The sequence below is a fragment of the Pseudopipra pipra genome, chromosome 8, assembly GCF_036250125.1.
Source record: "Pseudopipra pipra isolate bDixPip1 chromosome 8, bDixPip1.hap1, whole genome shotgun sequence".
NCBI lineage: Eukaryota > Metazoa > Chordata > Aves > Passeriformes > Pipridae > Pseudopipra > Pseudopipra pipra.
In genome coordinates, this window is record NC_087556.1 from 16831149 (window position 1) to 17118294 (window position 287146).

The 287146-nt window shown below is 43.9% G+C and overlaps 8 protein-coding genes and 1 long non-coding RNA gene across 22 annotated transcripts in view; 4 read left to right on the forward strand and 5 right to left on the reverse strand.

Moving 5' to 3' along the window:
• Nucleotides 1–5331: 5331 nt before the first annotated feature.
• TLL2 (tolloid like 2) lies at nucleotides 5332–96167 on the reverse strand. 2 transcript variants are annotated; one of them, XM_064662679.1, is made up of 21 exons: nucleotides 95875–96167; nucleotides 61560–61670; nucleotides 44844–44921; nucleotides 42152–42322; nucleotides 41798–41915; nucleotides 41237–41415; nucleotides 40824–40929; nucleotides 35971–36095; nucleotides 31094–31209; nucleotides 29078–29180; nucleotides 26165–26281; nucleotides 22599–22744; nucleotides 21457–21652; nucleotides 17328–17453; nucleotides 15422–15582; nucleotides 13905–14085; nucleotides 12479–12604; nucleotides 11519–11646; nucleotides 10515–10728; nucleotides 9213–9463; nucleotides 5332–8013 (listed from the first exon to the last, which is right to left on the reverse strand). In XM_064662679.1, exons 1-21 carry the CDS (start codon nucleotides 96023–96025, stop codon nucleotides 7879–7881), a joined length of 3039 nt encoding a protein of 1012 aa, XP_064518749.1. In that variant the 5' UTR covers nucleotides 96026–96167; the 3' UTR covers nucleotides 5332–7878. The 2 variants fall into 2 exon arrangements, with proteins under 2 accessions (XP_064518749.1, XP_064518750.1); XM_064662680.1 differs by lacking the exon at nucleotides 61560–61670 and having other exon boundaries at nucleotides 95875–96166.
• Nucleotides 96168–105764: 9597 nt separating this feature from the next.
• TM9SF3 (transmembrane 9 superfamily member 3) lies at nucleotides 105765–149940 on the reverse strand. Of its 2 annotated transcripts, none has more exons than XM_064662709.1 (15): nucleotides 149848–149940; nucleotides 141611–141806; nucleotides 136410–136532; nucleotides 132249–132409; nucleotides 129373–129450; nucleotides 128285–128416; nucleotides 127589–127755; nucleotides 124901–124995; nucleotides 122874–123004; nucleotides 114153–114292; nucleotides 112544–112612; nucleotides 112302–112448; nucleotides 112061–112144; nucleotides 111873–111949; nucleotides 105765–107427 (listed from the first exon to the last, which is right to left on the reverse strand). In XM_064662709.1, the coding sequence occupies exons 1-15, from the start codon at nucleotides 149923–149925 to the stop codon at nucleotides 107360–107362; spliced, it is 1746 nt and encodes a 581-aa protein (XP_064518779.1). In that variant the 5' UTR covers nucleotides 149926–149940; the 3' UTR covers nucleotides 105765–107359. The 2 variants fall into 2 exon arrangements, with proteins under 2 accessions (XP_064518779.1, XP_064518778.1); XM_064662708.1 differs by lacking the exon at nucleotides 149848–149940 and adding an exon at nucleotides 149529–149545.
• A 4687-nt stretch (nucleotides 149941–154627) lies between these two features.
• Nucleotides 154628–195696, reverse strand: PIK3AP1 (phosphoinositide-3-kinase adaptor protein 1). Of its 2 annotated transcripts, none has more exons than XM_064662707.1 (17): nucleotides 195376–195696; nucleotides 185462–185878; nucleotides 173852–174000; nucleotides 172862–173006; nucleotides 171248–171390; nucleotides 169991–170123; nucleotides 169404–169600; nucleotides 167967–168156; nucleotides 162419–162514; nucleotides 161717–161893; nucleotides 160874–160936; nucleotides 159733–159938; nucleotides 158095–158167; nucleotides 157602–157757; nucleotides 155812–155882; nucleotides 155521–155630; nucleotides 154628–154723 (listed from the first exon to the last, which is right to left on the reverse strand). In XM_064662707.1, exons 3-17 carry the CDS (start codon nucleotides 173924–173926, stop codon nucleotides 154669–154671), a joined length of 1890 nt encoding a protein of 629 aa, XP_064518777.1. In that variant the 5' UTR covers nucleotides 173927–174000; nucleotides 185462–185878; nucleotides 195376–195696; the 3' UTR covers nucleotides 154628–154668. The 2 variants fall into 2 exon arrangements, with proteins under 2 accessions (XP_064518777.1, XP_064518776.1); XM_064662706.1 differs by lacking the exon at nucleotides 195376–195696 and adding an exon at nucleotides 191589–191704.
• Nucleotides 195697–196336: 640 nt separating this feature from the next.
• Nucleotides 196337–208281, forward strand: NOLC1 (nucleolar and coiled-body phosphoprotein 1). The gene is made up of 14 exons (XM_064662682.1): nucleotides 196337–196481; nucleotides 196578–196633; nucleotides 196749–196861; nucleotides 198447–198562; nucleotides 199333–199474; nucleotides 200010–200113; nucleotides 200768–200918; nucleotides 201783–201926; nucleotides 202345–202434; nucleotides 203698–203844; nucleotides 204066–204632; nucleotides 205349–205461; nucleotides 205852–205932; nucleotides 206214–208281. The coding sequence occupies exons 1-14, from the start codon at nucleotides 196368–196370 to the stop codon at nucleotides 206370–206372; spliced, it is 2097 nt and encodes a 698-aa protein (XP_064518752.1). The 5' UTR covers nucleotides 196337–196367; the 3' UTR covers nucleotides 206373–208281.
• Nucleotides 208282–209527: 1246 nt separating this feature from the next.
• On the forward strand, nucleotides 209528–222662 carry LOC135417954 (2-hydroxyacylsphingosine 1-beta-galactosyltransferase-like). Its single transcript, XM_064662683.1, has 6 exons — nucleotides 209528–209741; nucleotides 216188–217032; nucleotides 219817–219956; nucleotides 220125–220201; nucleotides 220576–220795; nucleotides 221725–222662. The coding sequence occupies exons 2-6, from the start codon at nucleotides 216190–216192 to the stop codon at nucleotides 222038–222040; spliced, it is 1596 nt and encodes a 531-aa protein (XP_064518753.1). The 5' UTR covers nucleotides 209528–209741; nucleotides 216188–216189; the 3' UTR covers nucleotides 222041–222662.
• A 6685-nt stretch (nucleotides 222663–229347) lies between these two features.
• On the reverse strand, nucleotides 229348–231632 carry LOC135418450 (uncharacterized). Its single transcript, XR_010432448.1, has 3 exons — nucleotides 231515–231632; nucleotides 231290–231377; nucleotides 229348–229557 (listed from the first exon to the last, which is right to left on the reverse strand). It is a non-coding gene; the product is annotated as an uncharacterized LOC135418450 (long non-coding RNA).
• Nucleotides 231633–235444: 3812 nt separating this feature from the next.
• Nucleotides 235445–239275, forward strand: LOC135418430 (very long chain fatty acid elongase 6-like). The gene is made up of 4 exons (XM_064663837.1): nucleotides 235445–235638; nucleotides 236377–236508; nucleotides 237856–238007; nucleotides 238535–239275. Exons 1-4 carry the CDS (start codon nucleotides 235445–235447, stop codon nucleotides 238954–238956), a joined length of 900 nt encoding a protein of 299 aa, XP_064519907.1. The 3' UTR covers nucleotides 238957–239275.
• Nucleotides 239276–244776: 5501 nt separating this feature from the next.
• PITX3 (paired like homeodomain 3) lies at nucleotides 244777–266938 on the reverse strand. The gene is made up of 4 exons (XM_064662724.1): nucleotides 266665–266938; nucleotides 252245–252385; nucleotides 247342–247547; nucleotides 244777–246337 (listed from the first exon to the last, which is right to left on the reverse strand). Exons 2-4 carry the CDS (start codon nucleotides 252351–252353, stop codon nucleotides 245774–245776), a joined length of 879 nt encoding a protein of 292 aa, XP_064518794.1. The 5' UTR covers nucleotides 252354–252385; nucleotides 266665–266938; the 3' UTR covers nucleotides 244777–245773.
• Nucleotides 266939–273030: 6092 nt separating this feature from the next.
• Nucleotides 273031–287146, forward strand: part of GBF1 (golgi brefeldin A resistant guanine nucleotide exchange factor 1) — a 106257-nt gene continuing 92141 nt past the window's right edge. For 5 of the 11 annotated variants that reach the window (XM_064662684.1, XM_064662685.1, XM_064662691.1 and 2 more), the window contains exons 1-3: nucleotides 273031–273266; nucleotides 278180–278285; nucleotides 279530–279596. In XM_064662684.1, the coding sequence (XP_064518754.1) occupies nucleotides 273259–273266; nucleotides 278180–278285; nucleotides 279530–279596 (181 nt within the window). In that variant the 5' untranslated portion in view covers nucleotides 273031–273258. Of the gene's footprint in view, nucleotides 273267–274051; nucleotides 274149–274213; nucleotides 274664–275541; nucleotides 276366–278179; nucleotides 278286–279529; nucleotides 279597–287146 lie in introns of those variants that run through there. The other 6 variants (XM_064662694.1, XM_064662693.1, XM_064662695.1 and 3 more) reach the window with 4 other exon arrangements.

Sequence of the window (287146 nt, forward strand, 5' to 3'; positions counted from 1 at the left end):
CTGCAGTTTGGGAGCTGGAGTACAACAGTAGCTTGTAAACCAGCAAGGACTTGCACCTGCAACCTTTGAGTCGCAAACTAATCTCATGTGTCTGCTTCTGTAGATTCAAGGACAGATGAAAATGACAGAAACATATTAACTCCTCACTGACCAGACTGTTCCCACACACAGAAAGGGAAGTATTCAGAAGAATCTCTGTTGGATGTGCTGTCTGTCAGTTGGATGGGATATAAAGACTCTGCCATCCGGGAGGAATGTAAAAAGACGCTTGGAGACAGTTGAAAGCTGCTCTTAGCCTCTTTTGCTGGTGCAGCATTACTGCTGGAAGCAATACTGGGCACATTATATGGGGAGCTCTATGGGCAGCTGGGGCTGCCTGAAGGGATCAGTGCTAGTGATGGGAATAGTACTGAGAAGCAGCTTAGCTTCAGACAAGGGTTATCGGGACAAGCAGTTGCAGGAACCTCTCCTATAATCCAGGGGCAATTAATATGCACTTCTGTATGAAACAGCTCCTTTAAGACACTTACGTGAGAACACCAGTCAGTCCCAGAAATGTGTAAGAATTAAATAAACTGAAGAGAAAGAGCAAAGCTGCTGAGGTCTCCCTTGCAGCTGAGATTGGTGCTCTGCAAAGTGTCAGGAAAAGGGCAAAAGAGCTTTGCTTTGCATCCACAAAAAGCCAGCAGAGAGGGAGCTGGCAGAAAGCTGTCCTTTTTCTGCCTGCAGAAGTTCTGTTGCCATGCACTGATGAGGGAGAGCCTGGTTCTTCAAAGCAGGAGGTCAGTGCAGTGAAAGCTTTTCAATAGCAGGTTGTGGAGAAGGAAGGCTCAAGATGCGAGTCATGAGAGATTTGGATCAGTCCAAGTCCTGTAGTCTAGGAGCGGGGCACAGCACTATGCGTTGAGGACCATAATCCACAACAAAGTCAAAGAGGGGGTGAGATTACCAAAAGATCCAGAATTTATCCTCCCATTACAAATACCAGCTGGAGGTTTGTTTAGAAATGCGGACTTTATATGCAAGCAATGAACACTGTACTGGAAGTTTAACCTTTGAACAGCTGAGCTATGGGACTGCAGATGTTGTGAAATGCCTCTTGGCATGCAGACACAGCTAGCAATCGGCCACTGAGTGAAAAGGATCTCTTTCAAACTCTGCTTAGAGGTGCAGGTACTGCTGCATCCAGGCTGCCAACTGGGAATGAAATATAGCAGACATTTCTCACCCAGATTTCATACTGTGCCTTCCTTGGACTTACTCACTAAACCACAGTTTTGTGAATAGCTGACTTGTTAATTTGAGCTTGGATTTTCATACCTGCCCCTTCTCTGAAGCTGTAAATTTATTTCTTTCTTCGTGGCTAAAGACAGTGCACTTAATGAACTTCATTATTATTTCTAGGGCTGTGCATGCAGGTTAAGTGAAAGTTTGAATAGAAGGAGCCACATCGATAATATATTTACATATGGTCACCTTTCTCAGGTCAAGTTCTTTGTGAAACTACATTTGTATATGCAATGGAATAGGTCTGTTACTCACAATAACCTGATTGGTAGCCCTTGATTTGAGAAGAAATGTTTTTCCTAGCTTATTCCGTCACAGTACCAGTACCAGACCAGGGTTAAATACTTAGTTTCTTAAGGTGGGACACAAGAAGACAGACCATATAACTCCTTACTTAAAGGAAAAACCTAGTTCTGCCCTTAAATCTCTAACAGGTGACTTGCAGGGCAGTGGGTATTTGTGCTCTCTTCTGACTTAAATTACAAAATTCAAGATTTGGGATATCCTAAGACTTCATATTTGGAAACTGAAGTGTCTAACCTGCTAGCAAGCAAACACAGAAAGCCATAGCAAAACACTGAAAAATAGGCTGTTTCTTTCAGTTGTCCCATGGTTTAAAGCCAGTGTCTCAAGTCACTTGCAAAAACGGATCAGTATACAAGTTTGTATTTAGCCTCATCAGGAGAGACAAGGATATCTTTTACATGAAGATTACGATTGACCTCCAATTTAGTTACTTCAAAAAAAGAAAGCAGAGGATGCTTCTAATCCTCCTGATTAAAACTCCTGACCATTGCTCTGAAATTTCTAAATGTAAAGTGAATGTAACTAAATATTGTGAGATCTTTCTATGCCTGCACTGCTCCTGCTTTTGCTCACAGATTGCCCTGACTACTCCAGAGTAACTTTTAAGGGACTCTGAGTACCAGTTACTCTGATATTAGTCAGGTAGGTTTCCCAACAGCATCGACTGCCTGCCAAGAGCACATCTTGGGTGAGAGAAAACCTTTTACTGCAGCTGAGGGGAAAACTAAACATTGCAACCCTTCCCTCTCCCTTCTTGCCATTCAGTAACTCATAGCATCCTGCAGACCTGGAAAGAGAAGGAGAGACCACAAGGAGACAGGCCTCTTCCCCAGCCAAGTCCATATCACTGGGACCCTGCATCTCAGTGCAGAGAGCCTCTCATGGAAGGGAGGGGAGTTGGATGAATGCAATTAACACACACCGGATGATCAGGTGCTCTAGATTTACATCTCAGTTTTAACACAGATGCTTCCACCTCTCAGCATCAACTGTCCAACATACAGATAATACTCCATTTCCCCTAGCTTTTCTTGCACTTGCTCAAACTGTGATTGCTGATGGGCAGGGACCGCTCCCTCTTTGGTGCCTATACAGCTCCATGGGTAACAACTCACCAGTTCTTGGATGGAGCTGGCACAGGCCATTCACTGAGTAAGGCTGAGGAAGAGAGACAAAGGGAGATCCCAAGGGGACCAATAGGGGGAACTGAGAGAAGACCAACAGAGGTTAGAGAAATCAAAGCCATTAATATATTATTTCTGTTTGTATGCCATTAACAAGTAACTTTGTGCTGCACTTCCATAAGTCTTCCATTGATCAGTGAATGCTCATGGAATTAGTTCATTATTACATTTCAGAGGAGAATGTTGCTTTAGCCCAGAGTCAGCTAGCTGCTGGGAGGAGGGAGGTTTCACTCTTAGCCACTCTCACCTGGCCATTTTTAAACAGATACCAGTGTGTTTCAGCTCCCAGGACAAGAAATCTCCTGAAGGGTCCACTTCATGATTCAGGGCATCAGTGTCCTCTTTGCTCCAACTGCCCTAAGACCAGGTAATACCACCAGGACAGAAAAGCTGGGGCAGATGTTAAAATCCAAGCAGATATCTGAACCTATCTGTTGCACCATAAGGAAATGCACAGCAAACAATCAGCTTGACTGATCAGGGCAGACAATGGGAGGGTTAAACACCCCAGGGAGCTTTTCAACTGATAGATAACCGGTTCAGTGGCCTCACCTCTTCTGCTCTCTGATGTCCTCATCCTCTCACTACTTCCATCCAAACAAAGCCAACCAACTCCTACTCACCATTTTGCTCTTCTCCCCGAGAAATCCCTGCATGCAGTAATAGCAGACTGCCCAGTGCCAGGGTTAGTGCTCGTTTTAAGATGAGTTTCTCTTCCTCCTAATACACAAACTGTGGACCTGTAAAGAGGAAGAGATGATGGCATTTCTCTTGGGCTGACTCAGACAACCTGGCTGGGTCCCAGCACACCTGACAGAGCCAGGTCCCTGCCAGGAGCAGGGTCTGGCATGCACCTGGGAAGCTGGGCTTCAGGGCACTGGAGACTCCACCTCTTCTCTGCCAGATACATGGCAAATAAGAGCTCCTGGTTCCAAGAGTGTGCTTAGGGTGAGCCACAGATCAGCTTGAGGGGAATCCTGCTTTTGGTTTCTAAGGCTAGCACCTCGTCTGCCAGAGCACCTGCTGGAAATGTCAGAACAAAGTGAAGGATTTCTGCTGGCTTAATGCTGAGACCAACAAGCCTGTCTGGTCTGAGGCATCGTTTTTTGTCTGAAGTGAGTTGTGTCACTGGGTACTTGTGTTTTTAAAGGATGAAGAATCTTCTGGCAGACAATGGATATGCCCTTTATCAACTCACACACAGTGACTGGATGGTCTTTGGGCACTTTCTGGAAAATTAAGTCCTGTTTCTATAAGTAAGTAGAGAAAAAAAGGACCAGCCCTGTCACAGCACGGGTAGCAGACAGTGTGGAAAGAGATATCAAGGGAACATGATAGTTGAACAGTAGAGAAACTACAAACCTGCAAAAGACCTTTACACACACAATAGATAGATCATGCACACAGTTAGAACCTATCTCGCTGTAACCTCAAATGTCTCTGTGTTTCTTTAACAGCTGTGACTCCAGTTCATATCCCACCTTCTATTTTACCTCCCATTTCCTACCAGCTTCACATTTCTAATGTTTCAACATTGCTTTGCTCTGTAACTATCCATGTGACTGAAGACTCATGGGTGTCATTTTGGAAATTATGTCTACCTACTGTCTTGACTGTCAGCCTCTAGGTTCTTTCCATGGTACTCTGATGCAGGAGGCTACATGGGGATGCTTATTCCTTACTTCATATCCGTTGCTGCTTTGCCTTTGGGAACAGCTGGGAGGAAATTCAGTCACCATGAAGGTTTGGGTAGCTTTGACACACCACAGGAAATGTTCTAGGTGGTAGGTCACAGATGAACTAGGTATGTGTTGGGGAAAGAACACAGACATGGTTCTTAGCAAGCAGGGTAGACATCAAGAACTAGACAGAAAGAGGAAGAAAAGCATTTTAGGTTCTACCTATCGGCATTTGGCTGCCATGGTGCATGGACCACAACTTTGCAATAAGGAACATCTGCCTCATGTTCATCCTGCTGTCCTTTGCACAGGAGTTTCATGTCTCTTGTCTTTGGGACCTGCTGATGAAGGCCATAGCCTGTAGTGTAGCAAATGAGCCTCATCCTTTGAGGTATACTTATGGACTAATTACCAGATCTCTCATGTTTATCACTGCAGATCTGTATCTCAGCCCACTAAAGTGTAAGTGCGCAACACGAAACAACGATGTAGCTCTTTGGCTGAACAACTTGTTTCTCTGCCCCACTTACTAATGCTCTCTTGATTGCAAAAGCGAGACAAGCCTAAAGGCTCACAGGAAAGCACCTCCTGCAGAGAGTAAATCCCACCTGGTATTAGCAGAAGACACAAACAACAGTTGGTAGAACAAGGAATATAGTAACAAATGTCCTCCCCTTGAAGAAGTGGAAAATGCATGCATACAACAGAATGTGCAACTGAATCCAGTCTTTAATGAATGCAGAGACTCACTCACTCCTTCTGGGCACAGGTATATTTATGATTGCCCCCACACCCTCCTCTCCTTCCCCTCTAAAAAATTATTTTAGTTAGTGAAATGTAAAAACCACACAAAGACCAGAATACATACTCACACATCAGAGGGTCTGACATTTTTTTTCTTAAGAAAATTTCACACGTTTAGAATTATTGACTGCTAGGTCCAGTCAGTACAGCAGAAATATTCTACATAGATCATTGGTTGAAATGCACAGTACAACAGTTGCGAGCACACTGTCACAAGAGACACCTGGATGAATGCTAATGAGTCTAGTACATCTGTCAAACCACATTGCAAGCATCTGAAACAAACCAGTCTGGGGTAGATGGGAAATTACCAGAACAACGAACAGAGATGTTAAAGTACATGTCTACAGCTGCTACAGTCACTTTTCCCTAGAGCCATTGCTGCCACTATAGGGTCAGGAAACTTGAACTGCTGCTTGCCACCTGAAACTTTGCTTCTGTTTCAGAGGCACTGATGTCGCATTTTATTTCCAGACCTGAGTCACTGTAATTTTGCTTGAACTGGAGCAAGGAAAAGAAGGATAAACACACACCTCGTCTAGCAGTGCTCACTTCCCCAGACCTGCATGGTCAAACAGCTTGAGATCAGAGGTCTTGCCTGTAAGAAGGCCTCAAAATTTGAAAAAAAGAAACAAAGCAGAGCTAAAAAAAACCCCAAAACACAAACAAAAAACCAAAACCAAAACAGAGATAACGTGATTTTATACAGCCTGCAATAAAGCTATAGTCAGTGCTACAGTATTGTTCACTTTACACTTATTAAGGCTTTGACTACTGGTCTTCTACATGCACATTTTATATACATATAATCTTCCATGTGTGTGTATAAATTACTTTACTTTTCTTGTTCTAAGCAAGAAAATATTTTCATGCATTTGCTTCTCCTAGTATTCACAATACTTGGACCATATCCTGTTCAAGGATTTCTGGAGAGGGCTGGGTCTATTTATTATCCATCTGAAAATGCCCTCATCTCCAGGAATGTCGTTTGTGCCTGACAGTGGCGCTGGCCCCATACTTCTCCACAGTGGTACACCAGAAAGGAGGTGTCATCTCGGAGCCTGACAGCACATTGGTTATGTAAACATAGTAATCCTTGGATTATAAATACTTTATTAAAGCTAACACACCTCAGCTTTTAGCTCATAATTGCCCATGAGTGCCTTAATGAAACATTCAGAATAAAGTCTTTTTTTTAACTTCCATATCAACAGTTCAATTACGGTGGTTCCCCAAAAGCACAGTTTTCCCTACTTTTTTCCCAAAGAAGTGTCAAGCTACCTTTTAATTCTTTGAGCCTGTGGTAGCTTCCATGAGCAAACAAGAGCAGGTCTGAGCCTTATAGCCCAAAATGCTCTAAGTCACCATCTCACTTGCACCCTTGCCATGAAATTAAGAGACTGGGCCATGCACCAGCGACGAACGAGAAGGAAGCAGAAACCAGAAGAGCTCTTCTGTTCCTAGTCCTGTGCCTGCAGGTTGCATATGTTTGACAGGTTCCCACAGCTCACCAGAGCTGACCCGTAGCATGGCCTGTGTCCCTCTGCCTCAGGGACACCCAGGCTCCCTCTGCCCCAGAATTCCCTTCAGTAACATACTCCAGCTAGCAGATGTTGCAGAGCACTCCTACATTGTGGTGGGCAGCCCTGGGGAGAGCAGCTCAGCTGTGAAAAGGAAGGGCTCACAGGGAAATGGTAGTAAGCAAAGGAAGCAGTGAAAAGGAGGCTGAGAAAGCAGGCATGGGTGGAGTGAGGAGGAGAGAGATCCCTTATTTAAGATAAGGCCTGGACTGCTGCCACAGCTCTCTGAGCTGCTTTCCCTGGTGGTGTAATTGGAGCATGCTGTCAGTGTTCCTGTTACTAAGCTTTGCCACCATCACAGAGTCATGCTTTGCATTCCACCACAGCATTTCCATATCAGCCACCACCTTTCCCTTGGGCACTACATCAAAGTACCTCCATTCAATGTACATCACGACAATTACCACTAATCAGACACTGGGCCTGTCTCATTTACTGGGATCTAAGTAGCTAGCAGCTCTAAAAAAATTGTCCCTGTCCCCTGCCTTGCTCTCCACTCAACAATAAGCAAGACAATAAATAGAAGGGACAGAAGGAGTGATGGATGTCCAGCCATCTGGTTGTTCTCTTATTGCACAGAGTATTTTAGGTTGGTAGGGGAGTGTGGGTGGCTCAAAAAGTCCTTTGAAGAAATCCTACTGGGTATCTGTCCACATCACCTGCATCAGAAAATATGTTCAGACAGCTCATGTGGGTGCTTGGGAATTATCACCTAGAAACAAGATATGCAAGAGACGAAGGCTTTTCTCAATTCAAGTTCAGTCTTACTCAGCCTCATGGCAAGTTGTGCAAAATACAATGTTTATGCCCTGGCAGGTATGATTAGAAGACAATTTTTTGGTCCTGGGTATGTTAACAAGAAAGGGTCATGCTATTAATTGCAGAGGCAAACCTTTGAGACTGGATTTAGTTTTAGTTACAGAAAATACTGTACACTGCTTTTGGCCAGGTGCACAGAACCTTTAAAAAAAAAAGGACAAAGATCACAGTTAAATGTCTCAATCTTCATATGGGGAATGTCTGTGAGGAGCAGTCAAACTACTTTCTCATGTGCAATGCATCCTGAAATTTGGTACTTATGTATCGGGCATGAAAGCCTTTCTTGTTGATGGTGTCATCCGTATGGAATCGAATCATGATGGAATCCCCTGCAGAGTAGATTTCTTCCAGAGGCTGCAGAAAAGGAAAGAAGACAGTACATAGTGGTCAAGTCTACAGACTAAATAACTGTCTGCACTATGATGATAGAGTTTAAGCTCACAGTGAAGACAGATTGGCCAGTAAATGTGAAGACTGAGTGCTCAGTACCTCCTGCCCTGATCTGCCTTCCTATGCATATTTTCCTTGCTCTTTATGTTTGAAGACTGATGCCAGTCCAATCTACAATCTCAGTTCTTCCAGTTATTTTTTTCACAGGACTTTCTGGATATTCTTGTTCCAGTTTTCAGGTTTACTCTAATTTGCCATTATCTTTTCAGGAAATGACACAATACAAACTGGACCCTGTTTGGCAGCTGAGGCTCTCCCAGGGGTCATTAGCAGCAAAACGACTTAGGTACTTATATTTCATGACAACTCTGGTTATCTCCCACACTGTTGGTGAGCTGCTACAATGTCCCTGTGCTTCTCTGCAGGACCAACACTTTCCCAGCCATTCTTCATTTGTCAGTGTGCAGGTAGGTACATTACTACTCTGCTGCCCTGAACTTTTTCACACTGAGCTGCTATGCCTTTGTTTATATTCCAGACCATTTCTCCAGTTTGTGAGGACTTCTTCCATACCTACTCCCTGATTGTCTCTCTTTAAATTCAATAAGAACCTTCTCCATTTCATTGCTGAAGTCCTAGAGAAATCAAACACAGACCCTCTGATTTTAAAAACTACACACCATCACTCATGCTAGAGTCACTCCTGTTAATGGGGTTGCAGGTAACAGTTTAGGAGACAGCAATGCCATTCTAGAGTCAACAAGCAGCTCTGTAAGTCCCTCCACTATTCGCCCTTGGCATAGTGTGGCCACAACGTAACCTGGCTTCAGGCAGGAAGTGACTGAAACTGCCCTTTGGAAGCTGTTTCTCACATTTACACATCACTTTTGTGGCAGGGCTGGGGCACAGCAGTGCAGCAATCTTGTGCTGCTGTACATGGCCCTGGGCTAAAAAGGGACTATCTGTCAGCACCATTTTCCAGCCAACTCTGTGCATCAGATAAAATGGCTGTGATCTCCAGCCAAAGGGGAAGAAACAAAACCCAGTCAAAAAGCATTCTCATTACCAGTTTGTGACAGCTGCCCCTCTCCAGAAATGGTATGACAGTATTCTTCCTTGCCACCCCCAGTGATCCCTAAGAAATCACCACCATCATGGCTTACCCCTGAGCCACAGAAGCGTCCCAGACGGGGTGCAGTGCTGTCGTAACCATCATAAATCTCCATGTAGTCGTACCCACAGTCAGCCTCCTCCTCAATCTCGAATATCTGGAATATTAGCTCCACCCCATAACCATCTTCAGCTACAATCACCCATTCACAGTTGGCTTGACCTGGGTAGTTGTTGTCCCCAAACTGAGCATGGGAATATAGCTCCTTAGTTCGTACTTCAGCCTTTAGGAGCCCACCACACTCTGAAGGAAGAAAAGGGCACAAAACAGTCTCTCAAAGGCCTTACCTCACAAGAAAGACCCATCCCACTTTTGGGCCAGTCACAAGCAGAAAAGACCTCCAGCTTGAAGTACAGTAGGGAAGGTAAATAAACACTGCACCAAACTACCATAAATAGTGGTTGTTCACCACAGTGAATTCTCCAGTCACCCATGAATCCATAGACCCACAGAGCTAAGAGGAACTTGGTTCTTTTGGTACAGAACATGCATGGAAAGAGGTGACCAGTTTAAACTGGCAGGATGGGGTTCTTGACACATTATACTCTGGGAAAATGTATTATTTTAGAAAGCAACTGCTTTGTTCTTTGCACTTGTCCTGTAGCTGAAATTCTGACCCCAAGTATTTTGTCAGCAGGAAGTTGAAGCACATCAAAAAACTGGGGAGCAAAACAATCCTTTTCTGCCCACACAATACACAAAAGTAGCCCTGTGTTTGTGCAGAAGGGGTATACTTTAACACAGAGTTTTCCTGCAGCCAATGAGGAAGATGCCTCTTCACCAGTCTCTCATGCACTGCCACTCAGAGCACATTTCACCTGTTTACAGTGGCAGGGATTTCAAAGAAGTGAATGTTGGTACAACACGCCCACCTCTGGGCTGCCACAGATAAGAGGATCAAGCTGTGTCTGTCCACAGCACAGCTCTGCTTCTACCATAATCAATCTAATGTGGGCCTGTTTTGTGTGTGGGCCAGTACGTGGACTAAACTGCACCACCTCCTTTTCCGATGGTTGATGTGGAACAGAAGGGATTGTTGTTCAATCAAACACCTCCAATTTAAACAAAAGAGCATGAGCAGAAACGTCCAATACCAGGAGACCTCTGAGTTGTTATGGAAGCTAGTATTTATGGTATTGTGGCAGCAATGGTCTGAGAACTGAATATACAACCAGTTAAAGTTCGGGCTAAGCTTATTTGGGAGAAAAGTGTGTTTGGTTTTGCCTAGTAAAAAAATGCAGTGAGACTTGATGATATCTTATGGCACTGGGGTATTGGCAGGCAACCAGCTTACCTGTGCTATGCTTTGCCTGGAAACCTCTCCTTTGCACAGAAGCATCAGAGTAAAACCTGAGGAACATCTTGTTTGTAGAAGCCACTACAGGGTCTGGTTTCTTGCTGCCACAGAAGCGGCCAAGGACAGGTGACTTGCTGTTGGGTCCATCATACATTTCTAAGTGGTCATAGGCACATTCTTGGTGCTGTTCAATCTCAAACTCATTGAAGGTCTACAGCAAGAATATGGAGAATTAAGACAGACATCTGTAAATCTGAGTATGCGATTTAGCAGAGGATGAAATGCCAAGTGAGAAACAGATCAAACAGTGCATCTGTCCCACTCCTCCCACAGAACAGTGTGCTTTCAGACAAGAATGATCTCAGGGTGGCAGAGCTCAGAATTCCATATCAATGTGCCATGTTGCCTTAGCTTTGCTGCCTCACATAGGTGCATGACAACAGTTATCAACTGCAAGCCTTATAAGCATTTATTTTTTTCCGCTGGTAACCCTGCCCAGCACACCAAATGGGCTGTTCTTCAATATTACTTCCACTGAGCACAGGGATTATTTCCCCCAGTGCCTGGGCCATCTGCACAGATTTGGGCATGTCCTGTCATTTCCATAAGGCCATGTTGTAAAATGGCCCTGATGCCCGTCCCTCAGAGGGGCTGGGGATCAGCTCAGTCACCACCTTATTTAGATACCACCCCAACAAAGTGGTTCACAAGGAGAGGTAGGGGTGGGAGGGCGTGTTATTGCCTGTAACCAGAGGGCAATACTCCACAGTTGTCATCTGCTGGAGTATCCTCTAAGCTGCCTCTCCCCTCCCGGTGTCTCTCTTGAGACCTTCTGCCCTTTTCCAAGCCAGGGCAGCCTCCCACAATGCTCTCCTCCAAGAGCCCCAAACAGGACCTGTAGGCATCAACCTCCTGCTCACACAGTGGTGGTGGGAAGTCACTTGAGCTCCTCACAACCCAGCCTGCTTCTCCCCTCACAGTCCCGCTCTCTGGTTACTCACCACTTTCACTCGGTGGCCAGGTGTTGCAGAGATGTCCCAGGTGCACTCTTTCCGGCTGGGGTACTTGTCAGGCCAGTTGGGACTGCTCATCATTCCCTCCGCACCACTCAGCTTGTGCTCACAACCAGCTTGAGAGAAAGAGAGAGTACACTGAGGTAAGTCTCACATGGGAACCCTCTAGTGTCCTACATGCTCCTCTCTGCCCACTGAGACCCCTCCACAGGGCAGAGATAGGGAAGGTTTCAGTCACCAAACAAGACCTTTTAGTATTACTGCATAGTTCTGGTGGGTTTGTCCTATACTTTTTTGAGCTAACCTGGCAGCTGGTGAAATGGACCATCTCATTCCCCTGGGCCTCATTGACCTCATTTACATCCTCACTCCCTAATTATTCTTCTGCTCCTCCATCTCACCTGCCCTGCTCCCAGGGCGATGATGTCAGCCCCTCCACTGTGTTGACTCTGGTGCTATCTCAGCCTCACATTGTTTTGCCAACTTGGAAAGCTGAATCAGCTCATGGAGAGATCAGACAAGGACCAGAGACGACACACAGGAGGGCCATGGCAGCACAGAGCAGGGGTAGTGGTGCAGGAAGAAAGGTAATTTTGGCACCAGCAAATGGTTAGATCAGCCCATCCTTTTTCTTCCGACTCAAACACAATAACTGAATGAAGCAGCAGTGACCAGTGTAATGGTGATGTCCCACAACTGCTCCTTTTGCTAGCCCAACTTCTTATTCCCACCCTGTCTCCCCTATGGTGATATAGAGGGCAAGACTGGGGAATGGGTCAGCCCCCTACCCCTTTTTCTTGGGCAGTTTTTCAGCTAGTTGGGGCTTTTTTGGTGTCCCAGCCCAGTACATTGTACAAACTTCCTTCCAACACAGGGCAGAAAGGATCCTGAATCAAGCCATGTTTGAAGTACCTTGGCTTTCCTGAGGGCAGGAAGTGGGGACCTTACCTTCTTTACAGTCATGGCCATTTTCATGCAGCATGAAGCCATTTCTGCACTGGCATGTATAACTCCCAAAGGTGTTGATACATTCATGCTGGCAACCACCATTGTCTTTGGAGCATTCATCCTTGTCTGGGCAGGATCAAAACAACAAACACTGAGTTGACAGTGAGACAGACTACCACAGTCACCAACTGGGAACCCCACACCCAGGCTGGCAGATAGCAGTGCAAACCTTCAACCTCTACTGCTGGATTAGTCCAGTCAGCTTTTTAGCCCAGACACTATTCTCTTCAATTGTCTATCATTTAATGAAATACATCACAAATGTACTTTATTTTATAATGTAAGTTTAATAGTTAAAGACTTCTGTCTAAAAGAAGCATATAGCAGTGTCTCATACTTCTAAAATAGAGTCCAGGAAAAGTATCACATAAATTCACTAGTTTAGGCAAAAATCTACTGGCCAGCCTTTATATTTTCAAGTTCCTTTGTGCCCTGATGAGCCTCTACTTTTAAATAGCTCTGTCTGAAAGCACGAACAGCCAGATAGGAAGATCTAAGGTATGAGCTGCTCTCTGAAGCTGAAATATGCCCCAGTTGATGTTCAGGACTATATTCCTCAATCTCACTGTTCTGAGCATAGGATCTGCTCACAGTTTCCAATTCAACCTAAATTATGAGCAGTTTATCTCCATTTTTTCTTGGGACAATGCCCTCCCTAGATTTCATTAACCCCATCTGTCTTCTCACTCCCAAACATACTACCAGATGAAACATACCGATCTCATCATTCCTCCTGCTAGATTTAATAAGTCAAACCCCTAGCCCTGATTCTACTCTGCACCTGTCTTAATTCAAGGCTGTTTTGCCTGATCATCCTCTGCAAAAATCATTAATACTCTTTGGTCTCCGCTGAAAAGACAGCATGAAATTGAATTTCTACTTCCAAATGACATACAATTAACCTCCAGAACTGCCTGCCAGCAAGGTCCATCACTGACACAAAGTATTCAGAACAGAGGATGAGGAACTTCCACTAGCACACACTGCTTTGATGGGAATAATTGCTGTACAGAACATTATCGGAAATTTTCTACATCTTCTAGTTTCAGAGGAAAAAGCTTTCCTTTAATGACTCTAGGGACAGAGATAACTTCTAGAATTGGGTTCCCCATTGTTTCCTGCTGTGGAAAGACTGGAGGCATTGATGAAATCCATGCATCTTGCTGACACTATACTATGAAACTGAGAAACACTACACTGCACTGAGAAGCCAAGATGATGGTGACACAGCACAGAGCAACCATGCTTTTAAATGTAACCATGTCAGGCTCTGCCTGATCTAACAGGAGGTTGAAGAAAATTCATCAAAACCAAGAGGTTTGGTCAGAAGACACAGCTAAGCAAGTGAAAGGATACAGCCACGTACCAGAGAAGTAGTGAACTTTAAAGCCTTTCTTGGAGACTGTGTTGTCTGATTTGAACTCCAGTCTCATGTTGTTGCCATAGGATGTGATTACTTCGGGCTTCTCTGAGCCACAGAATCTGCCATGTAGCTTGGAGTCAGAAGCCAGCTCACTACGAACCTCAACATAGTCATATTTACAGACCTGACAAGAGAGAAGATTTCTCAGCTCTGTGGACTTGGAACAGAGAATTTCAGAGGAAGGGGACAGAGGCTTCACTGAGAAGGAACAGAAACAGTCTTGTACTCAAACACACTCCTAACTTCCCCAAAATCTCCTTTGTCAGTTTTCTCACCTCTTCCCTTGTTGTCTTGATTTTAAAGCATAGTTGTGTTTATCAAAACAGCAATGGTTCCATTTAATTTAGTTAAAATAATTTAGCTTATCCAAGAGCCTGACAGTGTTGAATGAACTTCAGCAGCCTACTGAATTAAGGAAGTGCCACTGCTCCCATTTACAGTGCAGAAAATGAGACCTGAATGGTTTGTTCAAACTCCACCCTGCCCTTGGCAGGACAGAGAACAGCCTCTTTTACTGGTTATTTCATTTATCCTTGAAGAACTCTACTTTATTGTTCATTTCCAATTACTTTCCTGCAAAGGCAGTACTGGGGAAGTGGGGGATGGTACATTAGGGCTGGAAAATACCTACAATTATGCAAAACTGGTAGAGAAAAGAAGTCCGTTGTGCTGGTTTTGGCTGGGGTAGATTTAATTTTCTTCACAATGGCTAGTATGGGGTTGTGTTTTGGATTTGTGCTGAAAACAGGGTTGATAATATAAAGATGTTTTTGTTATTTCTGAGCAGCACTTCCAAGTCAAGGCCTTTTCTGCTTCTCATACCATTCCACTAGCAAGGAGGCTGGGAGTGTGCAAGGAGTTGGGAAGGGACACAGTCAGGACAGCTGATCCTAACTGACCAAAGGGATATTCCAGACCATATGACATCATGCTCAGTATATAAAGTGGGGGGAAGAAGGAGGAAGGGGGAACATTCAGAGTGACGGTGTTTGTCTTCCCAAGTAACCATTGTGTGTGATGGAGCCTTGTTTTGCTGGGGTTGGCTGAACACCTGCCTGCCCACTGGAAGTAGTGAATTAATTCCTTGTTTTAATTTGCTTGCTTGTGTGGCTTTTGCTTCATCTATTAAATTGTTTATCTCAACCCATGAGCTTTTCTCACTTTTACCCTTCCAATTCTTCCCCCATTCCACTGGGGGGAAGTGAGCGAGCAGTTGTGTGGTGTTTAGTTGCCAGATGGGGTTAAACCATTACATGTATTTATAATAGAACAGCCTTAATCCTTCCACTCTATAGAGAAAGCTGATTCAGACTTCAAGGAGAACAATCACTGTTATTCATGTCATTCTGTCTTACTCTACCAGTAAGACAGAGCCTCCTCTCCCTTGTACCCCAAGGATTTATCCAGTTCTGAGTATAGCCAATAGTCCCACCTCTGAGATGCAGGGACTGGTTACGTACATCATTGCCTTCCAGATCAAACACTTCGAACTGCAGAGAGATCCGGTACTGGGCTGGAGCTACCACCTGCCAGACGCAGTTTTTGTTAGTAGGGTATTCCTTGGGCCATCCAGGGCTAGTAATGGTCCCATTGAGCTTGGTGATGAAGCCCCCACAGGCAGCTGGAGAGGCAATAAATGAACACAAGGTTTACTTGGTTCTGTTCAGACACACAGATTGGGCCACAGTGTTAACTAGGAGATGAATCAGGTCTGGGTTGGTGGCACATTTCAAATCCCGGCCTCCAGAACAGGTTTAAAATGCTGGCAACTGTGAAGAAGACAGAAACCTCATCTGCCCAGTGAAATACAGAGTTAGGCTATGTCCCTGAGAGCCACCACATAAGACTGATCTCCTCTTTAGTCTCTCTTCTTGGGCTTACTGTGAATCAGTTGACTTGGCATGCACAACACAGTTTTAAAGGCCAGATCAGTAAATTCACCTGCACTCAGTGCTACAAACCTTACTATTTCAAGTTGATCAGTAACAGAACAATTATAAGATAATAGAATCCTAGGGAAGACACTGTCAGCTCTCCAGGGGCTTATTATATGTGGACTGCTTCTTCTCTAGGGAAAATAAACAACCAAGTCAAAGACTTAGCTTTATTATCCCATTTCCTTTAAAAATTTAGGACATCTCAGCTTCATTCTCTTATGGGAGGGCAGGGCTTTTACCTCAAAGGAGTCAACCTCAATTTGCTCTTTTGCTGCAAAATTCTATTTGCAATGAAGCGTTTTTTATCCTCTTTTTTCTTGCTGTTTCTGGAGAGTAATGAGATATGGCCACATCCTCAAAACCCACAGGGACAAAAGCTTTCTGTGTCTTGTTCCCAGCACCATTTTGCATTAAGAGAACTAACCCAAGGGAGCAGCTTCAATATAAATAGTGTAGCAAGCATATCTGGAGAAACAAAAGCAATTTACTCTGTTGTATGTTGCTACATTTTTAAAGACTATCCCACAAATGAAGTTTAAAACAGGAGGTTAAGAGTGAAGTTCAAAAAACGCTTGCTAAGTTATAGTGGTTTGCCCTAGTTATAGTGGCTTGACCACATTATACTGGTTTGCTCAAAATTGCAAGGAATTATTAAAAAAAAAAAAAGACAAAAGCCTTTTGCACACACCTAACTCTGCCCTCACCAAGTCAACAGCACTCTTCCTCAGGCAGTTTGACAAAAGGAGAAGTCAGGGCAACCTGGATGACTTTGAGAGCACCACTCACAGGGTGTGGAGCTCCCTTCATGTCTCAGCTGACAGGCAGAGCTATGAGACAAGAACAATGGATGGATTTTCAGCACATCAACAGCTGTATTGTTGGCAGGAGCAAACACTTGTTGCATGAGATTAACAGTATAAATAGAAAGCTGACACAAACAGTTTCTATTGAAGGTGTGGGGCTTTTTCCTCCATAACAGAGCAGGGGAATTTACTCCTCAGTATAGAGAATATCTGTTTTGCATGCAGACAAAATATTCATATTTTATTATATGACGTAAATTTTTTTCAGAAAAGAAAAAATCAGCTTTAGATTTATATACTTTCAGGCCACTCAATGGTTAGGTTGTAATGCCTACACTCCTTTGTGCTGTACTGTGGGAGATCTGGTCTGAACAGCAATCTCTGGCCATGAAGGACAACTGGTTTTAGGGATGTTTAGCAGTAGAGAATCAGAGTATTTTCAGGTTTTTAACCAAAACTTGTTTTTCAATGGAAGATGTTGACAAAAAGAAATTTTTCAGGTGGAAAATAAACTGAAATAAAGAGGATGTAGGGGCAAGGAAAATCATCTCCAAAGACTGTTAAATTTCATTATTAGCCATAGTGCCCATCCTATAGACAGATGCCTCAATCTGTAAGTTACTTACCTTCACAGCTCTTTTTATCAGCTGTCAACTCATAGCCAGGCTCACAGGTACATTTGTAACTGCCCAGTGTGTTCTCACAGTGCTGCTCACAACCACCATTGTCCGGCAGAGAACATTCATCCATCTCTGTCAGGAGAAAACCAGAATGAGTCACACTTTCTTGGCCACCTAAACTTTATATTCCTCATGCAACCCTTCTGTACAGAAGGAACAAAGCAATAGCTGCTCATCTGAGCCCATGGAGTGGGCACTGCAGCAAACCTCACAGATGCTAAAGTACTCCTAAACATGAAACCATAAAGGACTACAATTACTGTTGGTACCCACTAGTGCTTTTTCTAGACAGGAGCAGGGAAACAGAGGCTCCTGTAAAGACTTGACTGCCTTTTGTTCTCATTTGCCTATTTCTTTGTTCTGTTTGTTTTAAGTTCCTTATGCTCTTGAGTGACAGAAACCAGCCCATTATGGTGCCCACAGTAATGGAGCTGAGGGAGGTCATACCCCACGGAACAGGGTGCAGCAGGGGAGCTGGGAGGACATGCAAGTAGTTCTGCCTTTTCATAGACACATGAAATCTTTCTACCCTGGGCTTTGAAGTCAGGCTCTTCAATCACATCTCAACAACTTGAACTGACATTTTAATATACAGATAGCCAGATGTACTGGCTTTTCATCCTGACCTCTGATTCCACATGCATGCCTTAATAGGTGATTTTATTAACATGGGGTAGGTTGGCCTCAGCTAGCAGCCAAACTCCCACCAAGCTGCTGGTTCACTCCCCACCCCCTCCCACTCCAGTGGAACAAGGGAGAAAACAGGAAGAATAGGAGCAAGAAAGCTCCTGGGTTGAGACAGGCAAATTACCCACCAATTACTGTTGTGGGCCAAACAGACTCAACTTTGGGGAATGTAATTTCATTTACTGACAATTAATATAAATATTTGAGTACTGGTTTTGGTATTGGGATACAGAAGCTGAAAACAAATATGTTAAAATACTTAGGGAAAACAGCTTTCTGCTCCCCTTTTCTGGCTCAACTTCACTCCAGGCTCCTCTCCTCCTGTTTTATATCACCACAACTTACACTCAGTCCCTTCAGAAAAGCCAGGAGCATGCAAAGGCAGGAGGAGATGGGAAGACACAGTTCATACACAACTCTGCTTCTCCTTCCTTCTCATACTTCCCTCCTGCTCCAGCATGGGTTCTCCATGAGCAGGGAACATTTACTCTGCCATGAAGCACCCCCACCTTCTCTTCCTGTGACCTTGGACTTACCTCTGCTATTTTACATTTTTTGTTCCCTCCTCCTGTCTCTCCATCATTTTTAACCTATCTTAAACTTATGTTTTCACAGAGGTGCCACCAGGCCAGCTGATGGGCTCAGACTTGTCCTGCACTGGGTCCACTGCAGAGCCAGCTGAACCCTGTCTGGCACGGGGCAGCCCCTGCAGACTCCACTGCCAACACCTTGACACTTACACCCTATATAATGTTCCCGTAACAGTTACTGCTGTGTACATGAAACAGAAACAGTCTTGACTAGATTATCACTGTAGGTCCCTTGCAGCTGAAATATTCTATTTTCTTCTATTGATAACACTGTCTTCGTGCAAAGCCTTCCTGAAGTCGGGAACCCCCACCGCAACAGTTCCAGTGCAAACAGATTTTATTTTCTGGTTTTTGTTTGTGGATTCACTATGAAGAAAGCAGAGTATTTCTTTGCTGCTCTTTTCTTAGGTATAGGTTCAATAGTTCTAATCTGGCTGTTAAATTACTTGGTTGAGAAAAAAGAGTGGCTGAAATTCCTATGATCATCAAAAACCCCTGTGATCAGTCTTTACCCTGGGAAGGATGTGTCCTGGATATGGGCAGGTATATTTTACAGAGTGTTGTTTTTCCTCTGATATTTGCCATGAAGAAGAAAGGCACAACAGTGTGCGTGTCAGATAACCACATCACTACTAATACTTCAACCATATACAAAACAGCCTTCAGTGACACAAACAATTTGTTACAGAAATGAAGATAACTAATAAAGAATAATCCTGGATATGAGGTAGTTGCTCTTCATATCTTCCTGACATTGCCTCTTGGATGTGACAAAGGTTTACCCCGTCTGAGCTGTTTGTAGATTCATTTTCTCTGAAAAGTTAGAAGTTACCACTGCATGTTCTCATGAAGCATAGCATTCAATTCCATCCTTAACTCTGTTTTTTTTTTTAGCTAAGTTATTTTCTTTCATTGTTGTAATACATGTAATTGAACCTCTATTAATTTCCTAATTCATTAAGGCAAAACTGACCTATTGCTTGGTCAGATATGGGTGGCAGTCTGAAGAGTGCCTGCAGAGCCATCTAATTTGTTTCTTTACTTCGTTCATGAAATATCTGATAGTCACAATCCCTCTTGATATGGAGGTACAGTTTGCAGACTTTAGATCCCACCTTGAAATTCCACAGGTAGCCTGCAGGTGTGTCTACCCAGCTTTTGCACACTGACATCAACTCTGCCCACAATGCTAGCTGGCTAGAAGTTGTGTAGCTATGTCTACTGTGATGCTTGGTCCAAGCAAATACACTCTGCTCCTCAGCTGAAGTTACTGGCATGGACTTAGAAACAACCTACCCATCCAACAGCTACACGGTTTCTGGTTCAAATATGTGACATCTGAGCAGACACTGGAAGATCTAGTCTGCCAGCAAAACCTACACAGAAAATACCTGTGTCTGCAATTGTACTACTGTGCATGTTTACACATTTTTACATAAAAAAGGAATAAATTTATTTCTTGCTATCTGTATCACAAAGAAAGCACCCCAGGTTCAAGTGTATAACTTTCTTCCCCTACGAACTTGCAGGAGAACTTCAGATTCTAGAGAATAACTTGCTGTGTCTCCATGTAGTGCTAATCCCTGAAAGACATTCTGCCACATTCAGCCTTCATTGTTCACTCCTGAAAGAAGTCAAAATGTCTTTAGGAAGAGGTACTCCCTGTGTCTTTATGGAACCTGAAAAATTTAAACAAGGAAGTCTAAACACTGTGAGAGTTGTTCAGGGACTGGAATTAAACATCACAGTATTTGCAATCACCCTTTGTCACAGTTCTCTCAAATCTACAGGACAATGTACTCTGTAAATTAAACTTTATTTAACTATTTTTTTTCTGCACCTAAGTGCATGGCTTAAGAATTACAGGTTATAGATTATGAAACCTTATTACTTGAATGGTGAAGAAGTGAATTCATGCGATAGACTAATCTCAGCAAAGGGGATTGAGCCCTGACAGGTTTGTTTGCTGTATTTCTTAATGAGCTCATGAACTAAACTTTAATTCACAGAGTACATTCTCCTGCAAATTTGAGAAATCTAAATGGACCATGACACCCTTAACATAAGACAAAAGTTAAAGTAGAAATAAATAAAGGACTTTTGCAATCCAAATATTGGCATTGCAGCTATTATTTCTGTACAATTGTCACTGAACCTAAGAGAAACATGACTGTCTACCTTGCAGCAGTTCTGCATGTATTTTTCCCAAGCAGTTAGATATTCCATTCTTGCCTCTATCAAGTCACCAGGATGCTGGTAAAGGACCAGCTCTTAAAAAAAAGAAAAGTAAAAAAAAAAATCTTAGTCTTACTCACATCTTCCTGAAGAGAATCTCAGTTTAGGAACACATTTGTCTCTTAAAGCACTCAGACTTTTTTTCTGGGATTCCACTTGCATTCAGATTTATCATCTCTCCAGAGGCTTCTTTTGGAATAGAACTTAATCATGCAGTTGTTTTTAATACTCTTTGTGCAATATTAGTACCTTATTTGAAAATGTAAGTGTCCCCTGGCATGGCTAAATGGAGGTGACATTCTGTCCAGCTGTGCTACACCAGGTGTTAGTGCCTGTGCTGATACTGGCCCAGCAGGCTTTCTTTCTGTCCTAATCAGGGAGGTGGTGTTCATGCCTCAGTATCAAGCAATTTGTATATAAGTTTGATATTGGCAGTTGCATAGAAAAATCTAACAGCTCTTAACTACAAGTAGATACAATGATAATTGGTCGTTTGGGGATGGCAGTAGTTTAAGGGATGAATCGTACCCAGCTTTGACTGTGAGAGGTACTAGATCACATACCTTTAAAGAAATTTGCTGCAAAGCCTGCTTTATTGATGGTTGCATCAGATGCAAACTTCATCCACACTTTGTTCGAACTGGATTTGATGTCTTCTGGCTTCTCATAGCCACAGAAGTGGCCGATCAGTGGGCTGTGTTCAGTGAGGCCATCCCGGATCTCCAGGTAGTCATAAGAGCATGCATCGTGCCATTCAATCTGCAACAGGAAAAGTGTGTGCCTGTACCTCACTAGTATGGATTCTTCAAGCCAGGCTAGCTCCCCAGATAGACTTTGGCCAGAGATCAGCTCCCCAGACAACTGGCTACGAGGTACTTGTCTCATGGCTGCCACTGAGCTTTCCTGCAGTTGGAATTGCATTCAAGCCTAGGCACATCTCAGTTCTACCACTATTTTCTGGCTATCCTCTAGTGAAACCCAGGCCCTAAACTCTCTAAAAACTGCTTTTTCATGAGAAGCTGTAAGAAACAGAGCCGAACAACTGCAAACAAAAAGGTTTAGGAAACCACTGCAGGGTCACAGCTAGGAGCCAGTGGTATCAGCCCTTTACAGGACAAACATGGTAAGTGTACCCAGGCTACAACAGCCTACGAGATAGATGGGATTTATGCACCAGCTAAGGTCCTGTCCACTCCTGTCTGTGATATATACATCAGTTGTCAAAGACAAACCATTGTGAACCTGACTAAGAGTGTAAGACATCCTATAACCAGTAGGAGAAAACCTTTTGTGAGCTCTTCAAAGCCTGTTTGCCATCTGGGAACATGATGTTTCTTTGGGGAGTCACATCCTTCAATCTGCCAAGTCCCAGTGACATGAAAAAGAGATTTTTTGCCTGGATTGGGACCATTTACTTTCATTTGACTGGATGAAAATTTAAGGATTCATGAGTCCTTATTTAATGTCATCAACACTTTTGAGTCCCTTCTAATCATATTTGTCTAAAGCAACAGTTTTTGAAAACTCTTCATAAAAACCTGGCTTCAAAATCTCTGAGCAAACTTCTGGTGAGAATAAATGATATTCTGAAGTAGTCAAAAGATTTTAAAAAAAAAATTACTATTTACACCACTTTCTTCTTAATTTAGAGGACCTAAAGAGGCAAAATAATGTCTGTAATATAATATACAATGATATTTCTCACCTCAAAGGCTTGGAATGTAATTCCAATGTGAAAACCCTCAGAAACTGTAATCTTCCAGATGCACTCTTTGGAAGGTCTGTAGTCATCTGGGTAATTGGGAGATTGGATCTGTCCAGCATCTTTGTGAATTTCTCCACCACAAATAGCTTCATAAAAAAGAAATAGCAAAACCCTGAGATCACAGGTTTTTCCATAGGTAAAACCTACTCCTAATTCAAATCTGTATCAATATCACCTGTTATACAAAGGCAACCCACAAGTCATGGAGGTTTTTACAAATCTAACATCTTGCCTTAGTGACAGTGTCTCCTGTCTTGCTGTGCCAACGTCCTTAGAAGGTGAACTCACTGGGACAGAGAATTTTTAAGGATTTGTGTGTTTCATACTCCTGGTTGCCTTCATATCTGCTTGAAACCTGCTAACAGCTCTATGAATCAAGAAAAGTTGGCAAAAAACCCCAACAACAAAACCCAAAAATAAAAAGAAGTTGCAAATCTAATCCAGCCACACGATGGCAATATTAACAAGCACAAGTTGAGCTGTTCACCACCAGACCGTCAGGCTGTCGGCTGTGCACGAAAAATTAAGTTTCAGTGTCAAATGTGAGAATGACTAAGTTTAAAGACCAAGAACAGAAAATTCAGTGAAAATCTAGTTTTATAAAAAACTAGTAGAGACATCAAAGACAATAACAGTTCAACAAAATTGTCTGCAAGACTACATAAGAAATAAAGGTAAGATCACAGGCTAAAACCTGTGTTACCCCATGATGCATGACACACGTCTACAAAAGACATATGAATGTTTTGGTTGTATTCAAAGTCAAGCAAAAAAAAGCACCAGCAGTAAGTATAAGAGACATGGTACTGCAATGACACTGCCAGACATCAACCATCCTCACCCTTGGGTTCTCCCCACAATGCATTGTATTAGCAATTCAGAGGTGGGTCTACCTATAGTGTCCTGGAAATTGCTTGCATTGGGTAACACTGTCTTGGTTTTGCATTGTAAGCTGTTAATGTAACCTAGTTAAAAGCACTGTTTTATTAGTGCAGTGCTACAGGCTTTCTTAGAGAATTGGTGTTAAAGCACCTCCAAACAGTTGCACTGAAAAATTCAGTTGCAGAGCACAATTTAGATTGCAGTTTGAGTTCATAAGAGCTACAAGTGGTGCTTGAGAGAAGCTCTGAGGGACTCTTTAAAGAACTGTCTCCCCCACCTAACAGAAAGAGGACTATGAGAGCAGAGAACTGACTTTTTTTTTAAGAGCCATAAAACTGACAGCCAACAAATAATATTTTCTCCATCCACTGTGGTAGTTCAGACAACTATAATACTTGGAAAAGCCCTACTGCAAAATGGAGAAAACATCTGCTGACAGAGCCTGAGAAGGCAATAATGATGCCAAATTTCGGGCTGCCAGCAGTGCTGTAGGACAAAACCGCCAACATCTTCCCATCTTGAATCTTATGAAAGAAAGGGGACAGAATGACTGAACTAAGAGGACACTTTCCCTATGTTATCTGTCATTTAGTATCAAGTAATTCTACCATAATGTGGCTACAATGCTTATGCCTCTTTCCTCATATCTTCTGAAAACTCTCAGTCCAAGACTCAGAGGAATCCAAATCCAAAAATCAGTCCTCACCCAAAGAGTTTCCAGTAAAGTTCAGATGCACGAGCATTTACATGCACTCTCACTAAAGCAGAAGACAGAGAAGCAGAGCTAAAACCTAAAACACACTTTGGTTTTTTTAGTATGTGAGGGAGGAGTTCAAAAGAAAAAGAGAACTAACAGCAACACAGAAAGATTTTGGGCAAAAACTGATAAAAAAATTAAACATTCATGGGCAAACCCTCCTGGAAATAAAGATTACCTTTATTGCCTAAGCATAGAAGTCACAAAACAGCTGAGCAAGCCACCTGACAATGGAGGAAAGAAACAAGCCATTACCAGAGCTTGCTTTAGAGGGAAATAGAGATTAAGGAAGATTTTTAGAAAATCTCCTATTTCAGCAAATAAATTATGGAGAGAGATGCAGATAATCTTACTACCTGCTGCTCTGACAAGAGGAGGCTGAGTTAAGAAAAGAACTATGCAATGTGCCACCACTATTTCTGTTGTACAAGCTGGTTTCCACCAGTCATGCTCTGTGCTTGCTCTCAGGCATAGCCATAGATTCCATACCTTTCCAATGGGAAACTTCTTGCAGGAAAGGCATACATAAAACACCAGTCTTGAAGAGGCAGGAAAATATGAACAGTTGGAGTTTGTTTGACCACTAGATGCACATTCCACTTCCAGTTGCTCTATTCAAAAGTCAAGTGAAGCAAGTATTGCTGATATTTACTGAACCTTTAGGGATCATTTATCAATCAACAGGAAACAGGGAAATTATCAAGAGAAAAGAAAGTCACTTTGCAAAGTGACTTTGGAACGTAGCCAATGTAAATTTTTTTTCTTCTAATACCATTTAGCAATATTAAGCATGATGCCATGTACACTAGTTTGATCACTTCTAATTCCAGCAAACTACCACAAAAGGGGTGTTACAAACCACATGGTCCAAGCAACAGCTGCTTTTCAGCAGAAATATTAAAAAAGAAAAAAAAAATCAGGCAAGCTACCTCTGTCTCTGGGGCAACAATTCCTGCAGAAACCAGATATTTCTCCTGTGAAACAGATTTGTTAGTCCCTTACTGCTGTGAAATCCTCATGTGCTTTATTTGCACTTCTCCAACAGTCCCATGTTTGCTTCACTTCCCTCTGTTAGTATCATTATTCATGAGTTTATTGGACACTTGGGCACTGGGCTTCCAGCATCATACTTGTTCCTGTGGCTGAAGAAAGGAGATGATGCAATGTCGGTACCAGTACAATACAGTACTGCTGACAATGCTGGTACTTCTAAGAAAATGCCTGTTGCCCACAGAACAATGGAATCATTATTGTAAAAAAAAAAAGCATATATGGAAAAGGGATGTTACTGATTTGTAGTGACTGTGGCAGTATTGCTCCTCCTGTGAAGTGGTTTCATCATCCCAGTGCCATGCAAGTTTCTAAAGTACCTGACCTATAGAAGATCTGACATGCTAATTTCCAATCCTCTGTAAGTAAAACATACAAGGGAGAAACAAAAGAACAATCTTTGCATTTGAGAAAAAAAAAAAAAAAAGAAAAACACCCCAAGACAAGCTGTATTAAGTGATATAAAACGTATGGTCCCAAACAGAACTTTGCCTACTAAAACAGTGAAAGAAACTCCTTCTACACCCCACACTGCTGCTTGCAGGGGCTGGTTAGAGCAAACAGAACCTGGCCTATGTACAGAAGCTATTGCTTTGTGTTACTCTCCTGTTGTGCCCCCCAAAATGTGATGATCTTGTTGGAAGATCCATGCCTTGTCTGCTGAAACAATGCACAAAATCTGCCAATTTCCATAAAAACAAGAGCATGGCTGTATCTAACCACACAGTGCAGCAGAACTCCTGCTAACCCATAAACCCCCTGCATCCTGTTCTGCCTGCTCCATACAATGTGACAGACTTCTAGCTAAGGGCTGTACCTTCATAGACCACAAAGAAGCCTTTCCCCAGGATGTTACTGCTGCTCCGGAACTCGATCCACAGCCTGCTGTCCGTGGATATTACTGGTTCAGGAATCTTGTCACCACAAAATCTACCTACAAGGCAGGAAAGAGACAATCAGGATCTTTGTGATCTCCTGGCTGATGGGCAGCAGCAGCAGTGGCTCCAGGAAGCAAAGAATCTGTGGTTAAAGGAGCTGTGCTTGTGGAAAAGACCCTTTCAGTCCCATCACTTGTGCTTTTGAATAAGTTTCTGTTTGTCCCCCTCCATTAATTCATATTCTTTTCAATTATGAAATGAATGAAAGTTCTCTTCAGCTGGGAGCAGAATCCAGTAGTCACAGATGAAGCTTCTGTTGCCCTGGTAAATTCAAAAGGGCTCATGTTTTGATCACATAATTGGGCAAATGAGCTTCAATGAACTATCCCCAGTCCTTCCAGAGATGTGACATTAAGGAACATTCTTTCCACCTGCTAGGCCTTGGAAACTCCTTCAGCATTTTGCACGCAAGAGTAAATTGTGTAAGTCAAGCCAAGGGCAAGACACGGCCATGCTGGTGAGGAAAAAACTCTTATTCTCTACTCAGCTTCTCCCAGTTAAGCTTCTGCAGTCATTTAATTGCTTTCAAGAGAATGAGACCAAGAGCCTTTTTGCTCCATGGTTCCCCCAGTAATAAGCTCTCTGGCACTCACCAGCACTGGCAAATACCCAAATTCTGCAATCAAGTATGAATCCTGAAACAGATCAGTTGCAGATGCATCTTCAGCCCAAACAACCTCAACAACCTCAATTTGGTGCTCCTCTACCTATTCAAGCCAGATGCTCCTCACAGAAACAGAGCAGGCACCAACTATGCCCTGATAGTCAGGAACCTGCACTTGGGCCAGGAGCTTGCACAGTGCAAACATGGTTTTTTACTTCAGCTGACACCAGCACGGCTATACACTGAATTCAACATGGTCTTGGCACCCTGTCCAACTGAATCCCACTGAGATTTAGACAGAGGCAGAGAATACTTCTTCAGGTTGAATTCAGTCAGGACAGTGGTGAGAGGGATCTTGGCATCTTTGAAAAACCCCTACTGAGTAAAAACCTGGTTAATGCCTTACCTGCAATACAGCCTCTTAGTTCCCACTACCTGGCTGGGAATGGCATTTTCACCACCAACTTTTTTCTCTTGCAGAATCACCAATCCAAATACTATCTTGGACCCAGCTTTACTCAGCTACTATTGTGCCCCCAAGCTGTCCAGTACTGTTGGGGTAGCATGACAACCAATGTACCAATAGCATCTCCCATTTCCACTCCCAAAGGCAATGCTAAAAACAGCATCAGCACTGCAAAGCTCCTTCCTCTAGGGTCACTGAGCAACTGCCTCCTGGATTTAGACTTGGAGTTTAACAGGGGTGTCAAGAAGAGGAAAAGCAGATGAGGAACGAGAATGAGCAAGCTCCTCAGAGTGTGATAAAGGGCCCATTCATAAAAAGTTATACACCATTTAAAGGCTGGGTTTTCACACACTTCCCTGGGAAAATATGCAGCACACATGTATTTTTTCTCTCCGCAAGAAGCCTGTGCTTTCACAATTCACACTAATCCCCCTCCCCACCCCCTGCTGAATTGCCGTCTGTCTGCCTCTTCCGAGCTAATTTCATGGGCTCAGCCCCATGCGGGAGCCATGGCCACTCATGCAGTGTTTCCTTCCAGATGGAATCACTCCCAAGTCCACCTGCACTAGGGGGACAGGGAGGTGCTTGGCTTCTGAAATACCTTTAAATTACTCGGCAGAAAAAAAAAATAACGAGGAGCTAAGTTGCAGCTGCTGGAGCAATGTTACCTGATGCACGTGCAGCAGAGAACAGCAATAAATGCTGCCAAATCCAAAACAGGCAGGAAGCAGTAAAGCTGGCTGTCAACTGCAGTGAAAGGTAGGCCCACAGAAACCTGGAGACCAGCACGGCTTCAACCTTAGTACCTCACCTGGTACCAGGGTTAGGATGTCCAGTAGGGCCAAGGAGAGCACCCAAACCTCCCTAAACCCTCTGACCCAATGCTGACTGTCCCAGTCCTGGGCTGCAGCATGGGGCACAGCTGCTCTAACACAGCTGGGGATGCTACATAAGCTGATTGCTTCTTTTCTTTCAGGCAGAAGGGGCTGTTTGGAGTGCAGCATTTTACATGTTTGGGACACCGAGGTTAGGGGATGAAGTCAGGATCAGAGCCAATGAAAAAGTAGGTGGGATTCCTGAACCACTCGGGGTGACAGAAGACTTGCAGTTACAATAGCAGGAGGCAAAGGAATAGGGAGGATACAGAGGAGCTGCACTTCTCAGAGAACAACACAACTTCTTTGGGAATGGGAGCAGGAGCAGAGTCCTTGCACAGTTTGACATCCTAGGCATGGTCTAGCAAGTTCCCTGCTAGGAGTACAGAGGCTCCAAGTACAGAGTACTGTGCATTTGTAAACACAAATACTTGAGAAATAATGGCAAGAGTTTGGGTCAGGAGCTGTAGTACAGCTGCTTCATTCTGACTGCCTGACAATTCCACCCCGGACTTGGGAAAGAGCAATAATAAAACTCCAGAGACCACAGTTTTAGTCCCAGCCAGGGCCCTGACTCACTTCCCTCCCTGCATCCTTTCTCAAGCTGGAAAAGGAAGGAACAAAATCTTTGCTACCAAAGGTCTTGGAGTATGAATCACTTGGAGTGAATATAGCACACAAACATCTCTGGATGGAGACATTAAGGGATGGTCAGTGCATAGGGCCATCCCCGGCTTGACATAGGGTCCTTCCAGGTAAAGAAAGGTTTGTTTCTGTTTATTTTCCCCACTCTCCAATGCATCAAGAACAATACACGAAATGCAATTAAAATGAAACAGGTACTCACCCAATAACGGAGCCTTTCTCCAGTAGCCATCTCGCACCTCCACATAATCATACCAGCAAAGGCGACTTTTAAACAAGTCCATTGATGTGAAATTTAACATAATCTGAAAGGAGAGAGTACACATTTCTCTTTGGGGATGGAGTTACATTAAAAAGAAGATCCTATAGATTGTATTTCACCTCTGCTACAGTGCTGCCTAAGTGAGTATGCAGGAAAAGACAGCTGGGCCATTGGTGGGATTTGTACATCAGCTTTCCTCAAAAAAGGAAGGCTTCTCAAGGTATTTTAATGAAACCATGACAGTACATGACAGCCAATAACTCTTTACAATCAACTCTGTAATTAAAAGTCAATGCTCCTCAGTTACTAAAATGCTACTTGAAAAAAGCCTGTTTGGATTTTTAAAATTAAAAACCGAATCTTCATTTTTCAATGATGTGAACATCATAGAGAAAGACATTGTCACAAAACACACTTCTGAGGTCTCTACCTTCATATAAATGACACTTGTAAGAAAAATATAATTTTGCTGATTAGGTTCCACATTCTGACAATCAGACTCACAGCATCAGAATGATGCAATTGGGTTTAGTGACTTTATCAAGCGCAGCTTAGCATTAAAATGTTATTACTTCAGCCTCCTTCCTCTGTCACATGGATCACAGGCCTTGGTCTGGGCCTATGGAGGTCACTGATGGGGTGTACTTGTATCTTCTCCTTTGCAAGATTTGACCCATGTATTCATTTACATCCATAGTCTGCCACAGAAATGTCATTAGACTAGAATAGATGTTCTCTCCCAAAGTCCTGACCGGCAGTCCAGAAGGCAGTCTGCAATGATGTCACTCACTTTTTTCATGTTTTTGCAGTTTTCTGACTTCGGACAGCAAAAGGAGATTTATCTGTTTCTATGCAGATGAACGCTACAAGCCTGTTCTCAGCTAACACCTCAGTGCTACAATGCTACTTTGTACCAATCACTGCATTTGATTAAACAGGTAAGTTGCAGCATTCAATCTGAAATCGATGATTTATTTTTGTTTTTTAACATTAGTGGCTCAGCATCCAAACCAACACAACTCTTCTGAAGAGGCTGAGAAGCAAAGGGAGAGTTTACAGTAAATTTCCACACCACAAAACTCCCAGTGCCACAGTTTCCAAACCTGGATGGCTCTCGGCCCTCCTGCCCCAGTGATGCTCTCCCTGCAGCTGATGGCAGGAGCTCAGCATGGCATGGAACTGGGCTTGCAGGTGACAGAACCAGGTCCTGGAGCCAGGCAGCTGTTGCAAAACGAATGAACTCTGCACTTTGTCCAAGTCTTAAGCATATGTTGAGGGTGGTCCTCAGCAAAGTCACTCTGCTAAGGAGCCCCCAAGCTGGACTGTGCATTCTTGCAGCCTGGTACGGCGTGAAAGGCCTGAAAGGCTGGTGTTACTGGATTAAGGAAAGATTTCATTTCTACAGGAAGATCAATAAAACAAAAAGAGCTGAGAAGAAGGTGGACAGGGTGGGTGATTGATGCGCAGCGGGGCTTGGCGTTTCAAGGCGGGAACAGGGAGTTCCCTGACAGGCATATTATGCCTGCGTGACAGGGGCAGGCCACACATGTCACTCATGGCTCCTTGGCTCCCTTAAGGACCCCAGATGGCTGGCACATTTTATCTAACTCATCTGACTGGCACCTGGCTTTGGGAGGTGAGCTCAGCTGGAGATAGCAGGTGATAGGAAATGTCCATGCAGGGTTCAGCCTCGAATTGAGAGTGAGGATCAAAGGTCAACACACAGTCCAGACCTGGGAGGAGGCTCCACTCCAGCAGTACCTCTCCTCTCCTCAGGATCGTGTATCCCTCACTCCATCTCTGGGAGGACAGCACTGGTGCTTGTGAGCCTTTCCAGGCTCCATCCCTGCACCTCAGGCACATAGAGATCTTCTGGCAGCTACTAACACTGTCATCACAAGCAAAATCACATGTGAGGGAAATGCAGAGTACACCTTGTGCTGGTGTGGCACCTACCTTCTCCCCTGGGGTCACCGAGATCCTCCAGACACAGTGGGAATAGGAGGGGTAGCCATTTGGAAAGCCAGGGGCTGAGAAATTACCTGTTGAGTCTTGCAAGGTCTCTCCACAAGCTGCAGGAGAGGGGAAAAAACCTATCAAAAAGGAGTGACTCTGAAAGACATCAGGGTCTACCAAAATCTTTGTGCATGGCTGTAGTGTGTGGGTTGGTGGTTGGCACTCTAATGATGCTCATTCATGGTACTGGCCAAAGTTCATTGAGCACCTGAGACCTTGCCAAAGGGGTGATGTGAAATTTGTCAGAATTTCTAGGATAGAAGACGATCAGTGAAAGAATGTAGGGGAAACAGCTTTTAAAGAGGCTACCCTTCTTCCTTCATCTTCCTTCCACGTGCCAGCACTTTCAGGTTTCCACTAATCAAATGCAAAGTATTAACCCCACCCCACCTCACAACCCCACAATTGCTGCGAGCAAATCTGTTTTCCCTTCATTACAAGCTGCTCAATGAAGTTCTCCTTAGTTACCATTGTTAAGTGTCTTTTTTGGGGCTAAAACATCCTAACAAAAGCAGGGCAAGCCCCACTGCCTTCATGCTTTGGCTGCCCTGCACCTACCCTGCCATCACACTGCACAGGACAAAACGTGAGCACGGCAGCCCATTGCTCTCCCAACTTCCCATTTTGTGGCCTGCTGCAGTTGATGAAATGTAGATCCCACAGTGATTTTCAGGAAGCAAGGAACATGCACATGCATATGCTCCTTTAGGGAACCACAGCTTCCAACATCTGGGAAAGCTGTGACTACTGTAGTTCCTGCTCTCCGAGCCAGGAAGACTGAGCTGGAACGAAGAGTGACCATCTACATCTGCATCTACATCTGGCTAAGTGGGAGGATCACAAATATCAAAGCTCCCATTTTCTTCAGAGTGCTCACTAGACACATCCAAATACCTACTGCAAGATGCAGGGACCTTAGCTTGCCTGCTTCCCAGTTGTTTTTCCAATTTCATAACACACAAGCTGCCCTTGATCTGCAACTTGGTTTCCTCAGAGACGGTAAGGCAGCCCCCAAAAATCCCTGATTAAGCAGCAGTGCTTTGAAAGATCCGACAAGGCCTTTCTTTTCTCATGGAAATGCCAGAGGTTGTTCCTCTGCTTGATGCTATCACACGCTAATTTTGCAGCCGTGATTACATTTAGATGGGCGGGTTGGAAGCTGGAGGTGAAAAGAGAGTGATCCCATTCAAAAAGTTTGGTATCTTCAAACAGGGGAGAAGGAGTTACCTAACCAGAACTTCTTAATTTCCCTAAAGAAGTCTGATACACAGCTTGACAGATCAGATTAGATGAACAATAGGTGGGGACACAAAAAGGGGGTTTTTATTAATTTTTTTTTAATGAAGAGGGAATTCCAATCCATAACTCACCAAGATAAATGACTGTTCTTTTTATCTGCTCAAAAACCTATTTAAACAAATATGAAATTATAAAGAGAGCTCTAAATCATGGGAAACACATACAACATAACCATAGTGACATAGAGGATTATCACTCTCAGCTGAATCAGAGTAAAGGTTTCCAACAGCCCAGACTTAATTCTTGTAAGTGTAATTACACAGCTCCTGGTAAGACTGTGAAATTATGGAACAGGTACTATTCCATCTACTTCCAGAGACTGGTCTGTTGAAATATCATGAAAGGAGACCTATCTAACTATCCACCCTTGCAGAGGAAACTCCCCAGACACACTGAGAGAGGTTGGCCCTTCAGCATGGAGGAAAAGTGCTTGCTTGCATGTGCGGGGGGAAGCATGATATCAAGCAGTGCATGTTTGTCTGTAGAGCACAGTCTCTTGCAGAGCACCTCAAAAAGTGATACAACTGCACTCCACTTAGTAGCAAAGAAGCCAGCAGGTCCAATAAAGCCACTGTTTGGTACTTCTGGGATCGAAGAAACTGAGCGGCTAGAAAGCAACAGAGGTGAAAAGCAAAGTAGAAAGGTGAATGCTTCAGAACTCATTTGTAAATGAAGTAGCTGAGTGACAGGCACTTACAGCTCATGAGCTGGTTACTGGTACACTGAATCTACTTGAAAATGCCCAGAGGATTGGAAGAGATGATATAATGCAGGATCATTCTCAATTTATAGTTTGACCATTTTCAGTTTGTTCCTGAATGGCCACACAGGCCTCTTTCCTTTAGCTCAGCACAAGATAGCAGGATGAGTTTTTTTAAAGCCTTTTGTAGAGACTATAGTCATCAAATCCTCAGCCATGCAGCCATAACAAATCTAGCATTAACTACTGTGTAGCAGATTGCATCTTGACTTCCACAAATTCCTTCAGCAAATTTCATATTGTTTCACCTGGCTTGGCACTAACTTTAACCCAGCAGGTATAAGCTTTGGGGAATTAAGAGCAATTTAAAACAGCAGGGTTTTAGAATGGACAAGCTAAGCAAGCCCTAACTGTAGCAGCCACATGAGCTCCAATCTAATGAAGTTGGAGAGCCCTGTTTCTTACAACAGACACAGCAGTTGTTCTGGCTCATACCAGTGCATACTTGTAACTCATCCTCCATCATACTAGCTCTTTTTTTGGAGAGATATTATAAGGTATTGTCAGATGGAGGCTCTCTTTCTAGAAGGGAAGCTATCTGCCATTCAACTTCTGAATGATGTTGCTGCACTTTACCTAAAAATCCTCAGCTTGACTACTGAACAAAGTGTCCTCAACTTAAAGTCTCATTCAGACCCTGCTTGAACACACAGTTGAAGTCCTTTGGTTTTGAACTCTCCCGCTTTGTACTTTGCAGAGGTACAGAACTTTTCAAGCTACAGATTCAAATGGCAGATGAAGATGTTAATGTCATTAAACATACTGCACCTCCTTTCAGGTGCAACCTGAGTATAAATTTTGATGGAAAGAGAAAAAGAAAACCAAACCAGAACAACAGATATTTGAAAAAAAAATTGTTTAGTAGGCTTAAAGCTCTAATCATTTTGCTGCCAAATACGTTCTGAACTGCAATAACCTCTGCTAAAGCTTTGTGGAAAAAAATAAGTAGGAAAGTTCTACTTTGCAAGTGGAAAACATGAGACTCAGAAGGGTCCTCATTTTAAAGAATGTTGCTTTGTAGCTTTTAGTTTAACTTTAACCTCAGGCCAAAGTGGCTTTTCAGCTTGCCTCAAGAAATCTAAATCTGTAGTTGATTCTTCCAGCTATGGGAATGAAAAGCCTGTTTGGATTAATTCTGACTCAATCAAAAAACATAGTGCAAAACAAATCAACCCCTAAACTAATCAATGAGATAATTTCTCAAGAACAGTGTTTTGTTCTACCAAAAACAATTTAGAGATAATTATGAGTGGTAAAAAGAAAAAAAAAGTTAATTAGAACTAACACACCTAAGAAAGTTATACTACCCACTATAAGCTAAAAGCAGTGATTCCCAAACATATGGACCCTGAAGTCCTCAGAATTCATTCTAGACCCTTATGAACCCATACTTTCTGACCTGTACATGGATACAGAGAAGCAGCGGATTTGCACACCAGCTATCCACCACTCTCCGTGGCCTCACAAATGGTTTACAGAGCAGTGCTAGCCACCTACTTACTTAAGATGTGACTCTGTATACCAGTAAAACTTAGCCCTCATCCTCTTCCCCTCTCTTTGTGATATTTTTATTTCTAGAGGAGTAATTACTTATGATCATATTAGGTTTATGATCAAAGCCACTCTCAACTGAACTACTTGCTGGCCAGATCAACCCATTAAGATAACCTTCTAGGCTATGCTTGCAAAAGTCCTGTTTTACTTCCCTGCATTATTATAAAAGTTACAAAGTAATTCTGCAAAACTAGGGTAACTCTCTCATTCTCCAGTATCTTCTCATGGATGTTGATAACCTGCAGAAATTCAGAGTTTGCTAAATTTTCTACCTCCAAGCATCACACCTATTCCAGTCTCTTCCCAGTCACTGCAGTCCATGCCACAGGCACCAGACTGGGTGCCGTCTTTGCTTGAAACCTCTGTTTGCATTCTCATGCTCAGCCTGTCCTTAAGTTTGACAGATTGCTTCTCTGAAATCTGGTTTTCTCTATTAAAATATTCAGCTAAAACAGTGGCATAAACTTTCATTGTCTCCAATTTAAAAGCATTCTCTTGTTCTGATGGATTAATCTAATCTCCCAGTCATACCTGTGACCCCAATGTTCTTTTTGTCAATCTTTCCAGTCCCCATACAAAGTAGGACCTTGGTATTGGTCTATAGTATGTCACACTTACATAGATGCGTTCTCTATCAAAGCTGTTCCCAGTCTGTCAACCCTTTGGCAGCAGAAAGAGGGATTCAGCCCATTCCTGAACAGTCCAAAGCACCAGCTTCCAGTACCCAACTGGATGTTTCACAAATCAGCATCTTAGAGCTTTCTTCCATGTTATCTCCCAAGCAACACACCATAATCACAGAGACACACTTAAGGCTCATTTCTGGGACAACAACTATATAAATTACAACAGATATTTGATGGTGTGTAGAGACCTCAGTCTACCAGATATCCTTCTGCCACTTTGATAACTCCTAGTCCCCACTCTGTGGTCTTGTACACTGATTTAATTTTCTGTGAACAGAGCCTACACTGGACCAACTTGAAGCCCTAAACCAAACCAGAACACTGGCAAAGTACTAATAGGAGACACATGTTAGGCAAGTTCACTTCTCCCAGAGCTTCAGCCTGAAGCATTTGACAGTCTATGTTTCCCGAGTCTCTTTCCTCAAAGGGATCGTTAAGGTACTCTTGAACTACAATGCCTTCCAGATAAACCATATGTCTACAATAAAGCTGGAGCCATCTCCACAAGCCATATTTACCTGGGCATTTGTACAACTTCCTTGCCTGAGCGATGTCTCCCTGACTCAGGCGAATACGCTGCCCAATAGTTGGCCGGACCCCATTGTCATCACGACGGGGGAGGATGGTGTCGAGGAAAACCCCTCTAAAGGGAAGAATAGAGAGACACAGAGCAGTGAAATAGGGAAAGGGACACAGTGCATAGAAGGCAATCCTGGCAGGCCTCCCACACCCATCCCCGTGACCCTATCTCCCATGCTAACAAGTAAGAGTGATGCAACTTGTGATAACTGCATGTCTCCAGACAGCCTTCTCACTATAGCAGACAGCTTCCAAATGTACAGGCAAGTCCGCCAAGCCAGTAAATTCCTCTTTGATGTCCCAAGATTGCTGCTGCCTCTGCTTGAGTATAGACACATTCCTTGCCATAAATCAGAAAAAGGAATTAAATATTCTTGCAGAAGGTTCATGGCACATCTGGCTCAGCACAAGCACAGGCTGAATGTTTAAGCCAAAGGAGGAAAGGGAAGGGGAGTTTGTTCAGCAGCAGATTAGGTTGGGCTGGCAATGACTGTGCCTGCCATAGACAAGAGGAAAAGATCAAGTGCTCTACCCTTGTTCTGCACAAGTTTCCAAGCTAGTAACTCCACTTCTGTCTGCCTCTTTTTACTTGCTACTATTTCTTCCATGTGCTTCGTACTCAGGAACTCTTTACAGTACTTCTGATCTCAGTCCAGTGAAGGATTTAAGCTCAGGCCTCACTTCTATTAAAATGCACTCCACGAATCCAAGCAAGAGCTTGCATGCAAGAGAAACCCCCCAAGAGAGAATTAGGACTTCAGGGAGGGAGGGAGACAGAAACCTAAACTCCAGGTTGATGGAGTCCAAGCTCTTGCAGGCAGGCTGTCCAGTCCACAGGAACCCTTTCACTGCACCCCTGAATGTCTAACAGGCTTGGGGCTGCCAAGGCTAACAGTGAGCTTAACTTCAGCATCAGCTCAGTGAGGCAGACTGCTCCTTCTGCAGGACAGGATACAACTGTCCGTAGAGTCCAACAGGAAATCAGGGCAGAAGCAATAATTTACTGCTGCCTAATCCTGATACAAGAATCTTCAAGTATGGGTAACACACTAAGTGCACAAGTAATTCTGTTCATTGGGCTGCTCAGCTGTGTAAGAGCCTTGGGAAGGAGTTTTAGAGGGCTTTTTTCACATTGGTTTAATTTTAAATAAATACTGCAAGCAGAGTATTTGTATCACAGCTAACAGAAAATATCATTCTATGAAACATATTGTCCGAGGGGTGGTGGGAGTGTTGGGAGTTTTAAAAACTGGAATCAACTCTTGCATGGGAGATGTTTTTTTTTTTTTTCCTGCAATAGAAAAATTCCTCATCAGCACCAAAATTGGTACTTAAAAGATCTGAGACGAGTCCATCAAATTTTGATTTATAAATTCAGTCTGGTATTCTACACACCAGCTGCATGCCTTGGGCTGAATTTATTGAAGTTTATGTATTAGAAATAAATCCTTCAATTCCAGAAACACCACAAACAGAGAAACAGGTCAGTTTGCTCAAAGTACATTTTCAAGCCTCCTCAGGAGTTCACAGAAGAACTTGGCATTTGGCAGGAACATACTTCTGTGGCCTCTGAAATGATTTCTGCAGATCTCCAAGGTCAACCAGGGAAGAATGACAGAGTTCAACAGAAAAACCACCACTTGCACACACAAACTTTTGATTCTTTTTCCCATTCTAGCCCTCACAACTGTTTACTCATAGCCCTCAGCTTTCTGCACATTGCATTCATCTAGGGCATTGCTCACACAATGCAAATAACTCACAACTTCACATTACCCTTATTACTTGCCATTTTCTTTCAGAAGGCTGTACTCTTGGCTGGGGCAGTAAGATTTTTGGTTTTGCTTTTTTCTCCAACTGAATTTTGGACTCCTTTCACATATATTGCTGAACATGATTCCCAATTATGAAGCAGTAAGTATAGTTCCTCTCATTTTACCATTAAAAGAACTCAGCAGAGTCATGAGCATCCACAAAGTACCCTGAATGTGTAAAGCACCATGACAGTGTTATGAAATTATCAACTGATCTCAATAAATGCTAAACATCCATGCCCCAATAGATAGGGCAACAGATAGAGGTGCTTAAACAACACTCAAGGAAGCAGATATTCAAGGACCCAGCTGCAGGCAGCTACCTTTTGTCCCAACTCTGTATTTATACCCCCATGTGCAGAAGAGAGACAATGCAGTGAAACCTGTGGAGGATGTGTATACATCTTGTGCAGGATTAGGATGGTGCATTGCAAATACATCAAGAAGATGTCCCTTGGCACGCAGGCAGTGCTACCTGCATTCTGTTTTGTAACTCCAAACATAATGTGCTGCCATTTCTATTAGCAGGCAGCTTAGTAAATTAAGGTAACTTACTATTTGCTTAGGGCTCTGTGGAGGTTTAAACTTTTCTTATTGCTAAGCTGCCATTTATGGGCCTTGACAGCTGTAAAATAAATTGTTTAATGAGACAGCAATATTCAGTTTAGATTGCTGCCATGTCTGTAAGGAATGCACGAGGAAATGAAAGCCTGCAGCCACATTCTGCAAAACAGGCAACTTTCAGATATAGATGAGAACAGAAATTCCCATGGTAAAAACTTGTTACTGCTGTCATTACAGTCTTTTGTGCCACACTCCTATTCCTATTAGCCACAGACAAAAATGAGGAATGTGTTTTGCTGTTGAAAGGAAAAGGAGGAGTGACTCCTACAGCAATTCTCAAAAGTATGCCTGGAAATAATTTCCACTGCTAGGACTCACTGTGTCTCAGAAAAACTGTACTTTTCTATCCTAGCTACAAAGTTTAGAACAGAAAAGGGCCCAGGATTTACAGCAGCACTTGCCCATGGCAAACACTGTATGATTTGCTATCATCAATACTGGTAGAAGTTAAAACCAACAAGGTTGTGCTAAGTGTCAGGTAAGAATTGCTACAAGAGAGTAAGTCACAGACATGGCTCTGTGCCCTTCCCCTCCTTCTCACTCACATATCTCATCTCTGCTGGTCAGGTGCTCATACCATCCTCTTACATGGGCTTTCTGTTGTCCTAATGTATTAACACACCCACTGCAGCCCTTCCCTTGCAGGGTCATACAGGGACTCTCTCCCTTTCCTACCCACTGATCTTAATGAATCTTGCTGGAACTTAATATCTTCATGGGCTCTGTGCTTTCATCAGTTTGGGTTGCAATCGGCCAGCACTCACAAAGCTCAGTAAGGTGGGCAGGAGACGTGCATACACCCACCAATCTCTACTGACCGGTCAAAGCATCGTTCCCTTAGGGGAGCGGATGTCAAGACAGGTCTTGGTAAAGTAAAAGCCTGTTCCCAGCACTGCCTATTTCTGGTGAGAGCACAATTAGCCCACAGAGGCACTTAGTGCTCAGTTCAATTACTGCACAAAGACTGCTCCTGGGGTGAGGGTGAGTCACAGAGACAAAGGGCTTAAAGAAAACAGACTGAAAAATCCTATGAAGCACCAATTTAAATTTAGAAGGTCTCTTGCCATTTTTATCCCATTTTGGTCCAGCAGTGCTCTGAAGGACTCTGGTTTTCAGGAGACACAGACTCAAAAGCATCCACAAAATAAATGGTGGTAATAACTTAATCCTGCTTTTGTGCAAGACAATTCTAACCATTTAGAGTTTAGCAAATGCTGGTAGGGTCCAGCAGATGCCTCAAGGGAAGAAAAATTGTTTGCTTTGGATATCTGATCCAAAGAAATCTCTAAAGGATGCAAGACACCCTTGCCCAGCCACCGTCTCCTCCTGCCAGAACAAGTAGCAGTGATAATTTTCCACTGGTTGATGTGAAGCTGCAGAAACAAAAGCACAAAACAACAGGCTTGGCCCTTTCATACAACTGGGAAATGAGAAAGTTTAAAAAGCCCCAAAGACACCTTTCATTTTTTGAAACAAAAAGTTGTCAAGAGTGTGAATATTTCCACTCTGCCTTCCAAACCCCTTTACTCATAGTATGTAGTGTTAGAGAGCTCTTGTGAAAGAACAATAGGGGGATTTATGAAAAAACCCTTCAAATAATGCAGCAAAATGAAGCTGATCATTCAGTAACTCCCATTTCAAATCCAGGACATAAATAACTATGTTTATTTCACCTCTCTATCCAGTAGAGTAGTTTGATCAGAAAATGGGCTTCATCTGGAGGGATGAGATGACAGTCAAGGGCAAATAGTCTACACAGAAACTGGACAGTTAGTTGGGACAGTACTGATAACTTCTCCATGAAAAACCCACTCACAGAGAACCACACAGCTGCAGAGGCCATGATCTAAAGAACATGCATAAATGGTAAAAAAAAAAAAAATACCCAAGTAATTAAAGATCATGATCTAGAGTTGAATTTTCCCTTGGCAAAGCCACTGGAGACTCTGAAGGCAATACTGCAACTCCAAAGCATAAGTTGGACAACCAAGAGATTCCAAGCTTGTTTTAGCATTACCCACCTTGCATGTGGGCAGACACACACACGGGTACACATGTGCTGCCTGGAAAGGTTGCAAAGAGTGTTAACGTGGCTTTAGAAGGTCTCTGAGATTACCAGTATTGCTACTGAGTGAATGTAGTGGGAAGAGGAAAACAGGAGTTCACAATACTGCACTCACCTTGCTTTTTCAAATATTTTTCATGCTTTGCAATGCAGCAGAGCTCACTGCTGCATATCTCTACTGCCACATATCTCTACAATAGATCATAGAGATTCTAGGCTCTACTTATCCCTCAGAGCCAACCACAACTACCAAAAATAGTCCTAAGGACATGTAACCTTGGATTATCACCTGGAGAATGTGTTCCTAGCATAGTGCATGATGCTGTCAAAGTCGTAGGTCTCTCCTAGTGAGTTCACTTCCCCAGCTTCCATCTTTAAAAAGTTGTACTCTTGACCTGTGATGACAAACAAAAAGGAACAGAAACAAATCACTTAAAGAGAGGATTAAAAAAAAAAAAAAAAAGACTTTACCTCTGGGAGCCTGAAATGAAAGGGATATGCTCCTGTGTTCCAGCAATTCCAGCTGGAGGTCCAAAATGTCTAGTCATTCAGCTATTTTGATGCTTATTCTAGACAAGGACTAGCAATATTTCTTTTTGTCCATCCCAGCTCATGGACCACCAGGGTTTTCCACCCTGGTCTAGCAAGAAAGGTTTCTACCCACCCAAAAGCCAGGTGGAATAACCTGAAGTGCAATTTTACCTTGCTGTATGTTCTCTCTGATGATCGTGACATGCTGGTCCCTGTCAGGCCGTGTGTGTTCATGCCAGAAACCTACCACATGACCCAGTTCATGAGCCACAATGCCAAACTTGTCACAGTTCTTTCCAATGGATATAGCCTGAGGGCCCCCTCCTCGTCGACCCACGTATGAGCAACATCTGGAAAAGAAAACACACAAACCCATGCAGCACATCAGTGAATTGGGGAAGTCTGAAACACGGGAACACAGGGTGGCATCTGGCAGGGTTCAGGATAGGCTCACAGTTGTATACACTATACTCACATACTTACATTTATGTATAAAGAAAACATAAAGAAAAGAGTGTATATCTGTAAAAATGCATATATATACAGTCTTAAGTGTTATCCCAGGAAAAAGAATCCAGAAAGGCTTAGCACCTTCTGAGCAAATACTAAACAATCCTAGCTATCCTTACTGAAAGTGACCAGCTGCATCTTTGTGATATATTCTCCAATGTAGCCATTGGTCAAAGCCATTTGTCACAGTTTCCAATATAGATTGGAATACAGATCACTTACCCACATGTTCTGTACGTGAACACGATGAAGCTCTCTTCGTCAGTTCTCTCCACAAATGTCACACAAGTGTGCTTCTCCCAGTGCCTCATTGCTTGCTTAAAGATAGCTCTTTGGGTTCCTGAAATAGAGAAGAGCAAACAGTGAAGGCTTGGCTTTCAGGAAAATCTCTAATGGATTTCAATCTGGATATGGGAACAGTCAACCTTTCCAACAGTTCCTTGTGTAACCACCCTACCTCAGGAGAGAGATTCCCAAGAACCCAAGTAATTTGTGGGAAAACTGCTCCAGAGATTTCTCACATGTTTTGAGACACACCCCCCTGAGCAAACAGGGAGCAATATTTTCACTACTGACCAGTGAAATTTCCCCCGATCACATAAGGGATGACCCCGCCTGGCCAGATTCTCTCAGCCCTGGATGTGGTTGCCCTGCGCACTCTGGGAGAGGAGTGTGTATCCATCCCAGACTCATCTTCATATTCCTTCCTCTTCGGTATCCTTGCAAGCGTTGTGTTCTGCTTGCTGTCTGCAAGACAGAGTGGCAACACCATTTAAATTCTCTTTAGTTCCACCAGTATCCTGGAGCTTCAGAAAAAAGATAAAAAGAAAAAGCAAGGTGTTAAACCAAACCAGAAGTGATAGCCAGATTTTCCAGTGATTTTTTGGGACTTAGTTAATCTGTAGAAAACTGATCCTTCTTGTCTTTGAGCCTTTGAGCACTACGCCAAACCCATTCTCCCATAAAGGCATAAAAGGACATCCTTCCCTGTCTCTAGCCACTCACTCTCTGCAACAGCAACTTCTTAGATGGGGGCACAGTACTTAAACAAGGGGAACAGGAGGTAGGGATCAAACAAGTCCAGGCATCACTGTACATTCTCAACATGCCCTACTCACCCAGATCTGCAGAGATTTGTTCTATTAGGGCTGACTTCACAACAGCAACAACTACTCATTTGAGTTGGCTTTGGAAGAATGTGACAGACTTCTTACACTGAAACCTGTACTCAAAGTATTACTTTGGTTTCACATACCAGGTCTCGGGTGGTTTGGAAATCTGCAAAGATCAGACAGTCTCTGTTGGAGGAGGGATGCTCAGGATGGATAAGCTGAGGCACAAATCTCCATCCATGCTGATTCTCTTCATTGTAATGAAAAGGAGCAAAAATACAAAAGGGAAAAGCAGAACACATTTCTTTTTATAAAGGGTAGAGGAGCCCTGGCTGTGTGGTGCTCAGTGCTCACCTTAAAACCTGCCAGAGGATTCACACAGGCTTCTAGGCAGACCTTGTACCTTGCCCTTGCTTCTGTCCTGCTGCAGCTCTGCTTACATAGTGGTTATGCCTATGTGAGTTGCACCTTTAATGTGTTGTGGGTCTGACCCAGAGAAAATATCCTCTACTCAAAGCTTCCTGGTTGTTCATCCCCTATTTGTTATGCCATGGGAAACTCAAACCTCAAAGCAGCCATAGTCCAGCTGGGCTTTACTAACATGTGTAAGGACTGTGTAGACACACCACTTTAAGAAGAGCTGCCTGTATTGCACAGCCAATGCATTAGCTGGATGTGGGCATAACAGAGTACAGGGGTTGCTATGCCTTCAGAGAGTGCTGGCCTAAAGGGTCACACCAAGGTGAACTTCCTTGTCACCTTAAGGAGCAGCACTGCTGATGGTGGCTCCCCAGTGCTGGTGGACCTCTCTGAAGCCCAAGAGGGCAGATTTAAGCTCCTGCTGCGCTCTTGTGATTTGTATGTAAATCAGCAAGACCGGCTACAGCTTTGCCTCCAAAGTAAGGGGCATGGGCTACTGGATCATGAAAAAGAACAAGTCCTGCTAAGACCTTCCTCTAGTGACTAGAGGGCCTGCTGAGAGCCTCTTCTCCCATTCATCCCTCCAGCTGAAGCAGGGTAAGCAAATCACTACTGTCAAGGCTGAGGGGATGAAAACAATGGGAAGGAAATTCAGACGGTGTAGGGAGGTGAAAAGAATGAACTTTAAACCCTCTCTCCTGCTTCACCAGGTCCAGCCCTTCCTGCTGAAGACCTTGCTCTGAGCTGCAGGACAAAGATGGGAATTTGCTTTTTGTTCCTCTTCCTCCTGAGCACCTCCCTGGCATGCCAGCTGCACCTGGCATTTCAGAAGCTGCCCCATCCCTAAGCCAGCTGCTGGATCCTGGAAGGCAGATGCTCTGAGGCTGGGGGTTCTCCCAGCAAAAGAACCACCTTCCTCTTCTTTGCATACATCTGGTACTGCTGGTACCAGACACCAGCACAGGCACCGGCATTATGAGGGCTACAGTCAGAAGAAGAGAGAGGGTCTCAAGACAGAAGTAGTGTTGTCTTCCGTTCACAAACTGCTCCTGGGGCTGCCCAAAATCTCAATGGATTTGCACACAGACAGCTTCTGCCAGCAAAGCCAAGCAAGGAGTCATCTGCCCCGTGCTCTCCTGTGCCTGGTGCATCAGGAGCTCTGCACAAAGGACCCTGGGTTCACACTTCTATATCATCAATGCTTCCATCCCTTGCCAGTAACACACCTTCTTGAGCAAATTCTTTGCAGCAATCCTGCTAGAGCTCTTGACGGCTCCAAATTCCTGCTAAAATTTTCAGTCTTTAACAACTTTAATTTGCAGTGGTCCCTGGAGAGGCCTGACATGCCCTTCTAGCAGGAGCTGCTTGTGGATGGGCATTAGTTGTCTTTATATCACTTGGTTTGTTTATTTTTTTCTCTTTCATTCACTTTATAAACTGTCTTTATCTCAGCCAATGGGTTTTCTCACTTTTGCTTTTCCTGCTCTCTCACCTATCCTGCTGGAGGAGGGGAACAGTGACTGGGTGCTTGGCTTCTGGCTGGGGTCAACCCACCACACTATACAAGGCAAACCCACCCTTTCAGAGTCCACCAACAGTAACAAATGCAGATGCCTGAGTAGGGCTGTTCTTCCAGGCACAGAGACACACACATGTACATAACAGGACAAAGTATTTTACAGGGGTAAAAAAGTAAATAAAAGATACCCAAAGGTCTGGGTGGGGTACCACATTACCCTTTTTAACTGCTTTGTTACTAGGATCAGTTGAAGTGGCATTCTCACTTGACACAAGAGACTGTTCTCCCAGGCCTCCTGCAAAGGAAAAAAGAGCAGAGACATCTCTGGTGAGTAGGCTGGCAGAGCTCTGATGTGGAAAGGACAACAGCTATCAGTGATGCCATTTGGGGGTTTGCTGGCCACAGAAACTGTCTGCTTTCCCTGTACAGGGAGCAGGGATTAAATGCCTGATAAGGTTGTCCTTTTCCTGGATTTGTTCCTAGCCAGCAGTGACACCTTGCAACTCATTACCATCCCATTCCTTAGTTTCTGCATATGCTGAACAGGTAGAAAGTCTCTTCTAGGGAAGGCTAATTTCATGGAGATTTACTGAGAACAGGAACTATACAAGGATGGTAGCAATAGTAATTACCACTATTCAATCTCAAATTAAAAAAGAGACACTGTCAAGGCAAATGATCTACATTCATACAAGTACACTCTTATCAACTCAATACATCTGGCCTGAATTCATTTTAATCTGAAAATAAAAGTCCTTCTCTGTGATGTTAATACATACTGGCTACCAAAGCAGGAAGAACTGCGCTGATAGTCCCTGGATATTTCTTGTCCTTCATCCAGCACCGAATACCCCTCTCTTTTGGAACAGTCCTGCCAGGCACACAGAGGTCCCCAGCTTGACTATGGACATGGCTTCCTCCAGCTCAGTCACCAAAACAAAACTGGTTTGTCCCACTCTGAGTAACTTCCTGCCTGGCTTTCCTATGTCCTCGTGGAAAACCAACTCATGATGTCACTGTGATGCACAAGACACAAACAAGCTGGGGGAGGGATTTGACTGCTTAATGTCACAGCTGTTGGGCACAGAAGCCATAGCAGTTCCATGGCGTCTTTGTACCAGCACTGCACCTAACCTTCTCTTTTCTTCCAGAGGGCACTGCTGCTCCCTCTCCCCACCAGTGAAATCACACTGCTAGGGAAGGGAGACAGGGTCCCCTGTCTATAGTCCCTACCAGTCTTTTACCACTAAGGTACTGCAGTACTTGTCAATAGACCAGTACTCGATTTTAGTTTTTTTGGATTTTATGATGTAAAAATAGGATCTTCCCTCAATACCGTACCCATTCTGCCACAGAAAAATATTTAAAATGTCATCCCCTTACAGAAACTGAGTAGAACAAATAATATCTTGTTCACACTTCTGTTTCAAAGGAAACCTGGGCAGCAAGCCACTGAACGGCCACAGACCCAACACGGAAAACCAACTACAATCTCTTTGGCAGGGAAGCTCTCCATGGTCACTGTAGTAGGAAGGAAAACTCAAAAATGGTGCCTAGGGTGAGTGAGCACAACACATGAGACAGTAAGATGTATAACAGATAAATAAAACTGGCACTGACTACATTTCAGCCTTAAGAAGGTGGTGTTGATATGACCACAGTTATCTCTCTTCCTCCTTCCCTAACTTGGTATCGTGAATCCTCTGAGCAGAACGGAGGCCAAATGAGCTGATCTCTGTAGAGGTGTTAGCAAAAGCAAGTTTATGCGTCTTGGTGGCAAGGTAAAGCACGAAGAGCATGATAAACCACCACATGCAGAAAGGAAGATACTGTTATAGTCGTGCAGCACTGCTGGATGTGGTGTGGACACTTCCAAGATGTCTCACTTTCAAGACAGCTGGACACATTCCAGGCATTGAACCAGCCTTGCTTTGTCAGCTAGAAAACTCTCCTTTGCTGTGGAACTGGCTTCTTTCAAATCCTTCTCCAGCCACTCCAAGAGGTAAAAGGTACATGCCTGACATCTTGGAGAAGGACTGAAAGGATCAAATCTCCAACTTCTATAACTGATCAGAATATCATGTAAGTGATGATGAAAGACAGCAACAAAATGAGCCAGAATAAAATAAAATGCCCAGACTGTCAGCTGGCTATAGGTTAGGGCTTCCTGGTCCAAGAGACAGTAAATCAGGGGATTGTCTCCCAAAGGAAGTGCCATAGTTTAACAGAGCTTGACTGGACAAAAGCCACTAGATGTGTGAACAGAAACAAGCCTGATTCAACAAGATGGATTGCTCTGAACTCTATCACTCCTTTCGAGTCTCAATGTCCCATCCTAAGATTTCCCTTTGTTTTCTTTCATGCCCAGACCTCGTCACTTCCTTAAGCCCAAGCTCAACAAAAGTTCCTCTTCTCAGTTAAATTTTACATCCCCAGGACTTCTCATCCCCCCCAGCCCCCCTGAAGTATGCTATTCTTCACACAATATCCCATTCCATTAAAAGGAAACCCCAACTAGCCATTCATCACCAGAATTATTAAGGCATGCAGTCTTTGCTGAGGCAAAGGATAATTTTGTATTTCTAAATAAATGCAGCTTGCTTCCAGTCACAAACAGATTGCTTCTTAATTGAACTTGGGAGGTGAATTATATGGTGAATTAGGGAAAAAGAACAACTCTGTATTTAGTGAATTGTTCTCCTAAGAAGGAGCTGTATGGGATTGAATTGCAAATGATGGCACCAAACCCTAGAGCCGGGCCCCTCTCCTGTGCCCGAGCTGCTGACCTCTGCCGTGCCGCAGTGCCATTTGCGCACACTGCTTTTCCAAGCTGGGAGCACATTCTTTCCCAGAGATCAGTGCAGGCCTTGGTTTCTTATGCAAAGAAGAAGTTTGAATAAACTAGTGTGACTAATGAAATCTACAACATCTTTGCATATTTTGTCTTATTGTAGCTGATGAAAAGGGAGAGCACTACACAAAGGCCAGATATGGGTGTGTAGATATACCGGATATTTTCAAATATTACTAATCTCACTCATAGACACAGGGAGCACCCACAGTCTTCTCTCCCATAAGGGTGTTTTGGAATCAAACATGAAAAGTTTGGAAGATCCTGTTCTGATTCACTTGAGGTTTTAGATGTTTCCTATCATCATGATGCCTAAACATATTCCAAAGTTTAAAGTGACTTGACAGACATTTAGTCCTATTCTGACTTTTTCCAAGAGAGGGCTAATGCTGGATCCTAGAAAAACAAAGATAAGTAACTGATATGCCATAATCAATAAATAAGGAAGCCAAGAAATGCACCTTGTATCTGGAAGCAGCTGCATATAGGTTATAGACAATGTGCAGATCCTGTTGCCCCTTTAACACGTTCCTGAAGTTGTACCTCTCTATTGGACTACTCTGTCACATCCAATTGCAGAGCATATTCCAGTGTTACTGCTCCAGAGCATGAAATGCCCATGCATGTATTGAAGCCCATTATCATTGGAAACACTGAAGAGGAGAAGGGAGATTTTGGTTTGACATTGTGCTCTCTGGAAAGCCAATGAAAGCAGGCTTGGTCTACCACTTACAGCAATCCACAATGAGATGAGCAAAATAGGATTGACCTTTCTGTTTTAATGGATATCCAGCAGTTAACAAGCCCCCCAGGATCACTTTCATCCTTAGTACTTCCCACGGGCTGCTGTGCTAGACTAGCCCTCACCTTTCTTCAGCCTGACTGTCTGCTTCTCCCACTACCAGGGACGATACAGAATTTGGTAGATCAGGCTTCCATGCAGAGAGTTGTACTGGATCTCCTAAGCTCTTTTAACCCCCACATTTTTGCAATTTAATCCTTGTCCGGCTTAACAGCTACAACCCCAGTAGGACACTGCTTGACTCCTTAACTAGATAACTTAGTTTCTATACATGACCTGGCAGAGACACACAAGAGATTCTCTGCCCAGGCTGAGAATATTTTATCTTCTACCTACAGTGCACTTGTACAACAACTTGTTTTTCTGTTTCTCACAGACCAGCACTGCCAAGGGAGCTTGGCTGACTGAAAGAAAAGTCCAGTAGCTTAAATGCACCACAAATCCGAGATAAATCCACCATGCCTGCAACCATGGCTGAAGAACAGGTGCTTTTCAAAAAAAAAAAAAAAAAAAGTTGTTTTCAGGAACTAGAGAGGGAGCCTGAGGTGGTAAATAAGGGCCCAATGAAGCAGAAATCAGCAGGCTGGGGCAGTGTTGGGAAGAAAGCAGTTTATCCCACTCTTCCAGGAGAAGAAAATAAAAATCCAATTTTGTTAAAAGAAGTACAAGTTGTTCAGTTGAAACCAAAATAAAGGACAACATATTAAGAGAGACAGAGTGCACAAAGCATGCCATCAAAACTGTACTGTTTGCAGCTCCCTTGTACCCCACTAGCATAGGGCAGAAGATGTGCAATCTGAGGAAAGAGCAGAAAGCAGAATCCATTCAGTATCCATAATTCCCACAAGAGAGGGTGGGACTTGGAGAGTTAGTAATATATCAGACTCGAAAATCTGTCTTCTACAAGATGGAACTTAGGGTTGAAGGTATTTATTGCTGTGCATTTTCTGCCTTTTTTTTTAAGGCTAGGTAGTCTGAACTACCAAAGAGGGGCAGTCAGAGCCCTTGCTAACTAAAGCTTCTGTGCTTGCTTCCACTTGCTTATGGACCACAAAGGCCTTCTTGTCTGAAAAAAGAAGAGGAAAGCCTGGTAAAGCATCCAAGAAGCCCAGTGGTGAATTAGGATGCACGTAGTGGGCCTAGAAATACCTACCACCCTTCTGTTGAGTCCCTCTAAGGTTGAGAAGCAGTTGACTTCTAAAATATTTTAGCACCACCTGTCTTCTAGCTTTTATCTGAAAACACTACTTTGGGGCAAGATGAGTTACTCAATCAAAAGCAAGAAAAAACATCAGTCTACCCTGAGATATGCCAAGTCTCATTTTCAAATGATGCCTATCTAGAATTTGAGTCTAAAACCCAACTAACTGACAACAGGAATTGTAGTTGTCTGAACAATTGCAGTTTGAGAACATAGAATATTCTTACATGAGAAGTTGGATGGGATGAAGCTTCCTCTTTTTCCCAATTTGTAAAATTTCACATCAAAATCAAAACCACTTTCAGAACAGGTCCAAGCCATGACAAGTTTTCCTCTCCAGACCAGAAAAGAATCTCTTCATGTTCATTGGGTTTTCCCTTCCCTTTCCCTGGTTGCTGTCCACACAGGGAAAGGGCTCCACAGCTGAACTTGGAAGGTAGCTACCACCCATACGTTCATCACCTTTGTTGAGTACAAAGGAGTCCACAGTGAGCACTGGGACTTTGCCATATTTTCCCATTTTTCTTATTTAACAGAGAATAACTTGGCTGTGCATATAATTATTTGCTCTCAGGTGGATTGAACCACGCCAAGACTTTTTCTAATATATCTTATTGTGGACGAAAGGCCATTTCAGAACTGGGAGACAACCCAGTGATAAAAAAAATACATTTTAAAAATTGGTAACCATTTCACCTCCCCTACCTAAGCTTTAGAACACCCTGCTTTCATAGTCTCATTCAATATATATGTTAGTCACAAGCCACAGCTTAGAGACTGGATTTCGAACAGAGACTGCAATGTAGCATCAACAAAACAAAGTAGTGCAGGTAACGTTAAACACTCATCACTGTTCAGAGTTTCAGTTCTAGTGAACTCTGTCATATTATGACCACCAGAAAAGTTTCTGGAAGAACATGATAAGTCAAACGATGTTATATACAGCTTTTTAACTTCCTCATTAACCAGTGGTCAAAAACTGTTTAGCACAGAAAAAATTTTATTGCACTGGATTTTTCTAACCACAGAAAAAGTGATGATTTTATTAAAAGAAGTTCTTCTGGGAAAATGCATTCAGAATGCAGAACAGATGTTTCCTAGAGCTGGTGGAGAGCCTATAGCAAAAACCTTTCACAAACCCCTAGGCCCTGGAGATCTGAGCAAATGATTTGAGATATATCCTTCAGCGTTTCCTGTCAGTGGAATAGCTGAAGTTCTCTCAATTTACTTAAAGAAAAATAAATTAAAGAAGGGAAGAATTCTGAACCCCAAATTCCCTGCAGGAATCTGTTTTTCATATTCAGAGTAAGCTGACTGGCTGCAATAACTCAGGAGAGTCCCAAGGTCCAGAGGCTTGACAGGCAGATGTGTCATCTCCACATCAGCTGCAAATGCTTTTACAGGGAAGGACATTGGCCTCCCAGGGAAGTTCATGAGAAGAGGAAGGTGACACAGCTAAGCAAACACAGGGCTGCCACAGACACGAGCTGTAAAGCACTCAATGGACCAGGCCCTTCTGCTGGCCAGCCATGTTTGGAGTGGCACAGCAGGCAGAGCAGAAGTGCAGGAAGCACCACTTCCCAACATGCTGCGTTTTCTCTGAGCACTCCCTGCTCTTCTGGAAGTGGCAGCATCACTTTTATACTGTGATGCATCTTGTTTTTAAAGAAGGCATTCCAAGAAAGGGGACAACCTCTCCACCAACCTTTCAGCTGAGAGTTAATGCTTAAGGGGAGCAATGCTCTCGAGACAAGGAAGGACTGAGAAGACCAAAAGGGGCCTTTTCCTCTGGGCTGTAACAATCACCTCTGCTCCCTAGGGTAAAAAGACAGATAAATGAGAGATAAAAGAAAGAAAAAAAGTTACCCACAACCTGTGTCATCTCAGTGATTTCTTTCATGAGAAAGAGTCCTTCAAGTACAGCACTTTTACTGAGGCAAGGGAAAATCAAAAGCTAAACTGAGCATACAAGTACTTTGGCCATGTGCATATTGCTACTGTTTGATCAGGTCCCCACACACAGTGTAAGACTTTTCCCCTCCCAGCATATCACACGAGTAGTGGATAGCACCAACTACCCCCAGCCCCTTGCACTTGACTTCTTGTCACTCTGATGCATCGAGATCTATTGCTAAGAGATGTCTGCCTCACCACTACATTCCTCTCAATTCACAATAATCATCTCCCCTCCTTACCTCTCTTTTGAAAAGAAAGAAAAACAAGTGAACTTGCAGGCAATAAGGAAACTGTAAGAGCTGGCTTAGGTTTGCCCATTACTATCCTAGCAGGCAGTACCAACCTCCTGGCCCCCCTCAGCTGACATCCCTTTCCTTCTGACCTGCACAGTCTAATTGCTTCAGCCTCAGCCCACCCCGTGCCCCTCTGGACAGGGCCATGCACTGCTCAGGGTGCTGCCTCACTGTAGCCCCCTGCCCCACTCCAGCTGTGGGCAACCAGGGAGAGCCCAGGGCTCTGTGCAGCCCAGCCAGATCGCTCCTCCCATTCAGCCTTCCTAATCCTCTTGTTTTTCCCCTACCTTGTTTATACTGGATAAAAATTAACTCAAAATGAAAACACTACACTGGAAGCTAAATTACGTTTGAATGCAATTAAAACTCCTTCCATGGAGAGTGTGCTGTGCCAGAATCGAGACCTTTCTTCCAGTTCGCTTTCTGCCTAGATGTTCAGACACTCACAGTCCTGGAGCTTCTTGGAGAATTTCTGGTGCCTTCTTACACCCCAGGAGCCTACACCAGGTTTAACAGGCAGTTGAGCAGCCTAAGTAGATATAGCTGAGACATCCCATCTGCTTGGTTACCTATCAGCTCCATCATAGCTCAAAACAACTGCCAAATCAGGGAAGTTGAGGCATGTGCCAGCACTGAGACAGGACAAGTGGGACTTGAAAAGCTTTGGAAGCACAAGCCAAATGTGGCCACTGTTAGGTAACCTTGGGCCATAACCTTCCCCAAGGTCACAACTCCTTGATGAAACAGATGCCCGAATAATTTACTGTCATTAAAAGAGCCCGGGGGAGCTGGGGAGTAAGTGGTAGAGATACTTTCCTCACTGCAGTGAGCTGCCCCCTGACAGCTGCTGGCAGAGGCACTGCCCTGTCCATCCCAGGGACAGCTGCAGTCTGTGGGGCACTCAGGTCTCAAACCCACTCTGCCACGAACTGACTCCAAGATTCAGCAACACCAACAACTGAAGAAAAAGATTGGCTAATCCCCTCCCTAACAGAGCCTGATGCACCTCACACTCCCTTTTCCTCTCTAGGAAGTGGAACAGTAAGATAATTTGAATATTTCCTTTTGCTTCTGATCTTTGCCCTGGAGAAACTTGTTACCCATTCCCCAGGGCTGTCCAAGTCACCATCTGGCCTCAGAACTACAACAGCAAACATAGTCCAGTGTTCCAACCTAAAACTAATTTGCTTTCTTTCCCCACTTGACAGCTGAATAAATACTTTGTCCTCACCATTTGAAAAGGGGAGCCGCAGCAAAGGGTTTTTGTCCACTGCAGCTACAAGCATCAGCCTTCTCTCCAAATTAGGCCTGAACAAGCAGGCTCAAAGTGAACACATTTATTTCACAAATGTAACCCCTTTCTGTTCAGAATCAACCTCGAGCAGTTTACAGCTTCTAATTTATTTCTTGTTTGCTATTGTCCATCAAGCCATTTTGGCAACCAGTTGCTTCTTGGAACTTCCAGTCATTTTTCTGACTGGAGTAAGCTGCTTTTATTTTGTGGGCACAGCAACATTCCTGCTTGAAAGGAGAGAGCCTGAGGATCAAGGCATCCCAGCCAGTCTTGCCAAGTGACCCTCCTGCAATGACTGCTCTCAGAACTTATTAGATCCTACTCTTTCACTGACCATTTCTGCCTCCAAAGTCATATGCCTAAAACACTCTCAGAAATGACAAGACAGTTTATGCAGTTGAGGCAAATTCAATTTTTCATTTGAGAAAATATTCAAGGAAATTAGGCATTTGCCCAGCTCTGAAGCAAATGCATGATCTAGTCAATTCCACAGTTATTGGCTAAGTACTGTCAAATTTCACAATTAGGGTAATGGATTAAACTTCCAGTGTAATTTCCATATGGATAAACTGATCTCCTCAAGTACATTTGCCCATGTGTTCCCTGCATCACAGTTAATTAATATAAAGCTGTTTAATAACCTCCACTTAAACACAAAAGACCATTCAGACTCTTCTGGCATCAGTAAAAGGAACAGCCTCCAAGTGTGTTACACCAGCTGTATACAAGAGTGAAAGAAAATTTAATTAAGAGCGATCAAGAGCACGACAGTTGCAAACAGAAATCAGATGTTATAAATGCTACATGGTGACTACCCCAGCTCCTGAAAGAGTTAATAATGCCAGCCAGCACCAGCTTCCTAAAAGACTATTTTGGGGATGGGGAAAGTGGTGGAGCTAAAAGTCAGACCCAGGCAAAGTCAGACAGGGAGCAGCGGGGATTCAGCATCATCTGTGCAGCAACACTGCTGCAGCTATGCCCAAAGCTGATGGTGGCACCACATTGAATAGGAAGAAGCTATAGACACAGGCTGTTTGGAAGAAGCTTCAACCATGGCATCAAGAGATATCGTTTCTGCAGATGTCTTTGGGTGATTAAAGAATGTTAATTGCTCATTAATAAAATCCATGCTGTTTAATTTCTGAAGTGCAGCATTTGACAAGAGTGATGCTGAGCTACTTGCCTTCCTGGCTGATATCTGAAAGAATCTAAAGTTTCCACTAAGGATGAGTAAGCCCCAGAGTTTGAAATAGGTGGGGATTTTTGTTACAATGGAAAAAGCTTTATTGCTTGGATGGATTAATTTGAGCAGTATTACAGAGCTCATAAAACCGTTTTAAAAACCCTGTGTAAGGCTGAACATTGACTGCACAGCAGAAATCAAACCACTTATTTTGACAGGTGGAAGGCCACCATCCAGAAAACTTGATTTCAGGGAACAGTGAATTTACAAAACAAACTTTGTGGTGCATGTGATCAGCTTTCATAGGGAACCTAGGCAAGAGGAAAAGAACATCTTATTCCACGAGGAATGCAGAGCAAGTAGTAGAGCTGTGTCATTCAGGTTGTACTCTGCCCATTCAGGTGTATTTAACACTTATTGCTTGGGACTGTCTTTACCCCAACCTGCAGGACCTTCATCACAAGCAAAGGGGAAAAAGGAGATAGACTTCGTCCTCTTTGCACATACACGTCCCATGCTTTGGCATCTTGACTTGATCACCTTCTCTCCTCTCCTACCGTCAGGCACCAGACTGGCAGATTCTATTCCTATGACTAGCAAAACTGCATCCCTAATACCAGCAATTAGAGAGAAAAATCCTTCTCAATATTTTCCAGTAAGGACTTCAAGCTGTCACTCAGGAATCCAAAAAGAAAAGCATTTGGAAGAAAACATCAGACCTAAAGATTAGCATTTTCTAGCAGGAGAGTCTTAACTACAGGGAGAATTAGAAGGTTCATCAGCCCAGGGTCATGGGACTTCTAGGTAGTTATCTCTATGCTGGAGAAGATCAGGCAGGTCTGAAAAGATTGCAAATAGGATTGTAAGACTCTGGGCTGGGATTAAAAAAGCACAGGATCTGCTTTTCTGCAAAGAGAAGATTCATGCAGAAGGCTTTCATTGCACAGAAATGTTCATTTGGGACAGAGAGTAACTCAGAAAAGCAGTGTGAACAAGAGCACTCAGTCCTAAAGGACTTACTCAGTTCTTCCAAAGGGGAGCTCCTGCCTTGCCTTAGCAAACTGCAGAACTGTGGGAAATTCATTTCATGGTTGTCTGCTCTAGTAAAACCTCTAATTGAATGGACTCAAAAAGGTAAACATTTGGGCTAGTCATAGGAAAATCATTTGGTGCAGCAACCAAACCTCAGCATCAGGCCAGGCATTAAGCACCTACCTTTCCACTCTTGAGGCTCCTCTTCCTGTTAAGAAGCTGCATGGATTGCAAAGAGACATCCCTAGAGAGCACATCACATGTTGTGGAAAACTGAAAGGAAGTATGGAAACAGATGGACAGAGCCCTCAGACAGGTCTGTTGGAACAAAGATGTTCCTCTACCCACACAGGAGGAAGCAACCTTCACTTAAGATTTCCCAGTGGAAGAGCAGACCTCTGCAGGGAGTTCACAGATGTGGGTTATGTTACCTCACATACATAGTCATTTGTGTTGTTCCTGGCCAATTATAGCCAATACAGCTCAGATTAAGTTAGCACAATCCATAGATTTGCTCTAAGTCTAAATGAATTAAAGATTGGGCCCCAAGCAGCCCTAAATTCTATGATTCTAAAATTCTGCAAAATCCACCAGTGCTGAAGTCCACCCCTTCTACCCTGAACGAACTGTCGCTACAGTAGAGCACCAAATATGAGTTACAAGGGGAAAAACAGTTGACTTTGGCATGCAAGTGCCAAGTCAGCTGAATTTAAGTCTCACCTTTGAATCCGTAAATCAGAACTTTTCTGGAATCTCAGTCAGTCATGGTCTAAAATCCCTGGATTTTGCACTCTTCGAAAAGTGCATTTTGCACTAAATTAAATTTCATTAGAAACACTTCAGTAGCATCAAAGAGGACTTAAATGAAATGTGCAACACTACTACTGGCCACAGCCCCTACATTGAGCAACTGCTCACCAAGTGAAACAGCAGAAGCCCTGCTTGTGACTGCCACTACCACCGTAACTATTCCACTAGAGAAGTCTTACTCTCTACCAAAGCTAAGCAGCACAACTCTTAGCCGGAGAGCTGTATTCCAGCCCCCTGTCCTGCAAGTAATCCCAGTTTACATGGTAACCAATGCCTTGCCTCAATAATGCAACCAGAGTCAGTGATCTTAGGCATCTTAAAACAAGCAAAAGCAAAGCATCTTCTTGCAGAAGGGCCCTCATTCAGGTGTGGTGAAGCAGCAGAGTAGCTGTCTGCATTTTCACAGTACACTCAAGAACAGCAGAGCTGTTGCAAACAAAGCAACTCCCTGTTCTTATTAGGACAAGGTTTAATGTGGAACTCTGGTTGGTTTCATTTGCCAGAGAATTATTTGCATGAATTTGCTGTCAGAACCTCCAGTCTCCTGATTTCAGTAAAAAGCCTGCGTTCAAATATATTCCACTCCCGGCTGCACTGTTATCTGAAGTATTACTCACTCTAGTTAGCAGAGGTGCTCTGTAAATCTCTTCTGACAGTCATTTGTGGCAGTGTGAAAGCCTCATCAAGGCCTTCAAGCCATGAGCCTGAAAACCTCTCGGGATGAGAAGTAAAGAAAACCTGTTTTGACTGTTCTTGAAAAGCATTCTTGGCGGCAGTGGCATGCAGAGTCAGCTCCTCAGCAGCAAGCCCAGCACAGCATGGCATCAGTGAGGGCTGCCAGACTCCCCTGGCTTCTGATCTGCTGCTGCCAAACCCTGAAGAGACAAACTTGCCTTTCTCACTCACAGAGGTGCCTTTCAGGACTATAAACTGTCTCTGTGATACAAAAATCAGGAAAAGAGGTAATATATCAGAAAAGTCCTCTTAGTCCCTAAAATGCCCGTAAAGACTTAAATTAAGCCAGTTAGTATTGAACAGGCACATACTTCCCATAGACATGGCAAGAAATAAGGTCGTCTTCTGTGGCTAATGCTTCAGCAGATAATCAACATGCACCAGTGGACTCATTTGGGTCCAAAAGAGGTGTGACACTGTTCAGTTTTCCACCCTGCCTGTGAATTCTCTTTTTTCCCATTGCAGTAGAGGAGTCCTCAAAGCTTTCAGTCAAGTTTCTTCTAAACTAAAATTATATTGTAAAAGCCAATATTTTCACTGAGGTTTTAGAAAAAAAACAAACTATGAGAAACTTTTCAAAACTGAAAGCTTTTTGAAAAGCCTTTTATCAAAGTGATTAGGAGTTGGTGATGCATGGGCTTGCTGAGATAGTACTCACTGGCAGATCTCCAGGTACCAGATTCATTTCATTATGTTTTGAACCATTACTGTTTCTCCATGGGGCCAAATCCTAAAGGTATCTATTTCAACACCACTGCATGAGAACACCTGATTTTCATAGTAAACATAACATCTAAACTTAATCCCACAGAAACAGAGATAGAGAGGCAGCTTAAAGATTTTAAATGCAAAGTAAGACTTTCATTTTAACAATGTTCCTCATTGTTTCTCCCTTCTTCTAGTTGCAAAACATTTTTAAGGGGGGAAGAAAACTTCCCTGTTTGGCAGATTTTATATGGCATTACAGATGGTAATAACAGGATGAGCAGGTGAATTGGAGGGGATACTTTGGTCTGCAGAATCTCTCATAATATAAAGCAACACATAAAAAGATTACAGGGAATTCTCTGAGTTTAGGAGATTCAAAGGAGAATAGCAACGAGGGGAAAAATATTTCTGGTTTAGAAAATTAGATCAATCTTATCTCAACTCAAAGGAAGCTCAAATGTGCAACTTCTAAACAGTCCTTTTGCCAGATCACTAATGAGTGTAAAACTAAGCTTCAGGTAAAACAGCTGAGAGCGAGAGACCTGTGGAAAGGAGCACAGAAGTCATATAATTGGAATGATCTAAAATTGGGTTGGAGGACAGCACTTTGGAATAAACTTTCAGAGAAATCATGAAAGGGTCTGAACAAGAAATTAACTAGTTGGTAGCTCTGAGCCCTCTTAGAAGAGCATATCTCCTGGCATTGACTCAAAGTTACTTTGCACTGCATGCAAATACTCTCTACTCACACAGCTCAGGGTTTTAACCACATCAGAGATCAACATTAAAATCAAAAACTACTTGGATTAAATGGGTACACTGAGCTGTAGACCACTACCATGCCTGCCTTTCCCTCAACAGGATCTGAAGAAAACTCCACTTTTATAACTGCACCAGAGAAAGATGTTTGCACACAAGATGCTATTGCCAAGCCTTCTGCAGTTTTCAGCTGCTCAACCTGTACTCTTCCACAGAAATTCTTGGAAAGGAAGCTTCTTTGGAGTAGATGAGACTGCTTATTCATGTCATATGCTGACATGAATAAGGACTATCAAGTCATATGCTGCACTCCAGAAGGCTTTAAGTACATAACACAAATTATTAAATCCCCGTGCGGTGTCGATTCCCTATGTGACCACTCACACAAAAGAGTCCAGACATACCAGACAGAGATATCCAGCCAATGCCAAAGAGGAACATCATTGCTGAAGTACTGAAGCAAGGTACCAAGGAGACAGCCACCTCTAACCATAAAATCTACATGAGCAGTCTTCGAGGGGATTGCCAGAGAGCTCTGAGCCAGCATCCCTCAGAGGGGAGGAACCAGGACCCTGCTCTATGACTTCACCAGGAAAAAAGTGCTATTTGGTTCATTGCTCTCAGGTACCAGGAATAAAACACTAGTGCCAATATTTGCGAAGAAAATGCTTGGAAACACTGAACTTCAAGGCATCCCGCTCACAAGCAGCCTCTCAAATTTTCGGGGTCTGAAAAGCAACTATGGCATTTCTGCAAGCAGGAAATTAATGGAGGAAACAAGCCTGGAGCACACTCATACTGTGAAGCTCACGACAGAGATTTGTGGCAGAATCCAAATACTCCTCAGATTCCCTGCTCCTCTCTCTAAAGGGCCCAGGGAAGTACCTAGCTATTTTCTAGACAATGAATAGAAGAAGGCGATGAAGGGGAAAACTTGAAACATCTGACAGTCTCAGCCCTTACCAGCCAAGGCAAAGCTTTCACTAAGGCAGATGCACATCAGCTGGATCCAGAGAAGAACCAAGTGCCCCATTACCCCTGAATACATGGGAACCTTACTCTTCCTCCAGAGCCTGACAGCTGCAGATGCTCCACACAAGCTATTAGGGAGTATACCTATAAATAGCCCAACAGTATCAAATGGCACAATTTTTACTCCTCCTCCCAGCTGAACATGATTTTCTGGGAACAAGGAAGCAACACAGGGCAAGAAGAATGCCTGGCTAATAGCACGTTCAGAACTGCAACTCCCAGATATGAAGTGCCTGTGTGTCTGTATCTACGTATTAAGTACTTCCTCCGCTATACAACTAATCCGATTAACAGCTTTAGGAAACTCTGAAATGTTATAATTCAAGGGGTTCCATTCATAAAAGGTCTTAGGCTGTTTCTGTACAGAGGTTGCATTCTTCCCACTGGAAATAAAGCAGAGAGCAGGATTTTCTCCCAGGGAAGAATGAATCCCAATCCCAACCATGCTAAAGTAGACCACCCTCTTACAATTCACATGAGTGTCAAGCAAGCCCCACAAGAGAAGGATCAGCCCCTCCTGCCCCTGCAGAGAGCCCCTCACAAGGCAGGTGAACACAGAGATCCCTCTGTGTGTGCTCTGCAGAAAGCATCACAGACACAGGGGCTGTCCATTTGTCAGCTTGCACTCCCAGGGTACAAAGGAAGCCTGCCAGAGATGAGGACAGGGGCAAGTGAGTGACATGACATCTCCATTCACCTAATGCAAAGCACTGTGTGATGCACCAGCAGAAAGTGTGAAGAAGAGTCTAGTCCAACCACACAACATGAGCCACGGCTGTAAGAGACCAATGGCTGCATTACATGATACAGATGTCAGTTATAAAATTCAGTTCATTTTCCAGATGGCATGGGTCTGGCACCAGTGCCAAGTAAAAGAAATGTGCTTGATATGACAACTAAAAAAGTTACCAGAGAAAACTGATACAGTCAGATATCATCTGGCTTTGTTTCCCCAGAAGTGTCCCCATCTAACTTCAGGAACTGACATAAGGATGTGGAAGAGATGAATGCTGCCTGTCCCACTCAGCTAGTCCTCATTTTCTGATTGATCTTCTGCTCTGAAGGCAACCTACTCCTAATAACCTATCACCTGACAATGTGTCACAGCCCAAAACATGACATAAGTGGGCTAAGTGACACAATAATGCAGGAAAATGGCATTTCCTGGGAGCTGTCCATAATCTGAAGAACAGGACAGCCCTCCTCTGCCAATAATTTCAGCACCTGCATGAGTTTAATCAGTTACATCAATATCTAAAGTATGCCTGTGTTGGATGTGTCATCTTTCACACTCATCCCAACAGGAAGCTGGAGCACTCATCCCCACAACAGGACCTACACAGTGCTTAGATGCTCTGAAGCCAAAGACAGGCAGTCACAAGGAAACAGAACCAGCCACCAGTGCTTACAAATGATGTATGAGCTGAGTTGCACAGGGGACAGGTGAACACACAATTTCACTGATTTCTGCCTCTACCCAAGCTTTCACCATAGTTGCTAACCTAGAGGCAGAACATCAAAGACAGAAAAGAAGTTTGTCCTGACCTGCTCTGTCTCCAGTCCCTCTGGTATCTCTCAGAGATCAGATTCCCACCAATTTCTCTCTTGCAGAGTTAAGTGGAGTAGAGGCAACAGTATTGTGGGGAACCCTCTGAACCCACTGCAGAACATTTCAGGGACTGCTAGAGCTGGAGTCCAGTCAGAGCTCCTGAGTCAAGAAACAACTTTGGTCTGCCACAAGGCTGAGCATACGTAAGAGTTGTGTAGGGGGGCAGCATAAGCATATACTTTACAGAAAATCAACACAACTGTTTACCTATTTCAATTAGAATACCACTTCAAGGGCAGTCTGTACACTAGACTGCAGTGGGTTTTACCCAAGGTAGATAGCTGAAAAAATGTGTTATTCCATTAAGATCATATAGTGAAAGAAAAAGAAGGAGCACACTAAGAGTCAAAACTCCTGCTACACTGTGTAGCCCAACTTCAAACATAGTTCCTTTCAAACTGGCAAAAAGGTAGTTCCTCATAGAAAGAGTAACTACTCTGTAAATTTGAAAATCTTTTCCCACAGACAAGATGGGATTTGGCTACATTAAGTTGTGACTTGTGTTTTATTTAACAAAGTTCAGAGTTGGATGTCACCCTCAGTGCCATAACGAAGCTCTGCGTGCACCACCTGGGCCATGGGAACAGGCATCACAAGCAGAATGGAAGCCCTCCCTCCCTAAGGACAAAACCAGGTGAAAGAAGGCATTGCCCCAGGGCTGCCCTTACCTGAAGTGTGTCTTGCATTGCCATCTGAGTGCTTTGTTAAGTCAACAGTTCTGTCTATTTGAAACAGCTTCAGATCATCTTCATCTAAAGCGATATCTCCCCAAAAGGCAGCTGGAGAGAAAAAAAGCGCAATTAGTTTAGTTTTTATTTTGGAAGGAAAGTACAATTCCCAGGGGGCCTGTAATGCACCTAAAAGGCAATGACTTCATGGACCAGAAAAAGGTCATACACTGCTGCAGTTTTAAAAGTACAGAGTGGACATTGGTGGTATCCAAATGACAGCGCTTAATTTACAATGTAGATCCACCAAGATGAGAACATTAACTGAGATTCCTTGTGTCACTTGTTATAGGTCTGACTCTCAGCCAGGTGGTGGTGTTCACTCTTGATTAAAGCCTACAGAAGGTTTGGCACCGGCATTGTCCTAGTTCCTGTGAAGGAACTAGCTAAGTCACAGCTCCGATCCTGCCTGAGATGTTGCACCTGCACCATTCCCTTGCTAACAATGTGCATAAGGTGGGAGGACAGCAGTGAAGCACTCAAGCTCAGCAGTGTATATCTAAAGGCTACAGCCTTCAGGACCCCACACACGCAGTTAGCACCCAGACACACTGCATTGGTCTCAATCCAAGCTGAGAGCCAGCCTACCATTTCCACTTCACTGGAAAAACACCCTTGTGGATTAGTTAACCCATATTTAAATTTGCAGAGTTTTTAATTTTGTAAAAATATTTGAATTTCAGCCAGAAGTCAGGAAAATAAGGTAAACAAGCTGATCACTTGACATTCATAGCTCAGAGAAACAGACTAGAAATCATTTGAGTGGAAAAAATTATATCCCTGGAATATCCTGACCGAGTTGATGCTGCACAGTGTATAGTTACCATTTTGGGAATTTGAACAAAATAAACACAGGCAATGAGGCAGTTGACCAAGCAAAACAGGTCTTTGAGAGATAACAAACAGATTACAAAGAGAGCTGTTGAAACTCAGAAAAGAAGTCTGTATAGGCTGATGAAAAATAAGAAAAATCAGAGCAAATTAACAGATGATACAGTTCAAGAGAACTCAGACAAGGAATAACACCAAGTCACTGTCTACAACAGTGACCAGATTTGATGAAATTGCTTTTTTTTTTCTCTTGTTAAGACAAAAACATTTATGTTACTTGAGGGGGAAAAAATCCCACTGCTACACTACCAACATCACTGATCAAAGCACGTTAGGCCTGAGAAACCAATGTATTTCGCTGATCATCTCACTTTATTGCCAAGACCAAATGGAATACAGACCTTTGCCTGAATATCAGAAGCCTGCAACCAGATTTCTGGTATTCAGTGGCAACTGAATAATGAAAAGTTAACTCAGAGTTTTCTCTGACACAACATGGTGCTGGTTCTGATGTGGCACTTGCTTCCTCTATTCTGCATCTCAGCACCTCAGTCAGCACAACATTTGCCAATGTCACTGATCTGGGATGTGGGCATGGCAAGAATTCTTTGCCTGCTGCCTACTACAAGCAGCAGAGTCCTGGCATGAACAGAGGGTGACTCTGCTGCTTCTCCCTTTCCCAGGACAAAGCTGTCTCCCAGCAACCTGGCCACAGCAGGGGGATGGGAGACAGCCGAAGAAGAGGCTGGCTCCAGCTCTTTGGCTGGGTCTCCTTAACAGTGCTACCAAAACCCAGCTCCAGGAGAGGACACAGTTAGTGTAGACAAACCTATACACAGACTGACATCAGTTATAACTAGGGGAGAACCTCTGTTTGCTACACGAACACAGAACTCAGGCTCTCCTCAACTTCTGGGCAATCCAAGCCCTCACGCAGAGCATAGAATTTAAACCACTGTCAGATCTCCATCAGGTAACAAGTCTACGGGCACAGCCAAACATCCCAAGCTGATTGGGAATGGTCAGTGGAGAAAAGCAGTGACATAGGCTCCAATTTGAAGATAAGACATTTTATCCATCCAGAGAAATTACTTGCTCAGGACAATGTGGCAGTCAAGAGGCAGAGATGCAAATGGCACCCCATGCCATCCAATTCCCTCTCCAGCCACCCTTGGTAAGTCATTACTATACTGGCCAACTACCACCCCCATTCCCTACCCTCCCATCAAACCTACCATTCCATTTCAGCCCCAAACTATTGCCACTACCCTGGGCTCTCTGTGGCTCTTTTCCATTAGTACCACAGTCTGTTTCTCAGGCCAAGGCAGCCCATGCCAAAGCACATCTTTCAGGGCAAGCCTGCAGCGTGGATTTACATCAGCAGAATTGTTATGTTTTCCTTCCAATGGAAGGCAGCAGTTTTCTCCCAGCCCTAGCAAAGGAATCTCTTTCTGTTACAAAGCCATACATCATCCTGAAAGATAGCCCACTACAAAAGCTGAATTTCCCTAGCATTTATTTCCAGCTCTCTGCAGTCCCAGCGTGCTCCAGGGGAACCATGATTTATCACAGTCCCCAACCAGCTGAACAACTTTCCATACTGGAAGTCCCGGCTGAGAATGCTGCGCTGCAACTTCTCCTATGCTGTCAAAGGCCCCTTCCTAAAGACACAGCCTGAAAGCCTGCCTCCATCCTGATGGAGCTGTCCCACAGGAAAGCACAAGTACTTTATTTTAAAAGGTCACAAGTTCAGAGACTGCTGGCAAATGAAGCATCTCAAATCTTCCCTTCTGATTTCCTTTACCAAGATCTCGTTTTTAATTTAATGTGGGAGGATTTCCAAAAAGAAAAAACAAAAACCAACCAAACAAAAAAATTTAAATCTCCAAACAGCAGGCTAACAAGCTTGGAAACCAGTGTTTCTCTTGGCAGAGCTCTGCAGTGTACACCCAGGTGCAAACTCTTAAGACAGTGCAATAGCATGCCAGCTTTTCTTTGAGAAGATGCTTTAATAGCTCTGGATAGTAAGAATAAAGCAGCTCTTACTGAGGTTGATGGAATCAATATGAGAGAGTTTGATTCTATGCTAGACTGGTAACCTGCACCAACCACCTGAATGCTTAACCTCACCACTTCCCAGGATATGCAACTGGACAGTGTTTGTCTGCTAGGGCAAAGGGGAAAGATGACTGTGTTTGACAAACAAATTCTGCACCCAAATGAAAAAAGCAGCCTGGCAAGCTGACTGTGTTTTCAGCACATTTCTCCCCCAGGAAAACAGTCCACATGCTGATGTCTGAATTGTGTGCTGAGCGCAGAGGTTCCATGACGCCAGGAGAGTATGGCAGATGGCACTGGGAAGAACACCTCCTTCTGGGCAGAGGACAAGCTCAACGGTTTCTCCAGGTGCTCCCCCCACATAGGGCCCAAAACCACCAATGCCTTCGCAGTTCTCATCTTCTACAGTAAAGTTCTGGGGAGTCCCCAGCAATGTGACAGCACACACTGTCTTCTTTCTAAAAACTTCACTGCTCTTCCCTGCAAATCACCTCCAATCTGTTCCTCCCCCCCCCAACACCCCCAAACAATTCCCTTCTCCTATTCCAGCCACCAAGCTGGAGCAAAATTTTCATCCATTTGCCTGCCATGATCTCTTGCCAGGAAGCCCCTATTCCAGCATGAGTGTAGGCTACAGATTTCACCTGATGACAGGGATCAACAGAGCAGTCACCCTCTGCATGCTATGGAAGACCCCTGCAATTTTCTCTGTAGCGCCCATCAGGACCAGATGTGACAGAGACTGACCAGAAAGAGAGGCCTTGGAAACAGGTATACCTGCCTGCCAGGAAAGCTCCCTCCATCCCACTCCACCTCAAACACAGACTCTTTCACTTACTGAAGCTTTCATTAAGAAATGGCAGGTTTTAGGTGCTGAATGGGATCTGAACCTGGATTGAAGACTATGTCTTCCACCCTGAGCCAAAGGGGTCCTCTTTCTGTACGGCCACACTAAGTTGTGTAAGTGACCAGCTCAAGGACCTTGTCTGAATTTGCAGCTGGCTGGCACAGCTTACACTGACAGACTTCCTTTCAGTTCTTCTAATACAGCTCTAACACAGTTATGCTGCTCTTGCTGAGCAGGTGTCCCACAGTGCAGTACAGCAATAGGCATGGAAAACAAAGAGCAATGTGAACCTAAGTAGATGCTTCAGAATTGTTTCGTCAGTACTCACAACTTAAATTCAGTTTTCACTTGTGTTCACAACCTCTGTATGTAGATGATACCTGGGTCCCCAAGCAGAGGTACCTCATGACTACTTGTACCAGTACAGACTGTAGTGGGTTGACCCTGGCTGGACATCAGGCACCCACCAAAGCTGCTCCCTCACTCCCCTCTGCAACTGGACAAAGGAGAGAAAATATAACAAAGGGTTCATGGGTTGAGATAAGGACCAGGAGAGAACACTCACTGATTACTGTCACAGGCAAAACAGACTCGAATTGGGAATATTAATTAAATTTCTTACTGACAAAAATCAGAGCAGAATAATGAGAAGTAAAATCTTGAAAACAACTTCCCCCAACCCCTCCCTCTTTCCCAAGTTCTACCTCCTCCCCCCCAGCAGCACAGGGAGAAGGGGAATGGGACTTACGGTCAGTTCATCACAGATTGTTTTTGCTGCTGCTCAGAGAGAGGAGTCCTTCCCCTGCTCCAGCATGGGGTCCCTCCCACGGGAGACAGTCCTTCACAAACTTCTCTAATGTGAGTCCATCCCATGGGCAACAATTCTTCACAAACTGCTGCAATGTGGGTGCCTTTCCATGGGGTGCATTCAGGCACAGACTGCTCCAGCATGGGTCCCCCACATGGCCACAAGTCCTGCCAGGTTTCTGGCTCCTCTCTCCATAGGTCAGCTGGTCCCTGCTCCAGCATGAGCCTCCCACAAGGTCACAGCCTCCTTTGGGCATCCACCTGCTCTGGCGTGTACTCCTCCATGGGCTGCAGGTGGATCTCTGCACCCCGATGGTCCTCCATGGGCTGCAGGGGCGCAGCTGCTCTGCCATGGTCTGCACCACGGGCTGCAGGGGAATCTCAGCTCCAGGGTCTGGAGCACCCCCTCCCCCTCCTTCTCCACTGACCTTGGTGTCTATGTTGTTGTTCACATGTTCTCACTCTGCTCTTCTCTGGCTGCAATTTTCATCTGCACAATAATTTTTTTCCCTTTCTTAAGTATGTTATCACAGAGGTGTTACTGTCATTCCTGATTGGCTCGGCCTTGGCCAGCAGCAGGTCCGTTCTGGAGCCAGCTGGCATTGGCTCTACCAGATATGGGCAAAGCTTCTGGCAGCTTGTCATAGAAGCCACCCCTGTAGCCCCCCTGCTACCAAAACCTGGCCACAGAAACCCAATGCAAAAACACACAAGGAAGAAGTGTTTGCACTATTAACCTTGACATCTCCAGTTCTGTAAGCATCAACAGATGCCACTACCAGGTAACCAACAGAGCCTGCCTGCCTCAGACTCGGCTGTGTCACCCATGTGATGAGCCACACTATCTTTTTGGGTCTCACACTGCAACTGAAGGATGTGCTCTGAACCCACCTGTGAGATCAGTCTCACATGTATTTGTAAGGCACAATGTCTACCCCCACCCAGATCTCTGCTCTCCATCATCTACATTATGAAAAGATCCTAGGACACCAGTTAGTTCCTTTTGTTCTAGAATTGACTGTGCCATATCCAAACAGTATAAGGGAAAAACAACGTTCCTCCTACCTGAGCAACATGAGCTACTGGCAAGGAGTGCTGGTCACATGTGGACACAGTAACACATGCCACCTCCTGGCAAACAGCAATATGACTATACATGTGCTGGCAAAACCACACCAGGTTATTTTTTACTATTTTCTGATGCTTCCCAACCAGACAGGTCTGAGTGCTGTGTGATTTAATTTTCAGGGCTGGCTACACTCTGCAGTTTAACAATAAGAAAATAAATCAACAGATCAAAGTTCCCAGCACCTCCATATTTCTTTCCTCGCAGGAAGACAGGTCTGTTGCTGAACTGCCTGCTGGCACAGGAACCAGTAGAACAGTGTTCTGAAGCATGCTAAGATTTATACCTTAAAGAAAAAAATTCAACACATTCCCCAAGGGAAAGGAACAACTATGTCAGAGGGGAAAACAAAGCCTCAAAATAAGTCAGAAACCAGTGCAAGAAGAGAGAGAGAAAAAAGCCCAGACCAACAATTTGGAAATAGAGCCAAGTCCTGAGCACTGCATGCTCAAGCCAAAGGAAGATGGGAAACAAGTGGCAGCAATAAGTGAAAGAAAAGCATCAGGACTGCCACATTCAGCCATTTCCTTTTTATCCGGATCAGTTGGTTTCTCCTCAGTAGGAATGATCAGAAGTTTCCCACTGGACAGCTTTGGGGATAAGCTGCCTTGAAGCTCTGGCAGCAAACCCCTCCAGTCAGCAAGGGTGTTTCAAACTAGAGCTGGTGTCTGGCATCAGTGGGGATACCTGGCAACAGGGACTTGGTGATTCAGTTTTCAGTGGGAAGTTCCCCTGTCCAGGGAGCACATTTTGCTTCAGAAATTAGTCTCAGTTTGTGTAGGAATGTCTATGAAGATGGTCTACTTCTAAATGACAACAAATACTTAAAAACCATCAAAATTTCTTGGGAATTAGAGTTCAAATACCTGTTTAGACTTCTGCAGAAACCTAAACTCCCTAAATTATCATGTGTAGTGCTCCCACAGCACCCTTCCTTGGGAAGTGATCTGCAGGAGACGGAATTAGGCCAGAAATTCTGATTCATGTTCAATGCATTTCCTTTCCTGGAAGGTGACAATGCAGGAACTAAGAAATGCTTTGGGCTTGAGTTTGTCCAAAACTGTAAACATACACATGAGCCTACACAATGTGTAGGCCTTCCTGGGCTGAATACCATGTTATTTTAACCAGAAACCGAGCAATAATGTTTGCCATAATTAGGTTAGGAGAAAGATATTTTCATTTGAAAATTCATAACTCTCCTGGTGCTGGTTACTTCCTCACTCAAGGTCTTCATCTTTTCCACTTTGACGTGGCAGTCACTTCAGTCCAATGATCTATGAACCCATTCCTGGTAGGATGAGCAGTGCAGGAGGGCATATGTAAACAAACAGTCCTGGAAATCCATGCCACAGGCAGCAAAGCAGCTCCCTCTATGGGTTCTGAAATGGTTAAACACCTGCACCTTCATAAGAGAGCGCTGCAAGGGGATGGATGTCTGCTGCCCAATACTTCAGACCACCTTAGAGGTTTAAGGAAGCTGCTCCCCTGTAATGTGGTGTGCTAAAACCCAAGGGAGTGGTTTAACCCCTCCTGCTTCCATGGGAAGTAAATTGAGGTGTGTGAGCTTCATAATACTTTTGCTCTCTCTTTTCTGCTCCAGGTGACAGTGTATGTTCCATGGCAATGCTGACATGAGATAGGGATCTGGTTGTGCATCTCTGGATTTTTCTCCCTGAAAGCAGTATGCAGTTTGCACAGAGCCTCTTGGCCACATTTTACATGTAAGCAGAAAACAGACTTTAGGAAGAAGCTATCATGGACACACAAATGCATGTAGCTTGATCTCTACCCCTCAAGACAGATAGACATCCACAAAGACAGTTAAAGACATCCACAAAGACAGACATCCACAGGCAGTTAAATTCACTTAGAGACCTCACTCTTCTGCAAGTGAAACCAAACTCTGCAACTCACTCAGCTGTCCTGACCAGGCAACCTTGGCCCCTTCCTGCTGCCTGAAGGACACAGGTATCCTTCCTGATTCCTGTCCAATTCACCACGGCCAGGCTGCTCTGCTCTGCTGAGGAGGGGGCTCAATTTCAGCACTTTATTTTCTCAAAAGCCAGGAAGGGCTTTCAGATATAGCTTGTTCCCAAGCACAAGCAGCATGTCCTCACCCTGTGCCACCACTTCAAAGTGAGATTCTTTCCTTGCAACTTCTCCCAGCTCAGCATTTTTTTCCCTCCACCCTAATTGTCTAGCTCTCAACTCAATATCATCCCCTCCCATCATCTCATTCTTGCATGGACTTCTCTCCATTTGCAATTGCTTAGTGTTTGAGGAAACAGTCTGCACATAAGGTAGGCTAGAAAAAACAACTCTTTTACTGCACTTAGCTAGTGGACTGTGAAGCAACAATCACTCTTAAGAGCATCCAGGGATGATGAGTAAACACATATACTGTGTCTTTAGCTACCTACACACATGAGCTGATACCTTCCTAGCTTGTAGAAGAGACTGCTGGGAAATTGCTTTTAAAGAGGGCTAGTGTTCATAAGTCTGTTTGTTCTCCAAGTTACACAAAGTTCAGAGCCACGCAGAGGAAAAGCCAACAGTGAATGGGAATAGACATGGTATCTCTCTTTAAGTCAACTGGCAAGATGCCCTTGCCGAAACCAAACCAAAACATGAACTCTTGATTTGCAAACTTCATGTGATTTAACCAACTCAGCTGTTGTTTCTTCTGTCCTAGCTGGTTTAAGAAGTGTCAAACCAGCATTTGCACTAAGTTGCAATCACTTTCTCTCCTTCTTGGTCCAATAGATTACAACTGATTGTAGGAACACCTAGTACTGGCCTTGCACCAAGAGACATATTTTTTAGACAAAAAGGTTGTTTTCTGCAGTATCCCACAGCCAGGTGCTATCAAGCCATCAGAGCAACAGTGAATGACAAACAGAAGTTGGGCATGGCAACGGTGCTCACATTGCCAATAAAGACTGGAACTGCTGCATCCAGTTAATCCAAAACTTCAGCCTGTTCTACATGTCCCCGTCCTGCCTAGTGAGCATATTCAGCCATCTATTATGGAAATCAACAGAGGAAACAAACTTCCAGGACTGCCAGACCTTGGACAACTGAGCAGACAGCAAAACCTTTCTCTTGTGATAGTACAGTATGTAGAGAATGCCTCTTGCCCTGCTTATTCCAACAGCATCAGAGAGGACTGCCACAGCTCCTTTTCAGAAGGACAAAAACAGAAAGCTTCATATTCAGCCAGGTTTAAGGGAAGCTCCAGCATCAAACCAAATAAAGGTCTTCAAGGGAAGTTTTGGGAGGAAGTCACAGATAGGTAGACCCTGGCAGTTTGAGCTGCATCTCAGCTTATGGGACTTGGCTTCTGAAACTCCATCACAAAGACAAATCCCTGGTGTCTCCAAACTCTAACCCAGAGAGGGAAAGTACTACACAAAAGCCCAGCAAAGCAGCTGATGCAAGCAGGAAAAGCTTCTCACAAAGATAGCACTGATCAGGTGCAGCTTTTCATGAAAAGTACAGAAAGGACACAGATGGCAGCTGGATCACGATACAGGGAAAGTAAAGCCACGTACAATTCTCTCCCTTTTTGACAGTCAGCAAGCGGCCCAGACAAGCCCTGGCCTCCAACAGCTTCTATCACATCCTGCTCAAAAGTTATTCTGATTAAATAAAGGCAGCAGACAGAGAAGAGACCTAGGCACCAGCACCCTCGCCAACACCTCCACCTTGCAGTGCATACAGCTCTCAACCTTAACAGAAGTGGGAAACAGGAAACAAAACCATAAGCAGATGAAAGTATTTTGTGTCTGATCTGAAATGATAGGACCCATAAATAGCAGAGTGGCACTATCTGACAGAGGAAGCCTCTTCCCCAAGTGCCTATGAAGTGACCCTAGTTAGCTCAACCTGCAAGGCAGCAATGCTGACTTAGAAATCCAGCATTGCTTCAGCTGCCCTTTAAGAGCAGGAGACAGCAAGGTTCTGGGTAATGAAATCCAAGAATGCCTTTGTCAATTAATTATGGAGAAAGCTGAACCACACAAGCCCCATCTCACCCCCTCCATCATTTTTGCTGCTCAATATAACTTTAATTAATCTTTCCTTTGGCAATTTGAAGGAAGGGTGAGCACGATGCAAACACCCACTGAGTATTAAATTGATTTCCTGTTTTATAGTCCTCTTTCCCTCCCTATTGGCCCAGCTGTGATTTGTACCCCTTCCCTTGGAGGCATTTTTTCCACGCTAATATAATCCAAAGCCCCGAGCAACAATCGCATCCAGAAAGTAACACTTTGCACAGTCCATTGCTTCAGCCCAGTCTCTGCCAGCACAGAGCAGATTCTCTCTTGCCCCCTTTTCTCCCCCCACCATGAAAATTCAAAGCAACCACTTAGTTTCTCTACTTTCATCATTTTTGCTTAAAAAACTGAAAATGTTTTTGTCCTAAATAACTAAGCAATCACTTTTCTATAGTTTCCTGCCTGCCATTTGTAGTAGTGCATCTCAATTACCAAAACATTAAGGTAAAGCCTATTCCACTGGCAAACACCACCTCCAGGCTGAGATACCAGGCTGGTTTGGTACTCCAGGTACCTGGACCTAAAACCAGAAGGTAGGAATACAAAGCTCAGCTGAGGTCCCAGATAACTTCACCTACTCTCAGCAAGAGACAGCACCCCACCTTGGTCTTGTGGGGCTGAAAGCAGGATCTTTAGCAGGAAGCACACCCACAGTGCACAGGCCAAGACTGGGGTAGGCAGGAAAATAAGGGAAACCAGCTGTGCAGCAATGGAACAAGCTCTTTTCAAAGGACCTTCCCCTTTGTTTTGTGGGGAAGCCAGGCCCTGATTTTCAGCAGTCAACCATTTAGGGGTGAGGGTGGTTAGGGATCACCTTCTTACCCCATCATCACCTGAAGGACAGGCACAGGAACTGGCTGCCAGCAGTTTCTGTCTCAGGCATTCAGGTTCTTGTTCAACACTACTGATTTTGATACCATGAATTAGAAGACCTTGACCTAAAATATTGCACACCCTTCAGCAGCTGTCCCATAAGACTTTGTGAGCTTTATGGTCACCAGCTTCAGTCTTCTGAGAGGAGACATCCAGGTCAGACCTCCTCCTCAGGTAATTCCCATACCATGGGACTTGCCCTGGATTTATTCCTCAAAAGTAAGCTGAGAAATATAACCTTAGAGATGACAGAAGAAAATTTAAGACTAAAACTGTTCTAACTCTAACTTCCTGTGGAACGGTTCGGTGGCTAAGCCCTGTCCCCCCACTCAGGATGTTTCACTGGCCATGCTCACAATGCAAAGTGAACCATTACTGCTTATTTAATTGCATCATTTGGGGAGAGATGCTTTTCCTTCAGGTGGCCAGACACACTAGGTTTCAAAACTTCACTGTTCTCACCCCGAGTACTGCAGTAGAGGAATGGGTGACCCCAAATAGGCAGGAGATTCACTGCCACCTGCCCACCCACAGAAGAAATTGGCTCATGGCAAAAATGAACAAGAAGCAGAGCCGTTAACTGAGCTGCATCCTCAAAAAAGGAAGGCAGCAACCCAGGCCTGCTTGGAGTAAACTTTAAGGCAGGCTGACAATTTAAAACCACATGGTCCTGGATGAAAGGGGAGAGTTCATGATAGATCACATCTATTCAAGGGCCAGACAAGGAAAGCAAACATAGGCTCATTTTACTCATTGTTCTTCTTCCACCAACACCAGGAGAGGAGTGTTGCAGCACTGTTGGAAGAGAAAAAAGAAATGGACAGCAGGCAGGAAAAAAATGGGAGCTATTTATGGAGGATAGCTAATTTGAGCTGTTTACAGACTTCCCCTCTGAAAGCTCGGGTATGGGAGGGTGGGCAGAGAGGTGGTTTCAGCCATTAAAAATACAACGTGAGAATCCATTAATTTTCCATAGAAACAATGTCGTCATAGAAGCGAGACAAATCCGATCAGTCATGCAAATGTGCTGATGTTAAATTCTCAGGCCTGGGTGGGGAATTTGGATTGCCAAAAACACAACAATGAAGAGATGAGAATGAGATTAGTAGCCAGAGTGGCTGCAGCACTGACGGCATGGTGGGGGCATGGGATGTAACCAAAAGCACCCCCAGCTTACAGTGGAATTCATGCCTCAATCCAGGCACAGGTGTCCCAGCAGAACAAACGAAAAAAGCCATCTTTGCATGAGATATCAGGAGCAAGGCAAATGCCACATTCCTGCTCTGCAAACCAGCAAGGACCACAGCTCACTCCAGGGAATGAGGGGTTCAGCAACCCACAGGACTGGGACCCTCACAAGCTGCAAAATCACAGCATCAAGAAAAAGCAAGAGGTGACTGATAGCAGAAGAAACGGGTGAGCGCGTCTCATAGCATAACACAGCAAAGCAGTAGGCAATTCCAGATTTGGAGAGAACTGTCCCAGGCAAATGCTGAGCTGTGATACAGTTTGAAACATGGCATTCATGTTATGTTAATAAGGAGCAAAATACAAAAATGTATTTTTCCCCTCCCAACAAAAAAAACCCCAAAACCAAACCAAACCAACAACCAAAAACAAAACAAAAGGAGACCATCAGATTTTATCTCCTTTCTCCCTCTTCTCTCTAAAAACCAAACTTTACAAACACTGCAGAGGGAGATACTACATATGGAAAATTACAGAGGCACCTAGAGCAGGAGAAGTGGAAATCACTCACCCTGCTAGCGAAGCACAGCCCTTCTTTGCAAAGAATCCAGCCACCATCTTAGATTGGCCTCACCACAAATATTTAGGAGTTAAAAATAACCTTGCAAAATGAAGTGCTCCACCCCCTGCAGTACATAAAACATTGCTAGAGTAACACCTGCGACAAGGATGCTTCCAGATGAGTCTCACTATCAGCAAAGAAACATATGACTGAAACAAACAAAACAAACAAACAAACAAACAAACAAAAAAGAAGAAGAAATGAAGGAGAGGTCAAAACAAATCCCAAGAGATGTTTCACACAGGTTCATCCATAAGCCAAAGTACCAGTATTTGTCATCAGAAACAGCTGTTTTGTTCACTTTTCAGTTTGAAAATGCACTGGTGTTACATCTGAAGCCTTTGATGCTACAGCGATGGGAATCCCCGCCATGCAAGGGCTGTTTGTGCTCACCAAGTGGCTGCTGCTGTCCTCAAGCCTGAGAAGGGCTCAGCCCATCAGTGTCTGAGCAAGGGCACTCACATCTGTATATGCACCTCAGGGAAACTCCCCAGATCACCATCTTGCCCAGAAACAGGCATTTACCAAGTAACTTACCTCAGTCACTGAAACCTGCTCTCTACTGTCATGTAATTCAAAGAGGTGGCTTTCTCAGAAGGGGACAGTCCTGCAGGATACAGTGATGCCCTAGATGGGTACTGTGCTGGTAGCTCAGCACAACACAGCCCAGAGCACAGGCTGCTGAAAGGACACTTGGTTCAAAGAGACACTTGGTTCCAGAGCCCCTAAAACACCACATGCCCCTCTGGTAATTCCCTGTCTGTTTTAAAGTCCTATAAGAAAACCTGAAAAAAGTGATTGTCTCAACATTTATACAGAGTAAACAGGACCTCTTGCTTCCCCTTCTATGGCTCATAAGGCTTGCCAGCAGCCTGTTCAAATACCTCTCTGGATTTGCACTGCTAGACACATGGCAGAGGATCAAGCCAGCCTGCCTGCTCCAGCCAGCACTCTTCAAGTCTGCTTCACAATGGTGAGATTACAAGTCCAGCAGCAGCACACCCCTCCCTGGATACTGCTCTGTGCAGACATCCCTGTGCAGCACACAAAATCACACTGCTGCCCTCATAGGAGAGACCTGTGTTCTGCCATGGTGTGACTTTTGGGGATGGTCCTGTGCAGGGCTAAGCATTGGACTCAGTGATTCTTGTGGGTCCCTTCCAACCCAACACATTCTGTGATTCCTTCAGGTAGTTCTTTCTGATGTCCTAAAACCTCTTCTTTTCCTGCCAGCCCTACCTGCTCCCAACATTCTGCCTTCACTGCTTCCTCATCCTTTTCTGAATACCATTGCCATAAATGTTCTGTTCTTGGCTTTCAGTGTTACTGTCCCACATCAGCTAAACTCAGTCACCCAAACATCAATGATCACTGCATTCTCAGTGACTCCCACCCTGGTCTATTCCATTGCAGTTGGCATGTATAAAGCCAATGTTCTCAATATTCAAGGCCATTTTTTATTGTCCCAGCCACATATACTACAGTGACCATCTAGCAACACAATCCTCCCAGTGTACAGAGCTCTAGGGCTTCAAACTTCAGAGGCTGTCACAGGTCGTTACAGAAGCATCAGTTTTGGGTGCAATTTCTCCCCATACAAAATTCCTCTCAAGATTCACACCCAAAAGTCACAGCAATCACAGTTCTCTTCAACAAGATCTCATTATGCTCTGTTTACTAAGATTTCTCAGAATTGTGCAGAATCGTGCTCTGATCACACCTCAGAGCGTTAAAGTAGGATGTCGATATGCCAGCATACACATGAAAGACACTGGCATGAAAGTCACAGACCTAGTCTTCTTTTGACACGACTCATCCTGCACCAGCAGTGAGCAGCCAGGAAAGCAGTGAGAAGTTAAGTGTCATTACATCCATTCCTCTTATTTATGTACTCGGTGCACATGAGAAGTTGGTCTTTATCGATACATCCTTTAACATGCTGGTTGCCTGTTTCGTTTCAAGCACTTAAATACATCTGGGTGAGGACATGCTCCCACTTCCCAAGTGAGCCAGCTGCACCCTCCACTCGCTCAAACATCAACGATAAAAGCCTGCTCAAGAATATGCATCTGTTTCACGTACGGCTCATACAGCTAATTTAAACAGTTTCCATATGTTGCCAAAGGGCTGTGACCAAATGCCACTTGCAAATAAATAGGGAGATTGTCTGACTTTCACAGAGAAAAGTTTCATCTTGGAGCAACAGCTCCTTTGTTCCCAAGTCTGCCTGGGCTTCCCCAACCCCTTCTGCAGCTGGATGCTGCTGACTGGTCCAAATGCTGCCTCCTCCTGGGATCATGCCACTGCAGCAACACACTTTATGGACACAATGGGCAGACTTTGGAAAACACCTGTAATGAACACCTTAACACATGGAGATCATAGAATCACAGAACGGTTTGAGTTGGAAGGAACTTTTAAAGGCCATCTCCCCCCTGCAATGAACAGGGATATTTTCAACTAGATCAGAGCTCTGTCCAACCTGACCTTGAATGCTTCCAGGGATGAGGCATTTACCAGCTCCCTGGGCAATCTGTTGCTGTGTTTCATCACCCTTTTATCAGGTCAGGCAGTACAACCACTTCCTGCTCCTTGTTACAGAAAAGTTACTTACTCATAGGAGAGCCATGCTTTTTGCTCAGCCCTTATCCAGATATTTCCATCGGCCACCAGGCTGTAACTGTTGGAACTTCTCAAAGCATAAATGAAGCTCTGTGGCTCCATATAAGCTATAATTTCATGTTTCCACATTTTGCTGTGCCACCTGAAGTTAAAATCTCACTTTTAAAGTACCCACAGTGGCTTCCTGCTTAGCTCCAGCCTGGCAACAGGTCACTTGCCATATCAGAGCTGGACCACATCCAAATTAATGGTTTGTAGATGGGAGGACTGTCAGTAAGGCCTTCACTCCAAGAGATAGATCTAGTCAGGGAAGACAATAAATATCTCTATTTGGAAATGCAGGGGAGGCTATTAGAAGGATTTAAAAATTCAAAGGGAAAGTACACAGATGCCACTATTTTCCTTGTCAACAATGGCTTCCCTGCACCCCAGGGAAGTGCAGTGCAGAGTTTGTGCCTACTGGAACCAGCCTTGCACAGTAAAACCCGCCTCATCTCTTCAGACAGAGCTTGCTGGAGCAGGCACCAAAAAGGTGTCCCAAAGAGTCATCCAAAGATATGGTCCTCAGCCTGTTCTGAAGAAGTGAAGCAATTTTTTTTTGGTCACAGAATCCAGGATAGAGCTGGATGTCCCAGCTCCCCATCCCATGCTCCACCATTAGACCATCTGCTGCTGCCCAGCACCAGGGTGCTGAGGTTCCCTTCCCTCCCTTGAGGTTGAAGAGCTTCTACTCCCTGCCACTTCACAAGACAGGCATACTACAGAAAGAGCAGTAGGACCAAGTGAAAGATGAGAGCATCCAGTTCCACATTGTCTTGCACACGGGGCTGTCTCCCCCTGCCCAAGGCAAGGGGATCCACACTCACCAAAGCTATCCTACTCCTACACCTAGTGGCCATCCCGCAGCATCTCCTCCCTCTTTGGGGAAGTTGTCAGGGACCAGAGACACAGTTAACTAAAAATCTGACATCGGGTGAAGCACATGAAAAATTACTCATGCAATTGATTCACACGGTTTCCGTCATTCATAAATTCCTATGCATAAAGGGGAGACATTGGATTTACACATAACCGACTCAGACAGCTGCAGATTTCCATAGGCACTAAATGTCTGTAGGCAGAAGCCACTCTTCATGTAATCCTGTTAAACAGCTGGAATGAATGGAAATGCTGTGCAATTCAGCATGCTAACAGCAGCCACCTCTGCTTCCTCCACCATTAGTGCAGGGTCCTCTCCAGTTCAGCCTCTTCCCGTGGGTCCAAATTTCAGAAGTTATTTCATGCTCTGAACTCTGCAGGAAGCCTGGAGCACATGCAAGCATGAGGCTACAGTAATGGAAGGCTGGCCTCAGAAAGCACTAGGAATGTATCAAGGGTCTCCATCACAGTCTTCTTTGCTTTTGGGGATATAACAGGAGAACATAAAAGTCTTCTCATGAACAGAAATCAGTACACTGGAGATTGGGTATAGAAGAAAAATCAACGCACTGCCATCTCCAAAGGGAAGATGGTGGAATTCATACAAAATATAATTGCTAGTAGATCCAGGTCCAGACTGGGATCAAATGCTCTTAAGATAGGAGGATGTCAGGTGGAAGCTGTTTGCCATTTAAAGACCCTTCATGGCATTTAGCACTGTATCACATCACAGAATATGTGAAGAGCCAGCAAAAAACCATAGTGTTCAGTAATTTGAAGGAGGCATTGTTAAACCTTCATCTTCCAGGGAAGGCCAGAGAGAGTGACCAGTCTGAGCTCCATTCCCTCAGGCATCCAGCAGAAGATGATATTCAATAAGGCTCATGTTTCATGCATATGTAAATACAGTTTACCTTTCACACCTCCATAAACTGCTGACTCAGTGCTTTCCAGTCACATTTGATTGTCAATACATGAAATCTCCTACAACTTCATGGAAACTGGAGGGTCTCTCAGGGAAGATTAACTACAGACAACTGTCCAGACAAGCAAGCAGGATGAGACAAGCACATGCATAACAGAAATATCATCTCACTGTAGATGGTATGCACCTTGCAGAATTGTTGATTACACTCCCAGAGGCAGCTGGGTTTAGCTCTGCTTCTCTTCTTCCTTTCCAATCACTTGTTCCTATGGTCTCTCCTGTGCTACCACAAGCCTTCACATGACTGGAAAGCAACACAGTAAAAAAAGACTCGGTTCTTAGTAAAAACCAGTTTGTTCCCAACCAGATCAGTCCCTCTGTGCTCAGTTCCCACAGCTCACTGATACTGGGAGAAGGAAGATGGAAGGAAAGACTGTCTTCCTCAGCAGCAGCCCAGCTTTAAGCCAGAATAAAGTGGTCATGACTGCAGCATCAGTGGACATGGCTGGCTCAGAGAGCAGAAGCAGCCCTTCTGAGGCAGTGGATGGACTTCTATTTGAGTATGCCCATCCCTCCCTTTCCAGCTTTGTCCCAAAAACAAAGCATCAGTCAGAGATACTCATCCCAGGCCTTCACAAACATTCACAAAATTACATTATAAATATTAACTTTGTAAATATATAAATATACACCATAAATGCTTCTGCTGGCCATCCCTCTCTGAAACACCTCAGCTGCACCCTGTGCATTAGTCTGGTCTGTGTCAGAGCTCTGCTCCCCACTTTGCAGCAGCAAGTACTTGGCACTTTTGCAAGTGATCCATATGTCAAACACCCAGAAAAGCACAAAGGTAACAAGGAGCTTTTTTCACACTTGTTCAGTGTGCACCTCCCTGGCTCTGCAAGAGAAGAGAAAAGATCTCTATCATCATCAGTCCCTGCCACTCTGCTGGATCTAGTCCTGAAGCAGTGTCACACAACCACGTAATTATCGACTATCACAACACGTAAGCAGGGTTGGATTGAAGGTATAAAAGTAAACCTCAATTTTGACATTTCTTGGCCGTAATAAAAAGTCTTTACACAGGGAATGAAGACAGCTTTTTCCTCTGACAAGCTGTTTATGCCCTCTGGATAGCAAACAGTCTTGTGTCAGGAGCGTGCCTGCCTTTGAAGGGGGAGATTGCAGTTTGACAAAAGCAAGGAGCAAAAAAAGAGGGGACAGAGTTCTTTAAGGCAGTTGCCAGGATTTAACAGTGCCAGTAAGGTCTCCCTGTGTTAGCCTTGCTTTGAGACAGTGAAGCCCTTTTTTGGCTCAGGCTCTAAAAACACTTCGCAGCCACCAATGGCAGACCAGTGTCAGAGAAAACTCCAGCCCAAAGAACTGCAAACTAGAAACTAGTTCCTTTTCCACAGCCTTAGGCCAGGCCTTACCACGAGCAACCCAGGGCATTAGCAGGAGCCAGGGTCACCAGCCCCGCTGGAAAAAAAGGAAGGCATGAAAATAGAAAGTGGCTCGTTCACTGCAGGACACTTGTGCTGGGTTAGAAAGAGGACTCATTGCTCAGGCCTTTGCTTCAGTGGCTGCTGGTTTTCAATCTCTCCTGCTCCTCCAGAAGATGCCATGGACAGGGGATTAGCTCAGCAGGGGAGCCTGAGGGAACAATAGCAAACCTCTTTCCCTCCCACCATTAGCAGAAAGGATGAGCAAAGAGATTTGCCTCTGGCTCACCTGCTCAGAGCCAGCTCTGGATCAGTGGAAAGCAAAATGCAGACATTTTCCAGAAGGGCTGACCCATTAAAAAAGCATTTCCACCTATTCAGCTATCATAACAAGCCAGCAGCAGCAGATCTGCTCCCCCTCCTGTCAGTTATCCCTCTACAGCCACATTGACACCCATCAAATGCCAGTGCTCCCCTGCATGGTACACACCTTGCACAAGATTAAAAACCACCATAAAACAGCATGGCCTAACATGGAGGTCTTCAAGCTGTACTCTTCTGATTCCCCTCCAGATTTTGCACAGACCTGCAGTACAGTGGGGAGCAAACCTTCATTGACTCTTCATGCACCTGCAAGAGAGGACAGAGCTCCCTCACCATCAGACACCGACCAGCTGAAAATAGTCAAATCTACTGGTAAAAAAGGGTATTACCAGGGTCTAGAAGTCTGAGGATGTTTAGAAAAGTAGTATTTAAGGTAGTCCAGAAAACATAACTCAGTTTCCAATATACACATTCCTCAAACAAAGCAACTAACATGCTGGTTAGGCAGGGTAAGTATGGTTCACAGTGTCCTTTCACATCAAAGGTGTTCCTACTGCAGGACATGGCATAGCTGTCACACGGGAACTGGGTGTCATCAGATGGGGAATCATTATTTTCATGACTGGTAATGCCTTCACATGCTAAGCTTGGTTTTGTCTTCTCACCAGGTCCGACTACACAGGAAAGGTTACAAGTTCTGTGACAGGTGACGGTACAATGGGTCAGAGAGCAAGGGAAAGGGGGAACACATCAACATATTTCTCTGGGCTTGTGGCCAGTACACCCTTTTACATCCACACACTAGATGGTGAAAATCAATCATGACTCATTTGAAACTTCATCTGCTCCACTAGTCCTAAATAGAAGGCAAGCAGCCATTGGGGAAGTTTGAGGAAGAAAACCCAAGGAACTTCATGAATCTGGAAAGATAAATAAAACCCAAAACATTCCTCTGAAGAGAAAAACCAATGCACTACACTAAATACACATGCTTCTGCCAGTAGCAGAGAATACTGAGTACCAGGTAGCTGAAGGAGGTGCTCTGCCACTGCATGCTTGCCAGGTGCCATCCGAATGAGGACAGGTTGTGAACTTTCACAAGCTAGGAAGTGCTCCTATCAATTGCTCCTTAAAGCTGCTCTTCCTGAGTCACCCCCATCTCCTAAGAAGATTTCCAAACCAGCTGAAAGCCAGTTATAAGGTCATATGATCTGCTGCAGAGAAGATTTCTACAATTTCTAAGCAATTGCTACAAGGCATGGAGCATGGCTGCCTGCTACTGCACCCAGTCTTTACCCTCCTTTTCCACAGCCAGTGTGAGCATTTTCTGCTATTAAAAACAGCTGAGGTCCTCTGAATCTCCCCAAGACAAAAGACAGCATGTGGGAAGCTTTGGTATAAAAAGAAACAAGAGTGGAAATGGGTAGGCAACACTAAGGAAACCTCTGAGACACCACATGCACTGACTCACAAGTGAATAAGGAAAGAGCAAAGGGATGCTGCAGTTAAGCTCTGGCACTTCTCATCCCGGTAGGCTACAGATGCTAAAAGCTTACACAGGTTCAAAAAGCAAGCAGATGGAAGACAAAGCTATCCAAGATCACTAAAGACAATGAGCCGTCTCTGGACTGGGGATTGTGGAGTCTACTGCAGTCAGTGAGACTTTTTGGATGTACCACTCCGTTTTACCCTGCTTTTCTACATCTCTTTAGGCATTTACTGCTACCCAATGGATGTAAGTTATTGAGTTTGTTTCGAGGCAGATCAGTCATTCTTAAGTATTAACAGTATATTTCTAAGGGATCATTTTAGCTTTAGCAAAGCTCCAGATACGAAAGAATAGATTTATAAAAGGCCTTTAGCAAGTATTTTCTGAGTGCTTATCCTTACCTTTTGGCTCCCAACTAACGTTAAAATTCTGGTCTGAACTGCCTTTGGAGGAAAAGGATAATTTTTATAAAGGGACTTAAACAAAATGGCAGGATGTAACCAACTCTCTGGGATGATACTTTTCTTAGAGAGAAGTCACAGTAAAACATGCACTATGTTGAATACTGAATGACAGGGTAAGTTTTATAAGCAGGGAAAAATAATGTGGTTACCATCTGGCAAACTACTGAAGATGCAGAGCCACAGACCAGTCCTCATGGTTGGAAAACTCAAATTCCCCCCACTTACAGTTTTATTTTGGCCCAGCTCAGAGAGGGACCTGCCAATTGCAGAGCACCACAAATGGTTTCAAAAGTGGAAAGGTGCTCAGAAGACCTCGCCTTGAGGGTCCAACTTCCAAACAGCAAGAAGGGGAGAGAGAAAATGCATGGCTAAAATCAGCCCAGACACATTTGGCCTGGCCAAAGCCTCCAGCAGTGGGATTTACCCGGAGCTTAAAGCAGTTCTCTGCGACCCCTTTGTCACAGGAGTGTAGGTACAAACAAACACTAGCTGGGACAAAGGGAGGCAAAACACATTTTATTAGTAAAAAGTTAATCAGCTTAAAGCGTGCAACTAAATAAGCAAAGCTTACATTAAAGTGATCCACCAAGAAAAGATGCCATGGAAATAAAGTTATAGGAAATACAATATAGTCTCTATGTTCTTTTGTAATCCAGAACGATAAATATTCATGATTCTGGGTTAATGGGGTACACAGCTCTCAGCCACCACAATAGTTTTTTGTTTATTCTCAAGACCATGAACTTTGGAACCATGAACCTGAATTTCAGGACTCTGTATTCATGCATGTTAGCAAAATCTGGGCAAGGCAGGGGGATGGAGACAATGCCAGGACCGGCTTGTGACAGTGTAACGGAGTTTGCTGCAGTTTTTGATAATGAGTAACAAGAGCTCCAGGATGCATAGAACTTCTTGTGTATTCATCATCCTCTCTGCCTCAACACCAGCAAAACGAGGGGAGGAGAGGCACCACCTGCAACATAACCCCATCCTTCACCTCCAGCCCTTTCAGGACATGGCTCATTCCAGGGTTTCTCTCTCCAGAGGACAATGGCATCCTCATGCCAGCCCTAAAGGAAGCAGCAGCTGACAGCATCACACAGCAGCACCACGGAGCAGAGGAGAGGTACTTCCCTTGTAAGAAGTGGAAGACCTGCATGCCCCTGAACACAATCACATTAACTGGAAGGACACTTTGGCATTCTGAAAACAGTCCTGCAGGGAGAGGTTGCTAAGATCCAGCCCTGCATTCACACCAGACAGCAAATGCCATTCCAAAGCGTACTTTCAAAGAGTCCCCAATCCCCCTAGCCAGCCCTGCATCCAGTTGCTCCTTTGATGGTGCCACCTTCTGGTGGCACATCACCAGCCTTCCCAGTTCTGCTATGAGACCTTCCAACATCTCTACTCCAACTTGCATTAATAGGTACAGATTTCCATTCCCCTGTTCAAGGTATGTCAGGAGTCTCTGGGGTTAATGAAGGACATGAGGAAACTTTAAAAACAAACAGAAAAACCACCAAAACCACAACAAACAAACAAAAAACTAAACACCCAAACAAAACCAACAAAACAAAACCCACAAAAAACCCACCACAACCACCACATATAAACTCAAAGTTCAAAGCCTTGAAAGCAATAAGAGGAAAACAACTTGAAATGCTCGATCAAATGCATTTTAAGCTTGCATTTGAGCTTGTGTTTTTTTCCTCACATTTGCTCACAACTAAAAGCAAAGACTATGAACCAGTAAGGTCTTCAGGATTTTTACAGTGTATCCAGCTCACCAAAGTATCCACTTTCTTTTCCTATAAAACCTTCCCATTAGCTTTTCCCTCTTCTCTCACATAATGTAGTGAACCATCAAAGCAAGCCTTCAAACAGCCTGGCACCAAAGAGCCTGTCTTGCTGAGAGCTGGGAGTACAGCTCTCCACTCTGCACCACTGTGGATCAGTCTGCTTGGTCTGCAAACAGAGCTCATACCCCTTCACAGACCCCTTGGGGTTTACTTGCCTGTTTTATGGAAAGTGCAGCCTAGGATTTGTAAATAAATCAGATCTGCTCTTCATGCATCTTCCTTTAGAACAGTCTAGATGACAACCCCTGCCACAACCACCTCTGTTTCTCCTTTGGGCAGAGCTCATCATTCTGATCAGCTGAACCTGATCACCACTAGCACAGGCAGTGCAAAGGCCAGCTATTGCTTCAGAATACACCTTCTTGAAACAATACAAAAGTCTGAGAGAAACAACAATGCTCCCTTAGATTTTAAGCCTTTGATGATTCAATTGCAATAGTTCAACACAGTAGATTAGCATAGAACATTTATACATACAGAAGAGGGGTTTAGTAAAAAACATGCAAGTTGGGAAAATAATACAAAAGGTGAAAGTGTACTTTGGAAGAAGAACTATTTCTCCAACTAGTGAAATATCTGCCTTGAATCATAGAAAGGCTCTCTCTAATAATCAAATACATTAGTAAACAGCAACAACCTTCTCAAAAATAAGGTATCTTGCTGAGACTGCATGTATTTAGCATTTAGGTTTCTAATATTTTATCTTTGCATGGCTGCATTAGCACAGAGATGGCTGTCCAGTGGGAGAAACACATAAATGTGCACAGTAGGAGGGGAACTGGTTGGGAAGCAAACACTTTCCCCATTCCCTGTGAGAATTTTGCACTGAATGCTGAAACAGGGGCCAACCCCATGCTCTCCCACTCAGCTCCAAGGACATGCCTCTTCCCCCTCACACTTGCTGTAATGTACCTCCACGATGACAAGCCAGTGGAACAACCCAAACCTGGCAGGTCCTTCAATTTCACCACAAAAGCAGGAGGATCCAGCCACTGCCACAACCCAGGAGGACAGAAAGAGCAGGCACACATGATAGTTTGAGGCTCTCCATTTCATGCATGCTTGCAAACCCCATGGCAAATATGTCACACCTCTGCCAGGAGATGAGGGATTGTACAACGGGCAAAGAGAGCAAAAGAGAGAAAATGCTCTTTTCAGCATCAAAACAAAAGAGGGCAGCTAGGAGGTTTTACTCCTCATGTCAACATCCTATTACCAACCAGCAGTTTGCCTTGACAACAAAGCTTTCCAAGAAAGGGCAGAGACTTGGGCACTTGAGCAATGGCCTTAGGAGACCAGCTCTTTGCCCAGGAAACAGCCAAAAAAAAAAAAAAAAGGACCAAAAAAACAACCAGAATATCACATATCACCTTCCTACTGAAGCATGACAAAGAGGAGAATATATGGCAGAAGAGGCCAACAAGGGGAAAAACAGAAATCAATAGGATCTAACAGAGCGTGACGGAAAATCACTTCCCCCATAAAAAGAGGTTACTTACCAGGTTAATGAATCTTTTCTGTTCTGTACTTAGACACCCAGGAAATGGAAGGGGTCACAGGAGCAGTGTGGGTGGGAATGCAATCCCTAGAACATGCTTTCAAGAACAATCAAAGGTTAGAGATTAAATCCAGGCAGCGGTCAACTGCACGACACATCAGCAGCTTGATACAGGGGCCAGCTGCAGCTCAGAGCCTCACTGAGCAAAACACACTTCCAACATCAACAGCACAGCAAATAACAGGCTTCTCTTCCAGGGCAAAACCAGACCATCAGGCCACCTCTACCCCCTTAAAGGGTCAGCACCAAGAGCCAGAGCATCTCTGCTTGCCCAGGTCAGCAGTACCAGTACGGATGAAACAAAATAGTCTGTGTGTCTCTAATGTGAGTAACTCCAATAGAAACACAAAAAACAGACTGCACCAGAAATCACAGTGTGCAAATAACTCAGAAAGCTCTGGGCTCAGTGGCCAAAACTTCTCAAAACTCACTCATATAAAGAGCTGTGCCTTAACTTAGTTGGGAACACACAGGCAGACAAACGAACAAAGAAGCATCTGGCAGGGTACAAGCTCTGATGATCACAGAAGGCTGAACTAGACCTCTGGAGCATCCAGCACATCCAAAGCCAGATGCATACAGCTTTGAACTGCAGTTTCTTCTGACTGGAGCCCTACTGACAGGCCCCATAAAGGAAGCACAGACTCTTGCTGCTTTATCACTCCCCTGCCCACTCCTAGTTTGAGCTACTGACAATAAGCGACCCAAGGAATAGATCTACTTAGGTCCAAGGTAGTCAGTGAAGAAAATACAGGTGCAAGACTTCCATCCTTTTTTCAAGGCCACTGACCTCATAGATCACTATATTAAGTTCCCCCACTGCCTGCAAGAATCATTTACCAATGGATGTTTCTCAGTCCAATTTACCAATGGATGTTTCTCAGTCCAATTTACCAATGGATGTTTCTCAGTCTGGGGCTTCTTGACTCCAGCACAGCTCAAACACCTCTGCCATGCAGCTGTACAAGCTTCTCTTGCAGCGGTTGCCTTGTTTGCTACCCAATTTCTGTGACAAAGTCATGGATAATACAGCCAGAAATCCCCTTTGTTATTCATATTTGATGTAGTCTTAGGGTAGACTCGTATCATAGGGTAGCGGTTTGAGTCAGAGTTCCATGTCAGATCATTTGCCCAAGGAACTATATCACAAGCTCCAAAGCAGATCTAATGCTGGCATTTCTGTAAGAGCGTGTTTTGAATTTGCAAGCCTAGTGAGTTTAAGGATTTTTATATCTGAGGAATTTCAAAGCAAAAACAATGCCTTACTGAACCAATACCTTCATCACACAGCATCCTGCCAACATACACAGCAGTGTGGACAGACCTCCACTTCCACAGCAAATGTCTGCCTCTGGAGCAGGGACAAGCCCTTCTGCCAGGTACAGCCACTGTAAGTGGGAAGCAGGGCACAGTTTGTAATTACATCTCTCTCCTTCAAAGTCAGCTCTCTGAAATTCTCACCTGAAATTCAGCATGCAAAATGCCAAAAAAAACCCAGCCAATTTTGCCAAAGTTCTGAGCAACTGAAAGCACTGCTGATTAGGCAATGCTATTTGCAGGCAATGCTATTTAAGTTCAGAGTCACGCTGATGAAGAGTGTGAGACTGGGAACACCCACAGCTATGACAGGAAAAGTGGAGAAAGGTAGTTCTCAGCACCCAGTACTGTATCAACCAGCTTCTTCTAATTAAGAGACTGAGGGACTCAACTGTACTCCAACACCAGCTTTCAACACGAAAAGAGAAAGCACTCCGCAGACTTGAGTCTTTTAACACTATGGTACGGTTTAATCAGTGAACAGCTTTGGGGTTTGTGGATGGAGAAGTTACACAGATGCTTTTTGCTTGAGTGCTGACATTTACATGAACACAAAATGACTTGAGAGGATGCAAATTTCCATTTGGATCTAAAGCTGACCTGATTCATGGACCAGCAGCAGCTGTGGGTCTCTGACAATTTGTACCACTCAAACCAGAGGCTTGAGAAACCAAGATTTACCAATGTCTTGTATTTCTTGTGGGCTTTCTTCTCATCATGCAGTTAGAGATTTCTCTCCACTGCAAGCCAGGCTGACACAAACTGGCCAAGAAAGAACAACCAGTCATTGAAAGTTCTTTAGTCAAGGGCTTCCTTGCACATTTAAGCAGTTTCTATTGGCAGGGAACCTTCCTGTTCAGGAAGTGCTAGAGTGGGTCTGAACATCAAAGTACAGGTGCCCTTGGAGATCAGCATTTCTGGAAGCTCAGCTACAACAAAGAGAAAAAAAAAACAAACAAACAAAACCAAACCCAGAAGACCTAATAGCTGAATCAAAACAACAGCCGCTTTCTGCTCAATCATCTGTCTCTTCTCAGTACTGAAAACAGCGCTGGTTGAAAGCAGTTTTGTTGCAGATTTATAGCTGCAATACTCATGATGCAGGAAAACCAGGTCGTTCAGTGTCAGAGGTACCTCTTTCCTTCCAAGGTTGCCTGTCTCCAAAACACCACACTGCCCTGTCAGGTCAGTGTCCCCCCAGTCCCAGCATCACCTCCTCAGCACCACCTCCTCTGGACTCTGAGTCACATAAGCCAGCCCTACCATTCCCCTCCTGTTCCTCAAAGGGAAGGGGAGGTGGGCACAGCAGCCCATCTATTACAGCAAACAGTGTGTTGCACAGAACTGGCTGATAAAGCACAGCAGGTAGATTCACAACAGGGCTGCTGTTGAGCGAGCAAGGACAGAAGAACCTACTGACCTCTGAGAGTTACTGCTAGGGTAGGAGAGGAGGTGGAGCACCCCACAGCCTGAGGAGAAAGCACTGCAGAACACCTGATGCAGAAAGCAGAGGAGGGTCTGAGCAATCCCCCAGGCAGGGTCTGGAGAGGGATCCAGCAAAAGGGAGATGGGGGAACATCTGAAATGGATTGGTAGGAAACACAGAGGCAAGCAGGCAGAGAGCACAAAGGTCTCTGCAGCAAAGGCCATGGGAAAAAAAGAAGGAAAATAAAGTATTAGAGAAAGCAGGCTAAAATGTATCAGTGTATGAGGCAAATGGCACCGGCAATTTCCCAAGAACTGATGTGTGAGCCCGAACACATTGCAATAGTTATCTACAGTCACACAGCTCTTCCCCAGTCTGGGGCAGCAGCCACTCACCTGGGAGACACCCATGGGCACAGTTTTAGCAGGAGGAAAGAGGTGGCTTACCAGTAAAATGCACCTACTTCTTGTGTTAGTCATCCAGCAAGGTATAGGCACACTACACAGGAGGTTAGGGCAGGAAGAGAACAAAGGCTCCAAGCACAACTGCAAAGGTATAATGTAATTACACAAGTAGAAAGTGCCTCCAACCAAAATCCTCGGCTTTGTGGACATTTGAGTCCTGGAAGACTTACAGCACAGTTTCTAAGTGACTTTGTCTGGGACTCTGTGACTTACTAATCTTATGCCACAGAACAGCTGAAGAATAAGCCACATAAGCCACCTTCATTGATCCAACCTGTGCAGGCTATGGTCAAGGGCAGACACCTGTGAACTGCATCCAGACTACAAAGTTCAATTAAAAGCTCTGGAGAAGTATCCATGACAACTCCAAGAACTCTGTCCCCATCCTACCAGTCTTTTTTAAGGAAACTAAACAAAACAGTAAAAGTCCCCTGTCCTAAATTTGCCCATCCCTTGTTCTGTCCACTGTTAAATCCCAAAGTGAGGTATAACACTGAGGATTACATAAAGCGGATCCAATACATCCCAAAAAGTGTCAAAAATCGACCATGATTTAGTCAGATCCCAAGAAGACGTATAAATATTGGAAGGACTTCAGACTCAGATCTCAAGTCCCAGTGTTTATAAGGTTTTGCTCTCGAATTCCCCAGGCCAGTGGCTTCTCTGCTTGGGAATCTCAGGTGCAATAAAAGGGCCGGTGGCTATTATTTCTTTAAGCCACAGCCATTAGCTTATGCTTGGCTAGAATTATAGTAAAAGTCACCTTAAACCTTCCCTTTGAGGAGGAAGCTTCTGCTGCAGCACTACCTCACTGCAAAATATCTCTCCAGTGGCAAACAGCTGCATCATTGAAGTGTGACTCCAATAGTTTTCACCCACCTGTTTTCTGTTCCGTAACTGCTGTCACCTCCCCAAAGCAGGTAAATTAAAGACTGAACAGTCTGGTCTCTCGTTCTTTCCCAGACCACCCAAAAAGGCTCAGTCAACTTCCTCCTCAAGTATTTAACCCTTCCTGCAATGTACTAGGAAAAAAATGTAAGGAGAATGATTGCCAGTGACACCTTTCTCCTTCCTCTATAAAAGTTTGTACCAGCTCAGTAAACAAGGAATCCACAGACTGAGTCATGTCCCAGACTCTTCTTTCAAAGCACTCCTGTAAGCATTGGTAGCAAAGAGAGAAAACTTTCTTTTCTGGAAGGCCACATGCCTTCTAATGTCAGGAGACCAGGATTCAGCTCCCAGCACTGCCACCACCAGAGTGAGTGGCCTTGGGTAAGTCTATAGCTCCCACCACCATCTACAACTCAGACACCACACCAGAGGCATTTGTATCTTAACCACAGCTGCACTCCCGCTTTCCATGTCACCCCAGAGGCTTCAAAGCTTTATAGAAAATCTGTAAGATGCAAATGAGATTTCTCCACAGGCTTCTATGATTCCTAAGCAAAGAGCAGGTTGGCACATGCTCTGCCGGTGCTCCCAACATTGCTAAACCAAACAGGACCATTTGAGAGATTGCAGGAAGGCCCTTGTCAAGAGGCGAGTGGGCTGGATCCATAGCACAGCCTGCAAAGAGCTTTCAAGTTGCCCTGTTAACATTATGGATTTGTGCTTCCAACAGGGAAAGCAGCATCTGCATCCCACTCAAAACCCAAGCAATATTCAAACGACCCCGACTTTACAGATCCTCTCTCCTCTTTCTCATTTGATTACCCCCTCAAGGCTTTCAGTTCCTAATAGCAAATTCCTCAGCTGCCCATAGAAATGCCTGCACCAAGCCCCAATGAAAATGTGCTATCTCCAGAACAAAAGCCACTGTGCCTGTGCAGAGGAAGAGCTGCGAGGAAAGGAACGTCAGTGGAGCACAGTTTACGTCTCTCAGGACGGGACTCAGTGTGAGACCTCTAAATGCATGGGGCATTTAGAAGCTGGTGGATCAAATCAGCAGCTGGTGGATCAAACAGGAACATGGATGCACAGGAACACCTTGTGACTGGGCAAGCAGTATCCACACTTGAAGGAGCAGCGGCTTGCAGGAAAAGATGTACTGTCATTGCCAAACTGCTCCTCTAATAACTTTTCTAGTTATAGTATAAGAAACCAGGAGATACGGGACTGCTACTCGGTGCCCCCTCACACCTCTTGCCTCATTTCTTCCTCTTTTGAGCTCACATCCTAAGTACTCCACAAAATCCTTAGGGGCTAACTCCCTTTCTAGGTGCTATCTTCCTGCCAGAGTCCTGCTCTGTTTTGTAGCCTCCCCAGGTCAGGCTCTGTCTGCTCAGAGCACTGCAAGCAAAAGCCATCAAGAGATCAAAGTCTCACGGAAAGAAGCTGAGCTTGCTTGCAAGGCTCATTTGTTACTATATGCAACTCCTCCTTGGTCTGGCTTTCCTCAGCAACACAAACCCTCCTGAAGGGCTCTTGAGACACGCACAAGCAGCAGGAGCCCAAGACCCTTTTGGCCTGTGCCTCAGGAGCATATGGCTGGGCAGGCAGCTCTGCCAGTCTCCTAACACAAAGACATGCACAGAGAAACACTGCATTTGGCCTGGGAGTCAAGACATGTGGGTTGGCCTGTGTCCGGACTCAGTCAGCCTGTAGTCAGGACATGTCATATCAGAATAAACTGCCCAGAGCAGAGAGAAATGGGACTCCAACACAGAACACCCTCAATGGACCCTGGAAGGCGAGATACTGAGGGAAATGTCAGGTCTTGGAATGCAACACTGCACCTCCAGCTCAAAAAGGGCAGGAGGTACTATGCTAGGAGCCAAAGCACCCAGGAACCAAGATGCTGAGACCAAACTGCAATTTCTTCTCCACCCCTGCTGATTTGGCACGTAGCAAAGAGCTTCATGGCAGGTTTGAGCTGGAGGGAAGGGGTCATCGAGCCTGTATACATCCAGAGGACGAGTTATTCAGTGCCCAGCTCTCCTTCCTATTTACACCTCCCACCTCCCCTTGTTGACATAACTTGGACAATATCATCCCCAGAGGTCACTTTGAACCTAAGGGATTCTGCTCTTCACCTCAAATTAAAGTTTGTATAAGCTCACGCCAAAATAACTACCAGAACAAATTACAGCCTGTTTAATTCCTTTGGTTCCAGTTTGCCTGAGGAGCCCCAGAAGGACATGCTTGTTTTGTTTAGAAGGCATCCGTAGTTCCTCTTGCTGCCTGCCTGTCACGCAGCCTCACTCAGACCTGCACACTGGGCAGGGTGTCCTTAATTGGATCCCCTGAGCAGCACATCCATCCAAAGCACATGTCAGGCTTATGACATTTTTCCACCTATTACAAAGCAGATCTGGGCAGAACCTTTGTACCGTTCCCTTTGAAAAGCTCCAGTGACCTGCTGCAACACTCAGCAAAACCTACCTCAGAGTCAGCACTGCCACCTTCCCTGGCAACTCAACCTGACAGTGCAGCCCCGTCTCAGATGCCCTTTGATCAGCTGTTTAGGAATCTCTCCCTTTCTTTCTGCCCTATAAATAGGCAGGAAAGCAGCCACATTAGGAAAAGAAAATCCTGGTTGGCTGGAGTTAAGAGCTTGAGCAGCAGTGGAGTGATGGCCCATCAGCTGAGCCCTGGTAACTGGGCATGTGTTGATACCAGTACCTCAGTGGTTGCAGTGATTCAGGTTACTGCCCTGTGCTGTCCCTCCTGCCTTGCTGCAGGAGACTATTACATCCTTTGCTAATGCAACAGAGAGGAGCGTGTGCCAGGCTTTTCGCTCCCAGTCTAGCAGATCAACCATCGCCAGTCTGCACTCAACCTCAGGGCATGAGCTGCAGGGGTGAGGAACTGCCAAGCTTTCATGTCATAACCTGCCAGTTCTAAATCCATCACAGCCTCTGGGTCAGAGCCATTAGCCCGCAGGAAAAAAAATAAAAATGTAAAGCACTGTAGTTTTAACAGCTTTGGAAATCATGTAAGCATTTTGTCTTCACAATGGGCTAAGAGCCTGCATTCAATCTGCAGCCACAAGACCATGCACAGGAGCCTGTGCCTACAGCAGTGATGGAAACATCACCACAACTTTCGCAGTTCCAGCTCTGTTTCCACAGACCATCAAAAACTCTCCCTCACAAAACATACTGGACACCTAAGCTTTTCACAGTAGGTCTGCAACCACTGCAACCCTCTCTCCAGTCATGCTTCTCAACAGATACCGAACTGTCCCACGACTGAAAGAACTCAGGCCCAAGAAAGTTAAGAATTGTCACAGTTATAGCTCATCAGGAACAGAGTGTGACAGACTTCCCAAACAGACTTTAGACAACAGCCCTGACAGGCCCTCTTGGAGAGACAACTCCAACAGTGTCTTCATCTTGCCTCACTTGCAGAAACAGATCTCTTATTAATCCTAGCTGAACTAACCCTCTGAGATGGTGTTTGCAGCAGTGAACACCTGCCTAGCTCCACTGATGGTCTAGGACTGGAAGAGGAAAAAGGCTGCGAATGCAAAGCAGGGTCTAACACAGGTCCACATGGTACAAGTCTTGTTTGGTTTGTCTTGGGGCTAACTTTAAAAACTGGAACCATTCAGTGCACAGAGATAGGTACATGGCATGTAAGGAGTGTCCTGGTCCTTAAGTGCTCTGCACTTTAGGTTGATGCAGCCACATGGAGAAAAACTGGATCAGAGACCCTGGAAGCACAGCCAGTATCTTTCTTCCACAGAAAAGAAGACTGAAACTTGAGAAAGCCGGTAACGGTGCTCACCAGTGCTCACCAGTACAAGAGGCTGCAGCAAAGCAGTGACCTCCGCACGCACACAGACTGGGTGAGAAAGGCAGACTCAAACTACAGTGCTGGAGCCTCAGGTCAGACAACAAGGAAGCCAAAGCAATGCTGGGCTAGGCTGCCGGGCAGCCCCCACCACAGACAGCTGTGTGCCAACACCATCAGAAACACCAGCCTGGTCCTGAGTTCCAGAAAAGGAACCACCTGTGTGACCTCCCCAGGTGTTGTTAATTCCTCCCTTTCTATCGGAAAGAAGACATTGGAAAAGCATGAGAAGCAAACACTGAGGAGTCAGAAAATAAAGATCATTTCTGCCATTTATCCTGCCTGAATTAACAGGAATAACACACAAAGTTTTTCTGCCCACCATGAGAGGAGGTGTTGATGTACAACGAAGGGAGGCTGTCACTGGCAGTCCAGGGTCTTCTCTGTGTGCATGCAGAAGCAAGAGGGAGAGTGCTTGGGAGAGGGGGGTACTTCAGGAGAAGAAAAAAAAAAGGGTCCTGCAGCAAAGGCAGGTAGATGGAAGATTGGGAAAATATTTTTTTTCCTTTTCTGCCACAGGTTCCCTGTCAGATGTAGGGAAATCAAATAAAGTGAATGTTCTCTATGTGGTCCTTAAAAGAGCATTCCTCATCCTTTGCATATTTGACCTGACAGCAACACTCAAGAGTCACAAGTGCAAGTGAGGCACACTGGAGACACTGCTATAATTTGGAGGAGAAAGCAAGGAAACATTTTCAGACAGGAAGGCCAAAGCACTGTACCTGTAGCTCTCTGTGTCATTAACAACTAGTTCCACTGGAAAGAGAGAGGTCAATTCATTACCATTTAGAAGGAGACACAAATACAGTACAGCCCAAACCATATATCAAATGACAGATGACTTGCTGATCAAGGGAACATTTTGCACAAAAAATATTCTGTGGAGAGGACTGAGCTGAAATTTGGAAGAAAACCTATCACATTCAGGCCACATACAAGGCCAGTTAAACTTGCTGTACCAGGCAGAGGGGCTCTGATAGACATTACCTTGACAGAGCTCATCTATGTGAGCAGATACAGCTGCGAGTCCCCCAAAAGCAGGCAGGACAGAGCTGATAACAAGGGAAGCTATCACCAAGGGACACTAAGGAACAGGTAGAAGCAAATTTGGGGGGGCTAAACCCTAACCCAAAAGACCAAGAACACCACACAAAAAGAAACTGCTTTTTTTCAACTCCTACAATACTAAGAAAACAGGACTGTGCACAAAGTTATTTGTAAATGGAACATGACAATCGAGGTATCAGTTGCCAATTTCCCAGCAGAGAAGCAATTCATGAGACCATGACATTCTCTGATAGCTGGAACCAAAAAGAATTACAGTCACAACAAGAGTACCTCTCAGTTTTCCAGAGAGAAAACCTGGGTCCACGTTCCCTTTAAATTAAGGGAATTCAACATTAGGGACAACGGCTGCTCTTGAAGAAATGAAATGGATAAAAAGGGTTGCAACGAGCACAGAACTGAGTGCATTTTTAACAGGGGAACGAAAAACTTCAAGGGGATGGAGGGAGCAGCTGGAGGCTTCCTGGAGAGGATGCGGCAACTCGCAGGCAGCACTAGTGTACCTGGATCCCCCGGGAGGCCGGGCTATGCCTGGGGCGGGTCTCACCAGCTCCCTGCCGCCGGGGAACCCCGGAGAGCCCCGCCGCGCTCCCGCCGCTCCAGGGCACGCACCGCAACTTCGGGCCGGACAGAGCTCGGGACAAGTTGGAACAGCTGCCAACAGGCTGCAAAAATGCACAGAAAAAGCCAATGGGGGCGGCGGGGGGGGGGGAGTACAGGGGCAACCCCGAAATGCAAAGCACGGCCGCACATTTCCCTGGCTTTGCAGAGGGGATCTCGCGCGGGAGGGAGGGGGACAGGTGGGGGAACGAAGAGATGTGGGAGTCGAGGGCGATTAAAAAAAAAAAAAAAGCCAGGCATAGCCTCCCAGCCGGGGCTGCAGCCCCCAGGCAACGGGGGCAGCGGGGTGCAGGCTGGGACACCGAGAACGCTCCCGCACCGGCGGGCCGGGGAGCGGCGGGGGAGCTCGCCGGGCGTCCGCGGGGTTCGGGAGGGCACCGGGATGCCGAGGCGGCTCCGGCCGGGACGGGGGGCTCCCGCCGCCGCCAGGTGAGCCTGGGCACAGTCCGGCCGGGCGGCCCCGCGGCACCGAGGAGCGCTCCGCAGGGACACCTGTCCACCACCGCCGTGCTTCCAAACTTTCTCCCGGAGTTGCAGCCAGCCCGCTTCCCTACCGGCTTTGCAAGGATCGCGGTACTCCATCAGCTCTTCTGCCGTCTCCGGCTCCCCCAGCGTTAAGGAGGCTCCCGGTCCGGCTGTCCCCGCGGCAGGTAGGATGAGCAGGGACAGCAGCAGGCGGCGGAGCGGGGCGGCCCCGCGGCCCATGTCGGCGGAGCGCTGCGGAGCGGAGCGGAGCGGGGCGGGGCGGGCGGGCGGCGCGGCTGCCCGGGGTGCGGGCACTGCGCGGCGGGAGCGGCCGCGCCGCCACCGGGGCCGCGGGGGGCGCCGCCGCTGTCACTCAACGCGCGGGCGGCCAATCACGGCCGCGCCCGCGCCTCTGCCCCGCCCCCGGCGAGCCCCGCGGCCCCGCCCGGCCCGGGGGATGCGGACCCCGAGGGCGGGGAAGCCGCTCCCGCCGCCGCACTCGGGAGGGAGAGCTCCGGTTACGGTTACGGCAGAAATTAAAAATTTAGAGAATATCGGTATTATAGTTAATTACTACTGTTGTTGTTATTTTTCTCTCAAAATAATCGGCGCTTCAGCGGCGGCTAAAGAGAATTAGCTGACCCGCTGCCGGGAGAAACAGTATCGCAGCCTCCCGTGTCTGAGTTGTTAGACCACAGATGTGGAACGATAGGGAAAAAAACCCACGAACTAAAGAACGGGCGAAATTAAGAAAGATGGAACTAGACATCAGGGTGTGTGTTAGTCTCTCTCACCTGCTTGAAGCAGTTTTCAAGGGCAACTGGGCTGTTTTACTGGAAATTTGGGCTTTGGGATGATCCATATGCAGCAAGGCCTGGGAAATGAGGGAGATGGATCGTGTGTGAGATGCCCAGTTGCATCCAAATCTACACCGTGGTATCTGAACTGGTGGACCCCAGCTGCCTGAGGCTATACAATATTTTGGACATCTCTAACAGCAGAGCATGGGGAACACATTGGAAAGCATCATACTTTTAAGGCTGCTGTCTTGTGATGGAGGTAGTTCACACAGGCAGGATGTCTCTTCTATTTCCATAGTGACCATAGGGAAAGGGCAGATGTCCAAAGCCCAGTCACCTCACCAGAAGCTGAAGAGGGCCAGCCAGGTGCTTCCATATAAATTCAACACTGCATAGGGCAGCCCCTGGTCTGACAAGATGTTACAGTCTGAGTCTGGAGCAATAGCTATGGGTAGATCATCTGTTCTCATGCTGCTCAGCAGATGTAGCACTGGGCAGAGACAGTACAGATGCTATACTGGTGAGCGGAGGAGAGTTGACAAGTGTACAAGCTCAGCGGGAGGTTCCTGGGGTGAACATGCATCCCATAATCTTCCTGTGCCATAACTCTGCTCCTTCAGCTGAGTACTTCCAAGCTCCCACGGCAGGATCTTCAAGCAGCATTTGCCATTACAGCATGGGCTGCAAACCCTCCCTTCTCTAAGACAGATAATAGTTTGCCACCAGCTATCCATAAATTTGTCACTTCTCTTCTAGCCTACAGCAATGAATGATAACTGAGCATAAAAAGGCACAACATGATTCAGGCACCTCCTGAGCAGCAAAGCAGGATACTGCAAACTATTCCTGACTGTTCTCCCTGCCTCTCATTTAATATTGTCTTCCCAGAAAAGATAAAGTCAGGAAAATAAAATCCTCTCTAAACCTTCACAAAGACCAAAAAGGCTGCATTAAATCCTGACACAAAGACCATAATGAAAAGCTCTGCTAATCAAACACACTGAAGTTTTTTATAACCGGTCCAAACAAATGCAGCAGCTGGTCCAAGACCTGCATTCAACCTCTAACATCAGTGGTTCTGGCAATAGCTGAGCAGAAGACACACTGTTTCCTCCACTTTGTGCTTCCAAGCCGGTCCTAAAGGATCAATGGAGAAACCTGAAGGAAAGGGATGAGCAGGGGGGGAAGTCTGTGTCACCCATGCGGGAAAGTCCCAGGCTACTTCAGAAGTTGTCACTCAAAGGGTAGAAAGAGAAAACCTGCATGGGAAAGGTCTTGTATTTTCACTGGAAGAGTGAAACATCCTTTTGCTATACCAATCTTGGCAAAATGAGGCAAAAACAGGAATAACAAGAACATATTTCAGTGCATGTGTCAAGGTTGTGGCGAGGACTTACTGCTAATGCTGGATAGCAAACACCTGCCTGGTTGTGTGCTTTCCCTGACAATATTCATTCCAAACTCCCTGCCCTTCACTCCTCACTGATGGTCACCAAATTGGGTATGTAACACCAAATAAAGCTGTTGAGATCAAGCCTGAAGAATATGGGCACTTTGAACAGAAGACCTAAGTGAAGGGCTCACACTTGTGAAGATTTGAAGTGCTGACCCATCCACTGATAAGTGTCCTGAACAGAGACAATGAAAGGAATGGTAACTTTGGAAATCAGTCTAGCACCTGACACCTCATGAGCAAAGAAGCACCTTGCTGCACCACCTTAGCAGAAGATTTGACAGGGGTTTTAGGTACAACTCTCAAAGACCTGAGCACAGGGAACAGAGAAAAGACAGTGCATTCAAATATGTAAAGGAAGAATAACCATCAGCTGGACCAAGGAAGATTTAGATGTCAGGCCAAGCTTTCTAACAGTAAAACAGGGAAACACTAGACCAGATTGCCAGAAGAATCAGGGAGTCTCCATCACTGTATGTTTTTGAAGAGGAATGTAGACAAACACACATCAGAATAAACTTAGTAAGGTAACCATATCCATCTCTTAAGTTTTATACTGCTCATTACCACACTAACAACTTTTATTTTTTCTGCATTAGGTTGCTACTTTTTATGATTTTGTCAGACAGTGTCCAATTTTAAAACGAAAAGCTGATCACCTCTCTGTGCTTCAGAAGAACTCCCAGCTTTTATGAGCTAGGTACTCTTTTCTCTCTGTAGAGAAGGTCTTGGCAACATTACTTTCTGAGTGTATGGGAAGCTGGAAAATAAAAGCTTGAATCCTTGTAAGAGTAGTCAACATTGTGTCATCACTGTCATCACTGTGGAGAGCTGGGCTGTCACACAGTAAGAACAGCCTTTTGTCTGCATGGAAATTGCTTGTCAACTTCTTCCAGGATATCAGTCTATGCTGGGGAGTCCAACCTCTTCTGCATACAGAAGCTCTATTACAGACATGGATGGACATACAAGAGGACATACTACAGCTTTGAAGGAGGAAGAGAGCAAAGTAAAATGTGGATTTTGTGCAATTAGAATGAGTCTGTGAGGGAGTTCAGAGCAATCTATCACTATTATCCAAACACAATAAAGTTGCCCTACTACAGTAGACTCTAATGTGAAAGCTGCTCAAACCTTCTAGAAATAGCTCTCAGTAAAAACCATACCACTTTGCAACTGGCAGCCAAAACAGTGTACACAGAGCAATGACTGCTATCTTGTGTTTAGGAGATGGGCTCATGTCATCTTGATTTGCAGGTGCCACATCAGTGCAAATAAGGAACATTGAAAGCCCTGTGAAAGGATCTTTTTCATCTGAGCTGGTAAAACAGTTGGAGAAGTCTCATAACAGCAGTGCACCTCGTGACACCAACAGTTAACTATCTGGAAAGAAAACAATCCATATCCATCGCTGTCAAAGGCAGCCTTTTCCTTTGCAGAATTCTCTCCTGCCCAACACATGCAAACAAAATCCACTGTCCTTTCAAGCCTCGCTGAGCAAGAATGCACACAGCTCTTTCTGAATAGCATCAATGAGCAAAGCTATGTGTGAGCTACTTAGTGCTGATGGAATATCCCTGCACACATCACGTCCCAAGGCCAAAACACACACAAAGTTTGTTAGGTCTTCCACAAGACCTGCTTCTTCCCTCTTGCCAACACTTGGGGTCCACCAAATCTTCTAACAAAGTGAATGAAGCACCACTCCCCCTTGGAGCCTGTCCCACTGCTGATTCCTCAGCTGTTGGCAAGTTTACAAAAAACCAAACACATCAAGCTAGTTACATCACCTATACAAGGGCAGATGGAGCTGGGGCACACCCCTCTGAACCCAGAGAATTCTTTTCTTCTTCCGTTTGCATTCCAGAACTCATCACTTCTCCTTAAACTTCTTTCATTACTTCTTTTTATGGTAGGAAAGAACTCCTGCTGCAGGTGTAGCCCAATGTGCTGTGCATCACTGCCTACAGGCACCACAGGACACTGCAGAACCATCACGCTCCCTCTGCCTCAGCACACTCTATCAAAGGCTCATTTACTCTGTTAGTACCGTTACAGGCTTCCCACCCTGATGAAGCCTGTTCACTTCCCCATCTCCTTTTTCTCTGTCTGATTTATCTAGCAGTCTATTGCTCTCGACTACCCTTATCACTCATGGAGTTGACCACTCTTGGGATGTCCCTTCTTCCCAGCTTGACCACTGTCATGGACAAATCCAGGTGATAAAATGAATATCGACCCCTGCTCTCTCTTCTTTCCATCACCATTTTAGTCTCTCCTGCAATAGGTTGGGGGTGAGTAATTTTTTATCAAGTTTATTGCATTGTCACCCAGGAAATACCTGCCATAAGGGTAAATGATTAGCTATCCAAAATGAATCTTTAAAGGTGCTGACACATATGTGCTTAAATGAGTTCCAGAGGTTCTGAAATCCGCTGTACAGACTGCAGTCACAGGCACATTCACCTGTGCTTAAAAAGCTCAACATAGATTTAACACAGTCCTGTCATAAACAGGCAGTGACACTTAAGGAAACTAGGAGTAAGTAAGCCATGGTTGGAAAATTCCTTATTGCTCAACAAAGTAGCAGCAAGCAAGATTTTAAGTAATCCCACATACAAAAAAGCACCAAGTATTTTTCCCATCATTACTGCCATCTTTCAACTATGTGAGAAAAACCAAGATACTTCTGGGGTAATTTTGAGCTGTACAGGCACAAGCTGTGGGAGGCAGGGAGAGAAATCTGTCTTGTCTGGAAGTATGAATTTTGGCTTGACCACTGGTTCCCAAAATGAGGCATGTCAAACTGATGTTTCATTACTTCACTTAAAATCCATTTTCAGGGTTCATACAGGAGTCAGTTGTGCTTGGAAAGCATTGAGCAAAGCTGGTGGCTTTGGTGATCACTGCAGCAAGGTTAAGCAGAAGGGCATGGGAACATCTTTGGAAAAGCATCTGCCAGTTCAAAATTTCAAAAGGTGAATCCACTGTTTTTTTCAAAGTATTTTTTGCCATAGGAAAAATTCTGTCTTATTTTTTTCTCTTTGCATAGAGGAATAAATCTGGTAGAGTATAAACATTTCTCCAGTCCTCTGCTATGAGACAAAGATGGGATAGCTGCATTTCCCTGTTCACAGGCAGGCATCCTTTACAGAGGCTGGTAGCATATGCTACCTGTGTTTAGGCTGTTTCACAAGTGGGTAGAATTTAATGAATCTCTCAGAAAAGATGTTGCTTCATGCAGAATTGCCTTAGAGAATTTTCCCAGTTACAGTTTCTGCACAGGATTTTTGTACATAGATTTATCTACAGTAACATCTTCATCCAAACCACACACTTGGCTGTGGCACAGAACATGCAGGTATTTCCTCTCATTGGGTAAGCAATACTTCAAAAAAGGTTCATCTTACAAGTCATCCTTCAGATCACTAAAACAAGGAATGGTGATTTCCTTTTTCATTATTTATTTCACTAAACATATAATTAAAAAAATGTTGTAATTTCAGCTTCAGGCGAAGGCGGATCACTTTCTGGTAGTGAGATAAATTGAAAACTATCCTCAACAAAAATCAACTTCCAGCTAAACAATTTCAAATTACAAGAAATGATTCTGCAGAATTTGAATGCAAAACTTAAGTAACTTAATGGCATCTCTTCAACATTTTATTACACAGATCTCCAACTCTTGCAGGTTAATGGGTGCCTAACTGAAAAACTGTCACATCTCTTTGTAAAACAAACAGTAGGTCATGCTCATTATTCTCCTGCCAACTTCTGGCCCGATATTATAAGGAAATGAGGAGAAAATTTCCATCCCATTCTTGCAGTTACTCCTCTGTAGCAGAGCAAGAAAAGCCTCACACTAAGCTAATTACATAACCCACTTTTCTGAGCCCAATCAAATGATAAGACTAGTGATTCGGAATGAAAAAACAACGTAAAACTAAATCAAAAGGAGAATTACATCTCTAGTAGCACTAGTGAAAGCACTAGAAAAGCACTGTGCCTTGCCTAGTGCTTTAATATATCCCACATTCTGACATTCCTGATACAAACCTTTGGGAAATGAGAATGAGCATCCACAAAAACTTCCTTAGGTTCAGTATTGTGTAATGTTCTCATGATGTTCTCTGCCCTGTTTGAAAGCTTCTCAGGAGTTAAATTACTACAGATCTCAAAACATTTCAGAAACCAAAGAAATGCCTGTGACACACAGTCTTCAGGAAAAAAATATTTACACATACATGTGGTATCTAACTGTAGCATGTTTTTCTAGGTCAGTCAGCTTGTTAGACAGAACTGCGAGAGACTGGACTTTTTTTCCCAGATCCAGGATTTCCAGTTTATAGGGCTTAGGTCTAGGCTTTGGTGAATTGGAATCTATCTAGGTAACTACTGCATCATATGGGTAGGCATGCCTCACAATACTAGGAGAATCCTAAAATCACAGATCTGTAACTGTACATAAACTCTCAATTCTAAAAATGCATGTATTTTCTGGACTGTGTAGTCACATAATGCCAGCTGAAGGATAAGCATGAGCTTGTACAGTTATGTTTTGGAATGCTCCAAGCCTGATTCTGAAGGAGATCTTCTATCTAGAATGTAAGAAAAGTTCCAATGGGTTTGGTTTTCATAAGAAAAGAAGCCTCAGCATGCTAGAACCTCCAGAGATTTGATATATTGTTCTGTATTGTATTATTAGGAGCTGGTGAGAAAATTAATGTATCAACAAGCCAAACATGTTGGTAGCAGCTAATAAGATCCCCCTTGTTCATGGCTCATGAATCCTTGGTTTATTACAAAAGCCTTGCACCTTAACAAGTACACTGATGAAAATAAAAGAACTGGTACAGGACTGGGGGCAATGACACTGTGACAGCAAATTTGTCTCCAGGCCTGTCTTTAAGATAGGTTAGTCCACCTTTTTCTTATCCTTTTCCCGAGTTTCTGTCCTTTAAAGTGATTCTCTCCAAGAACTGCTTGAATTTCCTGGAACTGCACAAAGCCTTCCAGCTTCATGGGTTCTCCCATCATCTTTACAATTCCACACCGCCCCCCTCAAGCCATAACCCAAAAATTGGAGGAAAAATTTCAGAAGCACCAAACTAATAATGAAAATAAATACTGTAACAGTCCCTTCTCTGAACTGAAAAAGCATCTACCAGAGAAAAGCACAAGCTGTGAGGAACTACTTGTAGAACTCACATGCAGATGTCTCCTCTGCAAGTTATGAGAATTTTCTCACTGAAGCCACTTAGCAAAATGGAAATGTTCCCTTGAGAGGCTTTGGAAAACAAATTGGACCCAAAGTTTTTTTTCCCTCCTGGGGTACGATGCTCCTGAAGAATGCAAGCCATAAACACACTGCTAGCATCAAAACTTTCAAGTGTGGCTTTATTCCAACAGAAGTCCAACAAGCAGGGGCTTTCATGACTTCATGGCTAACCCTGGTAAACAGATACTTGTTTTAGACAGCAACAGTGCCAACAGCTATTGCAAGGCTGCTCTACCGTAGTGCATTTAGCTAGGAAAGATCCAAGGGATCCAAAACTGGAATTCTTTTTCAATCTACAGTTCCAACAGACTTAAAATGAACCACAAGCTGCACAGTTAAGAATGCATTCAAGACAACAGGACCCCTCTACTCCAGCTCCAAATATTCAGCTTACTTGTCCACAGACTGGAGAGGAGACTTGTCTTTTCTTGAGCTGATGCTTCCTGGACACATTCCAGTGGAAAAACTGCTGATGCACGCACAATTACAGAATTCTGCTGTCTTCAGTGAGGCTGTGTATATATACTTCATTGGCAAATTTGGCTGGATGCTGGTGATGCTGAAGCCAGAGCAAAATGTAACTTTCTCCTTTGTGTTAGCTCTGCAGTAATGGCACTGATAAGAATGTGCTATCAATTTTACCCGGCTTTAGTACCATAAGAGCAAAAAGTATTAGGGTTTGGGGTTTGTTTTTTGTCCTGAAACTTGTTAAAGAAATACACCTAAGACTACCCTACAGAAAACAATTTGTGTGCCCTGTACACAATTTCGAATGTAATTCTGCAGAGGAATTAATAGACATTGTTGCTTCACAACATTCAGTCATCAGAGAGCATAATGTAATGTTTATTTGCAGTCTCCATTACCTCCAGTCCAGCTTTCACCAATTTTCATACACAAAATACCAGAGGTGTTTTCTATATGCACTCTGCCTCAACTGAAAAGATTTACAATTGTACTTATCTAAAACATTTGGTCAAGATTGGCTATTGCTTATGCAATTATTTACTCAATTCCCTGGCCTCTGTACCAGCAGTGGGAAGTGAAGCACTGACCGGCCAATTGAAAAGTTATCAAAAAGCCTGAATTCAAGAACCAGAAACTCCTAAGAAACAACCATGTTAAGAGGAGTGTTGTCTGTAAGAACTTTATTTCTTCCATAAAAGAAGAAGGACTACATCATCTAAGCAGAGAGCTTCCAAATTCTATTAAGCAAGGTGGTTTAAGCTGCACCCCTGGGGTTTTTTGGGGGGAGAAGGGATAGGAGGGAGGAGAGGGGGAGGACAAACAGCCTTCCCCCAAACAGCAACCATAAAGACAAGCTGTTGAAAACTGGTCACATTTTGCACTCCTTCAGAAACCAAAAGGGGAAAACCAAAGAAAACCCCCAACTTACGTGCTCGGGTGGATGTATAAAAATGTCAATTATTTAAACATAGTACTTCTCTGGAGGAACTTGCTTGCAGAAATGAAAGCAATGCCTGTGCACTATCTATCTTTTCAATGTCACTTTAAAAGATATACAATCCTATCTGGATATGTGAAAGCTAATAATGCCAGAGGACAGAGAAAGCAAGTAGGCAGCCCACCATTCTGTGGCATTAAAAAGTGATTAAATGAAATTCACAAACAGTTTAGTGACATTTCTGATAGACTAATCATATAGCAGTATTCTAAATAGAGAAACGGACTCATTATCAAAATATTCCCTTTAAAAAAACTTGTAACTTGGCAGAGTACTTAATGTATATATTGTGTGGAGATAATGGCTTCTCACTTCAGATTTAGAGGAATATGGATGAAAAGAGGGCTTCCCACAGCTGTATGCACTAGAAGTACTAGTACAATATCCAGACTTTGCTTTAAGTCTCCATGTTTTGGAACAAAGGAAAACTAACTATTGACCTAGTTTATAAGCTCATCTTAAAATCAGCCTGTACTTTAAAACTAAAAAAAATTATTTTATTCAGCAGCAGAGTGTTCACCTACAGATACCAATGATTCACTTGAAGCAAAACTTAATTATTTTCGGACAGACTGGTTAAAACTGGCCAGGGAAATCAGAGCTGAAAGCTCAAACACTTTTCAGACATACAGCAGGATGCACTGCTTCCCACTATTACCTACCTGTAGAGTTCCCCCAGGCTCCAACCCAGCACTGCCAAAACACGGATGTTTCTCATTGTGGCTACTGCATTATCAGTACTTTTTATAGAGAGACAATACAGTGCTAGTCAATACAAATACTTGGCTCATTTTTTAAATTCAAGAAGTTGCCTTCTCCATGGCAGGTGTTCTGTTTCAGACAGCCACACTGATCAAAACATCCCTACATGGCAGATGCCTAAAAAAAACCCATTAAAAAAATCAAGCCAAGTGGCTCTCAAATCTGTCACAAACACATTCAGGATATTTCTAGCTAAATACAGTGCATAATTAACAGTGATCTTAGAAAGACTTAACCTTTATTTGCCCATTTATTTTAGTCCACACTTACCCCAACTTTTCCCAGTACACTGGCTGTATCACAAAACAGATTTCTCCACAGCCAAGAAGAATCTTTTTGGGTTGATCATTCACTTTGGAGTTATACTGTACAATATAGTTGTAAGCAAATTCTGAATTCAAAGCAGGGGAGTTGGATAGATGAAAACCACACTTATACTGTATACAGAAACTGGCGTTCAGCAGTAATCCCTTTTCAAACATTTTCAATTGCAAACTCATCTATTTTCACAATCAATACATTTTTGTCTGAAAAGTTTATTTTAGTTTTCTGAACACTCTAAAGCAACTGTGCTTTTGATGTTACACAAGTGTTCAGATAGGATTAACAAAAATTAAAATGTTCTAAATTACAAATTTAATTCCTGTAAGAGCTTGAGAAAAGAAATAGAACAGAAAAGCATGACATACACACATTGTGAAGAAACCCCAAATTTTCATGCAATGGCAGGCAAGATGTAAAAAGCCACCCGAATTCACACATTTTTACACCGAATCATCAGAAAAGTACTCTGTAGTAAATCTGTACATCCAAATACATTTGGGATCTACACCTAAGTTACATTATTTAATGTTATATACACTTATTACCCCTTGTATGATGTCTAAAGGAAAATCTTCATTCAACCCAAACCCAAAAAAAAATGCAAGACTAACTTGGAAAAAAGGAGAATCACTTTAGACATTCAGTTAAAATGTTGGTTTTGTTTTAATCTAGACCTTAGAGTGTTCATTAAAAAACAAACAATCCTCTTCATTTAACATTTTGCTTTCTAACTGTACAGTAAATTGCATTGCAGAGATCACACTCCGTCTTCAGACTGTATTTTCTTTGGATGGATTTAAGATGTAGCTGGATATTACTTTAAAGATAAATAAAGGGAAGTTGGTCCAACTAGAACAACAGCTGATATATTACATGCATATGGGTTTTTTATATACTTTTAATTTTTTTTTAAACAAATGAACGTAGGGCAGTTGATATCGCAAATAAACCAAAAAGCACCTGGAGTCAAAATATAAAACATACCTCCTATCCGGTCAATGGCAGTAAAAATCAGAAGAGTAATCTTTCTGGAACGGTATTTTTACATAATTTAGAAATGTTAAGTACCAGGAAGACTACTAATCAAGTAGTTTTAGCAGCCAAGTTTCCCTCTTTTTATTGAATGGAACAAATGCTTTAAATAAACCGTTTGTCCTCTTCACTGAAGAGAGCTAGTCTATTCATCTTTAATGAGCTAGGTTTTTTGTTTTTTGATGTTGGTTTTTTTTTGGGGGGGGGCGGGCGGGGAAGATTAGCCACGTACTGTAGTAATGCCTACTGCATATAATCCAAGCATTTGCTGTGAACAGTTGGAGAAAGCAGTCAGTAAGAACCTAGGATCAATGGAATAGATGTTACTTTAAGCCATCCACAAAATGGATACCCATATAGTGCCCAGTGTTAAAACCCAAATCTCTTCTCGCGCTTTTTGCTGTGCAAGTTCATCCCCAGGAAAAGAGGAACTGATCCATAGTTCAATTTTCTTATTTCCTTAGTCAATTTTCACATTAGTGTAGATTTTACGAACAAAGGCACTTGTTCCCATGTAACCAATGGCTCCTGCAAAATAAACCAAAAACGTTGAATATGTTAGAGAGCTGATCAAAGTAAAACAGCAATATAAACCACACACACTTAAACAGAGAAAGTCACATAAAGCATGCACTCTGCACACAGAAAATTATCTACCTGCAGTACTTGTTCTCAAACTCCAATTATCCATGCTCCCCCTGAACGTCTGGCAAGAACTTCCCTAGTCTAGCAATCTAAATCCATTAAGCCATCTTACCAAGAGGCCATGCTCACTTGGCCTCGATAAATATAGCAGCCCCCCTACTGCTGCCAATAACCGGGTCCATTTTTTCTGAACAGAGGGTAAAAAACATACAATCACCCACTCTGCAGGGAAGGTGGATGGGAGGGCAGGTTTTTATTATAAGTTACATGCCTTCTGGATGAGTGTTTTATTGGCAGATGGCTTTTTCCCTCCCACAAGGCACAAATAATAATAGATCCCCATCCCAGGAGTCTTACACTCCAAGGAGGTCTGTACAAAGAGATTAAACAAGTAGCAGTTAGTAGTTAAAGGAAATTGCAACCTGTGGTTTTCAAATTAGTAAGAGTCATGAGCAGAGTATGCATTGTCACAGCAGTAATAACAGAACAGGTCACTGGGTTTTTGATAGGGGCAACAGTTTATGCTAAACCCAAAATACTGCAGCACGAAGGACATCCAGAAAAATGAAAGACATGCACTGGACCAAGAACTCTTCTCAGAAAGAGATTCAGCAACTTACCTGGTCAAACCCAGAACCCCAGGTTTGCCAGGCTCAGTAAATACTGTGGGCTTATAATATCCACAGGGAATGTCTTCATCTCTTCCAGCCAAAATGAGAGTAAGTCAGTTTGGCTAACTATCATGTTTGAAATGAAGTTGAAAATCAAGCAAGAATTAGACTACTGCTGTCAGACGGCCAGCACAGTCATAAAATATGGGAAGGATGGAGAAGTCAGGATCTCTAACTGACTACAGAGAACACCTAACATTAAATGATTGGATGCTTGGTAAAGAACAGAGAAAAGATATTTTTCCTTCCTTGAAGCAATACAGAGCAAAGCATGAAACATTTGCAGTGAACTAGGATGCATCAGAATTGCAGAAGACATGTTAAATACAAAAGTCTAACCAAAGCTAGAAGTTTTCTGCTAAACTTTCATTTTTCAGTACAAATATAAAGGGGGTTTTCTGCTTTTATAAAGTACGGCCATAGAGACCTTCAGCTGGCATTGCTGTCTAAGGAGTTATTCAGATCTTGGAAGAGTTCTTTAAATCCCGGGGATGATATGTTAATTTATGAAGTCACAAGATTTTGATTTTTAGACCCCCAAAAGCCCAAAATTCAGACCTAATTAGGAAATCTGCACAAGGCAGACCTGATGCATCATTTCAATGTTTTTGGAGTGGTAAAGACCCTGTGGAGTCAGTTTCTGTACTGCACAGCATTTCAAGTTGTATAAATATCATGGCAACCATTCAGGTGGCCAGCAAACAAGAGATCTGCATTACTAATTTGGGCAAAGTAGGGTTCAATTAAAACAAATACAGCATACACAAGATCAGGATGTTGCTTGCAAGCCTGCCCTTTCAAGGAGAGACCACTACAGCATTTGGACAGACCCAAATGCAGGCTGTGAAGAGAGGTGATGTGAGCTTGGAATCATACAGGGGAACATGCAGATTCTTCTGTAGCTTGTCAAGAAATTAATCTGCCTTATGCAGTAAACGGAGAAAATAACGGCACGGGACTCTTGTTTTAACACTCATGATGTTTTTCCTGTTAAAGCAAACACTGTCAATAGACCCAAGGCCCATTTTAGTTGCTAAACTCAGATACATTCCAGAACTTGTTCTGAGAGTTCCTCTAGTGATGTGATGCCAGGTCTCACAGAGACTTGAGAGAGCAAAGCATTACTTGTGTTTCATTTGGGATCTAGAGAATGGATGAGATGGAAGTGAGGGGGATGAGTAGAGAGTAGCAGTCACATGAGACCACAAGCTCTCATCCCCATAAACAAATCATAACCTATTCTGAATCACAGGAGCCTTATCCATGAAGGCCACTAGTGGCCAATACCCAAGGCAGGGGTTAAGCTTCAAGGCTACTTCACAGGCATTGAATAAAACATGGGGCAGGGAGGCGGAAAGCCTAAGCAATGAGGACTAAAGAATGTCCTCCTGAATCAAATGCAGGGCAGCTGGCTCATCTGAATAAAAAAACACAGTAAAGAGAAATATTTTATTTATGTATTAAACACCTTACCAGATGATATTTATAACTTGGTTATGGCCTACATAGGTTTAGTGGAAATAGACTGCAATCATATTTCAGCAGAACAAGCTTTTAAATAAAGAAAAATATCCAAATATTTAGGAAGAGCAACTACAAAACAAAAAAAAAAATATTAATTCCCATCTATTATTTCAAACCAATTAACACTTACTACAGTTGTGACTTTGTAAGCACAGAATTTTTTTTAAAAGCCCTTCAGGCATACTTACAGTATTTATTTGGATGCTGAAGTGTGGTATTGCAAGAGGCCTTTCTATACTATGTAGCTCCTAAGCCATCCACTAAGTTGGGGAATAAGTTTTATTCTTTTCTGTCACTAAGAGGAAAGGGAAACATGAGGAGCTCAAAAGGTTTGGAAGTTCTCATGGGCTCCCTACTGTCCAGCCCCAGAACTGAGATGCTCTGCAGAGAGCAGCCAACTTTGTGGATCAAAGCATCCCACTACATGTGGGGTTTGAGTTCACTAGGCATTGTCAAGGGCATTAAAACCAGAGTTGGATGATACATGCCTACAGAGAGTTCCCCTGCTGCTGCTTTGGGCCCTAACGAGTTGGTCTCATACCCAACTGTGTGACAGCGAACGCGCCCATTCGCGTGAGCCCCCACAGAACAGCTCCACACACTTTTCACAGGACACGTACAGTCAGGAGCACGCACACTGCACAATTCCTTAACACAAATGTCTTTGTTAGACCTCAATGGCTGCAAGTTCCCTAGACAAATGCTTTTTGACAGGGGATTTTTTTTCTTCACTCCACATGCTGAAAATGGGAGTTCTCAGTAAAAAGGAATCTCACAGCTTCTCTTCCAACACACTTAAAAAGACAAAAAGAAATCTCAATAGTGCTATGAAAATAAAGTTTAGTGTGCTAAAGTATTTTCTGGTTTTGAATAAATTTGGATTTTACTCTAATATTCCATCAAATAGTGTCCTACCATGAGTAGAAAGCATTTGACAATCTTCCTTTTCCATGTTTTAAAAAACATTTTAATTACAGAAACTGGTGGGCAAGCTTGGCTTCTGCATCATACACATTTTAATCAATACCAGCCTGAGCACTTTAAAAAGAAAAGATTAGAGCTGAAAAGTATAAGCCTATTAAAGAAAAAAAATGGCTGCAAGACTACCAAAACAGCAGGGAAGTCTTGTAATGTGCCAAGAACCTGATGAAGCAAGATTAGACTGTATGAGGGAAAAGGGGAACAGGTACTCAACAGTTAAGAGATTAATTCCCTCCCCTTTTTATAAAGCATTGTGATATTACCCACCCTCTTGAGATATCAGGAAATCTATACTTTACAGAATTAAGTTCCTGCAAGACATCATGTGTCTCATATAAACTAAAAGAAATCCTCCCGTTAGTTACAGGACTATTCATTCACTGCTAAGAAGCATTAAATAAAGATCAAACAGAAAAAGCAAATAACATCATAGAAAAGTGCAAAAGAACCAAGAAGCACTTTCTGAAAGTCATAAATAAGAGGATAAAAATAAAGTTAACAGGTGAACAAGTTGATTTGAGTTTATCAGATGACCTCCATGCCATGAACTATGTTTTTCTCTAAACACTGTCAAAACAGTATCTTAAAAAAGCAATGAAATCCAGCTGCACACAGGAGCGCTGCACTCTCCTCACCTGTGAATATTTCAATACTTATTTGTCAAATGTTGAACTGAAGTTTCAGCCCTTTCTGCTCTGGTCACCCTCATATATACATGCCACAAGATACAGACAGTACTGTCATCAATATTGTGCTAACATTTATGCCTCAATGGATGCCCCAGCTCCTTGTCTTGAGGCAACAGTAAAAACTACGAAGCAAAATGCTAGCATGGATTCAACTTAATTTGGAATTTATTTTGCAGAATTTCTTCCCAAATATTGAGTCTTTCAAGCTTGCATTGAGGGTGAAATTCTCTGCACAGTGCATAAATTATCTTTCTGCCAGAAGACACAATACACAAAAATCTTTTATATTAGGTAGGAACAAAGTATAAGCAGAGAACTCTTCAGATTCTTTTTAAAGATTCTAAGCTTTTTTGAGCAGACCTTGCAGACACACACATTCCACCACCAAAACCATAAGCTAAATTCAGAAATATGACAGTCTGAAAAATTCTGTTAAAAAAATGTCAAAATATCTGAAACTTACCACACATTATTCCCAAAGCTGTGCTAAATACTGCCATATAACCAAAGTAAAATGATGTCTGAAACAAGCCATACATCCTGAAAAAGAAAGACAGGAATTTATGCTAGGTATTTTCCTCAGGTTTTTTGTCAATAAACTTACTTGGCACTACAGTAACCTGATATTCAACCAAGAAAACTACCACTTACTTTGTCTTGAAAAAGTAGTAGTAAAAGGAGTACATGTAAACATAAATCGCAGTTGATGCCGCAGAAAGAAAGCTCGTCCATTGCCTAGAAGTAAACACACATGTCCATCATGCATCTAGCCAAAAGGCTTCCCAAGAAGATGTACAAGGCACTTGGAAAAGACCCATCTAGACTGAAGAAACATTACTTTTCTACAAAACTCTCACAATCTAGTTCACTATGCAGATTATGCAATACTTACCACCTGTAATCCTCTGCGTTTAGCAGGAAATACGTACAAACAATAGTCACACAAACTGTCACAATGCAGAGGATAACCAGAACCAACATCATAAAGCCATAAACGTAGTAGATCTTGTAAGCCCAGAATGAAGTAAAAATGAAATACCTGTAGAAAGTAAAAAAAAATATGCAGATGATATTGTAATTAAACTTAAAATATTATAATTTTTAATCAAGCTGTCAAATAGCTGACATACTCACATTTCAATAAAAATTGATCCAAAAGGGAGGATTCCACCCAGGCAAACAATAACAGCTGGTTCCATGAACCTGAAAGATTAGGTTGAGGACAATTTTAATTTTTCATTTATAAGCATATTAAGACCAGATAATTAATATAGCACAGGGCATTATTTAAAAGGCATGAAGAACATTTCTGTCTCATATCAGCATATGAGAATGAAGATTCCCTCAAAAATGTCATGGGTAGGGATAAAAGAAGGAGTTGTTCTCAGGAACATAACACTCATACCTATCACCTCCAGGCAATAAGGTTGACCATCTAACCAGCCTTAAAGCCACAAAAAGAAGCTCTCTTGCCCAAAAGAGGACTAAGCAATCAAGCCTCATGACATCCACTAGCCTTGAATGAAGGCAGTGAAAACTCAGTGCTGTTGAAGGCTACAAACACAGCAAACAGTACAAAGAAAATTTTGCAGGATAATCGTTATATAATTAAGAACCAGTGTTTATTTTTAATGCTATACTGAGTCATGAACATATGGCTAAAAATGAATGCTCAGCTACCTGTAGGTGATACTGCCACTTACTAAAGGTGACCTCTGTGTAGTACTTGCGATGATGCTGAATCTAACTACTAACCAGTGATTTAATTTGCAGCTTCTTTTATTATTTATAGGGAGAGTTGTTTAAGTTGATGGTGTGCTATTTCATCATCTTCAAGAAAAGTATCTTATTTCTTTTTATCTGTCATGCTGATCCAGAAAAATCCATCAGATTCCCAAGATACAGGTCACAATATAAATCACTTCTTAGCATCTGAGCTGCACAAGTCACTACTAAAAAGAGACTTAGTGTGTTGCACTTCCTGGACATCACAGGCGTACAGGTTTCAGTGCCCCCTTCACTTTGTCTGTTCCATTCCTCTGAACAGAGAAAGCAAGAAAAATCTATTTAAAAAATCCTTTGAGGATATTTTAATTTCCATAGCTTGCTGCTTCTGCTTCAGAATGAAATTAATAGGAAAAAGTGACTGCATTCATAATTTTCCAAAAACTTAAGTGTACTTTTTGAGACTAGGCACCCCTTTACATTCACTTCAAAAATCATGAAGGCTTCTTCACAATTCAAACCATATACTTGTAATATTTTAGGCTCTGTGCCATCAAAAAAAGGGCAGAATTTGGAACAGCATTGCAAGCTTCTCCCACCATCACCCTGCAAATATGTCTCAGCTTATACAGAGACCGTTAATCAGAACAGTTCTGCCTCCAAGGCACACTCAATCCTAAACCTCTAAGAGGCATTAACTAAAGAGGAGAGGTTTTAGTTTCAAGATACCTAGACAAGAACTGCATTGGCTCCATCCCCTTTATACAAGGACTAAAAAACATTTCAGGCAAAATGTGATTCAGCAATCCAGGAGTGTAAAGTCTGCTACAACTATTAACCGTGGTGTTTTAACTTGGAAGAAAAATCATATTAAGGAAACACCAGTTGAGCTGTTCTTTTAGACACAACTCAATTTAAATAAAAAGTTATTTCAGAAAAACTGAAGAAGTTCTTTTTAGAAGTTATTTTAAATGTACAGAAGTGATTAATTCTAGTTAACATTCATGCTCATCTTTACCATTTCTTCTCTGGTATGGGACGAGGCACTGCATTGACACGACATGGAAAATTAGGCTGTCCTGACAGATTTCGGCCAAGAATCGTACCAACCAGGTTCAGTGGAAGGATGACGAAGAAACAAATACAGCACACTGCCACCTGTAAGCAAAACAACTGAAGTTGTAATTTGAAAAAACACATATAAGACAACAAAAGAAGATAACCAACCAATATTAGTCCTTAGTAGTTATTGCTGTAGACTTATACTCCTACTATGAAGCATTAGTCAACATATACCTAGTTTATCAAATGGAAGCATATTTTTCCTGAGAAACTTTCTAATAAACATTATTAAGCATATTTTCATGAATCAGTTGAGAGAATAGAACCATTACATACTGTTTTACTGTTTCCATCTAATCATTATACTCAATACACTGTACAGGAAATAAAAGGAAATCTTCATGGTACTTCATAACAGAAAATGTCATCAGTGTCTCTTACGCTTTTGCAGAGTGCTATCCCTGGGAATTAACATCTAGCAGCTAGGCAGTTGCATACAAGATTACAACTGTTAGGTGCAAAACTTTTAATCCAGTCTCAAAAAGACCCAAACAAGAACTGCAAAGCCATGTCAGAATGTCACCAATCAAAATTTTGGGTTCAATTTTTTCCACTATGCACTGACTAGGTTATTAAGAACGTAGACTGAACTAGTAAACAGTGACCACTGGTATGCAAAGATTACACTATTTAGAAGCACAATGGCCCTACTTACATGGAGAAACCAAGTTTATGCACAATGCAGCAAAGTCAAGCCAGTGTTCCAGCTCTTTCCAGTGGAACAACCTCCCTAAAAATTTACCATGAATCATCTTTTTTTTGCTACTATACTTATATAGCTCTATTTTTGCTATTCCTTGAAGGCAACATAGTTTATCTTCCAAAACCGGAAAATTTCAAGTGTTTACCAAGACATTCACTACTCTTAACTCTTTAGCACAAAATGAATTAGCATTAGACAGTTCAGTAACTTTTTGATATTGATAATTAAAGACAGAACAGTTGCACATAACGCAATAACCACAGTTCTGAATGCTGACCCTGTGACCTTTTCTATGCAAACATATGAAAATACTGCCTTTTAATGGCACTGTTGCCTGAGGCTCTGTGTACACCCTGGTGCCTCCTGAGAAAGAAGCTGTATTCATCTTGCACTCCATCAGAATGCAAACCATGGCAGCACATTAATGCAAAACAATGGACAGGTTTAAGAGTCACACACTGACTTGCTTAAGAAGCAGTTATTCCAAGGATAAATAAAAGCTGTTCATGTGTGTTATACCTACAGAAGTCTACTGCAAGCAGCTGAAAAGCAAGAACTACATTAGCTCAATACAAACTCAGCATTAGGTGAATCACACAAGTTTAAGGCAACATTTGACTAAAGTCAGTGGATTATTCCTCTGTTAATGACTTGTATATCATTAGGTCAGAGGGGAATGTAAAACATTGCCTGGGGCTGGATGGAGCAAGCCTTCATACTTCACAGAAGGGGAACACCAAACTGGTGGTCAACAAGCAGAAGCACTTTCCAGACTGCTCTGTATATCTTTGAGGAAAGGTTATTAAAGAATTACATCATGAGCCACTAAAATATGAAGCTTCAATGGTAAATAAGGAGAAGCTAAGTAGTACTTACACTTGCAGTATAAATAATATAATAATAAAGCAGTTTTTACACAATTAATTCATATTTAGTAGCTCCCATTTATCTTCCATTACTCAAAACAAACCACAGGTAAGCAAGCATAATGCCTTAGATAGGACACTGAGGTTGCCCAAGAATAAATTACAGCAGAAGTATACAACTTGCTCCATTAATGGATGCAGGTTCTGCCCTTGAAAACTACTCAGTTTAAATGAATGAGCAGATGAGAATTTTCAGAGAAAAATGTCAAAAAGTATCGGAAACATCAAACAACATCATCTTGAGTGCTACCTTTATTAAAATCCTCACCAAAAATTCCCAGCTTGTTTGAAGTGCAGTGGGTAGAAGAGATGTTCAAAAATTAAGGTCTGGATAGGGTTCAAGAATTTCTGATCTGAATATATTGAAACCATTTCCATTTTCAAGAAAAGTGTGCTCTGCTTCCTGCAGCAAGGCCCTTTGGTGTGTCAAGTGGCCCCTGCCCATGGTGCTCTGTGGTGTTCTAGCAGGTAGGTTTCATACCTGGCTGAGGCAAAAAGCTCAGACCCAGGCAGCATGAAAGGGCATCTGTACTGCTCATCCAGCCCCAACTGTCTTTTGCATCTATCAAGATGACTGTAGCTTAATTTCTTGATCTCGGAAATTTCCCCTGTCTGGGAACAGTGGTAGAAAGTGAATCCACTGCCTTATTGCATAAAGAAACTGTCTGGGAACAGCCTTGGATTCTGAAATCACCTGGAACAACACTTAGTAGCTTGTATTTGTCCATCCGGTAAAGCATGTCTTATAGGGAATATAGGTAGAAAGAATATAACCCTGGACAAGGACCCAAGCAAGGAACATCCAGGCCTAATTACTGATTAGCTGGCAAACTCCTAGATGAAAAAAAGGCTATCAGTAGCATCTCATTCTAGTGACATGCACTGCAGAGTTGAATGGTTTCAAATCAGGTGGGCAAGGAGAAGACCCAGCTTGATCCAGCAGGGCTTGGCTGTTGTGTTATCCAGAAAACTGACTACGCAGCAGCTTTGAAATCTAAAGTGTTTATCTGCATAAAACAAGCTGAGACAGACCAAGGTTCCTTAAATAATGGCTTCAGTAAATACAGTCAAGCAGTCCCCAGTGCACTTACAATTGGCATCTGTCAGAAAATCTGAGTGCTTGTGATTTCATTATCAGATCAGTCAAAGCATGACTGATACTGATGTAGCATCTTACATTATACTAACCATCAGCTGAAAAATGAACTGATCTCAGACAGACCAGATGGCATCTTCAGTGAGACCCAGTAAGCAGCATTAGATAAAGTCCCCGTTTTGTTAAACAGTGAACTGCCGTCTGTCAGTGCTATGCTATGTTCTGAGGACAGTGGAAAGTGAAGCACATTCTTTTCCTTTTTTTCATGGAGCCATTTAGGAGTATAAAGTTATCTGAGATGATTTTGCAGTGCAAAGGAAACCCAATCGAGCAAGCAAGGACAGGTCATAGCACAGACTGAGGAATGCCTTCTACTCCCACCTGCCTCTGATAAGCTGTCCAAAATGATAAAGATGTGAATGTTTTGTCTTCTGAGATAAGCCCACCCTTCTGACAGCAACTTGCTGGTCTTACTAGGTTGACCAACACAACTGGTCCTGGTTGTACACACCATGCTGAATTCGGTAGCATCTTCTTTCTTGCTGTCTGAATCACAGGTAGTCTACCTGCTCAGATTGATAACTGGTGAAATGACTTTCTTCACTCTTGGCAGTAACAGTCTTCCCTGGATGTGAGAGATGACTGGAGATAGTTGGCTGTTTGATCTTTTCAGGCACGTTCCTCTTAATTTCAGATCTAAGGCGAAGACAGTGCCCCCCCCAAACTAAGCAGGTAGTCCCTGTTGCCAGGGATGGTAAGGACAGTGATGATGCAGGCTGGGCAGTATCTAAACCTACAGAGTTTAAATCCAAACTGAAGCAAACACAGGGCACTGGGGTACACAAGTATCTTAATGATGAAATTATGAGATTTCTGCCTACAAGATTTTTGAGAGCAAGAGTACAACAGGAAAAGCAGTCCAGGCACTTACTGGCCTCCATTTCACCATCAGAAATGGTAAGAAGAAATGAAGGCAGGATCAAGACACATACCTGCCCTACCCTCCTGCAGAGGTCACCAGTAACACACTAAAAAACCCAAACCCTAATAATAGCTGTTGTGTGACAGGCAGAGATAAGAAAGTTAGGTCTTTGTGAGCCTTTTAAGAGAAGTACTACTGTAACATCAGCCAAGAGAAACTCAAAGAACCACTTTAACTACCAATTCATAAAACACAAATTATGCAAAGAGGCAAATATACTACATCTACAAAGCTGTTTTTTCATAAAGCAAACAAGCACAGGTTCTCTATAAGCCATATCACTCAAGACCAATTACATGGGTTTCTGTACCAAGACAGTACATTAAAAAATACTTATTCCATTTTGACTGTTGCATTTTTGTTGTACAAAATATCTCATTTATACACAAACCCCTGATTTAGTTTGCAGGTTTTAGTTGCCATAGAAAAGACTGTCAACCTCACCAAGCCTGCATTTTAACTCCTTTTTGTTTTGTTTTGATGGAAAAAGAATATTCTACTGTCCTTGACTAAATGTGCAGAACTCGGTTTTCCATATTTGAAAGGAAACATTGTCAGGAGGGATATAATTTATGTCCTAGTGCCATGTGTTTCATATTTTCTGACAACTGTAGATTAAGCTTCATTCAAAGGTGATAATTAAAATTTTTATGAGCATATCTAATATTAAACAGCTACTGGCAGGCTATGGTGCCTTGACTGCTTAATGCACAGGGAAGAAAAGCAATAAAAATTAACTGTCAAGGCAGCAGCTTGATCTTTCCTGTCAGCTACCAAAACAGCACTCTCAGTCATGAGACTCTCTCCCATATAAAGGTTACTGAATTTGTTTAGTGCAACAGTTTCCAGTATATCATCTGGCCAAAATACATATCATCTTACAGCAACAAGAAAAGAATAGAAGGCTTCAAAATAAAGTGGTATTAAATTTATTACAAGTAAGTTGTTAATCTAGGGTGCTGCTCTGGGTAATAAATTGAACTGTTAAAAATGTAGGCAGAAGCATTAAGCTGTGTCTATTTTCAGCAAAACTAAGGGTTTTGACCAAGGGTACCACAGTCACTTCCAAGCAATTTGAGGAAGCACCCTGCTGAATGTATGTAACAGGATTTTTTTCTATTTTTAGCCAGGTGTATTTCCTTATCTGGCTCAAGGAATGAAAATCTTTGGCACTATCGGGTCCTCTTTTTTTCAGTGGCAGTCAATACTCCTATCAACTCGAACCTGTCAGGGAAAACTGCAGCCTGCATTAAGCTATCTATTGGAGGAAACACTTTCTTCTTTTCGAAACAAGGTATAAAAGATGCAAACAGGGTCTCTCAATCCCAAGAGAAATTCAACGTGCTTTACCTTGTTTAATTAAACCATTAAAAATGCACACTGGAAATGTTAGTCACAAAGGAACCTACTGCTCAAACAAAACAAAACCAGTACATCTTAAACAGTTAATAGAAGCTGCACAGATTCTGCAGTCAGAATACTACATTAGTCATAGCAGGCTTAATGGAAATCTTTAAATTATGTATTGCACACAGAACAACGTAAGCAGTCACAACTTATGAAATGCCCGAATTAAGATGACCCCTTCAAATTCAGTCATGCTGTACTCAGTAGAAATTCTTCATTACTTAGTATTGCTGCACAGAACTACTACCATGCTCCTCAAACATATATGGAAAAGTCACTTCATATGCCATTATTTAAAATTCTTCTTAAATGTTCCATGTTCCACTTTTTACATATAATTCAAACACAACAAAATAGAAAGATGATTAATAAATACATTGAAAAGACTGACAAACATCAACAGAAGGTAAGTCAAGGTGTACAACAACTTCAGAACTTGATGTTCACCAGTAACAGGATATAATAAACAAAATACACATAAAAAATTAAATTTGGGCTCCAAAAGGATGAATAATTGAACAGTACCCACTGCATTTCTATAAAGGTGAAGGGACGAGTGAAAAAAGCAGAGATTTTTATATCTCCTTTATATGCCTAGGGAGTGAAAAGCTTTAAAGTAAAAAGTTTTAAAAAGCTCTCATATTTGAATAAAATCTATCACATTCTAGACTGCATTCTGAAGGAAAGGCCAGCTGAAAGATATCCCAGGGAAGAGATTAAGCCTTTGTTCAGGCTCGTGGTGTATTTCACTGCAGAAGGTCTGTCACTGTAGGTAAGACAGCTTGTACATATTTCCAAAAGGGTTAAGGGCAGAGTCCCAAGAGTGGAGACTGAATTCAGAAAGAAGCTTGAGATCTTCGCAGGTCCTGCCACATCTTTGAGGAGATTCCAGACATCAGGAATGAGTTGTACAAGCTCTGACATTCAAAACAGAGTACAAGGTCGGTGAGATGCATGAGGGTCCTGAAGAGCCCAATCAATTTGAGCATTTCAAGACAAAGTGTAGAAGAGTGGATACCAGGATGCAGCAACTAGGTGTTAACTTGGATGTCTTGGCTTTGATACTATCAGCTGTCCTTGCCTAGATTCCATAGAAAAATCTATCTGGAGGGAGGAATTAAGTCATAGAGGCTCCCTAGGTTCACTAGGAAGTGGCAATGCCAAATGGGCAAAGCACAGGATGACACATTCAAGAATGGCCTCAGCATCCTTTTAGTTAGGGAACTTTTTTCAGCAACTCAGTTTGTGCTTTTTCCAGGTTTACAGTAGTCGAGAAAAGGGGACAAATCTTGTCAGCAATTTAAATCAAGGAGAGTGGTTTCAAGACATGCCAGGGTAAAGGAAGTAACTTCTGTATTGTAGTACATTTAGATGACAGAGGTTTTATTTCCCCAAGAAATCAGCAGCAGCAAGCTTGCATTATACAATTCTGGACACTTCTTTACATTGAAAACAAAGGTGGAAAGCTACAAAGGTATCTTATCCATAAAGCCAGAGGGCTTCCTGGGGACTTCAACCTAAAGCATAACACGGTAATTGCAAGCAATTTCTATTTCCTTCTACAAACCAGCTTGTTGATTTGAAGTCATTAGAGCGTTGCTCATTCTGATGAAGTTTCCGATTCATAACCTGCTCGCCCGCTAACTCTGCTCTAGTTTTATTGCCACAGTCACAATGATTCAAACACTCTCATAAAACCTTGTGAACGTTAAAATCACTGTGTATGGAGTCCTAACATTCTGGTTAAGTGACCCCTGAAGATTTATATATCCATTTGCTTTTGCTTGCACGTTCCCATGATCTCAAAATACAAATCAGTTGAACAAATTCACAAGAAAAACTTCAGCACAGGTGGAATTCCCTTCCCTCAGCATTCCTGGCCTCCAAATGGGAATACAAGTGAGAAATGGGATACCATAACGGCTTGCTCAGCAGTAAAACAGAGCCTCTTCGCACATATCAAAGATCAGGGCTGTAAACTTTTATGACAGTATTGTACATGGCTGCTAGTGTAAGAAAGAAAAAACAATACAGTATTGCTTTGGGGCACTGACCAACTAATACAAACATATTCAAAGATAGAATGTTAGTCTAATTTCTTGAAGAAGAAAACCAGAAAAAAAAAGGTGAAGAGTTTATAAACACATTTAGCTTTATATTATATTTAGTTTTGTAAATGTTATATGTATATAACATATAATAATAATTATATATATTATATTTGATTTTGTAACAATGAATTCAATGTAAAAAGTTGATACTTAGGCATGCATTGAAAATACTGTTAATAAGGAGATGACTAGATTCAGCAACGTACATCTAATGACTCTTCCATCAGTAAAAAATTTTTGAAAGTCTTTCCCTGAAACTGAGAATTGTCTATCTTCTTATTATCAGTTATAATGTCTGTCACATTCATTCATTAAAAATGTGTTCTTAAGAAATATTTTCAGTCACGTACTGAATTCAATTATATCCCAAATAATACAATCAATAAGATAGAACTTGTGATACTAAGCTTCATTTTGTGGTAGATTTAAACTAAGAAGAAATCCAAAGCCACTCAAAAATCTCTGAATGGTCTGAACAACGTAACATATCACAAAAACTGATATGCAAAGAAGAAAGCTATAAAAAATGTTACATTCCAAGATTTGCTACAGACATTGAAAAGAAAACAAGACTCCCTGTATGAAGATATTCTTATAAGTTAACAGTAGTACTGCACAAAACTAGAAAAAGCAATTTTATGATGCATATTTCAAAAAAATTTCTGCTCTAAAATAATACCCCTTGCAAGACCAAACAGAAATTCTGCTGAAGTGGCAAGTGATTATTTCCTACATTGTATTCACAGGATTATTTGAGGTTGCTTGAAAGGGTCAACACAACAAACAAAATCCTGACAAAAGACACAAGAATTAAAGACAGCCATCATGAAAAAGTAATTAAATGAAAAAGTAATCCAACCAGCATAGTTTTTCAAGTGATTGGGTAAATTTAGAGACACAAGACCATAACTGGATATTAAATAACACTACACAAAGTGAGAACAGCAAGTCATTTTCGTAAAGACAGATCTCCTCAGAATGTCTTATCTCATATTGTTGCCTGATAATTTATTTTTATTTTTCTGCTTGCTTGCTATGACTTGGAAGTAGCTTTCATTTGGAATCCTTTTGTATTTCATTTTAGATTATAACCAGTTTGCACTGGCCATCCAGAAGAAAATTCAAGTTGTTAACTTCCCACGTTTTTAAAATGCTAAGCTTGAACACAAAGCAGAAGTATCATTTTAAGCAGAGAGAAGACTGGGTTTGGCATCCAGCAGCTGTTACTATTGTGATTAAAATGAATTATACTTGAAGCACCTTAAACCCCTCCTACAATAAATTTCTAACTAGGAAGCTAAAGCTATGACTCATAATTGTATTTAGATTAAAAAAACCCTGTAGTTTTCTGTCTCTACAGTGGTGATTAAATTCTCCAATAAAATGACTCACCATGGTTCCAAATGGTATAGCTCTTGAAGCATGATAATAGATGGCAATGAAGTTAATGAAGAAGGCAGTTCCACACACCATTGCTGGAATGAGGAAGGCTCCGATGAACATCTGCTTTATCCATCGCCTTCCTGTAAGAGGGGACATTCCAATGAGACTGGTGACACACAGCATGTTTTGTTTAAAAATGTATTAGCAAGTTCTCCAGGATTTAGATGCTAGACTACTTCTCCCACAAAAAGGTGAAAGAAATAAATATCAACATACTACATCAACACAAGAGCCAAGAGTGAACTAACAGTTTCATCTGACTCCCGGTCACCCACAAGATGCAGCACATTAATCAATTAGTAGGCCAGGTGAACAGATAGGAAGAGCGATACAGCGTGAGAACGTTGCAGCTGAAGAACAGCATATGCTGACTAAGCTGGCCAAAGGAGCTGGGGTATGAAACCTAAGTGTGTATGTAGGCTGCAGATTAGTAGAGACAGAGACAGCAGAACTGGCCCTGTGCAGAGCCTGCTCACACTCCGAGAGCACAGGAGAGCTCAGCACTGCTCCCAGGACAACTCGGCGCTACAGCTGCTTCCTGGCGGCACCTGCTCCGCGTTGTCTTGACCCAAATAAACTGCTTCCACACATTCAGGATGCATTAAGGAACTGGCTATCCCTGGTATACAGCAAACTGCCACAGCATTTAGCACACAGCAGAATTGAACTTTTGACATCTTCAACAGCAGAAAAGGTAGAAAGAAAGTGATTTCAAAACCCCAAGCATCAAGGGAACAGCGACACTTGTTAGCAGTTATTACTAAGTTTAGAGCTCCCTAAGGAGCTCAAAGAAACCCTCTTGGGCAATGCCTTAAAAATTTGCACTTTCTTTTTATGCTCTTAAATACTGTCTATAATTAAATTTAATACACCATAATATTAATATGCAGTAAATAAAAACAATCAAAATACAGGTTTGGTTTTTTTTTTCAAGACCATCATATATATTTTTCACCATGAGCCAACATAATCAGCATTTCACGGCTTGATATGTTTGATCTGTAAAAAAACCAGGCAAATCTGGCTCAACTATACAGTATGGTACATTTCAGACCAGCAACCCTTATCTGCCTAGATCTGTTTTTGTACACATTGCTAGGTTTATAAACAAGCCACATGAAAAGAAACATCTAGCCTCCAAACTCAAGAGTACAGCCAAGACTGAATACTAACAAGTACATCAGGTTAAAAAGATATAAATTTTCTTTTGCGAACTTCCCACAATTATTTTTTCTAAAGTACTCTAAAAGGTAATAGATATTGATTATTCTTTTATTGCAGCATAGGGAATGGATGAAGCTAGTGGACTGCAAGGATCTAACTGGTCATAGCTCAGAGGCACAGTGGGGAGCATTTAACGACAGCCTGCCCATATCTGCTATGTCGATTTTATTTGGCTTCTGCTCTCTACTGATGCTCATTTTGATTTGCAAAGTATAAAGTCTAGTACATAGTGGAAAGCAGAATAACCTTCTTTAAAATAAACAGTTTTTCCCATCCCCAATTAATGGTAATAATAGTAAATAATCTATACTCATCCTTTTCGTAGCCTCACATAACCCCCTAGTACCTACAGAAGAGAACCGTGTAGGAGTCATCTGGAGAAGATGACATGAGCTGTTTAACAGCGTGTAACAGAAAAGGGGAGGCTATTAAACTCTGGCTGTCTTGAGCCAAACAATTATATACAAGAGTATAACAAGCAATTCATAAGTCACAACTGTTAACAGTTTTTCAGCTCTTATTACTTTTAAATTAACCTAAGACTTCAGTTACCTCTTTAGAAAGTGCAGCCAATACTGAGTAGATAATATGAAAGTTAGAAATACTCAAAATGGTTTTTTATTCAGAATTTAATGGATTCCATCTGAATGACCTAACTCCATGAGGACACTTCTATATTGGCGCAAATCAGAAAATAATAACTTCTCCATTTAACAATACAATGAAAATGCTGAAACATGAAAACAATTTACCTCCTTGTCTAGCATAAAGGCTTCCTCCAAAATATCCATTCACTGGCGATGTCGCAGCATAAACAAATATAGCTGTGCTAAGCATTGATCCTCTCCTACGAGAAGGGATTTTTTTGGTAAATGGCATATAAAACCAAACATGATTAGAGCAAAAAAAAATACTGCAAGGCATGTATTTTTAGCAGAAGCAGTTATTTAATATTTTTATGTAATACAAAAATTTAACAGTGCTTAAATTGGGAAATCTGCATAAGAATGAGAACTGTTTGTATCCAAAGCTTTTGTCCAACCCAAATTAAACGTGGGAAAAAGAGTTTTGACATACTACATTCTTTTCTAACATGCATTTATTTTCACTGGAGTACAAACATTTCCCCTCTGATAAAAATATTCTGACATTTGGATGTGTATACTTTGTGTATAAATAACTATTTACATGACAAACATTAAGCCTAAGATTCAACTGCAAATAAAATGTGAAAAGGCCAGTATTAAAAAAATATACTAAGACTGTGAATAATGTTTCTGCCAGCCCTCAGAAATTAACTTTTAAGACAGAAAGTGTTCATCTTGCAGAAAATTAGATTTAGAAACTATAAATACTATAATGAAGTCACACATCAGCATTGAGTAGTGCAATCAGAAGAACTTAGTAATTTTTAAATTATCGCCTCATTAAATGTTGGAGTACTCATTCTGGCATAATTTTTCTGAAATTTTACAGCCAAAGGTAATAATTTTAAATCACAAAAGCCATTTCTAAATACATTTTTTAAATTCATGTCTAAGAATAGCAAGATATAAATGTTATTAATTAAAATAGAGTTGTTTCCCCACATCCCTCTGCTATTATTCAACAGCAAATAGCAGTAGGTTTTCAGACAGCTTGCTGTACTTTCTTCAAAGTAGTTGTTCTGAGAGATTCTAGTCTACTGCCATTTTGGTTTTTGAGGCACCACTACTGGATGCTTGCTGTACTCAAAGAAGAAATCTTTAGCACTTAGGCTTCCATGACTGCACGACCAAAGCAAATATATCTGATGGTCACACACACTGAAGATTGCTTTACTAACATTTGCTTCTTAAAATCTTCTCCTAACTTAACACAATTTAGAAACATGCAAAACTCCAAAGACCAGGTACAGCCTGAAGTGGCACATGTAAAACCAGGCTACCAGTAAAAAGACCAGAGTTGTTAATCTGAAATTATCTCAAAATTTCTTATTTCTGAGCTTACTCACATTTCAAATACTCTAATGAAAATGCTTCTCAAAACACAAACCGGTATTAATAAATTAATAACTGACATGACCAAATTTCACTGTGAGACTTTTAGTTGGCATCAGCTGCATGATGGCTAGGAGTTTAACAGACTTGAAGAACAGTGACAGGCAACCATTCTTGAAATTCTGGTTTACAGCCTTCTTCACTCACATCGCTATTTTCCTAAATATATAAATTGTCTGCACTAGATTTGGTCAAATTGTTCCATTACATCTGACCAGAATTAAATTCACTTTGAAAGTGATAGAAAGGCCTATCACAATAAAAGACTAAGTGCACATATCTTTTTTAAAATTACTGTTCTGACACATTCCACAATTGCCATTACTAACTTACAGCTTCCCTACAGTGCACAAACATTCTAAAATGGTTTAATTTCCTCTGAAGGGCTGATATGCTGCACAATTAGAAGTGTGTATGTACACCTATACAGAAATATAACCATGGGGCACAAGGAGGGGAATAACACCATACGAAAAATGGAAATATGCCAAGATGCTGGTAACTACAGAGTGGCTTTTTACATGCACCATTAAAAGGCAGCTAAATTCAAAAACAAGAGTTCTCTCTAGTGGCACATTAGAAGTATTACAACTTGTTAAAATCAATAGTTACAGGTGAAATTCAAGAAGAACAGAGATTTGAAAGTTTAGTCATTGCTTAAAACAAAGCACTTGTAAGAAAATAACCAACCAGAAAAAAAAACCCCAAGCAAACCAAAACACAAATGAGTAACCCAAAAATCTCTAACAGATAAAAGGCAAAGAAGAAAACAGGTGAATTGCAAGTAGTGTGTTAAATTTAAACTTGAGTACTATTTGTTTGTTTTAAATGAATTCTCTCCAGTCAGGACCACAGCCCACCTATTGCCGGAGGAGGTTTTACATCAACACTGTGTTCAAAAGAGCTTCAGAAAGTACCTCTCCATTCCTGAGAAGACTTGTGGATAAGACTGACTTAATGCATTGTCAGTAGCAAACAGGACTATTCACAACAGAATACACTCTTACTTCAGCCTTTACAGGACATGGTAGGGAATATAGGGTAAGAAATATAGTAATATCTTGTCCATCTGGATGAAACCAGGGATGAAATATGTACCTTTTAACATTTATTTCCCATATCGTCTACATCTGACTCTGCAGAACAACAAACTACTTTCATAATAAATCATGCAAAAAGTAACCATTAAAAGAGAAAATCAAAGCAGACCAACTCATGTGATAACAGTAGGACAAAGTTTCATTACAAATTAAAAGATCACTTCTTAATATCACATCTGATCTACAGAGAATGACTAAAGACTCTCAAACACTTTTTTCAGGCCAGTTAGAACTGAATTTCTGTAATTATTTTGTTCATTTAAACATTTATATATGGAAGACATGACACAATTATACTTACTCTGTGTATAAATCTTCTATCATTGCAACAACAATGACTATAAGAGACACAGCAAAAATTTGACAGCCAGAACCAATAAGCGATGAAAATATTAGAGGATGACTGGATGGTCTAAACACATCTCCATGGACCTGCTTCCACCCATACTCATCACCTAGATCTCTGTCCTGGGAACAACAACAACAAATTTTAAGTCTAGTCATGACAATTAATGACAAACACACGAGCTAGATATAAACAAAAGGTCTGATTTATTAAAGCAACTCCAAGTGCAAGTGTGTCTTCTCTTCTGAATGCATCAAACCCAGGAGAAAAGTTTACTTTTCAGATGCTTATGGAAGACAACAAAAAATGACTACTGGAATGTACGATGCAGTAAAATCTATCAGAATCCCTCCCTGTCCCTAAATCCTCTGAAGTATTTAGGAGTATAAGCAGGCTTACACTACCAAATCAGAATGGACTTCATTTAACCTAAAGCTGGATATGAACATTAACACAGTGACTATGGAAGAATTTTGGGTTGCAACCTAGGAGCATGTTATAAAGAAAACCAGCAACACTTTCAAGACACACAAAAGGCAGTTTTCTGTCCAACTGAGGAAAGCCATTCAGAGCTCCTAACACAATGAATGTATGACAAGAAAACAACAAGCCTTAAAAAAAAAGTTTTTAAAACATGAACACAGATCTTACCATATCATCCATTTCTTCCTCCTTGCTGTATCTTGCATAATCTTTTCGCAAAGTTCTCATTAATATCATAGACACTAAGCCAACCAGAAAGATCACCATCATAAAAGAATTGAAAATTGAAAACCAGTGAATCTACAAAAAGAAAACACACCCTTAAGGTTTAGAACTGTAAATGTGTTTCAAATTGTTCCAATAAGGATAAATCATTGCCTAGCAGGACAGCTTGTCAGCACCAGCTAAGTAACAATAAACCATACTGTAAGTAAGACTACATTTTTCAGAAAGTCACTCAAAAACTGGCACATGAAGCTTTTCAGGAGCCAGCCTTGCCCATGACAAAGTTATCACAGCTTAGCTAAGCAGCAGCTAATTTTGAACAACTGGCTGTGCATGCTCCCTTGGTAAACACAAGGCAACATGATGTACTGCTGCCTTCCTGGAGAAGAAGTTTAAGTATCAAAAGAGATGCTCACAGCCAAAAAGTCAAAGGAACTATTGCTTTGCACAGGATCAAAATGTGCAGCAGTATTATTTTTCCTCTGATAAGCATAACTTCTGGTTTTCACTGGGCTCCAAACAGAATGCGAAATCTCTACTTTCAGAAAGTTGCACAGCTCACTGTATTACCCTTAAGGAGACTACAACCCCAGATTTAAACTATCACAACTGATACCACCAAATGCTTTAGGCTAATGCCTTTTGCTTTGCATTTTGCTTTGCATTTACTTCAGAAAGAAGCATACCTAGGGCCAACTGCAGTTATTCAGCCTACACGGTTGCACAGTTTCCCTGAAGCTTCATTGCTTCTCATCATGTGCATATATCTTCTTGAACTGCCATGTATATTCTGCAAGTCTGAAGCTTGCCTGCATACTTACTGAAGCACTCTAAAAGACTGGAACCATCCTTTTTTTTAGCAACAACACTGCCACTTAAAAACTAGACCTAGATCCCCCTGTTTCATTGCCCCAGAACACCTGGGACATCTGAAAAACCAAAGGTGTCATCCAAAAATTCCATGACATCTTCTGAACTAAAGCAACCATTTCAAAGGGTTATTTTGTAAGGTTTCTTAGAACAATACATACTCTGTGCTGAAAGAAAGATGGGTCAAGATATTTGTCAAATCGGTCTTCGAACTTCACATCTGATTTCTTCCATTTCACCTAGAGAGAGAAAAGTTTACATTTTAAAAGCTAATTATAGTGTGTTCATCTATATTCACATGCTGAAACCCAGAAGGCATATTAAAAACCACCCACTTCAGATGTTTTTTTCAATATGAATTCAGGTTTTGGCAAAACCAATGGAATGATGCTCTTAAAGACTGGCATCTACAGGTCATACATGGAATGAACATCAGCCACCTTTCCTCATGGATCTATTCTCATATATGCTTATGTGTAAAAACAAGGAAGAATCAGTCTTGCACTGCCTCAGTTCTCACCGTGTCTGTGAGGCTAACCAAAGATGCAAACTTGTTGTCAAATACAACAAAGCTTTTTCATGATTATAGAAGGAGCCCATGAAGATATTCATACTGAAGGCACAAACCCCCAAATCCACCAAATGTTCTTATTTTTCAGTTTTGTAAAATGAATAGTTCAAAGATGATGTTTTTTCCCCACAGGAGATACTTGTAAAACCTTTGAAAAATCCTCCCAAATTTCCTCAAGATTTCAGAACAAAGGTTAAAGAAAGAAAGCATGTTTAAATATGTTCAAGAATGACATGCTAGAAAGCACTTCATTTTTTTTTCAGTTTGTTGGGTTTTTTTTTTTTGCTGGCAGCACATTGCCTTTTCTCAACATTTCCATGTGCTGCATTTTATGAAGCAAGGCTTGTGGAGAACATCTCCAGTGTTCATTGAGCAATAACAACACCATGTGCTTCTGCTCCCCCAAAGGCAACTGAACTCTGTTTGGCTACCATGAACTGAGACTGGTATTCAGTGAAATCACCTGTACCTAAATTCTCTGAGTACAGTGCCTAAGGAAAAAGATGCAGTCTAGCAGAAGTGTGGGAAATGAGACAATATAACAAAAGATTTAAAACAGATGCCAATAGGAAAAAAAGGGCATGAACTGAGATACAAGCCCGCTGGAAAGGAACTGGATAAAAGAGATCAAGCTGGACCCTAACAGACAGACATCAAAATTTTAAAAGCTTACAAAACTAAAAGCTGCAGCCCAAAACCTGTAAGACCACAGGATTCTGCAATCTAGACACTTCAACTGCCAATAAATAACTGTAACCAGCTGGAAAAGTATGTGTTTATGGACATACTATCACAGGGGAACAGGATATCTGCTATCATTTACTCCACAAGCTGCATAGAGGACTCCTTTGAATTTGGAAAATTTAATTGTATTAATTAAATATATGGTGCTAATACAGTAGCACAAAGTATTTTTGAGAATTTTTGCAAGATTTATTTTATTTCTGAAACTGCATTAAAAATTAAAACAAGCTTATCCTATAATTTTTTTCAAAAGTATGCCAAAATTTAAAAATATCAGGATTTTCAGTGATATTGAAACAAATGCAGCCCCCTTGTGCCTATCTTTTTAAAACACATGAGAAGCAACTATCCTTTCCAACACATGTTCTCTTACTGAGTATAGAAAAAAGTAGATTAAATGTAGATTAAATAACCCAATCGCTCACCACCATCCTGAGACAGACTAAAAACCTGAACACTTGAGTACTACTCACTTTGAGGTTTGATATGAATGTTCTTCAGTTCAAATTACAAACTTATTCAAGATTAGTAGCTCAAAACATTAATAGCTTTCAACATTTTGTTAAGCAGATACATTTCTCATTAGAGCATCTGTCACTATGAAGCACTGCTTAGAACAAATCCACCAGAGACAATCTGTGAATTAAACAGCACACACAGACCAGCCCAGCAATTGCCCAGTGGTGCCAACAGAACTGGATAGGTAAGTCTTGAGCTTTGTACACTAAAAAGTATTTTAAGAGAACATCTAATGTTATTTTCATTACTGGTAGCTACTCAGTGCTGTCCAACTTAAAATTCAGAGCAAATGGACTTCACAATGCTGGTGGAATTTGAAATAGCAATTTCAGAATTTCTACTATTGAATTTCTACTATAGTGTAAATGTAATTCTAAAAAGCACATACAAAACCTAATTATCTGCACTTCAAACTATACAGCCTACTCAGCACAAGACTAATGTAATAGCAGCAAGAATATCCTCTGAAATAAAATCTTATGCTGACATCTGCTGCTAACACAATGTAGAAAAGCAATGCATTAAGAACTAGTTTCAGTATACAAATGTGGTGAACATGACAAGTGAATCATTACAGATTTAAGTAACGTCAACTAAATAAGGAGGAAAAATGAAAAATTGTTATCTCAATCAGCAAATGTTGTTTATTCATTACCTTTTATGACAGCAATTCAATATAATAGAAGAGAGCTTCAGAAAAAAACCTTATAACCTCATTATTAAGGTTATATAAATAAGAAATTTCTACTGGAATTGCAAAAAGAAAATAAGCTTTGATAGTAATGGCTTGCAAAGCATAAAGGCTTACAGTGGGGTTTTGCCCTAGCTCAGAATCCAGTTCAACTCTATGATGCAAATGTCAGAGGTCCAGACATGAAGAAAATGTGTATCTACTTGAGGGTCCTCTATACTTCTAGTCTCCCTACCTTTTGGGACACCTTCCTTTCCCACCAAAACATATTCTGCAGATAACAGAAGCTTCAGCGTGTTTGGAGTGCTTCAAAAATCATAATTTTATATTTGTTATTAATAAATCTACCAAGGTTTTTCAGCAATTAAACAAAATATTTGAAGGAGTGAAGATGTATCTTCCTCTAATATAGCCCAATGTAGCAGTACATACTGTAAGTATAGAAGTACCTATTTCTGAGCTATTTCACCATGCAGAATTTCTTATCACAGGTGCATCACCAAATTACTTACTGAATATGACATCTGGATTTTTGTGTTTGGTACCAATTTCACCTTTCCTTCACTCGTCAGATTGACATCTACAATTCTATTTCCATTGTAACCAATTTCAAGTTTTTTGTAAGTCCAAAGGTAATAATCTTCTCCATTTTCATCTGCTTCTCCAACAATCCCTGCATAGGAAACAAGTGTAAGCATCTATTACAGGTATGTTTTCAGATATTGTGCATTTATTTTTTAAAAATATGCATTATGAAAGTTTTGCCAGCTAAAAAATGCAACATAACTAAAGGAAACACAGAAGATATTATGCTCTTCTTTTCCACTCTAATACCTGGATTATCGTCAATCCACAGGTCTCTCCAAGAATTTTGTAATGGCATTAAACGACAAAGCATGCAGCTACAAACACTGCAGAAGATGCAACAACAGTTCCTCTACCTTTATTTGCAATTCTTACCAGATAAACAACTAGCTAAATACAGATTCAATATCCCTGAAGACAACTTAGCCAAGACCTCTATAATTTCCAATCTCCCATCTACCTCTTAACTTTTTTTTCTTCCTCTTAAAAATTTTACTTTCACTCTGTAATCCTCTTTAGCTGACTCCCCAACACGTGCTTTTTGCTCTCATTTGCACGCAAGTTTCCACTGCTTGCCAAGAATTTGTATTTGTAAGAAATTCTTTCCTGTGAGGGTGGTGAGGCACTGGAACAAATCACCCAGGGAAGTTGTGGATGCCCAACCCCTGGAAGTGTTCAAGGTCAGGTTGGATGGAGCTCTGAGCAACCTGATTTAGTGAAAGGTGTCCCTGCCTATGGCAGGGGGGTTGAAACTAGATGATCTTTACGGTCCTATCCAACTCAAACCATTCTGTGATTACGTTCTTCATTTTCAGTAAGCTAATGCAAAATGTCTCATCTACTACAGAAAAATTCCAGAGACTGTACCATGCTGCAGAGAAAAAAAAAGTCTAGCAGTCACCAAGTTCACAGGCTACAAGTGTCACCTTTGATATCAAGACCATCATACCAAAGATCACATACAAGATGTACAAGATGGAAACTCACAGTAAAAGCAGCACTCAAGATGTACAAAGGTGGGGGGAATGGGAGAACAAGTAGGTGAAGGATATAGAACAGGCTATCACAAAGCAGCAGGTATATGAAGGAATGGCACTTGTGCATCACCTGTGTTTTTTAATTTGCAAGGTGGTGTTTTTCTGTCATGTTTTTTACTCATACTCATCTGTCAGGATTGCCTTGTATATGCCATCCACACGGCACACGTGCCAGTTTGTACCTATGCCATACAGCCCAGCACCTGGCATACCATCTGGGCCCACAGTATTATCCAAAACCATGGCAACATAGACCTCTAAATTACCTAAAAGGACATTCTGATCAATCACTCCCTGAAGGAGTGAACTAACACAGTGCCTCATATACTTAGGGAATGTCTAGAAACAGTCAAGCCTTGTCTCTCCACTGTGGGACAGCAATTCAGGAAAAAACATAAAATGGAATCATTTTATCTGAATGCACTTAGCAAAAGATATTTTTCTTTAGTATCTGCCACCACTTTATGAGCCACTAGGCAGGTCTATCCAACACACTCAAAAAGAGCAGCAAAATGGCACAGCCACATGTACAGTATCACTCATGCCACATTCATAGCAGAAATATTTACAAAAAAACTGTGCAATGAGCAGCAAGTCTCAGTGCCACAATTATTGCAGATAAGCCATACTCACAGTTTTCTAAACTGTACTTGGAACACAAAGATCCAAAAGAGTCATTCAGACTTGCAGATAAACACTTCTGATCAGTTCAGGTGCATCCACTTCTTTCTCAGCCCCCCATCAAGAACTGAACAATTTTTCTGAATAAGAAACTGGCTAATATTGATTGACCAATCTGCTAGTTCTGCTAGTTCTACCTAACCCTCACAGACAGACCAAAATTGTCAGCACTGCTTGCTTTCACACCTGATATCAAATTGCATCCTTGCATAATATTACCAATACTTATGATGCTGCAGTCAATCTATTACATGCCACAGCTTGAGGTCCTCCTTCCCAACAACTACCAAAACCAACCTCTTGATATCTTACAAAGATGATACCCAGATTCTACGTTTGTTAGCTGAGTTCTTGGGCATACAAAGCATACTACTGAAAAACATCAAAAACACTGGAATCACAGGAAAACAGATTTTTTAGCTGAGAGCATAAAATTCAGTCAATGTATAGAAGATTTAGTAAGTAGGTTTGTTCTTTGACATTTGAGGTGATAAAACATGACCAGAAAAATCAATCCTAAAAAAGAAAGCCACACAGGACTCCAAAGAATTTAGCTTAGCATCCATCATCCTTTGGCAATCCAAAGCCTACATGTCTGCCACTAGCCTAGAAAAATCATTCACTGATCTTTTGCTGAAAAGTCAAAACCCTAAAAAATATTGCAGCAACAACTGTCACTCATGCATGCTTTTAAAAAGCCTACCAGCAATTACACAAGCAGTTCAGTAAAGGCCACGTACAGCAATTCAGGTCTACTCCAAGCCCTGCCACAGACCTGTTATACAAAATAAGTAAATCAGCTGAAATGAATAAAATCAATATAAAAGTACTTCTCTTGTCAAGCAACAAAAAATCCAACAACAAAACCAAACCGATAAATAAAAACCAACCAACCAACCAAAAAAGAACCTTCCTCACTACCAGATAAATAATAAATAAATAAATCAATAAAATGCTAATGTTTCCGTCTGGGGCTCATGTTCATTTGTTCATTAGACAGATACCTTCTAGAACCAATTAAAATTATAAGAGCTAAAAAAAAAAGTCCCCTTTGTCAGAATGAATGAATGATGGGTAGCATTATTCATACCACCTATCAAAGAACTTTTCTCACACAACTTGAACCATATTTTTGTAGGTGTTGCAGGATTTTGTTTATTTTGGGCAGGTTTACGTCTTTCATTGATCACAGGCAACAAAAACCTTACCTTAACAATACATTTTTCATTTCCTTTCAGTTTATACCTACAACTGGGAGATTAGGGCTTGGGGAGTCTGACTGCTATCAATGCAAAGTGCAATCTGCAGAGCACTCTTTACTAGGAATATGATTACAAGTTACAAAGGAGTAACAAAACACAGAGACCTTAGGAGACAATGGCATTAAGGATACACACATTTTTATTCAAGACACAAGTACTTCTAAGCCCAGATTAATAATACTCAGCACAAGTAATTTTAAGAATTGTAAAAAACCAAGTAAAATAAAACTCCTTCATGTAAACACAAACTACACAAGCAAAACTGTTAAAAGCCACTAAACTACCATGAAAGTAAACCAAATAGTTCTTGTGTTAGCAGTAAAGAAAAGCAGCAGCAAAATAAAGTTTAAACTCTGAAATAGTTTTATGGCAGTTGCTATTCATGAACACAATAACATGGACCTTACATGTAGCTTATCTAATTAACACTCAAACATTTTAAAGAATTTAACCCTAAGAACTTGCTATTATTAAATCAGTGCTCAAGAAACAAAACAGCTTTTCATTGTTTTTGTAATTCATTAGTATAAGCCATTCTACTGGTCTTTCAATGCAAAAATCCCTCAATTTATTTCAAAGAATCATAGAATATGCTGAGTTGGAAGGGACTCATCAGGATCATTGAGTCCAACTCCTGGCCCTGCACAGTATGATCCATGAATCACACCGTGTGCCTGAGAGCACTGTCCAAATGCTTTATGAACTCTTGTCAGGCTTGGTGCTGTGACCACTTCCCTGAGGAGCCTGTTCCAGTGCTCAACCACCATCTGGGTGAAAACCTTTTTCCTGATACCCAACCTAACCTGACTCCCTCCCCTGACTCAGTTCCATGCCACTTCCTTGAGTCCTGTCACTGGTCATGAGAGTGAAGAGATCAGCACCCGCCCCTCCGCTGCCCCTCATGAGGATGCTGAAGACCACAAGGAGGTCTGACCTCAGTCTCCTCTTCTCTAGGCTGTGTTATTTGGTTTTACATTCTTGTGAACTTGGTTTACATGTATGTTTTATGTTCTTGTAACAAAGCTTAGTCATTAAATGACTCCACGAAACCCACTAGTACAGTACTCAGGTAGGTGTAATCCAGTTATTTATACATAATATCACTCACCCCATATTGGCAAGTCATCAATATACATCTGGTACCAATAGTGATTTTTGATAGCATACACAAATGCATCTCTTCTTCCTTTGTCCAAGTCAACTTCACAGTAAGTAGTCTGCATTACATCGTCTGCAAAAAATTAAAGCACAGTTAAAGATTTATTAATGAGCTGGCTGAAAGCAAAGGCAAACCAAGCAAATGGAGGAATGGACACTGATGAAGCCTTCAAGCCATTTTGGCTATCCTCAAGTAGGCAACAAAAAAGGACATTTAAAAAGGAACCATTAAAGCAATTACATGATTGTTTTCATAAATCTACTCTTCCACATGCAGAAGCTTCCCACAGATTGGATATGAAAAGGTTTTAAAGTATCCTTTTGTTACTTCACCCACACCAAATTAAGATCCATTAGCTCATGGAAGATTTACCCAGATAGATCATGAGACCTCTTCTACTTTAACAAGAGGTATGAAATTATTAACAAATACTTAAGACTTTGTACAATATTATCTCTTTTAGTACAATAACTCCCACTATTTTGAAAATAAAATAAATCTACCACTTTGAGTCAGAAAGCTATTCTTCCCCATCTACAATTCATAAGTCATTCTTTCAAATCCCAGTTTCCTTCCCTAATATTTCCTTCTCAGGTGAAAAAAAGACATGTTTACAAGAATTCAGGCAGCAACAGATTTAGAGACAAGTCCCCTCTCATGCACATCTTAGTAAAGTTTTCTTCACTCTGCAAATAGTGAAATACAGTGAATGTAAAGAATTCCAGCTTCCCCTCAGCTCTTTTTGTCATCACTGGAATTGAGGACTCATTTCTGGTAGATAAAATATCAAAGGACATCATCAAGATAGTACAATCAAATCTGGATCAAGTATGTTACAAGTTACTCCAGGGCACATACACAAAACCCCAGCAGCATCATTAGAAACAATCTCATTCAATTCTCACAAAACACAGGCACGACATTACATATGGTATAGGATGTCACCCTCAGCCACACTACACGGGTACAGTTCCTCTCACCTCCCCCTAAAACAAGTGAATGAAGACAAGTGCTCCTTTCACCAGTCACTGAGAACGCTGAAGCTGTCATTTAGTTACAGGACAGGATTAGATGGTTAAGCTTAAATCCACTGTGTTCAATGATTAAATGAAAGAAGCTTAGAACATCATGGCTGGGGAACCTGATGGCTACTTCATTATAGCTTTACGAGATCAAAGGTTTTGCATGTGTTAGAGAGTTCTTAGCAGGGTGTGTATCCAAGAGGAATGTGACATTAAAGGTATGTTTTGTGTTGTGTCTACATCAGGGATGCCAAAGAGGTAACATGTGCTATGTAATACAGCTTCGATAATGTCTTGTAGCTCATTAAGCAAATTTTAAAAAAGCATGAAAGCATGACTCATTAAAAAAGTGTGCTTAGCCAAATTTCAAATTTCCTATGAACAGAGATCAATGGAGTTTTATTCAAACATGTAAACCATATAAACCCTCATTATATCTGACCACCTCCTAGTACAACACTGAACATCAGCCTGAATGGCTGCCCTTTATTCAGAAGGTGTTGCAGAAGGAAGTCTGGGCAAAGAGTTCTCCATTAGAAGTATGATCATTTAGTAACACTTCCCAACAAGTGTAAAATTCAAGTATGTTAAAAAATCCTTTTTCTCTTTAAATTAACCTTGTCTAAATGGCACTGTATGGCAATATCAAAAATTAATTTTCCAACTGAAGTCACTACAATACCAATGTTCAATATATTTAATAATTTACTAGGTCTCAGGTGTAACAGAGGATGTCAATCCAAATACTTGAATAAAGAACCTGACATATTAATTAAGAAGCATTATTACCCTAGATTTAGCTTGACAAGTAAATTAAGCCAGTTTAAAGTTATATTACAATGTATGTTAATAATTCATTACTTTATTCACACAGATATTTATACAGATTTGACACCTGTGATAAAAGAACAATATAATTCATACTGTAACAGAAGGGAAATCCAGCTATCTTGTAAGATTGCAGGTATCCTTTCATATGACACATTTTTAAATACAAAAAGAAACACTGATTTATGGGTTCTTGAATATACTGTGGTTTTGCCCCACTAGTCAGTACTGTGAGAATTCAAGTGCTAACTTCCACTCTCAGAAGAAAACATTTTTGCAGAACCATAATTTTTTTATTCTAGTTCAAAAATAGAGGCAATGCCCAGTGATTCAACTGCCAGTTTTACTTACACAGTTTAGTATTTCAGTTAGTAACAGCTGCAGCCTAAATAATTCTTTGAATATGATGAACAACATGCAGCTTCACGCTTATTGCTGTACAGTCAAACCATGTTGAGAATGGAACTGTTTTTTATTGCAGAAGCTATTTTATTAGAACAATTCCACTTCACCTTTACTCACCCTAAAGGATAAAATCCTAGAAGTATAAAATTCAAATCTAATTTTATTTTGTAAACTCGTACAACACTCATTTAAAGAGAAAAAAATGCCTGTAATCGTTAGTCTTGCCATAATCCCAAACACACATAAGGAAAAGCATGGTTACCTGTTAACTTAGATATGATTCACACATTTTCGAAGAAAATCCATACAAGTTTAATATTGAATGGGACTTGAGCAGCTCTTAATTTACTTCAGCTGCAGGTTTTAGATACTCAACACTCCTGGAGGCCATATCTTATTCTTAAGACCCTGCGAATCCATTGGTACCAAAACATAAGCATCTAGTCATTAAAAAAACCAACAAGAACAAAAAACAACTGAAAAACCCACCCCACAAAAACACAAACAGCTCTGTTTCTGTTTAATTGCAGCGACATTTGGACCACTGGTGGTGCAGAGATCACAGCATGTATCAATCACACTGAGATAAAACTTATCCATTACAAAAAAAAAAATTTAATTTCACTGATATTATCTAGTTACAATTATTTTAAAAAAAAAAAAAAAGTGAACACAGCTTCAGCAAAGAACAAGGACTACCATTAAAGAGTCGCCAAAGAACTGAGCTATCATCACATTTTAACAACCAAACTGGAAAAGAATTCTTTATACAAATGCTAAATTTTAAGGGCTGGTCTATGAAATCTAAATTTTCCAACATGCACTGGATATAAATTGTACTCGTTTTATGACAGCTTTCAAGCCTGTAAAAAAAAAAATTAATCAATCTCACACCACAACCCTCTACTCTATTTTTTTACTTCAAAAATCTGTATATCAAGGTAATTTAGATTTCACAAATTTTACATAATTTCATATTAAATAACTACTAATAACTAGTGTTACAATTAATTTATACTTGTTACTCTGAAATTTGGAAAAAAAGAAAATTTTAATACTTTTAACAGCAGATTAGAGATGGTAAAACAGAGTTGACTCCCATGTAGATTTCACTTCATGGATCAATGCTAGAAATGCAGAAGCTGCTGGATGCCAGCTCACAGCAAACAGATTATGGTCTTCATCTTTTATCCAGAGGACACAGATTGTAAGGGAAAAAAGCTAGAACTGCACATGTACAGCACAGATCACATACACACACTTGGTAATCAACCAGCTACCACGTACCATCTGCTTTATAGAAAACATCTGAACATCTGACCAGCAGCCACTTTGGTTGGGAGTTAAATTCACTGCAGGCCCAATACAGATTATCAATCTATACTGAGCACCAAGGTGTTAATAATTAAATTTTTTTAAAATTCCATGAATGGGATACATGTAGAAGTAAACATTAACTCACAAACCTGGTCTTTTCAATTTGGTGCTGCACCTAGAGAGTACACTCATCACAGGAATAAAATAATCTCTTTGTAAAGTTGGGGCAATTAAAGGAAGTAAAAATTACACATCAAACTGGCTGCAAAAACAAATATTTATCATATTCTGATAATAGAAGTTTTATTGTCTTGAACTGCTGCCAGTTTTCTTCTCTGTTCTGTCCACTCTGTGTTTCTGAGCATATTCTATGAGGTTTGACAGCAAAACTATTTCTCCTATATCGAGTAAAATTGTCAGCATGCTACAAGGTGTTAGAAACCAGTAATGGGACTATTTTCCAGTGTTCCTGCAGGTGGTGTTCCTTCCTTAAAAGGAAAGATTCAACACCCAACTCCTTTAATGTGGAGATGCTATCCTCTGTGCAACTTTAAAAATTATAAAGAATTCATGGTATTAATGAACTTTCTAAAAATCTTTTATTCCACTTAATCTTATATTCCACTTTTGTTATCCTACTGATAACAAAAATACCATCAAGTCTCTTATTTTGCAGATGTCCTGTTTTGGATAAAACTTTTACAACTTACAGAAACTAAATCCCATCTGATTGTAAATGCTCAGACAAGAAATATATACTTAAGTTCTCCATCCAGTTAAGCACTAGTGATGTAATGAAGTGCAGTGTTCTAGGAGAAAAAGATACATATACAGAGAAACACAAATTGAATGAAATTTATAAATGTTAAAATTCAACAGAGACAAAAAGAGTCTGTTATTTGAAGCTCTGCAACTACCAGTTACAGATATCTAAAAGGACACACACACAGAAATTATGCCCCTAATACCAAGATATGTATTTGCAAAAGAAGTTAAATGTCTTCTCTGGAACAGTATGGAAAGATGGAGAGGGCAGGAAACAACAGGAAAACAAACAGACCAGCTTCATCCTGACTGGCATATGATGAGTTAGGGCCAATGCTATAAAGATGTTTGTCAAAGGCATTTTAAACTAGACAGTGACCAGAAGGATACAATAATTAACTTTGTGTTAAGGTGGAATTTTGAGATGTTGAGCCCTTGCTACTCCTTTGCAATTGCAGAGAGTCTGCAAGTACTCAATATCAGAGGAAAAATGACATCTTCAGAATTAATAATTCCAGAATATTAATTCCAGCAAATATTTAAACACTCAAAAGCAAAAAAGCTTAGTTGTACTTTTTAAAATGTAATCAGTTACTTCAGAAGCACATATCTGCTGCAAGCATTTTCCTCCAAGGGCACACAGATGAAACCTTCACTGTAAACACAAAAGCCAGTCACTGTAGACAACCTTGCAGGGTACAAGATACACTCAGTTGCTAGCAGCAACAAATTTTCAGTTCTTCTAGTTAAAAACCCCAAGTTTTAAGGGTTCATGTATATTTTAAGTGACTAAAGGCACTGTGAATTGCTTACCTTTAAATTTGATGTCGAGACCACTAAATTCCAATTCAACTCCTTGAAGTGCTTCCCCTAGGGTTTCATGGTAATGGCTGATGCTTTTTTTTGATCCCACGCAGAAGGGAAGAGAGAAGTATTTGTATGTTTCTTGGCGATTGTGGTAGGGCCCTACAGTATTCATCCATAAAACAACTTCCTCTTTATCTTGGTACTGAAAGATAAAGTTATTGAGTTAGATGAGAACCTGAGCAGAATAAAAATGTTCAAGAAGCTCTCATTCATGTTAACTAGCAGAGCAGGACTGTTGAATCACAGGCAACAGCTACATATAAAGACAATTGAGCATTTTTGTCTTTTGGGTGAGAGGGATTCTAGGTAAGATTTTCAGCCTGCTTTCTAACAAAAAAAAAAGCTTAGTTGATTATATAGTTTCTTAGAGCCTATCACTGAAGTATCAAAGAGAGAAGCAGAAGATGTAGAGAGCAGAAGTGGAGAAAAGCAGAAGTCTCAAAAATAAATAAGCTTCTACAAATTTTGTGGAAACACATCAGTTCAAAGCAAAATTCTGCTTATCTCCACTGAGAAAAAGGAAATATCAAGTTAATGTCTTGTTATACAAGATCTCAGCAAAGAAATTAGGTAATCTACCCACGGCGACATGTATACTGCATTTTCCTAAAATGCAGCTTCCTTTCATTTTACTAATGGTATAAATTGCATTCAAAATTCCCAGAAGACGGCAATGCCTCACAGGAGACACTAAAATTAAACTGTTGCATACCTACAGGAGCCAAGAGGCAAAGAAGTCAGACAGAAGAACTGTATTTTGATGCATTTCCAACATTCTCACAGTGAAAAAAACAGAACAGCAAGCAGTCTGGTGGCTGCCATGAAATTCTTTCTGGGAACATTCACTCTTCACTTTCCACAGCTACTCTTAGCCAGAAAAATTTATTCCTTGTCTAGGAGCCAGTAATTTTTTTCAAGCCCTTATTACTTCTGAACAAAAGTATTTAAAGCCATTAATCTATCAATATTCAAATACCACACGAATTCAGGAGAATTAAGTGATCTCAAATAATTACTTGCACTGTATCTGTGTGCATCTGGATGAGGTATCAGATTTGCTGATAACTACACAAAGTCTCTCAGCCAACACAACTTCTTCACCTACTATAACTTCAACAGAATAGGAGGGACAGTGACATAACTTTTAAGGCAAAACCCCTAATTATAACCATATATACATGAAAGCACAACCACCATATAGGTTCTGATGTTTTTAAGTACAGAAGAATAAAGTACTATTTTAAGACAAAACCACACAGAACACACTGGAGAAGCAAAGAAAGTCAAATGTTAATTAGCTGTAACTATTTCATAGTGCACAACTGAAATACTGAATACAGTTATGCATCTCCCTTTTTAACAAATGAACAAAGGTTCTTCAACTCCATTTATTCTGAATAACCACAGCTGTACCACGAGGTTAACTCAGAAATAAATAGGTACATGTGGAATGCAATAAATTCTTCAGATGAGGTGTTTAAAAGTTTAACTCAAGGATTTAAACAAACAGGCTTTGGAAAATAATTTAATCCCTTTAAACTAACACATCAGCTCTATTACAAGCCTAATCTTTTTTGTTTACAAAGATGTACAAGCGTCATTCCAGCCGCTTATGTGAGTGATTTCCAACAAGAAACTTAAAATCTTATCTATTTCATTCTGAGCTGCAGCAGAGACCAAACACTTATCAGTTTCACAAACCTGCCCACTAGCAGAGCACACACATCAACACTTCTGATAGACAGAATGTCAAAGAAGGATCAAAGAAAGAGTAAACAACACAGCAAGAGAAAGTAGACATTCCTCCTCTCTTCCAGCAACCAGAAAGGTTATACCAGTGCAGCACAGTTATCCAAAGAAAGTTGGGAAAGAAAGAAAAAAGAAAGAAAAATCACAGTTCCAGCTCCCTCACCACAGCAGCAGATAGTGGAATCTGCACTTCGAATCTGCCTCTAGCTCTTGCCAAGGTAGCACGGGACAAATTGGTCCATATCTCTTCCTAGACTGTTATGTCTAGCATGTCTTCTGTTTCTTCCTCTAACAGCTGCAGAACACATTTCCAGCCCTTCCTCAAAATGGTCTTAACTTGTCAAGAGCCCACTTTAGCACTACTCCTTGTAACGAACAGCCTACATGTGAGCTCAGCTATGTCTCTGTTCAACCTTCAGTAATAGAATATGACAACATCCTTAGGTCTGTGAGTTCTTCTTTGACAGTGCCTGAATAAAGAAAGCATTGACCACTGCTATACTTAGCTGCTTGTTTCTGACCTGCTTCACACTGAGCTGGGATCTCTGCATTTTTGGAACTATAACAGAAGTGACAGAAGTGGCAGAAACCAACAGAATAAGAACATACTAGTCAAAATCTTGCTACGTTTTCTGATCCAATAAGATAAGTACATTGTAATTACAACATCTGCAATAACAAAATTGGTCTTTGCTTGTCTCTTATCTGCATAGTGTTTAGCCCTCCTTCAGGGCTTACAAGTTTTTCTCACAATGACTCCAAGATGCCACCAGCCTACTCTGGAGAGAAAAGGGACCAAATCAATCATAAGCAAAGAATTCAGTCTGCATTTATTACTTCCTCCTTTCTCACCCCCACCCCCCCCCCAGAACAGGACAAGAGAAATCTGTCCAGGACTGCTACATAAACAAACACAGCCCCTCAGCCAGCCCAGGTTACACCTCACTCTAAGCAGTCCTTAGTCACAGCAATTTGCAGTCCATCAGGTGCTCCCAGTGGCCTCCCCAAATCAAGAGGGCTGTTGTAAGTAAACCAGCTTAAGCAACTTCAGCCTAAATTTGGGGGTGGTGTCTAGTAAAAACTCAAGCAGATTGTCTTCTCCCTAAATTTTTTGGGGTTTGCTCATTCTCAATTATAAAGATGAACTTTCACATTTAAACACGTTTCCCTGTCATGACATATCCTTATATTCTTAGCCTAGTAGTAGGGTAATTTCGTGGCAAGAACACAGTGCTATTGAAGAGTTCAAGTTCATGGTGTTTGGGGTTTTTTGGTTGTTTGAGTTTATTTTTCATTATTTCCTTCATAATATCAAAACATCTACAACAAATAACAGTGCCAACATAAAGGAAAACTCTTATTTAGGCAAGACAAAGAACTAGAGTATCTTGTAGGACTTTACTGTCACCTCTATATGAGGACTTCTAGGTTGAGAGAAGGCTTACATACAACACACCTTTCAGCAAAAGGTCACACTACGAGAGAGAGAATATAAAATAAGCTGAGATGAACATAGCAAATGACAAGACAAAGAAGGTCAACAAACAAGATGCTGCAATCTGTACTGCGGTATAACTCAGCAAGCTCTTCTTGTTTCGGTTCATATAAAAGGATAATATACAGCATATAGCTCAGAGATCCTAATTATATTCATAGACACAAGCATTTAACAACTTGGTCCACAATTCAGAGTTCACCGCTTCCATGTATGAGAGAAGACTACAAAACACAATTTTATTTATATTTCACTTACAGTAATTTACAAAAAAATGTAGTACTCGTTCTGTAAGTTTTCCATATTTTTCTGCACTAAGCCTAGTATCAGCTCAGTACTTTCAGCAACTATATGGAGTATATAATGATCTCTTTATAGGGGCAACCTGAAAAGTCTCAGCAGCAACACAAGTTACCTACCATACAGCTGTTACAATCTGATTAAGGGGAGATAAACCTTCAGAAACTTTTTTCTGTAATTGCCACCAGGTGGTGAAGGACTAACCTGCACCTCAAGTGCAAATACGTATCAGCTACAACCCTCATCACAGCTGGGGACATCTGTTCCAAAGCAGCACAATATGGTCACGCTGCCTGTACAGAGTGCTGGGCTGCAGAGATGCTGTGCATGTGCAAGCTAAAATCACGTCCAACCCATCTGTAGTGCTGCCTTGTTGCCTGAATAGATGGGTCTACTCTAGTTCCCTGCAGAACATTAAACTTGTATAAACCTTGTGCTGTCTGACCTGGCCAAGTGTGGATTTCTTCCATGCAATACAACTACTGAAAAATTGGGGGTATGCACCACTTTGAGGCCGAATACAATTTCCGTGTATCTATATGGTTTAAAAACTATTTCACCGTAGCAATACTGAAACTGCCTTCAGCATAGCACATGCATCTTCCTTTCCTGTTACCCAATAGGGCACTCATGATGTGGAAAGCAACTTTACGTTCTCTTTGCACAACTGTAGAAATTAGTATGGTAACTCCAGAAATAAACTATTTATTCTACAAAACAATTAAGGCTAGATTAAATCAGTATACAAAAGGTTGCAGACAAGGATATGAGACTGTCAAGTTGTTGATGTTCTTTAAACCATGAAAGCACTTTGCAAAAAAAGATGGAGACAGGGAGAGGATTACGACTGCCAAATCTTATGTGATGATTCAGCAAAATAAATTCAAATCGAGACAGTTTCTTTCAGAAAGTATGCAATTTTATTCCTTTTCTCAAATTGAAGTTTGGAATGAGGCTTTCCAAAATGTACATCTTTCAGAGAGGAAAAAAAAAGGACCAACATTATCTGTTACTGGCAGAGCAAAGCTGTAAAAGCAGGACAGAAAATACAAGGGGCAGCAAGCAAGACTCAACTGGTGAGTAATATCGCAGACTTCTAGCCCCCAGATACTCTATCAAGCACTGTCATAGTACTCAATGCTTGCAGCTTACATCCATAGCCTATTAAACTGTGGATTTCAGCCTCATGCTCTCCTTTGGACAAAGTAGCTTATTTCTAGTAACATTTCTTCATTTCTCTCTGAATTGTAGGCCTCACCAAAATGAGGGTAGAACTGTACCAGCAGCACAGTCTGAACTACTGTACAAGCAGTACTTTTACTGTTACACTCCCCAGATGCACCAGATTGCTCAGGCACACCACGTCCCGATTCCACAACATTTATTTCACCTCTTCAAAATGGAAATGGGAGAACTTCAAAGAGGAATCAGGCTGCTCATCTGCACACAACTTCATATGCAAATAAGCATTTTGCGTGCGCTGAAATATTTTCCACAGTGGTTCTCTAACTGACAATTCTCAGATACTATACAAAGCTCCTAATTTTATATATTAATTTTAAACAAGCCTTACAGGCTGAGAGCTTTAATGTACTTCATTGAGGTGTAGGTCAAACAAAAATGCTTTTCTCAAACATAATAAATTAGGAATTTTGCTACACGGTATAGGCTGGGGTTTGTTTATTTTTCAGTGTTTGTCTTGTGTCTCCATGCTTGCAAAAGCACTGACAATTAAACTGAAGCAACGTTAAAATTTAAATGCTACCTACTCCTTAGACCATCCCCCGCAACAAAACCCCCAGGATATTTCAGAATGCTTTTATGGTTTGTCTGTTTCATCATCAACTTCACCAAGTCTAGCAAGAGAAGATGTGAAAGCAAACCAGGCAGGAGCCCACTAAACCTGTTTCTGCAGGATCAGCATACATTGTTATAAGACCACCAGCACCCCACTGATACTATTACTTCCAAAAATAAAAGGACAACTATCAAAAAATGGTGCAATACATGCAATGAGCAAGTGTATGACATGCTCTGAAGCATGACAATAAGTTAAAGTATCAGTAGACAAGTTTTCAGTTAGTTTCTGATATATTGCTCTGTTCTGGTCTGAAGTTATATTACTATACTGCCTTTTGACACAGGAGATTTTAAATGCTGTTTGAAACTCCAATTTCTCTTCACTTACTACTGATTTTTAAATACCCATTTATCTTATAATTGTAGTTACACTATTATTCCAAAGAAATGCAGACGTGATTTTTAAAGAAGTAATTCAAATTTAAGATAAAGGATTTACCTCTTGGTTCAATGACACTATCCATACCTGTCACCTCCAGAAACAATAGTACTTATAGACCTAGAGCTTTGTGCAGAGTCCTCTCACAATTACCTTTTACAATATTTGCTTAGAAGTCCTACAATTATGAAATAAAGGACACATATGAAACATTAACAGCCTATTTTCATTAATACAAAAATGCATATTATAGCACACATCTGTATTATTTTATAAATATTGTACACTATTACACATTGTAGCAGCAGCAACCACATTAAAAATATTAACCTGCTAACACAGGCCATTAAACACCTAAGACAGCACTTCTGTATCCCCAGCAGGCTCAGTACTGGTAAGGCCCTGCACATCAGCAGCTAAAAGTAAACTGTGGCAAGATGCACCGACACACCTTCACCAGACAGCCCAAGTGCCTGTGCACAAGAAGCCACACACTGGAGAGCTGATAAGGAAACGGCAGCACATATGGATGTGTATTCCCACAATAGGTCTCCAGTCTTAAAGTTAGTGAAAATTTACACTTTGAGGTTACCAAATCCTAAATTTCCCCTCCACTCCTCCAAAAGTGAGTAGAGCCTCTAAAATGTAATAAAGTACCTTGATTATAGAAAAGTTAATCTTCCAGCTATAATCATATTTAAAACTGAAATGCATTAAAACGCAGTATTTAAGGTGTATTTCCTTCAGGTTCTTAATCTCAAAATCAGCATACTACTACAAAACTCTGTTCATGTTTCATTCATGCTGCTAATGCTTCCACTCCAATCTCCCATAGAACATTAAAGCATCAAAATATCTAAGCAAGGAGACAGCCTTCTAAAAAAGGTAACTGTCTTTCTACATCAACTATTCCTAACCTATCACATGACATTAATAAACTGGTCACTATGCAAACAAGAATAATAAACCGAAAGACAGTTATCACCTTGCATATTTGAGTAATTTAGATTAAAAAAAAGTGACAAGGCCTTAAAAGGAATTCGTGATTTCCACTGGTAATTGTTTAGGTAATCATTCAGAAGACTTAAAAACCATCAGAAATCACTTTTGAAGGGAAAATTCAAAACCAAATAAATTCAATGATAGCATTATGATTTTTTGTTCCCCCAGAACATTACAAATATTAATAATGAATAATCCCTCAAGTAAACCAGCCTTTAAAATAAACACAGTGCTATACTGAAAACCATCTCACCTCAGCGGAAAACTAACCCTAAAACACAGTGTCAGCAACAAAACTGGGACCTAAGCTTGTTTAAAGAATATCTGCTCCTTGAAAGTACTCAATATTAGCTTAACTTTTCTGTCATTAACTGCAGCACTGATAAATCCCTTTCTCTTTAAAAAAAATAAAGACAATCGTATGCAGTTTTCAATTCCTCAAAAATCCATGTAATAGGGCAACTAATTAACTACTGCTTATACAAAAACTGTCAATACCGTTAATCTTAGTAAGCTTACCACAGCACACCTAGAGAAAGCTGTGTCAAGAAACTGAGCAAGTGCTCACCAGCCAGGCTGCTCAGGAGCACTGAAAGTCCTGACAGCCAGACAGACACTGTTTAATCACAGTCATACTCTTAACACACTCTACTTGGAGCAAATGGGGATGGCTTTGGCAAAGTCTCGTTTCAAAATCAAGTCTCAACTCATCACAGAGAACTTCCACCCTCCCACACCGAAAGCCATGGGAAATAACACTGATGTAAAACCAGAAACCGATGAAGCCCTTCCTAGAGACTCTTTTCGGGTTATACTGCAAGCACTTTAACAAAAACTATCCTCACCCCAATAGGTGAGCGCTCAAGTCAGCAGTATCGTATCACCATTTTCCTGAGAGGTCCGTGTCAGTGTCCCCATCCTGCCCTCACTTCCCAGCCCATTCCCAGCTATCCCCCCCTCTCCCAAGGCGAGCTGTCCCCCGCAGCGTGTTCCCTGTCACAGCGGGGCTGTGCACTGCAGCGAGAGCAAACATCCTCCCGGGAGGAGCAAACAGCGCTCTCCAAACAAAGCCCGCGTACCTGCCGGGGCGTTTATCTCTCCCGGAAAAGGTGGGACACCGCGCCCGGCCGCACAAGGATGTGCAAACCGGATCAGAGAGCCGGGCGGCCTGTCCCGAGCGCCCCGCTCACGCGAACCGGCGAGCGGGGCCCGACCCCGCGCAACCCCGACCGCCCGAGCGGCGCAGGGGGCGCGGAGGGAGCCCCGCGGGGCGGGACCCGCCCGCTCCTCCCGCGGCCGCGGCCCGTCGCCCCCCATCCCGCCCGCCGAGCCGCGCTTCCCGGGCGGAGGGGCCGCGGCCCGAGCGCCGCTCCGGAGGGAAGCCGGGCGCCGCCTCACCGTGTGCTCGTGCTCGTCGGCGCGGGCGCGCAGCGGCAGGAGCGGCAGGAGCAGCAGGAGCAGCCCCGGCGCCGCCATCTCGGGCCTCGGCGTCCCCAGCAGGCCCCGCCGCGGCACCGGCCCGCGCCCGCCGCCGACGACACTTCCGCCCCGCCCGCCACGTCACCCGCCCGCCCGCCGGAACCGCGGGGGCGCTACGGGAGCCCGGGAGCGCCGAGCGCTGCGGCCGCCGCCGGGGAGGGGCCGCGGGCGGGCACAGAGCGGGCCGGGCGGGCGGAGCGCCGCGCACCCTGGGCGGCGGGGGCACTGCGGCCTCCAGCGTGAGCGCGGTCTGTCCTTACCCGGTTTAATTACGCCTGATAAAATCGTGACATTTTGATCGATGAAATAATCTACAGTTATTTGGGAACATCGTGGCGCAGGGCTGTGTGCGAGTACCCACTGGAGCACAAGTCCTGTAAGGAGCGGCTGGGGGAGCTGGGGTTGTGTAGCCTGGAGGAGGCTCAGGGGAGACTATCGCTGTAAAAATACCTGAAAGGAGGCTGTAGCCAGGTGGGTGTCGTGCTCTTCTCCCAGGCAACCAGCGACTGGACGAGAGGACACGGGCTCAAGCGGCACCAGGGGAGGTTTTGATTGGACATTAGGAAGAATTTCCTCACGGGAAGGGTGATCAGACATTGGAATGGGCTGCCCAGCGTCACTGGTGGTGAAATCACCGTCCCCGAAGGTGTTTAAGGAGAGATTCAACATGCAACTTAGTGCCGTGCTGTAGTTGACAGGCTGGTGTTCGGTCGTAGGTTGGACTCTCACAGGTCTTTTCCAACCTTCTGTATCATACGGGGTCCCACTCTCCACACCCCTCGCACAAGCTGCAGGAGCTTTAGGAGCCGAGGGTGGGCACTGAGGCGACACAGCCACACCCGGGCCTCGCCCAAGGGAGGGTTTCCATCAGCGCTGGCTAAGATGAAGCCTGCAAACCTGCCTGTGAACTTGGAAGTCCCTCAAGCTTCAAGTCCGAAGTAAAAAACCCCAAACAAATCCCCCAATCCAAAAAGCTCACAGTATTAAGGATTAATTCATCAGACAACTTTTAAACTGAACATACTGTAAAAAAATTTACATACAATAAAAAAATTCAGAGGCTATCCGATGTAATATTAAAAAAAAAAGGTGGGCTACACCATCTTCTCAAATATTGCACAAGCCAACAAATAGACAACAAGGGACACAAGCAGAAGGCAGGAACTGCTCTGCTGGTACCTGCCATCCATGCTCTATAGGAATGATGCAAAACCAGATTTTCTTGTTTACCACTGACCACCATACTTACACTAAAAGCTTTTCTCTTTGTGGTCTTACACAGTCAGTCTACCAACATGAACATATTTCACAAGATGGGTTTATATAAAGCCTTTTCCAGATAGAGCATCTACCATATCCTGCCTATTTTGGTAGAAGGTCCCTGCAGGCAGAGACACTTGCCAAAACCTATGCAAAAGCCCTGCTTATATTACACACACACACACAAAGAAAACTTAGACAGCTTTGGTAACACCATATGTTTCTTTCTAGTCATTGCATCTCAGTCCAAAACAGAGTAGCTTACCCTTGGGAGATAGAGAGAGGAGGCTTCAGCATCTTCAGTTTATTCAGTACTTAAGCCTCAGTCAGCAACAGGGCCAGCCAGAGCCATCTGCTGCAGCAGGGTTTTCAAGGCATGTTATACAAAGAGCAGACACTTTCTCTGGGCCAGCAGCTGCCAGGTGAGTTTGGTGGATTGGTTGATACCCCCACAGCTGGCCAGGCCACTAACTTTTACCAGCAATTTTATTATCTGTTCAGTCCTTGAACTTTCTCAAGGCCATCAGAAACACTCTTCATTCCCTCCCTCCCAAGCATATTTTTGAGTAACCAACAATCGGTTGCACGCAGTTTTCTTCTCTGGTCTCTTCTGAGCTTCAGTTTCAGCACACTTTTTATCCCAGGTGGAAGCAACATGCACCACATGCTCACCAGCACAAATGGAGTATACAGATACAAAGACTCCATATGTTAAGATGTAAGAGGTTTAAAGCAACTACATGAATCCAATCTTTGTGGAACATACACTTTGGTGGCTAAGCAGGGGCATCTCTGCTGGCCTGCAAGAGACTTGGAACTCATGCCTGCATCCCAGTTGTTTACCTGCATATAACAGTGAAGCTGTTTTAGTGCTGTTCCTTTTCTCCTTGATAGGGTGATAGTTTTGCGGTGATTGCTGGTCAGTGAGATCTCTAATTAATCCAGCAGAAGTGAGGCAGGAATGGCTGAGACTACAGCTGGATCTTCAGTTTCCCTCCCTTAGGCAGTGCAGAAGGGGCTTGAACAGAATGCATTTATAATATGCCTCAGGTCTAGCTGTCCCAGCTCACCTCTCCTCCAAAGCAGAGTCCCACTAGCATTTGATTTTGTATGATAGGTCAGGTCAGAGTAAGGAAGTATCAGAGCTTCAAATGGGACAGGGACTGAAAGGCTACTTATGAGCTGCTTTTCAGCAATTCAGATATAAACCATCTCACCACAGCACTAACAATAAAAATCCAGTTCACAGACATGTTATCAGGATTGTGCAAAGGCAACCCCTTAAGTACGGTACATTAAAAACTAGCTTGGAAAGATGGATCCCTGGTCTGCTTCAGTCCAACAGCTTTGAAAGGAAATCTTCTGCACGATACACTTTTATATTTTTCTCTTAATTTCCTGCCTTATTACAGTTTTCCCCACATCCTACAATTTTACCTTATGCTGTGTCTGACAGATGTGGAAGCAGATAAATTCCTCTTATCACATCATGTCTCCAAGCTCTGGGACACAGCTGCAGCCAGCATTAAGGAGATGGGGAATTTTTAAACAAAACCAGGGAACTGTGTGCAAACCAAAGCATGGGACAGCTGAAGACAATCAAGCTGCTGAATATCCTCTTTTGGTTTATTTCATTTATCCCAAATTCCTTCACTTATCCTTGCTACTATTTTCCTCATTTCAGCATCAAAACCTCCTTCCCTGCTTCCAATTTGACCTAATAGTGGTGGAAACCTTGTTTCATTCAAAGGGGAGCACAGGAAGGCAGCTCCCACCTCACCGTTCCCCTGACAACTGTGAACAAAGAGCAAACTGTCAGTGAGAGTCTATAGTGCCAGAGTTACTGGAGAAAGCACTGAGGTCCTTTAAATAAGGATAAACCCAAACAGAAAGATGCCTCTGTAGCTATAGGCTTGCAGCACAACACCCGCACCCCTCTACAATCAAAAGGAGAGGGTATATAAACTGCATTTGGAGTCATACACTGTGATCTTAATGCATAGATGGTATTTAGCATATGCCTATATCCCTGAAAGCAGCAGGGGCTTCTCCACCTTTATTCAGTGCTGGTTGAGTCACAGTTGCTGTCTTGTCACTCCTGCAGCTTCACACATTGGGTTTGCCACCCTGCAAGAGAAAGGAACTGCAACTCTGTGACCTGATCGGACAGAAGCTTTATGTGTCCTACCTGCATCTGAGGGATCACTTAACACAGGTGTATTTATGTCTTTTTCAGGGCTGGGAGAGGGAGAATGGCTTGAAAACCAAGTAAGTAATGTTGCTTAATTCTCTGCCCTGATTGTTATCTTGAAGAATTCCCATCTGTGTCACTCTTGGACAACCAGAGACCTATACTTGCCCCAAGGGCCAGGATATGCACAGAAGATTTCAAGGTCTGGAAGAGAGCCAAACCAGGAAGCCTCCTTCAGTTTGTAAGCCCTCAGGCAGAAAGAAGGCTGGACACAGCTGTTGTGGATTCACATTGCTAGAAAGGAACTGTAGAGCAAGCAGAGTCCAGCCCCCAGGCTGCCTGTTTCCACTGCAGCCAACTAAAACACAGCTGGTATTTGTGAGGTGTGTGCATTGATAATTGGAGACTCACTGAACTATTTCTGAGCATGAAGTGAAATGCCTTCATATTGCTTCTATGATGACCACATGTAAGAGATACAGAACACAGTACTGCCACCAGTTCCTTCCTCTAATTTGAGAGGCCAGTCATGTGATTTTGTTACACCATACCCACCCCCTCCACAAAAAAAGGCTTAAGTACAGTTGGTTTGTGATACAACAGGTTCCTTACCAACTACCTTGGAAATTTTCATGTTAAACGCAGCACACACAACCCCTCTTCAGGGAGGGAAGGGAAAGGAAAAGGCATTTTCAAGGCTGTATGCAAAATACATTCTTCAAGACAGACAATTTCTCATCCTCCCGTGGTTTAATGATTGCTGGAGGGGGATGCCATGCCTTCTGAAAGGTCAGTATATCTGTGCCCAAAATGTTTTGCCTAACAGCAGTATATTCACCTGCTCCTGCTGTCATGAGCATTCTTCAAACAACTCATTTTCTTTAGTTTTTCAAGTATGTTTTCCAGTCAAGCCCTTGTAGACCATGTTGAGGGTTTTAGTTACAATGCTTATCAGCATTTAGTTCTTAAAAGGACACGTGCTTTCTTGGTCAAAAGGAAACTTCATGTCGGTGCAGGGCTCCCAGGACACACATCAGCATTCTCCTTCCCAACCATGATACTTTTTCATGAAGCCCCAAAGCACCAAAATTCTTCCAACTAAAAAATGTTATAGAAGGCCAAGAAGTCTCAGTGAAAATCATGGGGAAAGTCACCAGAGCTTTAGGGAGGAGGAAGGGGATGAAAACATTTTGCTCCTGCTTATAAATAATTTAAGACAGCCAAAAAATATCTGTACAAACACATGTATAAACAGAAAAAAATCTCATATTCCAGAGATGTTGAGAAATTCAGCGACCTCTTGGTGGTACAGGTGGAGGATAAAAGTCTTCACAGCTTACAGGCCTATAAAAAGACAGAGAATAAAAATGCATGCAAAAATAGTAGAAAATAGAGTTCTGGAACAACACATTGTATGCAATAACATCATATGTGAGAATACTGTACAAGCAATAGTCATATAAGAAGAAAAACACGCTATCAGTGATTCAGCAACAGAGCAGATGCCAAGCTGCCAAAGCCCTGTTCCTGTCAAAGCTATTTCTTCTGCTCTTCATCTGCAGTAATTCTACTATTACTGTAAAGAGATACTATAATACTTGGTTGGAGTAAAACTTTGGTAGTATGGTAGCTTTCTCCTGAACATTGCATGAAAAGCAACAGGAAGAGATTAAAAGATTCTAAGTCTTTTTTCCAACAGACTACAGATAAATTCCAAATATATTCCTTGCCAGAGCCAAGCCAACATACAGAACTTGCTGCACCCACACAGTGGTAATTACTGCTTTAGCAGTTGGAGAATTTTATTAGTATCTGTACTGAGATAACTTTCTGGGGCTTGGACTTCACAGACTTGCACTGGTTGGCCTGTTTGGAATGTTTACAAGTTAAAGTTAGTGGTGTCCTGCATGAACCTCAGTGACAGCACTGCAGGAGGAATGTTACCAACTAGGAAACTGATTCCTCCACGTATTACAGATGAGAAACAAGGATCTTACAATTCCTAACAGTGTGTGTTGGACAGATAAGAGTCTGGTAGATTTTGTTCAAAGATACACTTGCTTCCTGCCCTGCTGCCAGCCTCACTTTCTGTCCATATGGATTCAGGGAAAACTCATTTTTGAGCTGCCTTTTAGCTTTACCTGCTTGCACCTCGAGGAGGCACTCTGGGAGGCCTTTCTGGGAAAGGCAGCCTCTCTGCTTGGTGGGCAACTGGGCTGCGGCTTCTAGTTGTTTCTGGGACTTCATTGTCCTACAAAACAAAGAGAAGTGTTTACAGACCAGCAAAATTTGGTTCTTGCTAGCTTCACAACAGAAGTGGCTACATTTTTCCATTTCTGCAAATGCAGTGCCATCTCTGAGCTCCGTTTTTTCGCATGAAAACAAAGCCATGTACTTAAGAACAGCAGTATACAGCAGAGGTGAGAGCTTACCTCACTGTCCCCTTCCATCCCACTGCTGACACTCAGTATGCTCCGAGTGCTGGAGCGGTTACTTGCACTACCTAGAGTGAGTAAGCAAGACAAAACAAACTGATTATTAAATTCTGGTGATTTAACTGCAAATCACTAACTCAGGGCTCTTTTAACCTCATGCTTAACTCTTGCACACATAATTTAATGCTTCTTTAATTTATTTCCACTGTTATTTTTCACATGTTCAGGATCCAAAGAGCAGCATTTCATACAACACAAAACACAGGGCCATGCTATTATTTATGCTTTCTTTCTAGAAGATTTCTGCCCTATCTAGATCCAGTCGTCTGTTAAATACTCACAAGCATGGTTTAACTGAAAAGATCTGGTGCCAATATCACCTGGCAAGTCAGGCAAATATTTTCACAAGGGTTACACACCCAGCATTTATGGATATTGAAATTATCAGTCCCCATATCTTTAACAACTGCATGAAGGTAGACAGCTCTGAGCACTGTCACATATTTATTACTGGAATAAGTGACTGCTTGAGAGGTTATTGTTCCAAATAGGTGCTTACCACCTCCTCTCACAACAACCCTCACTCATTGCTAGAATGTTTCCTAGTCTGTTTCCAAGCTAAAATGACAAGTTTGTTCATACAACCTTCAGCAACCATCTATACAAACCCATTGAACTGTCATGGACTCAGAGGACGGACTGTTTTTGCAATCAGTCATGCCATCTCCAAAAGTGACAGCTACACTGTTGTGGCTGGTTTCAGTCATAAACAGATAATGTTCTATAGGACTGTGAAATACTGGGACACTAATGTTCAGAAACCTCTATTCTGAAATGGTAGCTAGAGGTTTTCTCCTAAGATGCAGTCCTCCTCCCTACTAGCTTTGGTAACATAACTCTTTATCAGCTGGTACAAAGAGCAGCACTTAAGAGTGCTAAATACTGTGGTACGGTCCAATTCTCACAGTCACACTATGAGAAAGAGCACCAAGCTGCACACAGAGAACTCTGCAGACTTAACATTTCTCTCACAACTGCTTGTATGCAAGTTACTGGTTCAGTCAGCTTCCTCTGGCACCTATTCTCGATGTGTGCCAGCTATATCTTGCCAAGAGTCAAAGGCAGTAATCTCACTGGGACTCAGTTTTCCTTTCAGAGGACCAAAATGATCCTAATGCTTTCTGCAAGAATTGCTCAGTCTGCAATAAGAGCAAGAATGCAGGGATTTAATTTGCATGAATTAAACCTAATGAAAACCAAAGATAATAAAAGTGTGCTGACTGTCCAAGTCACTCAAGAGGTCCCACAGTTACCAATGAAAAATGCTGTCCTTTTTCTACAACAATTGAGGAAATGACATGCAGAGACTGGTTTCCAGCCTGAAATATGAATATGCCCTTCAGGCCAGAAGAGCACACAGCCTGCTGGCAGTCACAGCACGGGAGCATCCTTTTCAATAAGAGAGCAGCTGCCATCTACTCTTCAGAACTGCAGACAGGTGGTATGCCTTCCCCAGGAAAACTCAGGGGAATCTTTTGCTCAGCTTTCAGGTTCTTCTTCTGCAGAGATGCACACACAAGATGCCCAAACCACTTAATGTACACCCAGAGTTGCTTTTACAGTTTTGAGAACACCCAACCTGAGGCATGCAGGGTTTGGGGTGGCAGTGTCAGTGCTGGGATTCAGGAACAGCAGTCCTGTCCCCTGAGCTGACTTGAGGGTCAGGCTGGGGAAGTGTTTTCCATCCAACTTTCTTGTAGAAAGGGTAACACTCAGGGCTTGCTTACTTGTTGTGCTGGATGTGCTTTCTGTTTTCCAATCTCCTCGCTTTAACTCCTTTTTTGGTGGAAAAACGTTTTTCCTGGGGGTGTATTCATATATTCCACATTCCGGTCTCCCCAAAGTATTATGAGAACGTCGAATGGGTACTGTAATTTCTAAATCTAGAAGGGAAAATGAACAGCTCAGAAGGATCTATGCAATTATAGCCTCTGAGAGACAGTTTTGCACTTAAGAACAAAGCTAAACACAAATCACATAAGGGCAGTCATAACTATACATGAATGAATCAAGATGCACTCCACAGATGTGGGCATATTTTCCTTGTCTGTGAAACTGAGGAGTAAAGAAACTTCCCTATGCTTTTGCCAACTGGCACATGGATGAGCATGTTAAAATATTATAGAAATACAATATACACGGACATATTTCTGCCTGAAGAGCCTATTAATATGGTTAGGTGCTTCATTACCAGAGAATGTGTGAATCAGAGACTGTTACCTGCACTTTTGTCTTTTTTTTGCTTCTCCATTTGCCTTCTGGTTATGCTGTCTCGTAGACGTTTCAGATTTTCCTAGAAACATCATAAGATATGTTTTTCAGGGCTTTGGCTAAAGGAGGATGAGCAGCTTTCTGACAAAACTAATATTATATTTCATCTAACTTTGCAGCCAAGCTGTAACAAAGCCTGCTAGACCTGGCTGAAGTCCAAACCATGTCAACAGGTTTTAATCTATTCCCTTCAGAAACCCATGTGTGCCTTTCAGAAGCCAAGATTTTTTAGATGTTCATTGTGTACATTAAGGTCAAGTTCACACACTCAGTTGCAGATAAGCAGCACACTGGGTGTAGAACTCCCTCTATTTTCTGTTTTCACTGTGACATTGGCACAGAAACAAGACACACAATCAACTAACTGCAAAGTTCTTTCTGTACTAATAAACAGACTGCAGGGACAGAAAAGGCTGCCACGCATCCCAGAGTGTGAGGGACAACTCTGACATCCCCAGTGAAGCAAGAGGGGACACCTGGAAATGTAACTGGGAGCAAAGTCTCTTCACCATTGTGTGGCAGCATACTGCACCTTACAGTATGAAAAGGTGGGTAGAAAAAAGACAACTTTTTATCAGTAGGGAAATATGTACATATCTGAGAGGAAATATGGTGGAATCAGTGGAAAAGCAAGTGAAGCAATTGCTGTACCATGAAGCAAGATTTGAAGCAGAGACTTTGAAAGCTGCTCGTGGGATGGGGCACAGAGCATACCACTTCATCTCTTCTACAGACAACTACTAAAGTAGCACTGTGTTCTTCACTGACAGGAGAAGGGATTCCTCTGACTGTTTCTGGGTAGAGAAGATCCTTCCAAGTGAGAATGAGGAGGAGAAAAGCCTTGACTTTTTCTGACAGCTTCCAAAACAATGTCACACACTGGAGACCAGCACCTCAAGTATGAGAGCAGGCTGCCACAGTGTGAGCAAAAGGCTCCAAAAGAAGCAAGCAGTGGTTTTAAAGAGGGAGCCTCTAACTTAAGAATGAAAATTTTAAACTATGACTGCTAGTTACATCAGTCATTATGCTGCTGCCGCCAACAAAATTACTCCCTCATTCAGTTAAGCCACCCAAACACCCTGCTTTTACTAATGACTGTTGCTAGACCTTGCCCAGCTGCAAAGAACAGTCCTGGAGCCATCAACAAACACCCAGGGAGGGATCAGACCATCTACCAGCTAGGACTTCACAGCCAACACACCATCTGGGACACAGTCTTCACTGATCTGAAATGGATGAGAACTGACAAGCTAAATGTTCATCCCAGAAGTCCCCTGCCAGCAGGTAGCTGCTAGGTGACCTCTGGAAAGGTAATTCAGCCAACTGGATTTGGTCCAATTCGGAGTGCACAGATCTCCAAAAACTAACAGTACTACTGCAAGACAAACAGATCTGCATAACAGCTACCTGCTTGTTGCTGCCTGGGAACAGCCCCTCCATGTCAGGAGAGAACTCTGCTAGTTAGCAGAGTTAGCAGTTAGCAGTCTTCCTGCTCCAACTGGGAAAGAACTGTACCTGCACTGAAACAGCTTGTGATATAACCTAGAGAGACACATGTATTTCTTAAACAGTAGAGTAAGTCTGTACCTGCTGGAACCGGAATGATTCTGATCTCTTTTTCTGATTCAGTTGCCACTCCTTAAAATGAAGTACAGCTTCATCCACAGTGAGTATGCCCATTTTCACTTGCTCCTGTAATGTAATCAGCTGCCGTTGGCCTGGGGTTTTCATTCCGGCAAATGGATCATATATGCTTGATTGAGACAGGTCCCTTACAGGCCTGACTATTGTCTCTGAAGAGAGAACACCACCAAAAGTATTATTGAACTTGTGGCATCTGCCTTCCTCACTGAATAGAAAGAGCTCAAGCACCCTTGATATAGCAGAGATGCAAAAAAAAAATAAAATATCAATATTAAAGACTGAATGTTTTCTAAGAAGTGTTTTGTTCTTAGGCCATCCTGCTACTCCTTAGGGCTAAAAGCCCAGCTGAGAGGCAGCCTTGTACACTGATATTTCCCAGAGATAATCTCTGTTCTTAAAAACATAATTTAAGGGAACATCACAAAATGTATTCCTTAAAGTGCTCAGCTTCCTCAGCAATCCACAAAACAGAGCTTTCACCTTGGCAGTCACAAACCTAGACTCTTCCTAGGTCATTTGTACAGCGTAAGTCCAGAAACTGAAAACTCATTCTACTGATGCTGGCATTTTGTAACTCATTTGTAACATAAAGAGGAGTTCCCAACACATGAGATAAAAGCTTAGATGTGGTACCTGGCACTCTGATAGTGCACAGGATAAGAAGTGAAAGTATGAGGACAGAGGTTTGGAGGTGCAGAGAGCAATGGCAATCGGTTCACTAGAAGTGAAATCATGGGATAATGATTAACAAGGAGTGGCTATATACAGAACATTAAAAGAGGGACATCATTTGCATGAAGTAATATGGTTCACATCATAAAAAAGGACTTCAGTGACCATTATGATCCTGACTGAGGATAAACTCCAAGACAGGGGATACATGTAGAGTACATGATAAAAGGATATAGTTATAAAAGTTTCCAATGTCACATGAGGTCAAAAAGGTTGGGTCATTCATAAAGGACTATTATCCCCAGAGCTTTGTAAAACAGTCTATTCTGTCATATTTCATGCAAATGAAGCTATCTCAGCAGATCTGCTTTTGGACTACTGGAAGGATTTTCAGAGTGAACTTCTGACTTACCTTTCTTAATCCTTCCTCTAGGGACATAAAGATTCTCAGGTCTTTGAGCTTTCTGTGCAAAAACTGCAAAACAAACCTTCTTTAGATACTGAAATGCATCTCATGAAGACAGAAATAGCACGGATGAATATGGGAAGCACACAATTCTGTAGTGCATTACAGCTTCTGTTACCCTACTAAGTCCATTAAAGAAAACAAAGATCTGTACAGAAGAATTCCCTTTCTATTGACCTCAAAGAATTTAGCCCAGTCACCTCTGAAAGAAATCTGGACATGGTCTCCCCATAATCCTGCCATGGGAGGAAGGAGAAGTCACTGAAATTACTCTCTCACATGGTACTGTGGTTCTTGTGAGAATGTTTGTGAAATATGACCAAGATTTCCAAAACTGTCTAGCAAACTAAGAGGCACAATCTTCTTCAATTTCAATTAAACCCCATCTCAGAGGGAGATCATGCCCTATATAAATGTGATTGAATCAATTATACTATTACAGAACAGCAATGTCTCAATTTATTAGCTTGATTGTGTCCTTATAATATCAGGATCTTTCCTTTGTAGTTGGATTTGTTTATACCATTTGGGGGTAATCTGGCATCCTATTTCTTTCATTAAGAGCAAGCTCGGGCCACAGTCTTGAGATACAATATCCCCATATTTTCAGAGTAGACAGAAGATGAAAAATATATGAAATTGGATCCCAAAGGTGGTCCAACTCCAGAGTCAAATAATACAGGGATCTCAAAAAGTGTAGGCTTTCTTGGCATTTATTTGGCAACTGAAGCTCATGTCAATGCCATACTACAGTTGACTAGTCTACATTTCCACTGGTACCCAACTCACTTTTGGAGATGTACAGCTCATTGTCTGGCTGTGGAGAACTAGACTCTGGTCTTGGAACAGGGACTGGAGGTCTGTTAGCCATTTCCTGTGGAAAAGTATCTTGTTCCACTGGGTAGTATACATCTTCACCACATGGCTCGTAAACTTCCTCTGAATCTGGCACATCCATGCTACCACCTACAACAGAGTACAGTTTGTAAGAATAACAACCTGGTCACTTCGCTGAACACTGGATCCCTCCAGATGCATTATGTACCACATTTTTACCAAGCTGGCCATTTCACAGGCAAAAGCATCCAGTTCTGCAGTGACTTTAGTGTGCCAAACCCCTTCAGGACAGGACTTGACTTGATAAAGCCATGAACATCTAGTAGCATGTAACTGTTTGCCACTAAACCTGTACCACCTGTTTTGGTGAAGAAATAGTGAAAAACCTCCTAACTCTTTTTAAGAACTTGAAGAACAACTAGTTTAATTAATTCCAGTTAATTGACATACTATAGTTAACAAATCAAACAGAGCACTGGTTTCCAAAAGCTATTTATGATAGTCTACAAAGTACTAAAGAGAATTGTTCCTTTGTCTGAAGCAAGCAAACAGTGTGGACTATCTCCTATCCTTAAGAGATGAACGAGAAATCTCAAATTCTGTTTAATTGCTTTAACTGTGCTGCTGCCATCCCTCCCTCCAAACAGGTCTCACCTTCTAAAAACCTGCGGAGCATGGAGTCTTTTGTAGTTAAAGAAACTTCATCTCCAGCAACTGGAGTGTCTGGTTTGGACTGAAGCATCTCTACATCTGAAAAAAAAAAATCAGAATTATGAACCTGTTAATTATATCCTTAAATGTGTGGAACAATGTAATATAATATAATATAATAAACTGATGTGGTATTTCTGACTGGACCTTTGGTTTATGGTGACAACCAAAGAAGAAGCTGGGCAACTGACCAGACATGTTCCTCAAAAAAGGCTTCTGAGTTGCCATGTTCAGTCCACTCTGCACAAATCTTTTCCAGCTGCCTGATGCTTACACTTGAGGGTGACTAACACTGCTGTTGAGAAGTTCTGACAAGGCTTCAAGCACGCACCGAGTATTGGTTACTATTGAGAGTATGTTGGGCAGATTAAAGTTTTGGCCTCTGCACAGGGCTCTTGAGAGGAAACCTGTGATTTTGCAAGGCAAGACATTAAAGGCAATTTTCCCATGACCCAGAAAATAGTGTTTGTTTTGTTTATTAGCTAAAAGTCAAAACAGTTGGCTGAGTTAATTAGTTAGACTGGAAGGTGTTTAGGGGGTCAGATGATAATCCATATTGAGGAAGGAGTGACAGCAAACAGTAAGATACCTTGTTAATTCAGTGTTTTACATGAAGAATTCTGATTTTTTTTAAAAAAAGGGTCAACCTCACTGTAACCCTAAAACTAATCCTAAAACTAAAATTAAATGTTAGGTAACCACGCTCCTAATGATATTAAAACCAAGACTGATTACTAAGTGAATTGCTGAGGCATATCTATTACTGTGTCATAATTCTATTGCTACATAAACTAGATGGTTTGGGTTATATGCGAGAATATGAAATATTTTTATAAATGTATTTTTATATTTTCTAATATTTCTCATTACTTTCCTGCAAAGTTGCGATTATGAGAAAGGAATAAGAATATGCCAGCAAGATTTTGTGTTTGGTTTTTTTTTCATTTTTTTTTTAAATCAAATCAACTAAATTAAATCAAAGGACTCACTGACAGTCATATGAATGCACTCAACCTAGATTTAACTTCACAGGAATACCTCCAGCATAGCCACAGCACTACTGCATGCTGTATGGACTAACCACACCAGCAACTTCTTAAGAGCTCTGCTGTCTGTGCCACGTTGCATGCTGCTGGAGCTAATCTCCTCACCATCAACTAAATACAGAGTTCATGTAAGTGTCACTGCATTACATGAAAGCACAGATTTGACATCTGAGCATGCTAAAGAATCAGCACTATAGACCTGAAGTTTTCTGTAGAGCGATTTTTCCACCTTATAGCCACTTTGATTATTTTTAACTTAGCTTTTAGAAATGAACCTGTAGCAAACACCAGCCCAGAGGAAAGCCACTTCTTTATGGGTTTGGAGGCAGAACAGAACATGACAGGTGTGCAAAGTTCCTTTCATTCTCTGTGTAGGAAACAGTATCTTCCCAGTTTTGGCTGTGCTCCACAGGATTACTAAACCATCAGTGCAGAGTATTGCAGGTTTTGCTTTCTATCACATAGTATAGTTAAATTAATCAGCTAACTAGTTCTCCTCAGAAGACAAGATTGCCATCTTGCTACCTTCTTGAACACAGGCCTGTTGCATACAGAGGAGACCTAACACCTCATCCATATACCATAACCAAAAAGAAGTTCTCCAATTTGTAAGTGACACCACCTGCTCCACTTGCTGCAAAAACAGGCTAGTGAGACAGAAGTGACAAGAAGGTGGCACACACAAACGGATATTACAGGAAAGGTCACCAGATTTTCCTGAGGCTACTAGGGAAAGTTGGTCTGAAGGGTTAGCAGGAAGAGGGTTAAGCAGTTCCTAGAAGTCAGAATTTAGTAGCTAAAAGATATTTATTCAGAGAGTTTCAGTTTCCCTTTGCAGGGTTTAAAGCTGCAGAAGGGAGCTCAACCGACCTGCAAACAGACATACAGAAGATGGATTATGACCTATAGACCCTTCACAACAGCTAAAATATCTATGTGTGTACTTTAGAAAGTAGGATCACTCTTCCCCCGTAAACATTTGTAAACACTAGATGCCAGGTATTCCTGCACACGAAGCAAGCTACCTCTTTACAGAGACCTCTTTTCATTATGCAAGACAAAAGATTCAACGTGTTGGCATAAATCACAACTCAGAACTTTATAAGCAGTTATATTTTTGAGTACAGTTCTCTCAGCTTGCTCGAGGATGACAAGGTTACTGTTTCTTGCATTAACTAAGGCAAAAATAAAAATCAGTGAGAAGAGTGCTGAAAGTCTGGTCTCAATAAAATGGTGGAGGAGAGAGGGAATATGCAAGAGAGTAGAATAAGGGCATCATGACTTATTCATATGTGAACTAACATCTATTCTTTAGGTGTTAGAGGTCTGCAAATTACAGGACAAAGGACTTTAGTCAGCTGAAACTCTCTAGGTTAAAGGATTAAATCTCTGCATGAAACTCACACTCTACAGAGTCTGAGTGTCCACACAGTTCATTAATATAGAAACAGTGTTATGAGTCCAGATGTTTCAACCAGCTCTCAGCTACTGTCAGTGTCAGACCTTGGACAGTGGGAATTCAGCCTAACTCTTTCCCTAAGTAAAACAGCATAACACCACACACAAACCACACTGTTTAATCTTCACACAAATCAAACAGGTTTTCAGCACTTTGAAGAGGCCTTGCTCTCAGAGTTCCTCCTGTGCTCAATTGCAGCCTACTCAAAACACTGTTTTGCAAAAATCAGCAGGAGGTGCTGGTGAAAGGAAAGCAGAACAAGGAAAGCACTTTATCTGATGCTGTAGTTCCCAGTACCAGCCCGATATGATGGAGGCAACCCTCTCTTTTTGCTGTTCAGCTACTGTGTGACTCATCTGAATTACATTTACCTGCAACCTGCACAAACCTGAAGCAAATTCTGGAAAATTATATTTAACTGTATAAGTATTTTAAAAGTGTAGTAAGAGTGAAGCATGAGGGGAGTGCTCTTCTGAGGAAGGAACAATCAGATTAATGATAAAAAAAATATAGAAGGCAATTCAAACTCCTTAATAAAGAACAGCAAATTAGGTACAGCAAGAGCTAGTGAGGTCCCACTGATGTGCTTAGGAATACTTTATGACCTACACTGCTCAGGGCATTATATCAGCCATTAAAACCTATCTGGGAAAGAATGCTCCCCTTCAGAGGAAGAGAGGCAGTGTTCTGTAGATGAACAAAACTTTTCCATTTTTTTATCAATTATTCCAAACCTTAAAGGCACAACTAGCAATGCAACACAGGCGTGTGCAACTTAAGCAGTGTCAGTTTAAGCAAAACTGGGCCCTTGCACAGCTTCTGCACTTTCTCTGAAAATGTTTTCCCAAGACCAAATGCAGAGAGAAAAAAAAATATAAAATCTCATTGAAAAATCAGAAGTGTGAAGAAAAATACAACACAACACTCTGGTATCCAAGTATTTGCTACTACTTTTAACTCATTACAATGGCTCCAGTCCTGTGTTACCTTATTCTCAAACCAGTTCCTGCCAGACAAATTGACCCTCTGGTATCTAACCTTCCTTTGATCAGTCTCTGAAAAGCTGAGGTGGAAGCCTGCCTTGACCACAATAAATAGGCACACTGCCACAGTATGGCTACACTTAAAATAGCCCAGGTATTGTCCTCTACACCACAGTCATATCTGTTCACATAAGAGTAATTCTTAGAGAAAGTACCTCAGTAGAAGTTAATTATGGTTTCCTAGGGAGTTTTTCATCCTCACAAACCTTTAAGTCAGTACAAAAGCTTGAATCCTTTATTTGTGATGGCAGTTCTAAACCAGCCAGCACTCCCATTAATTTCAGTGGGGGTTTGCCTGTGTATTGTTTGTGTTCTAAATAATAATGAAACACTTTTAACTTTGAGAGAACCAATCTAAGTGTCAAGAACTGTGCCAATTTAAACTTACCTGTTACAATACAGGTCGTTTTTAAGCACTTTTCAGACAAGCTGTAAATATTCTTCAGGCAAAGACTAACAGACTACATAAGAAAAACAGAGAATTTCAATAAAAGACTCCTGAGTAGAAGGCAGCAGAGCTTTGTGTGCGGAGGCAACATACTAGAACTCCAGAAGAAGCAGGAGAGGCTTTTCAGAGTCCAGTTCAAAAGTGATAAATTACAGGGAGCTTGATTTGCGCACATGAAAGAAAGGAATATCCCCTTCATAGTTTCTGGGAGATATGGGCATTTTGGGGCTTGAAGAAGACAAGTTGGGCTCAGTAGTTTTAAGCATGCTTTTCCCCCCTGCACAGGCTTCGTCAATCAACTCCATTCAGCTGTGTACTGATTGCAGGCAGAGCTTGCAAACATCTACAAACTCACCCCCATTACTGCAAACAACAGCAGCTTTGTTTCTTACAAGTCCAACCCGACTTACTGCTTATCTCCACCTGAAGGCAGAACAATCCTGGTTTTGGTAGCAAAATTATCCCTGCAGCGACCAAACAAAACTTCGCAGAGAAGAATCTATGATTTCAGGCAAAGAACTGACAGAGTCTTCTGGGCTCAATAATCAAGGAAAATGTGTTTTATAGTATCATGCAATCTAAAAGAGGAGAAAGACAGCCCAGGACCAATACAGCCTACAAGCAAGAGTGTTTCAGAAAGGAAACTTTTCCCTGGAGGCAGCACACTTAAAACCTGCAGAAACACTAGAAGTCCTTATGGAGGTACTTAAATTATAAGAGGCTAGATTCTTTGCTCATCATGGGAATCATAAAATATATCAGTGGGATGAAGCCAGACCAAATAGGCAGGTAAGTAATGACAGCAAATTTACAATTGCTTAACATAGGTATTTAACTTAATATTTGCAATTGGCCTCACAGAATATTAATGGAACAGTGAAAAAGTTAAACAACTGCATATTTATCAGAATTAGCTCTATATTTTTAGCAATAAACCGACTGTATTAGAATAATGATTTTTCAATTATAATCTTTCCAGTAGACATATTTCTATATGCTCCCTTTCTTTTGCTTTCAAGCTGTTGTGCTAAAGCTCAGCTCTTGTTTTTTCAGTTTCCCAGTTGTCAGTAAAATCACATCTTTTTTGTTGGTGTCTGTAAGTCAGAGTGCCCTTAGGCCGCCGGTTCTCAGGAGGGAGAATCAGAACATGGTAGAAAATTTAGTCTCTTCTATATGCTACATTACTTGCTCAAGGTTCAGGGAGTCCTCAAAACACTGAGGAAACAGCTCTTGATCTTGTAAACTAGCAATCAAAAAAAAAGTATAGAGCAATTCTATCAGCTGCCAATATTAGAGATGGAGCACAGTTTCCTTGTGGTGTGAGCAGAAAAGCTGTAACTGTGACACTACTGTGTATGAGAGACAGGAGCTCTGAGCAACCTGATCTGTTTGAAGATGTGTCTGCTCATTGCAGGGGGGTTGGATGAGGTGAGCTTTAGAGGTACCTTCTAACCCAAACCATCCTATGATTCTGTGATTCTATGAATATACATACAAAGATCTTCTGGAGCACCAGGGACAAATCCAGCCATGGATTCATAAAGCTCTTCATCAGAGCCAGGATTCAAGGAACACTTCATTAACAGATCTGTGGACAGATGAGCCATGGACTCATAAATAGACTCATCCTCCTCGCCTTGCATCAGCTCTTCCTTAATGTGACTCTTCAGCATATCTGCAGTTTCCTGGAGAGGAAGGAGGGCAAGAAAAAAAAAGTTCAAGTCTCATTTAAATAAAGAATGTGGAGAATCAAAGCAAGCAAACAATACCTCATTCTCCCATCACTTATGGAAAAAAACACCTAAAGGCAGCCCATTCCCAAAGATTAAGGCCTTCAAAATCTATGTTGTAGTAATAGGTAAGGAAGGTGAAACAAGTTGGTCCTAACACATTCTGAAGAGCCGTTACAGCCTCTCACCCCTTCAATTTCATGTCCTACCAAATATCTGCAAACTCCCAGAACATAGGCATAGCTCATTCTAAAAATACAAATGCTTGTCAAAGGCTATTTTGGGGCAAGCGTAGCTAACCATAAGGGGGAAAGCTTGCCACATGCAGAGCACCTGCAAGATAGCAAAGTTTTAGCTTTGATGTAGATTCAGTTTCAGTTTCTTGGCCATTAGCAGCAGCATGTAACACCCAGAGTGGGAGTACACAGACCCTTTTCTGTGATATTAACAGGAAACCTCACAGCAGGCAGCTGTTGACATAATACAGGCAACTTCTAATTCACAGGACAGCAGAACCCTTTCTCACATATTTGCAACACGGAGCAGGGGAAGAATGCAGATCTTCACCAAACCACACCAGGGAGCAAAATGTAAAGTTTCATTTCATCCTATTCCCAAGTTCCAAGTATGTCACAAGCACAGTCATCTTAACCAGTCACAATACTATAAGATATTCTTCCATCCACAAATGCCAACTCATGGGCCCTCAATCCACAGGGCATGTGTTTCAAAACTGTCTACACATGCTTCCCTTCAAAAAGAGTCAGGCCAGTAGCTCATAAGATGCTCTACAGAGGTGCAGAGGAACCTTTGCTAGAGTGAAAATAAGGTGAGTAAAGGGGTTTACTGGGATTTTCAGATATCCATACTAGTAGTGATTCTAGTCACTACCTTGCAGTTGTGTCACTGGTGCAGATGATTTGTGTGCTCTGGTACTATGCTGCACAGCTTGACAGTCAATAAGCAGGACCTACTCTTAACACAGCTGTCTCTGTGCTGGTGGAGAGAATATGGGAGGAGCACCATACTGCAATAAGAGGTTGGAAGGACTCCCTGTACATCTCTCACTTACCCCAATGCAAAGATTTTGATCCCACAATTTACAGTTTCTGCAGCTCTCCTGCAACACTTAAGTGCCAAGCTTGGTGCCACTGCCTACACTCTCTGTGGGACAAGGCAGAAAGACTGCTGCTTCCTCTTACCACATATTCATCAATGAACTGGCGGAGATCCTTAAAGCCATGCTTTTCTGCTATGGTGTTTGGGTAGTGGCCATACTTGTTGGCTACACTGTAGGCCTGCAGCGCTCCAGGGCATGTAAGCAGCAAGGCAGTGAGGTTCTTCAGCCCATATCTTGCAGAGAAGTGAAGCAGTGTTGGCAACTCCTCATCCCTCTGATCTACGAGAACAGGAGCCCATTAGAATCTAAGTTTTTCTCTAGCAGCAATAGAGATATAGGCGAGAAACAAAGGAGAAAATATGGGAGACATTTGGGGACCATTATCTTTTCACTCTGGTTGTGTTTGAAGCTGTCTACCCAGCTGCATCTGTCGTAGTTTAGGAAGTGAGACTGATGAATGTAATTAAAAAAGGGTCAGCTGACACAAAGGGCAATCCCCTTTCTATAGAAACTAATAAAGAAATCACCAGAAATTTAGCTTCTTGGCTGAGATTCAAGATTTTTGAGACAGCCTATGCAGGTACCACATCCCACAGCGTTAAGGCACTTCAAGGTAAAACAATGGATACAAACAAAGTTTAAAAATAAACCAAGAATCTTTTAACTTACTTGCTGTCATATCTTCTTCTTCCAGCTGGTTGATTCCAAACAGGTGTAAACCACTGGCAGGAATGTTCTTCTTGAGTGACTCAGTCAACAGTTTGTCCAGTGCTTCTATGCTGTATGGCACGATTTTAAAGGCCTAGAGATAAATGGAAAGTGCTTTTATTTGGAGGAGTCTGGAGATTCAGTTAAGGTGAGATTTCTACGGTGTTTTTATTATTAAGCACAATCAGAAAACAGTAGGTATAAACGTGGAAGGTAGAAATGTTCAGGTTAAGCAAAGAACATGAATAGCTTCCTGGTCCAGAAACAGCATATCATTAAACTGAAGACACTCCACAACAAGACAGAGCACAATAAGAAAGTCACTCATGCAACTGCAAGCACAGAAAACTGTAGCCTCCTACTTCCTTGTCAGGCATAATCTTACTTCTGTAACTGTTCCAATGAAGTGTCCCTCCTGCTGTAAGTATGCACTAGCCCATGTTTAATTACTCTGGTGTAAACTCTGGGTTTGGCTTTTGAGCTGGTTCTTAGCCACTGCGAAACAAGCCTATTCCCCAAGCAGAGGCATCAACCAGTTCCAACTTCTCCACAACTTGAACTAAAAAGTAAAGAAAACGCAGTCTCCCCTGCCCCAGGTATACTGGTGACTAACAGCACTACTCTGTAGGCTTATGCTACGTGGCCAACCAGGGACATGCAGGCAGGCAGCAAGGCAACACATCTGAGAGCTTGCCTTGTGCAAGCTTTACTCCTCTGACAGGGTTCAGGTACCCCAACTGGGCAAAATACAATATGAAAACTGAGAAGTGGCTTTGTTAAAGAAGTGCTAAGAGGAAATGAATAACTTTATGTTACTCTGCTTCCTTCAGATAATACGAACCTTTGTTTCTATTCACATTTTAGGTACAAATTCCCAAACAGTTTATTTCCTTATGGTACTTTCTGTTATACCAAGTTCTGTCATTCCAAGCTTTTCAAGTCATCAAGATCTAAATGTGAGTGTTGACTGACTGCATTTCTTTTTTTGTTAGTTGGATAACCTGACTCAGCCAGCTATGTGCTTCAGAGACAGAAAAAGCACCCATGCTTTCACTAGAAGGGGGTGTTAAGGTTACGTGATAATCCCTAAATAACCTTGCATTTCTTCATTTCAGAAGAGCTACTTCATGGCAAGCATTTTTACTTATGCCCACTTGTCTTAGCCTCCGAAAGAGCTGGTTTCCAAAGCATAGTTTCTATGTTTGCTAAAGTCATTACCTGGCACATGAACTGTACAGGGTTGGCTGCATTAGCCAAAAGTCTGCTGATTTCCTCCATGTCCGTGTGGTAAACGACACTCGTTTCTCCCACCATCAAGTCCCCTGAATATATCTGCAGAGGCACTGTCCCAGAGGTTAAATCTTTGAAAAGAAAGAGCAGAAATCACCATTAGAACAAACAATGGCCATGAGTTTGCATCAAATACTGTGAGGATAGGAGTTTGGATATACTGCCAGATGGATACCAAAACAGTTTCTGCTGTACTGAATTCATGAAGAGTCATAAAAAGAGTCATGATCTTGGTCTGAACACTAGGTAGAAAAGTACTTCTTAACTACCTTCTTTATATCTATGTCAATGCCCATAGCCTGTGACCTGCTAAGTCGTCTGCTAACAGTAGTAGACTGGACCATTGATGTGAGCAGTACTTCACCTCAAATTAGAAAGCCTCACATCTCTCCATCCCTGGCTTTCTCTGGAAATCTCTTTAAAGCCATGCCATAAAATACAAGAGAAGGGAGAGAAATCTGAAAAGTCACTGAGAATTCTGCAACATCTGTCAGCCTCACTAGTGTCTGAATAAGATCAATTTAAAAGAATTCCAGCTTTGCAACTTTATCCATGCAAAGGATTTTCTTCTACCTGCACTTTGAGAGCTTCTTGATGTTTTGTCTAGTGTCTATTCATAAGTCTGGACTTTCTCTTTGAAACACAGATATTTTGAATCCCACTGAAATTAATCTTTCCCTGTTAGCAATTTAGGAAATGATGAAACGGTTACAGTCACACAAGAAATGAATTAAAAATTATTTCTCTTACTATTAGAAACTGCAGAGCTTCACTTGTACACTCCATCATGTTTATAATTCAAATACAAGCTGGTTTTAAGGCCTGTGTTTATATTATAAGTCTTGCTTTAAGACAGATTAAATTGAACCTTTATATGTGGGTGAGGTCACCTTCTTTAAATCAACCCACCTCACTGACTTTATGGGAGTTGCTATAATGACTATTAGTCTCTATTCTCAGAGCTAGAACAATGACTCTTCAAGAGGACAGACCAAAGTAGATTAAATAAAATAATGCTGGGAAACTACTATCAATCTTTAAGGTTCTGAAATCATGCCCCTAAAGTTTAGTAAACCTAAAGTTTAGACAACCTTCAGTTTTGTAAATGTAAATATCTAGAGTGACAGAACATATATAATTAAAAGGCAAGCCAGAATAGTTTCAGTTTTGATCACAGAGATCATTACACATTAAGCTGTCACAGTTATGCAATTATTTAACTTAGCACATTGGTACCCTGCCAATGCTAATGTGGTGGTGGTCATCACACACAGTTAAGTTTAAAGTGCTTTACAAGCTTCAAGGTGTTTCCATACTGCAACCTACTGCTGCTGGGGGGAAAACAGAGCCCTCAGGCAATAGTATCTCTCAGCTCCTCATCACAAAAGTATCACAAAAGATGAGAATGCAAGGTCAAGATTTTCTGGCCTCCATTTTTCTGCATTGCAACCTTTACCCCTCTGGCACTTCTCAGGACAGGCAGGTTGAGATAGAAAGGAAGCAACGGGGGAAGGAGGTGGGGAAAATCTCAGTCCAGCTTACTTGGAGCCTTCAGAGAGATTGTGTACTCATTCTCCATCTTGGCCAGCACACGCACAGAGGATGCATTCTCTGGAGAGAATTCAACTTCAGTTTTCATTTCACCATCTAGTTTACATTTCATGATAATATAAACTGTTGTCTGCACCTAAGAGAAAGGGCATTACAACACACAGGTTCAATAACATAAAAATACTTACTTTGTTAAGTCCATTTTCTTGGAATTTTGTTGTCATTGCAACTAACACATGAATTACCATCTGACACTTTCACAGTCCTGAATGGTTTTCAGGAGCATCTTCCAGTCATGGACTAGCTGGGCAGGTGGCTTCTGTTACAGGTTGCACCAGCACAGATATATGCATTAAACTGATAAAACTCTAGATTTATCAGATAGATTTATAAACTGATTAAAGCTAGATTTATAAAATTATTTAGTTTCAGCTCTATCAGTCTCTTCACTCAAGCAGCACAGCTACATTTTAAACAGAAACAAAAGAAGAAACTTAGACTCTTTCCCTCTGGGGAGATGCTATACTAAGAAGTGCTGTTTTTCAGACAAGAAGCCCTGATCCAAGCTCTTCAGAGTCACTTATGAGGCACACACCAGAACTGTCATACTAGACTGCATCCAAGCTGTGGAGTTAATTTGTTCATTACAATCACCTTACTCCATTTGCCACCAGAACAGAGGAAGGGAAGAGTGTGAATCTGCCTCACAGCACACAAGCCAAGCATCTGTGTTAATGAGACTGTCAACCAGTGACATTGCAGCCTCCACTGCACTGAGCACTGCATGTTACCAAGTTATTCCTGGGCCTAGGGAACCAAGCTCATGAAACAGACATTGAGGACAGGGGGTTGAGAGGGAAGGAGACAGAAAATGAATTCAGGACTAATTCCCAGGCCTGTAAAGCTGACCATTACAGAGCAGCATAATGGGTTGCATCAGCACACGGTAAGAACACAGCCCAAGGAGCAGACATACAGTACCCCACATTGTATGCGGTCAGGCTGCACCACTGGGTGGTCCCCAGTGCTCTTGGATGATCTGTGTTCTTCACTCATGGCAAGTTTATGGAAGTGAGCTGGATTCTTCTCCTCTTCTGTTTCTGTATCAGTCACAGAGTCACAGCCGGAGTCTAAAATAAAGCATGGAGAGTCTTGTTACATCACTCCCCTTTGCTGAAAATGCCTATCACACACATCCATCCTGAGAAACGGCCAGGGAGCTAGTAGGGTGGAACTTGCCATTCCTCTCAAAGATAAAAGGGGATCTAGCTGAAGAAAGGGAAACTACAGAGCTTCCTCTTTTTTTCCCTTAAGAGGTTTTCCAGGGAAGATTCACAAAGACATAAAAGTGGTGGAATAGCACTGAATATGCTTACAAAACAAACAACAATGCCACTCTTTGCTGAGATGCATAGTCTCCTCTCATGTTAGATAGGAAAATTAGTATGTGAATGTCTAATGTAAGAATGATCGTCAACTGACTCCAGCTGCACTCTGATACACTGTAGGATGGCCAGCAGCCTTTAGTCTTCCTTTCCTAAAGTAAATGATGAAAATGAACTTTTCTGTCATTTCAGTGGCATCTTCAGTTTTCTCAACCCTGCTTATGCTGCTCACCCAAACTCCCAAGTTCATTATTGCATCAAAAAATACAACATGAGGCAGTAGTATGAAGGGGTTCTGTTCCTTGAGCCACAACTATAAGCTCCAGTATCTATACAAGAGCAAAGCTGAAATGTACCAGAGCCTTTGCATCGAAAGTAACAGCACTTTACCTGAATAGTCTCAAGAGTAGAAGTAGAAGTAAACGCATGTAAGCCTACAGTAAGTGTGTACAAAACAATGTTGTCATTCCCATTTCCCAAAACGAGCACGGATATTGATGGAAGTGGAAACAAACTGAATTGATACCACTGACTGGAAAAAAAACAACAACCCTAGCCAGAACTAAAATAGATTACTTACCCCTGCCAGGAAATACTTTTCTCAACTAGAGAAAGGAAACAAAGCGAACACTTTTTTAGCTAGTTTCTACTTCTTGATTCACATGGTTCCCACCAGGTTTTTTCCCCTCTGTCTCCCAGAACATGGGGTGAAAGTCACTGACTTCATCTTGTCAGAAGACTGACATGAATTCTTAAAACTATCTCCCATGACCAAAATTTCCCAAACTTTGGAAAACTGTGGAGCAGTCAAGAATTTAAGACAACATTTTGGAAGTTATTTGTTATTTACTACTTAGTATAAAAACACATCTGTAAAAAGCAGTACAAATTATTTACTAGATAAAACCTCAGATTTGGACTGACAGAGTTTTTTATATTAGTAAGAAATGTTCTATTTAAAATGCTCACTCCTGAGGAGAAAGACCTAAGTGACCAACCATGCTGTGGAACCTGTGGCATCCATAGCGTGAAGCTGTCAAGAGTTCTGATTTTACTCAGAATCTCTCAACCTCCAAGTACATTAATTTTCCACAAATCAGGAGAGCCAAAGTTAGTAAAAGCAGGCCACCACTAGGAGTTCATGTCCTCCTTGTTTCAAACATTGAAGCTAGAAGTCAGTCAGGAATTTAAATCTAGACTTCTTCATCATCATCATTATTATTATTATTATTATTATTATTATTATTATTATTATCATCAAAGACTTAAACTTAAGATATTTGAAATTCTTTGTCACACATTTTTTTTTTTAATATATATTTTCTATACATTTAAATGGGATTTTAGGACTTAGAATAAATCAACTTCACTTTCTGGAGACAAGTTTTAAGCCACAAAACTTTAGCAAATCATTCAGTTGAAATTTTTGTCACAAACAGCGGTGCACACACATTTTAAGTATGTGAAACTCTCCACATAGCAACTAAGCCTACTCACATGAGTACAAGTAGATTGCTGCCTTAATGTTTGCTGTAGAAAGAATGGAGCCAAAAATTTACAGCTCTGAAGTTCAAGTAAGGTATCACCACTAATATTGACATTTCTTAAACAAACCTAAAACAATGCATGTAATTTAGCAAACGGATTTTAATACTGCACCAACACAAGTCTGAAGATTTGACTAAACAACTACTTTGACGCAAGGCTAAAGGCTGTACTGAACGTGGTCTTTCAGATTTTTAAACAGTGGTACCAAGTATTAGAGAAAATGAACTAAGGCTTTATATTCCTTAACTCAATATTTTAATCTATACTGTTCAAAGTCATCAGCTGCAAGAGCCACACACATTTTGGGAACCCTTCTCTGAGAGAAACATGCACTACTCCCACCTGGGAATGCCAGGCTGCCCAGCTGCACACAGGAGAAAATACAGCACTGGTCCCACATCCTTCCCTTACATGATATTTGGCATATGCAGAGCAAGATGTCATGTATTTTGGGGAAGAGAAGAGGCAACTATTACTAGAATAGTCTCTCTGTAATTGCTGTTGGTTTCTTCCAATATGACTAAATCAGAACAACTAAGCTCACAGCAGATGAGAGAGCTAGTGATGACCAAATTACAACAAAACATTAATGTTCCTGCAACATATGCACAAATGGACACTTGCCAGCATCCTGATCCTCAGGGTATCATCCCCAACCCGATATGGAACCATTAGTGTGGTAATTTTTACCTCATTTGACCAACATGTGGTCCTTTTCAGAGAAAAATTAAACCTAAAGCTGTGGATCTCAGCTACAACATCTACAGTAAGCACGGATAAGACAGGGGGCAAGGAGAGAACAAGCCCCTGGTCTCTCTGCTTTAATGATGTTATTTGATACTAGAAACAAATTAACAGATAAAGAATAACTGGGGCTTTTAGGAAGTTCTGGCACTGCCTGACCCTGTCCTGCACTTCCGCATTCTTGTAACAGAGGTGGCTACCCAGAGGTCATATGTGAGCACAGAGCTGTTAGGTAATACAGGAAGAAACAAGCAATGTTAATCAGTAATTGGATTAACAGCTGAAGGAACAGGCATTCCGAGTTTCGGGTATGAATTACTCATCTGTTTTTTCATTCAGAAAATACTGAAATTGCAAAGTACCAAATTCCCACATAAGCAGTGAAATGATCCTATGATTCATCTCTCAAATTCCAATCACGTACTACTGACTGACTCATGAACCTGCAAGAATTGGAAGAGGAAACCATCCCATTACATTCGATAATATCCATGCTCTAAAGCATTGTTAGATCAGGCTTTCTACTCAATAAGATACTTCAGTAATCACAACCTATTTGCATATACAGATTCAGCAATTATATTATTACAATAATACCCATGTTGGAGAGGCCATCACTGAGGAGATCAACAGACTTATTAGAAAGGTAAGTGAATACCTGAATTGAGCTTCTCCATGAGCAGGTGCTGTAGGTCAACAGCTCGTGGCTCTGCCTTTCTGTTCCCCTTTAAATGGAGGCTACCTCAGGCCTCACTTGACAGTCTGTGAAATACTTGTGAGAACAAGCAGCAAGCGGGGGAGATGCGGTCCAAGAAACCCGACCACATTTCCCCTTGAAGAACATGCCCCCCTCCGGGAAGTGTCAGTGGCTGAGCTGCAGAGAGCAGCCCCACGCCCTTCTTGCCCGCCCTGCAGAGCTCCCTGCACAGCTGCCCTGCAGAAACTCACCCCAGAGAAAAACCCAGGGAAAATGGAGGTATGGACATGTGTTTCAAGAGCCATTTAGCACTTTTAGAAGCAAACATGAAGCAGCCAGTTATTTTGGCCTGCTGCTGTAGAGCCCTCACAGCTCGCTCTGTCATCCATTTCCTCCTGGCTAAGCTGGCAGGCTATCGGCATGGAGCCAGCAGCTGTGGTTTTTCACAAGTCAGCCCTTACAGCATGGGACACGTGAATGCTTGGAAGGACTCAGCAGTCTGTCCAGATCACTCTGTCATCCAGACAGTAACGCAAATGGCACAACTGGGCAACAGTGTGCCTCTAAGTTCTGCCTGTGTGGACCAACTCCCAGCTGGCATCTATGAACACTTCCCATTCTGTCCATCAGCCAGGTGAGACAACTACCTCTCACGAGGCCTCAGACTTTACCCCAGTATGCCCAGAGCAAGATGGAAGGCCCTCAAAGAGAGCTTCTGCTTTTACTTGAAGCTTGCAATTGGCCAGTCTCCTTTTCCAAATGCTAACAAGGACCTAGTCTCCCAGAGCAACGCCAGCTGCATTTGCAAAAAGAAGGCAGACCACTCCTCAAAAAGAAAGTCAGGGAAAGCAGGGAAAGTTATCTTTCATCATGCTAATCTCTTTATCAAGGAGATAAACACTCATGAGTGAAACATCTTGTGATAAGCCCTCAAAACTGAGTTATACTGTAGCAACATTTCCCCTTTCAACAGAATGGAAAGAAACAGCAGAAAGGCAGCAGTTGAGAAGAACAAAACACAGGAAAATGTAAGACTTTGTAAAACTTCCCCTTCTCTCCAAACCCCTCATCCCAAGCAGCAGCACAGCACCTACAAACAGATTTTCGGTTCTACAAAGAACATGGTCATATTTCATATGTTGTGTAAAGCTGGAAACTACAATAAACTATTTCTCATTCTCCATCAGGAAATAAGGTATATTTTACTACATAAAGTTCTGCTGAGGGTCTCACAGGTCTAGTGGTCAATTTATGACAGGATTATGTGTATAAACCTAAAGAACTAGCTGGGGTGCACAGGAACAGGACAGAGGCAGGAAAGAGTTTCTGAGGAGGAAGCAGGGTTCTGGCCACCCAAACAACAGACATTGAGTACATGACCAAAATCTCAAGAAAGAGAGGCTGGAATAGTTCATTTCCATCACCTATGCCAGAAGGAGACAACACATACTGACAAAGCGTATGCATGACTTTTGAGAGTGCCAAGAATCACATTACATCCACCACTGATTCAAGTTTTCCTGAGCAGCCACAGATAAGAAACATGAACATCCAACTTGCCAATTCAGTATCTCTTCTTGTCATATCTCCTTGTTTCAGTTTAAGCAGAATGTGTAACATCTGAATGACAGAAAAAACATTCCCTGTAAAAGCCTTCAAAGCTGGAATTCCACCATAGAGAGGTGGGTAGCTGCTTTGGAAACATTCAATGAGATCACTGTTTGACTGAAGGTGTGGTTCTACAAATGGTTTCAGTAGATTTAAAACCACATTACTACTGAAACGGAAGTCCCACTCTCCCTCTCCTTCAAATTGTCTCTCTTGGAATACCACCCTTGCAGTCCAATGCCACACCTAATCATCCAGACAGATGAAAGGTGGAGAATGAGGCAGGCCACTTTTTTTCAGCACTCCATGCTAAGGTCAGCCTATGCCACTGATGAAACTTCCCCCTGGGAAACTCAAGATCCACTGTTATTCTCAAGTCACCTTTGAAAATCATGTCAAAAATTTTCTGAGGTAATAACAAACAGCCATGAAAATGCTACAAAATGCAGTCCTGGAAACAAGAAACCATCCAAGTGCCCAGTAAAGGTCTTTGAACCTGAATTCTGTTCCACGGATCTCTTCAGACCCGCTCTGTAAAGCATCTTTGGTTTGACCACACACTTCTGCAAAGATTTTTCAGAAATCACTGCAGCTGTTCCAGACTTGAAAGAAAGTGATCAGTGATGGTCACTGGGCAAGTGTTTTAAAGCCTTGCAGTTCACATTGGCAGATACCCAGAATTGGTTTTAGACACTACCATAAAGCAACCTGTGAGAAGATTATCAGAACCACAAGCCACAGAGAAATATTAGTATTTATGATGTGCATGAAGACTATTATAGCTTGACACTTCCTAACCACATCAGTCTCTGTACTTTACTATTTTTGGGCTATCATTTTATTGTCTCTGCTTAGAAAACTTGTATGCACTTATGCTAGCACTGCTTGAATTTTATACTGTCATGAAAGACAAGCCATGAAGTACTGCTTTTAATGTGCATAAACTAGGACTTTATGAAACACCTTGATGACAAACAGTTCATCCATCCTGCAGCTAGGAAGACTGTTTCAACTGCTTGATCCCATTTGCTACAGATGAATAAGGACATTCACACATTATCTCAGTATCACTTGGGGACTTAGTTAAGGGTTCTCCACTTGCTTTAACCAGATCTCTGAAGTCTCTGTGTTCCCAGCATCAGTCATTTATACCCACACAAGCATCTGCAGTGAGAGGCATGCTACCAGCATGTTCTCTCAACCTTAACTCCTGTGCAAGGGTGTCAGAGTTTCCTGTCCTTGACAGGCAGTGAGAACCAGCCAGGCTGCTGAGCTCCCATATAACAAAGTGGACTCTCATTTGCACCCAGAGGGCTGACTAATACCTCACCCGTTCCTCTTCAAAGAGCAGGGTTGAAGAAGCGTATCCTTCTGTTTCAACACTACAGAGAAAAATACAGTTTTAAGAATTCACTTACTTTTTCCCCTTCAAAAAGGGATAAAAAGGGGGCAATGGAGGGAGGACTGCATACTACCTCATGTCTTCAAGGCCACTGCAATAAGCTGGCAGAAATAAATGCTGAACATAATTATCTGAGATATGACTACTCAGAATATATTCCTCCACAGAGCACTAAGAGCCAGAAGTAAACACCAAATGGCAGTTCCTGCCAAACTTAAAAATTCCTTGTCAATTTAGGTCGCTAGTCCTAAATGGCAGCTATTAGCAAAAGTTAGCAATCAAATAACTACAGAAGTGCCAGGCTAAAGAGAATCTCCTGCATACTACAACTTCATCCCTCTGGGCTGAGACACACTTGAGAACACCTCATGCATCTGTCCAACCTGACCTTAAATTCCGAGTAGCCTACTACAAGGTTGCTTTATCTTTACAGCTTGAGTCCAGCACAGGACCACAAAGATGATTACGGGACCACAGGATTTTTCATAAGAGGAGAGGCTGCACGAACTGGAACTCTTCAGCCTGGAGAAAAGAAGACTCAGAGGGATCTTATATTGATAAGATAGGAGAGAGTGAAAAAGAGGTACAGGGACTCTTCTCCATAGTGCTCACTGACAGGAAAAGAGGCAATGTGCACAAGCTAAAACACACGAAGTTCCATCTGAACACAAGAAAACACTGCTACTCTTGAGGGTGGTCAAATGCTGGAATAGGCTGTTCAGAGAGGTTGTGAAGTCCTGCAGAGTCCCCACCTGCAGAGAGATCCAAAACCCAACTGGACATGGTCTCAGGCAACCTGCTTTATCTGACCATGCTTGAGCAGAAAGGTTAGGCTAGATAATCTCAAAAGGTGCCTTCCAACCCGAATGATTCTGTGATATGCTCTCAAGTTTCATTTGTGGTTTCATCAGTGCAACAGAAGAAAGCCAGGAATTTAATTAAATTCTTTGACATGAACAGGAGGGAAAATGATACAGCTTATGCAATTTTTGTTATGTCATTTCCCTCTCAAAAAAGCTCACTGCCTTGGTCTCTGGCATCTCTCAGTGAGCCCCTCACTAGGTGGAGCAACATTCCAGCTCTTCCTGATCTTCAGAGCTCCAGAAAAATTCTCATCTTCCTTCTAACTGCCTGCTGTCCTCCATATTCACCATACAACTCCTTTTACCCACTTCTGACCCACAAAAAGTTTGCTGGTACTCATCTTCTGTTCTTGTCTGTTTCACTGCACAAGAGCTCTGCACAGCCAGGGCTGCACTTTTCCTTCAGCAGCACAGTGCACAGCTGCTGTCACATTCAGGTATCACCTTAGCAGTCTCAGGCAGATGACGACTTCCCTGTATTTTTACCTGCAAGAATCTCCTTGGATACAAGTTCAAAGTCACTGATGAATTAATAAATGCTTTGGAAACATCAGCTTTTAAAGTAAGAAATTTGAAATGTTTCAAGACAATATAGGTATGTGGCTCAAATAAACAGAAGCAATTGAAATGTCAACTGAGCTTTGATAATATATGAGGAAGAGAAAGGTCACTGATTTCGACTGTGTGGCACAGATTCCCAGCTGCTTAATGCGCACAGCACAGCATGGTTTTATATCACAAGCCAGACAAGAGGGATGAAGTAGCAGGGTGGTCACTACACCTGGCTGGTGACTACACCCTGCCAGACCCAAGCTGGCTTGTACAGACACATCCTGAGCAAGGATGTTTCATCTACAGAAAAGGAGGCTCAGGGGAGACCTTACTGCTCTCTACAACTACTTTAAAGGAGGCTGTACACTGGTGGGGGGTGATTTCTTCTCCCAGGCAATATACAATAGGACAGGAGGAAACAGCCTCAAGTTGAACCTGGGGAGGTTTAGATTGGATACCAGGAAAAATTTCTTCACTGAAAGGGTGGTCAAGCATTGGAATAGGCTTCCCAGGGAAATGGTGGGATCACCATTCCCGGAAGCGTTCAAAAAACTTGTAGATGTGGTGTTTACAGACATGGTTTAGTAGTGGACTTAGCAGTGTTGGGTTAATGGTTGGACTCAATCTCAGAGATCTTTTCCAACCTTAATAATTCTACGATTTCCATGTTCTTAGCACAGCTATTGCATAACCTGAAAAACTTCCCCAGGGATAACAGGAGTGCCTGCAAATGCAAACCTTCGTGCCCTCTGTATTTTGCCAGAATTGAGAAACTGTAGAACTGAAAATACCCCATCAACAAAACAGCAAGAGTCAGTGTCAGCACAGTTTTCAACAAAGCTAGATGAGTGCTTCCTCATTTCTGAATTCATATCAAACTAATAAAAATTAAAATAGGCTTCAGCATGTGATGTCTGGGGGTGTCATGTTCCCATGATGCCCTAAACTGCAACCAACAGCTGTACTAGAGGCAACAGCACAGCCTGAGCAGGGCCAGTGTGCAGCCTCAGCAGAACTTGCCCTCACTGTATCCTGTCTCACATGCCCCACTAGCTCAGGATTCAGCAATTAGGAAGCTGAAGTTCAGCCATTTTAGCATCAGGCTTAGTTTTTCAGCGTGTGCTGACACTGCTGTTAGAAGTACTGGTGAACGCACGCGAAGAGAAGTATTTCCCAGAGAAAGACAACCAGACCCAAATAATGTCAAACTTTCTCTGCTAAGCACTGTAAGAACTGAGGGCTGCCTTTCTCAGGAAAAGTTCACAGTCTGCTGTGATTTAATTAAGACCTTCTAAGAGCCCCTGACTTCCTCTAAAATCCTAACAATGAAGTCCTGGGAGCAGAGCACAGGTTGTGTTTCTCTTTGGGAGAGGTCTGCTGTCACAAACACTTGTACCTTAAGTCACTCATGCTGGGGTTGGCCATAATCAAACTGAAAGGCAGATTTATTTTTTTTATTACCAAACAAGAAGAAAGTTTTCACAGTTTCACCCAAAAAGGGAACTATGTCCACCTGGGGCTGACTTCTCCTCAGAGGAAACATCAAAACATTTGCATTTGAGGCCATTCACAAAACGTGGTCTGTAGAATCATATAATGGAAGAGGTCACAGAGTCATTTTTTTCCCCACACAGAAGTAGGATCTGATACATTCATCCAAATACTTTGGCCATGAAAGTAGTCCATCTTAATTAGGTTCTTCCTTCACAAGAGTCAGCATGAGACCAGATGGTTTGCCTTTGCAACTGCTCTTTTGTGCACGGTGCAGGCAAGTGACAGCTCTCATCAGGTAGGACTCTCATAACAGTCACAGAAGTCCAGAAATTCTGAATCTTTGTGTACCAAACTATCTGGAACATGCTACAGTAGATTCCACAGCAAATGAGTTTGGTTTTATCTTATTTTTTTCTCTCAGTCAAATATTTTCTAGATTCGCTGAAGTCAGTTTGAGATCAATGTATGCTTATTAAAGTGAGAAAACAGAAAATAAGCTGATTTTTTTTGTGATGTAGAAACAACAACAAAAATCCAAAGCACAATCTCCCCTTCAAAACACCATTTAAGTAAAGCTAAAGCACAGTTCTTTTCAGCACATGCTAACTTGCAGCACAGATAGCACGTCTGGAGAAGGACTCTACGTCCAACTGGGAAAAGTCAGCCTGTAGAGCCTTTCCCTAAAGAAGTTTTGACACAGATGTCTGACAGGCAGCCCACTAAATTGCTGCTCAAAATGCAGCAAGCCTAAAGAGACTGGTGAGAGCTGGCTCTGGGAAAAGATTTCAGGATCAACATCCCTTTGTATTCTCACACACTCTTCAACTACATGAGAACTTACTCCTAGTCTAGCCTAAAATAACTCTGACAATCCTCAGACATATTAAGTAAAGCCACTAACACTCACATCCAGTGAGATGTTTAAACCTCCCCAACTTTGAATAGCATATTTAAAAATCAATAAAACATTGGTGCCATGCTCCAAGTTTGGAGAAAAACAGTAAGTAAACTTTTGCTTTTGCTAGAAAGTGACAGAAAAGCTAATTTAATCTCTGTTCAGTTTTATTTTTCAGAGTATAAAAGTTCAGCCACTGTTGTTTTTTTTCTTCCAGACTGAAAGCAAAGGAGCCAGACTACTTTAGTTCTAGGCTATGCCTTGGAAATCCAAGATGGTTTAGAGGTGTGTGAAAGAGAAATGCAAACTTCAGTTTATGCAGATTTTAAAAATTTACTAAGAAATATCTGTTGTGATCTGGTTACCTGAGAATGACATCTACAGCATAATCCCTAAATTATCTTCCTTCAGGGGGACCATTTCAGCCAAGATCGTGACTTGCACAATTTATTTTTACAGTGATAAATTTTTTATCGTGGATATTACACTTGTTATCCCAGCATAAAGCATCTTTATGCACAAAACACTAGACACACTAGAAGACTGCACTGCCTCATTTCTGCCAGAAACAAATCTTAGTTCAAGATGCAACTGCAAGATTCCAATCTTGCTAAGGCTGACAAAGAATACTATAAACCTACATACGGTAATGTCATAAAAACACCTTGACCAGGACGACTCCCCGGAGCTCTCCATCTTCATTTCAAGAGAAACAGAAAGAAATACTACACACTTATAGAGTTTTAGAAAGTTCTGAATCAATTAAAACTCAGTACATTGGGCTTCTATAATTTCCAGCTGTTAATACTTCTGTGCTAGTTACAAGGTGATCACTCTCAGACTGGTTGTACTATTTTTAAGGCCATCAGTGCAATTCTCAAATTAATCTCTGCCTTTCCATCACAGGTAACAAGCTAATCTGTTACCATGTGGTTACATCTCTGATTTTAGGTCCACTGCTATAGAATACATATTAGACAACCTCATTTTGGTTCTGGTATGACAGAAAAGCAAGTCTTAAAGAAAAGATAATTCTTTTCCTTAAATTAAATACATAGAAGACATTTTTCCAGTAATTTGGGTCAATAAATTTCAGGGCACAATATTTACAGGCAGAACACTAAAGGTAAAGTATTAATTTTTTATTTGCTTTCAAAACTAGGCACCTATGACAACCTCAACTTCAGAAGTTCTCTGTGAGTCACTGGTAAACTTCTCTGAATTAGGCACCAATTGACCAGGCATAGAAAAACCTCCAAGTAAAAATTCCTAGTTTACAAGAGTTGCACAATGTGCTTTAGTTTTCTATTTCAGTAAAGAACATTAACAGTGTTAAAATAAGAACGATGCATCCCCTCCTCCAACTCCTGACCAGAAGCACAACTTCATGGCTACCATCTTACCTTCTGAAATAGCCTTCTTGACAGCTGCAAGGTAAGCATCAGGCTCATCATCATTTGTGAGTTCCTGCCACTGAGACCAGTCCTTAAAAAAGGTCAAATAGTCGTCACAGTCCGTAACACCACAGAACAGCTTGACTACTTTGCACGGGGGCCATAAAGCTTCCTGAAGGCTCTGCAGGACGTGAGGAAGATAAAAACTGTGCACAAGCTCTGCAGAAAGCAAAAGGATGATGCTCCGACTTCTGCTGAACAGGTCCAGCTCCTGGGGGGAAATGGCAGACTCGCCTTCCAGTTGGTAGGTCAGAATCCGATGCTTTCGAATGTGCCGAGTAAAGAGGAAGAGGTTCTGGAGGTACTGACACCATTCAGCAGCGTCACTTGCATACACAATCAGCACATCATATTCTCCAGGGGTTCCTGTACAGAGGCAAGATCATCACAGAAAAAAGATTAAATTCAAAGCATGCACTGACCCACAGCTTTGCAACAAAATCCCCACAGCTCTGTCTCTGTAATTCCTGTCAAAAGCTACAAAGCACTTCAAAAGAACAGTAGTTCTATCCAAAGTGAGGTGTTCACAGAAACAGAGGAATTCTAAGGGTAGATGAACTCCTACTTCCATCTACTCCACCAAAATTTAAGTAGTTTTCTCATTCTCAAAAGACTCTCCTACAAAGAAGAGTGTTTCCTATGTAGTTTCAAGTGAAGCAAACTACATGTCGAGATTTACAGATTTAAAGCATGTTGATGGAAAATAAAAAACCACAAAAACCAGACCTCCAAAACAACCTAGCTTGAAAAGGAGAGTTCACCTTTGTGTACAAAGTTAAATCATTTTAGGCAAGGAGAGGCTCTGTGCAACACAACTGCAACCATCCTCATTACATGATCAGTTACATGATTAAGTGGAGCATTCACTAAACAACACACCTAAAATAAGAAAGTCCTTTATTTAAATGAGGTCCCACCATGCATACAGGAAGTCACTATGCTTCCATGGTGTTAGACATTTGCTCTCATTGCAGCAGAAAGCAAACTGCCTGCAAAGTATGCATGCAACTTAGGGTACACCAGCCCCAGTGCTCACAGAGCAGCAATTCTGTCATTCAGTCTTCACGCATTTTGCAAGCCTGCATTAGAGTCCTTCCCCCAGAGCTGTCATACAACGGTTTCCCAACAATTTTGGCAAGACAAACCCTCTCTTCAGAGGGAAAGAATAAATACAATAGTGGGGCCATAACACAGCCCAAAATATCATCACCAAAGTTAAGTTCTTCCATAATTCTCTAGAGATAGCTTCTACCTACAGACTCATACATTTCTGTGCTCTGGAACGAAAGCATTTTTAAAACTGCTACCAGCTTGCTAAGAAGAGCAGATGCAGACTGAACCAGCAGGACATGATGCAGTGCTCTCCCACCAATCCCAGGAAAACCTTTAAGTCTAAATTTAATTTTCCCATTTACCTGGGAAGAAGTTTACCCAAATTTGAGGTTGCGGCTCTAGTCCCATGGTAGATTTCAGAGCTGAGCATTTCAAACCTTATTAGCAAATTGTCTTCTTCTAATTCCAGTTTGACTCTTTAAAATTGTCAACATTTCCAACCCATATCCATCCAGAAGCAAGCAAAGGCAGATTTTCCTAATTGAAGTCAAAGGTAATGCCTAAAATTTGGCATGCCAAAAAGAGGACCTGCAGAGAGTGAATTTACCAGAACTGAAGATGACAGTTTTGCAGCGAGCATATGAAAATTCAATCAAAATTGCACAGCCTCCAAAGACTTTATTCTACCACCTTTTCCAGAACTTTCATTAAGAAATTAAGGCTGAAATTATGTCTAGGCTGAGGGACTCCAGCCTTAAACTATACAATTAGCAGCTTTAAACTGTAGTTCAACAAAAGTGATACAGTTGAAAAGTAAAGCATGGAGATGTGCTCTGTGCTCAACAAATAGTGTTATGGTTACCTGCATAAATGGGAAGACTCTAACAGTGAAAGGATGATGTCCTAGCTGTGGAGAACATGGACAGTGCAGTTCTTCAGTATTCACTAGGACAGCTGCACATTTCTGAGCAAACACAGCTCCTGACCCCAGATGGAGGCTTGTAGGAGACAGCATTCCCAAAGGAGGGAATCCAGCAAACTCATAAAGCAGCCAAAAGAACTCAAAACATTGGGACCTTTAAATTAAGAGTGCAGAACTGCTATGAAAAAAAAGATGGCTTTCACACCAGTGAGTGCACCACTATCGACAAAATATCACAGTGGTAGCTGAACACCACCTGACAAAGATCACAGAATCACATGAGCAAAAACAAGAAAACCAAGCAGAATTCAAGTGTTATTCTAGAAAGGGAGATGTTCCACAGACTTCTGCTTGCACAGTCATGTGCTGATTTACGTGCAGTACAGTGGGAAAGGACAGCACAACTGTCTGCTGAGAATGGAGCCCACGCATTGCATCACGGTCAGCCAAGCCCAATCTCAACAGATGGGGAGGCCACACAGTGACTCTCTGAGGTGTGCCCAAGGCTCCTAAAGTCCTGCCCTAGCACTCTCTGGGAGAAGTCCCACCTCTAGTCTCTGGGAAAATCAGTAGTGGCCTCCCAGGCATTTTAATGTTCTGTAAAATGGAACACCTAATCCTATCATTCGTCTTTAAAAAGTGCACAGCTTCCACAACTAAACCTGTTAGCCAACAGGCCCTTCTCCAGCCCTTCAATGAAAGGAAGCAGCTGTGCTTGGAGACAGGGTGGAGGAGCCACTGATTTAAAAAATGCATTGCACTGCAGTGGCACTAAGTATCTGAGAAAGCCTCCATTCTCTGATATGTACACAAAAGATGCAAACTTGACAGACTCACTGCAAGTTCCCTGCCAGAGCAGCGCAGCCTTTGCATCCAGCAGCAAGGAACTTCACCCAGTGTTTAGGAAAGGTACTGATTCCCTAACTAATGCTGCTCTACAGGTGCACCATTCCCCTTAACAGAGCTGTGCCAGCTCTCCTCAGGCCCTCTTACCTCAATTCCTACAGCCTTCTACACTTACATGACAAACTGAGGAACAATGCTCCTAAAAGGAGAACTGAGAAATAAAATTACTGACTCCACCTTTACAGCCAAAGAAACACTCTATGTTCATAAGTAAAAATACTGGAAGTGGGTCTTGCAGAGCTAAATAAGCTTTAGTCAGCATTGGAACTGCTTCAAATAAAACAAAAACCTAGAAATAACTTCAATTGCAACATTCTCTTTTAAAAGAAAGATGACACAGGAGTCACTTTCCCGGATACCGCTATTATTTGTCTACCCAAATTGCTCCCTTTGCAGCACCAACTACTGTCCAGTCCTCATGGAAAAGTGTAATGAAGAATACAAAGCATTTTTTTCCACAATTCTTCACACATCAGTTACAGAAAAATTCACAGAGCACAGTTCAAAGCACAATGTATACTCTGCCTACTGTACACAGATAGGGGAATACCTAGGTGAAAACCAAACATTTTATTTCCTTAAACCTTGACCTTAGATGCTTTGACAATGCTTTTGACAGGATGGTTTTGGAAAAACAAACAGAGAGAAGTTTTCAATTAAAGTCAGAAATATATGAAAAATATATAAAATAGCATGATGATGAAAGACTTGTGCCAGCTGACTATCTCAATAATCTTTCACGCTCTCAAGAGTAATCTAGTTTAAATTTTAACAATGCCTTATTTCTGCACTCCTAAATTTAGGGTATTAAAATTACTTTTGCCTCCGTTTACAAAGTACCAGCACTATTAATAATATTGCAGGGCATATTTATTTATTTCATAGAAAATCATGAAGGTGCAGTTCTGTTGCAGTTTGCAATGATAAACCATAACCTCTGTACTCCTTTCCAGCTGTAACTGCCTCTTCAGTGCTTAGTTGCACACTCTATTATACAGCAATAATAACAGAGTGATGAGATTACAAGCCAGTATTATACAAATGCCTAAGAACACTAACTGAGGGGTAAGGCCCACAGACTAAATAACAGACAAAGAACACAATACAAAGCTTTCCCCTAGCTTACAAACTGCATGCAGAACGCAAGAGGATGAAACAATTCAGTAAAAATCACTGGAGCCCATGGCAAGAATAGAAGTATCCTCTAGTGACAGACTGTGTCATGTCCTCATAGTCCCTCTCTGAGAAGCAGACATGTCTGAGAGTAGTAAGGTGACAGTCTTCAAGTTAAGAGCACACATGGGATAATGGTTTATGGCCACATCATAAGGTTCTGATTGCCACTGAAATAGATAAAGAATAACTGCGGGAAGTTGGCGTATCAGCTCTGGGTAAGACTACATCTTACAATATCAACTGTTATTATCTACTATTTCATTCCACAAGCCAAAGGGTTTGACCTTTTTCAATTTACAGATCATAAAGTTTTCAACTGTACTTATAGGTCCCATAAAGAAAATTCAGGGCCTGTACTAATACACAGCTTTTCTGTGTCATCTTTCACATACCTCTCATAAGTAGATCATGATTTCTCATTGTCCACAGATCAGGTAAAAAACTGAGACACAAATCCTTTACTCCAGCTCAGATGAACGCATACAGTGGTGAGCAAATCTATTTTCATCTGCTAGAAAAAAGCCACCTCTGATTCTGACTACATAAGAAAAGCATTATGTAGCCTGCTCCAGTTTGGTTTGAGATTCCCCTGTGTGGAAGATACACAAATATTGCAGTCCAAAATAAAAATCCCTCTTCATGAAAGGCAGTTGCCTATGGTATAAATAAAACCCAACTCAAGGTGTCTTAATAATAAAATTCTTTAAAAGAGAGAGCACTTCCAAGAGGTGATAGAAACTACTGGTGGGCCATTAAGAGAAGTCCTCAGCACCTTTTATATTTTAGCGTCTGAAGTGTGTGTATTTAAGTGATGTATGAGGAAATAAATGCCTTCTTTGCATAGATGGAATGCAAAGTAATAGTGATCACTTGCAATAATTATTAACATCCTAGTGAGACTTCTTACCTTGACTGGAATAGAAAACCTTCACTTTAAATAAAGTGCTGCAAACAAGCAAGAGGAAATAGTAGAATCAAAGCAGATAAAACTTCTGCAAACCAAACTTCAGCGATAGGAACACAAGATTTGCATTATGATATGTTAATCTACAGCTGTTCTATTTTTAAGAGTCTCTGTGAAATCACCTTCCATTTATAAGGAGAAAAGTAGTTTTGCCCACAAGTCTCCTGAGGCCTCCGTTTAGTTTATTTTTACATCACAAGGAGATACGCGCCAGTGAAACGCAAACGTTACTTCACACCCTGAGAATGGCACGTTTTTCCTTTTTTAGATAAAACATACACTTCCCTGCAAGAAGAGGAACTTGCACACTGGGCATTAGCAAGACTTACACAATACAGGCCAAACCCCTTGTCCCCTTGAGTTTACAACTCTGTTCTAGGTAGCTTTGCCTGCACATATGTTAGCTAAAACATTTTCAATTATGGCAACCTAACTCAGTTTGTGATCCTGAGACACTATCGCAAGGGGCACCAAGTCATACCCCCAAAAGGAAGCGCAGTGCAGGGGGATAAAGCCGTATTTAGGAAGAGCTGACTTATCTATAAAACATCACAGAGAAATACATGAGCAGTAAAGACGGACCGGGACAGATTCCTCTACGGAACACCCTCCCTTAGAGCTCGCCGATCTGCCAGCCCGAAGTGCGTTTAAGACGCAGGACAGCTCTGCCAGCACCTGCCCTGAACTCAAGCCAAGTGAAGCAAGGCAAGGTAGAAAGAAAACAGCCAACAAAGGAGCCAGCATTGCTCCGAAGAGCCCCGGGGTTCCCCTGACCTCGGGGAGCGGACCCTCCTTCCCCTCTCCCCAGCAGCGGGGCGCCCGGGGCGCGCAGAGCCGCGCAGCAGCTCCGCCCCGCCGGCGGGAGCGGACAGGGCTCCGCTACGCCCCAAGTACCGGCACCGAGCGGGGACAGCCGCTCCCGCACCGCACCGCACGGCCGCGGGGAGCCCCGGCCCGCCGGGGCACAGCGGGCACAGCGCGGGCAGCGCGGCAGGACCGTGCGGACGAGCCCCGCCGCTCCGCCCGGCTACCGGGGCGACAGCCGCGGCACCTACCGGGGGCTGCCATGGTCCGGGGCTGGCGGGGAAAGAGCCGCTTCCCTTCCCTCACATCGCCGGCGGAGCCGAGCGGAGTTCCACCCCGGTACCGCGTCCTCGCCCCCCGCTCGCAGGGGGCTCGGCCCGGCCCCGCGCCCCTCCCGGCCCCGCCTCCCGCCCGCCCGCCGCGCCGGGGGCGCCCCCTGCGGAGCCGGGCACGGGCCGCTCCCGCCCCGCCGCGCGTCGCCTTCCCGGGACTCGGCGGGACTCTTCCCCAGCAGGGAAAGACACTGCCTTTCCCAGCTGGCTCCAGGCACATTCTCCATAGGTGGCCGAGGAAACAGCGCTACAACGAGGAAAAGTTGTGTTACGGTGACACAGAAACTCCGTATCCTTAGTCACGAGAAACTGGGAGAAAGAATTGTGGAAGAGAACAAGCGAAACCTGCTTTATGCATACCGCTAACTTAGGTTTTGACTTCCGTCTCTAATGGGCAAGGAAAACTCCTAGGGGAAAAGCAAGTTGTTCCACGTAGAATGAAGCAGCTTGATGTTATGGGTTTTCATCTAGAAGATGCTGCCTTTCAAATTAGATTTACAAAATTCCGTATGACTATGCTCATGTTTGAGTACACAGAAAATAAGCAGTGGAAGGACACTTAGAGTTCAGAAAGCGAGATTCAATTTATTAATTTTGTTGCTGGAGGCAAAGCACAAATTCTGCCTGTTCCTTTGCAAACTTAGAAAAAACACTTGCACTGATTTGGATTCCGAAACATTTCTTTGCCAAGCACCACTGATGCACTTAGCACAGCAAAAACAGACTCCTTATAATCTGTTTTCCCAGTCAAGGCAGTCATTCTCAAGCAGTCAGGTGGACATTCTGAATGCAGCTTAGTGTCACCAACACCAATGTCAGAACTGAGCCGGCTACAAGCAGAAAGGAACCAACTCTTCTACTAATCAACTCTTAGAAGCTGGTCAAACTCTCTTGTTACCTCCAAATCATTCTTTACTCAAAACCCATTTTAAGCTTACGAACTGTGTGCTGCAGCCTGTCTTCCAAAATCAGTGTTTGCTCTCACAATAAGGAAATACCAGGACAGAAAGCACTTTCTGAGCACAGCCTTATGAGAAACTTCAGGTATGCAAAGAAGAAAACATACATGACAATAAAGAACACATGGACACTGGAGAAATGTGCCAATGCAGAACCTACTTGGGATTTATCTGAAGGACAAAAGTTAACTAATTGGAAACTAGAGTCTCTAGCCAAATTAATTTACTATTATGGAATAGTAAACATATATTAAAAACTATTGAAACAGATGGATAACCACATGTATGACTTTATAATTGTTCCACATTATTTGACTTGTAAAGCTGTTTGTCTTCTAACTTCCAATATAAAAAGTTAAAAAGAAAATCATCTCTCTGATGTTAGACGAGGATTTCAACATGATCTTATGAAATGAGCTTTTAAATTCTTTCTCTCCTTAAAGTCTTGCAGTATCACACAAAGGGCTGGCAGAGTTACCTTCCTGCTTTGTGGGAACCCATGGGGCTTATCCATATATATCAGTGTCACTTAGGATGCTATGCATTTTATTTAACCAATGCAAGCCCACAGGAAACCTCTTTAAATTTCCCAAGCCTCTAAAGTCAAATTAATGTGTCTCCACAAATGAGGCAGTGAAGTAACTGCCAGCATGTTGTTTCAGCAACCTCCACCTAAAAACTCAGATGATAAATCAAGGCAAAAGCTCCTTCACACCCTAGAACATTAAGCTGGCCTAAGGGACAGTTACACAGCTCCAAATGGATTAGAGGAAGAAAGGAGGAAACAGAGGGAGCTTTTCATCCTCCCTTGCCTGAAATTGACTGTGCAACTCTTTCCTCACTTCAAATCACTGCAGCATGTAACCACAGCTGCATTTGCAGCATTATTCTCAAGAGTCTGTCTTATCCCTGTCCAAAGAAAAGGACTAGACTGCTTTTTCTAGACATTGCTTTTTTGCTAGGTACTTATGAGGGGTTACAACGAAAGGATTCAGTAAGTGTTTGAATACTCACGCTATCTCTCTTCACTTTTTTTTGGCCACAAAAAAATAGGAAGAGCAGAGACTTCTCACGAAAATGTTCTCTTCCAAGATGAACAGGTCTCCCTGCAGCCCTAGCAAAAGAGATATGGCAGCCAAGGGGAAGACTGAAAAGACCTATGAGGAACAGGTGAGTGGAGCAAAGGAATTCACAAGCAATAGCATTGGTCGGATTTGCTTGCTTTTTAGATCCCAGAATCTCCCAGTACTGCCCTGGGGAATTCAAGAACAAAACAGCTTTCCCTTCCAGGTCATCTGAACAGCTGCAGGCACAACACAGGGGAACACACCTAGACAGACACACACTGCTGAAGAGAAGCTGCTACACAGCACAGGGAACAGACCTTTACTGGCAAAGGCCAGGCAGGAAAGGGAGATACTAACCAGATGAGAAGCAAAGGGAGTCTGAAGCAAACAGTAACTTCCCTGGTTCCTCACACCAGATACTTCAGACAGCAGGACTTAAAATAAGGACAGTTTACCAGCAATGGCTGCATGTCTTCCTTTCTGATGCAGACAAAAGCACAAGTTTGCTGAGCTTTGCAGATGAAGCTTGCAGCTGTACTTTACTGTAGATGGAAACTAGAAAAACTAAGAGAAATATTAGTTCCTGGAAACGGTTTCCTTTCTGCAACACAGCCTCGTGTTATTCCATACAGAACAGGGGCAGGTCAGGTCAGGGACATCTGAAAACAAATACACACATTTAACCAGCTCTCAGGTGAATGTCCTTTTTCTACACCACAGGTTACAGCACCTGTAAAAAATTACAGAATCTTACAGTACAAAATACCACTACAAGAGCTGAATTTTACTTCCTCATGAGTGCAAACGTGGCACTTTCCAGAGACACTAGCAACAGGAATGCTTTGCTGAGGACAGAGCCCCACCCAAGTGTGTGTGTTCATCAGGCACTAGGAGAGGGACAGAACACCCACATAGCAGGAACAGCAATCTTTGGAGATCGTGAAGTGCAGAACGCTAGGTAGGGGAAATGTAAAGGCATAATGCTACCTACTTACTACTGCTCTTTTTTTACCCTAGCAGCCCTAAATGGAAACTATCAGCACAGGACTCTCTTCTTCCTTTGCCCCCAGCAAGTTTTATAGCACATTCTATCGAAGAGAATCAAGAAAAACCTCATCACAAAGACAAGGAGAACAGAGAGCTACAACCATCAGTGCAAACCTTCAGTTTTACAGAAAAAAAAACTTCCCTGGAGAAATTACTAACTTAAAGCCACAGCCGCCTTTTGCCCATACGCCCAGAAGCTCCATTTAAGCTCAGGCCTGGGTCTTCAGTGTTTGCTTGAGGTATACCTGTTTCATGCCCTGTTTCTAACCTTGCCTCTTTGAAGCTCTTCAAGCCTTTATTGTAAGCAGCCTTATTTCACTTCCCTTTCTGTCTCTTTCTTACAGGTTGTCGCTTTAGGACCATAGTGTAACTTTTACCGTAGTCCTTCTTCCAGCACCATTTCCCCTTGTGCCTGTATGGATTCATTATGGTGTCCCGACCTGGTTCGTTACTGTAAACTGGCAAACAAGAAACCCCTAAGACTCAATTTGTGAGCATTAGGAAGCAGGCATCCTTTATCATCAGCATGGGACACATAGGGAGGATAGCTCCTCTAATCTTGTGTGTGTCCTGTTTTTCGGTCAGCACAGCTAATATTTACTTAAAATTTTACATATTCATCAAATGTTTTACTTATTCACTACTTCTCTCATAAAGTTCAAACATATGTTAATTAGCTCTAAGTTGTTCGGAAGGCCTTGTTTGGTCGCTAGGGGTCTCTGGTGGTCGTTTGGAACTTGAACTTCACTTGGACTTGTCCATTGAGCAGCGCATTAATTATATAGAGTGTCTTTGTTCAGCATCTCTTATAAAAAACTGGATACTCATGTTACCACTACTTTAAATAAAACATTCATAAACTTGCTTTTTTCGCAGTTACCCTTACAGAAACTTACATTGCAAACACCTGGGTAAAATTACTGAACAATGGAGAATTATCACTCTTGGAATTATAGCTCACTTTTCCTGAGACTACCGATTAATCTCCTTATCAGTAGCCAGCTCTGTCTTCCGTGTTCCAGCCACGTGGGGCTGCGCCGCGTCGGTGAGGGCTCTGCCAGTACCGGCTGCCCACAAAGCAGCTTGTTCTCCTCCCTGGAACAGCCTTATTCCTGCTCCCCAGGACTCTCCGAGCTCTTACTCCTGCTCCCTAGCATTCTCCTTTCAGTGACGGCGTTTAAAGTGGATTACAAGTAGGCTGATCGGGCTTAGGTGGACTTAAGTCTTCCAGTGCCGTGTGGGCGCTGCCGGGTCCCCAGGCCCTTCTCTTCCCAGGCCCTTCTCTTCCCAGGCCCTTCTCTTCCCAGGCCCTTCTCTTCCCAGGCCCTTCTCTTCCCAGGCCCTTCTCTTCCCAGGCCCTTCTCTTCCCAGGCCCTTCTCTTCCCAGGCCCTCCTTTTGCACCCTGGGAAAAAGGGTCCCACACTGCGTGAAGGCGGGCGCCGACACGAAGGAGGTCTTTTTCTCTCTCCCTGCCCCGATACCGCTGTGCCCCCGAGGCGCTGCTGCCCGGAAAAACATGGCGGCGGGGCGGGGTGGGGCCGCCCCGTCACGGTGCGCGCGCACGCACGCACGCAGGCGCGCGGGCGGGCGGGGGCGCGCGCGCAGACGGCACGTGTCCCGGTGCATGATGGCGGAGCGGCGCGCGGTGCCGAGCGACCTGTTCCCGCTCGTGCTCGCCTTCCTGCGCGAGAGCGGCTGCCAGGGCGCCGCGCGCGCCTTCGCCAGAGAGGCGGCGGCGGTGAGCGGGGAACGGGAACGGGAGCGGGAGCGGGAACGAGAGAGGGGCGGGATGGGGTCGGGGGCGCGCTCACTGACGCGGCCTGTCTCGGTTTAGAAGGAGCAGGACCCGAACGCGGCCTCCCTCCTGGACATCTTCACCTACTGGCTGCGGTAAGTGCCTCCCCCCCGCACCGCGGGGCCGCGCTCGCCCCCCGGGCCGGGGCTGCGCGGGTGCCCCCCAGGGCTCCCTCCGCCGCAGGGCCCCGCTCAGCCTCTCTGCCCGCAGGTCTCCGGCGGCCAAGAAGGCAAAGCTGGTCCCGAACGGCGGCCAGGCGAAGAGGAAGCCGTCCTCCAGCAGCTCCAGCGAGGAGGACGAGAAGCCCCCGGCCAAGAAGCCAGGTGGGGTTTGTGAGCGGCCCTGGAGTAGGCTGGGGTTTTGTTTGATGTTTTCTCCTCACCTGCATGTAGAGTCCAGCGTCAGCAGCTCTTTTGAGGTCCTGCAGCAGCTATCAGGGCTTGTGTTGACTGATCTCGGTTTTGGCAGGTCTTTTGCCCATGACATGTAAGATATGTTCATCCTAACTAAGGGTGATCTTTTTATCATCTTGTAATTTAGACATGTCAGAGTTTGTGTCCCCTAGAAGGTGTTAGCCATTCATTTTCTCTCCTTAGGCTGAGCCTAGGGAAGGCATTGAGCTGTATTGAGTTTGAAGGTGCTGTTAAGTGGCACCTTCATTACCTTGTCTAGACTGGAGTTCTACTTTCCAAACACTCACTAGGATATCTCAGCAGGATTATACCCACTTGCTTTGGCTCCTTCAGATTATGTGTTGCTTTAAATACTGGGTGAAACTGGAATTTGAGAGTATGCAAACTGGGCAGGTACTGGGAGGAAGCTACCTTATGGTGTTTTTTTCATGTAATTTTTTAGGAACTCTCTTACTAAGATCTTCAAAGAATGATTTTTCATCTTAATTTTGTAGGAAAATCGATTTAGGTTTTACAAATGCTTGTACAGTTGTTCAAATACTCATAATTTGACAAAACTCCTGCATGGCTACAATTTATCTAGGTTTATCAGTGTCCTCTGTATTGGTGGACACCATGACCTGTTAGCTGCAGAGCAGTTGCACAGGGTATGCTTGAATTCCAGAGAAATGCCAGGCATCCTCATTCACCTGCTGCTTGTGGAAGGTTACTATCCTTTTTTAACTCTCAAGCTTGTGTACTAGTTCTATCAAAAAATACATCTCTCCATTGCATTCTGGTATGTGGTGAGCTGCATTTTTCCCTTTTACCTGGAATTGTTCTTATATCTTCCCTTAATTACACTGTATGTAAGATGTGTGTATCTAGCAGGAAATTTGCAAAGGATAAGGACTAAATAGGGAGAGGTAGAGACAGAAAGAAAACTGGTCTTCAACTCAAACCATCCTAAAGCTGAATTTGAACTTAGATCTGATTTTTATTTGATAAGGAAGGACACTTGCAAATATAGTGTGATCCAAAATGATTTCTTTTACTCCACATTATTAAAAAGCAATCAGTAACCAGGAAGTAGATTTGGCTAAAACACATTCAGGCGTCTGGGACTTTAGCCACAGAGAGTGGCTCTCTTTTGCAAGCACAAGTCTGTGCTTGTTCAGCAGGTTTCTTTAAACTGAAACTGGTGTGCAGACCCAGTTAATGTTATCTCAGTTTGGGGGGGATCTTTCTTTGTGGGCTCTCCTTTTTGGTGATAGAAGTCTGCACTTAAATGTGTATGTGAGAAAGATAAAATCTAGAATTGGTTCTATCCTCTTGCTTACTCATTTTGGAGTAGTTCACGGCATGCTGCTCAAGAAATAAAGTCAGCGTTGTGAACTTCAGTCGTGGTTTAATGACCTTCGTGTATCTTTTACCCTGATACCCACTAGTGCAGGATATAGGTACATGCAAATTGTGAATTAATTTGTCATCAGTGTGTGCTGTCCCATATTTGCAGCTAAAGCAGCAGCTGTTCCCAAAGCAAAAGGAGTTCCTCCGGCCAAGAAGGCAGAGAGCAGCAGTGAGGACTCCAGTGATGATTCAGACTCGGAGGAGGAGGAGAAGCCAAAAAAGGTTTGCTTTTCTTTCCAGCCTCTTTGATGCATATTTGACAGTGATAAATAATAGCAAATTTGACCCACAGAATTCTCTCTGAAATTGGGCTCACTTCTCCTGAACAGTGAAGTGCCTAGGCTGCAGCAGGGTACAGTGCAAGACATTTCTGTAATGGACATTGTGCCATTTGGACTGGTCTCAGTAAAAATTAATTTCTTGTCCAGAACCCACTTTGTTTCATATCCAAGTCTGCTCCTGGCTTTTATCCTAAGACTGCTAGGGCTTACTTTTTTGCAGAGAAAGATTTATTTGCAGTTGCTACAATAAATTTGATCTTTTTCTATATATGTATGTTTATATAGAAAGAGAATCTTCTCTTTCCTTTTTCTTGCTGCAGTCGTGGTCTTGAAAAGTTGGGGGGAGGAAGAATGATATTAGTATACACCAAAGGACACTGACCAGAGTTGCCCAGTTCAGTATTTTCAGTCTTCAAACTAGTGTGATCTGTCGAAGGAAGAAGGTGCCAGCCTCAGATCTGCCTCATTTTGAGGAGGCAGAACTCAAGACTGAGGTGCAAAGGAAGCTTCCCATGGGTTTCTGGGAAGTTTTCCAGAGCAGAATTGTTATACAGAGATTTTCAGACTTTTGCCATTAGGTGGAGTGGTGTTTTCAAATCAAAATGGTAACCTCTTTGAAAGAAAGGTGTTTATACGTGTCCCACTTATTAGCCTCATTTTCTTTTCGTGACTATGAAGGCTAATCAGTTTTTTTTTTTTTCTATTGTTTAGAAAGGTGCAAAATCTGTGGTGAAACCAGCTGGAACCAAAATCCAGCCTCAGAAGAAAGCAGAGAGTTCCAGCTCTGACTCAAGCAGCTCAGATGAAGAAGCACCAAAGAAACAGCCACCAAAACCAGCAACACCTAAATCGGGTACCTCTTATTGCGTGTCACGTGTCAAAGTGATAAAGCAAAACCAAAAAAGCCAGGGGAGGAGTGCTGGGGACTGTATCCTCATGTAAAGGCATATTTATTAACATAGCAGTCTGAAAATCTGCTGTCACTGCCATTTGCACTCCAGTCCACTCTGCTTCTGACATAGAAGAGGGGTAGAACTGATTGCAAATAAAACATCTGGTCCTGAATGCTTCATTGTTTGAGTAGGTGACCGTAGTCAGCAGCCTTAACTGCTGAAGTTTTGCTTTTTCCAGTGTCTTTCCCTGAAAAAGCAGGGAAGATCTTTACTTAGCCTTTAGTCCTGGAATGTCCCATCAGCTAGAACAGACAGTTTTCAGAAAACTTTCTGTAAGCTTGCAGAAGGATAAACCAACAGTTTTGCAGTACTACCTTAATCTGCTCTGTTGGCTTCCTGTGGTTCTTTTCTCTCTATGATACTTTCTGCTCAATGTAATTATCCTTCATCTGCCATGGCATGTTTTGTAATGTTCCTTTGTACTTCTCTCAAAAGGAAGTAAAGCTGCCCAGGCAGCTACCAAGGTTGTCAATGGAAAAGCAGCAAGCAGTAGCAGCAGTAGTGAAGATTCTGATGAGGAAAAGGCTGCACCAAAAAAGGTAAATTAGGCCATGAAAAACTTCATGAACACTGTAGAAGTCTAGTAAGACTGAATGTATCATCTTGCAAGCACAGACTATAGATGTTGTGCTCAGCATACCTCTTATATCTCTTTCTCCTTTATGCAGTGGGATTATGTGTTCTGTACATACCTCTACTGCTCCATGCACTGCATTCTTTCTTACCAGCTCCTTACTGCTTTTTTTGTTCCATCCTTTAACAGGAAAACATCTCATTGTGTTTTAACCATATCGTATTCTCCATTATATATATTTACTTTGGTATGACTTTTTTGTGCTTAGCTGACTGTAACTTTGAGTTTTCCACTAAGGAGTATTTAAAAATGTTTTCTTCAACACAAAAATAATCATGTGGGAGTTGCTACCATTTCAGTCAGTTCTGAGCCCCTTTGTCAAGAGCAGCTCCCGATTAGGGGTTCATGCAGCAGAAAACAATAGAAGAGTGGCCAGAGAGATAATAATGCCCATGTGTTTCCTAAAATTTGTATTTGAGGATATTTATTAATCTCTCTCCCTTTGTCTTCAGAATTTGCTCTCTTAAGTGAAGTGTGGAGTTAAATAAAATCCACATCCAGCTGTCCCAACAAGATGTCTGCAACTTCCTTTTTTTTAATGTTTATTTCTTATGATAAGGTTGTTCCCAAGAAATCACCTTTGCCGAAACCTGCAGCTGCTAAAGCATGTCCAGGGAAAAACAAACGTGCCAAGGAAAGTTCCAGTAGTGAGGACTCATCTGACAGCTCAGATGATGAAAAGCCACCTGCAAAACAAAAGCCAAAGTCTGGTACGTACTAAATGCCATTGCTGCTGTGTGGGAGGATACTTTCTGCTAGTCCTGCTGTCCTGGGAGAAGTGCATATGGGGCACAGGCAAGCCCTTCTGCACACAAGATTCCAGGTGCTGGTGGTGGTAACATGAAACAGAGATGCAGCAGCTCTTTTCATGTGTGGTGTTTTGGCTGGTCTTACAGTTCAGCTCATCCCTCAGCAGGGGATGGTGAGTGAGAGGGACTGTGGTGCCCTGCTTGGTTTGCCTGTCAGATAGCCTTTAACTATCTTCTTTGCATGTTTCCTGTCTGCCAAGATGTGGGAAGTAAATATCAAGTGGTTTGATTATTCTGTATCTGCAGCAATTTAAGCTTTTTTAGGGTTCGTTTTTTGTGAAGTATCCAGGGCTGTTCAGTTGTAGTCCAGCTGATGGGCTAAATGGGCTCTGGTCAGTGTGCTTTTAGGGTTCCAGTAGAGAGCTGGTCTGAGGGGAGAGTCAAATCATCAAAGGTCAGTCTGATACTCTAACCAGAGGATTTGAGAAGGCAGTAAATGAAAACTATGAACAGATGACATATCTCTTTTCTTTTCTGAAAAAGTTTGGCGACAATCTCCTGTTCTTCTAAAAGTGCAGAGAAAACTTGCGCAGAGATGGTTGGGTTAGCTGAACCCCGAGAGGAGAGTTAAACCCACAGTAGAAACAGGGAGGTAGCAGTGGGATGGGTATAACCTTTCAAATTATAAACTGGTATGTTTGGTTGTAGTTACAGAAGAGGAATAAATGGAACCGAATAGAAGTGCTTTATTCTAACTACAGCAAACATCTCATGTGCTGCTCACATTATCATGCAGGTGTCTGAACGCTATGTTTCTCTTCATAGGTCAGTACAGTGCTGTACCACCTCCTCAGGGAACCCAGACAAAGAAAGGCCTTGCCAAGGCTCCTGCAAAAAAGGCTGAGAGCAGTGACTCTTCAGACAGTAGTGATGAGGCAGAGCAGGTGCCCCCAAAGGGAGGAGCAGCAGGTATGTTGTGAGGGGGGGAGGCTGCAGAGGACGTGCTACATGGAGCCAACAGTGTTTTGGCAATGTCCTGGTTTCCTTGAAAAGGGCATTTGTCTTTGGTCTGTGTTGCTATTTGCTTTTCTGGAAGCTTCTGATTAATTCGAAGACCTCCCAAACAACAGTGTACAACTTGTGGATCTGAACTGTATGCAGGTTAGATTACTTTACATGTGGTGGTTTGAAAAGTCATCAGGATCTGATTTAGTGGGAATAAGCCAAGTTCTTGCTTGGCTTCCAATTGCTGGCTGATACACTGAGAAGATACTTGGAGAATATCTGATACACTGAAAATGGAGCTTTTTAACATCTGAAAAGGTTTAGATATTGGGACAAAGGTTTGGTGTGGATGTGGCTGTTAATTTTCAACTTGCTTTTGCAGGCAAAGCTGTAGTAGCTAAAACAACCCCTGGCCCCCAAAACAAAGCTGTGACTAGCAAGAAGGATAAATCCAGTTCTGACAGTGACTCAGGTAATTCAAGAAATAAAGTTTTGATTCTTTTGTGTTAATGTTTTTATTGGCCAGGTTGCTGTATAGTGATGTATCTGCTGAGATCTTTAGTGTATGGGCTAGCAAGATGTGAAAGTGAAAAGCAGCAGCCTGCTATGCAGAGTGCAGTCTGAGCATGAGACAACAAGACCATTGGCAAGCGCAGAAAGGTCTTCATATTGCTGGATGGAAAGGGTGGGGAATCACGTATCAGGTTTCTCGAGGAAGGTTAATGGTTAAACGTTTTGAGGATCTGTGTCTTAAGGTTTTTGGTTTCTGTTATCCCATTGTGTTTGGGAGAAGTTTCTGAGATAAAAATGTAACCACCATACGAAGTTCGAAATAGACTCAGAAGATGCCTTCTCCTCATGTGACCCTAGAAATGGGGACAGTGTGCTTCGTAGCTCCTGTTCATCAGCTCAGAGGTTTGCAGGGCTGTATTTCCCATGTAAATTCTCTATGTGCTACATTTCTTCTTCAAGTTCAAGGTGCTCCTGTTGTGTATCTCAACATCTCTGGTGCCACAGCAGGGACTGTGGGTGGCAGATGCCTGTCTGTTGTGAACAGTTAGCAGTAGATTGTGTGACACTGCAGTGAGTGTCAGGTGTTGTGTTCTCTGGTTTTGTTGCCTAGTTTCTATCAAAATAGTCAAGTTTTTGGTTGCTGTTAATAAAGTTTTCAGAAATACTGGAAAAGATCAGGTTTAGTATTCCAGATTCCTGTAACACACAATACAAAGCTGTATTTGTACTCAGGAGTCTCCAGTCCATCCTCAGACTGCTGCTAAACTCATCTCATACAGGAAATAGTTAAAATGAGATACTGTGCTGTCACTGCCTCACTTTGAATGCTTTGTAAACTTTATCTCCTAGTTTCTTGTATATTTTTTGATCCTTACTACATATCTTCTTTTCCCAGTGTTTCTTCTTCCTGAGTTTAGTCTTGGTGATACTGGTACTTTCTCCAGTCCCTTATTCTGTACCTCTTCTCCTACATTAATCTCCAGATATCTTCTTCCTTGTGCATGTATTTGTGAAGAACTTAAACTGTTTGTTTTCACTTCCTCCCAACAAAGCCAAAACCATTCAAGTGTTCATCAAATGCTGCTGGTTGCTAGTTGCCTAGTGGCTCAGGCTTGAGCCACAAGCCATTTTGCTTTTCACTTCCCTGTGAGTTATATACATGTTATTACTAAAGTAGCTTGCACATGAATCCTGCTAACTTAAAAAACATTTTTTTTGTTAGATTCCAGCTCTGAAGATGACAAAAAGAAGGCAGGGAGTAAACTCCCAGCTAAACCACCTGTGATAAAGAATACTTCCAAACCAGCAAAAGTAGTTGTCAAGCCTGGACAAGCAAAGAAAGACTCCAGTTCTTCCTCAGACAGCTCAGGTATTGGGGTAGGAGAAAAGGAGAATTTCTACACGCATGTTGATCTAGCTCAGACCTCTGTGTTTCTAGGCAGGATAGGAGGTTGTGGTTGGACAGGAAATACCCATTACAGTGTTGTTTCAAACACTTTGCAATGTGTATCAACATTAAATCTGTATGTTAGCTTTGTGTTGAAGGAATGGGACTTAGCCTGATTGTTTTTTCTTTTCTTTCCATTCTAGATTCTGATAGTTCTGACAAGAAGGCAGCTCCTGTGAAGCCCACAACTAAAGCAGCAACCCCTGCAGCAAAGAAGTCACAAGCTGCCACAAAGAAAGCACAAAGCAGCTCTGATTCAGATAGCAGCTCCAGCAGTTCTGAGGATGAGAAGGAAAAGAAGAAAGCCCCTCCAGCTAAATTAGCTGGCAAAGTGGCTAAGCCAGTGTCCAAACCTTCTACTCCAGCTTCCAAAGCAGACACATCTGACTCTGATAGCTCAAGCAGTGAAGAAGAAAAGAAGCCAGCAGTGAAACCAGCCACTAAATCTACAGGGGCAGCAAAAGCAACTGTGGGAAAGAAGGCAGCTGCTTCTAGTAGTAGCAGCAGCTCATCAGATAGTTCCAGTGAAGAGGATGGGAAGCCCAAAAAGGTGGCAAAAGGGGTACAGAATGGTTCTAAGGCCACTGCCTCCACAGAGAAAGCAAAAGCATCCTCAACAGCAGCAAACAACATAAAGTCTAAGCCAGCTGGTGGCAGTAGTAGTAGCAGTGAAAGCAGCTCTGAAGAAGAAACCGGAAAAGTTAATGGAGGTATTATTACCTACAGTCTGGGAAGTGGGTCTGTCAGACAGTGTTACTGAGCCAAACATGAATGGAAGACTTTCTTAAACAATATTCAGTCCAATCTCTGTTACTGGATTATGCCATTTGGTGCAGTACTGAGAGGGAAGGGCTAGTTTTGCATTTGATGGAATCCTTTTTGTCTGTATTGCATAGCTGCTGGCAGTAGAATTTGTGGTAATGCTGAAGCACATTTCTGTATAGCTGTTGCCAGTTGCCATCTGTGCATGCACAAGATTTAGTGACAGCAAAGTGGACTGCTGGAGGACCTTGTCCATGTGGAGTGGGACACCACAGTTGATGCCGCAATGCGCAATCTCAATCTTTAACCCTCCAGGAGGAAAACTAGTGATGCCCTAATGATGTGTGCAAGTGCATATGGTATGACTCCAAAACCTGGCAAACTTTGACCAACAGAATTCTCTCAAGTATGCAAAATCATTAATATACAGGTACCCTATTCCATAAAATTATTTTTATCCCTTAGGATAGGATGGGAAGATCCTTGCTGACCCAAAATGGCTTTTAGTGTCTGGTACAGCAGTCTGTTTTCTGAGTGAAGTAATGCAGAGACCAATTCTCACACCTATGTCAACATTGGGTTAGCTTTCTGGGGGAAGGATGCCATTACCTTTCCCAACACTGCAGTTACTCCCTTTAAAGTTTTGCTGCTGTACATCTAACAGGTTCAACTGGGAAGAAACAGAAGAGGGAAGATGTTCAGGAGCCAGAGACACCACACAGTAAAAAAGCAAAGGTCAAAGCCAAAACACCACACACAGTTCCCAAGGTGAAACGGGTAAGTGAGGGTGGACTGTGGCAACTGGCCGAAGAGGCATCTGTCTCCTAAACAACTAGGATTGTTTGGGGATTTTGTGGGAGGTTGGGCCACAGAATTATTTGTATTTTTATTCCTTCTTCAAGCACTTAAACCTTGTCTGGAGAACCCTAGGGGGAATGCACATATGTGCATAGTATTATTTTGGCAAAAGCTGCTTGGATATGCTCGCACAGGAGCATCCCTGAGCTGCCTGATCTGAAGAAGGGAAAGAACCATGAATCTGAGAAACACTTAAAGATTGAGGTGATGTGAACAGGGCTGCCTATTTGCAGGGCAAGGAAGGAGGTTGTCAGTAAGATAATGTTGTGTGTTTGCATGTGCTTACTGTCTCATTTTCTTTCTCAACAGCCAGCCTCTCCATTCCGCCGTGTAAGGGAAGAAGAGATTGAGGTGGATGCCCGTGTTGCTGATAACTCATTTGAAGCAAAGGTAGGGCTAGGTAGTGTCCAGGGTGGTAACACTCAGTCTCTGAAAGCACATGTCGGCAGAGCAGCCTTGGTGTGGGGAGTGTTTCTGGTGAGAACTTTTTCCACCAGGAGGAGCTGTTAAGAAGCATGTGAGCAGTGGCAGGAGGTGCATGAGAGAGCAGTATCAGCTCCAGTGTTAATGTACTAGTGATCGCTGGGTAGGGTAAATTGCAAAGCATTGCCTTTGCTCTCTTGGGTACCAACTTGAATTTCTTTTTTCTTCTCCCCCCTCATTCCTCACAGAAAGGAGCAGCTGGTGACTGGGGTGAGAAGGCTAACAATATCCTGAAATACACTAAAGGCAAATCTTTCCGCCATGAGAAGACAAAGAAAAAACGAGGCAGCTACCGCGGGGGCACTATATCAACCCAAGTCAATTCCGTCAAGTTTGAAAGTGACTGAGAATGTTTCCTTTGGAATTCATAAACCATCTGCTCACCAGAACATCTTGGATGGGCATGTGAACATTATGGATATCAAGCCTGCCTGGAACGTTACCTCCCCTAGTAGCGTGGTACAGGCAGCTCCAGTGTAGGGATGTGGGAGAATGGCTGGATGTTTCCCCCTTTTATTTCTAATTTTGGTTTAGTCTCCTAATTTGGAACCATCCTTGAGTTGGTGTTACTAGCACCACCAGGGTGACCTCCAAGGCTTGTATTTTCTACAGTCTTATTTTAAAAGGCTGGCAATGATTTTTGGTTTTGGTTTCCTGCCCAACTAATAGAAGAAAGAGAAATCATTCTCCTGTATTTTAACCTCCCATTTCTTTTTCAGCCAGTTTAAATCTGATACCTGTGAAAAGGCAAGTATTGTAACTTGCCTTTGATTAGTTACTGTAAGAACAACTGATTCGAGCCCTCTGGCTGTAATCCCCAACCCCACCTGACATTTCAAATTCACACTTGCAGTGTGACAGAGTTCCTCTTTTCTGTGTTCTTTTATGGTTTTACCTTGTAATAAATACCTACCTTCCTCTTCCTTGCACTCCTTTTGAGGCTACTAACCAGAGTACTTGGAGAAGCAGCACCTAAATACATCTTAGTGGTTGAATAACAGTATTGCTTGCAGTTGCAAGGTGGGGGGCAGAAAGACCAAGGTCTATAATACAGCTGTGGCAATCTTGTCAACACTTCCATTAGGAGTGTAGCTGGGGAGTGGAGTTGTGAAGAAACTTGACTGCATGGATGTTTCACTTGGTGGGATCAGGTAGAGAAGCAGAGGAGATAAAGCCCTCTTTCCAGCTCTGCTTTTTGCTGTGTTTTTGTTTCAGAGACTTTGACTGCAGTGGCATTACTCCTTGTTCTCTCTGAACATATAATGTGCCAGCTTATGCTTATTGCCAGCAGTGTGAGCTGCAGCGTGGTAGGAGTCAAGATGAATGTATCATTAATGCCTTAAATTCCTTTTCTGGGTTGGATCACTTGCTCTTTGAGCTGTTTTCCATCTGTTAAATCCCTCTTGAGAAGTAAAATGCCAGCTTCCCTTAGCACTAAGGCAAATAAAGCCTGGTGTGGTAAGGTTTGAAGTGTTAGCTACAAGTACATGTTCAGTATGGGGAGCCAAAAGTTCAGAAACTTGCAGCCAAAGCTGAGACTAGTTGAGGCTTACTGCTGGTGAGGGGCAGGCTTGCTTTCCATCCAGTTGTGTCACTGCCTCCTTACGGTGCAGCTTATATTTGGTTCCCCCAAATACTTTGTCTGTTAGGGGGTTCAGGTTAACTAGTTTGTGGAGCAGTTGGCTGAGCCCACAGCCAGTGTGAGTTTAACAATGGTACTACATGTTTGGGAAACGGAGTAGTGGGCTGTGGTAAAGCTGCCAGCCGCTGAGAGTGTGGGGCCTGATTTCCATGTTTCCATTCCCTCCCTAAAGGCTGCCAATGAGAGCAGCCTTGTTACAGGAAGCTACATTAGTGTGCAAAGCAGTGTCGCCTAATTGAGGGTTGGATGAGACTTGATGAGCCACCCCCATGTACGTGAGCAGCAGCTTTTTCCAAATGAGCCTTTTTCATGTCTTCCCCTCTGGCTTGCACAATCACTGTGGTGCCTGGATTCAAGGCTACAGTGCAGAGGGGCCCAGGAGACCATGGTTATTTAAAGAAAATAAAGGTTATAGGCCAAAGGAAGGTGGGAAGAGTATTTTCTACATAAGGACTTAAACGTCATCTTGTGTGTCATTTGCCCTCTCCTCTTTTTTTCTGTTTATCCGGAACTTATATTTGGAACTCTTTTAAATACTTTTATGCTTTGGAGTTTTTAAAAAAGTCTAAAGTGTGAATTTGATGTGTCAAAAAATAAAGATTGCTGCCTTTGTAGTCTGAGTGGATCTGGTAGTTAAAGATAGAGAATGGTGGGTGGGAAAAGGGAGGGTACCAGTGCTGGGGGTAACAGCACTGTCTACATCCACTTGTCTTATTTACATGATTGTGGTCATGTGACAGACCTTCAGAAGTGAAAGGGGCCCTCTGCAGCTGTCTGTTGAGTGCAAGGAATTTGGATAAAACTCTAGAAGAGTATTTGTGTATACCAAGATAAACTGAGGATGCTCAAGTCCCTTTCCACTAGAGTACTGAGTTCTCAAACATTGCTGCCAAATTAGCAGTATGGCAGCTGGCCTTTTAAGAAGCACCAGCATATGGAATTAGAAAGAATAGGCATAACTGAAAAATCCTGTATATACCAGGTTAAAATAAGTAATTTCTGTAACCTCGTAGATTTCTTCCTCCTCTGTGATCATGTATGCAAGGAAAAGAAACATGCTAATAGGTAGGGCCTTGTGGAGATCTTGAGTGCTGTAATGCTCAATTTTGCTCCTTGTGCTGTACCTCTATGGAAAGGTTGGGATGAATCACCAGGTCCATCAGGCACTCAGTTGCTCTGTAACCAATGGTCTTTGCCACAGCCTTCCACCTTGAACATAATGTTGTAGGAGAAGGTGAAACCCTAGCTGAAGTTTCAGCAGAGGATGCAGAGAATGTCATTAGCCTCGCTGGAGATCAGCACCTGACTACGCAAGAGCAACAAGTGCTGGGGTGGGAAACGGTCTGTGAGACTCTCAAAGTTAAGCACTTGACACTCCTGGGAAAAACTGCTCCTTTCACAAGATTTTGCAGCTGCTAGGCAGGCTTAACCTACATCCCTGCTCTCTGCTGCTGTCCTGGTGTAGAGGAGTACTTTCTTTTCCCTGTGCAACACTGGTGAAGTTTCAGCTGTGGTTAGTGCTGGAACTGGATCAACAGGACTTCCCCATCTGGTGTGTCCCTGTATGGGTACCCTGGAACACTGTCCCTCACATCGCAATTCCCCTGTGCACCATCATTTCCCTTTTGCTGTCCAGACTAAGGTGTTCTTGTTTCTCTCCTCTCACGGGGGTCCTGGCCCTGGGGGTGTCCGAGAGGAGAGGTCTCTCTCCAGGAGAGGTCACTGGAGAGATACTCTGACCCTTTAGGCGCACTGGCCTGGCCGGGGGCACAGGTGGCAGCTGACGGGCGCTGCCCCTCTGCCTGCTCGAGCTGCCGGGGCGGCAGGTGCGGGTCTCCGTGTCCCCGGCCCCTTGCTCGCCCTGACTCCGTGCCACAACTGAGCCCGTGCCCCGGGCTCGGCCCGGCCCGGGGTGCGGCCCGTGGGCCGGGGCTGCACCGCCCGGCCCCGCCCGCGCCCGCCGGCCTGAAAGGGGAAGGCGGGCGGGCGGCGGCTGCATCCCTCCCTCCTTCCCTCCCCTTCCCGCGCCGCCGCGCCTCTCAGTCGGGCCGCGCTCCAGCGGGACTCGCTGCAGGTGGGTGCCGGCACCACGCGGAGGGTCCGGGGCGGGCGGCCCGAGAGGAGCCGGCCCGGCAGGAGCTGCGGCCGCTACTCCTCGCCCCGTCCCGCCGGGGCGGCTTCTCGGCCCCGCAGCTGCGGCGCTGCCCCGCCGCCGCCCTGTGCTGCCCGGCTGCCGTGCGGGGAGGGCCCTTCCACCCCGCGGTGTGCGGGCGGGGGCTCGGTGTGAGCGGAGGGCGGTGGGTGCCAGCCTTGCTCCGGGTGAGCGCTGCGGGGCTGGGCTGCCCTTCCCGGGCTGATGGCAGAGGTACCCGAGCACTGCCCAGGAACGAGGACAGGGAAGCGGTCCGAATTCCCGGCTGCCAGCCTGGCCCCGGCTCACCTGGACGCCTGTGCGCAGGCTGGGTCCCGTCAGAGAGGCAGCTGATGGGCGCGAGTTAGGCATCTGCTTCAATGCGTAGGGCCAGAGCCTTGGCAGGTTCAGAGCGCTTTTGTGTAACTTGCTTCATCTTCCCTTAGGAGATTACATCTCAGGAACGTCTTCCCTCTCCTGTTCTGCCTCCTCTTCCTATGCATCCCTCTTCAACCTTTGTTTATGGCAGCTCAGCCAGATCTCATTCCTCTGGTGTGCTCAGAGCCAAGGAGCTCTAAGCTTTGGTTGTGGGCTTTTTTTGGGTTTTTGTTGTTTGGGGTTTTTTTTATAAGAGGGCGTCAATTGTTTCATTGAAGATAAGACTCACTCCTAGCTTCTCCTATAACTTTGTCAAATGTGATCAGACTTGTCTGTCAGGACTTTATCAGTCCCCAGTGCTTTCTACACAAGATTTCACAACCTTCTGGGGTGTTTAATAATTTTTCTTTTAACATGGTGCTTCTCTGCAGAAAGAATCTGAAATGAAAGGGCAGTAAATAGGGAGACTTTTCCTCCCCACTTCTCTTTACTGTTTCTCTAAATTTTGGTCCACTTGTATCTCTCCAGTTTTCTCTGCAATCTGAAGAACTTCTTCAACTTGACTGTGCAGATATAACTCCTTCTTAAGACCAAAAAGTGCACTGTACTGTCATGTGCCCTCACTTTGAGGTCTATGGCTCATCTGACTATTTGGATATGGCCCCAAGCTGTTCTGTCTCTTGCATCCAGGGATTACAAATTATGTTCTGATGTGCTGCCACGCTACAGACTTCAGACCACTCACAAGGAGCACAGTGTCGTATCAGCTGCTGGTCTTGCAACTGTGTTGCAAGTGAGAGGAAAAGGTCACCCGGAAGAACTTGCTATTGCAGGGCACTCTGGTGTCAAAAACCATCTCTGTTCCTTTCAGAAGACAAACAGGAAGCCTCTGGATATGGAATGAGGGAAATCTCACCACCTAGACAGATTTAATGTATGATGAGAGGCTAAGTGGGGAAGCAGATGTGTGGTGTTTGACACCATTCCCCAGGTCAAGTTCTTGAAGATGTGTGTAGTTTCAAGTGCTGCAACAAGCTGAGATATAGAGCTTTATTTTTTTTTTCTCAGTTGTTATGGACCAGTATTGCCTTTAATACTGTGGTTCCTTAGCAGTGATCTATGGAATGCCAGCCTCCTGCTAGCCCACAGATTCCCACCTTGCCAGTTCTCCATATAACTCTAAAGAGATAGGAAGGATGTTGAAAATGGTCCAAGGTCCCAAAAGTTTGGAACTGATTTGGAACATCAATCTTTGTCCAAAACAGATGAGCCAGAGCACTTCTGATGCTGTTTTGTGGCAGCAGTAGCACCAATGGGGTGGAAAGTATGGATTATTCTGATGCTGACTTGATCACTGCTGTGGTTGTTTCCTTTGGGGATCTGGACTTTCTTCATTCTCTGTATTTGTAATGGGCTGCCATGAATATGTGGAAAGAAAAATGTTAAAAAGGTAGGGTGTATTGAACAGACCACCTGTGCACTATTCACTCTGTGCAAACAATATTTTCAAAAACTCAGGGTTGTAGCCTGCCAAGGGTTGCTTACATTTGAGGGGGAGGGTTTTTTTCTTGCTCATTTTTTTCTATACTAAAATATTAATACTAATATTGGTAAACTGTAATACTAATATTACTATACTATAATGATAATATTAGTGTTTTAATGTTAGAGTTATTTACCCAGGTGACTCTGATGAAGCAGGAGTCTGTGATAAACCAAATCAAGAGCCTAGAAAGTCACCAAGCACTGGGCTGGATATGATTTGTGGTTAGACTGTTCTGCTTTAACCTATGCTTTATTAAGTTTACTTTGCACAGTATTGTATCTTTTAGGTTTTTATTAAAGATTCCCCTGGGCAGCTCATGCTTGTAGTGCAACATCTTCCTGCGGTGACAAAACTGCTCTGGGAGCTGCATACCTGCTTGCTTGCATGGAGTCTTGGCTTCCATAAATTAGCCACAACTAGGTTGGCTGCCATCAGCTTGATGGTAGCAGATGGTCCTGGTTTTTCCTGATCATACTCAACAGAACAGGCAAACTTTAGTATCTTATTCCAGGAAGAGCTTTGAGGTTCTGAGGGAAGCTGTCTTTTGCTTTTAAATGAATTCCACTGCTTTGTTCCTGAGAAGTTTGCAGTGAAAACATTTCTTACTATGGGGAAAAGCTGCACAGAGACTAGGATGCAGGAGGGGAAATAATTCAGCCCCATGGGTATGGGCTTCCAGGTCCTAGGCAGGAACAAGGTAATACAAAATACTGTTGAGAGGGAGAGATGTAAACCGCAGAGTCCTTGCACTTGAACCTATTCATTGCCCTTTCTTTGTGGAGTTCTCTGCCTAGACTGCTTGCTGTCAGAGGTTTTAGTACTTCAACCTTATAAAAGGCACCTGAATTAAATTAGAGCTGTAGCTGTTCAGTTATTTCACTTAAATTAGTTGATGTAGTTTTTCATCAATACCAAAGTTGTAATCTGTCAAACATGTTAAACAGGGCAAAATCATGGGGCAAATTTCAGCCTGGTAAGAGGTTTCAGAGGGCTGCACTCCCTCTGCTCTGTTTCTGCTGCCTCCCATTTCGATGTCAATGCATAGCTATGGCTTTGAAAGCCAACTCCCGGCAGCTGAGTGTAGCCAGGTATGCGGAGCAGGGGGGGATGCTGCTGCCGCCCGCAGTGGCAGTCTCACTTCCCCCTGTGGCAGGCTCTGGTTCTGCTCTTACTGAGGTGTCTGCTCTGCTCCGCTCTGCGTGCTGCTGCGGTGAAACAAAGCCTCTGTGGCACGGGCGTTTCTGACAGTTCCCTTGAAGCCTGACTCTGGCTGCCAGTGTTAACTGTGATGTCAGGGGGATTGCTCTGCATAAATCAGCCAGTTGGTGTGGCTCCACCAACCGTTTTCACGAAAATAGGGAAGGGTCTGGAAGGGTCTGTCTTTACAAGCCTTCTCCTTGCAGTGACAGGGTTATTTTTGCAATATTTGTGTGATTTAGCCATTAGCCCAGGACTTCCAGATCACAAACAAGGAGGTGGTTCTGTCTACTCTGCTCTCAGGTCTAGTGTAGGATCTGTCATTTATTTGGATTTTGCACCTCTGTCAAAGCACAGGTTGTGAATTCACCTCCCCACAGAATGCTGGATTTTTTGAAGGTTTCTGTTGAAGATTATCTGCCTGCAGCCCGCAGTGGGTACAGGCAGCTGAGGTCCCATAGCCAGAGAGCTGGGCTGAGCCAGTGCTCCGTGCTATGGATGGTGCTGCACTGACCACACCACCCACCACAGCACCTGCCCTTGCTGGAGGACCCTGCTGCAAAGCTCGTGGAGCAGTTTTGTTGTTCAGTGTCAGTAAGGTAAAGCAAGGAGGTGAGCAGGTGGAATTTGAGCCTTCCCTCATCTGGGCCATTTAGCCCTTGTCTAGGTCTGGGACTTCTTTACCCTTTACTATCAACCTGAGATCATAACAGTGACTGCCTGCTGAACAAGGGACAGAGAGCAGAGTACTGCCTTTTGTGCTGGTAGCTCTGCCTTCATTATATCCCAGGAGCACTAAAAATCAGGGATGTGCCTGGTGTACCCAGCACAGCACTAGGGCTGAAGCTGTGGCCAGGATACCTCTCTGAGCATGGACAGAGCAGAGATTATCTCTGGTGGTATTGAGCTGGGGTAGGAAAAGAGGTCTCTTCCTGTAGCCTGGCATCCTCTTGCCACTTAGAAAGATTTACAGCCTCCCTTGTTGCCTGGCAAGGAGAAGAGGTTCCTGAGCCAGCACCTTCAGGGATTCCTCCTGATGTTGGAAGGGATGAAGCTGCCAAGAGCAGTTTGCAGGTCTTACTGTGTCAGCATCTGCCCCTGACCTGAGGGCTGAGATTGACATTTGGATTTTTGTAGCCCCCCCAGAGGGTCCTGGCTGAGCTGAGGGTCACAGCAATGCCTGGCACATAGGTCCATGGCAGAATATGGTTCTTGCTGAAAATGGGTGACAATTTTTTTCTTTAAATAACTATTCCTTTCACCTGCACTATTTCTTCACCTTTACTTGTTGCCCAATGAGAAAACACCCTATCCCACACATAAAACCTCTTCTACTTTTCTCAGCACACTTATGTGTGTGTATGACCCACGGGGTGCCCCAGGACAAGCCTATACCCGCTCCTGTCCTGAGCTCCCTGCCATCCTTGAGAAGACCAGGAGTACGTGGCTGCCGTTCTTCCCTCATTGCCTGGAAGCGGCATGTGCTCTTGATCTGCTGCACAACGTCATAGCCAAATGCATTACCTTCCCTGGCGTTGAGAAAGATAAATTCCCTCTGGGCCTCTCAAGTAAGCTGAGAACTGGACCAGTTTTGTGGGCTGTAGCTCTGTTGTGACCAACACTTTGTCACAGGCCAGCCTGTTTCCACTGGTAGGGAGGCAGGATGCTGGGCAGATCCTTACTTTTCTTGCAGAGCTTTTGCTCTCTTCTCTCCAGCCCATCACCTTTATCTCTATTCTCCCAGAGCTCTTGCTCTGTGGGTCCAACCACCCCCTTGGTATTTGTTAGTGTTTCTCATGTTTCTTACCACTCCTGCAGGCACAGCCACACGGTTGACCCTGGACGGGAAGGGTGGAAGTCCAAGCACTAGTAAGAGTTGCCTCTGAAACAGGGGAGGGGCCCAATCAGCAGCTGCTGTTTCTTTCTCCCATGTTCTGTCCTCACGTGGGATGGGAAAGCAATGGAGGAGGAATATGCACTTCTGCTCTCCCATGTCTGCACCTTTACTGCTTAGTTTGCCTAGATAGCCCAGCTGCTGAGGGTCGTCTGAAGATTGTATTTAGCGGGATCTTGTCTGTGACTTCCTTTCCCACCTCTTAATTGATCAAGCACTCCTGGAGAAGCTTGATCTTGTGCCAGAAAATCTTGTACCAAATCCTACTCTACCATGTCCCTGATGGCCCCCCAGGGCTTAGTGTGCGGGGCCATCCAAAATCCACTTCTAATTGTTCCCATTGTAACATCTTCCCCTTCCCCCCCCCACTTCCTAGCATGTCTGAACTGGGTCCTCAGAAAACGACTCTGCTTCTGACTATTCCCAAATAATTATCATGTAATTCTTCTCCCAAAATAATGTTAGGTGTGGGTGAGGCGCGTTCGCTTCCAGTGATGTAGCAACACCCCTTACATAACAGAAATGTTGGGTGTTTCACCAAACTGAGGAGGGGATGACAGCTTTAGGAGCGTGACTAAGGGGCGTCAGTGTGCCACGGGTGTTGCGTCTTATCTCTGGGGTTGCTTTCTGGGTTTGCCTCTTTCCAGTGGATGGGTATCATGGTGCCTGCTTTCTCTTCCCAGCCCTTTCCCTGGAGCCTCCCATGACTGATCCACAGTGGAGCAGCTCTTTGTCCAGACCCCTGCTGTGCTCTCAGGGATTGTGGTTCCTCTGACCAGGTCCTGCTGTGACCTGGATTTGCTCCTGCCCTGTCTATGCTGAGCAGGGTGCCTTGCCAGCCATGTGAGGGCCAAAGCCAGAGCATACCTCTCGGCGTTCCCATCAAGCTCTGCAGATCCTTCTGAGAGTTTGCACAGACATCAAGGGCTGAGGGAACCAGCTGTTCTGGCTGGACAGAAATAGAAATGAAATCCAGCTGAGCTGGTTCTGTAGCGGTAACCAGGGACTAAACAGCAAGTGTCCCTGCTGGTGCTGTGACCCAGCAGAGCTTCTCCAGCCACTCTAACTCTCTGCAAGCCAGTCTGCTAGTTTTTGAGTCTTAGGAGCACAGAGAAGAGGTTTTCTGGAAAACTCTCTTCATACACCTTGATATCTAACTTTAGTTGTTGGTTGGGCTTTTTTTTGTGGGTTTTTTTTTTTTTTCAGGGGAAGGCGGGGTGGATGGGGATGGATGTTTCCCAGTGAAGAACTCCAGACTGCTCTCCTCTCCTAGATAATGAGCTGCTGGCTTGCAGCTGTAATCACAGCTGTTAGTTGCCCAAGTGCAGGACAGAGCATTTCATACTACATAATGGTATGTTTTTCTCCTTGCAGTGATGAAGATGATGAAGGTGCTACTGTGGCCCGCTGCTCTTTTTCTAGTGACTGCATTCACTCTGGAGCCATCTCACTGTGCCAAGGTGCTGATCATGCCCACCATAGTCTTTGACAGCCACTTGCGAGTCTTCATGCGAGTGGCAGAGGCACTGACTGATCGGGGCCATGACCCTGTGCTACTCCTTCATGAAGGTCGGGACATGGAAACCTATCTGCCTGCCTTCCGTGTGCAGAGGTACTGGGGCATCTTCAGCACAGAGAACGCAGATGACTGGGTGCAGGAGAAGATAAAGCGTGTCTTTCAAGGGAGGATGACTTCTCTGGAGATGTTTTCCTTTCTGGAGAAGTACCTGGAAAACTGTGACCTAGTACTGGGAAACTCTACCCTTCTGCAGAAACTCCAGTGTGAGCGCTTTGACCTGCTCTTGGTGGACCCCAATGAGATGTGTGGATTTATCCTGGCTCACATCCTACATGTCAAATATGCTGTGATTTCCACAGGTTTCTGGTTCCCAGCAGAGATTGGGGCCACTTCCCCCATTGCCTATGTCCCTGAATTCAATTCCCTGATGACAGACAGGATGGGCTTCTTTGGTAGGACTTGGAATCTTCTAGTCTACATGATCACTCGTGTGGCTACAAAGCTGGTCATCCTGCCCAAGTTTGAACGTCTCATGGAGAAGCATAGGGTGGAGCCCAAGACATCTATGTTGGACCTTGTTCATGGAACTAGTCTTTTCTTCCTGTGTAATGATGTGGTGTTAGACTTTCCCCGTCCAACACTCCCCCACGTCATTTTCACAGGGGGCATCCTCGCTGAGCCTGCAAAGCCCCTTCCAGTGGTAAGTGCAGGAAAGCTTTGAGCTATGATTGCACATCAACTGAGGGAGTTATTCAGTACAGATCTTCTTTTGAAGAACCTTGTAAAAGTGCTAATGTCCCAGGAGTCTGGAAAGCTGCTGTGTTTTGGTGCTTGTGGGTGCATCAGGGAGACAGAGAACACTGAAGGCTGTCTGGCTGCAGGGAGGATGTAGAATTAAGTTGTCCACTCTGAAGTGGGATTTGGCTTCACCATCCAAGTAAAGTGGTGTGTGGAATTCCTAAGATGGAAGTGTTGCTCCTGGGATTTGATTATGAGTAGTTTGTTTGCTCCTATGCTGAAGCGGAAATGGGAAGAACAGTTAATCTTCCTTGCTTCATCACTGATATATGTTAATCCAGAATTTCCTCCTTCACCCTATTTCTCTCAGGGCATTTCTGCCCTTGAGCTTGTAGTCATAAGAACGCATAGGGGAGAGCTGTCCTTGTTCCCTCATCAAATTCCATGCGGAATCCCAAAGTGTACTAAACTGAGGGGCATCATCCCCTTTTTCTCAAGGTTCAGCCCTAAGAGAAAACTCCTCAGGCATCCCAGAGGCTTTCTCTGGCCTATACCTCACTAGTGCGAATAATAAATTCAGGGAGATGAGCTCTGAAAGCCTCCACCTGAAGACAGTATTGGAACAGAGCAGGACCTGTCTGCCATTCCTCTTTTTGCCTTACCACTTTTACAAACACTGGGGGGAAATAAACCTAGATAATAAAACTTGAGCAGCAAAGCTGTCCTGGTTTCCTGACTAAGGACCTGAAATGATGACAAGGTTTCAACTCCAAATTATTAAAGGCCTGTTAGGATCTCTGATGGCAGCTTTAATTGATGCCAATATTTTTCAGTTAAAAAGGAAAAGTAAGATCAGGTGCCTTAGAAAAGAAGTTCTCCAGATGTGTATGCACATCAGCCTTTCCCATGTGGCATGGCATGCAGGTAATGAAAGACACACAGGGTGCTCCCAAAGCTGTGTCAGAGAGCTCTGTGTCACAGCTCTTGCAAAACATCGGCTTGGTCCAATCTGCCTGCGTACATACCTGCCTTATAAAGAAGGGAGTAGTTTGCTAGGGCATTACTCATGTGCTTCACAGCTTCCAGGGCAGATCCTAGGGCGCCTAAGGAAAGAATTATGGAGATAAGTCCAGAGCCCCGCAGTAGGTGGTGGCTGTCATGCTAGCAGGTAGGCATGTCCGTGTCCAGGTTACAGGAACCAACAGAAGAGAGGGCCTCTGTAGGTCTAGGTGTAGCTTAAAGAATGTCTCATCTGAACTGGAGCATTATGCAATTAAGGTATTTATTTCCTCCTATTTGAAACACTATGATTTTTGAGTTCTTCTAACTAGGATATGGTGAAATACAGGTATGTATTTGAGAGATAGTGAGAATGTTTGGTGGTCAACCATGTTTCCCTAGCAACTTTAATGCTGTTTCTGAAAGTCAAATGTTAAGGTCCAATTATAATGGCTAACATAACCATCTGTTTTGTGAGTCATTGTACTTTTATTTAGAAAAGTAAAATTAGCACTTTCTCTTCTGTAGCAGTTTCAGTGGTTGTACTTCTCAAAGCATGTGAAACTCGAGAATGGAGAAACCAAAAATCTCTCAGTTGTAAACTTTTTGATTCTTGGATTGTTTTAGGGCATTTTAAGCATTTCTGCAAAGATAGGCTTGAGCTCCTGAAGCATACAACAAAGGAAAAATATCACCAGAGAGTAACACTAAAATGTGCTTTGTAACTCTTCTGTACTATGATCCCCTAACCTATAGACTGCTATTAACATTCTGAATTAATCACTTTATTTTTCTCTTTTTTTTTTTTTTTTTGCCATTCATGTTCTCTTACATGCTTATTTCAAGGAAGTATTCATATTCAAAAACAGATTTTATTAAACCTCCCTAAAATGCTGCTGACAGGGATACATGGGAAACCTGAAGCAGGACAGAATCCATAATGAAAAATAGACTCAGCCCAGCCTGACATAAAAGGGAATAGTCTATGTTTACTCCACAGCAGATGTGGTAGCTGATTTCTCCCTGCTGCCTTTTGGCCTTGGTTGCAAAAAGTACAGACTCTGTTCTAGATATACATCTGTTTATGTAGCATTACAGGTAGCCTCTAAATGAAGGACACATAACTGTGGTTTTTACTGGATCTGTAGCTACCTCTCTGCCTAGTGATCAAAAACTAAATCTACTGCTTGCAAGTAGCTATCAAGGATGGGTAGAAGTCTCCTGGCAAGATAGCAAAACCACCTGCCACCTTCAGGAGCCTTTGAGAGAGTTTGAGCATTGGAGAGTTTGTGGGGAATCTCCAGCAAGATGTTGTTCCTGACTGTGTGATGTTTTGTCTGTTATATTGGTCTCCTGTCTTAGTGGTGATGGGAAAATAGCCTCCCTCTTTTTACTCCAATTTCCTTGTCTGCTCATATTTTTCTATGTGCCCTATGTTCTCAGAACTTTTCTTGTCAAAGGGTAATTGTGTTGCCTCCCACGCAGGGGGTAATGCTATGAAATGCAAGTTTTAGATACCTCCCTGAAGCTCCAAAGATCAGCAGGTGCTCAAGTAAACTCTACCTGGCTGGGTGCAGAAATCACAGTGAGTTTAGAGTTCGTTGCCTGGTGAAAATCATGTAGCTTTGTGCTCCAGGTGGATTTGGCTTCATCTTCTCCGTAGACAGCTTTCTACTGACAGAAGCAAGAGTGGGAAGGGCCTTTCTCCATCAAGACTTCAAGGCAGCTGTGTGTGTTTTGCCCACAGGGTCTGCGTCTCTGGGTGGAAGCAGCAGAGGCAGGTGTAGTTGTTGTCTCCTTTGGCATTGGGATCCGAGCTCTTCCAAGCGATTTGGTGGAGAAGATGGCTGGCGCGTTTGCTCGCCTCCCACAAAGGGTGGTGTGGAGGTGAGGAGGGAATGGGATTCCTTTTGAGTTGGATGAAAACCAATGTTGAGGGGTGATTAACTTCAAAACATAGAACTTGCTTTCTATCTCTTGATCTGATTGAATTTATTATTGTTCTCTGTGTGTTTTTCTTCCCTTTGTTTTCCCCTCCTCTGTCTCCTCCCACAGATACTTTGGTCAGAAGCCAAGAAACCTGGGTGAGAATACGCTGATGATGGGCTGGCTGCCCCAGAATGACCTGCTAGGTAAGGCTGGGTTCTGTGCATGTGTGTGCTGCTAGCAACATCCCTGGAATTTAGCCCAAACCACAGCAGAAGCATACAAGGACAATAGCACCTCTGTGGGTCTAAGTCTGTTGTTTCTTGTGAGTCTGATCTGCACAAAACATGGTCCTCACCTAGCACCTGCTTGAAGCTGCTTGGCTCCTATCTCCCTTCTCCTCCAGGCACTACTCAGCAAGTTTTGGGCTGCCAAAAGCCAGCTGTGTTCCCAAAGGGTAGCATCCTGTCTGCTCAGCATGCCTGGTTTTCCCTAAACATACATCAACACTGTGTGTAGCCCCTGGTAGCCCTCTTTCAACATGGAAGGCACTGACCTGCTGCCGTTTCTTTACCTGCAGGCCACCCTAACGTGAAAGCCTTCGTCAGCCACTGTGGGATGAATGGTGTATTTGAGGCAATTTATCACGGTGTGCCAGTGGTGGGATTTCCTTTCTATGGGGACCAGTTCGACATCATGACCAGAGTGCAGGCGAAGGGCATGGGTATCCTCATGGACTGGAGCAGAGTAAAAGAAGAGGAACTTTACCAGGCTGTCATCACAGTCATCTCTGACCCCAGGTGAGGCATCTGGAAACATCAAGCTCTTCCTTGGTGCAGACTGTGTGTAGACACCAGTTGTGCCTTTGTGTTGACCCCTACACAGCCTGTGCTGGCTTCCGGATGAAGCACAGTTGCAGGCATTGCTCAGCTGGCCAGATATGTTAGTGCCTCGAAATGCTTAGATGCAGTTCAGGAGGAGATACTCCAGCATTTGCTGTTAGAGAGTGTGATCTAGTCCTGTTTGATTCTGATTGTGATGTTCTTAGAAAGCTTTCTGAGATGCTGGGCACAGACCTCTTCTCTTGATGCCGGCCTGTCATCAGGGAAAGTGAGATCACAACCTCACCTTGGGATCTCCCTGGTCTTGTCCAAACAGCTTTCTGCAGAAACACAGAGGAGGCTGCCGGTAATGCTCCATCTATTCGTTCTGACAGGTAGATACTCTGCCCTTTCCTGGAACTGCTGCAGCAGAGTGGCACAGGGCTCCCATTTTCTGACGGGACGTACAACTGCCAGTGCTTGAAATGCTGCCTGAGAGTGTTTGATTTTTTTTTTTTAATATTTTATATTTCTTACCTATTAGGAGGTATTGCAACTTGGTACCTTGAAGGATTTGGCCAGTCATCAAGTGTGTAACTTTTACTTGATGCTGGGTGACGTTTTGGGTGCAAATTCCCCTTAGAAAGTACAGTACACATGAACTCACTGAACAGGTACTTGCAAGTTGAACTCTGTGTTGTTAACAAAACACAAAATAAAATACACTCTGGCTTGTGCTTCCATGGCTAGCAATTGCCATCAGAGTGGCTTTCAGAAGAAGAATGGAAGAAATTTTCCCTTCTCCGAAGGTATTATTTGGGACTTGAAAGCATCACTAGACATCTCGGATCGCTCTCAGAAATTAAGCTCCTGTCAAAAGGTTAACTTCTTGTCTTCTTCCCTTGCAGCTACAGAAAAGCAGCCCAGCTCATCTCGGCTCTGCACCTGGACAGACCAATGCATGCTCTCAATAGGACAGTGTATTGGCTGGAGTACATCCTTCGTCACGATGGGGCACCCTATCTTCGTCCTGCTGTCTACGACCTCTCCTTATATGAGTACTTCTGCCTGGACATCTTGGCTCTCCTCTTGTTGTGTCTGGCTGGTACTGGATTTGTTGTCTACAAGTCTGTGGTGTGGTGCAGAAGGAAGGGGGCCAGTCCTGTGTATCAGAACGGCAATTGCATGAAAGGCCACTACACAGAAGAGAAAAAACTGCAGTAGTGGCTCAGTGTGTTCCAGGGCGAATCCTGTCACTGTGAAATGAACTGCCGCTGTGCCAAGAAATGTATGGCATGCAGGCACAGAGAGAGGTGAAAGATCCGTGGGTCTGGATGAGAAGAGAGTGGGGAGGGAGGAGTATTGCAAAGGCCTGTGTGCACACCTCTGTGTACAGCACCTGTGGGCGGGGGGGCGAATTCAGACGTGGGTGGGAGCACTTGGCCAGGACGCTGGGAATGGGGCATGGGTAGACTTCCAGGGAGGAGTGCAAGTTGTTCCCTTTGTATTGCACATTGGTTTAAATGCTGGTGTTGCCCTTCTGTCTTTTTGGATCATGGAGGCCCTGGAGGTGGGAACAGCATTTCGTGAGGGGCAGACACCATTTCTCTGCCTTGTTACTAAGAGTCCCAGGAGTCAGGATACCTTTATGTGCAGGTGAGGACCTGAAGTAGAGCTGTGGACAGGTAAGGGCACTGAAAGTATCATCTACAAGAGAGCAAAATTGGTCTGTTTTAAATTCTGTGGGTAAATACCTTCCTGCTTCAATTGACCCTCTGCGATCCTGTTTGTTTGAGCTAAATTATTATTTTTTAAAATAAAGTTATATTCTTTCTCCTGTGTGGCAGTTCTCTGGTCTTGGTTTAATGTAAACCTGTGATATATGTAATAGGAAGTTGTTCAAGCTAGATTAAAGTGGTTTTTCCTTCTCATTACTGCTGCTCTCATCTCTGCATACTTCCATCAGCAATTTTTTGGCCTTTCCACAGGCTTTCATGCAGTGCCTTCCCTCCTCTGCCAGTGTGTGGCACACACCCATGCCCATGGCATCTCTAAACCTGTGATGAGAGAAGAATCTGGAGCAGATGCAAGTGCCAGGACCACAGGAAGAGCAGCCAATAGCTCAGAGAGCTGGTCATAGGCATATGGGCCATACTGCATGTACACAGAAGTAGAAAACTCTGGTCTTTCTGAAGAAAAGGGAAAAGCTTGCTCATTTTGATCTGAACAGGCATACTGTTGCCGCACTTGGGGACATGGTATAGAGCAATACCTAATGTGTTTTTACTCACTCTGGACTCTTAAGGCAAACCCACACTTGGGTGCAGTTGCACAACCCACCCACAGCATTGGCTGATGGTCCCACTGGCATTGCCCCACGCTGAGGATCAAGGGCTCTGCTCCATGCTCCCAGCTGGGGCCATTGCAGTGCTGGCACAAGTTGGAGAGTAACCTCACTGCCTCGGCTGCCCTCAGCAGTGTTTCCAGGCTCTGCTCTTGCTTGCTATTGCATGTGTTTCTCTTTCTGGATAAAAAGTGTGTTACCACATGCCACCCAGTGAAACAGCAGTTTGGCTGGGCTCCTGGGATGCTCTAGGTTGGAATACTGCCTACCTGTGACTCAGGGGCCCCTAGGAGGCCAGGCAGCACTGTCTTCCCTCCCCAGCCCTCAGCGTGCAGAGGGGCTGTGCTGAGGGTGACTTTGGACAAGGATCTCATTTGCCATCAAAGACAGATGAGAAGAGCCCATAGCCCTAACTTATGACTATCTGGGACCTGTAACTATCTCATGACAGAAGTTGCCCTTCCTGGAGCTTCTTACTGCCCCCTGAGATGCCCAAGCCTGACAATAGTCAGTGACAGGCACAGCAACCCCTAAGTCTTGCTCTGTAGTAGCCCTTTGTGGCTTCATGCCCTCTGAGCTGAGGGTGTGGAGTCTAATTGTCCCTGCTGGGAGACAGAGGGAGATCAGAGCAAGGTGAGCTGCTAAGAGATATTAGGGGGAAAATGGGTGTTGTAGGTAAGTGGTAGAAACATTGTTTGCCTGACACCTTTCTATCTGCAAGTTGAAATTTAAAGGCTGATGGGATTTGGGGTTTATTTTTGGATAAAAAAATATTGCCACTAGTTTTCAGCATTTCCTGCCTGTTGCACTATGGTGACCTTGTTGTCATCTCCAGCAGATGAGTGTGGACAAGGGGGTGGAGGTGGAGCATTTTGTCATTTCTGAGGTGGAAGAAGGAGATCATTACTGCTGCCTACATGAGAGTTTGGATGTTCAGATTAGGCTGAATATAGCAAGAGAGCTGGCAAGCTTGTAGCTTGGTGACTGTGGTGGATTGTTTTGAACTTTAAGAAAAATAGCAAGAGGACAAAGGCATCGTGTTTGCAAAGTGGTGCACCAACAGAAGCACTGTGGCCTGATGGGGATAGAGACCTTCCTGCTGCTTTGCTTGCAAACAAAAGAGCAGACAGAGATGTTTGAGACCCAAGGAGCCTGTGTGGGCTTACAAAAACGTGAGACTACTTTCCTATGCTGCCTCCTCGCTACTCACAATTCCAAAAAGAAGTTCAAGCCAGCACCACGTGCAGAATTGGCACGTTATCTGCTATCAGATATGCCCTTAACTCCTTGAACTTCTCATGACTATCATTTCCACAGGTATTGCAGAGTTAGGAGGCATGCCTAGCCAGGCAGTCAAAATACATGTAGTATATTAAAAAATTATTCAACAATTTGGTGAGAACTACTTCTAATGGAGTAAAGCACTAACCTGCCCAAGGACCCTGTGAGCAAGAGAACATTCAAAAAACCCCTGAAATGCAGAGTCTTCCCCATGAAAAGCTGTGTACAGGCTTAGAAACTGTCAGGAGCCATTCTTTAAATTATGAGGTGGTTTTATGGAAGTATTGAATATACTCATTAAAGATGAGGGCTTCTTTAGCTTTTCCAGCTTTATTCCTCTGTAAATCTTCTCCTACTAAACACATAGCTTGCTCTCTTTGCTTTTCTCCTTGTTATTCTTTCAGTATTGAACACAGAAGGAAAGTATAACAAGGCATTAAGCTAGTTATTAAGTTAAATTAGGACAGTAGCCTGTCACACACATAAAAGGCCTTGGTGGGGGAAGGGATGTAGGTGAGCTTTATCCTTCTGGCAGCTCTGTCTTCATCTTGGTGCCCGATCTCTGGGCACAGTGCCTCTCAGTTACTGAGTGCTCTCCCCTGTCACAGGTACTGAGGCGGGCAAGTAGGGCTGTGGTGCAACTTAGGAAATTAAAACTGTGGTTTATGAGGCAGCAAGCAGGGAGCAAACCTTTTTTATTTCTTTTTCTTTTTTTTTTTTTCCCCGCAAGGAAAAGTAGAACACGAGTCAATACTTCTCAGAAGGCTGAAGAAGCCTCACACAGGAGCTGCAACCCCAGCTGAGCCCTGCACAGTGCAAAACCACACTCTGCCCCTCTGTCTTGCTCTCGGCAAGGCACGGAGAGCCTGAGCAGGATGCAGCAGTGCCAGCAACCTCGGTGCTGTGTGCAGATCTCGCTGCGAGGGCCCCGAGTGGTTCTGCGGTAGGGAGGTGTTGAGGGCACGCATGAGCCAGCTTTTCAGGTTCACCCGGCCCCACAGCTCCTCATAAACCTGCTCTGTGCGTGAGGAACAGCAGGCCCTGAGATCGGGAGCCATTCCGCGGGTTTGGAAATGAGTGTGTTTTCCAGGTGATGGCTGTCCAGCTCTGCCCAAACCCTGGGCTGGGGGCAGCTCCTCTGCTGGGAGCAGCCCCTTGCCGAGGATAGGGAAGGGGTGAAGCCACACGGTCGCAGGGCTGTTGTTATGACCCTCCTCCTTAGCCCAGCGCCGGTGGCTGCAACATTGCTGGAACACACAGCGGAGCCCGGCACTGCCTCAGAGGCTGCTCCCCTGAGGACTTTGCAACTAGCTCATAAACTACTGCTGCTCATCCCCGCTGCTTGGCTTTGGGAGGGTCCCCGCATACCCCTGGCAGCAGCTCCACGGGAGTGCCTGGCCGTGGGCTGCAGGAGGGCCACGTCAATTCCGCGGCTGGTTTTTCCAGCCTGGTAAGGTGGCAGCACCAAACTGTGTCAACAAAATCTGGCTAATAAAGAGCAGCCGTCTCCCTCTGCAGGCGAATGTGAGATCACTACATCTGGGAGAGGAAAGCCTAGAGGAGACAATGATTTTGACTCACCTCACCATTCAATGACAGCGAACAAAGCGCACCTCTCCACCAGGAAATCCCTTCCCTTTGGCTGATGTAGGGGGCTGTGCGTGGCTCAGCCCCAGACACTCGCCCCTGACAGGCAGGGTCTGCCCATGGACATCTCCCTTATGGACCCCATGCACCTCTCTGACACTCTTGAGATCATGGGCAATACTTTCCTCTGATGCTTCCATATTACAAATATTTCCCACAAAGGCAAGGAGCCCAAGCTCTGTGGGTGCCCAGTCTCCAGCAGTGACCATTTGCCATTGAGACCACTGTTAGAGCAGGTCCCCTCATACCCCCCAGGACCTCCTTGGGCCTGTGTCACAGCAGATGGAGCTGCACAGCAGAGAATATCACCAATAACTACTCCTGTTCCCGGGAACAGGGAATTATCAGACTGGTGCCAAGGTTCCAACCCTGATTTATTTCAGGAGGGAGGTTTCTTTGGGGGGATGAGCTGTATTTCAGCCCTGGGGATTACCTGACTCACCAGCCATGTTTCAGAGGCTGGAGTCTTCCGGGCCACTGGAGTTAAAAGTCATCTTTAGTGATGCTGCCTTCATGCTCCTGTGGTGTCAGCCTAAGGGGCAACACATAGGAAAGGATATTCCAAAATATAGCACTGCTCTCCCCAGCATCAGTATGCACATTACTATTCCTCATTCCCGGCAGAGAAAAGCCAGCTGCTAAGCTTGGCACAAGCTCCCAGAAATGTGCATAAGGAACACTGTGACACAAGCCACCAGTGTTACCCGACAGGAGCACTCTCACTGTCCCACCTAGGCAGTGGCATTGGGCAGGGAGGGGAGATGCAAAGCAGCACCAGGCATGGTGGTGTTGGGGTCTCCTCTGTGGGTGGCTTATGGCAGAAGTCTGATTGGTCACCCTGCAGCAGCAACTCCTCAGGTGGTCTCTGCCCTCTCCTGGTAATGGAAGTGAAAGAAATTTCACCTGCAAACAGGGCAAAACTTTTGGACAGTGATATGATGAATTTTTGGCAGGCTTTAGTGGATGCAATGATACTTTGGGGCTTGTAAATCAGATTTGATGCCTTTCAGAGAGGAGGGTCGACCATAAATTATAGGTCACAATGTGCATCATCCTAGCAGTGCAGGGGGGTAGGTAAATGGGCTACTCCTTGTCAGGGTGTGGGAAGGACCAGCTGCTCTGCAAGGCTCAGAGAGCCCAATGTGATGGCAAGGTCAGTGGGGCAGCACCTCCCTGTCAGAGCCAGCCAAACTGCAGGACGGGGGAAGCTTGTGCAAGGCCCTGGGACTTGTAGCAGCTTCTGCTCACCTGGAGACAAAAGGAAGCGAATCCTGAAGGCAGTGCATGAAAAGCAGATGTCCTCCCAAGTACTTAGGCAAGGCATGATCTCAAAAAACAGAAAGGCCCATGGTCCTTCTCAAGCTGTGCTTTAGGAAGGGCTCCCCAAAGCCTTGCAAACACTGAGAAAACATTACATACCAGCCAGAAGCTGAGCATCATGCCTTTCAGGACAGCTGAGGGCAGCCAATCACTCCAAATAGCTGACGGATCTGTTGGGGTTCAGAAAGCTCCTCCTTCCTCCCTCAGCTTCTTTCTTCCCCTTCTCAGAAACTGCTGCTAAGATGCTTCTCCCTTTCCAGCTGAACCTGTTTTCTCCCAGCAGGACCACTCTACCTGCTGCTATAAAACACTCTGGATGGGATGCAGTTGGGGCCAGTTACTTTTCAGCTTCTTACCCCTGCCCTCTATGTTGTCTATAGCAAGAATGGTTGTGTAACAATCTTCTTAAGGAAAACTTTTGAGTTACTACTCAATAAATTTCTGCTAGTGCTATGGTAGTGATGCTGTTGACTAACATAATCCCTGACTCCTTTGAATTCAGTTATAAGTGTTTCTGTAAGGTAAGCTCTTCCAAAATCAAACCATGTACTGCTGCAAAACTCAGCTATTTTAGTAAAGAGCTGTGCAGAGTTGAGTTTTCTTCTGTTATTTGCAAGCCTGGAAAAACAGGGGGACCCTGCTTGATTGTGAAGTGATAAGTGTGCTCATAGTTATACGCAGAACCATTTATCAGTTCAAATGAAGTTGTTTTTATGAAATCCAAGATAACAAAGAAGGTTTGAGGAGTTATTGAAAACAGAATGGTAGTGTTCACAAGGGTAATGGCAGCTCCACATATCTAATGTCTGCTCTTAGAAAAGTATGTCAATAAAAAGAAGCATAATATCCAAAGCATTCTTGAAAGCAACACAGATTAACCTGTGTATCTTGCTGGGAAAAAAAAAAAAAAGAAGAACATTAAATGTTCTGCAAGTGGCAAACTCAGTGTTGTAATGCCAACAGATTTCAACAGAGGCTCTGGCTGGAGTGCCCTTCCTGCAAAGCTTTGGGTAAGGTGATCTATCGGTACAGACAGTGGTAATGCTGCATTTTGGTCTCTAGGCAGGGAAGTAATAATGGCTGTGCCCTGAATCTACCAATGATCTACATGGGCTGCTGTTAAGGCCAGTCTTTTTAAAAGCTAAACTAACTGGGAAGGAGAGTCGAATGGTTAATTTTCATTAAAGCCAAACTGGGGAGAAGCTGAGGCCTTTGCAAGAACAGAAGACAAAACTGGTAAAAGCTGAGTTTAAAAATTAATTGCTTTGCTCTCTTCTCTCATGCATTTGCCCCCTGGACCAACAGAGTGAGAGATGATGCTAAAGACATGCTTTGGCAGGAGACAAATGAACAAAGATGTGAGTAAATACATATAGATAAAAATAGTGGAATTAGGATCAGGCCTAGAGGCACCTTGGTGGAAGTCTGGAATAATTAATTGTAAGCACTGGGGTGGGAAGTTACAAGTAGCATAGGGCTGGAGCAGGTGGGGAAGGGAGCCCTTCAAGCCATACATGAGCTGTGTCCTGTGCCCTTGCCTGCAACTCTCTAACTATAAAAAACCCTCTCCATTCTTGTCCCAGGTCTGTCTGAGGTGGCCCTCTGGGCCATATTCTTGTTTCAGAAGAAACATGTTTTCATAATACCCCTACCTCCAGATTTATGTGTGTTCCCTTAGGCCCCAGCTTTGAATGCAAAACTGTTTTCTCATTCAGCCTTATCTCCTCTGAGTCAAATGGCCCATCCTTCCCCTGCCTGTAGTTTGGTTTAGGAAGTGGTGGGGAGCTGAAGAAAGACTGCAGGCCTTTTGGGCAGCATGGGGACACCTTTCACAGTTGTGTGTTTGAATTGTATCCCATTCACCTTTTGTCAGGACTGCCCAGTAGCAAATGAAGCGAGCACCTATATTATAAGAAGAGGTTGAGACTGATCAGGGAAGTTCCTTTACAGAAATCCTTTACCAAATGGGTTTAAAAAACCCCCAAATGTTGAACAAAGGCTTGAAGACTGTCCTCCTTGCAGATGATATCTTGCCAACTGAAGAATCCTCTGACTGTATCGGTTCAGAGCTGGGTAAAGGAGTGTAGAGTCTCATTAGCAGGACTTGCAAAGATGTTCTTTGGGGGTCTCCAAGGGGTTCTCCAAAAAGCTGCAAAAAAGGGGCAAGTAACTTGTGGCGGCAAGCAAAACTTTACTGGGGATCAAAACAGTCTCAAGACAGACTCAAGTAGAATGAATGCTGATTAGTTTAGTTAAAAGGAGGAAAAAAGCACTTCCTTCTGGGATTACAGGAATAGCATTTTAGTCCCAGTTCTGTAGCCAGGGGCTTCTTACAAAGTAAAGTGATGAACTTCAGTTTTGTGCTCTCAGCTTTGCCTGGGATTGGCAAATAAACCTAGACTCTGCAGCCTTGATAGACTTCAATCAGAGGAAAGAGGTGGTGTTTTGTGTGTCTCTGGTGTTGGCATAACTTCCACCAGCTCTGAGAGCAGACGACTCAATTGGGGTCTGGAGCAGGAGAATGACTAAGTGGAGAGGGGCCAACACAGAGCCATTGGCAAAGTATGGCTGAGACTGACCCTGGGGCAATTCTGCTCGGCCTAGTGATGGAGAAGGTGCTTTCTGTCTTTGAGAATGCAGGGAGGAGAGCTCTTACACACCACCACCAATGTAAGCAACAGTTCACAATGGCAATTTTGCTAATGCAATAATGTTGTTATTGTGCTATGGTTTATTTTACTCTTGTTTAAAGCCCTGGACCTGTTCTGGCTGAGAAATACTGAATGTTGGTTTGTACAAAGTCTCTCTTCAATGAACAGTTCAGAAAACACGAATAGGTGCATGCATGAATGCCTGTAGAGGTTCTCAACCTCAGCCTGAGTTTTGAGACTTCTTTGCTAAAGGTATAGCTGATCGGGTTGTTCAAAAGATACCTTTGATCTTAATCAGGAGTCCTTCAATTCGATTTTTGTACACACATTTGTTCAACAACTTGTTAGTTAGACTAGTCTCAGCCACTAAATTTTAAACTGTGAAAACAGACACTGATGAATTAAATTGACAATTTTTCCCCTAATCTCATGTTCTCTGGATTCTGCACGTGTATTCAACCACTCTTTTCAGAACAGTTTGAAGACACAGCAATTCTAGGCAAAAGCCCAGCTGCTCACCTAAGGTACTTGTTTTAACTGCTGTTTCAAAACCAGTGGGCCTACTTACGGGCTTTAGAGAACAAAAGGGTTTGTAAATGGTACATGCTACCAACAAGAGAGGTCCTTAGAGGTGATTTTCATCATGTGATTAGAGCCATGATAGCCTTTATTTGAAGGGTGATTGCAGATTATGACATCTTTGGGTTAATAGCTCCTGATGTCACCATCATTTTGTTTAAGCCTTAGGATATTAGCTAACCCTTATGTAGTTTTCACTTTGGAGATGTTTCACAGTGGTAAGAGCAACTAGGTCAGAGGGCAAAAAATAACTTGGAGCAATAGTGAGGACTCCAAGTAGTCCCTTCTGAGAGCTCTCATCTTTCAGTTCAGTGGGTCTGCTTTGTTTTTTTCCTTTTTGAAAAACAGTTGTGCCTGGCAGAGGGAAAGCAGACACATCCAGTGTGTTACCCAGAAGCCATCTTTTAAAGCATGTGTGTGTGCATGAAGGGACAATACCCTGTCTAGCTCTATGCAAAATTGTTCTCAAATGACCAACTTGCTTGATCATCACACACATCCTTCAGAAGGACCATGCCCAAACACTGAAGGTCTGATACAGGTATGAGGGCTGCTGCTTATGGCTGTATCTTGCCAGGGTACAAAAAAGAGGTTTTGCTTAATGACTGCTAGTCAAACATCAGGCAGAGAGATGCAATGAAGGACTATTACCTCTAGTAGTGTGCAGAAGTTAAACTTCGAACTCTTTGTATCAGCCTATTTGAGTGACTCTTGCAAGGCAATGCAGCTGACCTCCTGGCTGGAGAAGCAGGAGGAAGATAGATGGACTCCTTGCAAGGAGCAGGGAATCCTCTCTTCCCCTTGGGCCTGAGGGCCCTGCTTCCCCAAGGGAGGACAGCTAATAGCTCCAGAGAGTCAGGAGGGAGCACAGCAAACCTTCTGCCTGCTCTTGCTTTTGGGAAGTGAAGGGCTCTGCTCAGCAGGTGGTGTCTCCCTGCACTTCTTTTCATTTTTGCTCCCCTCTAATGGCCAAAGATCAGAGGGCCCCTTTTCTGGAGACCATGATGTCACAGGCTGTGGTGACTGGTGCCAGAGGGTCCTCCAGGCAGGCTCACAATTACCCAGCACTGCATCAGGATGGGATTTTCCACAGCTCTGATTGCTGGGTTTTATCCTGTTTTCTGTTACATCTCCAAAGAAATGCACCTGTCTCGTGGTTGCTGGGAGAAGGTGTTACAGCTAAACTTGGGAAAGAGAGCAGTGAAGGCAAATCAATAAACCTGCACAAGTCTCAGTCTTCATGGAGTCAGTGTCTTCCTGCTTACATCCCTGAGAGAAGCTCTCTGCCTCTGACACTTGCACTGCAGCTCTTCCCTCTCCTTGGAGCAAGTTAGATCCACTGCCCAGGTTTCACCCAAAGTAGCAAATCTTCTGCAGGCTGATCTCTATGAAGCCTCAATCTATGCAAAAATGTGCGTGCTCATGTGCTCAAAGCTTAGGCTTTTGAACAGCTATGCTATTTATTGTGTTGCAATACTTGCTGTTGCCCTTTTTTAAAAAAAACCTCTTCATTTGAAGTGCCAGAAAATTTAAATAATACCTCATTTGGAACAGCTAGGGATTATCATAGAATGGTTTGGGTTAGAAGAGACCTTTAAACATCATCCTGTCTCAACTCCTCTGAAAAGAGCAGGCACATTTTCAATTAAATCAAGTTGCTCAGAGGCCTGTTCAGCTTTGAATCTCTCTGGGCAATCTCTTTCACTGTTTCACCACTTACGTGGGCATAAACTTTATATTAGCTGAATGTTAGCCTAATAGCCCAGGGTAAATCCTCCAGCACCTTCCATCAAGCTCTTGCTGCAATGTGTTAAACATAGGCTCCTTTCCAAAGTTAGAGAATCAATCAGGAGAGAAAGTTTGTTTCCTTATCCTTACCATGTCTTCCCACCTATTGAAGCTACTTAAGCCAAACTGCAGTATGTGTAACAAAATCATGCCTTACCTGCTATGCCACCTCTGTTGGTGTCAAAAGGGTTAAAAGATCTTTTGATCAAGAATGTGAAGGTTGTTCTTTGTTTTTGTAGTGTGGTCAATGTGGCGAAGAAACTGCCCCTGGATGGCCCATGAAATCATATGCTCTGCAGTCAAGAGGGACATATGAATCAGGGCATGATCCTAAGCTTTGATGAAAGCTTGCAGTGCTTGTGCAAGAAGATCCTTCAATGACTTTCTCTGCTCCGATGTGTAAATCACAAGTAACAATCACAGGCAGTACAACAAGCTGATTTGGAGGTAGTTATGTGCCATCTTAGCCTGCTCAGCCTTGCCTCCTGTGCAGAAAACTGTCTGTCCTCTGCACTGGTGGGGATGGCAGTGTAGCTCAGATCAGCAAGGGCCTGTTTGAGTGAGGCTGACTGTGCACACTCACTCTTTTCCTGTAGAGTCTGTCAGGGATCTCGTATTTAAGGCCAGCCTGAACTGGCATATCCTACCTGGAATGAAATAATTTTTTTAAAAAATCAACCACTCTACATCCTCTTTTCCCTGTCCCCACCTGTGTGGAGCAGGAAGGTAGTTGGTGGCAGTACAGTGACAGTCAGCTAGCCAACCAGCAGTGTGTGGTGGACACACTGCTCCTGTCCCCCATGATGATCATGTTTAGCTCCATCCTAGTTGGTGTAGCTGCTCTCTTGACTCCTGCCACATATCCACTGTGTTTAAGTCCTTCTACAAGCTGCTCTATACAGTCTTTTTTGTGACATGTGCTATGGAAGTGGTTGATCTGCAAGGCCAGGGAACTGTAAGTGCTTCTTGCCCTTTACCTATCCTAAAGCTTTGGATTTGTTGATTTGTGACATTCTTAGGAAGATGATTACCTATTCTATAGAAACCACTTCCTGAATTTTGGATCCTACCAGGATTTGGCATGCTGTTACTCATCCTGAACAGTACCTGGAGTCTTTCACAAACAGCTACATGCTCTTCAGTCTTGACAAAAGGCGAACATGCTGTCTACCACTAAGTCAGTTTGTTGTTTACTCTCCTGTTATAGGAAATTTATTTTAACACTTGGAGTCTGAAATGTGACATTTGTGCAAAAATCAATTATCTTGTAATCTCAACCCCAGGGCAAATCAGACTGTAGGTGATGCACATCAGAAACTAGTCCTCCCTCTGTATATATTGGTGAAAAAATGAGTCTCTACCAGAAAACTGAAACTCTTGTTGCAAATAGCAATTTGAGCTTTAATTGAGCATTAAATTTATTTAGGGCTACCTCAAAGAATAACTATTTCTGGAATGCTGTAGAAGCAGTCTAGTGGGAAACGCACTCTCCAGAAGCATCCACAACGTTATTTCATGGTCCTCAGAAAATTGTCCTTTCTCTCTGAGGTCCTACCTAGCCACTGTGGCCTCTGAATAAAGGCATGGAGGCTTCTGCTCCATAGTCTCTGTCTCCTCCCCACTCATGTGGAGGACAGAAGAATGTAGTGCTCCTCTCCCACTAATTCGGGATTGCAGCCCCGATGTGCCAACAGTCTGTGAAGTGTTGCTGGGGCTCTGCTTCCTCACCTGCAGGATCTGAGCTCTGTACAACTTGTTGTGATGTGTTTATTTAAAAGTCACTATGATGTCCACGTTGCATATCAGCTTGTAAAGCATCCTGAGTCCAACAGTGATTCTGAGCACAGTGCCAGTGTCTGGGCACTGGACTTGGCAGCTCTCTGTGTGCTAGCCCACCCAGACCTGGGAGTGCAGACAGGTGTATTTGACACTGTGGAGGCAAGAGGATAATTAGAATGTCACAACTCTATCTGGATTGCTCAGGTAAGCTTTCAGTCTGTGAGAAAACCCTGCCTTACTAAGCAAGACAGGGATCTTGGAGGATGCCGAGAGCCTCATCTTTTCTGTCTACCTCTATTCTTTACATATGTTGTTCTTGTTCCCTTCTGCCAAAGACGCACTTGGGGAGGGCTCTCCACCAGCTGCCTGCTCAGGTGGCACCAAACAGCTGAAGTCATGAGCTCTTCCTGTAACTGAACATGCCACCACCTCAGAGATGGATGGACAGACCTGCTCTAGGAGAGGCAATGTTCTTGTTCATGTGGCATGAAGCAGTTTCAAAATGAAAACTTTAACTACTGAACAAAGGATTAGGTTAGGAATAAAAAATTATGTCAGTATCAGCACCTTTTCTACTCAACTAATCCAATTTACCCTTGCATGTTCCAAGAGCGTTCTCTCTTGTGATATGGTGTCTTACATAAAGGAGACCTTGTTTAACAATTGCTAAAGCATAGGTCAAACAAGCAGGTATTTTGTACTTGTGCCTCAAGCAGCTAACCACTGTACTCCATCTGAGAACAGCAAATCCACAGACAATATGCAGCCAAAGGAGTCAGCAACAATGAAACAGTTGTCCACAGCATGATACTCGGGTGAAATACCAAACTGAGTGAAGTGACCAGAGGGTGCAATGAGATATGCTGTGTTCAGGGGATTTTGACTATATTGGAACCATTTTCAGCTGCAGGAAGCTAAGTAGGAGATTACCTAGAGCCCATTTCATCTGCAGCAGCAGTGACCAGATGCTGCAGTCTATGGTGAAGCAGGCACAACAGCTAACCGCAGTCAGGGTAAGGGTGTTTCTGCCTGTTGTTGGTGACAATGTTGTTATTACCCTGCCCATCTGCTGAGGGGCGAGCTGGGATGGGTGGACCAGGTACCTAGTGAGCGGGAGGGCCCCCCAGAGCCCGACGGGGAGACCGGAGCCTCCCACTCCCTGTGCTGGGCAAGGAGCTGGAGGCTGCGGTCTCCCCGTCGGCCCGGGAGGTCCCCAGTCCCGCCCCCGCCCCCGGTGTGATGTTGGGGCGGAGCGCATTCCCGGGATTATATCCGCCGGTGCGAGGTCGGGGAGCGGCTGATTTTGGGTTGCGCCCAGAGATGCTGGATATGGAAGTGAACGTCGACCCGTCGGAGGTGCAGCCGCTGGGAGAGTATGACTTTGAGAAGAACTTCAATTTGACGGCAACTAGGAGCTGGATGATAGAAAATCGGTGAGAGGAGAGGAGGTTGCAGCTCCGATGCACCCTGGACCCCGGGTAGCTCCGTCGGGTCCTGCTGTTTCTAGCAGAACAGGTGTGGGGGTCCTCAGTTCCGAGGAGGAGGAGGTTGGAGGGCTCTGGTTCCACACCTCAGGCTGTTGAGGAAGGGCTGCAGCAGTGCATGGGGCAGAGCAAACAGTGGTCCAGGTGGTGCTGCAGCCTGTTGGGAGGTAGTGATGAGTCAAGAGGGCAAAGAGCAGCCACGGATGGCCACTGCAGCCCTTGCACCGGCAAAAAGGGTACTGAGCCCTGACATGCTGCTGTAAAGCCTTGGAAAGGAGTGGGACACAACACAAGGTGCTTGAGGCTCTAGCTTACTGGTGCAACTGGCCTTTTTAGACATCCTGCATAGGCGTCCTCTGCCTATACAGTCTCATGTGTAAATGGATAAAATGCATTGGTGTGTTTGCTTGGGATCCTGCTCATAGGCTACCAGAACCTGTCTCATCCCATCAAGGTTTTGTGGAAATCTCCATGATGTAGCAGTTCACTTTCTTTTCTGCAGTCCCCATAGTTTTTCCTTGCTAGCTCTACTCACTGTCAGGGCAGACTTTCTTCCAAGCCCAACCTTAACATAAGAATGGGAGATGTTTTTTCTTGGTGAGAGCACTTCACTGGGGCTACAGAAGTCTGGCTGAAAATAGGTCAGCTCGGGTCTTTTCCTGATGGCTCCCTCTCCTCTACTTGCAGGCACAAGTCTTTAATTTTTGGTGCTATTTATTTGATCCTGGTCTTTGGAATCCAGCATTTCATGAAGGAACGGAGAGCCTTCCACCTGCGGACACCACTGACCCTGTGGTCCTTCAGTCTGACCTTGTTCAGGTAAGAGCCTTTACTAAAACTGGAGATAGCTGTAGATCTTCCCTAAGGACTGGATTGATGGAAAGTTCTGGATATCCATGATGTCACTAAGGAAATAAACTATTTTTTTTCCCCATGAAGGCCCTTTCCAACTAGGGGAAGTGACCTGCTCGTACAAGTAATTTGTTTCTCACCAGAAATATTCCAGCAAGTGGAATGAGCTGCAGAAGGACTGCTGGGGACTGTGCTTGAAAATCATTAGTGGGTAGATATGAATGTGAAGCCTGCAAAAACAGAGATCCTCCCTTATTCAAAGGATTCCTACTTACTACAAGTTTGATTTGAGGTTTATTACTCTTTAAAATTGTTTTTCCCACTACCACCTCTCTCTAGTCCTGTTGTGTAGGAGGTGGGAAAAATTCTGCTAAGCTCACAGAAGCATAGAAAATTAATATAAAATGTATGTTTTAAAACTGTCCAGTCTTACAGTACTGGTTTCCTGCAGTGGCTGTGAGACTGTTTCAGACCATTCTCTGTAACTATAAACAAGCAGATGTCAATTTTCAAAAATTCCCCTTATCTTCACACCTCCTTCTGTCTGTTTCGTGAGACAGAGAGAAATTAGACTACTGCCTCTAACTCCAGTTGGCTTTGATCAACTCAAAGGGACACCGGTTATCTTCTGTTAGGGCTGGGCATGGCAGTGGTCTGTAAAATCACAGGTTGTGTGAGAGGGGAGGTCAGGGGATGACTGTTCATGGTCTGTTCAGAGACAAGCTCATGCGGATGAAACAGGTTGATAACAAAGAAGAAGTGGTATTTCTCATAAGCTGTAGGAACTGCCTGCCACAGGAGATTGTAAATGTTCCCTGGGCTGTCCTGTGGGCCCATGTCAAGAGGTGGGACATCAGGACAATTGTTCCCCTTTTCTGATCAGCATGGGAGCTTTTGCTCAAGTGCCTCTTCAAGCAGTGGAAGCAGAGAGTGTAACAAGGGAGCACTCTTTGATGCTCAGACCTTGGCTGCTGCTACCCTCCAGGAGCTGCATGGTGGCACCAGGCAAGCTGAAGGGCTGTGTTGGTGTCTCACAACCTACTTACTCCTTGTGTCTTGCTGCTGTTCTGGTGGGACCAGCAGCCTTTGTCTTGCAGGAATATCCTGGCTAAAAGGTGTTGGGCAAGCCTGTGCCCAGCAAACAGAGAGCTAAAACCTTCTGGGAAGTAAAAGAAGACAACAGTTTGTTTAGATGTCCATGAGACTACCCTGGGCATTGAGATGGAGTTAGCTGAATATCCTTGGGTGTAGAGGTGTCAGAGGCTCTGGTGGGCCCTGGGAACAGTGTTCAGCTCTTCTCTGATTCTCTTGCAGTGTCATTGCAGCCTCACGGGTCTGGAAGCAAATGGCCTTCCTCCTTCTTAACAAGGGATTTAAGCAATCAGTGTGTAGTCAATCTGTCTACGTTCACCCTGTCTCCAGGCTTTGGATGCATTTATTTGCAGTGAGCAAACTTGTGGAACTGGGTGAGTCTGAAACTTCTTATCCTGTGTGTTTGTTACTGTTACTTGGTTGTTTAGCTTTGCACGTGTCACTCGTTTTCTTGCTTCCTCAGATGATATGCTTGCTCTCCAAGGGGTTGCAGCCTGATGTTGTTACTCTAGTTTGATCCCCAGGCCAGTTCCTGGACTAGACAATTCTGCCCTGGAATGACTGCAGTGAGGGGGCAGCAGACAAGTAGGCAGGGAAGGGTTGGGCTTTCTGCCCAATTTCAATCCAAAGAAGTAAAGAAGAGCTGGTCTGAAGTGCTGTGTAGGTAAAGCTAGGTAAGCAAGCCTGGGGCAAGGGACTCTTGTACTACAAACATACCAGCAGGTAGGGTGCCCGAATGATCTTTTTCAATACAGACTATTTCAGTGTGAACTTAGGTTTTGGTGGGATCAAGCCATATAATGGCTTTAGTATTGAAGCTTGCTTGTTCTGCCTCTTGTGAAAACTTGTGCAACTGCTGTGCTTTCACCAAACTAACAACGCATCTCTCTCCCAACTCAAGGTGACACTGTGTTCATTGTTCTCCGGAAAAAGAAGCTCATCTTTCTCCACTGGTATCACCATTTAACCACAGCAGTTGTAGGCTGGTATAGCCATAATGATCTGGTGGCTGGTGTTGGATGGGTTGCAGCCTTGAACTTCAGTGTCCATGGTCTCACATATGCCTACTACACTGTGACAGCCATGGGCATCCGGGTACCCAAGTCCATCGCCATAACAATCACCACTTCACAAATGGTGCAGATGACGGGATTTTTAATAATGAACATCTTTATCTTCTTCTGGAAGGATGATAAGGTCTGCCACACCACCTGGCCACTGCTTCTCGCTACAACTTGGATTTATATCACTTTTTTGGTACTCTTTGTCAACTACTTCTCCAAAACTTATCTGAGTGGCACCTGGAAATCAAAGGGGGAGTAAAACCAGGGACAGAAGAAGAGACTGGGGTGGAGGTGGGGAGAGAGGGAAAGGGGAAACTTTTCACTTCTGCCTGGATCTCAGGTGCCTAATGGGATGGGTGTGATGAGGGTTAGGAAGAGATCACTGTGGATAACAGCCTTCAGATTAACTTGTGCATTGACCTTCGGTGTGTCTGCCTTGCATTGGGGGGCATGCCAGAGTGAGGTGCGAGTCATTCCAGTCTGGTAACAGGAGAAGGGGGAAGTACCTGGGGGCTGGAGACCTTGGAGCTGTGGTTCTGCTTTTTCCTCTTTGTGTCACTTGGGTTTACCTTGTGCCTCGCCTCTCAAAACAGCGCTACCCTCTCCATGGTCCCTGGTTCTGGGGGAGAGCAGGAGAACAGAGCCCAAACCTACTGCTACTTTGCATGTGGGGCAGCCACCATAGGTTACTGGTGGGAACAGCACTGAAATGGAAAATCCCTGCTGTGTTGTAAGGTTGCATTGGGAGGGGCTCTGCCCAGGCTCTCCCTTCTTCTCTGTGGTGTGAGGAACTGCATCCCATGAACTTTAATGGCTGTTATCTGTGGTGTGCCTTTTGTACAATATTAAACAATCTATTTAACTTGACTAGCTGCTGTCTCAGACTCTAGGAGCTGAGCAGGGTCCAGCTCTGCCCTGCAGATTGTGCCAGGCATTGCTAATGGTCCCAGCCCAGGGCCAGCCCTGTGGGCTGAAGGCAGAAGGGTCCCAGGATCAACTCCTCTCGGAGGACTTCCGCCACTGTGTGATGTGTTAAAATGACTAATAAATGCTGTCATATGGATTGATTGATTTATTTTTTTTTTTATGTCTTTTTCGTACTTGACCTTTGTACAGAACTGTGAGAGAAGCGTTGCTTTCTCTGTTTCAATACTTTGTCTTTCTGAGGGTTAGCAAGGTATCTGGCAGATTCAGTCCCTCTATGCTTACCCTTTCTGCAGTCATCAAGAGCTGGTCTTACTTCTCGAGCCCCTTTGCTCACCATGAGGGAACTAGAAATGAGAGAGAGATGATAAAATTCAGGCTGTTGTTTTGCCATCTGAACTGAGGATGTGGCTTTTCAAAGTCACTGTGCTTCATGAAGTCAAGATGAGCCTCAGAGCCTGAGTCTGGCCAGGAGCACCCCAGTGTCCAAGCCTCTGGTTGTGTGCTGGCTCCTACCTGGTGAATGGGATTTGGCTGTTTGAGGCAGTGGGCTAGAAACCTACCACAGGGCTGTGGGCTGCACTTTTATCCCAGGAGATGGCATCAGTCTGTGTCCTGCCCAGCCTTCCCTGACAAGGGCTCCCACTCTGGACTTCCCAGCGTGGTGGGTAGTAGTGTAATAGCACCTTCCACAGCTTTGGGAAATGCAGAAGCAGTCAGCTGAGGTGTTTGGAGAATAGGAATAAACTGCCTTCCACATTTGGAAGCTCTCTTTAGAGAGGGGATGGTGAACATATGGGAGTAATGGGGTGATCTCTCTCCTGCATGGTGCTATTTGGGGCACTTTCTATGACAAGCATGGTGCTAGTGAGGCAACTGCCAGCTCTCTCCTTACATGTGCCCACAGCTGCCCCAGCAATGCTCCCTCAGCTGTCTCAGGCATCTGCACAAACACCGGATCATAGAGTCATCAAGACTGGAAGAGACTTTTAGGATCATCAAGTCCAGCCTTCAATGCAGCACTTCCACTGTAACCTCTAAAACACTAAACCACATCATTCAGTGCCAGATCCAGAAGTCTCTTAAACACCTCCAGGGATGGTGACTCCACCACCTGCCTGGGCAATCTATTCCAATGCCTGACCACCCTAACAGTGAAACAAAATTTTCTAATATCTAATCTGAATTTCCCCTGTCTCAGCTTTAGGCCCTTTCCTCTAATCCTTTCACTGCAGGCACAGTAGAAGAAACCAGTCACAGCATCACTACAGCTTCCTTTCCAATAGTTGTAGAGAGTGATAAGGTCTCCCCTGATCTTCCTCTTCTCAAGACTAAACAAACCCAGCTCCCTCAGCCATTCATCACAAGACATGTTTTCTAGTCCTTTCAGGAACCTTGTTGCTCTTTGCTGGATATGCTCCAGCAGCTCAATGTCCTTTTCAAAGTGAGGGCCCAGAACTGAATGCAGCACTCGAGGTGTGGCCTCACCAGGGCTGAGTACAGGGGGATGATCACTTCCCTAGTCCTGCTGGCCACACTATTCTTGATACAGGCCAAGAAGTCACTGGCCTTCTTGGCCACATGGGCCCACTGCTGGCTCGAATTGAGCCAGCTGTCAACCAGCACCCCAAGTCCCTTTCTGCCAAACAACTCTCAAGCTGCTGACCCCCCAGCCTGTAGTGCTGCAAGGGGTTGCTGCAACCCAAGTGCAGGACCTGGCACTTTGCCCTATGGAACTTGATGCAGTTGTTCTTAGCCCATTGGTCAAATCTGACTGGGTCTCTCTGCAGAGCCTTCTTACCTTCTAGCAGATCATCCAACTTAATGTCTTCTGCAGGTTTACTGAGGGTGCACTCCATCCCTGTGTCCAGATCATCAATAAAGATGTTAAACAGGACCAGCCCCGAAACTGAGCCCTGAGGATCACCACTAGCAACTGTCCACCAACTGGATTTAGCTCCATTCCCCACAATTCTCTGGGCTTAGCCAGACAAAAACACTGAAAAGTGGTGTTTCCACAGTTACTGTTTTTCTGCCTAAAATGCCTGACGTGTTTTTGATGCTTCAGAGGTGATGTTCTGTGGGATAAGTGGGCTATCCGACTACTCTTGCCCTGCTGGTGCCGCCCCACTCAGCAGTGCAGACCAGGGCACTGGAGGCAGGGCTTTGCATCTCCAGAAGACTTCACCTCTGGAAGAGCTCTTTGTAGGCCCATCCGTGCATGCCGTTTGGGTAGGAAGTATCTTTCGTGGGGCAGGAATCAACCCAGCAGAAGGAGGGTTTGCTGAGGGTGTGTTGCAGAGACCCTCTCTCCCCCTTCAAGAGGCACCGCAGCTCTTCAGATGGCCACATCCATCCACTCAGAATGTGAGGGTACCCCCTTTCCAGTGCTGCCTTGCCCCACCTGCCCTACATGCTCTCCAGGGAATGCACACCATCGGCAAGCCCAGCATTAGCCCCTTTGCTCTGCTGTTCTCTCTGGCTAAACAAGAGATAGCAATAAATTTACCAGACCTAGGAAGGGGAAGACTTCTGTTTCTCATGTGTTTTATATTATTGCTGCTGTTTGGCAAGTTTTCTGGAGTGCTGAGCTGTGAGTGAGAGTAAAGTGGTGGTGCTTGCTGGGGCTTAGGGAGCTAATAACAGCACTCTCCCAGGTCAGTGCTATTTCCCTGAAGCTCTCTGGAAATGAATCCTCCTGGTACTCTGTGAAGAAAAGTCCTTCTTACGTGTGCTGGTGAGCTGAAGCAGACAGTGAGCATGATTTGGAGGGGATGTATCTTGAGGATTTGTCTATTTTTGTTGGGTTGGGGGGGGTTGTTTGTTTTACTTGGAGGGAATGAAGAGCAATCGGTTGCCTCTCATGCAGGAGTCACTGCTCAGGGGGAGCCATGGTCCCCACTGAAGGCGTCTTTGAGGACCCTTGCACAGCTGGAGCAGCTTGGCTTAGGGGCAGCCGAAGGGATGTACGGAGGCTGCGGGATGCAGGGGAGCAGCCCTGCAGCTCTGGCACGGGCCGGGCAGAGGACGTGCTGCGAAGAGGAAGGTTTCCTGGGGGCGGGAGTAGACGGGGCCCCAGGTTGCGAGAACCGATGAAGCAAGGCTAGGGAGCCGGCGGGAAGCAAGAGGGGCTTTTTTTTCCGGAGGCTTTATCCGTCCTCCGGCGCGGGGCAGGAGCGCGGTGCCCACCAGCATCCGCTGCCCGCCGCTAGGTGACACCCGCCGCCCGCGCTGCCCGGCGGCAACGGGGTCCGAAACGGCGATTAAGACAGAAATTAGAGCCACCTCTCACAGCTGTGGGTCTATCAGAGCCCAGTTGTTAACACGTGCAGCAGGGGCTCGGAGGTTCGCATCCACCCAGCAGTTCGGGGCTCTACTGACAGCGCGCATCAAGCAAGGGGAGTCAGAAAACATCCCCCGTTGTATGAACAAGAGGATACTGAACAGAGTCTGTGCTATGCTGCTTTTCGGTGGACGGGAAGCACTGACGGCAGCCACTGAGGACACCCAACTGTTCGGTGCACTTTGCCTTAGTCTTCAGACTCGGGCAGCTACGGGGAAACGGAGAGCACAGCCATGCCGGTGATGGGGGCTGAAGGCTGTCCTTGAATAAGAAAAGTGCAAGAGAGTATTTAGATAAACAGGAGTTTTTCAGACTATCTGGGTGTGGTGAACTTCACACAAAACAATCCCAGAATTAGTTATTATTATCTATGAGAACTCCTGAGAGACACTGAAGCTTGGAAAGACAGTAAAATGCAAGCTTTGTACCCCCTCTTCAAAACAGGGACTGAGACCAAAATCCAGGGACTGCTGATAGTTAAATCCCAGCCCCATCACCACCCAAAAATGCTAGAACAAATAATCTCACTGTTTGTAAGCAGTGGAGATGAATGGGAGGTATATGGACCCATCAAGAATGGAATCTGGTCAAAATAATCCAAATTTCCTTTATGACAGAGCAATGGCATGGTGAAGAAGAGCTCTTGCTGCCATCTAGATGAGATATTGGGTAGGTACAAAACCTATTGAATAATTATAACCAGAAGTATCCACAGGTCACTGTTGAAAAGGAAGGGGTCTGTTGAGTGAGGTTCAGGGACATCTGTTCCAGGACTGGTTTTGCTCAGCATTTCCACTAATGACCTGGATGATGGAGGAGAATGTGCACTTGCTAAATTTGCAGATTGGGAAGTATCCAGTGACAAAGTTATCTGCCTAACAGGTCTTCAGAATAAGCAGGACCCTGCTAAAAATGGCCTGCTTTCTTTGCAGTACTAAGAAGACATAGCTGTGAAGGTACTGGGGACTTGTGTGGGAGAGAGAGGTCTTGGAGGAGGTTCGGAGTACACATGTAGAAAACCTGCTGTGTTTGTGCTGGACCAGAGAGCATGATGTCCATGTCCTGGCCCCATGGGGAGGGAGCCGAATGTGGAAGGCTGTACTGGCCCAGCTGCATCAGGAAGGCAGCTGGAATTTGAAAAACAAGGGACCTCTCCCAGAGCTCTCTGCTGCCAACTTGCTTACTTCGTTATTTGCTTTCTCTGTTTTCTGCAGATTTTAAGGTTTTCATGTGGTTGTATCAGTCATTAGGTCACTGTACAAAGTGCTCTCAGCCCAGAGCTGGCGTGTGGTTTGTCACCTGGTCTGGATCCTACATGGTGCAATACCTTTGACTGCAGAGACAGACCACAACATCATCTCAGTGCAGCACTGGGAAGGAGAAACTTGAGACAACTAGGCCAGCCTGCAGAGCCACTGGCCACACACACTGGCATATACTAGTTACCTTGTGTGGGTACTGACTAAGTTTGTCCTGTTTAGAAATCAGAGTGGTCTGGAGTAATGTTAATTCCATAGAAAACCTCAGACTGAAAAATCAGTACCTAAACTAAGTCTTGACTTTTCCCCACTGGCTCCCAAAGGAGATAGTGAGAAACATGTGCTGGAGTTGGCCTTCTGCTCTGCATAGTCGGGCATATCTTTCATCCACTGAATGGATGAAACTGGCTCCTCCAGAACTCAGCCCCTGTTCCAGCTTGGGTTGCCTCATGCTAGTGCTCCTAAAGATGCTCACTCTTGCCAGGCTGATGGCACTTGATTTAAAAATCTTCAGATGCAGGTTTGTGCTCTCAATAACCAGACAAGCAGAAGCTTAAAGGGATTGTGCCAACTTTTATTTTATTATCTCTTTTGGAAATGGGATTTGGAGAAGGGAAGGGAAGGAGATGTGCAAGGAGGAGCTGACGGTTGCAAAAAGGGGTGTTTTGGATGTACACTGGCAACAGTGTTTGTGTCTGACTGGAAATGACTGAAGCAGTAAAGCATGACAGGCAGGACACTGCCTCAGTGGATGTGCTTCCTTTACAGGGTTTTTGGTTTTAAGGTCTACTTTGTAGGTTATTTCACATACAAAACAAAAAAGCATATTTTAATCTCTATATATGTATTTGCATATATATAAGATATATATACAGACACATATTTTATATTCTTACAACCCCCAGCTCCTAAAGACTTCAAGTCTGAAGGGCCATGTGTATATATGCATTATAAAGAGAGATGCCAATCAATTGAGACAAGGCTTCCTTACTGGCTTCATTGTCCTTATGATAAATAAATGGGCAAGATATCTTTAACTGAAGTCTTGCAGATGTGCAGAGAAAATGGGTCAGCCAAGCACCAAATGGCACCACCCACATTGTCCTGTCTCTGGCTATGCCCTGCAGGGGTGAAGTGTGTCTGCCCACGCTGTTCCAAGGATTTGGGGGGCTCACCCCTGTGGAGTTTGGAGGGGAAGATTGAAACATACTTGGTTCTGCTGCCCATGGGTCAGGCACCCTGCATGTTGGGGCTCCTGTTTCTCCATTAGGGCTTCCAGTAGAGTGTTTTGGTTTCTTTATGGAGGAGGAGGAGTTTTAGTAGGCAAGAAGGGAAGGGGTTTTGAAGGGGAAAGACAGTCAAAATTCACCATACGATAGACAAATCTTTGTAAAGGTTTGTCTGCCTGCTCACTTCTCTCTCTCTCTCTCCCTCTCCCTCTTACGCTCTCATGTTCGCTCTCATTCTCTGCAGGACGTACGCTGTTGTAGGGCTAAAGGTCTCCTTTTGTCAGGCTAAGGTCAAGTCCCTGGTTGGCAGAGGGCAGCCCTTCATACAGGCCTGTCCACAGCGTATTGGCAAGGGCTCAGGTTGGAAGCTGCCGTCTGCACTGCCGGGTAGGTGAAGTTGGCGTGCTGCTTGGCCTTCAGCCGCAGGCTGGCCAGGCTGGAGTTGCATGTGTCCCTGTACATGTAGGGGCTGGCTGTTGAGGCGTAAGGACAGGCACTGGATGAGACAGCAGAGTTGAGGCTCGGGCTGTTCAGGTTGTTGATGTTTCCCAGGTTGTTGAGGCTAGAGGCTGGTACTCCTGTCACTGCGGAAGGGACCATGGAGGAAGGCATGGTCATTGAGGTGATGGAGCTGGGTGGGGAGAACATGGGCTGGGAGGAGAGGGGACTGACATTCATGGAGTTGAAGAATGGAAAGCTCTTGGCTGAGAGTGGGCTGGTGGCGAGCCCCTTGGTGGCCCAGTTGTTGTAGGAATAGCTGGAATACACGTCATCATAAGGCTGCATCAGTCCATTGAACTGGGCTCCGAAGCTGTTCTTGCACAGTTCAGCCTGTTGGTTCCTCTCTCGTTTCCTCCATTTAGCTCTGCGGTTTTTGAACCAGACCTGCAAGAGATGGAGAAGGAGGGCATGGGAATCGCTCTGGGCTGTCCTTGGAAGGGGCCTTGCCCTGGTTTCTTTGCCCAGCAAACCCAGAGCAAAGGGCCAGGGATGTTCCCAGGGAGCTGGGAGGCTGAACATCAGGAAAGAGTTTCAGTAAGATGTCTGGGCTGCAGGGTCATCTCCCAGCAAGAATCACCACCTAGATCAAATTCCAACCACCGCCATTTCACAACACACAGAATAAAACCCACCTCACTCAACAAACAGATGCCTTTTATATGGGGAAAAGAGAGGGAAATACTTCTTGTATTTCCAAGTGACCAAAGCCAAGAGGTGGGGTTGGGGCTGTGTGACTTGGAGCAAAGTATTTGGGGGATGTGTCTTGAGAGCTGCTGAATGGAGGAAATAACCTCTCTTGTTTTTACTTTACTTCAGGACCAGCTTAGGGTGCGGTATTGTAAGTCTGTCTCCTAACAGGAAAATCTGTTAGTGTTGGAGGGGCTCATACAATATAACTTCCTAGAGCATGGAAGCTGCTGGAAGGCTATTCATGGTGCTGCCAACTCATATTTCTAGTAGCAGGGAGAAGCTCTCATTCCAGCTGGAGCAATGCCATACCATGCCTGTGATTGGACAGTGGTTTGTGAACCCCAGAGAGTGCCCTCCAGCAAGGCTAGGGCTGGGGAATGATGGCACTGCAAGGAAGGGGTCTGCTAGGCCGAGGCAGCCAGCTGGTGGTGCTCTGTGGGGCAGAACCTGGGCTTTGTATCTTCCTGTGTAATGGCAAGGTGGCCTTGGGTGGGGAAGGCACAACCAGCATGGGGTGATATGTTTGTGGCTCAATGTGTCAAATCTCAAGTGTAGAGTTTGGTGAGGTGTTTCCAAAATGGAAATTTCCTAGTGCTCCCAATTCCTTTCCTGATTTGGGGACAGCTTCATCCTTGTAGCACAGCCAGCTTCTTCCCCACAAACTCAGGCCCAGGAAGGTGGAAGAGCGGCAGTCCTACCCGGACTCGTGCCTCTGTCAAGTTGGTCCAGACTGCAATCTCCTCCCTGGTGCTCATGTCTGGGTAACGGTTTCTCTGGAAAGTGGCTTCCAGCTCTTGGAGCTGCTGGCTGGTGAAGTGTGTCCTCTGCCTCCGCTGCTTCTTCTTGAGCGAGCCGTCTTCAGGGTTGGAGTCGTCCGTCTGGTTTTGCTGGGACTTCTCTGTGTCTGTATGAGAAACAGAAAAATGGGAGAGATCCCCTGAGTTAACTTGAGGGCTTGGATGCAGCTGGGGAGCCTATCCTTGGAGCAATCCGTGCATGCTCAGTGAGGTCCCCATCCACTTCAGCCACCACTTACGGTCCCATTTCCCTCCCTTGTCCTTGTGAGCAGGCATCCACCCTGCACCAAAAACAATGGCCCCTTGATGCAGCACAGCTTGCCATCATTTAACTGCCATAATAGTTATTATCTTCCAAGTGACTGGATTTAGATTTTCCAAACTTCCAGTCTCTGGTTTTCATCTGTCGCTATCACATGGGTGATAGCGGCAGAACTTACCCAGGTTAGCAGGTTCTTACTCTGCTTAAAACTCTCTGCCTAAGGTGCCCTCTAGAAAAACTGAAGAGAAATTGATGCTTATGGCACAGCAGTGTTGCTGTGGACAAGTGATGGGAAAAGGCAAATTGCCAATGATAGCAAGTTGAGGCTGTTCAATTAACTAAACCTGAGAAACACAAATTTTCACCCTTCCTCCCTTCTCGCTCCTCTACCTTCTTACTTAGGTGCACATATTTTGATTTTTCAAAAGTAGGAAAAGGCCTCTCTTAGACCTGATCACGAAGTACTTCAGCATCTCTCTTTCTTCCTGCCTCTGCCTGTCTCTTCACTCAGAGACTCCTCTCCTAGAGGCAATGTCTTTCATTTTGTTGCCCCTTAAATGAACATCTCAAAACTTTCCAGCGTTCACACTGGTATCTAACCGAAACACACAGCTCAGCCTCTTCCTGGGCATTGAGACAATGTCTCAATGCTGAGCTTTGGGCTGCCGTGGTTGGAGGTGGGCAGCCAGGTGCTTCCCTGTGCCACAGCCCCTTCTGATGCTGTTGGTACTCTGCAAACAGGGGCAGAATGAAAACATAAGCATCTTCCCTGTAGTTGTCCTCCATAGATTGCCCAAGTGCTCAAATGGGACATTTTCTTTTTATGATTGGAAGAAAGCTTTAGCTTGTGTTTAATTCTGCTGAGAATCACAACGAGTCACCACAGGAAAAAATTATTCCAGTGAAAACAAATAATTTCTGATGGTGAAGTATTTCCAACTGAAAATCAGGTCTTCAGCAGGAGGAGAGTCCTTTTACAGTGGGAAAGAGCTAAACTAAATAAAAATTATTGCAAATAAGCTCTCAAACTGTTCCACTTAGAAGAAAAACCTTTAAAAAATCCTGACATCACTCTGCTGAAATTCAGATTTTTGTTTGATTGTGATTCTTTGAGTGGAAAGCTTAAAAGGATTCAAAGTCCAGAAAAATCTGAGCATGAAGGTATCTGGTACATTCCCTTGAAAAGCAGAGAGGCAAGAAAACAGTAGTGTGGAATACAGTTGAGAGAGGAGAAAAAGGGTTCCTCAAGTCAGATGGATATGCTCTGGAAAATAGGCTCCATCTTTTCTGTTTAGCTTTTATGGGGCATAAGGGGGAAACTTAAAAGCATCTAAGCCTCAACAGAGAAAGGACTCTGCTGCAGGGCAGTGCTGTTCTAACAGCAGGTGCTTTAACGGAGCCCAGCCCTTGAAGATGCTCCTGTCTCAGGAATCTGGTGCTGCTACCCCATTCCTGTGACAGCCTGTTAATTCAGAAATCTTCCTGCTGTTCCTGGAAAACCCTCCTTGTACTTGCCTTTCTCCAAAGGGAGTCACAGGAGCATTTGCAGAAGGGGTGCTTGCTCTCAGCAGAGGAAGGCCTGAGTGTGGTCAGAGGTTTGCTTCTGTGGGTATGTCTTGCACTGACTGAAGCAATGTGGGTTCCCCACAGGCTCCTCACCACCCACCTCTCCTTCTGTGGCACATCAAATGCTATCCACCAGCAGGAATGTGAATGCAAGGAGAGCGAGATGGCCATTGTTCACAGCAGCAGGATGTAAGCTGGTTCTTCCAAGCAGGAAGGTGCCATGTCCTGTCCCCAGTGCCAGGACCAGCTTGTGTTTCCATCCAGGGTGTATCTGTACAAGAACTGTCACAGTGCACTCTTGAAACAGACAAAGCCATAGGAACTGAAAAGTGGAACGAAAGAGCTTACTGTGGTCTTGTGGTACTCTTCTCATTTCCATGAGCATCTTTGTGTGGGGATCCCATGTTCAGCAGGACTCTTGGAAGCATGCTCTTAATGTGAATTTTTTGATAGTGGTTCTTGACAAGGATATAAATCTGACTTCTCTAGCTGAATGCTCTAAACTAGTATTGGAAGAGGGAGATTCATGCATTATCCATCTCCAAAACATTAAAAGGGGAGTGATACCACCACATCTGAGCTAGTTATTAGGAATGGCTCAGTACAGAAGAACTGACAACATCTGGTTTGTTTGTTCATCTGCTGAGCCTGGGTTAATTAGAAGCCTGATGCATACAGGCGATATGTTCTCACCACTCCCTGACAAATGTTTGTTTCCAAAGGGGCTGCTGTGAAGCAGGAGGCTGTGCCCTAATCAAGAGCTCCTGCTCAGGACTGCCCTTCTTCACGCAGGAAGAAACTATACCGAGAGGGAATGAAGGTAGCACTGGCTTACGGGCTGCATCTGGGTGGAAAGGATCACCAAGTATCTTGCTTTGGTATTCAATTCATCTTCTCAATATCTTCTGGTGTAGAGCTTTTCATAAATCTTGTTAAGTCTAAGGAGAAGTAGGAATCCTGACTTTGAGCCTGGAAAAATTCCTGCAGTTACAAGTTCATCTTGTCCTCTTTGTTTCCATACCTGCTACCTGTGGCTCTTTCTGAGCATTGCTTATAGGGAATGTCATCTTTTCTGCTTTCTCTCTATGCAAGGAAGAAGTGCTCTCTGTAAATGGGGCAGAGATTTGACATTGCAGTGGGGGTCACCAATGTGGCAATACAGAGAAAGAAGGGAGCCCACAAAAAGGATGTGGGTGCCCTGAATCCATGCTGAGAAGCACAGTATGGGGGAATGTGGGGCAGTTCTTTACCCACCTCGCTCCTCATCCTTGCTCTCCTCCTACCTGTGCTGCCTAATGAAACCAACAGAAGGGGGTGTCACAAACCGTGCCATACTATCAGAGAACACTTGAGATCCCTGAGAGCTGAGCTCAGACAATCAAGGTTTGTGTTCACTTCCTCGGGATCTCTTACTCTGTGGATTAATGAAACAGGGCCAAAGAGAAGTAGGGAGGCTGCTCTCTTCAGGAAGTGCCAGAAGTGCAGCCCTGTCCTGTCCCGGGCAGCCCTCAGTAGCCAGCTCTGCTCTGCCTGACACTGCTGGTGTGTGGCTGCCATCAGCCTGTGGTGCAAAGGCACAAGCTGCCAGCCTCAGCGTGCAGGTAGAGTTGACAAACACTCACCTCCCAGAACCATTTTATTTCTAAACCATTTAAGACAGTGAGGAATGATGTAGCCAGGCATCCAGCATTTATTGTCACCCCAGAATAGGCTGTGGAATAAATCCTGTGCACGTTCGCCCACTCAATGAAACGACTGTGGTCATAGCTGGAATTAGCTGCTCATGCCTAATGGAAAAAAAAGTCAGCGCCTAAATTGGCAGTTCTGTGGCATGCCAGGGTGGGCATGACTGGGAAGGCCACTTGAATGGAGACGCTGTCATGCATCCAAAGCAGCTGACGAGGAGCCACTGAGCTTGGGGATGTGCCCAACTAAGGTACAAGTGCATTGGGGAATTTGGCAGGTGGATTCTCTGACCATAGTTATCCCACTGTAACTCCCTTCATGATACTTACTCTGGGGAATGTCAATCTGCATCATTATACTCATTAGCTTTTGCACATGGGTGAGCCTGGAGGCTTTACACGAAGAGCAGTAGGCTGTCCCCAGCCCTCACCTCCCCTCATGCTGGCACTAGCAGGAGCAGCTTTGCATTGTCCTGACACATCCAGAGTGACAAGGGATGGAGCAGTGACTGGATAGATGCAAAATCCAGGGGAAGTCATAGCATTTGGTAGCTGATTTCTGAACAGGTATGAATGGTGATGTTTCTTATTCAGAGCCTGATAAAGAATGCAGCAGACTTGGGGTTTGTTCAGCCTTTGGGAATGGTCAGAGGCACCTCCTGGGGAGAGCAACAGCCTGCTGCAGAGCCTTGCACTGAGGCACAGGTGAGTGTGCTTTTTCAGCCAAAGCAGGAGCAAGACAGTGCTTCCCTTCTTTCTTATTGCCTGAACCTGGGAAGTTCACCCCATGGTTTACCTTTAGCATTGAAAGTTTAAACCTAAACAATTTAAACAGTTAAAAAAAAAAAAGGCAGTTTAAAATTAGGTGTAGCCTTCTGTGCCTTGGATAAGATTTCCTATATTGTGGGGAGAACTCTACTGCTCTGGGGATACTGTTCAGGCAAATACAATAAAATCTTGCTTGGACTGTGACCTGGCTTGCCTGGCTCCTGCCTGCCATGGGCTGTGCCCTCTGTGAGCAGTGGCTACCTGCAGCCAGGGCCAGGCAACTCCATGGCTGGAATGGTGCTCTTGCCTTCCCGATGGCTGTCATTGCCATATGCACCCCTATGCCTTCTCCCTGCTTGCTGGGACAGCCGTGCTGCTACAGCATTGTGCTGGCTCCCGGTACAACAGGAAGCTCCGTGTATCCCTGGGAGCCCTGCAGCTGGTTCCTGCAAGCCACTGGTGAACCAGATCAACCCAAAATGACAGGTCAGGGTCTTTCATGCCTCTTGAGCCTTGCACTCACCACTGTGGTCCTGCCCTTTGCAGCTGTGCTCGTGTTGAGGAGTTCCAGAGTCCGAGAGAGACAAGGCTGGGCTGCGAGCCTCCGCGTCTGCCAGAAGGTTGAAATCCATGGGGCAGGGATGGGTGGTAGAGGAGGAGGAATCTGAAAAACAGCAGTCACAGGGTGATCAGGGAGATGAATCTATGTGTGTGACCTCTCCCCACACCCTCCAGCAGGGACTTGCCAACCCTTGAGGAAAGGTCTGGGAAAAGTAAAGGATCCCTGTGTGATCCTTGGACCCCTTTGAGTTTCCTGGCTGGAAAATGGACATACCTGGCTTTCTGCTGAGCTTCTCTATAAATCAAAGATCATCTAGTGACACTTCTATTTGCAGCCTTCAGAGAAAGAGCCTCCAATTTATAGGTGACATTCAGACTGAAATAGCAACGCCGGGAGCATGCTGTGTAATGGAGATCTGAGGAAGTGGTTCTGGGCCAGCCAAGGGCTGTTAGCACCTTCCCCAGTCATCCCACCTCTCCCATCCTCCCTGCCCTCTTTCTATCTTGCTTCTCCACAAGCTGGTCAAGCCCAATTAAAGCTGCCCAGAGAGCACTACAGGCACACATCCCAAAAGAAAAGCACTTCTGTGCCTGGCACTGATAGGAAGGCACATCTGCCTGCACAGCCACTGCTACAAGCAGGGACCCAGGCAGTGTAAGTGGACTCCTTTGGGGTACATAAGGGCCTCTGGAACCTGAATTAACACAGGAATCATATTACATGCCCTTGGGTGCCTGGGAACTAGTGATCCTGGCTGCAGAAGCAGTTCACTTCCAACCTTAGGTCATCCTGACTGAAGGCTCCCCATGTCCCCTCAAGTGACTGTTCTTTACTGGTGAGGCATCTCCCCTAGATGAAAGCATTCCAACTGGAAAGCTGGCAGTGCTGCTCCACACAATTGCAGGAATCACTGTGACTCCTCTGCCACCTCTTTCCTCACCTCTCTGTCTCAAGATCAATTATTCTCATGATTATTCTCTCATTTGCTTCCTTGGGGCCCCTCCACCCTCCACCTGTATTGCCCAGAGGAGCTCGGCTGAGAGTACCACTTTGTTCTGGACCACACTGGATGCTCATGAAGAGGCAGATGTGAAGCAGTAAGTGCTCCAAGTCTGGCCACATCCCCTTGGAAAGGTGAGCTGGCCCTGTGCTGGCCCTTAATTTGAGTTTTGGATCATAACCCTGGCAAATGCAGGATGTTGCATTGTCACCAGTGCATGGTTTATGAAGGCTGGATCACTTGGAGGGGACCACAGCAGCTTCTGAAGCTTCAGCCACCCCCAGCTGACACCTCACCTTCCCAACTAGGGATCCACTCCCTCTAAAACATAACAGCAGCCAATGCACTGTGCCAGGATCTGGGACCCCTGAGTTTAGGGAGGTTTGGACCAGGTGTTTGGGACTTCCAAACTGCATGCGGAGGTCAGTTGTAAAGATTGGATTCTAGGTGGTGAAGGATTGCTCAGCCCCTCAAATCCATGCGGGTCAGGGAGGGAGCGTGCTGAAGGCAGTCTGGACTGTGCTAGTGTTTAGACATGTAAACAAGAGATTAATCACATAGCTGTTGCACCTCCTTTGGAGATGGATGACAGTGACTAAGAATGTATTTTCAGAGCTGTCTAAAGCCTCCTGTCAATTTGTGCAAGGCTGCCGCCAGGGCCCTTGGCAAGGCTGATCCCCATACCTGCAGCGTGCTTCCCAGACTGCGGTGAGAGGGCAGGGAGCCATTTCTAATGGTTATCTGGCTCGCTTCTGCAACTGATCTCACTCACAAACCCCCTAGCAGTTTTTCTTGCCCTCCCCTACACTTGGTCTCCACTCCCAGCCTTTCCCAGGTACTGGAGGATCTGTCTCAACACCAGCCTCAGTCACTGCTCTCTGGAAGCAGCATCTAATGAAGGGCCCTGGTGCTGTTTCCCAGACCTTTGCCTTGCTCTGGGCTTCTCCTCTCCTATGGGAGAGAAGTGGCAGGGCTCCATCTTTGCCAGGCGTCTGGTTTCCATTTCCACCTCGTGGTGAGCCTGACCTTTGATGTCTGCCGGCTGTGTTAAGCTGCTGGCAGCAGCAGGACACAGCCCTGTTGCTTTTTGCCATGTGTACGTACACAAAGTGATGTGACAGGGGCTGTGTTTTCTTTAATACCTTTGCATGGAGTAGGGGGAGTCCATCTGCTGCTGATATTGCCATGGCTTTTAGCATTACTCTCAGAATTATGCAGAAACGCACAGTGAATTAATTCCATGGATTAAGTCTTGATTAAGATGTGTGTCACTTTGCTGTCTCAGAATTTATTAAGAGCCCTTCTTGAGGCTGCAGCAGATGGAATTTCTGCCCAATGTTTGTAGATGATAATTTCCCCTCTTCTACAGCCATTTGCATATGATTGCATCTGTCAAGCACAATTTCCTCTCTTCTAGGGCTTGACTCTGTACTGGACCAGATTTAAGGAGGAATTCAGATTCCTGTCTTGCTGTGACTCAAGGACAGTGTCCTTCTGCGCAGGGTCCTGTATGCTTTTTTTTTGCACATCTTGCACTGCTTTCATCTGTGTGAACTAGAGTGAAAATATTAAGAACAGGGAGTGGTATCTTACAGCGTGTTCCATAGGTGTAAAAGACAACACAAGGTACAGTGCTCAGGGAGACTCAGTCCTGCTACTGAAAATTCATGTCCCATTCTTGACTGCACCAGTGCAGCAGTTGCAAGGTTGATCCAAGCTGCTGGATGCAACATAGCATGCTAGGCCTGCCTCAGAGATACAGTGGGCACCTGGATTAAAACTGGTATTAAAGTGTGGCCAGTATTCAAGATGAAACTGGGACTTGTGGCTGAGCATAAGTTTGCTTTCTGAACTGAATTTAAAACCAGGAAGATTTCAAAGAGGAGATGTTGTATGTATATTTGTAATTACATAACATATAGCATGTGCCATATGTGGTGGCATCAAGGAAAGCCTTCTCAGTTCGCTGTGAGGAGGTCATGGAGAAGCAAAAGCAAAGGGAGGGGAGGATCTGCTCACCATGGTTATAACAGCAGGAAAAGTCTGCGATGGGGAGAGCACGTGAGCTTGGTACCAATGTATTTACCCAAAGGTAACCTCATGCTACTGACACAAAAGGCTGTAGGTATTATTCTAGATTATACAGCCCTTTTGGATTCAAATAAAGGAGCTTTCTTCCACATTGGCTAGATTTAACTCTAGGCAGAGACATTAAGAAAGTCAACGCCAAACCTTTGTGGCATTTCTACTAAGTTGTTTGCCTGGTCTCAAGGAGTTACTGAAATTGGCACCTCAAAAACATCTTTAGATAAAATCTAACTTATCATCTCCATTTGAGTCTTCATCTCACTTTCTTTTAACATAAAAGAACAGTTTCTTTAGGGACAGCTCCTGTACCAGCACCATGCAGCCAGGCTTGCTCAGAGGTTTCAGTTTCGTAAAACTAGCCATGACTCCTAGCCTGCTCCAGCACCTGTAACTCTTTCCATCGACATATGTTACTGCTCCTGAGATAAACGTTCGCAAACTCGTAACAAACACTCCTTCCATTCACTGCCTGTGTGCATCCTCCCCTTGGTGCCCACATGAAGGTGCTGAGGCCACCTGTGCAAGACCCTCCAGCCAGAGAGGGAGTTGCCATCCCTGCTCCACAGGCATGGTGGAGAGCAGGAGAGCAGTTCTGGCTTGAGGCTTTTTCTCCTTTTAAATTCACCTCCTTTCTATATCTGTGTCAGTTCCCAGCTGCCCAAGCCAGGGCTATTGGGGTGGGAGAAGGAGGGCACTCCTACATGAGGAGGGCAACCTTGTTTACCCAAAAAAAGAAACAAGGGTCCCTGTGACCCCTCTACTGGTTCTCAGCATCATGCTGCTCCATCACCTGGTAGCAAAGAAGCCTTTGCTTGTTTGGCTGGTTTTTGTTTTTGAGGGGGCAGGAAGGAAACATAATGGCTAACTTCAAGCCAGGTAAGGCTAATTATACAGCTTTTGTGATGTGGATGTTGCCTGTTGAGAGCTGCTTTCAGACTGACAAGCGTGTGTGCTTGACACTCTGCACTACCATTGGGGAGCAGGCTACCTGCTTCAGCAGGTTGATCTGGAGGGAAAAGCTGTCTCTTGTATTGGCTTCCCATGGGTTTGCAGGGGTGCTTCAGCGGGGACCTGATGCTTCAGATCCCTAGGCAGCAGCACAAGGACCACTGGTGACCCAAGGGTAGGAGGGAAGCCCTAAGCTGGCCTATCTCCAGCAGATCAGCACAGCCCTGTGGACCCGTGAGCTTCCTCCACTGCCTCTACCTCCAGACAGGGCCAGGGTAGCTGAATCCTCTGTTTGGAATCACTGATCTCCACAAAGAGTTCAGGGTTATCCCTCAGGCTGAAAGGCACTCCACAATCAGTTAGAGGGAAGTGTCCTTTCTTTCTTCCATTGCCTGAGGTGAAGGTATGATGTTACACTAGATTCTTAGGGTCAGAGCTGTCTCTTCCTGCTCCATCAATCGCAGAATTCAAACTGCTGGGGGGAATCTGCAGTTCCTGATGGAGCATTGCTGATTGCTTCACTCTTCCCATGCTCACATTGCCTGTGTGCTGGCTTACTTTTAGCAGAGACAAATATTTGGGACCCTGTTTAACTGCATATTTTCAGGAAGATGATCTGCCTCTGTACTTTGGACCCCGTGAGGGGCTGAGCTAAGGTGAAACAGCCTCTGCCTCTTCCTCTGCCCCCTGTCAAAGAGGAAGTGGCTGAGGCTGTGCCTGTTCCCGCCTGGAAGAGCGTTTTGTTCTCTGGATACATGCGTTTGTTCAGGGAATGGTATCATCAGAGTGCCTGCAGGCTGGGATTTCAAGTGTTACACCTGCACAGCACATGAATTGCTCAGCAACTTGAGAGTCTTTTTGCCAGCCAACACCAGCACTGTCTGCAGAGGGCTCTTTCCCTGCTGCTAGAAAGCAAAAAGTATGGGATGCGGGACAGGAGTTAATCTTTGTTTCCTCAAGATTATAGAAATACAACTATGGGGAGACCAGGGTCACCCACTGCTAAACATCTCAGTGTAGCTTTAAGTCCCTAATCTTAATGGAATTGCAGCAGGAACCGAGAATGACCATTAATCACTGCAAGATAAACAGCAGCAGCCAACTGGTGACCCAGAGCACAGGGCCATTATGGGACAGGAGAGCCAAGCTGCCTGCTTCCAAAAACATCAGGCTGTGCACAGCCCCAGGCTGGCTGAGCAGTGCTTTCGGGTGCACACTCAGAAGTGGATCACTGACCTCCAGCAAGGGCTGAGTCACAGGTTATAATAAACTTTATTTCTCAATTTAGTCCTTGCAGCTGGGCACTAACCCCTGAGCTCTGGCACTGGTTTCATAGTGGTGTGTGCTGCTTTGAAGCCTGGAACATGATTTGGGGGGTTTATTCCTCCCATCAGCAGGAATTTGCAAAGCTCCCTGAGGCACTTAGTATCTTTACTGTCAGAAAAGTTGCCTGGCCCTGCCCCACATTGTGGGTTGTAGAGCACTGCCAGCAGTGCATGGTGCCATGCAAACTGCAGCAGCCCCGGCCCCTTGCTGCCAGGCTTCCTAGCCACAGCTGGCAGCACAGGCTGGCTCTCTGACAAGGGGGTTCAGATTGTTTCTCATTGCGTGCATGGCTCTCTGGAGAAGTTTCCAATAATGTGAGGTGGGAAGGTAAGGTGCTGCGGCTGACTTGGTTTATGATGTAGGTAAAACTACTTGACTGTTCTGGGACTCTATCCTTCATCTCAGAAATCATGTTAATGAGCATATCTGAGCCGGTGAAGGTAATGAAGCAAAATTCCTTTAAGTGCTTTCAGATCCTCAGATAAGAGGTGTTAGGGAAATGCCCAGCCTTGCTGGACACTGCCTAATGCATTTCCCCAGGGGCTGGCGGCAGCCTGCAATGTGAGAGCAAGCTACTCACTTCCTTCACTTTGACAGGAACCTCCAGCTGCAGAGGAGGGTGACGGCTGAAACTTTTGCTCTGGGCAGCAGAGAGTTAATAGATTGCCTGTATTCTGGACGATTATCACAATGGAAATGTCCCAAGGATTGACAGCTCCATACCCATGTCCACAGCAAAAAAAGCCCACAATGGAATGTGTCCCGTTCGCTTATTTGATGGGCCACAATGTGCTCCTGTGCCGTGGAAGTGCCCTGATGCCACCATGCCCTGTACATGGTGCATCATTCTCCCCAGTGGGTGTGTCTGTGGCCCCCAGACTGGTGCAGACCCTGCTGAGCTGAAGCATGGGGTTCTGCAGAGGCAGGGCAACATGCTTGGGCTTGGCTTAAGGCAAGTTACTTGCATCAGTATCTGTGGACCTCAGTGCTGCCCTTAGCCTACCTAGATAGTTTCTGAAATAGCGCATAAAATTTGAAAATTAATTTCTAATCCCAGCACAGAAGAAAAAGTCCTGCCATACTTTCTGCAAAGTTTTTTTCCCTAAACTAAACATTCATAATTCTTGCATTCTTGTAAGCACTGTACAGCAGGTCTTGCTGTGTCCAGCTGGGTTTCCAATGTCCCTTGGACACTCAGCCTCTATGGGGCTTTTGGCACCTCGGCTCTCTAAACCAGGACTAGGATTTTCTTTCTGACAGACTGTGCAGCTATATTAATAAAGCTACGCTTTGTTACGGCTTATTTGTTTGTTAGGCATCTGGAACAAAATAAATCAGCAAAGACTCAGTTTTGCCCAAACAAATTTTGATCGCACAAAGTTGCTGGCACGGTGTGGCTCCACAGTGCAGGAGTGCTGGGAGTGAGGGCATGGTCTGCAGTTACGGGGTAAGAAAAGTCCTTCAGGGAAATTAATCCCTTTGTTTTAGGGAAGGGGGAAAATAGACTGATTTCAGTAAGAAATTCTACCTGTGAAAATCTTGTAACCAAAACAAAGGACCTGCTGAAGTGTTGGCCTGGCCTGAACACACCAACCCCACTCATCTCTGCCTACCCTTGTCCACTCCCGCAGCCCCATCAAGCTGGCTCCAAAGCAACCCGTGCCACCACTGAGGGATCTGCCCGTGTCTGCATATGAGAAATAGTTGCATAGCCACAGCAGACAAGGGACTCTTGCAGAGCCAGGAGCAAGATGAGACAGTTGCAAGCCAGGATCCCGGGCAGGGATGAGAGGCGCAGGCAGCCTGCCTGCACCTCAGGGCCGGACACGCGCTGCTCATGCAGCAGCAAAGGCCACCAGGGCCTGGCATCAGCAGATCGGTATGTGTTGCTGTATTTATTTGGGCGATTGCATGAATTTGACTAATTATTCTGGCAGTCAAAGGAAACTGGCCCAATTCCTGTGGGGGCTGTGCTTGCAGAAGCTGGGCAGAGTCTGTGGCTGTAAAGTTGGCCCATTTTAGGGAGGCCCAGATAGCAAGATCAAGGACTGGAGCTCTGTGACTCCAGCTGCTGTCAGTAGATTTGTATGCAGATGGAGGGGGCAGTGGATGACTCAGATTTTATCGAAGATGTAAATGATTCCCACAATTAGTAAACATGCTTAAGAAAGCCCCTAATCAAGTGGGTGATGCGGGAGGGTTGAAGGTCAGGAAGGATCCCCTGCCATCAGCATGTCACACCCTTATGGCTGGCTGATCTTGGTGCACTGTAGAACTGCCAGTGTCTGCCATCCATCAGCAGTTCTGCTGGAAATCCTTTCTGGAGAAGTTCAACTTGATCATAAACATTTGTTCTATGACAAAACTTGGCAAAATCGGCAGCTAGAAAGAAGCTTTTTTTGGAGGGGTGGTGCTAGATTGTTGTTTTAATACAACCTGTCAGAGCCCAGAAGGTTTCAGAGCTGCCAAGGGAGAAGGGGTGACTGCCAGGAGTGCCGTGATGTCCCCACCAGCCACCATGGCCAAAGAGCAGCTCTGTTGGTTAAGGCAACAAGAGCCTAGAAACGTCTGGCTTTCTCCGAAGGATGTGCTGTCTCACAGCGCAAACCCACAGCGCGGGAGGGAGCTGATGTCTGCTGCGTCTGACTGTAAAGTTTCCTGATGATTTGTCTTTTTTTTCCCCCCAAGCAATTTATATTTAAATTTTTTTAAAGCTCTCTGGCAGGAAGACCCTTGCAGGACGAAGGCCGCTGTGAATAAAACAAGCGGATGATCTCAGCCCGCAGTATCCCTCCTCCCCTCTTCCTTGCGATACTGCAGCTGGTAGGGCTGGGGCGGGAGGCGGGTGGCTCCGGGAGGGATGCTGGAGCTTGCTCCCCCACAAACTCCGTCTTTATGGACCTTGCAACATGCCCCGAAGGTCAGCCTGTTTACCCAGACACTGTTTGAAGGGGCCGAGGAAGGCGATTAGCAAACACTGTCGGGGCCGATCCTGCAGCGTTTTGCGCGGGGTCTGATCTGGCAGGATCGGGCCCGCGGATCGCCGGATTTTCCTGCCATGCACCCGCAGCGACCAGTGACATCGTGGGTATCGGGGGCGAAGAGGAGGAAGGGCGGGTGGGCAAGCAGGGGGGGCTGGCAGCCCCTCTCCCGCAGCCTCTCGCCCAGGTGCCCCACCCGGGGCCGTGGCGAAATGTCCCGTGTCCCTAAATCCACGGGCACGACAGACATTGCAAGCAGCAAAACCAAGATGTTTGATTTTGGGGATCCTGAAATGCAGTGTGCTGCCTGAGGACAGTGTACAAAGTCTGCTTCTCCTTTTATTTTTTTTTTCCTTCTCCCCTCCCCGGTTCCCCCGCCAAATCCTTAGTTTTTCCATCTGCTCGAGGCCACATCCCATGCGGAGCCTTGGGAGGTAAGCAGTTTGGGCGGGTAGGAGAGGAAGCTGCAGAGCCCTAATTACTCAGCCAGTCTGGCCCTCGGGCGATCCCATCAAAGCGGCTCAGAGAGAAAAGGGACGGGGCAGAGGGATGTGAGCCGTCTCAAAACGCTGCTGCCTGGGTCACACCACCTCCCTCCGACGGGGCAGCCTGCTCCAGGAACGGGGCCGTACAGTAAGAAATGCCTCTGCCCGCCCAGCCCCGTCACCCTGAGAGCAACTTCTGCAGGGAGGAACTGGAGGGAACGGCTTTCCAGCCTCCCACCCTGGCCCGGGACTGGGGCGTATCTGAGCTCAGGCACTTGTGTTTTTAAACACCGTTATTAAAAACTACCCACCACATATTAAGCTGTGAAACCCTTTTAGATGGGACACAAAAGCGTATATTCTACTTTGATATTTCTCCCTGGTTAGGTTATGGATCCATACCAATACTGACCTTAACAGCTCAATTAATTTACCATAAAGATCTAATTTTTTTAAATCATCCTGATACATCCAGTCCTCTAGAAATTCTTACTTATTTTATTTTGAAAGAAAACCTCCATACATTTGCTTTAAAAAATAGCCTTGCAGTAAATGCAAACAAAAAAAATCCCAACTTGTAGAACTGGAAGTTGGGATATTGTGGCACCAAAAATAAATCTGATGGAACAAAAAGGGAATTTCATGTGGTTTTCATTGTCAAGTCTAAGCTCAGAAACAAACAGGAAATAAAAATGGCTAAAACAAAAGAGATTTCTTTTAAAGTGTGTTCAAATCTAAGTGGGGAGCTGCTTTATGTGGGAGGGATTCTATGTTTATTTGCTTTTCAAAAAAATGAGTAAATAAAAATGTCCACATGCAGACAGGTCAACTTGATTTACAGTTAAATCCTCAGGCTTCACAATGGTCATTTATAATCAGCTTTTCTAAAGAAAATTAGACTTGCATAAATGGCAGCACTGGAAGGGGAGAAGAGACAATGGGTGGTGGGAAGGATGCTTCGGCTTTAGATGAGGTTGATGGCAAGAAGGAACGAGGAGGGAGAGAGGTGAAAGTAACTACAAACTCTCCAGTCGTTAATTTTTTTCTATTTTTGTACTTTTTCAATTTTTGCAGGTGCTGAGCCTTCCAGCCCATGCCACACAATTGAAGCTCCCCACATAGCAAATAAATGTAGTTATTTAAAAAGAGTAGCCTGTAGAACCAGGACTATGAGTGGCATATGTACTATATCCTCCCGCCAGAGTTTCTTAGGTTCTCAGATTTGGGATTGTGGAACTTGTTTGATAGGGGTTTACAAACCGGTGTCTTAATCACAGTAGTTCTTATGGTGATTTTGAGGGGTTAATTTAGTTCAGGCAGGACCCAGCTTCCCCAACCTGGGGATCAGCTGAGATCCCTAGTAGCTGCTACAGCCCTATTAATGAATCTCTGAACATTTTGAACAGTTGAAAAGTGAGATGGACAAAATTAATAGCAGTTTCTGCAAACCCGGCTCTGGTTTCCCTCTTCTTTTGCACTATTCAACAGTGTGTAAATGTTTATTTTCTGGTGGAGTTGCGGTTTAGGAGATAGCAAAGAGCTTCAGATTGAGGGTCTGGGAACAGAGACTGTATTTCTAGGGCAGATCAACTAATTTTGCCAGAGCTCAGTTTCTCCTCTGCTCAACAGAGATATTTCCCTTCATGCTACAGCATCCAGAGATCCACCTATGGAAAGGCTAGGAGGCTCCTGAGAAGAGAGATCATACGGTGCAGCTCTTCAGAAGCGAGCGCTACGAGCTTGAACCTGTACCCTGCCAATCAACAGGAAATTTCCTGTTCATATGCAGAGGATTGCCCCCTTCCTGAATCTGCTTGGTAATACTCTGACATTCTCCATCTCTTTTCAAAGCCTCATAATAGAAATGTTTCTCAGCTTCTGCCCAGATAGATCTACTAGTTCCTTCCTGAAAGCAACTTTTAATAGTTAATTTTTGCTGAAAACTAACGGATCCACTGCTAACCATCCCACAGGAATTTGTAGCTCTGGCTAGGCTGCAGTACCTGTCCTCCTCTGGGGTTAGAGGGAGATGAGGATTTCAAGCAAAACCTTTCCCACAGAAGCAACCCCCTCTGTGCTGAGTCTGGCCTTGGTCCCTTGTGCTGCCAAGCTTCCAAGATCAGCCTGTGGACTCCCTTAAATGCCCCAAGGAAGCCCAGAGCTAATAACCAGCTTCATTCAATTCCCAGTCACATTATTATCCAATCTGCCAGAGGCATTAATATTCAGAGGTGAGGTGGGAGGAGGGCAGGGGTGCTGGCAAGGGGGAGCAGCACACAAAGGGGAAGAAGAGAAGTGTGGCGGACTGGCCTCAGAAATCTTCTTTCTCCAGCTGTCTGAAACCCCAGCCCATTTCAGCTGGGTGTTGACAAGAGAGGGTTCTTCCTACAGCCTCAGTGCTAACTTCAACACCAGCTGGTGGAGGCTGTTCCTCAGTCAACAGCAAATGCCCGGCCTGGGCACAGCCTAATGCCTTCAGCCCCGGTGGCCCACAGCAAGAGAGAGAGCTTTGCCCCCTCTGCCATCAGGCCGTAAGTAAATAGCAATCTCCCATTTTTAAACAGCCAGAGAAATAGATAAGCCTGTTCAGCGATGCCACAGCCTCCTGTTTCTGACCCTCCTCCCTTCATAGCCCCACAGTCTCATCCCGCTGCCTTCCTGATGCAGGGCACATAGCACGAAACCAGCAGTTCTCCCCATCTGGGACTTCGTTCCCAGCCCAGGTACCTCCCCTGTCCCCAAAGCCAGGGCACATGTGCCAGGTCACGAGACAGACCTCATGTCCCCAGCTCATCTCATCTTCCTTTCGGAGCGGTCTCCTAGATCAGGTTTCTGGCTTTTTCTTTTTGGCAGTCTCCAAAGTCAGCCTCACCTCTCAGTCTCAAGGTTTTGGGTAGCATCTGACAGAGGGAAGATGCCATTCTTTTTTGCCACCTCTCTGTAGGGTACATTAACCAATGCTTTTGCAATCCAATCACAATTTGCGGATCTATTAATTGCCTGAATTAAGCCCTTATAGAAATGCAATAGATATTAAGTGAGGCTTGCAACAGTTTCTCTGACAGAGACTGATATTGCTTCTTAAACTAGTGTCTTGGACAGGAGACAACTCAGGAACATAGGTGGGCTTTCATGGGGAGAACCTGGGCTGCAGGTCAGGCAAACTCAGTAATTACAGTAATAGCAGGAAAACCACCACCCTCGCCCAGACTCCTCGCCAGGCTGTCAGGGAAAGACATCTCCCTTGTGAGGGTTCCTTGTAAGGAGTACTGGGCATGGTGCAACAATTTGTTAACACAAAATAATAATAATAATAATAATAATAATAATAATAATAATAATAATAATAATAATAATAATAATACCCTACTCTACTTCAGCAGACATTTACAGAGACTGAAAGCAGCAACCATGCTTTGACAGTCCCTCAGGAGCCCGCAGGCTTCTTTGTCCCTCTCAGCAAGGCACCATCAAAGCCTGCACAAACACTCATCCCTTCAGCTCACCGACAGACTGAGGGGCTTGGGAGGTGGTGCCGGGAGCCAGGGAGACCCTGATCCCATCGCCAAAAAAGTGATCCTTTCTCTGTCTTTGTAAGGTGGGACAGTAACAGAGGTGACTCTCCTGAAAGACACCTTTCTGAGCAGTTGCTTTTAGCATCTCCCGAAATTGTTCTGAGCAGTTGCTTTTAGCATCCTCCAGGTCACAGGCCATGGGTGGAAGACCCACAGGCTTTTCTGGGGGACGACAAATTCCTCTCTTTGCCTTCAGCCCTAGACTCCACTTAGAAAGTGGACAGATCGTGGGCCCGTCGGTCGGGAAGCTGCCTCCCTCTCAGGTGAAGGAACGGGGAGGTGGATGACAGACTAGTTTTGATTCCTGCACCGCCAGCTCGAAGCATCAGCCGGGTGCGGAGGCCGGGTGCTCACCCCCCCGAGCTCTGCCGGGCACCGGCGTCCTGCAGCAGCGTGTTCCTCTGTGGCCGCCCGTGCGTTGCCGAGCTCCGCAGCCGGTAACCCCCCGGGCCGGGCGGGAAAGGGGCGCAGAGCGGTCGGGGGACCGCTGCCTCGAGCTGCCCAACCCCAGCAGGGACGGAGGGGCTGCGGCAACTCCCTCCAAAGCCTCCGCAAGGCCCTGGCGCTGCCAGGGGGGAATCCAGCCCCCTCCCCGCTCGTCCCCTCAGCTGTCCAGCCGCGGGGGCGCCGGGTGAGGGGCCGACAGGTGTGTCCCGCTCGGCGGCACCGGGCCCGCCGCACCCCCCCTCGCCGAGCCCACTCCAGCAGCTGCGGCGACGCGCGGGCATCGGCCCCCGCCTCGGCCGCCCTCCTCCGCCAGAGCCGAGGCCGCGGGACGAACCCGTTCCCTACTCCCGCTCTGAGGAGGAGGTCGGGGGAAAGGACAAGGGGGTGCCGAGCTGGCGGGCTGGCCCTTCTCCCGGAGCCGCACTCGTTGAGCGGGGAATAGCCGGGGGAGCGGACGGTATCGGTCTCTGTCGGGCGCCCGCAAGCACCAGCGGGGCGGAGGGACGCCAGTTTGCACCGTGTCCCCGGCGCCGGGGAGGCGGGAGAGCCCGTGCAAACGCCCAGAGGTCCGACCGCCGGTTCTGCCCGCAGACTCCCAGCGCCGGGCGGCCGCGCTCCGCCAGGGCGGCTCGATGTCCCCGGCAGAGCCGCCGCGGGGGTCGGCGCTCCCGCCCCCGCGGCCCGACCAGGTCTGTTATTCCCGGTCGGATCCCCGGCACCCTCCGCCGGCGCGCCGCAGCCAGCGGCGTCCCGGGGCAGGTTCCCTCCGTCCGCGGGGACCGGCTCGCCTTTTCCCGGCGCTACAGGGAGGTCGGCTCTGCTGTAAACAGGAGCTAGCCCATTACATAAATATCATTTATCCAACTGTCCAAAAGCCGTCGGGCTGCCTTCCTTTTCCCCGGCGACGTCTCCCCGCCTCTGCTCCCCGCGCCCTTCTCTCCTGGACCCTGAAGACAGCTGAGCCGCAGCCCGCAGCGCCGTTATTTACAGCGAGCCCCGGCTAATTTAAACAGCCCCTGCCCCGCTCGCCCGAGTGGAAAATGACTAAGTTTAGTAACGGCAAGAGATTCCGGCTGCGCTTGTTGGGAAGGGGCCTGCGACGGCCTCGAGGGGACGGCCGGGGCTGCGGCAACCCGGCGGCGGCGAGTGGGGGGCCGCCGGGCCCTACAAGGACAGAGCAGTGGAATCGCCGCGCCCTGTCGGGCAGGCACCGCTCCCCGCAGCGACGCGGGACAGTTGCACCGCGCACAGCCCCGGGACCCCTTCTGGACGGCAAGGCAGGGCACGATCCGCCCGCTCGCACCTGGCTGCCGCCCCTTTCCCCCCGGGGAGGCGACGGAAGGCAGGCCCCGCGCGGGAGCGGGGCTGCCCCGGTGCTGCCAGGCAGGGAACGCCGAGCCGCCCCGCTGGGGATGCTCTTACCCTGTGCCAGCGTCGAAAAGGTTACGGCCGGCCGGGCTAGCATGGAGGGGCTCACGGAGAAAGAAGGGGAGAAGCCCGCCCAGAAGGCTGAGGACGGAAAGGCACTTACAGCGGCTCCAGATGAGGGCTCGGCTGGGCGGCCTTAATCCTGAGAGAGGGGTGAAGCTGACCCCCGCCCCGCGGCCCGGGCTGCTCTGCCGCTGTCAGAAAGTAAATCCCCCCGGCTGCCCGGCCACTCTGCGCCTCGCTGCCGGCCCGCTGCTCACGGGGAGGGCGGAGGCGGAGGGCGCCGGCCGACTGCCTCCCATTCACCCTGGCCATTCACTTTATGGCGGGCGGCCGGCGCCCCCCGCCAGCTGCACCGGGCGCCCCGCTCCCGCCCGCCCCATTCCAGCTGCGCGCCCGCCGCCGCCCGCCCCGTCCAGCACCGCCCGCCCCGGCCCCGCCCCCGGCCCGCGCCGACCAATCGTCCTGTGCCTCATTTGCATACGGGCGCAGCCCGGCTCTCGAACTGGCCGAGGCGGGCGGTAGGCCCCGCCCTCCCCGCAGTGGCCCCGCCCCGTCCCGGGGAGCGGGGCAGGGTGAGCGGCGGGGCGGGTGCGGGGGCAGGTCCCGCGCGCGGGGCTGTACGGGCCGGGTACAGATGTGCGTGAGCACTGATACACTGATACACTGCTGCTGTCGCCGCAGGTACCGTGTGCCTCCTTCAGTGCTCGGCCACCGGTACCCTGTGCTGAGCATCCGCTCCGCTCAGTACCGGCGCGGCGAGCCTGTTCGGGCTTTGCAGTTAGAGCCACCAGCCAGACAGAGGTTTCTGGGGGAAACCAAGTCCGCAGTCGGCTGCTGGAAGCGTTCCCCTGCACGATGGAGCAGCAGTTGCAGGGGAGGCTTAATCACAGGCCAGTTACCGGACGCACTGTTGCGGCTCTCGGTGGTACCGAGAAGCGCTCCCCTGCCCATACTGTGCCGCTCCTACCGGACACGGCGGCTGCCGGCCGTGCGGGGAACACCGCCCTCCTGCCCGCCGATGTTGCTTGTTGATTTGCACCCCAAATGTTGCTTGTAGCTTAGACTCCAGCCGGGCTCCCACTGAAGTTCATGGCGAAATCTCGGTGCAGGAGGACAGGGTGCGATCCCTCCCTGAATGTCTCCAAGTGCTTGTTCCCGCTACAGCAAGTCTTGAATGTGTTTGCACACACATTTCACTCTAAGCATGCTTACACTGCTCCCACTGCTTACAGGGAAAAGTTTGTAGAAGCCGGGGTTAGTCTTTACGTCCTGCCCTGGATGCTGAGCCCAGGGGAGAGGCTTATCCCTGCCAGGCTCTTAGGGAGCTGGATGCATGATTCTACAGTCTGATTTTCTTGAGGTCATTCCCATGTCAACCTGCTCTCCGATTTATGATGCCAAAGGTCACCATCAAGATCTTCCACTGACAGACATATTTTAAAGATTAGGAAATAATGTTGTGAGAATAGAAGTGAATTTTAACCCTGGATGATTTACCAGCCATATTTATGGAGCCTGCTAAATGCGTAACATGGCATAGAGATATGCATGGGAAGACAAATACACACAAAGCAGCACAGCAAGTAAAGAGAGGTTAGGTAGACACAGGCATTATGGATTACAGTTTAAAAACATGCACAAATATGTTAATTCAGTAGAAACACAGAGAGTTTAAAAGGAATCAAAATGTTGACACACTTAGGAGAAATTACCGTGGTTTTTTAATTGTAGTAATCTGGGGCTTGTGTTTGCCTTACTGCTTTTTTGTCTGCCAAAAATGACAGCAAGCTAGACCACATCTTTTTCCAGCCCAGATTTTAATCCATCCCAGCAAAGGCTTGTCTCCATCAAGAGAAGCAGACACAGTGTAACAGCACTAGCACTTTCCACGGGGCAGTCTGTCTCTATCACCACATGCCACAGGGAAGCTGAAAACCCTGTGCAAGGTCTGCAGCAATGAAGGTACCTTATTTTTAATTGCCTCCCTCTCCCTCCAAACCTTTCACCATCAGTAGCCTGCAGCAAATAAGTTAGTGCTTACACTCACAAGTAATAATGAAACAAATGTATTTTTAGCTATTTCCCTTGGGCACTATGTCACAAGTTTGTTCCCTGTGGAGCACAGCATGAAGACTGCTGGATTAGACCATCCAGGGACCTGCAGTAGGAGTCTGTCACTAAGGCATCCTCTATGCAACTGCTGGACTGATCCCTGAAGGGTCTCTTTGGGAGGGAGGGCTCGAGTGCTTGTCATTGAAATGTAGATCTTGCTGGTTAGTGTCAAGACCTCTTATCTGTAGTGCATCTTCTCTTGCCAGCTGGAGAATTCATTGCTGAGGAAGAGACCAAGAACTTCACCTGGGTTCAGGACACAGATGTTACTGTTTTATATAAAATAAAAAAGAAAAAAAAAAAGAAAAAGCAAACTAAACCCAGAGTGAACTTGATCCATGTCTTGGCAGAGAGATGGGATACGCAAAAGGAGGGAATTACTCAGCATCTTAGACATCCTTCATTTTTCACCAGCTGGGAAGAGTTTGTTCTTAGAGAAAACCCTGTCTCTGCCACAGGCAAACACGGTCCTCATGCTGGATGGGTCCACTGCTCTTGGAGAGTGGTGGAGTTGTTGATTGTTGATCACAGTTTCCATCTTTGTGTCTCAACTGATCTTTTAGCCATGCTGTGTCCATGCCATCAAATGCCTTAAAGACTGGGACTCGGGCTTGAATTTGGCTTGTCTTTCATGCCAGAAGGCGATCTAGGGAGCAGGGGTAAGGTTTGATGCACTTGTGGCAGCCGGGGCTCCCACTGCAGTCTACTCTTCTATTTGGCATTTGCCAAGCACTGTGGGCTTTGTGCCCAGGTGTATTATGTAGCTGTAGTCTAGCCAAGAGGTGACGAAAATATGACTAACTGAGCCTGGGGTGCTCCTGCCAAAAAGGCATGGCTTGCCTTGGCCAAGAAGAGGCAATGAAAACATTGGGAAGTTCATCAGGAGCATTTCATGTCACTGGGAAGTGCAGGAGTGTTCCAGAGACACGGGCTATGTAGAACAGCTGGCAGGGTATTTTAGCCTTAGGAGGCTACAGTAGAGTTTTTTTTATAGTTTGTATAGTTTACACAGAAGGGGTTTAATACTTCTGATTGTTTCAATTTTGCTTCAGTTGCTTCAGTTTTAGGTCCTAGCCTGAGTGCAGGTTGTGCCAGATGCAGCACATCAGTTTTCCTTTGGAGAGCCTTCAGCTGGCTTTGGGCTAGCCTCTACCTGAGCTTGCTCTAGAAAGGAGCAGCTGCTCGGGAACACTGTGTTCTGCATTCAGTAGCGTTTTTGGGATGCTTAACTCTGGGGAGAGTGGCTGCAAGTAGTTTCTAGCCATGACAACTGCTTGTACCTTCTGAGACAACTCCCTCTTTCTACCCCTTTTCTGGAGACCTTACTAAGCCTCTGAGAAACAGCAAAAGCCTCCAAGAGGAGGGGGAGAAGTTCAGCCTCTGTCAGACTACTTAACCTGCTGGAAAATTTCTGTGTTGCAAGTGCCCATGGGTCTGATATCTGGGCTCTGAAGAAAGTCGTGAACTGGTAGGGGCTGAGCAAGAGTAATGGACTGTACAAGGTTGGTGCTGACTGCAGAGGCGCAGGTAGTTGGCACCATGGATTTCTGACAGGCTCATCAAAGGCAGGCAGTTGGTGTGCCCCATGGAGACACTGCTCTTTGCAAGGGGCTGGCTGATAAAAGCAGGTGAGCTGACCAGGTACCTGGGCAAGGCCTGAGGGAATGATTGTCAGTGAGTTTGCAGTGACGATAAAGCCCAGCTTCCCTGACTAGATAGCAGGGACCTGGGGGATTTGCACAGACTGCTTTTCTGATCTTTGGTTCATGCTGTGTATAAGAACTAGTACATTATCTTGGGAATAAAGAACAACGGACCATCCTGTGTCCTGGTCCTACGCCTGGATCCTTCAGTGCAGAGTGCTTGCACTTGCCCACAGCTGTGCACCACTCTGTTCAAACGCTGCTGGATCAAGCAGTCCAGGCAAACCAGGTTTCCCCACTGCTGCCAGGCTGGGGGTGTTGGTGCTGCACTGTCACATCAGCAGATTTTCTGTGCAGCCAGGGCGGTGCTGGGCTGTCTGAGGGCTGACGAACGCAGTGCCGTAGCGCGTGTGAGTGAACTCTCCCCTCCCCAGGCAGCACGGGGCTATGCCATATTGTTTTTCTCTCTAGACAATGCAGTGCTGGATTGTAAGTAAAAATGCAAAGCACATTGCAATGTTTGCTCTTTATTAATGCACTAAGATGCAGTCGGGTGAAGCAGAAGGCTCCTGCCTGGCTTGGTTTCAAACACCGTGACAGGCTTCCATAAGTAAAACCTTAGCAGGGTCCAATTCACCAGATCGGACTGGGCAGGAGCCTGAGCTGCACAGCTGGCACTGGAAGGGGCAAGAAGGCATGGAAGGGGGTCCAGACCCTTTGTGACTGACCTGGACTGAGCTGTGCTGTGTACAATGGCCAAGTCAGCACCTGAAATCCCCCAAAATCTCCTTTCTAGAGCATGGAGCAGATGGATGGAGTGGCAATGATGAACTCCTGTGAATTTCCAAATGCCTGGCAAATACCACCAGAGCTTTAGTGGCTGCTGTAGGCTTTAGTAGGGCAAAAGGGAAGAAGAAAGCACTAGTAACTAGTAACTTCTGTCAACCTTCACTCATTGCTTAGGTGGCATTTGCAATCTGTGCACAGTGTGTATTTCACTGTTTTATAGCTGAGAAGCTCAAGCTGAAAACTGCACATACCATGGCTGCAGCAGAGGCTGGAGGGATACATCTTATCTTTTGAACCTACACTTAGCCCACCGAGATGCTGTTTTTTGTTCTACTTCTGCAGAATGTGTCTGCTTAATGCAATTACAGCTTAAAACTTCCAAATCCGAAGACTTCTACTTGCTGTCAGGTAACATCCAGCTGAAGAAGGTCCCCAGGCCTCCAGGTGTCAGAGTTGGGACATAACAGCAGTGTCAGTCTAAGACACACTGAATCTTGATCAGGCAATATTTAGGCAGCTATGATGGTATCTGGCCATCTTTCAGGGTGGCATTGGAGTCAGCCTCAGATTTGGGTTTGGTCAGCCAGGGAAGAGTCCTGTTGGACATTCCCTCAGGCCTTTGTCTGAGAACTTCCCTCTTTCAGTCACACTGCAGCAGATGAAGTTGTGATTAGGAGAGTGAATGAATAGTTTTTGATCCTTTCACCTTTCCTTTGTGTCCAGTGATTTGTGTTTTCCCTACAGAATATAAGATTTTGGGGTAGCTGTTATTTTGACCACTCTAACACCTGCTACAGCCGATCCCTAAGCTGACCTGGCTGAAGACGCCAGAGCTATAAAACTGGTAGGTAACTGCAAGGACCTTCTGTCTTCTGTCAAAAGTTCCATGGGCAGAGGCTTGAACAAGCAGAGCGACGCCTGCAAATTACTGCTGATAAAGTACACTGCATTGACACGGGGGCATAGACATAGACAGTGGCTGAGACGGTCGGAGCAGCACCAAGAATTCATTCTGCTAGATGCTGTATGGCTGCAAAGCTGTGATTGCTCTTGCTGTAAAGAGCAGGCCAATAAAGTGGCTTCACAGAGCAGTTTAACTCCATTGTGGTCCCTGCCTGCCAGGCTCACTGGGCTGCATGAACTGAGGCCACAACACAGGGCTTGTAGCCCAGCTGGAGCAAAGCATCAGTTGTGTCCAGGTTTGAGTTACTGGGGAGCAGGACTGCGGAGAGGGGAGAGGCTGCGTGTGCTCCTCTGGGTGCTGTCACACGAGTTCTCCTAACAGCTGCACATTCTGCTTTGTCCTTTGGAATTTTCCTGCCTGCTCCCTCAGGGCCTGGTCTGGATGAGCTGTTCCAGCACAGAAACAGCAGAGCTGTGACACAGGGAGGTGTCTAGGAGGGAACAAAATGCCCGCAGGGCACCACCTCCCAGACTGCTCCAGAGGAGGAGCTGGAAGGGGCTGTATAGCAAATTGGGAAATACTCGCAAAGCACGGTGGAGAGGCCCTGCTTCTCTGCACAGACTGTGCAGTCCCGGGGCTGGTTCCCCTCACACGCCGCGCAGTCCCGCCACTGTCCCTCCTCCAGCCCCGCAGTCCCAGCCCCGGTACCAACTCCCGCCCTCCGCCGGGAGGGCGGCCCGGCCCACAGTGCTTTGCGCGGGCACCCTCCCGCCGCCTTCCGCCCGGCCGCCCTGTCTGCGCCGGCCCGGGCGCGGCTGCGACGCCGCATCGCGCCGCGATTGGCCAGCGTGCCCACCGGCTCTATCCTGCCACCTCTCATTGGCTCGCTGCCGCTGTCACCGTAGGACCCGCCCCCTCCCTTCCAGACCGTGTTCTCATTGGGCTCCTCGAGGCGCTGCGCGACGCACCGCGCGCGGATTGGCTGCGCGGGCTGTCCGTCGACGCAGTAACCAGGCAGCAGGTCACGGTGCGCCCGTTTCCACGTCAGTGCGAGGGAGCAGTGCCGGTGTCCCTGCCCGTGCCTCGGGACCCCGCGCTACGCGGCCTCGCCGCGACCGCCGCCGCCGGGAGGGAGGGAGGGAAGGGCGGACAGAGCGGGGGCCGAGCCCTCCCGCCCGCGGTGCCGCCCGCCCGCCCGGTTATGTGAAGCGGCCGCCGCCGCGGGGAGCAGGCGCCGCCATTTTGGATGCGGGGGTCAGTGCCGGGCAGCGACCGTCTGTCGCGATGCTGTCGCGACGCGGGAGTGGGCGGGAAGGACGCGGCGGCGGGGGAGCCGTGCGGGGCCGGCGTGGGGCGGGGACGGGCGCGGGGCAGCCCCAGGGGCGGGCGGGGATGGGGTGGGGGTGGCGGCCGCCCCCCGCCCCGGACCGGGGCTGACACGCGTGACTGTGCCCACGGGGCGGGGGCGGACGGGCTCCCCGGCCACGACTGCCGCGGTGTGCGGGTGTCAGGGAGGAGCGGGGTCAGGGCGCCGGGCCGGGCCGGAGGGAGGTGCCCGGTGTGCGCTGCACCTGCACAGGCTCCGCTCACCGTGCGCCCAGGGGGCTTGATGCATAAAATTGGTAGAAACGGACCTTTCCCTGCATACGGTCAGAACCTTTTTCTGCTGCAGGGGAAAGCTCAGAGCTCACTTAGCGTGTATGTTAGGAGTTCAGCTGGTGGCATGTTTCTCGTCTCAACAGTATGAAGTAGCTGGAAAAAAGAAAATGCCCCTTGCCAATTAACCTTACGTTTTGAGTTTACTATGCAGTTTTGACAGATAAATGTGAGTTGCCTTTCTCTCCTTGATTCCCAGGCCCATCTCAGTGTTGCAGCTGACTGTGAAGGCTTGTAGAGGAGCTTGTCCCACATCCCTTTCTGATGTGCCACCAGTGCCTTGTTGCTGCTGTTTATCTTAATTGCCCAGAATTATGGCACCACTGGACTGCACATTCCTTTCCATACTTAAAAATTATTGCTTTTATGTCACTTTTGTCCAGGCCTTGGGATCTAGCCTTTGGAGAAACATCCTAAGTTCTCTGAACTTTTGCTGCCTGTGATGCTTATTGCAGAGTAGTTACTACATGAAAAACCCAAGTAAGTTAAATTTCCCAATAGAGGTTCATGTACCTTCCACATGCGGTTTAGAAGGAAGAAAAGGACCTTTTCCTTATCAGCTGGCCTTCTGGGTAACTTAGCTAGCTGTGAGATAAGCAGAGTTGTTTGTGATCCGTGGTTGTGTGTTTTGGTAGCAGTGTATTTTATCAGGACTCGAATGGCCACATCTAGGTCAGAGACTGCATAGATTATTCATACATTGTCATAAACAGTGCAAATTTAGGCCAACAGAAGCTTACTTTGAAATACTACCTTTCTTGCATATGTTGTGATTATGTTGTTTTTCATTACTGTTATTTACTGGAGTAGTTTCACTGAGTCAGTCGGTTGCCATAGCTGAAGGCTTAAGTTAGTGATAGGGAGAAGTGACTTGCTGGAGGTCTGCCAGACTTTGCCACATCTGATGCTAACTCTTGCTTGTTTCCAGAAGAATTGCGGTCGTTTCTCTGTAGAGGAGGGAGTGTTTCCTAAAACTCTGCCCAAGGCTGCCTATGGTAATACTCAGGAATAGTTTGGGTTCCTGTGTGTTGGGGTGTTTTGGGGTAGCATGTTCCAAGGTTAAGCAATGGAATGCTCAGTGCACATGCGAGATAACATTTTCAGATGTAAATCTTGTTGCTGTTTTCATATGAAAATTTTACAAGTGATGCTTTTTCAGAAATCTCAGAATAGTGATAATTATTATCCATAGAACATTGCTGAAGGTTTTGAGAAGGTTATGAATGTGAGCTTTTGTTCTTTTATGACATGCTTGGGCATCGACCTTTTCCTACTTACAGTGTTCCCACTATAAGTGCCAACAGGGCAGCTCGTTGTCTTGGTTTGGAGCTGTCATTCTAAATGTTGAAGTTCTGTGCAGGAGCCAACCTGAGGACTGGTCTGCAGCTTTAAGCAAATGAGTGAACCTATCATGAGCAATACAGAGGAGTTTATGTAGGACTAACTCAAGGGTTAAGGAGCTAAAAAGCATTTGAAATTTGGTAGGTACTTTTCCTGTTTTTTTTTGCCTAACTCAAGACCACAGAACTGAAACCACTTGTTTCTGTACTGAGTGCACTATCTTGTGTTACATTAAAGATTGCTTTCAAGAAAGGTGTCTGATCTTGATCTGAAGATATCAAGAGGTGACAGAACCATGCCTTTGCTAGGGAGGTTCTTTACAAGTTTTAATGATGTTCAGTATTAGTAGTTCTGTTAGCCCATCCAACCAACAGTTGTAACAATATCCCATTTTTCAGACCATATCTGTGTAATATTAAGCCCAAATTCATGTTAGCAATTTTTTTTTGCTGTAAGTTGAACAAACATTTAATGGTTTTGCTTGACTCTCTTAAACCCAACTGATTGTTCAGTGCTGGTCTGGTAACTCATGTAACTTTTTCTCTGTCGCTTCAGAGCATTAATTTCAATCTTAAAACTTCTTTCAATATAGTACACTTATACTGAGCTCCAAAGTGCAATCAGTAGTTGCTTGTGGTGAAGATACAGTTGAAGGAACACATACAGAAATTATCTAATGGTTTAAAAGGGGTAGAACTTTGGGAAGTGTGGAGTTTAGTGAAGCTATATCTATTACTTGAAAGAAACTTTTACATTTTTACAGGGATAGATGGTGCTTTTGGTGAGCTTAGCTTTCAAGGTGCATCTCTCTGGAAACAGTTGTCTGGCTTTCCTGCCCACTCTGTAGTTATTTTGTATTTCCTTCTCCAGCACACAGTTGCAAAGGTCCTTTGCATGAGTGAGAGTATTTCGCTGTGGTTTACTTTGGAATGTGTGTGCTATTGCTTCGTTAGCTGAAAGCTTAAATATAAAGCAGTATTTCCCCCATCTCTACCCAGTGTTGGTGGTGAAGTGGACTATAAGTCTGATGTTCAGAGACTGAGAGTGAATTTGCATCCCCAGCACGATAGGTTAGTTTGGTTTCACTGGTCCAGTAAGTTTGTTGGCCTGTGTAAAGTGAATTCTTGTACTTTCGATTAAAGTTATATTTAATGGAATGGGCAGTGAGGAAAGGAGTGCATTCTCACCAAGTCTTCTCAGGTAGTTGACAATGAAAGGACATAAGTGCAAAAATACCCCCTGAAGTTTTTCAGGGTTTTAATATGTCAGGAGAGCCCTGCCAAGCAACAAGGATTTCTTGCACCCTTGCTTGAAAGGATCATGACATTCGGTTTCCCAGCAGGTTAAAAGGAAAAGGTGTGTGTTGTAGGTTTGTGTTTATCATTTGGGAAGGACTGAGTTTAACAACTTTTTCCATCTTAATTCTTTTATGTTAAAAGTAGAGTCTTTTGCTTCCCTATGGATGACCCATTGTGATTTTAAGCTGGAGTCCTCATTTGTTCATTTGTTTATTTTTCTGAACCATCTAGTAGTGAATGAGATAGAGTACTGATCTGATCTGTTATGACTGTTCTTATATTGTAAAATATTTTTGTCCTTACACTGGGAAATACCATTATATATAATTAATCTAACGAAGTAAGAAACAATTTTGCAGTAAGATGATTCATTCTATTGCCAACATGTGAAAAAACAAAGTAAGAAATCCGATGCCATCCCTTGATAAGGTATCATTTTATAATACTTTGCTTTCTTTCTGTTATTTATGGAGTCCTGAAACAAATTAATCTCTTTCAGAGGATATTTTTGTATTTGAAGCATTGTTGATACATCAAACATGTTAATTAATATGAAGCCTGACAAATCCAGGATGTATGTTCTGAAATTTCTGTGGTGGTCTTTCTGAGGTCTTGAGTAATGCACCAAAATCATTTCCTTCCAGCTTTGCTTTCGCTACATGGGCAAAAATCCTTCTCATATTCTCTGTTCTTCTCATATCCCCTGCTTCCCCTCCCCAGCTGAGTCTTTTAAATGAGCCTGTCTGATTTGAACTGTTATGGTCAATGTTTCATCTGTTTTCAGTCTTTTGCTTCTCTGTGGATGACCCATTGTGATTTTAAGCTGGAGTCCTCATTTTTCTTTCATTCTTCTGAAAAAGTACCATTACTTGGCTGCCATTTCACTAAATCATTCTTATTTGCAGACATAGTATCATCTGACTCTCTGGCCTCTTTATAAGTCCTGTTTATTCTTTATAAACAGTTGTGTCTGTTTATTCCCTTCCATTCTTACTCATTTCTTTAGGCTTGACTCTATCTGGACTATAGCTAGTACAGAGAGAACAGTCCCATAGTAATTCACTCTTTGCTTCTTTTCCTCAGACTATTAGAAATATTTCTTGCTTTTAATTTTTTCCCCCCTCTTCTGACTCTCTCTGGGTACATCAATTTAGATGTAAATAGGCAAATAGATTTCTGCCTTTAGCTTTCTCACTTTTGCTTCATATGTTTCGTCCAATTTTGTCTCTGGTTTTGCTCATTTCTTCGTGGGGTCTTACCCATGTCTTTTTACTTGCCTGCTTCCTTGAAAGTTGTTTTTTTTTTTTGTGACACAAGTGTGAAATCAACATCTGTTATAAATTACTTCATTTTGTCAATGTTTTAAGTCCCAAAGAGTTTTGCCCTGGCCAGCTTATTCAAGCCACTGATGCTTATTTAACGGAGTACAAGGTTGGCTTTGTGTTCCATGTGGAACTGCGGGACTTCGCCAAAGTGCTGGAGATGCGCATGTTATTGCATTGTCATGGATGTCTGTCCTGGGACCCCAACACTTTATCTTTCTGTGAACTTACATGGACTGGAAAAAAATGAGGAATGTGCCTTGACAAAGTTGTCTCTAGCATCACAAATGTCCTGTTATAACTAACTGTCTGCTCTCATGGTCTTGAAAACACGCTGTGGAAAAGTGTCTTCCTTTTGTCTTCCTTTTGATGAAATAACTGTATTTGTTGTATGTAATAACTTGTATTTTGTGTATGCACAAAACAAAGATCTGAGAATTTCTTGTGTCGTTGAAGGCCTCCTCTTGACTAGGGCCAACTTTATGTTTCATCTGAGGAAGACAATGATTCTGAGGGGCAGGAGATTAATTTGAATTACCTTTATTTTCAGGATTGTCAGGATGGTGGATAAGAACATTTACATTGTACAAGGTGAAATCAACGCAGTGGTGGGAGCCATAAAGCGTAATGCCCGATGGAGCACTCACACCCATCTGGTAAGTTACCTTGAAGTTTTGCTACCTGTGGCAACAGGTAGAAAATACCTATGGCAGAAACTACTTGGTTTTAGAAAAGTACCTCAATTTTTGTAGCAGTCGTTATAGTGCTTTTGTAAGTAAAGTTGGAATAACTTTCTACATTTTGACTTCTCATGTGCTAGCAACTGTGAGAGCTACAAAGCTGGAAATCTACCTTTTTACCCTGTAAAAGGGTATTCCACATTGTATTCCACATGGGAATCATGTCATTCAGACTTTTATTGCCTTGTATGTCAGGGAATTTAAATATATATGATTTTATTTGATTTAGCACAATGTTTTTATATATCTTTTGTGCCTTCTTAGGGAAGACAGTCCTCATCATGAAAGCCATGAAACAAAATGAAAAAAATTGAGGAAGTCATTATATATAGGTTATTTTTTAATTTTCATATGGCATACTATCTTTTTTCAGCTCTGTTGTTGCTACATTCCTGACCAAAACCTGTTAATAGATTCAAACCTGCTTTGATAAAAGCCATTAATACAGTGTTTCCAGGTCTAACGATGCATTGGTCAGTTTATGGCTGCCACAGTGCAAATGTGTGCGTGTGGTGCACTTGAGAATGTCACATGAGTAGCAGATGGCTGTCATCCAGCACCAGTGGTTTCAGTTTGTCAAAGGGCAGGGCCCTTTTTCTGCCTCCCCGTCGAAGGTGTGGGTGCGGCCGTACACAGCTTGGAGAAACTGCTGCTCCTCCTCATTTTAATATCATAAAGATAGACTAAGGCTAAGGGATGCAGCTAATTCATATAAATATTGCACTGTGATTCTTCCTTCAAGTTATTTTAATGGCACCAAATGTCATTGTGTTGCTGCTCCCATTACAATCTGCATAGATTAACATTATAGCAAATCCAGATGAGCCATTTCAATATGGTATGAGTTAGATTTGCTGTGAAATTTATTGAACAGCAGAAGGCTAATCAGAAATACTTCTAAGGGCAATAAAACCAAACCAGAATGCTTAGTCCTGGACCTAGAGTTTGACATTTGAGCTGTATGATACTGGGGAGCACTAGCAGGAAAATAAAAACGCTTCCCTTGGTTTTGATGGTGTAAATGGGCTGACAGTGATAAACTCAAACCACAGTACTTCTGTGAATATGACTATGAGGTCTTTAACAGACCCATTATAAAGATTTGTCTTCAGGAATATGTTTGCCTCATTAATTACTTCCTTCCTATGTATAATCTATAGGATGAAGAAAGGGATCCCCTGCTACATAGCTTTAGCAACTTAAAAGAAGTGCTGAATAATATAACAGGTAAGCTTATACAGAAATCAGCAGGTATGTGCACCTGCTAGGATATATGCAAATAAATGTACAGGTGTACTTATTTGTCTTACTCACTATCCAGAGGTCATTAATTGAATAACAAAAAAAGAGGAAATATGTATATGCTTTTAGACAAATAATACCAATGTAAGCTAGCATATAAATACCACTGCTACCACTACTGTATATATGGAGATACATATATATGAGACTATATATATACTTGTGTGTGTATACACACACATATTTTTATATAAACATGCATGTTTCTTCAATATACTGAAGCTTGTAGTAATATATGAAATCTAGTGTATTATCATGCGTAGCTTTTTTGTGCTTTGTTTATGCTTTCTGATCTGTGAATGATGGGAAAAATTTGCTTTGCAAGTAGCATTCCTTTTGTTTTGTCCTCACATTCTTTGCCTTGTTGGTTTTCATCGTGTTATCACTAAAAAGTGAAGCACAGACCTTGCTTTCTATTTGGATCTCTTAAGTGAAAGACTGACATTGTGATCACCTGCACTGAAAGGAACTGGAAATCTATATTTATTACACAAGTAGAACACAAGACTGTGGTGTGTATCCTGACCATTTTTTTCTCAGAACCCATCTTTCTGCCCTTCCCCCCACATTTTCTGTGTTTGTGGTTTCAGGAGTGATTGTTTAAGTGTGACCTAAATATATGTTGAGAGTCTGGGAGTGAGGCTAGTCCTGACCTCCACGTGGCATTCTGATGGTTCTTCCCAGGATTTGTCTTACTGATTGTAGTATTTGAAAGTAAGCTTTATTTCTGGTCCCTTTATTACAGTGGGTATTCAGAAATGCACTCAACCTACGTTTGAGGTGAACTTTTTGTGTTTCTGTTTGTGAAGCATGCTCATTCTTGTGTCAGCGCTGAGCCTGGAATCCCATAAAAGGTGTGCTCCCTAGAAGTACAGTAGTGCTGCTTCCAGGTGCTGACAAGAGGTGCTGAGGACATGTGCCAGTTCTAAGCCCTTATTCCCTCTTATTTTGTGGCTTCCTGTAGATGTAGTGCTTTACTTTTCTTAGCCAGGTGAACTTCCCTTGGCTATGAGCAGGACTTTTCTGTCAGGTCATGACATCCTAGGAAACTCCTGCACAGATTGCATGTCTGGATAGTATCTTTCTTCTGGATGTTATGCTTGTACCTGGTCGTGATGATTTAAATTTGTGGGGTTTTTTGTTAGCTTACTCACCTTGTGTAGGAGAGGCAGGCATGCAATGCCAAAAGTGTTTTGGCAGGAATTTTCCTTTTCGCCTTTCTGTGAGGTAAAATTTTCTTTAAAATAAGACTCCTGAAGTTCTTTGCCATTATTGCAAATATCTCTCCTCATCATCAGGAACAGGGAATGTCAGGATGCTCAAATACATGCAGTATAAGTAAATGTCAGGGACTGGCCATTTATCTAGAGCAGCTAGATTCAATGTGCTGTTGACTTGTTGGGGGAAAAACGCAAGTTCACTATCTGCTTATGTTAGAGAAAGCAAATTTTAATGTACTGAGAGATTCAGAGACTCCCTTTGAATATTAGTCATCATGTAATTGTGGTTTCTGCTGAGATAATAATTGCCTATATGTGGTGATGATAGCGTGTTGATTTGACTACATGGGATTCTTTTAAATAGGTAATTTCAGCTTCAGTGACTGCTATTTACCAACTAGTGTCTCGAGATAGAACATCATTGCTATGCTCCATTTTTTTCAGTTTTAGACATGGACTGGTTCCCAAGCAGTACCTTGAACCGTAGAGGATCTCCTGCCTCATCTTCCAGGCAATGAAAAGTCCAAGCTTAGGGGTTTTTGGTGTAGGGTTTTTTTTTTGTTTTTCTTTTCTCTTAGACCTTCCTTTCATGTCTCTTTCATTAGCTCATGGAAACGCATTGCTTTTATATTTAAATTTATTCAAGCTGTAATCTTTGACATTTGAGTTAGCTTTTAGTACAATTTTGCATTTATAGTAATATATATTATGTATTTTCTCAATCCCCCAAGAACCCATTTTAATCTGTTCCGGATGCAAATTTCAGGCTGCCTTGTCCCATCTCCCCTCTTGCTCTCTCCCTCCCTTCCCCTCCCCCATGGAGCATGTTTGATCAGGTGTGGCAGGAATATCCACTGTCAAGCTGCGCCCTTTATATTAGTCAATATTATCCTTCCTTCCCTCCCACTCCCTTCATTCTCCTCTGGGCTTTACCAGTTGATTTATAATTTTGGAATTCTCATCGGAGTCTGTAATACAGTTTGTTCATTATTTAACCAAAACCTGTTTAATGAGCAAAGAGAGGCAATGTAAATGTTAGGCATGTTGCAGTGGAGTACCTTTTGTTCTCCTCTGAGCTAGTGGGTATTAACTCTGTCATGACTGTGATGCTGAAATACCCTGGTCAAGGGTATGAAGATGTACCGTATACCCCCAGCAGCTAAAGATTCCCGTTTCAAAGTGTTGCACCCCCAGAGTAACTAAATTACATACTGTGTGTTGTTTGATTACCAAAACAGTAAAAGCTTGCCTGCAACTGAGTAGTGGTATCCCATCCCATTGGTCTAAATAGACTCTCGGAAGAAGCATCTAGAGAAGATCAGCACAAAAAATCCCATGATTATGGTAAGAGTAACTTCAGTTCTACAGTTCAGCATACCTAGCTAAGGGCCTTGGACCTGAGTTATGTGGAATGAAGTTTCTCTTTCAAATTCTAACAGAGAAACTTCATTTGAAAATAAACAGCATATCTGCTCTGATCCACTGTCGTTTGGTTTATTGGATGCCATTTTTACACTTTCATGGGTTGCATATATTTTGGTTATTGTTGATAATAGTTGTCTGAAAAACGGAAAGGAAAAACAGAGATTCTGTTGTCTTGGGTGATGCATAAGATAATCCAAGACAAATTCAATAGCTGAATGCCTGTTATACTGAGATAAGCACTGTAAGCGTAAGCTTGATGTGATGTCTTGTATTTCTAGTGCTTAGAAAAAGCAAAAGTCAGTGTCCTGAGTTATGACCATATGGAAGCAATGACTATCAAGCTTTGTCCATGCATGCAAAATTAAAATACAGCTACATCTTCAAAGGTTATTCTAAAACTGATGAAAGCCTGGATTGTGAGTTTGGATTTAGGGCCGCTGTCACCACAACTTCCATTTGACTGCTCTTTAAAGTGAGCTGAGTATCTTGAAAAATGTGTCTGGATGTTGAAATATTTGTTCATTTTGTCAGTTTTGTTTTGGATTTAGGTCAACAAAAGGAAGCTTCCTTTTGACATCCAGTGGTAACTGAGCATTGTCTCTTTTATGAGTGCTTCCAACTTAGGATGCTCTCGAGCTCACCAGGGTAATGCTTTATAACCACAAATGACTGGTAATTTGAGTTAATTAAAAGCCTGCTTTTCCATGATTTGATGAGGAATGGGTTTCCTTAAATCTCGCTGTGGCTGTTGAAGCCTTCAGACCATTCTGGTATGGTGTAGAGGTAAGAGCAGATACTTCTGTAGTCATTCTTCTCATTGCAGAATTCATGGTTTGCTTTGACCAGGGGGATGAGTCAGTAACCAGGATTTTTGTGCCTGAAGTACTGCTTACTGGTGTGTAGGATGGCTTTAGGACAGACAAGACTGAATACAACTGCCTTCTACAAGTCATCACTGCAGTGGGAGAAGCAGGTGTTTGTGGAAAGTGTGTGCATCAAGAGTCTATTTAAATAAGGTTTAAACTAGGTAAACACACCTGTGAAGAGGTGCTTGTGTATATTTTAGGTCCATGAGTGCCAGACTGGAAGGTTTGAGTCCTTTTATCCTCTGGTGGTTCAGAGTTAGCGCATTTAAACAGAAGCTGCAAAGTAAGCTGTTAGAAGCACTCTGATTTCATGCACATTCATGACATTTTAAATGAATGCTTGTACAGTGGGTTCAGAAGAATCTTTTCATGGCTTATTTCAGACAAGAAGCTGCTGCAAATCTCCATCTTTAGAGGGTTGGCTGGGGCATTAAGAGCTGGCTAAAGGTCAAATGACTGTAACCATAAGAGAACCTTTGCCCAGTGTACTGACTTAATATACTTGTTACTGTAGCCATCAGTTTTCTGGTATGTAGACTTGATTGCACACTCATTTTCTCATGTCTAAGCTCTGGAAACTCAGTTTTTTGTGAAAATCTGGCAGTTATATAAAAAAGTACAGGGATTTTATCCTATTTTGGGATTAATGCTTGAACTTTTTCTGAAAGATCTAGTTTTAAGAAATAGTAAATCAGTGGTAAATATAAATGTGTGGCCTGTTCTCAATGCTGTTGAAGTGCTGTTGAATAAAATATGAGATGTTCATTCTGGCCTATTCAAGTTAAGAAATCAGAAAAAAATCATGTTTGGGTCTTTTTATAAGGAACTATTGGAATTAAATTATATGAATGTGTGATACATAAAGATCTGCAATGCTTGTTGCTTTGCCCTTTGCAGATAACAGCAATACCATATTTTATTTATTATTTATATCTCGAGTTTCTGTAGGAAGTGCCTGGAGTTACTAGCAAATAACAAATATTGATGAACCTTAAGCTGTGATATTTCTCCCATTGGTTCATTGAAGGATTGCAATGTTATCTAACCAGACATTAAAAAAAAATCACCTAAGCTTTTTTTCTGTTGCATATCAGGTTCCTATAAAAGATCCAGAAGACTCACTGGTCTCCTAGATTATATCTGTTCTTGTGATAACTAAAAAAAAAATAAAAGGAATTTTTTTTTTTTTTTAGATAACAGGTATCTGTACATGTTAACTTGGTATTTTGGAAGACCAAGCAATTCAGGCTAGCATTTGGCTTTTTTTGCATTCTCTGTAAATTTTTTAAGAAGAATGGAAAGAGTAAAATTGACAGAGTAAGTTTTCTTCCATAACTTCAACTCAACCTCATTTTGATTAGTGAAGGGCAATACAACTGTAGTCCATATTGAATGACCTGACACAGTGTACAGAAGTGGTAATTTATTTCTCTTCATATTTTCTCTCACCTTCCTACTATAAGAAATATGAAGATTAGGGTGACAGCCTTGATTTGATGCTTTGATTACAGATTGAATCCAGACATCATTTTTGCCAATAGTGTTCAGGCAATACAGTAAAAGTTGTTATTTTAAAAGCAAGTTTCTAGTCTTTATGAATGCAGGCATCCTTCCAAGTGTACAGAGAATGTAAACCAATGCAGTATTTTTGCTTTGAAGCTGCAGGTAGTTCTAGATACTCTCTTTGAGTGAGACTAATCTTTTTAATCTCATTGTAGCATCAAATGAGTGAAATTACCATTTTATGGCTGAGGTCTTTGAATTTTCCTCAGGGAATATGTTTCTATTGATATTTTTGGCATAGATTTTCTTGGTGTTATAAACCAGACTTTTCCCAGGTGCTTGCTTACTTTGTACTTTACTTTCTCAGTGATTTTCCTGGAGTTACACTGATGTGCTCTAAGAATGGTGGTAGCTGCAGTGAGAGACCTGGGATGTGAACATCTCAAGCCCAAAACTAACACCAGAATTGTCATGTTAAGATTTTGTTTATTTATAAAGGAAGAATGTCCGTGATGAAGAATAACTGTTGGTATTTGTGAAGCTTATAGATGCATGACGACAAGCACCACAACCTTTTTCAAGGCTTTTCTGTTGTGTGCAGGACAGCATTTATTCAGTGTGTGAGGAATAAGGTGTGGATGGTGTCACTCTAAATGATTCTGTGGAATTGTACACTGAGCCTGTCAGCACAGGTTACTGGATGAAACTGGGACTCATGAGAAGGGGAAGCTTGTAGCTGAGAGATTTATAACTTCAGACTGAACAGGCAAAAAGGAATAACAACTGTGGTTGTGTAGCATCCTTAATTTGATAACTTTTTAGCTCTTGTGTTAATCTTTTATTTTGTATTTCTGAGTAAGAAACTTACTGAATAAATTCAAAAGAAATGGAGTGAATCTAGGAATATCTAGAGCAGAAAAACCCAATCAGCCCAGTAAGATGGTTTTCACACGAGGTATTTCTCTATGTCTCCTAACGTCCCTTCTGCAGCCCAGTGCAACTACCCCTTATGATACCACCTAAGCATCCTTTCAACTCAAGTTCTTTGAGTGTACTTTTAAGACTTTGCTTGAAGCTTAAAAGTCATCCTTCTGTGCATGGCTAATGACTGGCAGGTACAGGCAGGAGGTGGTGCTGTTGGAAGGAATTGTTTCCTGGCACTTAATCCTTAAGGACCCAAGGGTTTAGATGGACAAGCGCTCCTGGCTTTTGCTTGGAAGAGTTCCCACAGTGGGCTTGTTCTGTAACACCAGCCTTCTGTTACCAGTGCAGGGCTGGGCTCTGAAGAGCTGCCACATGTGTGTGGTGTGCAACTGACTCTCTCTTGTTCCACGCTTGTTGAGCAATTACTTTCCCACTTGTTGGGCACTCCATTATTTCCTTCAGTTACTGCGTCTGTGTAAAGTGGAGCCATAAAGGAAATGGCTTAATATACATACATTAGAGGGCAATAAATTGCAGTTTGATTTGGTGGAAAGGCAGTACCAGATGCTCTGTAGAAGCTAAGATTCCTCTTAAGTCAGTCATGGAGGTTTTATATCAAGTTTTTTTGATGGTGATGTCTTTGTTTTGGTCAAGAGTAGTGTAAAGGAATTGTGGCCAATTAAGAGATGTTAAGGCTATTTGAATTACAATAAAAACCCTCTGCAAGTGGAAGTGTACATGAAATTGCTGAATTCTAGTAGAAGTTTATTAAATATATAGGTCTTCTGCCACCTTTCCTTCTTTTAACTGTCTTCTCACTGAACTGCTGCCATCTAACCTGTTAAAAATAGTGCCTCAAAGGTGATTCACTTCAAAGAAGCAATAACTTGTGTCAGGAAGTGCAGGTGCATATTTATATAGTTGCATAATAGGTAATAGGACTGCCAAGAAGTGTTCATCATGCATACACAAGAAACATACTGAAGTATTCCTCATCTCAAAGAGTTTGTAGCTTGAGAGGGTAGCAGCAGAGAGAAGTCATTAAGTATACAAAGTTGTTAAACACTTGAGGATTTTTCTTAACGATTACCTGTTCTTCAAACAGGCTGTCTTTGCCTGATCCCTGATATGGTTTATACCGAGGTGTGAGTTTCAAAGAGAGGCTTGAAAGAAGATACAGTTGGATAAAATGTCCTTTTTTTTTTCAGAAATAGTGCAGGGTTTTGTGATAAAGTACTGCTTCTCTCAATAATTAGTATGGAAGAAAAAAAAAGCCAGCAAAAAGAGAGGTAGAACAGCAAGGAATAAAAAGTAAGTGTAGAAGTAGGAGACTAATAGAGAACATTATTATTAAAATAGCAAATTGATTTGTTGGGGAACGTTAATAGTGAGGGATGTGCAGTTGCTGGGTTGCCCATTTGAGGTAAACTTGCAAGAGCTTTTTAAGGTAACTGAATCTAGCTTGTTAGCTGCCTGATTGTTGTGGAATAGGCTATTGCTGAAGGGTTATTTTTAGTTTGTGTTTGGTTTTTTGTGT

What these genes read in the sequence shown, in the direction of transcription:
- TLL2 (XM_064662679.1), bottom strand. Translation starts at nt 96,025, where the DNA reads ATGGGCCGCGGGGCCGCCCCGCTCCGCCGCCTGCTGCTGTCCCTGCTC. An exon ending in CTTCTTTGTGGTCTATGAAG is followed by an intron (nt 22,745 to 26,164) that starts GTACAGCCCTTA and finishes TTTTTTATGAAG; the next exon opens with CTATTTGTGGTGGAGAAATT. An exon ending in TTACATTCCAAGCCTTTGAG is followed by an intron (nt 21,653 to 22,598) that starts GTGAGAAATATC and finishes TTCCTGTTGCAG; the next exon opens with ATTGAATGGCACGATGCATG.
- TM9SF3 (XM_064662709.1), bottom strand. Translation starts at nt 149,925, where the DNA reads ATGGCGGCGCCGGGGCTGCTCCTGCTGCTCCTGCCGCTCCTGCCGCTG. An exon ending in CATCTTTCTTTCAGCACAGA is followed by an intron (nt 128,417 to 129,372) that starts GTATGTATTGTT and finishes TTCTTTTTGTAG; the next exon opens with ATTCACTGGTTTTCAATTTT. An exon ending in AACGCAGAGGATTACAGGTG is followed by an intron (nt 112,145 to 112,301) that starts GTAAGTATTGCA and finishes GTTTACTTCTAG; the next exon opens with GCAATGGACGAGCTTTCTTT.
- PIK3AP1 (XM_064662706.1), bottom strand. An exon ending in GCTCCGCAGGTTTTTAGAAG is followed by an intron (nt 161,894 to 162,418) that starts GTGAGACCTGTT and finishes ACTCTGTTGTAG; the next exon opens with GTGGTAGCATGGATGTGCCA. An exon ending in AAAAAAAGACAAAAGTGCAG is followed by an intron (nt 157,758 to 158,094) that starts GTAACAGTCTCT and finishes TTTCCCTTCTAG; the next exon opens with ATTTAGAAATTACAGTACCC.
- NOLC1 (XM_064662682.1), top strand. Translation starts at nt 196,368, where the DNA reads ATGATGGCGGAGCGGCGCGCGGTGCCGAGCGACCTGTTCCCGCTCGTG. An exon ending in AGGAGGAGAAGCCAAAAAAG is followed by an intron (nt 198,563 to 199,332) that starts GTTTGCTTTTCT and finishes TCTATTGTTTAG; the next exon opens with AAAGGTGCAAAATCTGTGGT. An exon ending in AAAACAAAAGCCAAAGTCTG is followed by an intron (nt 200,919 to 201,782) that starts GTACGTACTAAA and finishes TTCTCTTCATAG; the next exon opens with GTCAGTACAGTGCTGTACCA.
- LOC135417954 (XM_064662683.1), top strand. Translation starts at nt 216,190, where the DNA reads ATGAAGATGATGAAGGTGCTACTGTGGCCCGCTGCTCTTTTTCTAGTG. An exon ending in CTGCAAAGCCCCTTCCAGTG is followed by an intron (nt 217,033 to 219,816) that starts GTAAGTGCAGGA and finishes TTTTGCCCACAG; the next exon opens with GGTCTGCGTCTCTGGGTGGA. An exon ending in ACAGTCATCTCTGACCCCAG is followed by an intron (nt 220,796 to 221,724) that starts GTGAGGCATCTG and finishes CTTCCCTTGCAG; the next exon opens with CTACAGAAAAGCAGCCCAGC.
- LOC135418430 (XM_064663837.1), top strand. Translation starts at nt 235,445, where the DNA reads ATGTTGGGGCGGAGCGCATTCCCGGGATTATATCCGCCGGTGCGAGGT. An exon ending in AGCTGGATGATAGAAAATCG is followed by an intron (nt 235,639 to 236,376) that starts GTGAGAGGAGAG and finishes CTCTACTTGCAG; the next exon opens with GCACAAGTCTTTAATTTTTG. An exon ending in TTCAGTCTGACCTTGTTCAG is followed by an intron (nt 236,509 to 237,855) that starts GTAAGAGCCTTT and finishes ATTCTCTTGCAG; the next exon opens with TGTCATTGCAGCCTCACGGG.
- PITX3 (XM_064662724.1), bottom strand. Translation starts at nt 252,353, where the DNA reads ATGGATTTCAACCTTCTGGCAGACGCGGAGGCTCGCAGCCCAGCCTTG. An exon ending in CAAAGGGCAGGACCACAGTG is followed by an intron (nt 247,548 to 252,244) that starts GTGAGTGCAAGG and finishes TTTCTCATACAG; the next exon opens with ACACAGAGAAGTCCCAGCAA. An exon ending in TGACAGAGGCACGAGTCCGG is followed by an intron (nt 246,338 to 247,341) that starts GTAGGACTGCCG and finishes CATCTCTTGCAG; the next exon opens with GTCTGGTTCAAAAACCGCAG.